Source organism: Cygnus atratus, chromosome 16, assembly GCF_013377495.2.
Source record: "Cygnus atratus isolate AKBS03 ecotype Queensland, Australia chromosome 16, CAtr_DNAZoo_HiC_assembly, whole genome shotgun sequence".
Lineage (NCBI taxonomy): Eukaryota > Metazoa > Chordata > Aves > Anseriformes > Anatidae > Cygnus > Cygnus atratus.
In genome coordinates this window covers 11,403,156-11,655,916 of record NC_066377.1, presented here as the reverse complement: position 1 = coordinate 11,655,916, position 252,761 = coordinate 11,403,156, and the positions used below count along the sequence as shown (strand labels likewise).

General features: G+C 50.0%; 2 protein-coding genes across 3 annotated transcripts; one reads left to right on the top strand and one right to left on the bottom strand.

Annotated features, from left to right (window-relative positions):
* Positions 1-71,577: 71,577 nt before the first annotated feature.
* TOX2 (TOX high mobility group box family member 2) lies at positions 71,578-201,236 on the top strand. The gene is made up of 9 exons (XM_035548221.1): positions 71,578-71,679; positions 126,228-126,293; positions 147,770-148,015; positions 178,523-178,762; positions 182,701-182,928; positions 191,960-192,040; positions 193,662-194,069; positions 196,158-196,288; positions 201,200-201,236. Exons 1-9 carry the CDS (start codon positions 71,578-71,580, stop codon positions 201,234-201,236), a joined length of 1,539 nt encoding a protein of 512 aa, XP_035404114.1.
* A 28,198-nt stretch (positions 201,237-229,434) lies between these two features.
* Positions 229,435-239,979, bottom strand: SNTA1 (syntrophin alpha 1). Of its 2 annotated transcripts, none has more exons than XM_035548356.2 (8): positions 239,683-239,979; positions 237,192-237,377; positions 232,047-232,236; positions 231,748-231,955; positions 231,540-231,670; positions 230,726-230,922; positions 230,458-230,645; positions 229,435-230,291 (listed from the first exon to the last, which is right to left on the bottom strand). In XM_035548356.2, the coding sequence occupies exons 1-8, from the start codon at positions 239,942-239,944 to the stop codon at positions 230,199-230,201; spliced, it is 1,455 nt and encodes a 484-aa protein (XP_035404249.1). In that variant the 5' UTR covers positions 239,945-239,979; the 3' UTR covers positions 229,435-230,198. The 2 variants fall into 2 exon arrangements, with proteins under 2 accessions (XP_035404249.1, XP_035404250.1); XM_035548357.2 differs by having other exon boundaries at positions 230,726-230,817.
* Between the last annotated feature and the right edge of the window lie 12,782 nt (positions 239,980-252,761).

The following is a 252,761-nucleotide window of genomic DNA, read 5'->3' as shown; positions in this document are numbered from 1 at the left end:
ATTAAGGTCACTGACAGTGGCTGGAAAACAGCCTGAGTTCACATCTGCTATGGGATCACCAGGCTTTGCTCTGGTCTACATGAAATTGTAGCTTCCTTCAGAGCACATGGGAGAACCTGGGCATTGCGTGAGATGAAGCAGGCAGTCAGCCTTGGGATGAACACAGCGCAGTGTCTCACCTTATGTTGGCTTTATCCCTCTTGGTTTAGTCCAAGCGATTCCAACAAGGGTCATCCAGTTCTCCATCTCTGAACAAGAAACCGTTCCTGAAGCACAGTATGGGCAGGAGGTCTGATCCATGCGCTCGCTGACCTTCCCCATCAGCCCTGCCCATATAATCGGATTTCTTACAGGTACTGAAGTGGTATCTGAATGGGCATCCACCTTCACCCGTTAACAACAACAACAACAAAAAAGATAATGGTAATATAGGGTCATGCTGGTTTAAATAGAACAGGAATTTAAGTCACTCTAATGACTTTTGCCTTCTTCTGACTTTTTAGTTTGGAAGGACCAGTGTTTCCTGCCTCACTCCATTGGGCTCCTTGAAGGGGGAAAGGATATTTCCAACAAAAGATTCTTTAAAGTTAGAAATTAATCTTTGTGGAGATTGAGGGTCAGTTTCAATGACTCTTGTGTGTAAAAATTTATTTTGGAGAAAATGTATGAAAAAATCTTGCAAGTCTTCAAATAGATTTCTTGGTTTCAAATGTTGAAAGTACAGTAATCATGAAGGCTTTTAGTAAGAAATCAAAAATAGAATCACAAAATATAAAGCTGTAGCTATTCCAAACTGTATGAACTGAATTTCAGATTCACAGTGTTTGAAATGTTGATGTTTCAGTCAGTCTGCAATCTGCATGCCAACGAGTCCTAGCTCAAAAGGCAGCCCTAACATTGTATAGGAATCTGAAAGCCTAAGGATGAGTGATGGGGCCTGCTCTCAAGTCACCTACTCTTTACTTTCCTCCAAAGCCTGTAAGTCTGTAAGGGAAGTCTATGGAGCCTTGAAATGAAATAGATAAGGAGGTCAGAGCAGGGAAGAACAAGGACCAGATGCGCATACTGAGAAGCAGTGTTCTGAAGGTTCACAGTAGAATTAAAAATTTCATGAAGCCAGAACCAAATCAGTGAAAGGGACAAAACCAGTCTCCTTTTCAAGTGTGCTCTGCTCGTCTGATTGTGCAATGGAACAAATGGAGCAAAATGGAACAAAGAGGTATTGCGTTTCCCTGCAGCTCGACAAGGTGCTCAGGAGAGATTGCTCAAGAGAGTTGGATTAACATCCATTGGCACGACTTGTGTCTACAAAATGTTCCTAAGCCAGGGACATTTTCTTCCCTAAAGTAGTGGGAAAGCACAATAAAAGGCACCTTTGAAGACAATAAGGGTTTGAAACTTTTTTTTCAGGGCTCTGAATTGTTTGCATGGGATTCTGGTCTCAAGCACATAAAAAGGAGAAAAGGCTTAAAATGTGAATGAGAGCAAAGACAGTGGAAAATAATAACACAAGCTAGTAGCCCACACAGATTTGAGAAAGTATCTCTGGTGTCTGTTGTGTACAAAAAAGTCACTAATAAGCTGTGCACGGGCCCCACCATGAAGCTAGAAAGCCTGCATTATCATGAAATTTTGCCATTGCTTCTTTCAGAAAGACAAAGTTTCCCCCTCTGTGTGCTCCCCATGACTACTCACAGGGCCACCCCATGCTGCTGCTGCAAGACCATCTCCAGCAGCCCCATCTCATGCATAGGCACGTGAGCATTGTCTACAAGCTGTGCCACAAATTGCAGAGATGAGTTGCCTGTGCTTCAGCTGCTGGGTGGAAAATGCACATAGAAGACAGCCCATAAAATTGTCCTACTCTTTCCATTTTCTCACTCACTTAAGTTCATTATCTCGGCATGCCTCTCCCTGAAATTGTGAATTAGCAAGTTGCCAAGGTGAAAAACACTGTCCAAACCATAAGAAGGGATGTGCTCCAGACAGCCCCTCTGCTACCATCTAGGGACTTGCACAGGATTTGAGTGCGTTGAGATTTGATCTCAAAGCTGGCTGATCCCAAGGTGTTTGCAGGCACCAGTGCCCTGGGATCTTCTGAAGTGCCTGTGCAGGTTTCCTGAGTGTTAGGGAGGAACAGTTTCTCCAGGAGAACAGTACAGCATGCAGATTTATGGGGTCTGAGTTAGAAGAACTTGGGAATCCAGTGTTAAAGGAGGCTGAAATCTAACATGACTGTGAGCTCAAGGCTTTAGAGGAGGTTTTAGAGGATACTGCCATGGGGAGGCGTTGGAGGGAGCTGGCTGCAGACCCTGAAGGCCCTCCCTACACAAAGACTTGGGCTGCTGGAAGTGGTAGGAAACCTCCTTCCCTGTGCAGCACCTGAGCCCCTAAATGCTCAGAGGTAACAAAGGCATTTGGAAACTACTTTATCAACACTTCAATCCAGGATGGAGATTTGGTTTCATTTTGATAACATCCTTTAACAATCACAATTTTATTCATGGAAGTTCTGAAAGAAAATGCAAGACTAGTAAATAGGGGAGAAAAATAGTTTTAAAAGATAGGAGATATATTTACTGAGTGACTAAACCAACTGCTTTAGAGAGGTGAATAAAGATTTTGTCATGTTGAGAGGGGCTTACATGGGGGAGAAAACGAACAATAACAGAAATGCCCTAATGAAACACATGGCTTATCGGAAGTCCCTGAGAGCTCTCTTAAAACAGCAAGCCCGTGATCTTTCCTTTCTAGACCTGTGGCAAGAAAAAAGGGTACACAAGAGCTGTCTGCTTTAATGGGGCATGTAACTCAATACAGGGACACAACCCCAGCAAATGGCAGAGTGCAGTTGCAAATAGATCAGTTGAAGTTATCTTCACAGCTTATATCTTTGAAAGATGGACTTAGGATGCTTGGACCCAGTAGAACAAGATGATTTGCAATTAGCTCAAGTAAATCAGCCCTTGCTTTGAAGTCTCTGCTGTAAACATATTTGTTGTCCCAGCTTCCTCAGCTGCTAGCGTACAGTTTTCCTGCATGGAGGCCAGCAGAACTCACAGGAACGGGGTCCAATCCTGCTAAGCCTTATACAGAGACTGAAGCAAACATGATGGATAATCCTAAGTGCTTTCCAGCCTTCCTAGGGATAGTTCTGATTTGCGCTCCCATTTCAAAGGTGTGCATGAAGGCTGCTGGTTTCAAACAACTGTTTCTGCAGGGAGAACGTGTTACAGCACCAGACCTCCAATAATGAAGGGGAAATAAAGCACGATTCAGTGTTGGTTCCCCACTACTGGTATTTATCATGAGCTGAACCTCATGCTTTTGAAAAGTTCAATCCCGTAAGACTCTGGGGGACTCACTCCAGCCCAGGTCATCCTTTGATGATCTGGCTAGGACTCAAGGCTTTCTCTTCCATCATCTGTGTGGAGCGGGTGTTCCCTGCTGCTGGGCAAGACACCGCAGCTCTCAGCTCCTACTGCTGCGGGGCAGTGCTTGCCCAAGGACCCCACTGGGGTCTTCACTGCTGCTGTTGAGCCCACCGTCAGAAGTGTGTGTTGGTGTGTTGTCAGGCAGGCATGCTGCCACAGGTGAAATAAATCTTTGCAGTCCCTCTGGCCCAGGCAGGACAGGCCGTCCCATCCTCCCTCTTCCCTGCCAATGGGTCTTGGAGCACCGTTTGACAGCACTGAGGCATTGAGCTGAGACAAGCAGCACAGCACCAAGTGAAAAGGTCATTTGGTGATAAAGCGCTCACTTCCCACACGCCGATTTTCACTTTGCTAGAAGCAGTTAATAAGTTACACCCTGGCTAGCACCAGCCGAGAACAGCGCACGCAGATATCACTAATTAATAGGGTTTTTCAGTATTGGTCTGAGACGAAAGCAGTCATCAGAAATAGGGGTAGGCGCGATAGGAATAAGAAATCGGCACCTTCACAGAGCAGCCTTTTAGCCACAGAAATCTTGACTTAACGGAAAGTCACAGCTCTCTGCACGCGGCGGTTTCCGGAGCCGATGTGTTTATCAGACCTCCCTGGAAAATGATGGCTCCCCAATCTTGAGCCCAGCCCAGGGTTTCTTTCCACATGGGTTAATGAACAGGCCTGTAGGGTAGCTGGGAAAGGACACGTGCTGCTTCTCCCACTGAAGGTTCACCTGCATGGGTGCAGCTGATGACACAAAGGGCCCTCTTAGGACTATCACCCCTGCCAGCTATTGAGGGATCCACATTCACTCCCCAGAAGGAATGCACTGTTGGAACAGATTCTGCTTTTCCCTGCTCTTTTCTGCAGCTCTTCTCTTGTAATCTTCCCCCAGAAAGCAAATGAGCAAGAAGGTTGGGCATGGCCAGGCTAGACCTATCTCCCCACGCTTCACTTCCATGGGAAGGAGGGAAAGGGAAGAAGCATGAAGGAGAATTGCTGCAGGGGTGGGAGGGATTGTGCCCCTTGCACTCGAGTGCAGAATCCAGTCCCTGAACTGGTTATAAAGCAGCTCATCACTGCAAAAGAGACTCTTATCTCTATTTCCCTCCCACTACAATGTAGCAGCAATGTAAAGGTGAGAAAAAGGTATCTGCAGTCTGTGTTTTCTTGTGTTTTGAGGCTCTTTCACCATCTGTACTCTGAGATTCCTGGAATCGGGTCCTAAATGGCACAAAGTGCCACCCGACCCAAGGTCATTCTTGTCTTGTGAATTCCAGGCTGCAGAGAACATATGGACATGAGAGCTCCTTCTTGCTTTGGGAGAGGGAAGCTCCTTTCCAAACCAGCAGATAGCACAGGTGAGAGGTGCAATGGTCAGGGAGAACACAGTGCTTTGGCACTCAGGATTGGGTGGGTCTTTGTTGTTACCAGGGTGCTTATCAGGTGTTATTAACTCATCTCATCTTTCTCTTTCAGTGCCATTCCAATCACCAAGCAGACTCTAAGAATGTGATTCTTGGACAACCTGACAGCAAAGGAGAAATGCCATTTTAAAATATTTTTAAATCCCATGATATTTAAAACTCAAGTTGGCAATGTGATCTGGAGCATGAACCATGATCTGGGATCACTTGATGTTGACAAGACCAGAGACAATCTTGCTTGGGTTTTGGGACTTGTCCCATCAACTGAAATGTGAGGAAGGAAAGTGGGCACCCTGAAGGCAAGGCTGTGACAGTATCCTTGGGGGAACAGAGAGTGCCTAGGGCCTCGGAGTGCTCAAAGAAAAGCAAATGGCAGGAAAATCAAGGAGGGCATGCAGTACCTCCAGACAAAGACAGAAGGAAGCTGTCTCGGGTGCTCAGCCCTATCCCTAAGGAGCCCCTGTGGTGGCAACACCGGGGAAGCTGAAATCAAAGAAATGGAAGGGATTGTCCACCTAGTGGTAGTTGTTCTGGAAAGGGAAGTCCTACGTGCCACTGGCTCCTTCCTACAGGGCCAGACCCTGCAGAGCATATTTGAGGTACTAGCGGAGAGAAGGCATGGCAAAGGCAGCGAGGCATTGCTAGGATGGGGTGAGGAAGGTGACAGCACCATCAGCATGGGCTCAAACCCTTCCCACAGTAGCTGTGGTGTCCCACCTGCAAGGAGCACGTCACTCCTGAGCTCCCTATGGGCTGGGTGGCAGAGCCCCACTAACAGCCTGTCTGTGAGGGCACGGGGCCATCCTGCCCCCAAGGTGCACGAGAGAGCAGTGTCTGCACAGCTCCACAGCCTTCCACCCCTTCCAGAGAGTAGTCCAATATTAGCTTGTACTGGTGGGTGATGGCAATCTTGCCTTGTTTGTCAGTTGTTGCTGTCTCACTGAGTTAACCTTTCTTTTTCCCTTGTTGTTTGGCCCTTTGGGTTTATGCTGGTGAGTCAGGAGATGATGCTGATTAAGATCACGGAGAAATCAACTCCCAGCTGTAAGCCAGGCAAGTGAGATGCTGGCTTGCTAGAGGAACTCTGCAGAAGTCAAAGCAGGGACTTGAATGGGCTGAGCAACACCTGGTGGAAAGGCCCACGGTGGATGGCCCGATCTGGTTCACAGATGACAATTCTTCCTCACCAAATCCTGCCAGCAGGATTTCCAGACGCAGCTATGATGTTGTTGGCCTTCTGCTCGCAGCAATTTTTTCTCTTCAAAACTGAAACCGAAATAAGGAAAAACTGAATTCAGGATGACCTTAGACATTAAAATTCTGGTTTCTAGAAAATCTTCAGAAACTTTAGTTGGGTTCACACAGCATGACAGTTTTGATCTAAACCAGAATGTTAAAAAGTTTTATGTTCATATTAGCTTTGTTTACTAATAGCAGTCTCCTGAGACTCCTGTCCTCTTTGCGTACCTTCAGTCCCCTTCGGCTCTAAACATTCAGCTTCATATGTCCTTGTTTTTTTTGCTAAAGATCATTCCAATTTAACTGATTTTGGGCAGGCTCCACAGAAGGATCTGGGAATCTCAGTTAAAAAATTAAAGCCACAGAAATCTCAGTACCAAGCACATCAATATCTCCTGTAAGAAAGTTTTCAAGGTCACGTGAAGGTGATTTTGTTCCACCTTTTAAACTTGTAACCACTAGTAGCAAAGCACTGTCCCTTTTGGTGATTACAATAAAGCAAATGTTCTTGTGGTTTTTGTGTACCTCCACTGCAGGATTAGAGCTAAAGGGATAGCTTATGGGACAAAAGTACTTCCATCCCTGGGAAAAAGAAAAAAAGAAGAAAAAAAAAACCACCACTCAATCTGAACATTCAATTTCAACAAGTGTTTTAGTGACAGATGGGACTTCCCATTACAGGCCACTTCCTCTGAGAGAAGGAATCCACTAATACCAGAAGCACAATGCACGGTCTGTGCAGCCTCTCCATACTCATCTGCTCCCCTTCATACGCCGAATGTGACATTCCATCTGGTAACCATGTGCATTTGAAATAAATTTGTGTGGAGACAAATTATGTAGCTGTAGAAGGCATTTCAGAAGCTCCATTCACAGCGTCATCAAAGACTGCAGGGAACGGGAGCAGAAAAACCTCGCCTTTCATATAATACCAGTTGCATCCTCTCTCACGGCTGCCAAATGAGAATTTTTATGGGGCTGGAAGAGATGGAGGTGGTGAAGGAATAAGGTTTGGGTTGCTTGCTTTATCGAGTCTGATCAAGTCCTATTTACAATAAGGTCTAGCGGGCAGCAAAATGCAACTGTCTTGCAGGCTCCTGCTTCTGGTAGCAGTGGCAGCAGGTGAGTGCTGAAAAAGCAGGAGGGATTGTACTGGCAGATGACTCCAGAATAGCTACTGTTTGATCTGATGTAATAAATATGATCCTTTTGGTTCAGCTACCATGCTTTGATTGCAGGCTAAAAGCTGTGTGCGTACTTAAATGCGTGAGCAAATATACTGAACTGTTTCTTGGAAAGCAAGCTCTCACAGTTTAATTTATCTCACTTATCCCTCCAGTCTGGCAGCTTATAAGTAACAGCTATGATCAGAGTTGTTTCCCGTTCTATCTGGAGGCAAATAATAGCTTCACAGAGCAGGATCCGAGGCTCTCTGTACCTAAGTGTTGCTCACAAACAGAACATTTGAAAATCATGATCCAAGCGCTGGGTGTCAGGCAAATTGTCACCTTTTGCTTTTTGTGGTGAATCCACTGCCTGGACATGGGCCAGCATGATGTGCCGTGGATCAGGTACATCCTGCTGTTAATGAGGCAGTGACAACACAACCACGATTGTGTTCTTCATAATAGGAACTAATGGGGCATGGCTGCAGAGTAAATGATGTCACGTATGTAACTGTGAGACGGATGTGTGAATTTAATAGGGCAGAGATTAGAAAGTAATCAATAAGCCTGGACGGTAGCCTTAATGGAGCTGATATGGTGAAGAAGCATGGGGAAGCAGAACATTTTTTGCAAAACAGCTCAAATTCCCAAGTGGGGCTTCCAGGTTGCCTTCAAAAGGGGCTGAGCAGGACACCTTGCACCTGGGGATGCACCTCTTGGAGGGGGGATTCACAGATGCTGCTGAAAAGCTGGGTCTTCCCTGATGAGAGAGATCACCGTTGACTCAGGGACCAACTTCTGTAGTGATGTTGCTCAAAAGCAACTCCATTTGTTTATGACATCTCTTTATTTGTTTGTTGGGATCTTCATGGGCAGTTTGTGACCTGCCAGGTCTGGAGTGACTTTGCCCAGGAGCTAGCACTGGAGCAAGGAGGGCACATTGCAAGGGCTGAAACGATGAGCTGTGTTTTTGTAGAGTGATCTACTGGCTACAAAAATGTGTGTTTTCAGTGAAAGCCTAACTCAAAGGGCTTAAAAAAACCTGCCTGTTCAATCCTGTACATGGGATGTGTCTCCAGTGACACCCCTGGGCTGGGGAAGGTAGGCAATGGTAGGACATCTCCATCTTGACCGGACACCAGGCTAGAGCAGACCTGCACGGCTCATTAGGAAGAACTCTTTGTAAAATTATGTGGAAAGAAGCACATTGCATCCTTTTAACTGAATGACAGTAGCTTAGGTAACAGTATTTTACTCCCTGTGGTGCTAAGCAAGTCATAAATCCTTGGAGAATTGAAGTAATAGACATAACCCTCCCCTCTTTTCTTCCCCCTGTGACTCCACTCTTCTCCACTCCAGTATTAATGGATATTTTAAATCTGGAAGGAATTCAAGAGTCTGTAGTAGGTAGTTAAACATCCAGATGTATCAGTAATAATTATGCTCAGCTTGGGGAGGCAAGGCACTTGAATAACAGGCATGGTTTCCATGGATGGCTACAAGATTATAAACATAAAATTTATAAGTGGAATGGGAACATTTGGTTTATTTTCTCTTCTCTTTACAATCACTGCAGTTTAAATTGAAAACAGTGAAGGGTAGCAGAGCCAGGCAACAACCTGAAGATTGTAAACAAAATAATTCATGTCTTACTGATGGGATATGGTCATATAATCAGTAAATTAATTTAGCCTACTCTAGTTTCACCATTAACTTTCTATTTTCTCATTTCATTGGCATTTCCCTGCCCAGTTTATGTCTCTCCTCAATACATATTGTGCTATAAACCAGAAGCAAATATCTTGAAGGGTAAATAAAGAGGTAACGAGTCTACAAAAATGGTGTTATTGAGGCACATTAACTCCTGGTTACTATTTTTTAAACTTTTCTTGATCCGAGATTCATTTTTACTATTTGATTGGTTTCCAATATAAAAATAAAAGCCAGGACATTAGACTTTTACACCGTGCCCTTAGTACCTAATGGCAACAAATGTTTCCCTGATACAAGACAAGTATTTATGACCTGGAAAGGAAGGGAAGGCTTGCAAACCTGAGGGCATGAAATCAGGGTGACTCAGGACAGAAGCTGGAAAATCACTTCAAAAGGTCTTCCTAGACATCTTGGACAGTTGCTGATCTAAGCCATGGGCTGGCGAGAGAGGTACCAATAATTCGTGTTGATTTAAAGCCAGCTTTGCTACAAAACAAAGCAGACACCTGACACCCATGTGCAAAACCTGTTTGTGCAATAGCACATCTGTGAGGGTGTGCAATTAGTGCAATTAGAGAGCAATTAATATGTAAATGCCCATCCAGTCAAATGTGCCTTTACTTAATTTGTGTATGCACTGGAATATAATTCCAGGGAGTGAGGGTTCTGCATTTCAGAATCTGCCCCTTAATGATGTGAGTGCTCACACAACCCAAGCCATATTTTAACCTCCAGCTTGCAGTGCTCCAGCCCGGCAGGCAGCAAGGGCCGGCGAGGTGCCGGGACAAGGATCTAGTCCCCGTGCAGCTGGGCAGAGCCTGCTCTCTCTGCTCGCTCTACAAGCAGCAAGGTATGAGAGATGAGTGAGCCTGGTCCGTGCCCAGACCCTGCTGACTGTCCAGACGCTGCTCCTCCTGGCCCTGCGGCCCCACGGGTGGACCCATGCTGTGTCTGGCCGCCTCTGAGTGAGTGAAGCCAGGGTCATTTCAGGACCCCCAGCGATGTGCTCATAACCTGCCAGAGTAAGGTGGGCTCTAATGGGTCAAAACCAGGATCAGATTCAGGCTCTGATCTACAAGAATGTGGTTGGGGTGGTAAAGCTGAGAGAAATGACTTGTAGGCCTCTGCTTATCTGAGAAAGACCAGGCTGCTACCCGGGATCCAAGCCTTTAGTCTGACCCACTGTTCTTAGGTGGCTGTCGGTTCCTCACCCACAAAAATATTACACGATAACACTCCTTACAATGCACGCGAGGACAAGAGGACCTCAGCCTCTCCAGATGCAGGAAGAACACAGCCTCTTCACCCATCCCTGCTTTTGCCAACAGAGGATTTGGACTGGTGAAACACGTATGGCCGTGATAATTAGCAGTGCACATCACGAGTAGGTTAAGTGGGGTACAACATCACCTCTTCTCCCCCCAGAGGCTGTGCCAGGCTGCTTGAAGGACAAGTAGCAGTTGTGTGAGCACAGCACGCAACACGTGCACACAGGTTTACCAAAAAGAGGATACATTTTAATAGCAAGAATATTTTAACTGTTCAACATGTAAACAGCATTCGGGGCTGATCTGATCAATGCTGCTTAGCAGACCACATTTGGTATGGTGCTATATATAGTGTTCCTGGAGTTTTATTTAATAGGATGGTACATTTGATCCTAATGTGCCATCTCAGAAGTAATGAAGCAGAAAAGATCTTTATCTTCTGTGAAAGTTGCAGTTATTGGCATCCATTCAGAAAAAAAAAATAAAAGTAATTGCACAATCTTTGGAGATATTGTATTGCTAACTGATTTCAGTGCAAAGCTTGGGTGGTTTTCATTCTGAGTTAATCAGGCAGTGGACCATGTATGTGGCAAATACATCACTTTCAGCCACTCTCCAGATATTGACAAATACAATTGCTGGGGCTGCTGCCTGAATGAAAGCTTTCTGTGTCTTTGGATCCCTCTTTCAGAGCAAAATAAATAATGAAAAAAAAATGAACAGAAGAAGGAAGACTCTCAACAATGTGCTAAAAGCATCCCTCTTCCTAGAGTACCGCATGGCTTGCCGTTCACTTGCCTTATTTTTGAACAACTGATGCAGATGGCACAAGAACTCATATGTTTGTGATTGCTCAACATGCTAAATATAGAGCTGGAAATGAAGACGGGGGCCTAAATTCATAAGAAGAAAGACTCAGTGATGCAGTGATTACATTTTAGAGCCGCTACCTGTAAGACAGGAGCTAAACCCCTCATGTACGGCATGATGAGACCTCACTGCCTGCTAGCCCTGAAGTACCCAAGGGTCAGGAAGATGCTTTATTGCTGGGTTGATAAAAGAGCAAAGAAGGAGCTGCTGACATGATGGGAGGTGCTGGGGAGGGGTCTGTGGGCTTTGCCCCCTGATGGTGTGACTCTAGGCTGGTGGAGGCCTCTTCCTCCAATGCTTTGCTGATTTACCTGAGTGCTGGGTGAGCTCACCCACCCTTCTTTCCGCCTGAAGATTTTATAAGTTTCAATTTCTAAATAGCAGAAGCCCAGGATTATATGACCACTTGTGTCCCGACATCAGCTAGGGACGATCAGGAGGTACCGGGCAGATGGGCGGCTTCCTTGCTCCGCTCTGCTTGCTGGTGGGGCTGCTTTCCCCACCACCCCTGGCTTTTTGCTGCAAACTATCTTCGTTGCAGTCTGGATTTGCCCAGCCTGCAGCCGCGGGCAGCTCCTGTGGGCACAGGTTCAGTGCGTGCCATGGCCAGGGAGGTGTTTTTCACCTATGGAAGTTATTGATATCTCACTGGAAAGACAATAAACAGAGGCTGGGCAATAAGAGCTGTTATAAAATGGTCATACAAGCTCTGTCTCATAGGGTCACAGGTAGAAAGTCCACCGGTTTTCAAAAAACGTTCCCCAAAAGATATTTTAAACCAACCTGAATCTCTTTGTCTGCCTACGGCCTGCTTGGGGGTCACCCCAACAGATCTTAGAAAATAACGTAGTGAAAACCATCCTAAAAAGGCAAACGCTGTCCCACGTGCTACATCTCCTGGGATGATCTTTCACCCCTCTCAGTGCAGGGCTCAGCCAACAGGGTGCCGTGGTCTTGGAGGCTGGGTGCCTGCTGGCATCCTCCGCTCTGGGGAGTCCACGACGGGCACAAAACTTGCCCCTCATGAAGCTGGGAGGCGATGCAGCTCTCCACAGCCTGCTCAAGCTCTTCTGGCCTTTTGAGGGTATTTCCTGGGAGTTTTTGGGGCTCTGTGGGTTTGAATCATGTTACCGTGTAGCTCTCCACAGGCGCTGCGACACATTTGGCAGCTTTCCCCCCCTTCATTTTGTCATGTAAATGTCAACGTGAATCATCAGGACAGAAGCAACAGTATCAGAATGGCTGGGTTTCCTGCCCCAGCAGTGACATTTAGAGCATTATTCAAGGCAGCGATCTCGATAGCAGGCACTCACAGGAGCTTGTCAGAGGGCCCGAGTCTCTTGAGCGTAGCCTCATCGGAAGACATGCGGTAAAGGGCACCCAATACACAAAACCATGCCTAAAAGAGGGTGTTTTCAGCCTGACTCATGGCACAGCACCTTCCTCGGGGTGTCTGCAGGGACCGCTCTCCACTGCCCTGCCCTGGGCTGCCGCAGTGTCTCTGGTCTCCTCTTGGAGCACTTCATGAGGGGGGGTTGGATATAAACCACCCTCACTGCTGCTCGCTCACCCCAGGCCTCCGAGCGCTGCTCCTGGCACAGCCCAGGCTCAGTCCGGGTTCCCAGCCCTGGGAGGGGGACGCTGGCTCCCACCCCGCTGTTGCTGCCTTGCCCTGGAAGCACGGCGGCGAGGCTTTGGGTTTTCCCTGGGAGAACGGCTGTCCTAGGGAGCCGAGTACCGAGCAGGAAGGATGCTGCTGAGCTGGGGGAGATGTTTCTCATTTTCCTTGGGTGAATGACTTAAAAGAGCTTCTGTGCTCCTCTTTCCTGCTTCTGCCCTCGAGCCTTGGTGGCCACCTCCATCCTCCCAGCTGAAACCCATGTTTTTCAGGGGGTTCTCATAAAGAGTGACAAAATTCCCATTGGGGAAATAGTTTGTCAGATGCTTAATCAACACAGGGAAGGGAACTAGGTTTTAAATGATCCATTTTCAATCACCTTCTCCCCCAGGTACTCTTCTGCTCCCAAGACTTAACTGCAGAAAGGATGTTTGGGGGTACTAAATTAAGAATAAAAAATTCTACCTCCAGCCCCCATTCTGGCAATTATTTCTTCCATCCTAAAAACCTGGTGCATCCACTCACTGGAGTGAACTGAGCTGAGCAACAGTGTCTGAAATCAGTAAAAGGCCCCTTAGGCAACATCTTTTTAGCTTCACTCTATTCCTCTCTGAAACTTCCCTCTGTGATTTGTGGTGAAGGAATCTTTCTCTATTTTTAATCACCTTCATCATCATCTCTGCTTTAGCCTTCCCCTCCTGGCTCAGAGACTCCTTGCAGGAGCTGCCTGTCCGTCTGTCTGTCGGTCAGGAAGAGCTGGTGCAGTTTGAGGAGTGACAGATTGCCAGTGGGAAGACAGGCACAGTCTGGGAGAGCAGTCTTTAGCTGATAATAACTATTTCATCAACATCAGTTCTTCTGTTTTACAAAGCATAATTCATAAAAAGAAAACCCTCTTGGAAATTCTCTCAATACATAAAAGCATATAAATAAAATATAAATGAAGAAAACAAGACACGTTAATTACATACAGCAGAACAGGCTCATCTAAAAAGCTTGCTTGTCAGTTTTGATCTCAAGTTTGCTGGTGATACACCATTTTTTTATGGCTGGTGGAAGCAAGGTGGAGAATAATCCTACCCAGAGATGAAAGGCCAGTGTGGCTTGAGCCCAGACAACCGGGCACACAAAGGCTCTGGGCTACAGGTACAGGACAGCAGAGGCGAACAGAGGACTTCAGATGAAGCGAGCTCATGGACCCATTTCAAGGTGGGATGGAAACTTTTGAAATTCAATGCAGCCTGAGCTCAGAGCTAGCAAAGGGTGCACAAAGCAGGGGAGATGGGACAAGTGCATTTGCAGTTGACCAAAAGCAGGACAGCTGCCTGCATGCATGCAGAAGAGAAGGGATATAAGGAAGGGAGCATGAGCATAATTAAGCCTGGACATGCTGGTGTGTGAATCAACATCTCAAGACATGGAGAAGCTCTGACAACAGCTATGGGGACTAGCAATAATTTATAAGTGGAACAAAGCGAAGCTGGCCATGCAGTTGATCCAAAGACAGCATGCCTTGGCTCTGGGAGACCATGAAGCTACACATGTGGAAAGCACAGGTCCAAATCCCCACTGGACACCCTCCAGCCCTGGGCACCTACAGCCAGCATCGCCTGCTCGCCCAGCCTGCTGGCTCGGACCCTGCTGCTCCAGAGCGATGGGAGAAGTCCTGCAGGGCCCAGAAGGTCCCTGCTGGCTTGTTGTCTTCATGCTGTGGGGCTGCAGGAGCACCGTGCTGGGGCTGCTTGGCAATGAGAGTATGTTCAGCAGGGAGGGCTCGGGAAACAAGGGAGAAAAATGCAAAAACGCTTTGTAGAAGAAGCAAACGTGAAGCTAACACCTGGGCACGGCAATGCTCAGCCACTCCTGGAGAAACTCCGTGGAGCAGATTCAGACTAGGCCCTCACAAAGCCCAGCCTTCACATGACTTCTCCCATAGCAAAGACAGAATCTATATTTCCATGCTTTGGGTCCCAGTGACACTGGGAAAGGTCTGCACAGAGGCCTTTGAAGAGCACTGTTTACAAAACCTGTGTGCAAGCACAGCCATTCAGATGCTCGTTGTTTGCGAGGGCAGAGCCAGAGGCCATCGTGGTGACTATATCAGTGTGTGTGGGACATGTGGGTAAACATACGATGAAATGAGTGTCACCGCTCACTGCTGCCGTGCCAGAAAGCATCTGTGTCAGCTGCTGGCAGGGGCTTCAGTGAACTCGTGGCTGCTTGCATCCCTGGGTTTATCAAAGACCGCACAGCAGCCAACAGCCTATCGCTGCCTCCAGACCAAATAAATTTGTGGCTCGTCTCCCAAGGTCTTTCCTTGGGCTCCCGTATCTCTGCCAAGAGGAGCGCTGCTGGAGGAGGGAGGCTGGTTCGCACACTTGTTGCTGTCTGCTATGCACCGTCTCAGCCCCTGGGCTCCCATCCTGGGGGCGTGAAGGCAGTGTGAATGTCTGGCACGGGCTGAAGAGGCAGTGTGAGGCTCCGCTGCTCTGCCATGGCCTCAGGAGTCTCCAGGACGGAGTTTCCATGAGGTGATGGGAAGGAAACTCCTCCTGCAAAGCGCAGCCTTGCCCCAGGTTCCTCGGGTGGCTGCAGCCCCCTCCTCTGCTCCCGAAAGGGGGAAACTGAGGCCCTGGAACTCCGTCCCCAGGCTGATGTCAGAGTGGGTTTCCCATGTCCCAGCCCAAATACAGCATGATCACACTTCTCCTTCTCTGCCCTGAGCTCAGCATGGTTTAAAAGGGTTGGGGTAAGTGCAAAAGGGGCATTGTGGGGGTGTGGAGCTGGCTGGAGTGCAGGGCTGCGGACAAGCTCTGCCCTACACAGACGTTCACAGAAGAACTAAAACGCTGGTTGGGTTTCGCTTCACACCTCTGTGTTTTCTACCTTTTTGAGTAGCTGGTAGGGGCATTTTGTGTATTTTCTTTTGCTTTTAATACTACATTGTCAGCAGCACAACTGGTGAGTGTATTTAGAGAAAGCCTTATTTGGATGAAGAAATTGCAGGTATCTAAAAACATGAAATGCATTCAGACTCATTATAGTTATGAAAGCTTTTTCAAATTCTGAAAAACACAAAACACATTCCTTTTATGATTTGAAGTTAATGCAGTTTTATTCAAAACATTGTAAAAATGAAGAAAAAAATGAAATGAACGATGCTATTTTGGGCCAAACAAAACATTCAGTTTCACCATGAAGATGTCTTCCTATACTCACTGGCTGGATTTTTCCTGTTTTCTTTCCATGGCTGCAAACCAAGAACACACTTACTCACCTGCTGCCACTCACCTGTGGCCAGCACTGAACCAAATGCACCCGTGGACCCTTGAGACACAGTTTTGTCTCCTGGCTGGCTCCATGCTCGGAGCCACAGTCAGCATGGGGGCCTTGCATGCACACCACAAGTAGCTGAGCCCTGCAGACGTCTGGCTTACCAGTGGAAATGGTGACTGTTACCTGTCAGCACAAAACTTGTCATAAGCCCCTTCACTGCATGCCTGCTGACCTTGACGTGAATGCAAGTCCTGCTGCCATCTTCCCTGGTCCCATCCCAACACCGTCAAGGAACCTTCACAGTGTCCAAATCCATGTTATTTCCATAACATGAAATCCATTTAATATGGCATACTTCCTATTTTAACCCCTTTTACCCCATTTTGCTGGTGAGGAAGCCACAAGAACAGTATCCTGCACCTAAACCCAATCTCTAGGCACCTGCAGGCAAGTGTAGTGTTACTTTTGCTGTGTGCAATTCCTTTTATCCATTTGTCTTGGGGACAGGGGAGCCCCTCTTGATGGTCTTAAAAAGGACCATGTGCATTTCTTGGCCTCTCTGCTACCATGGATTTAAATGGAAGAGTTTCTTCATGGCAATATATCATGTAAACTTTCCCTTCTAAAAAAATAGCAATCTCAAGTAATGCAAAAGCTGGTAAAATGAACGTTTACATGTCAGGCTCCTGCAAAACTCACTAGGACAGGTCTTGCTATAAAACCCCGCAGAGAAACATGAGGATTTGAAAATTATGCCTGTTACTAGAAAATGATAAGACTGAACAGGGAAAATTTAAGACACAGGTTTCAGACCCTTCCTGTTTGAAATATAGAAAACAAGAAAATTACAAAGAAATTTCAAGCTGAGATGTGAAAAACTTAACTTGCAGAAAGACAAAACAGGCATTCCTGCCCATTCACTATGGCTTTTGGAGTGAAACCCTGGATATCTCTCCACTGGCAGCAGAACTGCCATTGCTTCAGTCCCCAACTCCACAAGTCCAGAAGCTGGGGCTGGGAAGGGGACAATTTCTCCTCCAAACTGGAGAGAAATCAGCAGATGCTGAGAGAGAGAGAGAAGATGTGGCCAGCAGCAAAAAAGAAATGTAAATCGGGGGGCAAAAAAGAAGCATCCAGATTTCATCAGCTGCTTTTACTCTTCCTGTGTCCCAAAATCTGGTTCAGGCTGAGCAGTGGATAACACTAGCATGCCTGGGCCAGCAGCAACCCCAGCAGGGCTGTGTGTGGCAGCAGCCTCTTTAAATGCTGTTAAACTACTGCTAGTTTGAGAAACCCCTGTGGGTCTGGAGCTGCAAAGTGCAAAGCCTTCCTCAGCACTAACTGCTGTCAAATATTAATGCTGTTCCCCTTCCAGCCCTTATTCACAACAAATTTTCATTGCAGCAGGAAACATCGCTGCCCACCAGCTAGTCTGAATAGCAAAAACATGGGATTAATTGACAGCTGTAAGACTAAACAAGGAGGCTTTTAAATAAGCAGATACTGTTCTCTGCCACAGGAGATGCTATCGGTCCTGACACAAATAGCAGTGAGGGACATGGAAGATGTCTTCAAGGAGAAGAGACATTTAAATATGATGCTGATGATCAAAAATCCCACAGCCCCTTGACAACGCTTTGCCTCTCCTGCCTGGGAGGGAGGCAAGGACACCGATGCCCCATGAGCAGACCATGTATGCTCCTGCCTCGAGCAGCCAGGCTCCACTGGTCCTGGGAGACTGCAGAGCTGTGGGCATGGAGGAGCCCCCTGGTCTGCTCTGGTCCCTCAGACCGCACTGCCTCTGCCTTGCATAATGCAGAAATCCCCATGCTGCAACCACCAAGCCCCTGATGCACACTGCAACGTCTTCCAACAAGGCTGCTGAGGAAGTAAAACCTCACCTGGGGCCAAAACCAGACCTGACGTAGCCCATCATGAGAGCCCATGCATGAGATCATGATCTAATCTCATGTACCCGAGGGCAGACCTGAGGTCTGCCCTGCTACACAGGCGAGCACGCAGGCATCATTTCTCCAGCATCTCTCTGCTCCTGAGGAGCCACCTTCTTTAGCCTGTCCTCTATGTGCCTGCTGGCTCTGCCTGGCAAGTAAAACACTTCCTTCAGCCCTCGCAGAGTGATGGCAATGTGTGAGGGTACGAGTTTGCTGAAAGGAGGACAAACTGTGCTGAAGTCTCAGCTACTCCAAAGACCTTTCCCTCTGGGCATGCTGTAGAGCGCTGGCCAAAGTTGAGCAGACTGTGCTGCCGTACAGACAGGCCTTTCCTGCAACCAAGCAAACCCGAAACAACAGGGTGCACAGGTCCATCCTCTGCCTTTACAGCAGCCTTCATTTCCTTGTGACTCATTCAGCCAGGGTAATGAATTTTCTTTATTAGTCAGAAATCAATTCCTCCTACTCCTGACCAGTAGACGATGCACTGTGCCATATTATGTTATCTGTACTTCTTCTGTCTGGGCTGCCAGAGAACGCAGCAGTGACTGGAAATTTCAAGCTGAAGATGCTCCAGAGGCAGTGAGAGCACAATGGCCTGTGCTCTCTCCCCCACAAACATCAGAACTACCCTTTGCATTATTTGACTCTAAATTTCACATTTAACCCCACCTTGCTTTCTCAGGGCAAGGTAAATGCAGGTCTGCAAGGCCAGCAGTGCAAAAACTAGTGCAAGGACTTCCTTTGAGCACAGTGAAAATAGGGCTTGGGAAAGAAATGATAAACTCAGAGAGAGAAATGTTAAACTCAGCTAGTCCTACCCACTGCCGTATGCCTCTTAATAATACAAACTGTGCACTTGCAAGGTTTTTGTATTCAAGGCACCCAAATTTTTTGTAAAAGCCAAGAAATGAAAGCAGGGGCCCTAAATACATATTGACTGTTCGTTACAGGACTATGTGCTGGAGACCTAAATACTGCAGTAGCTCTGCTGGGGAGCTGCAGAGATCTGGGCTGCTGCAGCCAGCATTGGAAATACAGTTCCAGCAGAATGAGAACAGGTTCAGCCTTTCCTGCCAGGCGCACAGGAGTAGAGGCAGGGTCAGTCGGGATACTAAAGGTGGTTATTTCTATGATTTTTTTTTCCTGCTTTTGAAAGAAATGCACCTGAACAGCCTGGCGAAGGATGCATATAGACAGCCCAGCAGCAAGGAGAAAAGGAAAGCTCTGTCCTGCAAAAGAGGCAATTTTAGGAGGGAAACAAACAAACAAAAAAAAAAAACAACAACAAAAGTGTAAATATTTGGATCTGAATGAGGCAGTGATTTTTTACGGGCAGCGGTGAGGGGTCTGTAAGCCTGTACTTTGTAGTGAGCAGAACGAAATCCCACTGTTCAGCAGTGAGCAGCAAGAGGTTCCCAGAGAGCCCCAGAGAGCTCGTAGTCCCAAAGGGCAGGTTGCTCTGGCACCGTCCTGCCGGCTGGGGTAAGCAGGTGCCATTAAAGCATTACAGGAGCTGCAGATTACAAGGTTGGAGAAAACACTCTGGTCAGAACAAGACACTAAATAAAATATTCACTTTTCAAGGTGAATCACTCTCAAAGGCAAGTTGGTGTTAAGGAAGCACTGCAGACCTCTGGTGGAACCAGGCTCCACGAACCTGGAGCAGTCCAAGCAGCACAGAAGCTCATTATTTACGGAGCTGAGCAGCTTTGCCTGGTGGCTGATGGTGTCACTAGTGCTGGCCTTCATGTGCCGTCCTGTGGGTGACACCAGAGGAAGAATCTAGTCCCCCTTGGCTTGTCGGGAGACCTGCAGAGACTTTTGAGACCCAGGAAATTGCCAACACAGCAGCCACCATCACACCATGTGCATCGTAGCGCTGCGTGCACCATGCCCCATGACTTCCCAACCTCCCAGGAGTGACATCTGTGCCAAGCCCCAAGCATGGATGAACATCGTCCAGCTCCTTGTAGACCACACAGACCTGCAGGTCTGCCGCGAGGAGCAAGCCAGCAAAGCACAGGGCTGCTGGCAACAGCCCCTATGGGTCTGGGGCAAGGAGAAGTGGTGCAATTGCAGCCTGACTACAGATGTGGATGGGGCACAAGTGGAGGGGAAGGGTCATCCCTGAGATTTCTGCTGAACTCCCCTGTGGCTAAGGAAGACCCTAAGGATGCCATTCAGTATGGGAAAAAGGACTGCCAGGATATCTGGAAGCTGGCAGCCCCCAGCTCTGCTATAGATGCTCACCTGCCAGGTGGCCCCACACACAGACATGAACTTAAAACGGGGCCCCTGTGGGGGTGTCACAGGTTGGAAAAGATTTAACTGCATCTGCATGCACAATGCAATGGAGTTCATACCCACATGTGTATTCGTACAGGGGAGCGGGGGATTGAAAACTACATTGCTAAAGATTTTCAGTACTCACTTCCATCTCTGTGGCATTATTTTATTCCATCTAATCAGAGCAGATGTATTTTTGCTGCTGCAATAAATTGCTCAGTCTCTGATACATGTCTGAGAGATACACATAGATGTCTGACAGTGAATTCAGTTTTGAGTCTGCATTAAGAATTACAGGCCTAAGGGACTCCAGTCCAGAAAATCATTCTTTCTGTAAGCTGGTTTTCTCCTGCTTGATAACAATCCAGGAAAGGTGAGACATGGGCACAGACTGGGGTTTTCACCCAGGGCAGGATGTATCAGCATTTTGGTCACTAGCTGCTTTCAAAACCAAGGAATCACACTGGCTTCGGAAAGAGACATTTTATTCACATCTTCACTACAGGATAGAGGGTGGGTTTCCAGATCAGTTGTGGTTTACGGGTAGATTGTGGAGCATCAGCTTGTCTTTCAGCTTGTTTCAGCGGGTGCCTACTTGGATAACCCATCTTGCAAGATTTTGCAGAAGCTCTCAGAGATGTGTGTTGTGCTGACAAGTGAGGGGCACTGCTCACAAGGGCTGCACTTCCCACCCAGCCTCTGGTGCAGGGGTGCCAGCATCTCAGAGGCAGCTGAATCCTGGGATCAGGCTTGCTTCAGTGGTTAAAAGTCCTGAGAAAATTGTGAAAAAATCTCCAAGGAGCTCAAGGGGCTGTCTATTGACATCCGTTACATGCCCAGGGCTTGCTCCAGGTCCCCATTCCCTGCCTGAGACCTGGATCTGCTTCCCAGTGCTGGCTGGAGCTGGGCAGCTGCAGGCTGGGGGTTGCTCACAAAGACATTTTGTTTTTCAATCACAAACCAGATCCTGGTGCAGGTATTTAGGGAACAAACAGTCCTTTTGTAGACCAAATATAAGCAGTTTGTCATTATCTTGAGAACAAACTGTTTGTTGCTACAGTTGTAAACAGACCGAGGACAGCTATTTAGTCCTGCCACTACAATTAACAGTAATTTAGGTCACTCTTGCAAGAGGTTGATGTCTTCTCAATATATATTGGCTGTAGATCTAATCTCGCAGAGTTGGTAGCTGGTCTGGTAGCTAAAGGAAAGAAGAAAAAAGATGATGTGTCACCTCTGCTCTAAAACACAAAACTTATACAACAAAATGCTGAAAAAAAAAAAAAAGGCTGCTTCTCTATGTCTGTGTGTATGTGTGTGCTACAGAGGCAGAAAATACATCCATGGTTTCCTAACAGAGCATTTCTTGTCATATGCCAAAGAAGCTAAGAGCTTATTTCACTGAGCATAATAAGAGGAATTTGCAAAGCACATGTTTTTCCATCTCCCCCACACTGCAGTCTCACAAATGTAAACTCTGCTTTCTCCCAGTCCATTCCCTCTCCAAAGTCAGTCACTGCCGTACGTAAAACTGTGTGCCAACTGCTTAAAATATTTTATAAGGAGTCATATAATTGCAGGGGAGAGAAAGTCCTCTTCTAAGCTGTAGTAATCTTAGTGTCTCTTGCAATGTTTCTGGGTCATCAAGGATCTGACATGCACTGACAGAAGAAAATAAATTAACTTTGCCAGTGAGGGGCTGGAATTGCAGGGCTCTGCCAGTGAGCTGCACTGAGTAGTTTGGTTGCTTGTTCTCAAAGCCCACATTTCCTGACCTGCACAGAGAGGGCCCCTTCAAGGTGTGGCAGAAAATTAAAAAAAAAAAAAAGAAAACAGGTTAGATGCAGTATAAAGCGGCAGCATTGGCCCTGTCCCTCTCTGTCGGTAGCACCACAGGCTCAGCACTTCCGTTCATCCACCTGTTGATGCTTTGGGGCCCTTTCTCTCTCCGATCCATCAGCTCTAAAAGACTTGGTGGTAACAGCAGCTGACATCCTGACCTCTTAGGGCAGAGAAAAGGCGAAAGATCCTTGCAGCAGATTGCAGGAAGTACAGCTGGGCTTCTGCAGTGCACATTGGCCACATATTTCAGACTAAATGTCAGACCAAATGAGCAACTACTGCAAAGACCTGGAAAAATGGGGGATTGCAAGGTGAGTGAGGCTTGGTGCTGGTGCAAAGGAGGCAAGTGTTGCAGGGGGATGTCACACTGAGATGTTCAAACAGAAGGGCACCTGGAAGGCAGCAGCAGCAGCAGCTCCTCTGCTGGGCTCAGCACTGGTGGATCCCCAGGTGTCCTCTCTGTGTGCAGGGGAACCCAGAAGGAATGGGACCTAGGAGAGAGCCCAGACGAGAAAACCCCAAATAGGCAGGGGAGGAAAAAGGCTCCAGGAAAGATGTATCTGAGATTATTCAGCCTGCACCTGTACTTCTTAGCCTGTTGCTAGCAAAGATCACCCAATCGTTCAGAGAGAAATCCAAGGGGTGTGCTAGTACTTGGCTAATATTTGGCAGTTAGAGAATAATAAATACTTAGCTTTCAGATAAGCAAAATGGTATTGTTTTGTAAAATCATAATTTGAGTGATGCAAGTAAAAGCATTTCAGTGAGACATTGCCAATTACGCCTACCAGTCAGCACTGACAGACTTGTCATCTGCATGGGAGTGCAATACTGAGGAAGGGAGGGGACTCCTCAAGTGGTTTTCCTCTATTATCTTTAGACTACTTTCTATTGATCTCTGGACTGTTGGTAAGCCACACACCTGTAGCTGAGTAAACCTGTTGATGGGGAGAAAAAAAGTAGGGGAAATGTCCTCAATTTGGAAATGAGTTCCAAACAGGAAAGTAACCATCTGTTCTCCATGTCTGTGAAGGAGAGGCTTTGCTTACTCTGGGAAGAGCTAGTAAGGTAGTAAAGGTGTAAGGAAAAGTGGCTTTTGGCTCCGTGGGTAGTGAAGCACTGGGAGGATCACCCACTGGGACTGGTTGTGGTTGGGAGTGTTTGTCACTGAGTTTTAAAGGAAATAGGTTAGGTGGACTCTTGTTAGAAAGAACATAAGTGGAGACAATCCTGCTTGGGATCAACTTTGTGAAGTCTCTCCTAGCCCTGCTTTTTAGGAATTGTATCGTTATGTTGTATGTTCTGTGATCTGGCAACGTTTCAAAGTGCCTCGTGTAGCCACATCTGGGGCACCTGATTCAGGGCCGGCTCCTGTAGAGGACTGCTCACCTTGTGCCTTGGACTCGTTCCTTTGGCATCTCTAATGGACAAGGTCTGTGCTCTGGGGCAGTAAGTTCTGCTGAGTCCTTTGTGTACCAAAACCTGGATCAGGGTCTGGTCTTGCACCTTTACAATGCAAGGAAAGTGCATCTAGGAAGTCTGGTACCTTCCCTGCAGCTTTGTAAGTGCACTGGGAAGCAGGCAGGAAGGTCAGTGAGCAGCATAGGGATGGGAGAAATCCCTGAGCTAACTGTCAGCTCACTGTGTCACGCAGAGCAGAGAGAAACACTCACCATTATCATCTAATTTATGATTATCCCACTCACTTCAGAAATTCATGGGAGGTGGACCCAGACATGCTGCCACCAGAGCAGCTCTGTCTCAGGACACCTGCTCTCTTGTGCCCTGCTGGGTTCGCTCCTCACTGCCACCTCCTCAGGGTCTGCATCCCCACCTACTGTGCTTCTGGAGGAGAACATTTCTGCAATAGGAAGAATTTTCTATTAACCCCCGGTGCCAGATAGAAGAGAGAAGAGAAGAGGTGCTCCCATAGGTACTGTCTTCTACTCAGACTCCTCTGTTCATCCTGTACCAAGAGCAAGGCCACTTGGCAAAAGCCTGGATTCACCTCCAGCCTTTTCAAGCCAAGCTTAGGAAGATTTTCAACATCTCGCAGCAATAATTTTTGCAGGATCTTTTTCCACAAAGACATTAACACTGTGCCTAGGCTGTTCTCAGCTCTGCAGGAGAGATTGCCATTACAACCTCTGTATAATCGCCGTATTCAGACCAGGGGAGAGGAGTGAGGGGGGCCCCATGGGGAGGCATTCCCACCCGGACCACTGCCACGCTCATCCTGCAGACCACGGGGCTGGACCCAGCTCAGCACTGCACGCAGGTGGGGAACAAGCTCATCAAGGCAACCTCTTTTAATTAAAGCAGAAAAAGATGGATCATCTATCACCCATAATGTGCTTGGGAAGCACATTTAACAGATCCCTTCTATTCAGTTTTTGGCAGTAGATGAGCCGATATGCTTACAGCTTTTAAGCCAGTAAGATCACATTCTACACTTCCATGCTACCTATAGAGTCAGGGTTAGGATTTTAATAAAAGCTAGCTGAAATGCTCTCAGTATGCCATAATTACTGTCTCAGTTTGCATTGCTGGTGAAACTAAAATGAATGGCTTTTCTTCTGAGAAACTTTTGTTTTGCAGCTGAATATTTTATTTCCTAGAGTAAGTCATTTGACAAATCCGCTGTTGCTGGCACCAGGCTTTTTGTTAAATGGATACCCTACTTTTCCATATTTAATAGGGAAAAAACCAATAGCCTTTGGGTGCCGTTTCAGAAATGCATGGTGTTGCTCTCACCCGTTACCAGCTCCTGCAGATGCGTGACCTACACCGCAGATCATCCCGGTGCACTGCGGTCGGGATGTTTTACAGACTGTAAGTACCCCATGCAGGACCCCGCAGAGAGCTGCCTGGATGCCAGGATGCCTCTGTGCCATGCTGCGTGGCTAAGGACGACCAGGACACCAGCTTAATCCACAGATGTAATAAAATCTTTCTTGGGCAGCTTTGAGGACAGGACTCCTCCTCCGCTGGGGTTGGGGAGAGAGATACTGATGGTTTCCCCCCGGGGAGGGCAAATCTGGACACTGGCACAGAGCTGCCCAGCACTCCTTTCCCTGCCAGAAAACAGCAAATCTCCTCATTCCAGGGAGGCATAATTATCCCTGATCGACCAAGTCCTCCGTCTAATCTGCAAGCAGCTGCTGGGACATAATCACCCTCCTCATTAAAAGTGACAGTGCTCCTGCTCCTAACGTCGCCCACACCCTCTCCTCGTGTGACTGCTTGACATTCCCTCCCATCTCCTCCAGCTTCTGGCTGAGTGATCTGATCCCTGTCCAGGAGCTTATCGTGAGCTCCACGGGCAAAAAGAAATGGTGACAGCGTTTTCTGTAGAGTGGCCTTTCTGGCAAAGCTGGGCTGAGCTGAGCCCACGAACCTCACACCGACATTGGCCACCCTTTGCTGCTGCTTGAACCTGTGATTCAGGCCCAGCTGCTCTCCTATAAATGAATGCTCATTTCATCTCAGCACCAGAGATGTTATTGAGGCCGTAATGCCAGAAGGTTTCTAAAAAGGATGGGATGTTTCTGTGGATAACCAGAAAAGTTGCTACAGGGGAATGAAGTTCTCCTGGTGCTTGGGCTGGAGACCAGCAGGGTGCTCAGGGCAGAAGCTTCTCATCAGGGCCAGGAATGCACCGGCTGCTTCGGTCATGTGGGGTCTGCTCTCAGCTCCTTGTCCTTTGAACCTGCTGCTGCCAGACAGGCCCGCAGACAGGATACGTGGTCACCTCTCCTCTGCTTTTACCCAGCTGTATCTAAGAAAGTTGCTCATCTGGGATGTCTCCCAGCCTCTTGTATCAGCATGGATCCTGTCTGGCAAAGGCTTAAATATCAGACTGATGTCTCGCAAAGAGCATTTGCCTGTTTGAGCTGCCCTACTTAGTTCACAAATTTTCTTGTGTTATTCTGAGTTGAACAGAGACACCCTTACCGAATTTTCCGTTTGGAGCAGGCTGATGTCTCAAACTGTCTGCTCCATGTGCAGGAGAAACTAGAAAACCCACTTGCTGAGCAGCACCAGGCCTCATCCTGTCCGTGTCTCACCTCTCACCCCTGTGCAGGAGTCGGGGTGCACGTTTGCCTGGGGGTGTGCGTGGGAAGCTGCTTGCGCTCCTCTCGCGAAGGTGGAAATAATGACCGAAAGTGAGAGGCACAACGTGAGGCACCTGCAGCAATCACACGTGTATTCCCGTGGGAACCCAGTTTTGAAGCCTCCGGGGCCAGTTTTAAAGACTTGTTCTGCAGCAGCTCCAGCTGTGCACGGGAAAAGCCGCAGGAAACCTGCTGCTGGAGCTGCTTGCTGCTCCGCTCGTCACTCCTGGGCTGGCGCTGGGCATTCCAACAGCTGCGAGACCCAGCTAATCCCACTGCACGAGCAGAACAGCCCTAAATCACCCCTGTCTGATTCTTGACTCCAAAGAGACATTTCATGGGTGATTGTGAGTGATACAGTGTGCTGTAATGAATGTATTTAAATGGGATTTATGGGTGACACCTGTCACACAGGCCCTTCCGTCAGTGACAGGCTGGAGAGATTTACGCAGTGACACTGCAATGTGAGCTCGCTGTAATAGCTCCCCCAGTCACCATATGAGCCTCACAGCTTTTGTCAGCAGCACAACCCGGGCTGCTTTGGCCACTCGATCATAGGGTGCTGCGAAAATTAGTGGCGAGGAGTTGAGTGCAGCTTGGCTCCCGTCCACAGTGGATCACTTCAAACTCAACAGCTCTGCTTGCCTTTGCAGCAGACGTTGCTAAGAGGTTTTTTGATGCACCATTGGTCACCAAAGCTTCACAGGACCAAGGAGCACTCAATAAGGTCACCTCCACGCGAGTCCTCTCTCCTGCATGCTCTCCACCTTTCTGCTGTCCCTGTTTCCCGGTGAGGCTGGCCAGGACTCTCGCTCCAGGGCTCCTGGCTTGTCTGTACCCCAGCTGTGCCACCAGGATGTCTCCTCCAGCCCTGCAGAGACCCTCCAGTTTGGGTCCCTGTTCGCTGATTCTCCAGGCAGCCAGATTTGTCCCTGCATTTCCAGGCTGCTGTTTGAGATGTTCCTCCCTGCCTCTTTACTTACTTCCTCCTCGGCAGACATCTCTCCCAACCCTATCCAGAAAAGCCTTCCTGCCCCTTCCCAGCAGAGGATTAGGGAGGATATCTGCAATGAGATTATTTCTAGGAGACCACTTACACCACTCTGATGCTAACTCACACTGTCAGCTCTGCTCAGGCACGGCAAGGCCGCGGGAAGGTTCTGGGCAGGATTTCTATTGTTTAAGATTTTATTTGGGGGTCTGGTAGATTGATTTCTTTTTTTTTTTCTTCCCCTTGCTCTTTTCCCAAAGATCTGTCTTCTGCTATTTACATGGGGCTGCTCCTATCGCAGCGCGCACAGACACACACACACGTACCAAACAGCTGAAGTCACCCATCAGTCTAAACAAGCACAGCGTACATTTTGATCCCTGAGCTATCAAAGGCAGCTGGATACTACCTTGAACTGACCTGTGGGAGTTGACTCCGTGAGAACATGTTCTCACTAGTGACATGATACATTTCTTGGTTCTTGGGCTTCGCTTTTCTAATATATACCTTTATAATTTTGCCATAAGGCAGCCATGGATTTGTAAAATTAGCCTGTCATAACAAATTCATGTCCTCATCAAAAGCTGCTGTTGTGCTTCCTCCCAAACTGGAGCATTCACAGACTTAGGCTGCATTATCACAGTAATTTCAAAGTTCAATGGTGTATTTTCAAAAGCAATTGCTTTTAAATGCAGTTTGTTACGTAACAGCAAATTTAGACTTACACCTACCTCAAAATGAGAATGAAATTCTTTAAATAATAAACCAGCTCCTGCTTGCTGTCGGCTGTGCCTTTTTGTTCTAGAACGATGCACTTGCATTTGGTACCCATGAAAGAGCAAGGGTTGAAGCACCATATAAAGCTTTTTTATCACAAACAGGGGTGGAGGGGGGAAGTTCAAACCCAGCAAAAAGTGGATTCCACAGTTTTAACCTCTCAGAAGCTACTATTTTGCCTGACTGCCAGGCCCAAGTGAGGACTTTTTCTGCAGAGAGATCCAGGACAGGCTGGGACTGGGAGCTGTGCATGGTTGTGACTGAGGCTGGGGCTTGAAGAGAAGGGAAAGCTGTAGGTTAGGAATGATAAGGACATTGAAGGAAACCTCTCTGAGCAGTGAAGCCTCAATCACAAACCTCTCTGTTCCAGCACAGGACACAATCTTCTTGCTTCTGGATGAGTCAAGCCTCCCCCTCGATAGAGCTGACCATGCTCTTCTCTGTGATGTCTTGTCTCCTCTCCTTGGTCTCCTGATTTTTCTCCTGGCTTCACACTTGCTCTTGCATGATGGTCAGAAAACTCTCTACCCTGGATGATCTTGCTTGACATTCACCATTTTCCCCAGGGAGCTGCACAGCGAGGAGGGTGCAGCTCAGCAAGCCACGGTGAGCATCTCTGACTGGCAAAAGGAAGATCTTGTTGAGCTTGTTGTTGCAAGACCTGGCAGAGACGTCTGCTCTGGGTTGTTGTTGTCAAGAATATCCTCAAACCACCTCACTGCCATTCTGCAAATCCACCCCAAAGACTTTCCATTCCCCTGGCAGCAACCTCAGGTCCTGGGTGCACTATAAGCACCGTCTATCATATTCACCCATAAAGTCAACTTGTTTGCTTGTACTCCCTCCTGTCTGTACTCCTTATTTTATTCCCCTTGTTTTACTGTCATGCTGTACGTTTCAGAGGTGCTGTCTTCTAATCAAATTCCTAGGTGCAATCAAAATAATAATAACAATGATGTTGATGATGCACATTTTAAATTAGTTGTGACATATTTTTGATTGGTGAATCTACACATGAGGATGCTGGCTAATAAGTGTTTAGATTACTTCCCACTGGAATGACTAGGATATTTTCCTTTGTTTTTCACAGTTGTCGCCTTGTCTTGTAATATAATTTAGGGACACAAATGTTGAGCTTTTCTATTGCTGAATCAACACTGACATACTTATTGGCTTTTGTGAGAACCGTGGTCAAAATGGTCAGATTTGGGAGCCTGAAGGCACTTTGACTGAGCATGCTGATCATCCCAAACTACTATCTATGTCTAAAGAGGTATAATAATTTATCAGTGTGTGAGCTGAAAAGCCACAGGAATTCAAGCCTGTAAGCCCAGTGCTTAACCTGTGGTTAATTAAGGTTGTTTCTTTATTTGTCTTTGCTCCTGTGCGGTGTCAGACAGCAACAATCCGAGTAAATACGAGATGCTCTTAAGTTAACCTTTCTTTTCTTGGCACTTTGGGAAATTATAGTTCATTGATTGCAAATAAATTCCCCACCAACCAGTACTCTAAATTACAATGTGTAAAGGCACAAACTGTAACAGAGAGAGAGCTGTCAGGTCCCCTCACACGCTGGGGGCAGATTATTTTATCCAGACCCTTTGCATAAAGCACGCTCAATAACCAGCAGAGATAATGTCAGAAAAAATAGTCTATGGGCTTTACCAATGGGCAGGCAAATGGCGTGACTGATGTGGTACCTTTTTGGAAGGGAGGGGGGTGAGCGTTAAGGAAATGTGTAGAAGCAGATGCTGACTTCTGGATGGCAACTGCTGCATTTTGATCAGAGGGTTTCAAGGTGCTCCTGGTTCTGCCCAGGCTCTGGAAAGCGGGGGAAAAAAATGGCAAAATTGGTTCCCCAACCCTTTTCATGAACCTTTAGGGAATCATGGAAAAGTGCTGCATTCCAGTGATACCGTCTTGTTCTTTCTATCCCACCACTTAAGAAAAAGTCTAGCTAAAATTTCCCTACAGAAAAATATCTTCTCCCACATTGGGCTGGGTTCACTTCTCTGGGGCTCTTCCAGGTTTGCAGCTGGTAAGAGACCCGTGGAAATGTTTCCAGGCCCCTGCAGAGATGCTTTCAGATGCACACACAAAGAAGGCCACAGAATAAACTCACCCAAGGGAGAGGACGAGCTGGAATTCTGGGCACTGCTCAGCCATCACCAACACTGGGGGCCTCTTGTGGGGAGCTGAATCTCACCCCAAAACATTGTGCTTTACACTGTCTTGGCAAATAACAGAAAATGTCTCAAGATTGCTGCTGTGGTTTGGAAATACCAAAGGCTTTTTCTGTGCTAGGCTGAGAGCAGCCACTCACTTGCCCATCGAGTCATCGTGTTGGTTTTCATGACAAGCAGACAACTACTGGTCTGTCAAAGTTCACAGGCCACTAAAGCTTCATGTCTTTGCTAAAAGACTGATTCAATCACTGAAGAAACATATTGGCTGCTGGCTACCAGTCACTCTTTGCTTAATCATTTCATCATACAGCTACGTAGGATGAGCCATACAGCGGCATAAAGGTGAGCCAAGACTCACCAGTGAGTAATAAGGAGCAAGGAGTGAAAGCAAAAGGCTGAGTTTCTTTGCATAAAGTTCACAGGATGAATTAATGAATGATTTTCACAGAGAAGTAAGAACTTTATTCTCCAAGGAGATTACTCACAATGAACAATTCAATCAGATCCAGCCTGAAGAAAGGAAAAGGGTAAGAATAAATAGTCCTTCTCCAAAAGGAAAGGCTATTAATACTGTGATGTCTTGATGGTTCACACGAGGACCATTGTTATCAAGTGTATTTATTAATAGCCCAGATGCCTGAGCATTCACTTTAATACACAGACAGTGAAAAGAAAATTTGTGGATAAATATGAAACAATATGTAATGATCAAGTCTTGAAAGCTCATTTAGGAAATGCCACAAGTTTCACGATGGGGCAGTGTAGTGGCTGAACAAATTTGGTGCATAAAAGGCAAAGTAATGGAAATTGGAAGGGACAATCTGAACTATTCACATCCATTAATGGGTTCTAAATTGACTGTAACTGCTCAATAAAAGCTCATTGTCACTGTGAAAATGCAATGAAAACATCTGCTTGGTGTGCAGGAGCAGTCAAAAAGTAAACCTAATTTGTGAGTTAAGCTGTGCTAAGAAAGGGGGCAAGAAAAAAATCATAGAATCATAGAATGGTTTGGGCTGGAAGGGACCTTAGAGATCATCTAGTTGCAACCTCACAAAAATGCAGGCAAACAGCCCAGGCGGGTCCCACTGGTGGAGACCTCCTTGCTCGGAGGCCCACCCCCTCCTCTTGGCACCATGCTGCAAACCCCTGCTGCCACCTACCCTAATCCGTGACAGCAGGAGTCTGGAGAACAGAAAAGCCCCAAGAGAGGGCTCTCCAGACCTCGCTTCACCCATGGCTGGGAGAAATCCCTGGTTCCCAGCTTTGAAGGATGCACGTGCATCTCTGCTTTAGGGATGGATGTCCTCCTGCACTGGGGGGGTTATTCACACCTGCCCTTGCTGTTCCTCCCCTTGATCCTCCATCAAACCAACTGAGGCACCAGTCCTGTGCACTGCTAATACCAGAACACTACATAGGGAGCCCTCCAGGAGGCTTTACCAGAGTTGGCAGCTCCTCCCTCACCCTTGCTGTTGGCCCCGGGACCAGCAATGTCCTTCAGCAAGGCCAGGTGCTTTGTCATCCTTTAACACTACTAATTGCCTAATTATCTGCTCAAGAACTGTGGTAGAGCATTTTAATATTTTACTCTCCGCTTATCCAGGCTCCTTGCTCTGGCAAATGAATCCCTGTCGCTGAGAGGTGATCTTCTCATTCCTACATCTGAAAAAACAAGCCTGCAGCAGCGAATCCCAGGCAGCAGCACCGATCTCATGTCTCACCCCTTTCCACATGGATTCCTCCATCACCTTTCTGCCTCTGTCATCTCGGACTGCGTTGCCTGCAGAGCTGTCTAGGCTGAGCCTTTAGTGGTTTTCATAAGTTTTTTTGTTTTTTTTTTTTCTTTCCCCCACCTCAGCCAACAATAAACTTCACATTTTCTGTATATGGAGAGGCTCCTACCTCACCTGCCCTGAACCCTATAGTTGCCTTCACACTAATATGATCTGTCTGGCTTGGGTGTTTATATCTCTTCGGGTGCTTTAGATTATAAAGCTTTTTACTACGATTTCATCAGACCCTAAACCTTCATGCTGGCTTTCTGTGCTGGCTGCTAGAGCACCTGTCAGCAGACACTGCAAGTTCTCCAAGTTTCCTGCTCCAAAATCTTCCCTTAATCTAAGCCTATCACGATGGACATGGGTGCTTGGCAGCATGTTTTCCCTCTGAGTACAGCTTGTCTTCAATCACCTTCTATGTAGCGCAGCACTTAATATGAGTCATGTAGCTCTCTTCCTTTTCAGCTGATACACACAGTAAGTTAAAAAGCAATCTTATGCCAATCCCATAAACAAGCTTCCAGCTAGCATTCTCTCCCTAATGTCCTGCACTCTCTGCCTAGGTACTTAAAGTCTTCCATTACTCTGCTCTCTCTTCATATTTTATTGTTTGCTCAAATCACCTTCCAGTGCAGCCTTTTTCCCCCCTACAGAAAAAGAGAGATGCTTTTCCCATCTTCCCATTTACTGCATACTTATTTCATAAAGAATGTTGCTAAGCAGGTACTCATGGTAGAGTCTTTCATATAAAACTGATGTATGTAAAATATCGTGCAGGTAGCAGCGATGACTGCAGTAAGGAAGATCCCATTTTTACTTCCCCTTGCACAATTCCACTGACTTCACTGGAGCAACTCTTCATAAATCGGAGTAGATGGAAAGTATTCCCAACCCTGGCCCCATTACAAATTGCTATTTTCCTATACTCTCGATAGGTTTGCAGAATGTTGTCCTTTGGGCTGAAATTGCCTATAATCAGCACCTACCCCGCAGTGATTTCTCCCTTGTTTTGAAAGTTTTAGAAGAATTAGGAGAGCTCCTTTTGAATACAGGAAAGAGGAGAAAATCTTTTTTTTTTTTTTTTTTAAATCCTTCTGACCTTTATTTCTTGGCAGCTTTCTACAGCTGAATTGGCTGTGGTTTGAAAGATGCAATTTGGCAGGAAAATAGCCCTCATTGGGGAGCAGTGCAGGGCTTTGTATTGCAGGAAATTGGGTTTGATTTGCCCATGCTACAAGTATTTAAGAATTGCAATCTGACCATATGCAGTGGAGGGCTTTTGCTAAGCTCATTAGTAGACATGGAGACCAGGGAATAAAACTGGGTACGTCTGCAGAGACAGACCAGAACAGAGGGCATGGGAGATGGGCAAGGTGTTGGCAGAGCAGGACGCTCTCCCTGTCCATGCTCTGCAATGCTCTCTGCAGAAGGCAGGAAGGGCTCCTCCGGGTGAGGCTCAGCTGGAGACGGGTATGAAGCAAGAGCCACCCACCGCCTGCCATCAAGCCCTGAAAAGCATTTTCCCCAACCTTGTACCTTATGGTTTGGTTTTGCATGTTGAACAATCTGGTCTCCGCACCCCAATGCATGGAAAACCCTGTTTGCTGCCATGCATGGGAACCTTTCCACTGTTTTCAGTGGCTTTTTATTGTTGTTTAGGCTCTTGCAGGATCAGATCCATGCTGCGTAAAGAAAAGAGACATTTTTCCTAGACTGTCTCCAAGTCTGAATGCTGAAAAAACTGTGTCCACAGTAATACACAGGATCCATATTTCTGATCCACTTTAAACCAGAAAAGAGATTTTTCGCAAACTTCCTCAGCTGTAAGGATTCTCCAAATCCTCTCCACTCCCCTTAAATATTAAATCTCTCTCATGCAGACACCAAGCACAGGCCATTTCAAAAAGCGATGCACAGAGCTGCAGGAAGACTGGAAAATCATATTAATTTGCACATTCTCTGGAGTAGTTGTAGGACAAAAATCAGGGTTTTTTTTAAGCTTTGTGGCTGAGCAGAATGAATTAGTGGAACAGAATATTTGACTAAAATAAAAATACCTTTGGCCCTTGCCACGGGAAATCAGCTTGCAACAGTGATTTCTGATAAGCAGTCGTACTGCATGAGCAAATTCAATGCCTAGAGAAAAAAGGATCAAGAGAGGATGAATAAGTGATATAGCTCATCTCAAAACTAAATACTGAAAAACACGGTCCTTCTGCAACATGGCACTGGCCATCCTGGGCTGATGTGGGGTGGCTTTGTTCCTTTTGTTGCTAAACCGCATTTTTATAACAGATTATTATTTTTTTTAATTCAACCCCAGTTTCAAGAACCCTGATTCATGCTGGTTTGCAGTTTACTCTGAAAATGTCCCTGCTGAAACCAAAGTTGAGGGATAAACTAGCTGGTATACATATAAACACATATATATAGAGAGAGAGTTAATTAAATTGAGCTCTTTGCCTTGCAAACACTTTCCACTTGGATTTGCCAGGGAGATAAGGATGAGATGCTCCATAGTTTATCTGATCCATACCCCACCTACGGCCTTTGCCATTCCTGCCCACTCAGGAAGATGTGCAATTCATGTATTTTTTTCATTCCATTTTGACAATACTTTCCTCGTTATTCACAACATGAGTGTACATAAAGCCCAAAAAGCAAGGCAGTGCTATGGCTGCCCTGTGTTGCAGTACCAAACCTATTAATGGCATTTTTGGCAATGAAACGCAGGGACATACATGCGTGTAGGACTTAAAGCTCTTTAAATATGCAGGAAATGTTCCCCTAACGAAGAGCATTCCCTGCTGTGGAGCTGCTCTGTGCAGTGCTGGTGGCACGGGAATGCTTCAGCAGACCCAGCCACCCCAGTGCCACCAGGGTGTGGGATCCCACTGGGAATAACGGCAGCAGCAGTTGGCCAAGGCGAGTGGAATCTGGGGATGAATTGTAATCCACTTGTCGGGAAGTCCTGCATCTCCAGGAGTGCTGAAGATGGTGGAAAGGAGGATAATATTATCAATATGTTATAGCTGGATGACAAGCCTACATCGGTTGAATCTTGGGCTTATGCAGACATGTATTCAGCCCCGTATGCTAATGTGCTGCAGTATGAGCTTTGCCGTGTGGCTGCAAACTTTCTTCAATGATACAGTAAATCGTAGTTTTTTCTAATTTTGTTTACAGCCTGCTCCCCCATGTCAGTGGGCACAGAGGGACAAAGATTACTGCATGATTTCCTCTGCCTCTGTATTTGAACTCTAACTGGGATCTCATGTGAGTTTTTGTTATCTGTCCTTGGTTCTTCTGTGGGCACAGAGAAGGAGCTGCAGGATGGTCTGTAGGACCTGTCTGGCATTCAGGGTGAAAGAAGGAGACTGGTGCCCACAGCACCAGTGCTGTGGGACCCAAATGCATTATAACTGAGAGTGGGGTTAACAATAAACAGCAACTAGCAGGCCAGCTGGTCCTGAGGTTTTAATTCAGAGATGGCTGCTCATCTAGAGGAGCAGGGGAGAAGAGCCCTTAAGGGGGTGAATTCATATTCTGAACTTTTACTTCTCACTCACAGCTGTCTGAAAAGTGTCCCTCCTCCACCCAGCTACTCAAAGAGGAGAGGAGCTTGAGGAGAAGGAACAGCTCAGATCTGGATGGGCTGCTTGTCAGGTATGAATTCTCTCATCCAGCCACTCTCACATCTATTCAGCACATGTAATGAATGTTTGAAAAATCTGGAAATTTATGTTCAGATCAATGGGAGCTGATTAATTACCTAAGATGTATTCAGATAACAGAGTTGAGAGGAAAAGCAAAGGCAACGCTTTCAAAAAATGCTCAATGAAGTAAACCAAGTACATTGAGAATATGTTTAAAGGATAAGTGCAAAGACGGCCCAGGCAAGCGGGGTATCAAAGAAAGGAGAGATCCAAAAGCCAGTCTTACAATCAACAACATAGACATGAAGGAGAAAAGAAATCTCTAAAGCTATTAAAAATCTGGAAGCCTATTAAAAATGTATGAAAAAAGGTACAAGGAAATCAAATCAAGAGACATGGAGTGGCACTTACAAAAGAAAACTTTAACAGAGTGGAAAAATTACCCTGTGATCCAAGTGAATTTAAAGAGTGGCTCCAGTGATGGAGAACAGCACTTTTCACAGACCTGCTTCCAAGTGATGAAAAGTCGGTGTGCCTTCAGTCTGTGGGAGCACAATGAGGGCCTCATCCTGCCTGTCCAGCCATGGTGTCCCCACCTCTATTGATTAATGACCCACCCGCGACTTAAAGATCAAGGCTCTGTTCTGCCTCCTGCTTCAGCTAACCCTGCTCAGGTCTTGGTTATGTGTTTTGAATCAGGAAGGTCACCGTGAAGGCCCGCAAGGGCTTGAATGTGCCCAGACACTGCAGCATTTGGGTGGTGAGCACCGTGACCACCACCAGGTGAAGCGCTCAAGGCACGTCTGGGTGGGATGTAGGAGCTGGGACCCCCACCCATCACCTCCTGCCAGCCACTTGTTTCACATTCCCTTCCCAAGCTGTAAGACCAGAGAATGAGGAAAGACGTCCAGCGTCCACACTGAGTAGCCCACCAGGAGTGTGTCTGCCTCTTCTCCAAGGCCAGTTTTACCTTCCTCCTTGCCCTAATCTTCAGGACACTTTTCCAGATCGTTACAACTCTCCTCTTAGAAATCTTACAACTCCCTAAACACTTTCATGGCCATCACATTCCATTTGTTCTTGTTCCAGGTTAGTCCTTTAGCTCAAATAGCATCCCTTCTCTTCTCTGTGTATTTCCCTTTCCCTCATTGTAGCCACATGTCCCTTGGCCATTGCTTTTTCCTATCACACCTTCCAAGCCTTTCCTCTCAGGCCATTTGGCCCCTTCTGAGCCTCCATTCCTTGTTCTTCAGCAGGGATGGTGGGATGTCCTCCTGGACGTGGTTGCACCTGGGCAGGGACATGGCACAGATACTGACCCATTCCTAGAGGGAAAACATTGCCTGGGACAAGCACGTTCGCCTTCCTCAGAGCTGCATCGTGCTGGCAGCTCACCGTCCCCCTGTGACAGATGAGCAGAAACAAGTTTCTTTCCTTTTCTGTCATTTCCAAGTGATGAAGCCCAAGCTTCAAACAGAAATTCATGTTATTAGTCCCAGAGTGCACAGCTCTGCACTTTGTACTATTACATTTCATTCTGTTCCTATTACTTCCCTCATCAGGATCATCCGAGTGTTTTATTTGTTATATTTGATCCTATTTTCCATTTACCTTCGTGTTTTTAATTATTCTCTCCTCGCAAATTTGTTCTAAGCTTTGCATATTCTCAGTGTCTCTAGTTGCCTGAGCCCTTTATTTCCTTTCTTAAGCAGGAGAACAGAGGTTGCCATTCTCTCCTGCCCGCTTCATGTATTAGAAATCCTCAACAGTGGACTCATGATTTCATGTGCCAGTTCTTTCAGGAGTCTGGGCTGGATTATTTGTTCCCCCTGGCTTCAGTGCATTAAAGCTCTTTCAGTTTTGCTTTCACCTTGGATGCTGAAATTTCCATTTTTATAAATCTTATGCCCATTAGCCATCATCTCTTTGCCCTTGTGTTCTGAAGCATCATCTTTATTGAAAAGTGAAGCAAAGTACTCATTTAGTTTTTTGGCTGTAACTACATTTATCTTTTATTTCATCCTTCTCCCAGTACAGAAGCTCCATGTTTCTTCTTGTTTTATTTTTTGGCTGTGTGACCTGAGATTTTTTACTTTTTTTTTTTTTTTTTATGTTTTATTTGTAGGTCGTAACTCAGCTTGACTTTTTGCATGTCTCATTTTAGTCTTGTGGTTTTTGCACTCTGAAGGGGTTTGAAGATTTGTTTCTTCTTCTGTCCCTTTCAGGCCCTCTGCCTCTTGGCAATCTCTCTTCTATGAGAGAGAAGTCCCGAATCTTCCCGTCCCTCCTAGCACTGGCAGAAGCTTCCCCTACGTGGGTTTCACTTTCCCAAGGAACTCTGGAGGTTGCCTCCTGCTCCCACCCGTTCCCTGCAGATCTCCCACTTCTATCATGGCCATCCATGGCCACCATCAGGAACATCTGCCATAAGATTCTCTGATTCCTCTGATTCTATGGTGTCGATTCATGGTCACCTCATGGTCTCACCTGAGGACATCTTACTTTGTAATAATAAGAACAACTTCATTCCTCTGCTCGCTCTACAGCAAAGTCTTACAGCACCAACAAAGAAAAAAAGGAAGCAAGAAACTTTTCTAAGAAATTAGCAACCTTCCCCTTGCACGTGTGTTGCCTGTGGTTTGGTTAATGTTTAAATGAGCTGATGCTACAATTCAGGTCTGATTTTAAAAAGTCTCCTCTGTAGAAAGCCGAGGTGTCTCATCTGCATTTCTTCTACTTGCAGATTTCTCATGTCTCAGGGTAGCTTTCAAAGGGCCAGAAATGACCATAGAGAAAGGATTTGAAGATAGGCCAAGGGCATAGGAGAGACCCTAGTAGTCTTGCTCCATGCTCAGATATTCTGTAGAAAACGGGGTATAACTCACCAGCTGTCCTCACCCTCTGTACAAAGAGGCGCAACAGAGCTGGAACATTGCATTTCTGTACCTAAATAGAAAAACATGGGTGCTGGCAATTTCTGGTGCCCAGGATTTTACAGCTGTTGGTTTTGCCGGGGGTGGGGGGATGCTTTCTGGTGAACATTTTGGGTGCCCAGACCACGATGCTGAAGTAAACCAGGGCTGTTGAAGAAGGCTCCCCTCCTGCTTGTGTCTGCCGAAGGATGTGCTGCAGACCTCACTGAAGGTGTTACCAGCACTGAATCCAACCCAAAGCAAGATGTTGTTAGAATAACAAAATAAACCTGTCTTTGAAAAGAGAAGTCAGATTTTATGCAAAAGGGAAGGTGGAGAGAGAATTTTTTAAATGCTTTTGGTCAAGCAAAGAGTTCTAGTTTTGTTCAAACTTTCATCTCCCTTCAGAGTAAAATAATTTCTTCACTGATACGATCCAACCTACTATAAGAAAAGGGAGTAACTCCATTTAACAGATGTTTTTGTAACTCCTCAGATTAAACAAATATGTAATTTCTTGAGTATTTTTTTTCCATCTGATCTTCAAGATATACTTATTTTCCAGGCAAAAATATAAAAGCCTTCCATAATAAAGTGCAATAACTGATAAAGACCAGCTTAGCATTGACAATGACACCTTTTGCTCCAATTCATATTATAAGCACCAGAGAACTGTCTCATTAAAAGCAGAGGGAAGTCCTGGCCATAACAGAGCTCACCACCTCACCTCTGTAAATTTGAGTTTTCCATAAGCTGCATTAGCAGGACAGAGCCAACAAAAAGATTCAATCCGAGAGCTCATCAGCTAGTAATTTACTGCTATTCCTGCTATAAATAATGCATGCCAATGGGAACTGCAATGGCCCTTAGTGGAGCAAGGCACTCAAGCTTTCTTCCTCCCGCAGAGGCCAAACCTGACTTCCCCGCTGGCACCACAGGAGAACCTCTTCAAAACCACCCCAGTGACTTAGGATCATTTTAGGAAAGTCACGGGGATTTAGACTTCTTTTATCTCAGTCAGGATATTTATAGCTCCGTCAGGCTATTTCTTCCTTTATTGGCAGGAAACACTAAAAAGCAGAAAGCAGGCGAAAAGATGCGCTGGGGTTTTCCACAAGGACAAGAGAAGGATTTCCCATGGGCTTTCCCAGTCACTCCAGTAAGCACCAGCATGTCCCCAGAGAGGAGAGGAGGGCAAGGATGCTCTCAGAGGCACTGTCCACAGGGATGCTGTGAGAGACCCCGGGAGAGGCAGTTGACCCCCGGGCTGTGATGGGCACGAGGACTCGACTCACCTTGACCTGTGCCAGCTCCTTGCCTTAGCTCTGCAATAGGAGAACGTTATTTCTCAAAACCAACTTTGAGAAATGTGGGCAAAAGATTATCAAAAAATCCGAGTGTTTTTTTTTTTCCCCATCTGATAGCAGTAGATAGGGCATAGCCCAGGTGGATGCGCGAGCTCCTCCTGAAGAGCTGTGCTCTTCGTGTCTGTGTCTGTGGCTCTACAGGTTTGCAGTACAGGGTGAGGTTTCAGCGACAGACTGGTTATTTTTCGTTCTAGTTCCACCTCTTCGTTCTGAGATCTTGGCTGACACCTTCTCTGCCTTGTGTGTTGGTTTTAATTTTTTTCTTCTTTTCTTATTTCTTGTTTAAACTCCCTCTCGTGTCCCTTTACAAAACCCTGATGGAGCTTTGGCCTTTCTGCCCACCAACAGGCCAAGGCTGTGTGGGGCTCGTGCTGTTCATCATGAATAATGCAGCTTCCCTGCCGTTCTCCTCTCTTCCCTTTCCTGGCATTTCAGTGGTGCTGCAAATTTTCTTGTGGACTTCCAGTTTCTGATACAATAGGATCTCTTGCAGCCTGCTTCTCTGTGGATGTCTGTTTTGGCCTCCAGCCTCCGTCCCCTCCTAACCTGAGTTTTGAACATACCTGTTGCCTGTCATCCTCAATGCTCCCTTTTAGGGGATTAATTAAAGTTGGATTTCCATTTTCAGGTGAATGGTTGCAGATTAATAATCTCTTGAATTTCTCACTAAACTAAATGGGGCTTGTTTTTCGCTTGCTCTTTTGCTTCTTTGCTGTCTTTTTCATGAGAAGGTTAAGGATTCAAGTTACTTGAAATTCTTTTTTATACATATGATTCCTATAACGTCCCTGTGTTACTATTTCTCCTGAAGTCTAGTGTCATCGGTGGGTAGTAGGTGGTGCTCTGCTGAGTGGCAAAGCAGGGAGCAAGCCCTCGTGCCTGGGAGGCTGATGTGGTGCTCCTGACCACTGCAGTGTCCCCCAGCAGCGTGACACCGGTGTGCACCCCTGGGTGGTGTGTCCCACACCAGCTTTAAGGCCCCGTGGCCAGCACAGAGCAGCAGCTTCTGGTATGGGGCTAGGGCACAGCCCTGCTCGCTGCACTGGCAGGTTTGAGCAGGTTTGGGGTAGGGAGAATCCATCCTGGGGGGCTGCACCCCTGTGTAAGGGGGAGCTCCCACCCATTGTGCCCAGAAACTCTTTACCCAATACAGGTGTTTTCAACACCCACATTTTCATGCAGTTTCAGCCCCCAAATCCCCGTGATGGTGGCTCATTCCCTCTGCTCACAAGGTTTCCATGGGGCAGGGGAGGCATTGCCCAGGCTCGGGGTCAGTGGTGAAGGTGAGGCCCCTGTCCCAGCCAAGACTGCAATCCGTAGCGAAGCAGGCAGCAAGACATCCAGGGCATTTGTCTGTTTGCACATCAGTGTCCTTAAATAACAACATGTCCTAAGACCCTGAAAAACAGCCTGTGCAAGGTGTGTCTTGGGGTCTACTCAGAGGCACATCTAGGTGGGAGATCTTGGTCTGGGGTCAGAGCCTCTGTCTTGCCATGAGTCCCAGCTTATTAAGCACCAAAGCAGCAGGCCAGCTTTGTTTGAGAGGGGATTTAGGAAATCTAGCAAGCTGTTTTGCTGTTAGATGCTGAAAGGGGAAGAATGGAGCTGTAGTATTTTTATTATATTTTTTTTTCTGAGTCCCTTTTTATCTTTTGGCAGCCCTTTGTACAATTAAATAGCTCCACGGGGATGCCATATGTTGCCAATAGTTTTACACTTCTCAGTAGTGGGAGGCTGGAACGCTTTCCAAATTGACATGATAGGAACCCATTACAAAATTCTTCTCTGAGGGGAACAGCTAAATGTTCTGTCAAGGAGCTGAATTAAAAATAGACCGACCGGTATTGTTGTCTCCCCAGAAGAACGCACTTGGCATCACGACTAACACGGCACATCTGGTGTACATCTCTGGATCTGGTGCCCGACCACAAGTCTGGTAGGACTGTGGGTGGTGAGGCACAGGGCTGGGTCCAGCCCCCAGGTGCAGGCTGCTGGGCTCAGGACCCCGTTTCTGGTCCCCCTTGTAGCTGAACAACATTAGCTCAGTCCTAAACCCAGAGCCTGGGCTCTGTGCCTGTCCCTGCCAGGAGAGCCTGCTATGAAAGGCAGCACAGGAGGTCCTCACAGGACTCTCCCCACTCCAGCACCCCCCAAAAAAGCCTCTTCCTAGTGTGCTGGAGCACAAATTCACCCAAGTGCATCCCAGGCCAAAGCCAGGACATGCCAAACCAAAGCGCTCCTCAGTGCAGCCGACCTGCGCACACACAACTCGCTCCAGATCATTTCGGTTTCCCACCGTTTGCTGTCCTCGCACCATGGCTAAGCACGAATTTCTCCCTCCCCCATCTCCACCTTATCTCTGGTCACCTCCTTCTTTGCTTGTTTGCTCAGTGACTCCTGGCTGCGGGGCTGGTGGGGGCACCTGGAGCACACAGCCGTGGGTGTGGAGGGGGGATCTCATAATAGCCCGATAGTGGCTATTAAGTAAATACCACGCACTGGAAAAAAGTGCTTCACTTCAACCTCAAACAGGGTGGGGTTAGCTATCGGAGCAGAGTTGTTTACCTTGGGCTGCAGCGCATGAATAGGGGGACTTTGAAAATCCGTTCCCATGAATTACTGGTTTCCACAGCGGCTTCAGTTAGATGGTAGTGACAGCTAAAATAAGCAGAAATTTCTTGGAAGGATTTTCTTTTTTGTCTCAATTATGCCTTTACTACGATCCCAGAGCATCATTCACACAATCAGAAATTGCCAGTGTGCTGGGTACTGCAATTGCCAGTTAGAGCTTCCCCTTTATTTACTCTGAAGCTGTGTTGATATTGAGTTGGTTTAAAAAATAGTAAGATGGGGGAAAAAAAAAAAAAAAAGCATGGCTGATTCCTACCTGAGTTTGAACTGAAAAACCAGATAAAACAGCAGTAAAATAAGGAGTCTACCTGGTGGTAATCTTTGGTGCAATTAGGAATAAATGAGGGTATTTGGCTTTGTGTGCCTGTCCTGGCAGATGTGGCTGCAGAGAGCACATTGCGCAGAGCCTCCAGGGCGCTCCGGGATGAGCCTGCTGGGGCTATGCCTGCAGGATACGTGCAGTGCTTGGAGAAGCTCCACTGAAGGGTGAGGTGTATGAACCTAATCTGTATGACGTGTCAGTGGGGTCAGCTGGGTCTGGGATGCTTCTTTGGGCTGAGTGAACTTGCTCCTGTGCTTACACCTCCAGAGGTCCCGGAGAAGCCTGGACCCACTGGCTGGGTGCTGTGGGGGATCAGTGGTGTAAAAGTGGCTGTGGCCTCTGTGCAGTTCAGACAATTGGACTGTCACAAGGTCGTTTGTCAAAGCAACACATTTCTGGTGTGTCTGACAAAAAACCTCAGAGAACGGCACCTAGTGGGACAGGGCATACCTGGCACTGCATCGTGATTTGCCTTCTGGACAGGGCTAAGTGCCCACAGACTGGAGAAGATCTGCCTTTCGTTTGAAGTCTCTGAGACCAAATCTGATGCTAGGTGGGAGGATTTTGGATACAGCTCTGTGTGCAGGGCTTCTTGTCACCTGGTCACGGCGTCTCTTGCTCTTGGCTCCTGTTGAGATGCTGCTGAATTTAAACCATGAAGAATTTGGGTGGCCTTGGAGGACTGCACAGAGCAGGAGTCCTCTCCGTCTTCTCCTTCCTAGCCTGTGCAAGCTTGAAGCGTGGTCCCACACAGGAGGAACAAGCCACCAAGAGGGACACCCCTTGTGCCTCTCAGGGGGTGTGCAGAGCTGCTTGGCTTGTGGAGGGGCAGTGGGTGACACCTGAGCTATTGCTATGCAGGAGCTCATGCTGGATCATCCAGCCCTGTCTCCTCTGAAGCTCAATGAATCTAGAAAACCATCTCCCCTTGTCATCCGTGCTAAGAGTTTCACAGCACCTGCACAAAAGTGCTTTTATGTCTGCTTCATGCATATTGAGAGTTGACATTAAAAGAGAGAGAAAGAAAGAACAATCCATTAGGCTCTGTGCACTAAATCCTAGATTTCGAACTGACACATCTAAAAATACCTATGATATGAAAGCAGATACAGCATGATAATTATACACTGCAGGTCTATTGTACTATTGTACTCTGTATGGGATTCCTGCTCCAGCATCTACTGCAGCCATCGTAAGAGACAGGAGCAAACCAGCTTGGTGCTGGGTGGATTAACATCAGCAGCATCTCAAAATGTTCTGGTGCAGGACTTTATGGGGTTGCATGCTGGGATTTGGCAATGCGTAGCTCTTCCTTGCCCAAGCTTGACAAATTTATTTGAAAAGTCCTTTTAGAGGCTGACCTGAAACCAGCTTCTTGTGTGAAAGTAGTTAGCATCTTTGCTTTCCTGCTTTCCGGGGAGGTTTCTCATGTCCTTGGACATGGTAAGAAGTGTGTGTCCCAAACTGTCAGCCTCAGGTTGGTAACTGGGGAGTCACCCAGGTTCTGAAACATTTAACTACGTGACATAATGAATTTTGTGTGTTTCTGGTAATTTCCTATAGTTATAAATTCCAATGAAAATTAAGATTAAATTGTAGTCTAATTAGATAACGAACTAATTTTATATAAATAAGACTGGTGAATTGTGTTCATTATTGTATGGAGCTTGCATTTAAAACAAGCTCCATCCATATCCATGTGTCCCTCAGCTTTCACACTTAAACCCAGTGACTGTGAAAGCACAGGACAGAGTTGTCTAAAAATCAAGTCTGCTGTGAGAAGGCTGCACCAGAGAACACACGATGTCCTCCGGGTCCAGGCAAAGCAGCAATTTGGGGAACAGCTCTCAATGTGCAGAGCCCAGGGAACAGGAGGGCTGCAGGACCCCCACTGCAGCACCCCCATGTGTCACCCGAGTGTCCCCATCTCGTGGGGCTGTGTTGCATTTCCCAGCTTTGGCAGCCCCTCTGAAAGCAGGGTTTGGTCAGCAAAGGTCCGTGACACAGAGCAGAGGGCCGAGGATTGGCTGGGGGGGAGCCTCTGGCCATTTGGGCAGCTGTGCCCTGCCAGCCTTGTCTCACCTTGCAGTGTCGAGTGGACAGGAGAGGTGTGCTGCTGTGCCGGGCTGGAGATATTTCTGGGTGTAGCTGGTGAAGCAGGCTGGGATCCTCGAGATGAAAGACTCTATAAAAAGGCAAGTCATTCCCTGTAATTTGAGAGTGCTGCCAACCCCAACTGCTGAAAAATTCTGAGGTTCCCAACCACAGAACCAGCCAAACTGTCATGAGATTTTCATTTTTAATTGGGACTCCTTCTTATTTTCCTTCTGGTTTCGAGCTCCTAGGTCGTGTTCGTATCTGCAGAGACAAGCGTCGCAGAAGCACAAAGTGTCTGGTTTTTACAAGCAAAACTTGAGCCTCTCGTGTGATCACGTCTGCAGGAGAGGGGGTTCTGTGAAATGTCACGGTGGGGGGAGCATCGTGACATAGGGCAGGTGCCCAAAAGGGGTCACCCCACTGTGGTGGTGCCTCATGCTGCTCTTTGCTCCTCGCCCCCCTGAGCGGCTCCAGAAATGCAGCTTTGTCCTTTCCCACTGAGCTCCGTGGGAGGAAATTACTCCTCCTGCTCTTTGAGAAAACCACCTGTGCTAAGTGGGGCAGGGCGAGCTATGAGGGTCACACGTCCCTGCGGTGAGGGCAGGGAGGATGGGGCTTGTCACCTTCACTGGTGGCCCTGGGGGCCAGGACAGCAGTGGCCAGAGCAGGATACGTGATTGCTGTTGATGCTCACAGCCAAAAGAACCCCAGAAAACACCAGAGAAAGCCCCAGAAGAAGAAAAATGAATTTTTTAATCGCTTTCTAACAGTGATAGTCTCCCATGTGTCCACTCATCCTTGAAAGTGACCATGCTGTGTTTAGGGGTACCCAAACCAAACACGATCCAGCCGAAGCCAGCATTTCATCCCGTGTCTCTTCCTGCACTGCCATTTAACACCCATCCCACAGCCCCCATGCTCTCAGCTGAGTTTCTGGAGTCACAACAGCACTGCCAGAGATGCTTCCACAGACACACTGGCACACCACTTATACTCCCCTGCCAGGGAAATAAATCCTGAAGCACTTTCCTTTTATCATGAAATGTGGGAAATAGGTCCTAGGTCTCCCAGATCCTTGGCTCGTGCTGAAGTACTCCTGCATGAGGCATGGTCACATCTCAGGGATGGTGGAGGCATGATTTGGAAACGTAACCTTCACAGAGAAGGCTGGGTGAGGTAAGCAGTGCCATACTCACAGTGCTGAAGCTGATGGAATGGGATCCCCAAATCTGCTAGGGGATCTGCACCTCTGTGCCTCAGTTTCCCCACCTGTAAAATGGGTACATGATGGAGTGCTTCGACCTGCATTCCTGCTGAATGCTGGAGGAGAGGCAGGTGTAGCAAACCAGGGAGGGACGGAGCAAGCCCAGGTTGCTCAGTGTCCCCCTCTTCCCCCCACCCCATGGCAGTGCCAGGAGCTGCTGGCAGCACTCAGACCTGGCCTGGATGGTCCTGGGCTTTCTTTGCCATCAGAGCTCCTCCTGTCAGGCTGTGCCAGCACTGGCCTGGGGCAAAGAGGCACTTTTGCCCCCCGAGGAGAGCTCCCTTAGCACTGAGCATGACACAGGCTCTATGGAGATGGGGAGGCACAACTCAGGTTCAGTTTCTGTGTAACTTTTGCTGTCTCCATAGGTGTTTTTTCTTGGTATTCCTCCCAGCTTTCAGGGAGTCCATCAACCCTTTTCCACTTTTCCTATTCCTTAGTTTGGATAACATTATTTGTACAATTTCCTCAGAAAGTACTCTAGTGCAAGGAGTTTCCTACTTGTAGAAGGTCACCCATGCTGCAGAGGCTGTGCACCTCCATCTGTACCAGCATCAGCTGCAGGTATAATGCAGAGAAGTTCTCTGGAATGGGAGCTCTCAAATCAGTCCTGCCAGGAAATCAGGACAAAGGGACATCCTCCACCTTCCCTTCTTCTCAGAACGTGAAAAAAATTACAAAACAGGAGGAGAAAGAGTGTTGTGCAAGAAGGGGAGGGGAAAAGAAAAAGGAAAAATAATAGCTTGAAAAGGGAAAGAAAATGGGGAAGGAGACGGTGAGCGCTTGCAAGAAGAAGGAAAAAAGGAGGGATGAAGGTGTGGGGGAAGACAAAGCCACCTGGCACCGGGAGCTCTTCCCCATACCTGCGGGGCTGTGCAGCCACGTGCTGCTGACGCCCACATCCTGCCCTGCTCTGCACACACAAGCCTGTGGGACCTTGGCCAGGAAAACCATCCTCTTCCTCCCAGCTTATTGTTTTGTGCTGTCTCTGGAGGGTCTGTGGATCCACGAAGGTTGCAAACCAGCTGTGATGGATGGGTGTGCAGCATTCCCCATCCCTGCAGGAGCTATTCTGGATTTCTCTCCGATAGCACAAAACCCAAGTCTATTCAAGTAACATAAACCAAGACAGGCCATGGCAAATTCATGAGCTGCTTCCCCATCACTTGTCCTGGCACAGCCACAAACTCTGTCTCTTGGAGCAGATCCTGGCAGCATGGGCATGGGCTCGGCAGGCCAGCTACGGGAAACCAGGCGTCTCCTGTTATTTGCCATTGCGAATTGAAGTGATATTTGTTTTATGATAAAAGGCTGGTACTTTGCTCTTTCGCAAGCTACTTTTAAGAGCAGTTACTCTTGGGAGTAATTTAACTCCTTGCAACAACTGCTGGCCCTGACTGTCAACACACACGGAGGAGCTGATGCAAAACTTTGTAAAACTCTTCGGTGTTCAAAGAAAAAAAGAAAAAAGAAAGAAAGAAAGAAAAAAAAAAAGATGGATCCCAATTTCTGGAGCTTCTAAGAATTTGGAAATTCTTGTTCAAAGCGAAGCATCTCATCCCTGAGAAAAGTGCCTCCAGGTCTGGTCCCACAGCCCCACGTGGGAGAGGGGACCCAAAAGGAGGTCCAGGATGCAGAGCAGGACATGTGCCCTGGTGACACGCACCATGCTAGGGGCGGTCGTAGCCACGGCACCTCCTCAGGAGCAGGCAGCAACTGGTTAATGTGAGAAAGTCAAGCTATATTGGTGAACGCTATTTGCCAAGTGACAGAAAAAAAATAGTGATTCATTTTGGGGGGGTAACTGTAGTTCAGACTTCCTCAGAGAAGGTTAACTACTCATGACAGTGTGCCCAGAAATAATTCATTTGGCATTGGATGAGGGGAAAAGAAAAAAAAAAAGTGAAAAAAAAAAGTTGAATAACCTATTTTCGGATAGCGCGAGCAAGGCGGGAGCAGGGAGCAGTGAGCGTGAGGGTCCTTGCAGCAGCCAGACCGCTGGGGACAGCGGGTCTCAGGGCCACCGTGCCACGGGCTCCTGGTGGACCCGGTGCTGCGGGCAGGCAGGGCAGGGACGAGCGGCGAGCTCTGCGCCCCTGTCCTCCTGCTGCGATGCTGAATGGTGGGCACAGGGCCAGCTTGCCAGAGGAGGCTTCCAGAAAGAACCCCTTGGTCAAGGGGTAAAATTGCTCGGAAAAAGGAAAGCCGTGGTGTCGGGCAGCAGCAGGGCCCCAGGAAGAAAGCCCTGATTAGTATTCCTGGAGCTCTGCGCTTTTGCAGAAGAAAAGCACCTACGTTTAGCAGCCAGAGTAAATATCATGCCTTAATATTGTGTGTTAATAGACTCGCTTTTTCAGCTACTGATGACTGTAGTTTTAGAAAATTTATTGTTGCTCTAAAGCAAGTCTGTCTCTCTCCCCTCTCTCTCTCTTTTGCTAATTGACAAAGAGGCCCAGTAATTAAAGGACAATAAAAGTTTTCCAGTAATTAGTTTCTGTTGTTTGGTTACAGGCCATCAATTGTTCTTTAATAATACCAATCGTTAGCATGCAGTAGTCAGTGGGCTCTCAAAGGCTTCTGGGGCACCACCACTTACACCACTACACATTCCATTCCCATGAGGGCATGCTGCGTCCCGCGCCGCGTTAACCCTCTCCTAGGATGCAGTGCTCCTGCCCGGCTGCCTGTTTTGGGGTAAACACCTCTCATAACTCACGACCAGAAGGCAGCAATTAGGGTAAAGTAATTATCTGGACCTGAGGAGCGGGGAGGTGGGGGGCTCAGGGCTGCCATGCAGGGCGCTGGCAGCCCTGCAGGTGCTGTATGCACACCGCCATTACAAGGCTGCTCTTGATTGTGGCATACCCTGCTGAAATACTTTGCCCCAAAGTACTCTTCTGAGGCCTAATTTTGCCCTGCTTATTTCAGGAGGATTAAGTGAATTTAAGGCATGGAAGCATACGCTAGTTGATTCCATGGCTTCATACACGCCTGCCTGGATGCTCCATTCGATGCCTGAGGCTTGGTGTGTTTGCAAAATGCACAGCGAAGGCTGGAGACAGTGCTCCCTGTTGCCCAGTTTTCTTTTGCTGGACCCAGAACAGAACCTGTGAGCATGGCTCCAGGAGATATCTCAACAACGCCAAGGCTTTCACCACCCTACAGAAAACTTTACCCAGAAGATTAGATCTTAAGATTTTTGGCTTCCCTACTGGCTGAAGACACTGCACTGCAGAGATTTTGCCCTTACAGCTGCTCCTCTCTGTTGAGTGCTGAGATGCTGTGGGTTCCTCACCTGGCCTGGGCTCCCAGCCCACCCAGGTCCCTACTGTCTCAGTGCCAGAAATTAGGGAAGATGAATTTGAGGAAAGCATTTAACAGAGGAAGGAGAAAATCAGTTCTTCCCTTCCACGAGGTTTTTCACATAGTCCTGATTTGGAATGTGTTTAGAATTCTGCCTCAAATGAAATCCCACTCTGGCTGCATGATTGCAAATAATCTCCAATGGCATTGTTGTTTTCTCCATTACGGGTATTCCTCTGAAGCTGGAGCTCCTGCAGTTGGTGACTGCCCAGCAGTCTCTGCTTCTAATAAAAAAAAAAAAAAAAAAAAAAAAAACAACTGAGCCTCAGTATTGCTGGGAAAAGATTAAAAATATGGTCTTCAAAATTCAGAAAGCAAATTAAAAACACTTCCCCATCCCTTCTTCACACAGAGATATACATAAATACATGCAGATTGTTTCTGTAAGGCAGAGACCCAGTTAGGAGCTATATGACTCACATTTGTTTCATCCATAGGGTTGCAGTAAAAGGGCATCTTGCAGTACCTCTCCTAAAGCTGCGGTCTCTCACTAACATTCACACGGTGGCTGAATTTAATTTCGTTTTTGTTTTCATTTCCCCCACCCAGCCTTCTGTGGCAGTCCTGACGTGAGGTGGGAGCCGTCGTCCAAGGGTATGGTCCTGCCAGAAACGCCCCCTCTCCTCAGACTCACCTCTCTGGTGGAGCTTTCGGGGCTGATCCCCTCGGGGCTGAATGTCGGGGGGCACCGTGATGTCCCGGAGGAGCAGCAAGCCGCCCTCCCAGGCCTGGAGGAGCTTCTCCCTGCGAGCAGCAGCCTGCCCAGCCCCGGCCTGGCTCTGCTTTCTGTCAGAAATCCCATTCTCTGCTGTGGGGCATCCTGCCACACTCCCCTGAAAAATCTCGATTTTGTCTAGTCAGAATTTTCTGACGTTGCCTGGAAGATACCCAAAGAGCACTTAAACACGTTTGTAGCCTGGATTCTGGATATAATTTCTGTCCATAAATAGCCAGGCTGAGGTTCTGCTGAATTACCACAGCATCCAACTGCCTGGCCCCTGCCAGAAGCCCAGCCTGTGTGCACTTGTCACCCTGGAACAAGTGCAGCACTTGGCCTTGGGCTATCATAACACCATTTCTCCTCTTTCTCAGGCTTTGGCACCCCATGTTCCTAAGGAACGAGTCTAGCTCCACTGCTGCTGGTGCTGAGACAGGGGAAGGGCCCAGCAGTGGGATAAGTCTGCAGCGTGCCCTTCCTTGTGTGGAGAGGTCACTGATGGACACGATAGGGGTTGTCTTTTTTTTTTTTTTTTTTTTTTTTTTGTTTGTTTGTTTGTTTTTGGTTTTGTCTCTGTCTCTGTATGCCACTGTTTTCCTGAGTGACAGCAGTCTGTAGGGCTCTGCTGGCAGTTCATTACTGTAGTAAAAGTGCACGGGAACATGGGTGTTTGACCAAAGTCTCTGCTTTCTTCTACCTCCCTAAACCCCTCCTGGGAGGGAGGTCATCAGAAATGCTTCTCTTTCTGGCGCATTAGCAGCAACATCCTCTTCTGCAGCAACAGGGGGATCAGCTCTCATAAAGTGCCAAGAGAGAAATGTTGGGGGCTGGCAGAGACCCCCTCTCCCAATTCTCTCCACTCGCCATGCTGAAGCTTATGGTGAGCTTTCCATGGCTGGCTTTGGCCCAGCTGCTGGGGACATGCACGAAGGCTGGGTGCATCTTTGGACAGCATGCATGTGATATATAGCCAGGGGAGGGAGGTTTTTGGCAAAACCCGAGGCTTATCAGGCAATCCATTTCTGAGACATAGGTCTTAGGGAAAAAAAAATAAAAAGTGTAATTCAGAGTGTTTGAAGCATCTCCTAATGCTTTTTCATGTCATATCTCAAATATGGCTTGGCCTAGAAACTTCAGATTTGTTTAATTCAAGAGCCCTTGACGTAATCTAGCACAGATGAGGGCTTCTGAGAGGCTACAGTGCTTATTTGGAGCTATTCTCCTCCAAATTACTAATATATTAGTGTTCTATCAGCAGCTGTGACAGTGAAAAGTTAAGGCAGGATTTCTAGGCTTTGCCAAAGCATCCTTGGAGCCCTTTTCCCACATCCCTATGTCAGGCTGGTTTCACCCACCCCAGCCCTGAGGCAAGGACTGTTCAGATGCACTGCACGCCAAAGTCAGCCCCCACGTCTTCCCTGGGACACCCACCACTGCTGCCCTACCGTGCCCATGCCACCCTGCAGCTGGTGGCCCAAGGGTGTGCTCAGTTTCCCAGCCTCATCCAAACCAAATTTCAGCCAAAACCTAAATAAAATTAAAAAGTGTCAGACAACTCCTGGCAGCAATTCAGCTTAGAGAACGATGAGTGAGCCAGCATGAAGTTTGGGAAGAGCGCTCTTTGCAAGTAATAAAAGTGAAGAACTACTGAAATTCGTTTCCTCTCTAATGGGCAGGGTGACTGCGAGAGGGTGGATTTTTTTCATAATTATCAGAGCTAGGGAGAGATGTTGCGGATGGGGTGTTAATTAGAACTGATATACTTGGGTATATTGCGTTTCATTAAGAGAGTAAATAACCCCAGCAGATTTTAATCCTACTGGCAACAAGCCAAGTGCTGCAGAGAGATTATCTTTGAGGGTTAAAACTAGGCCAAACAGCTAAAAGCAGCCTTTCATGAAAGAAGAAGGCCAAGGATCCAGGCTAGAAGTGGTTGGCCAAAGCTCTGGGATAATCATATTGAAATCCGCAGCAGAAAGTACATTAAAAAGAGATGAATCACAATTGCCTGGTTTGTGTGGGAGAGCAGGCAGGCAGGAGGGAGTCGAATCCAGACAATTCCTCAAGCTGGAAGGAAAACGTAGCCTAGTGGCGTTTGCCTTACCAACCACGTCACAATGAAATGCCTGACCCAGCACCGATGCCACGGAGGCTTGAAGGCAGGGCAGGTCCCACCTGCTCAGCCAGAGCAGGAGGGATGATGGCCTCGGGGCTCTGCAACACCTCCCTGCAGCAGCGGTGAGCTTTGGTGGTGGCGAGGTCATCTTGGAGCCCTCTGGTTCCTCCCCGGTGCCACCCCTCCGGGGACAATCACCCCTCGGTCAGGAGACACCCGAAGGAGCCATGCCGAATGACCCTGGTGTGCTTTAGGTGGGCTTTTAAGCCAGCCCCATCCACCCAGTAGGGTTCGATATGTGGGGATTGAGTTACTTCTGGAAGAAGCTTCTCCTCTGAGTGCACCCATGGAAGTGGAACTGAGAGGTGCAGTTTGAAACTGAAACAGGATTTACACCTAAAAGTAAGAGCACCCAGCCCTGCCTGAGGCACACCATGTGGTGGCCCAGAAATCAGGGAGCTGGCCCTAGGACTACCAGGATGTGTTTCAGCTCCCGCTGTGCCAAGCGAGCATGGGGAACGCCGTGCTCAGGGCTCCGGTGACATCGGGGAAAGGGGACACGCTGCGCAGCCAGGTCAGAGGCTCCTCTCCTGGTCTGTGCCCATCACAGAGGACTCAGCAGATGCTTCGAAAGCTAACAGAAAGGGCACGAGCAAACAAGGATGCCTCACCTGCCTTCATCTTCCCCTCTTCTGCCAAATAAATGAGCATTGGTCGCGTGGCCTTTAGGCAGAACTGTCTGTGTTTGCAGCAAAGCATGGCGCTCTGCGATTGGAGACACAAGAAAAATTAAGATCAATGTAAAAGGTGCAAATGAAAGGAAATAATAAGCCTGAGCTGCAACTTTCTCAGAGCATTAGGAAGCAAAAAGTGTTGAAAGAGGTTAAGAGGGTCTGCGATCAGTGTGAACTTCCATGTCCCTCTCTTCACCTGGCTCTTTGCTGTCCGCAGTTTCTGAATGCAAAAAATCATCTCTGAAAAACTGAAGTACCAAAACTTCACTCTGTAAATGAGGGAGAAATTCATTTTGTCCTTTCTACTTGGGAGCGTGAGCTGTGAATCACTCCGTTAGCTATTTCAGGGCAAGACTGGAGTGTGATTATATGATGGCTGGCTTACTTTGACATAGCTTAATTCAATTAAAATGCAGTTGTACCCTGAGCAGGGACCCAGATTCCTTGCTAGTGACTGCACAGAGACTTGCACTGAGGTAACCACGGGAGGGAATGACACTGTTTTGTGATCTCAGCTCCAAGTAAAGATGGTCTAGCCCTCCAGTGCCCACAAGCCGTGACATCAGTGCTGGTCCCACAAGGGTACCTGGCAATCAGCAGATTTCCTTGTTTGGAGGAACCACGAGAAAAACAAAGTTTGCTAAACAAATCAAAGAGCACAAACATGCGTTAAGTATCTCCATCCACCCTGCTGCAGGGGATACAAAAAGACTCAGAGCTCACTGAAGCATGAGGCTCAGTGGCATCTTTGGTGTCTGTGGTTCCTGCTATCATTAACCTTGCTGGAAATCCTGCTCATTTGTCCTAGGCTTGAATTTGAAACGAGCACTCCTAGTTCGGATCTTCTCTCACATCTTTGATGCAGTGATCCTTTGGAAATGAGAGGGGAATGAAGCCAGCCCAAAGGGAGGAGTAGATACCAGGGATGATTTTTGCATTTATTGAGAGATCAAGCCTAGGAAATTGTTTCCTTCCCACATGGCTGCTTATGAGTCCCCTTCAGAGACGGTACTCATTAATGCCTAAGAGGCTTCAGTGCTGTAGGTGGATATGAAATAACAGCAGAGCATCTGTTAGTAGGTCTCAAAATACCTTATGCTTTGACAAAATAATTACTTTCAAAGCTGAATAGGGATTCAGTATGTTAAAATTCAGGAAAATAAATTAAAATGAGCTCCAGCTATGGGAAAGGCCAAGCTGCAGTAGCAAAGGACTTCTACACTGCACCCAAAACCATGGCCAGATCAGTTCAGAAGAAACCTGGTATTTAAATGTGAGAGATGTTTATTCTCAGAAGATTGCTAGAAACAAATAGGTCAGCTCCTCCTGTATCGCACCCATTAGATCTCATGACCAGGATATCAATCTTACATGGAACCTGATTTTCATGACAGAATTCCTTGAAAACAGTGCAACATAAACAAAACCTTAAAATTAAGCATATTTAAGTGCTTCCCTATGTCTACTAATTTTGATATTGCCCATGACCAGCACTGATCCCTCAAGCAAAACTGGAACACCTGTTGGCTCTAAGTGGGCATAACAGGGAGAAAGCAGTAAAGCTGAAATGACAAAATCTTTTTAATTAAGTACGAGGGACTAAACTCCGCTCATCACATAGAGCAGTTCCTAAAAGCACCAAACTGAAGTGAAAAGGCAACAGATGATTAAGCAGAGGGGCGAACAGGAAGCAAAGAGCAAGAAGGGTTTTTTAACTAGATTTTGGCACCGTACGACCCAAAGCCTTCGCCTGCTGCTGGGGAGCAGGGGGCTCTGCATGGCCGCTGTGTGACAGCCCTGGGCAGCCAGCCCTGGGTGCAGTCGTGAGCCGTGGGGACATCCTGCAAGTGGGGCTGTGGCATGGTGCCCCTGTGGTGGGGTGAGGTAAGGGGAGGGGTTTTATCAAGCAGCGTTTTGAAAAGGCCTCATCATCCGAAAGAAAGGGGAAAAAACATACAGCCGTACGAGGGGCTCATTCTCCAGCTTTACAAGGTGTGCGTGACTCTTTCTCTCGCAGACCAGGTAGGTACATGCTATTGACTTTCTGTTGTTCTGGGGCTCTTTTGTGCCTTTTGAGTTCAAGGTCTGAGAATACGCAGAAGGGAAAATCAGGCCAGTACACGTAGTTAAAAAAAAAAAAAGAGGGGGGAGGTAGTAAGTTTAAGGGTGCAGAGCTGAGGTAATAACTTTTTAACTTAATCCATGGATAGGGAAGAGGTCTCTGAAGAACAGTATGAATGTTTACTCCCTGAACCCTGAAGTGTAGGGATTGAAAGAATTCCCCCTGCCAGTATGCAGAGCTCTATCTGCTACTGTTAATAGTCACATGAGACATTAATACAGAGCAATTAAGAATGTGTGCCGATAATTTGGGGCTAGAAAATCTTTATTTAAAGAAAGAAGCTTTGGGCTTCTAATTAGAGGCTAAAACAAATTGTGTATGATTGAGCTATCCAGTTATATATCTCCTGGAGATGTTCAGCAGAGCCACTACCTATTGGGTCCGTCTGTCCAGCCAAGCCCTGCAGCTCTGTTCACGAGTCCATCTAGCAGCCTGGCTGTGCGAGGCTTTGTGCCTTGAGCCATACCATGTTAGCAGATGTGATTTTTAGAGAAAGCCCCATGCAGTTTTGGTGCCCACCTGGAAATGAAGTGGTCCTCAGAGATAGAAAACTCTTCTGTCTGGGGCCTGTGGTGAGCTCCAAGGGCTTCTTGTGGAAACTGGACTAAAATCATCTTTTCCCATAGTAACTTCTTTGAGAAGGGAGCTTGAAAGAAGCTGCAGCTGGCTGCTTCAGATGGGATGGTGATGGGATGGGAGTAATGACACCAGAACATTTAGTGCCCAGGTTTGCTCAGTACTGAGCAGTTCTACTTTGCTTCCCTTAATTTCAGGATGTAAATTAAGAAAAATGAACTCAGCTTCCAGGTTACTGGGGATGGATGACATTCATTCAACCTGGCATTTAGCTATTTCAGTTGTTTACATTTGATGCCTCTTATAAATACACCATTTCTGATTAAGAAGAAATCTTTTCTAAAGGTTTGCTTAATTTTTCACTTCAAAGTCAATCTTTAAAAACCTCTCTGCCATTATCAAGGCAGCAATGGTTTCATCCTAATCCCTCTTACGCTCTCCATTCTTATCCTTTGCTGAGGAGGAATGATAAAAAATTTTCTGACACAGAACTCGGATCCAAAGCTGAAAGATAAGCTGTTCCAAAATAAAATGATGAATTTCAATTTCAAGCATTGGTTAATATTGCAATTTTCATAGATATTTTCCTACTGTAGATTGAACAAAGCATATTAACTAAAAGGCCTTCTCTTGGAATAGTATCGCATACTTTTCTAAGATTCTTCTTTCACTCTAAATTTCTACTTTTATGTATTGTCTTTCTATAGTAGCTAACAGAGATCAAAGCCATCTTTGTAATTTGAAGTTAAACCAAAATTAGGTCTTGAAAGTTTCCAGCAGGTGAGAAAGCTGTAGGTGAACTTAGCTGTAAGGTTGCTACTTGCTTTTACAGTGAGACCATTCTAAGATGCTTAAAAGATCACCTGCTTTAACTAGCGGTCAAACTTTCCCTTATGTACTCACTGGGAGATTGACTGAGGACACACAAGTAGACTTGAACACTTGACTTTTCAAATTCAGTGGTCTTTCAGTGTAATTCCCGCTGGAATAACAGATACATATGTTTATATTATTATCTCAAAAGTTTCATCCAAGGATTTGGAAGAAACTGGTCTAACGACCAACGAACTTGGCAAGTACAACTTTGCTAGAGCTAATAGCTGGGTCAGCAATCCAGATGGAGATCCTTGAACCAAAATCATAGAAAAGCATATGTATACAATACAGATGCAGTTAAATACATATGTTTTGAAGGGAACCAGGGAGGTGAAGGTCCTGCCTGATTATGCTGTAACTATTTTGTCCATTTCTAGGGTGAAACAAAGCATCTGTGACAATGTACAATCCCAACACCCAGACATGTTCTCTACATGCAGAACACGATACGTTGATTAACACAAAAAAGTACACTGGAAATATTGGCCCTGGAAGTGGTGGTGCGGGGGGCCTCTGGGGTTCTGCTTTCCCCATCTCTGTCCCCTGCTGGACATCAACCTGAAATCAATGTCTGCAAGCACCTGACGGATCAACCCACCGCCTTTGGACTGATTACGCAGTGCTCACAAGAGAAACAGCCACGGGGGCAACTGGAGCCCCCCTTGGCCCTATTTAAGTAGCAGCCGGACTCTGCCGAACTGCCACCAGTCCACTGATATGTGGTCCACTGGGACCACTGCTATGGAATCTTGCCCACTTGCTGCAGTGTGCGTGGCTCTGGCCATCAAGTCACTGCCTTCATCCAGTCTCCTGCTGCAAATGGAGGTGTTAGCAGCACCACACTGCAGGTGCAGGCAGCAAAGGGTTGGTGACACTAACGCGCATGCTGAAAACTCTCTGCAAATTGATGCACTGCCCTGACAGATACCAGGTTTGTGCATGTGGAAAGCTTGCAGTTATTTTTGACAAAAAATGTGTGGTAAGAATATTGTATAGCTCAGTGAGAAACATCTGCCTGACAAAACCTTCTAACGTTCCCCAAATGTTCATGCATCAGAACAAAGAGTCATTTGCGAGTATTTTGGGGTTTACTAACGCTGGAGAAGGCAGAGACTCCCTCATACCCCAGAATAAGCACATAATCCCTTAAACTATGAAGCACCTTAGATAAAGTATACTTCTGACCAGCTGGCTGGGAGCTCCGAGCCAAGTGATGCAGGCAGGAGCTGTGGGACTGGCTGTGGGGCTGCTGGAACAGGGCGGGCTGGGCACAGCTGTTCCCACAGAGCTTTGTATTTGGTAGGGTTGATTTGGGGGTTGAATGTCAGTGGCCAGTACTTCCAGCCCTGGGTATGGAAAATTAAGTTTCAAGTCCCCAAATTGATGAAGGCTTTATGTCTACCATGTAGAGATCCTTCAGCAGGGGATATGGGGAGAGCTGTACGTCCCCCCTACCCTCCATCCCATATTCCCATCCTTCATCCAGATCTTAGGTAGCAGGGGCTGAGTGTTCCCAGTTTCAATCAAAACTTCATTACTGACCAGAGACATCTTTTTGCAAACAAATTGTGTCAGAATAAATACATTCTGATAATTTGGATGAGTCCTAAATGTCTGATTTCTGAAAGTGTCATAAAAACAAACAAACAAACAAAAAAAACAATGTCCTGATGTTAATGAGATCTGAATTGCTGTTTTCAAAGCGTGAAATTGGCAGTGATATCTTAAGCCTGAGAATGATACACATGTAGCAAGAGGAAGCGGGGACCTGCTTAGTTTGTGAGATGGCATGTTTCACAGCATCAACACATTTCTCTTTTCATTTGCACATACAACCTCTCTATTCATTACTGGTGCAACGAGGAATGTGCCCACGTCGGATACCTTTCTTGTTCTTGTCGTTATACCCACCAGTTCTCCATCTCTCCAGCGCTGTTTTCCTGCAACCTTTGGAAATGTTCACTTCTATTTTATTCACCAGAGACAAAATGCTAATACCCCGGCACTTCAGATGGTGAGGGGAGAAGGAGAGGAAGGAAGGAAGGGAGACCTCTGTGATCTGTTCATTCATTATTCCACAGTGCATGGGAAGTCATCTCTTTACATGATTGACCTGCCTGGATTTGATTACAACACACAGCTAACCTTTTTCAAATCTGGTTGTGTCATACAAGAAAAGGGTTGAAGGCTGTTGCCATGGTATTAAGGTATCTCTTGAGAAAGAAGAGGGGGAAAAAAAAGAGAGGAAATGATGCTTCTTTACTTCCTAGCCAAGTATAAACAAGAAACACACGCACATGTTTTTGTTTTGGATGAGCTTTCAGCTTCTTATCAAGCTTCATCTATCAATGCATTTCCTGGGGAAGGGAAGGAGGAATTGTCTGCTCGGCAGATCAGTGTCTGTTCAGTGGTGGGGAAGGGGGAGATGACAATTGGAAGGGGGCGGGGGGGAGAATAAATCAGTCTTGCCACCATTCATGGTTTATTCATGAGCCACGTGAGTTTTGCATTTAAATGTGACATTCTCATGATCTCAATATTGTATATGCAAATCTAAAGATTTCTGTGTTTCTCCACATGCCCAGCTTAAGTCTCGTCTCAGATCTGCGGGTCTGTAAATGCAAAACTGGAAGGTTTGCATGGCTCCTGGTTCGCTCCCTGTTTATTCTGCAACTTAAAGGCTGTACGCACGCAGAGCTGCTCTTAATATCAGAGGTATAATTTAGATGTCATTTTTTGTTCATTTATTTTATGATAGTGAATTCTCACAGTCAGGAAACCATCTATAGATTAGTTAATGGCTCAACTTTCTGAGGTCTTGTCTTGCCCATCAAAGCACTGCTCTTCCGAGGCAAACACCCATTGCTCAGGACAGCATATCAGGATTAAACCAGCAAATGCTGTGCAGCTCTAAACAAAGAATTCACACCTTGAGCCATGCCTATTTCAACAACTCTAACATAAATATTGAAGTTGTCAGTCAATAAATAAGGGGTATGATCTTGTTTAAAGATTTTTAATTAAGATGCAATTTTTATTTAAAAAAAAAAAAAACACAAATATACCAAATACCCTGGTGAAGACAGGACGGGTATCCTGTACCAGTAGTGCTCAGTTCAGGTCATGACCTGAACCTCAGTTAAATCTGTTGGTCCCTGTCACTGGCCAAGAGTCCCAGTGCAGGGATGCTTAGCAGGGAGAGAGACATGACTCTGCACAGAGATGCAGGCTCTGCTCTTGTCTAACCCCACACAGACAAGCTTGTGCACAGGAGACACCTCTGGCCCACTATTTGCAGAAGTCGACCGTGTAGCCAAATGCTGTTGATGGGGTTCTGCCTGGTCTGTGTGGCTGGGATGCTGCTTCACAAATTACTGACAAGGTCTTGTTGCTGCTTAGCAAAAAAATCAGAGCATGAATAAGTTTTACGTTTTTGGGTCAGCTCTGTCACTAGCCTAATGTAAATATTCCTCAAATATGTTATCAATAAACAACAACCACATTCATCAACAATAATACAATTTGTATTTTTTTAATAGCACTTTCTCACATTTAATACTCAACTCCTGTTTTCTTCTCAGTCTGAACCCAGAATTGCAGAAAGTGATCATCTCATTTGCTTTCAGTGGTCAAGGCCCATAACAGCTACATTCTTCCTACTGGTTCCATGATTTTCAAGCCATAAATGTTTCCTAAATATCCGTGTTACCTAGTATCCTATCTCTGGCAGTGACAGTCAGTGACTGCTTAAGGAAAGCGTAAAAGAGACAAAGCCTGTATTGAATGACACCTCCCGAGGGTATTATCTCAGATTTAGGGAAATATGAATGTAGAGAGTTCCCGAAGTTAAATATTCAGGTCATCACTACTAATTGCTTTCAAGGACTTCTCTCTTTTAAACCCACCTGTATGTTTGCTCCCACAGCGCCCTATAGCAATGAGTTCCTCCATTTAATTTCCTATGAGATGGACAACTACTTTCTTTAGGATAATTTCATTCAGGTCCCAATGGTTTTTCCATTATAAGAGATAATAAATGGTTGTTCCTGAGCATCTTTCTCCACACTGTTCATGGTTTGAGACGTCTGTATCAGAACACCCTCAATGGTTTTCTTCTCTCAGCCAAAAATTAGATGTATTTACCTACCCTAATACTTGCTCCCCCTGTGAAACCTGCTCACTACTCTGATAATGCCTTAAACTTGCCTAAATTTTTCAGTTCCTCCACATCCTTTCTGGAAGGGGCCATTAGGACTGCTTGCAGTACTTAAGAAGATGGCACAGCAAGAATTTAGACACAAACTGAATTTTTCTGTTCTGTCTCACCTGACAATCGCTGGCATTCTTGTCATGTTTTTGACCACCCCTGATTGCTGAGCTGATGTTTTTGGAGAACCACCTGCATGGCTCTGGGATCTTTCCTGAACAGTAAATGTGATGCTAGAGCCATGGTTGTGCAAGTAAGGCTGGTGTTGTTACTCTCTCGTTTGCAGTCATTTCATTTCTTGCCACTCAATTCAGTTACTGGGGTGGTTGTTCCACACCACCATCTCAGAAACTTGCATTCAGCTGAAAGAGCTGAATTCCATCATTCTCAAGTCCTCTTTACCATGCCTTTGGTATGCTGATAGACTGGTATTGATACGAGCTCTTGGAATAGGATGGTCAACAGGCTGGGAGCCCTGCCTTGCCAGCCAAGGCAAAGACTCACACTGGGTTTATGACATTATTTTAAGATACGTTGTCAGCTGATTTTAGCTCCCAGTTAAAATCTGAGAGGGAAAAGTATTTTCTTGCAGGAAAACAAAACAAAACAAAGCAAAAACACATATATATGTGTGTACTAAATTCAAAAACTTGGAGAAGACTGACTTTGGGTTTTGTTTGCTGGATTTTAACATGTATTTAGTGGCCAGTGTTTGCTGCTGTGCTCAGTAGCATTGCAACAGAGCAGTTCACACCACAAATGCCTACAAACGCAAGAACCTTTATGCTGAAGGGTACTGCTTGCAGAAATCCTGAAATTCGTGCTAGAAACCAGACTGGGGGAAGCCTGGGCCAGGACTGATTTCACTACTGGAATTTTAGTGGATGGAGCAGGTTTCTCCATGCCTTCCAGCTCCCACAGGCCTTGCTTGTCACAGCGCTGTGTCCAAGCCCAGTGCCTTTCAATATCGTTTGGGGTTGTGTTTCTGCATAAAGGGGCAAAAAGAATAAGCAGAGCTGCTGCACATGCTCAAACTTGATATAATTGTGCTGTGTGAGTGGGTTTCATCCTGCAAAAGTCTGCTCATTCACATGGAGTAGGGATATATTCTTATACAAGGGAAGAATGTGCTCACTTGCAGCCCCTGGTTTCTGCAAGTACGGCCCCTGTGAATGTAATCAATGCTGTGCAGAGCTGCCGAAATCAAAAACAAAGCCAGAATGATCATTGTGCTAAGTTTGGGTTCCTCATTGTTCATTGAATTACATCAGTGTTTTCTTTAGTTGCACAGTCAGCTGGCAGAGGTTTGTCTGAAATCTCGAGACTCCCCCTTTCAGGGGAAAGCACAAATTTCCGGGAGATGGGGGCTCTGCTCTGCATTGTGGTGGTTGGTCTGACACCATGGCCCGGGACACGATGTGACAGCTGGGGGGATCATCCAGCCCAGAGCCTGTGGGTGAAGGCAGCAACGCATCCACAGGAAACAATGTCTGGATTTGATTTTATTTGCATTTAATTTGCTGAAACTATTTTATCTGCTTAAAGCAACAACAACAACAACAACAAAAACACAAAACAAACAAACAAACAAACAAAAAAAACAAGAATAACAGGGAAAAAAAAAAGACATTATACCTCCAGCTCATGACCATAGTGAAGTATTTTGTTTATCTGGCGTTTTATTATAGTGATCCTATGTGGAAAAACCTTGCTTTCTGCAGATCCTGAGATCCCAGGAACTTCTTGCTGTGATAAATTGCCCACAGCCTGGTGTGATGGTGGAAAAAGGTTGTGTCAGTGCAATGTGCCCCCCGCTCCCGGCAATTCCTCCTGGCATATCAGGATGGGGTCAGTCCTCCTTCCTCCTGCTGCAGTCACACACGATGTCCTCCAGCAGCTGTGGGAACAGGAGCTCGTGGGTGTTTCAGAACTTCAGTGTGGACCAGTTTTGCATGTGTATGTGTCAACCAGTACATGCATGCTTGCTGAGTGGAAGCCATTAAACCTAACTTCTTTTAAACCTAAACCTGACTTCCATCTAAAAGCCTGATTTTCATCATCCATAGCCTGTCTTCCCCCACAAGTCCTCTCCCATACTGTGTCTCAGCAAATTCTTTTGGCAAGTTGAAGTGGTCAGAAAGCGAGTTGCAGAGTGTGGGGATTGCCAGTCTGAAAGTTGGTTTTGGTCGATCTAGCACACGTGCTGAGTGGCTCAGCCTGCAGAGCCCACACTGAGTTTGTTTTGTTTGCCTTGCTCGAGGGCTGAGTTTCTCAATTTTTAACTGTGTACAGGAAAATGGAGGTAAAATGGCAGAAGCTGGCATGAAGTTTGCTAAGAGTTTCCTAATGGGCCTGCATAACCTAAGAAAGTAAAAAAAGCTGCCAAGTCTTGAGATACTTTTATTAAAGTTCCTTTTATTAAAGTTCCAGGTAGGATGTAACATAAGAGGGGGGAATAGGAAGAAGTCTTGGATAGCCATGGAGAAAAGCTGGCTAAGATGAAGCCCAAGTCCAGAAAACCAAAGAGAAGGGGCAGGAGTCGGAGGCACCGTGGCGAAGGAGCACTGGGGGACAATTGGGGCAGAAACAGCATCAGGACAGTGACTGTGGGGAGGGGAGGAAGAATCGGGGAAGCTGAGAAAGGAGGAAGAGTGCGGGTTATGGTCTGGGGTGTTGCATCAGGAGGTCCAGAGCTGAAAACCAATGTCTCTGCAGCTGGAGCCGGCAGGGCTTGTCCTTGGACAGTGATGGGAGGAAGTAGCTTTTTGCAGAAAACTGAATTTGTCAGAAAGCCCAGAGGGTTAAGCAACCTGTGATTAGTATCACAGAATCACAGAATCATCTAGGTTGGAAGAGACCTCCAAGATCACCTAGTCCAACCTCTGACCTAACACTAACAAGTCCACCACTAAACCATATCACTAAGCTCTACATCTAAACATCTTTTAAAGACCTCTGGGGCTGGTGACTCAACCACTTCCCTGGGCAGCCCATTCCAATGCCTAACAACCCTTTCGGTATTAATTTTGCAATTAGTTTCTGCAGGAGAAAGAGAGGTGGGAGGAACAGGTTGAAAATACTCAAAATATCTCATTTCAACACTTTCAAAATGAGGCATTTTTGGGTTTCGCTTTGAAAGAGGGTCTCTGTTTCCTGACTGATGTAATTATCTTAAGATATAAAGGGCAGCAAGTAACCTGAAACCAAGCTGAAAGTTTTGTTTCAGACAGAGGATGATTTGGGGTTAACCCATGATAATTCCCCACACCCTCCCTGGTATTGCTGGAGTCTTCACTTCTGCCGCTGAAATGAAAACCCATTATTTGTCTGGCTCAGCTAATAACATGCACCAACCATTGCTAATATTTGTCTTTTAAAATGTAACTTTCTGCCATTAGGAAAGTATAATATAGCAAGCGAAAGCTGTGATGTATTTCTAGCCCCGATTCTTAAGGCAGTAATATTTGGGTTTCTCAGATACGGCTGCAGTGTGTGTTCATGCAAGAGAATACGAGGAAAAACATTTTAAAGACGTAATATCTAAAGATTAGGTGATAATCTCCCTGGGCTGAGGGTGAATACAGGAGCTCCCTCACACTGCCAAAATATTGAGTAAGTTTAGAGAAAGAAGCCAACTATTCCAAGCTCAGGAGATCATTTATAAAACAAAAATCACTCTGTTGCATTGAAGAGTCAGAGAGATGCTCTCAGAAAGATTAATTTTCTGGGCAGAGGAGGGGAGTGTGGGCTTTACCCCTCAAAATGAACCAGCAAGATGATTCAATTGCATCACTTTCAGAGCGTGAGCCTGAGACATTCATTCAAAATGCAGTTATAAGAAATGACTGCTTTACTTTGGGAGGAAGAATATTGAAGAAACTGTTAAAGTTGGTCACAGTATGTGACATCCTTGAAATCAAAAGCAATGCTTCTTCTCAACTGCTGCACAGTAAAATTAAAGATATGAAGCCAAATTAATCTCTGGTGTAGCACTCCTGCCAGTGGCTGGGGAGGCACCTGGGATTAATTTCCTCAATTATACAAGTGGCATATGACCCTGACAAATTGTTTTTTGTCGCATGCAGGGTAATGTATCTGGTGGAGTTGGGCATCACCTCCCCAGCCTCCTGGGTTGTCCTTGGACATCTTCCCCAGGTGGCAGCAGAGCAAGCTTCTTGCAGGCTTCTCTTCTCCTTTGGGGTAAAATTTGGGAAGTCCATCTGTGCAAGACAGTGCCTGTATTTACACTCCTGGACACGGTTCACTTCTTTGCTTACAGTTTGCCTGAGGAAAGCTTACATTTTTCTGGAGGAATTATAAACGTCAGCATGGCATGCCAGTGCTCGCCGTGCCAGCGTGCTGAGGTGGGAGCTGGGCAGAGCTGTCCCAAAGCCCCCCCGAGACAGGGCCAGAGCTCCTCTCATCATGTGGAGGAGATGCAGCCACGTTATGCAGCCATGTCAAGGATCTCTTTTGTTATCTCCCTGCCCCAAATTTACACAAGCATTACCGGCCAGGTCAGCTTTAAGCAAGCACTTACTATTCAGACTGCCTCCTCCTCCCACGCAGCAGTGCTCGGGAGGAGGACGTGCTGCAAGCCAAGGACACTGGGCCCCAGGCAGCCAAAGAGCCCCCAAAGCCCTGGGCAGGCTCGGGACAGGTGCGATTGCAGAGCCTGAGGCCAGGACTTTCCAAGCAACTCTACGTCGGTGAGTAAATTTATTTTTTAAAATGCTGTCCCGTGCCTTGGAGGAGGGGCCTGTTGGTCACCTGATGTTTGGAAAAATGAGGGGTGTCTTTTGGCATGGAGTGAAGGAGGTGAGGCTAGGGATCTCACCTCAAGTGCTGAAGTTTCTGGCTGGCAGAAGCAACACATACGGGGTCTGAGGGGATGAGGCTGCTGACAAAACGTGAAACATCCTCCTGCTCCATCAGGCAGCTCCCAAACGGAGGCCAGCTCGCTGTGGTGCTGTGAGACAGAGACTATTGACACAGACCTGGGCTGGCCCTGCAGGAGGCTGATTCACTGCGAAAGCTGAGGGAGAGGAGGGCTCATGCGAGCGCTCGTGCCTCGAATCTCTTCGTACAGTCAAGCAGCTAAGCACCAGGCACAGCCATGTCTGCACACTTGGCCCACATGAAACGTGTCTACCTCCAGCTCTGTTACGTTTCCGTGCCAGAAAATAAAGACGAGGTCCCACCCACCCGCAGCTCCATTTGGGTAAAACCCTCAAGGCTTTCATGAGGCCGAACCACGAGGCCTGGCTGTATGCAGCAACTTGCACCGCGTGGGCCATGAGAAGGAACTCGCTGATGTGTTTTACGCTGTTGGGACCTTTTGTCTTCAGCATGTGCATGCTAATGGAGCTTTTTGGTGGAAAATGATTCATTCATAAGCGTCAGCCAAACTGGTATGTGACAGGAGAGCAAGTATTTTCACCTGGGCAGAACAATGTAACCTGATGTGTGAGCACCCTTACTGCTTCTCTGCTGGGTTTGAGCTTGTTTTGTTTTGTCATATTTGGGTTTCTGGAATGTTTTCTCCTATCAACGACATTAATTATGGAGTAATTGCCTTAATAGCATGTAACAACTCTCCTTTTTTTTTTTTTTTAATAGATTTTCACACAATGTGTAAACTTTGCTGTATATGTGCTACGTTTCTTGTGTCATGAAATAATGTGTAGACAAAATAATGTTTTTCCTGTCAGAAATTCAATGGGCATCTAAAGCAAAGTGACAGGTGGTTAAATAGCTGCATTTAAAGGATGTCAAGAAGATTTTTTGGACAGGTACCAAAACCCAATGCCAAAAAGAAGGCCTAATACCATCTGTTTTGTTAGCAGAGATGCAATTTTACATTAGATTTTAAATGACATGAAATGCCAAATTCATAACCTTGATTTGTGGGTCAAATCTAGCTTATCTAGATTGTGGATGTTATTATTTACTGGCACAGTTCCTGACCCAGAGCCCACGCAGGTAAATGAACACGTTTTCAATCAGACCCATTTTAAAGTAATAGGGAGCTCTTGAGCCGCATTTAATTTTGTTCTGTATTACATGTGAATCCAGATGCAATGTGGATTTAATTAATCCAATTTCATTGCATTTTAATGTACACATTTGCATTGTGTTTATTGGCAATTGGTTTTATCCATTTGTTCAGCATTTTTACGACCAATGAAACTACTGAATATTTAGAGATCCATATACTTCCCAGCAGAAATGAGGAGCATAGCTCTGAATTAAATAGTTCTCAGATATAAACTGGGGATGAGACTAAAACGTCAACATATAGCTGCATAATACAGTGGAAAATTGATACCAGTATTTTAAAACAATAAACTGCATGGTGCAAAATTCTTTAAAAAATAATTTCAGCAGGCATTTTAGATGGTATGTCAAGAATTAAAATATACTTTTATAAAGAGCAGTGGGTGCTGGAGGACTACTCTGAAACAAATATGAAGCTGATAAATTCAGTCACTTTCCTGCTTCTAAAAGGTGCCTTTGAAATTATGATTGTTCAGGTTTAGCCTAATATTTAGAAATACTCACTGTAGAGTTTTCTCTTCTTTGTGAGGAGTCAGTGTGGCTTAAATGGGATTGCTGAGATAATCACCCTGTGCTCTCTCTGTTCCAGTGCTAACGTTAGGCATGAAATGTGAGTTGTCATGTTTGCAGCTACTCTTTCAATGACCTGGCCACAATAGCTAAAAACCCTCTGGGTTTGGTGAGGAGTCAGTTGTGAGAAGAACGAAAAGAACATGTCTTTTAATTGCTGTGCTTTGCTGTCAGGCTCAGCTCTGCTATGAGCATCATGGCTAGGTCTGCTCTCCCTCCAGTCATCCTGGCACATCCCTTTTGTCTTTTGATGCTTGGCCCAAACACAAGGTCATTGCTCTGTTGTTTTTGTTTGGTTGGTTTGTTTTTCCTGCTTCCCTGTTTGGGGTTCCAGTGGGTCTGCCTCACCACCCCCCGACCCCCTGTCTAATCTGGCACCCAGCACTCCCCATGGAGGATGCCATCCGGCTTCTCCAGAGCTGAGCCAGCCCAGGAGGAACACCTCGAGGCCTGACCTGAACCATGCCTGTGGGTTTTGTAGCTGCTAATGCCAGGCACGTGGGCTGGGCCTGACCCCTGCAATACTTCCTATTTTCCGGATGCTTGGGTGGTAGCATCTTCTGCAAAGTGAGCTGAGCCTCCAGGGGCTGCATGTGGGACCTGTCCTGCCTGGGTATCACGGGTGGACAACAAGCTCATTCTCATGAGGCCCAACATCTCCCTGCTCCAATGGCTGCCGCAGAGCTGGATTTCCAGGGTTGCTCATTTTGCTTTCTGCTAACACTGACTCGGGGCTGATGGAAAAGGAGAGACTGAGTTCTTTCCGACCCACTGGGAAAGACTCAGAGATAGGACAGATACCAATAAGTAGAGTATTCAGATACCTGCATTCGAACCCATGTATGGGAAATTCCTCTCCACAGGCAAAGCCTAGGAGGTGCCTAAGTTCATTCAACTCCCCCCCCATGTGGACAACAGAGATCCCAGAGAGGATCAGGGCACAGGGGCTCCTCGCTCCCTCCTGAGCTCTTCTGCAACCCCGACACGGGTGACAGTGCAGGACCACATCTGCTGTGTGCACACCCTGCCTGATCAGAGCCATCCTCATCCAAGGATGTTCTACCGCTTGCCTTCTTGCTATTTGCTGGCCACAGCCATCAGTGAGGAAGCCGTACCTAAGGTGGCTCCTTTGATGGGGCAGCTCTCGTAGCTGCAGTTCACTGTCCTTTTGGGGCCGTCTGACAAGCCCATGCTCTTCAGGAAGGATGCATGGTTTGTCATCCACCCTCCAGGAAGCAGCTCTGCACTGTTAATCCGTCTGCCTCGGCGGGGAGAGGTTGTGTAATGCTGGTCCTAGGTAGACAGGGACACTTAAGTGCTAGAGGAAAGCAGAAGTTCAGACAAATCTGCATCTCCTGGTTGGTCCCTATCTGCACGTGAGCTCCACTGAGCAGACACCAAACTGTTCAGATGTTAAAAAAATATTGAAACATGGGAAAAAAACAGGCTGAAGAAGGCACTCAGCAGCAGCTGCAAGTTGGAGGGAGGCTTCCTGAAGGCACAGTGAGCCCAGGGAGGTGCCCGTGGTGCAGCAGGAGCTTCTGGTGCCAGGCAGGGCACTGCAGAGGCTGCAGACACCTGATGGCACCTCGCCCGCTGGACCCCGGGCTGGGGCACGCCGGGGAGCCAGCCGGCACTCAGCTCTACTGCATTGTCTTGTCCTGACAGCCTGGGGAGCAGAAACACTGGAGACGTCCCCGAGGTGAGCTGCAAGAGTGTTTGATGGAGATCGTCTCCTCTGCCAGCTTCCCTTGGTATAGAGAGAAAAAAAAGGCATTTATGGGTATTAATAGCAATAACACTTTGTGACGCCAGAGTTTTCAAATCAGTCTCTGTTTGAGGTCTACTGAAGGCAGATGAATGTGCAAACTTTGTCAGGGGTGATTGTCGTGAATCTCGTGTTTCGAGGATCTGAGGAGACATTAAGGAACTGGTGCAACGTTTGGAAAAGGCGAGCTGCTAAAATGGTTCGAATGGGACTGAAAAGAAACCGGGTTGTATCTGCCGAGAGATGCCGCAAGTTCAGTGACAAAATGCATTCATTTTCTCAGGAAACAGCAGAATTTAATCCTGCTTTAAGTGAAAAAGCCAATTCAGCCTTAACTGTAAAGCTGCTAGCAATGTCTCTACACTATATGAAATATAATAATTATGATAATTAATAAAGATAATAATACAGTAAAACCTTGCTAATTCATACTAATGACTCAGAGGCTGCTTACTAATTGCTGAATTTTGTGGATAAACAAGCCAGAATAATGCATCATAAAATACGCTTTGTTCCATTATTTTGACAACTCTCATTTAGTTTTAATTATTTATACTTCATAATATACTAGTCACCATACTTGGGAGGGTTTTACAAAAATAACGAAGCCCAGAATTTGACATGACTGAGCAGTGTTTGCTGAAACACAGAGGAACGGCAGCCCTTTCTGGATGTGTGCAAAGTGGGAAAAGCACGGATCAGCTGAGTGCAGGTCAGCAAAGCGGTTATACAGAACATCGTGCGTCTCCATCACGCCTTTGACCAGGAGGAGACCTGGGAGCAGTTTGCCTCATGGAGAACTCCCGCAAACCGACCTGCCAGACACAGGAGGACCAATCCTTTTCAGGAAAATCATACTGTTTGGAAAAATAATAATAAAAGTGAAGTAGTTTTTGTGCCCAAATCGATTTTTATCCTCAAATCATTTTTTTCCACCATCAGGACGGCTAAAATATTGTTTTTAATTTAAATGAGAGCCGTGATTTTTACATAATCACTGGATTCCTGGAGCTGGCATTCCCTCGAAATCCCAACCTGCGTCCCCAGTCCTGAATTTGGCAGGAGTTGACCACGCTGCCGCAGTGAAGGAGCCTTGTGGAAGAGTCCTCTATTTATTTAGCACAGTTTTCCAGCTCCAGACAGAGCAGGGCTGCCCAGAGCCCTGCAGGGTGCAAGTTGCAACTGTGTCTCGGTAGTCATGATGTTTAAACAAAATAAAAAGGAGCCTTTACCACTAATAATTTGCCTGAAAGTGACTCTTTCAGCGCTGTCCTAGCTGTCTGCGAGCTCACGGAGGGCTTATGGCAGCTCGGTGTCTCTGGGAGCGGCATCCCATCCCGCACGAGCTCAGTCGATGATGTTGGGTTGCCCTGGGCTGGTTTCCTAAGGGACCTGGTGGGGGATGTTTGGGGTCCCGGAGCCGGCCGGCCCCGCGAGCCACGGCCGGGGGCAGTCGGAGGGAGGCCGGGGGGGGGAGGCAGGAGGGAGGCCGGCCGGTGAGCCGGCTGGGCCGGGGGTGGCCGCTCCTCCACCGGCGGGCAGGCCGAGAGGTGCGGGGAGAGAAGGGAGGCCGGGGGCCGTCGCTCTCCAGGCCCCGGGGAGCCGAGGCTGGAGGCAGAGGCTGAGAGCGGGGTTCGTGGGCGGGAGGGAGCGCGGAGCTTTCGGGAGCGAGCTCTCCGCTGTGGGGTCGTGCCGAGCCGGGCCGGGAGGCGTCCTTCTGCGGGGGGGGCTTGGAGGGGACACCCGAGGACTGCGGGGCGGGGGGGGTGGGGGGGGGCTGCGGGCACCATCCCGCGCCCGGCCCGGCAGCAGGGCTGCGATGCTCCAAGCGGGGCGCGCTCCCAAAGCTCCCCAGCCCCACCGGGCACGGTTGGGGGGGGGGGGGGGGGGGTCGCACCTTTACAGCGCCTCCTCCTCCCCGATCCCCCACCCCGGAGGGGACGTTGTGGGGGGGTGAGGGGGGAACAACCCCCGGCTCCAACCCCTTTTATTTTTTTTGCCAGCCGTCCCAGCGCCGGCCGGCAGCGGGGCTGGGAGGGGAAAGGGAGGGGGGGGGGGGGGGGGCAAGCCGCCGCCCGGCCCCGCCGCGAACAATAGCGGCCCCGGAGCGGGGCGGTGCGGAGCGGGGCGGGCCGGGGGCCGCCGCCCGCCCCCCCGCCGCCGCCGCCGCCGCCTCCGCCGCCTCCCGCCCTCTCCCCGCCCCCCGCGCCAGAGGCACCGCCGCCGCCGCAGCCGGGTCCATGCCCGCTGGAGCCCCCGCCTGCCGCCGCCCGCAGCCCCGGCATGGACGTTAGGTTTTACCCCTCCGCCCCCACCGCCGTGGGTTCCCTGCCCGGCGCTGACCCCCCCTGCTTGGGGCCGCTGGATTATTATCACTGCAACAAGGTAAAGGGTCGGGGTGAATGAGGCTGGGGGGGGGGGCGGGGAGGGACACACGCGCGCGGGGATCGTGGGGCTGCTCCGGAGCGTCCCGCCGAGGTCCCGCAACTTCTCGCCGGGCGGGTGGAAAAAGTGCTGGCGGCGGCGGGAGGGAATTTTAAAAGTGGCCGGGAAGCGGCGAGGAGAGCGGCGGCTGCTGCCCCGCTTCGCTTCGCTTCGCCCCGGGGCCGCCGCGGAGGAGGCGCCCGGAGCCGCTGCCTGCTGCGAGCGGCACCGCCGGGGGGGGAGCGCTCGGGGCCGTGCGGGGCTCTGCGGGGCGGCCGGGGCGGGGGGGGGTGGGGGGGGGGGGAGGGGGCGGGGGGGAGCGGTTGCTTTCGTTGGTTTGGGAGCGATTGGGTCTGGTTCGTGTTTTCCCTCCGGGAGTGTTTCTCTCGGAGCGGTTCACGGGCTGCTTGCTGTTGTCGGGCGCTTTGCGGGGTTTTCGGAGCGGGGTATGCGGGAGCGGGGCCGCCGCTGGCTGCGGGGCCGGGCCGGGGGGGGTCCGGAGCTGCCCCCCGGCCCCGCGCTCCCTGCGCGCCCCGCGCCGCGGGTTCCCTTTTCCCGCAGCCGCGAGAGGGATCCGCGGCGGGGGGGGGGGGGGGGGGGACGGACGTTGGAGAGCGCTGGAGGAGCCCTAGGAAATATCCTTCAGCCGGGGGAAGGCGAAGGGAAGGGGCCAGGGTGCTGGGCGGGGGGCATGCAGAGTTCTCCGCCAGGACCGCCGGCCGGGTGCCGAGGAGAAGAGCAACAAAGCCGGAGGGCGCAGAGCCGGTCGGAGGGAGGGTCCCGGCCTCAGCCCCCAGTGCCTGCGTCCCGGCGGGCCGAATCCCGGGAATCGCCCCGAAAAAAGTTAATAAAGGGAGAAAGGCTCCTGCGGCGGGACCGCGGCCGAGGGTGCCCTCGGCTCATCTCGCTGTTGTGCTACTTCGGGATCGAACTCTTTGTGAAGAAGCAGGAGGAAAGCTGGGTGGCTTCCCCGCTGCAGCGAATTCATCTTCATGCGTCGGGATGTGTATTTAACCGTGCTCTGTCACTGGGGTTATTTGTCTCTATTTATTAAGTTGGAGTAAACCTAATAGTTCTCATTTATTTTGAGATGCTTGATTATCCTGAAAGGAAACAACTTAAATTGATTTCTTCTGTATCCGCGTACTGCTAGTTTCAAACTGTTTCATTATCACTGCCGTTGCTCTTAAAATGCTAAATATGCTCTCAAAACACTAACGAGAGCCGGGCCCCCTGGGAGCAGGTTATCCGTGCCGCTGAGACGTCAGCCGATAAAGTGTGCGAACGCCGGAGGTCCGGGATCACACGAGCTTGTGCTTCCGTGAGCTGCGGCCACCCCCAAATCCTGCAGGCTTTAGGAACTCGATTTTCCCAAGAAGTTTTGAGATGTGAATGTGGTTTAGTTTACGTTCCGGTGTTCCTCCCTGAGGTCGGGCAGGCAGCACTGGAGCAGGCCTGTGGCATGGGGCTGCCCCGTCCTGGTGTCCCCCCCTGCATCTCCTGCCTGAGCCTTGGGGAGTGCGGGCTCATCCGTGGCCTGAATCCCTGAGATTAGTCCCGGATTAGTCCCGATCGATCCGCGGGTGCCTGCTCGTGCGTGTGGCAGGAGAGGCGTCGCGGGGCCGCTCACGGGGAGGCTGGAGGAAGCCTCCTCCCCAGGGCTCCAGCCAGTGCAGCCGGGACGCCGGGAGACGGGTCCGCGCTGGTGCTGGCGCGGGTGGATGGGACACTGGAGAGGAGCACCCAAGGTACTGACCACTGCCACCAGATGCTGCTGTTGTCACTGCTACAGAGGATCTTAAGACAGCGGGAGGAAGAAAGGAAACGACTTACCCTTTTCTGATATTCAGGGTGCTCTTTTTTTTTTTTTTTCTTTCTCTTTTTCTGAGTTATCAAATGTCATTTGCTTATGCGCAGCGGTGCACGTTTGTCTGTGGGATGAGGCTGCTGGAACGGAGCCAGAGACGAAACGGGTTGACTTTGTTCTCTCGACCGAGCGCAGGTCTGGCAGTCCCAGCCCCAGTGCTGAGGGGCGGTGGTGCTGCCCGTATCGCCTGCTGTGCCTGCAGCCTTCGCTCCGGAGAGCTTGTAGGGCCGTTGCAAGCTGCATATGCCCACCGGCACGCTCTCACCTCGTGCCCGCTGCAGCAAGCGCTGTCTGAGCACACGCGCATCCTCGGAGCCGTGCGGGACCTTCAGCGAAGCTCCAAAAACTCCTGCTGGTCCCTACCCCTGCGCTCCTGCTCCGTGCTGGCATCTTGGCCCGGAGCCGGGCTAAGTAAGACACAGTCTGCCTCGAAACATTTCCACTTGTAAAATTCCACGGAGAAGGGGAGGGTGAAGTGGAAAACTGGGAAGTTCTCATACAGGGCTGTATGAAATCGTGGGCTCTGCTCTATCCCAAGAGCAGAGCAGCACGGCCGCGCAGTGCTTTCGGCCCCCGGAGCGTGCTGGCAGGATCCCTGCTGAGCCGGGGCGATGCTGCAGGAGCGAGGCGGCGTTTATGGAGGGGCTTCAAAGCCCTCTGATTTAAAGTGCTTGTCTTGTTCGGGTTCAGCTTTTTGCTCCCGATGGGCTGCTGTGTTTATTCGTTTGTTTAGGGAACGCCGGGAGGGTGTGCGCAGTGTCACTGCGTGTGAATAACTTGCCCGGAGCCGGCAGGCGCTTTGCCCAAAGGCAGGGAGCTCGCAGGGAGCCGCGCTGTAGCCCAGAGCATCCCGAGACGTTAACAGAATTGTTTCGTGTGCTTGTCGAATGTGATATTGTTACCGTGAGATTTCCGATCTCATCTGCGCGCTGCGGCAAGCCGCGATTTCTCTTTGCAGCTACGGAGGTGCCTGTTAAGTGCCAGAATTTCCATTTTTAATGGACGAGGGATGTTTCGAGGGATAATGAAATGGGGAGTATGCATCCAGCCAAGGCCTCCCTCCGGGTTGAATTTTCACCTTTCCTCTCACCGCCCTTATTTCCCCTCGTAGGGGCAGCCAAAACGCCAGTGCCTACCTGCAGCGTGTGCTGGGGTCCGACCCCAGGGGCATGGGGTGAAAGGTTGCACACCTTTGGAAATGGGTGGAAAGGAGCCTCTTGACCTGCTGACCGCATTTAACGAGGAGTTTTTATGCTCTGGGCATGTTGGTGGCAGAAGGGCTCCCCAGCTTTCCAAGTCTCCATCATGGGTGACCCACGTGGAGCATCCTGCCCTGCTGGAGGCCGTGGTGAGTGGGAAGAGGAGCAAACCCCAAACTTCCCAGAGCCTGGTGCTGCTGCAGGGAGGACTGATGCTCCCCATCTGGAGTTTTAGGATTGTACTGGGTGCCAGGCTCAGCCTGGTGCGTGGAGGCAATAACGGAGTGAAAGCTTCCCTAGAGCACATAGCAGTGAGCGTTTTCCACACCAGGATGCCAGTCCCTTCCCGTGGGTTGGATCCAGGCCCCACTCTTTTGTTGGGACCATTTCAGTGTCAGGTTGTGCCTCTGCAGCAGCCGCAAAGGGCTGGGGAGGTTCAGCTCAAAGTGATGCCATCTCCAAAAGGAGCCCTCATCAGAACCACACCAGCTGTGGCTATCAGCTGTCTTGTGCACCTACCTCTGTTCCAGATTCCTCTCTTAAATCTGGGTCTAAAACCCCTTTTTACACCTCCTTTTTTTCCTGGGACACTGGTGCCAGCTGCAGATCTGCCTCCTGCTCCCTGCCTGGGGAGATGAAGCTTTGCTGGGGCCAGGCTGGTGCCTGGGTGCTGCAGTGGTGTTACAAGGGCAAGGCGGCGTGGTTGTGCACCGCGTAAGCGTCGGGCCCTGGTGGGATGTCTTCACATCCCTCCGGTTGCTTTGTGAAAAGTTGGAGATTTTTCCCACTTCAAATCTAGAGAGACCTTTTGCATTTATGGTTCACAAGAAGTAAACCATGGGGGGAAAAAAAAATGCAGTCTAGTAACATAGGGGCTCATCCTGCTCCTACCAGAGCTGCAGCGACAGTATCTAGTCTGCTAGCTGAATTATTAGCATGGAAGGATTTTTGAGGCCTTGAATTAGGTGTGGTTCCTAAGTATGAGAGAGAGGTTTTTGTTCTCAGCCTGGGCAAAATCACTTTTGCGAGGGAGGCGTGCAGCAGGGATCCTGCCTGAGCGAGGTGCGTGCAGCACTGCTGTGCTGCGGTGTGCGAGGAGTGATCCTGTGCAAACGTGGAGCAAATCTGGGGCGTGAATCAACATCTCCCTCTTAGAGATTTAAGTACAAATTCTTAGTTGCTTCTGGTGTTTTGTTGATCGAGCTTGGTTAGCACGATGCTAGATTTCTACTTAGGGCAATGATTGATGGGGGGGAGGAGCAGGACCCAGCCTGGGAATACTGGATCTCTGTGGAAGGAGCGGGCTGCTGTGACACTGGGAATGCCCGGGGTCCTCGGGAACTCCGGCATCTAACACAGAGCCATTAACCCTGTAGCGTATCTGCAGGAAGCAACAGCACCGCCGAAACCTGTCCTGGATCTTTCTGACAGGGCTCTGTCGCTCTGCAGCTTCAAACACCCCCGTGCTTTACCTCTTCGGCTGATAAATGGAGAGAAACTATTTTGCCGATACACCGTCATAAATTATGGATAACTAAAATCCGCTAGTCATGCGATGGGTATTAATCTGCAACCAAGGCTCTCTTCTTCTTCTAAGAACCCTTCAGAAATGGGATGCTGCTCTGAGCCCAGGTCAATGCAATGAGTACATCGCTGCAGAACATTCTGTTTTGGTTTGACTTTTACTGTAACTTGTAAATTGCAGCGATAAACACGGTCCCTTTTTCTCTGTTCCAGAACTGCTTTGCCATGCTGGAAGATAAAATATATTCTTTTCCTCTTTACTTTCTAAGCCAACTCCGTTTTTGAAGTAGAAAATCTTTCTTTGGAGATGGAGGATTTTGGATGGGGAACAAAGCCCTGCAAACTTTTAATTTGGGGCCCATTTTATTCTCATTTGGCAGGCAGCTCCTGCTGATTTGCAAAATGTGGATTTTAGGTCCTGAGTATGGGCAAGGGCTTCCTCTGAACAGCGCTTGAGCCACTTGGTGGGACGACCCTGCTTTCTCCGGAGCAATCTTTGATGGTTTGCAGTACAGAAAGCATTTGAAGCTTAATTTTACCTTGGTCGTTAAGTCCAGGATTCGGAGCTGAATAATGAATGTCCGTCCATTCACAGAAATTGTTGTTCTATGTGTAAGCACAGAAGGAAGGCTTTAATCTGGTTGTTCTTGGAATAACTGAGATATTTTGAAGACCAGTCTGGCTTGTATACAGCAACATGTTTGTAAGGCTTAGTTGTGAATAACACTGTTAAGGGCCTGATCCATGAAAGTCCCCATAGAACAGCAAGCATCAAGAGTCTGAAAATTCAGGATCAAAATCTCACTAGTTTCTTTGATCTTTTTATGATGCTTCAAATCGATTATAAACATTGTCCTTTAAATCGTGGCATGTTACACATCCATAACCATGGTGTAAATTCATGAATCGCTCTGGACTTAGTCCGTACCTCTGAGCTTGCAGCAGGCATGGGGATCGGCTTTATACATCCGTAATGGGGAAACTGTTTCTGTTGGGAAATCATATTGTCTTCATATTTGGGACGGAGCATCCCGTGGCCATGCAGTGCGGGGCTGCTGCTGGCCCTGGTGGTGGGAGGCAGGGTGCCAGCAGCCCTTGCAGAGCTCTTGTGGGGCTCTGCTCCAGCTGGTTGGAAGGACGGGTGCCTCTAACTCCTTGCCTGGCAGTTGTCATCGTGGTATTTCTGCAGCATTTCAAGAAAAAAACTCAGGTTTTGTTCTGCCTTCGTGTGGCACCGCTCTGCCACCAGGTGTAGGGAGCAGGAGGTGAGGACCCTGCTGCCCCAGGGTGTGATATCCCCCCTCGCTGCTGAACTTCCCCTGTTACCTTTGTGCTCATCCTACTAATTTATTTTTTTGTTTAACAAAATGAGCTCTAAATGCTTTTACCATAAGTTGGGTTATATCTTTCAGTGTAAATGAAGCATATAATTGTGTTTTCCTAACAGCTCTACATTAAAATTAAGTTATTGTACTGCTAATGTGTTTTCCTTGACAATTTTCCATCCAGAGAGTGCAAAGCTTCTGTGTGAAGCTGTTGCATACCATGTTCCCAGTCTCTTCCTTGTATTTTATTCTGCATTTCTAAAGCCGGGGTAAAGTGTTAGCACGATTCCAGCTTTGGTGCCATAGACTCCTAATTGGAGGCTTGAACTCAAATGTTCTACCTTCATGATTTTCCGTATGCGTTTTCATATGATTAAAGCTTATGTTGGGGACACATGGCTCAGCTGCAGCAGGGGGGGGGGAATCTTGCAACAAAACTTACTGAAACAAACCCCAATCACACCATTTTTTACTAAAAAAAGTGTTTGAAAACTGTGCAGAATTGCTTGGCTTTGCACTCATGTGGCCAGGTTTAAATATTTTAATCATCCGCATCCCCCTCTCCTGCTTCTTTCTATTGTTTCCTTCTGATAGTTTTGTTCTGATGGATGCCATTTCTTCTTTGAAAAATGGCACTGGCTGCTGCGTCGCCTGCAGGCGAAATCTTTGCATTATGCCACAGAATCTCTCCTCCGCCGTAATCTCGTGCGTAGATTGGTTGACCTCTGCAGATATAATTAAATCTCTTCCTGACGACTGCGCGATTTCAGCCCAGCTCTGTGGCCAGTGCGTCTGTTAGCTAAGTGTTAAATTAGGGCCCTCTACCCGTAATTGTTATTCTGGAAAGACGATTTGAGAGCCGGCTGGTGCTGGTGGCTGCACGCAGCTTCGGAGGAGCCTTATTGGAGGAAATGGGGTGACTCTGGGGCTGAGGCAGCTGCTTGACCTCTAATTATAGCCTGGTCACCAGGGGCTGCGTTGCACAACTGTTTAAAATGGAGATTTTTATATATACATACACATATATATTTCTGTTGGTTTAAGCACCAGGCCTCTTGCTCTCATGGTGCAATTTTTCTGCATTTCTGTTGAGCTCCTAACCTGGCAGGGGCCAGAAGAGGGAGGTGGCGAGGTGGGACCTGTTCCCAGGCAGGGTGGGAGCGAGGAGCGCTCCTTTATCAGGTTAGCTGGATCACATTAGCAGGTTTTCTTCCCACAAAACTGCCCGATGACTCAGAGTTTCCATTCCCATCTGGATTCATCCGGGAGGCTCCGTCCCCTTTCTCTGTCTGCGTGCACACCGCACTCTTCCTCTGCTCTCCCCTTCAGAGCAAACCATCCTCTTCCTCCGCGTCCCCTTTTGTTTGCAGGGTGGAGCCTGTGCACTCGTGCGCTTGTGGTCGGAGCTGCAAGATAAGGGCTGTGTTGTGGCTCGGCCGTTTAGCCTGGCAAAAACTGCTCTTGGCCTCCATTTCCAGAAGCAGTGGGTTATTTTGGGGTACCTGAGGGATTTGGGGGTTCCTGTGAAGGCTTCGGGTCACCCCAAGCACTGAGAAGACCCAGCTCTCTGAAGAGGGGCATGCGGAGCACGAGGCTGCCCAAAAAGCTTCTTTCTCCCAGAGGTGTGGAGCTCCTCTTTAACATCTCTGAAAGGGTTCCGTGCAAGCCAGGCGTGGAATTAAGACTTCCCACTTCATCAGTTACTGAACCCTAAAACAAAGGTAAACCATGTCAAAAATAAATAAAAAAAATAAAACCGTTTAAATGTGTTCTGTGTCTCTCATCTTTCATTGGCACTGGGAGCACCGCACTGGTCGGGGCGAGCCTGCCCTGGGGGAGCAGCCCCACGGGAGGTGCGTTTTTAGGGAGTCTCGGGAACTTGGTGTCTAGCCCCTGGCATCAGAAGGGGGCAGCGTGTGCCCCAGGGCCCGTAACGGAACAGAAACTTGGACAGCATAGACACGACTTCAGGAAATTTTTATGGGAAATTTTGCATGGAGACAATTAAATTATCTTGGTCTGTCCCAGCTTATGCAGTGGGTGATGAAAGTGCTTGGATTTCACCCGAAGAAGAAAAAGCAGAAATGCTGTGGCGGGGGGGAAACATGAACCAGAGAAGCTGGGGTCTGTTGTAGCACCGGGAAGCGTTTGTGCTTCCTGGTGGGATCCTGCCCTGTTTGTCGGCGTTCAGCCCGGGGAGGCAACTTTTTCCCCCGATGCGTTATCTTGTCTCTAGATAGCATTCAAAGGAGAAGAAGAATGTGCTGTTAAAAATACCAAACTTTGGGGAATGGCTGGCAGACTTTACTGCTGATAAGCATTGTTGATTGAAGATCAAACGGCCCTTGAAAGCAGAAGAAAAACCTTCCAGCAGAGCCATGGATCTGACCCTGCAGCCAGACAGTGAGGTCACCCGGGCTTCAATCTGTGTATATTTAGGAACCTGTGCTGGAATTATGGTCTGGTCTCCTCTACCCCAGACGGATGTTGGCGACATGGTGGTTTTAAACCTGATAAATCTGCTAAAGCTGAGAACAACATTTATTAGATGCCAAGAAAACCGGAGTCATGTTTTCATTATTAAGTGGTAGGTTGTTTTTTTTTTTGTTTTGCCTTAAGATAAAAAGCCTGCCCAGAAGGAAAGGCTGCAGGTCACAAAGGGAACCAAAGACAAGTGGCGTGTGCTTTTTTATTAATTGACAACCTGCATTTCTGTGTCAAGGTGGCAAATTAATTGTGGGTGGCTGTCTGTTTGCAAACGAGGGAGTTCTGCCGTGCCCGTGCCAATCTACGCGTGGAGTCTTTAACTGCTTGATTGAAGTCAGACCAGTGTGTAGGCTTTTTGAGAACAATTTTAAAACAGTTTTTTCCACTCTTTGATTTTGGAGAGGGGAAAAATGTTATCAAAATGGTCTGTTGAGCTTCATAAACTTGCAGCAATTTAAGTAAGGTGGTTGGCATGTAGTGAGCTTTTTTTTTTGGGGGGGGGGGCGGTGGTGCACACCCTGGTAGGGATCGCCATATGTAACTTCAGTCACCTGTGGAAGTGGGGTCCCAAATTTATGTGAGAGCACAAATGAAACAAAGATGTGTTTAAAAACATAAAATATAGGTTGGAAGGGACCTCCAGAAGTGTATTTAAAATAATTCCAGTGGCACCTTCCACTACTGAGATGGCAGAAGAGAAAAACATCTACATCCAGCCCACACTACCTGAGAGCCTTGGGATGCAGGTCCAATAAAGTGAGAGTCCTGCTGGCGACGGCTGCAGTCCAATGCTAAATTGCAAGGTTGCAATAAAAAGGGCTTTAGTTAGAATTACTAAAATGTGAAGTGCCTCCTTCCTCGGAAAACAAGCAATATTGACTGAGATTTAGAAACACATCTTGCAGGAGCAGGCATCCAGGTTACAGACTCCAGGGGCGCTTCTGGCATCCTTTCCCTAAAAGTGTTACTATTTGTATTGCAGTGGAGGGTTTCATTTCATTTTGGGGGCTGGAAAGGTCACAGTGAGAGAGTTTGAGAGGAAATAAGTGACGAGCTAGAAACAAGGGCAGCCTAGTACAGAACTGTGCAGCTTCTCCCACTTGCAGCTTGCGTGGCACCGCGATGCCACCCCGTGTGTGTGACTGCTGATGCTGCAGGCTGTACCGGAGTCACCCAAAGTCCCTTTGTAATATTCCAGCCATGTCCAGCTGGACTGAAAGCCCATCTTCATCGTGGTGTTGGTGATATCTAGGGGCTGCCTTCCTGAATGTGAGCTGCTGCACACTAAACAATGTGATGTTGAACATGCCCAATTTCAGGTACAACTGTTGGGCACTTTATAAGCTCCCTGGCCAGAGAGGGAGTATGGTTTTACAGGAAATACAGGGAGGCTCTACAAGTAAAGATGAGGTAGTCATTGTCAAAATAAGATCGTTGCAGAAAAAGCAAATCCAAGTGTATCATGGAAATATTTCTGCTGTGAACTGTGCTTGATTCATTTTAAGTCCTCTCCAGAACTGTCCTCCATATGAAGCCAAAGATCTAGTTCCTGGCTGCTGAACGGCACTGCTTAAAGTCAGGTATCTGGGAAACGTGAATATCAACATCCTTTTGTTTTGTGGAGGTGTCTTATGATGTTCTGAAACTCATCTGGAGCTTCTTGTTTGCTCCCAAAGTTGTAAATCGTGGGCAGCATGTTGGGAATGCCAAAATCCCGCTCAGAGATAAGAAGAGCGAGCTCGTGGATCTAGGGCTTGTGTCACTGTCATCGTGCCATAAGTGTGGGGAAGGTGCCAGCCTGGGAGGGATCCTCTGCTTGGCAAAACCAGGTCTCAAGAGCAGGCTGCCTCTTTGCTTAGTGCAGTTACAGCTGGAAGGATGTGGGATGTGGAGGTTTCTGAAGATCTGTTACGCCTTGTCCCACCACTAGATCACCACGCCAGAGCACTGAGGGGCCAGAGATCCTTGGGTGCTGTGAAATGGGGCTGGTGGCTGACATCCTGCCCTCTGAGCATGGCTGTGCGCATCTTGGCTGCTCCCAGTGACAGTGTAGCATGGACAGGGACTAGCTGGGCCACCCAAAACTGGTGGCCTTGTCCCTTCGGCCACAGCTGGAGACCCTGGAGGAGCCAACGGGGAGACCCAGCTTCCTTTGTGCTGTGCTAGTTTGGAGATAAACTCAAGGTCAAATAGTACTAATCCAGCACAATGCAGGCTGAATTGGCTTTAAATTTACAACGTGAAGTTTGCATGGTTGGATGCTGAGCCTTTCCGAGCGCAGCTCCTGCAGGTGGAGGTGCTTCTCCCAATGCAGCGGCGGAGCCAGGCCACAAGTGTGTTGTGTCCTTGCCTGAGCACCGCTGAGCTCCACAATTGGCGTCCACGGGGCCGAGGCGGCTCAGCAGGAGCTGCTTAGACCTCCCAGTTTGGGGCCCTGTGTGAGATCATTTTCCCTTTGGTGTGTTTAAGTGGCGCAGGCTTGACGGAGCGCCTTAACAAGGCACAAAGCGTAGTCCGAGCGGGTGGGAGGGAGGTGAAAAAGGGAAAGCTTAATTCCCTGCTCATCTGTGCTGCAAATTCCCTTTGGGGAGGTTTCCTCTCTTCCTCCCTGTTGTCCAAGTGTTTCTTCTGTTACATGTGTTATTTTTTTCTGTAGCCCGAGGGCTGCCGCAAGAGGTGCCTCTTTGCTCTGCCGGCTGTTCCTGATGCTTCCTTTCCCTTGCTAATAACAATTGTTTCTGCCAAAATCGCTTGGCGGTGTTATGTAAACCTAGAATCGCAAGCTAACGCTCTGCTCCGGGGGCTCCTACACGTGCCGGATGGGATTCGCACCCGCGCTGACTCCGCTGCCATCAGGCACGTCGTGCCACGTGTTGCCTTGGCTCAGCATCCCCCCGAGGTGAGCAGCCACCGGCCACGTTATCCACGGCGATCTGAGCCAATATCCCCCTTCTTGCTGGCTTTTTCAGTGGGAGGCATGAAAACACCCCGTAAGCCACTCAGGGCTGGGATTTAAGCTGTTTCTAGAGCGCGATACCCGTGCATCAGAGCTCGTTCTTGGCACTGGGGTCTCTGTTTCTGCTGTTGGGTTTGCAGCAGCGTTGGCGGGTGCTATGTGCGTGGTTTCTTGCAAGCACCTAATGTGGATCATTGCGTCTCCACCCCGCTGCTCCCCGCAGGGCAAAGCCTGGCTGCGTGGTCCCTGTGCTTGCTGCCAGCCAACCGATGGGATTTGAGCTCCTGAGCACCTTCCTGGAGATGCTGGATTCCTACAGAAGTGCTGGATGGGGACCTCTTCTCCTGTGCCAAATTGCGTGGGACCTCCTCGGGAGCGTGCACTCTCTCAGTTGCAACCGGTTGTTTACCTGGGAAGTGATGCTAGCAGAGACCTTAATGAATTTCTAAGTGCTTCTTAATGTGATTTGGCAGCCAAAATTGAAGAGAGAGAGAAAACCACCATTGCTGTGTGCCCAGCCTCCTCCCCACATACTCCACTGTTTGTGAGAGATTAGGGGGAGATTAAATCCTGCAGAACTGGCAGGTGATGCTGATGGATGTTGGGAGGGGATTAGGGTAAATCCATTCCTCCTCCTGATTTAGCTCAAGATTTGAATTCATTGATAAAATTTGCCCGGGTTTCATTTCTGAAACCTCCTCCAAGCTGGTGACTCTGTGGAGGTGTAAATGAAGGCAGAACTTGTCTCTCCTGGCTAATGAATTAACCTTTATCAGGCTGATGAATACTGAAGATAGCTGTACATCTGTTCCTGTCGCAGCATCCAATTAACCCACAGTGCCACAGAGTAAAAGTGCCAAGGGCACGCCCCTACCTCTTGGCAGGAGGTGTGATGACCCTGTCCACTGCGGCGTGGCCACGAGTTGTTCACCGTCGATGGATCCGTGTGTGCAGGATGCTGTCAGTGCTCATCGGCTGCTTGAGTGTCAGCCCCAAATGCCATCTCTCGACCTAGAGATGACGTGGAATGGGTGCAGCTATGCACTGGGGTTCAGTGGCTGGGTCCAGCTGGTGCTGTGTTGGCGTCCTGGCTGGTTGGTTGGTTTCTGGTTGGTTTTTCTTCCGTGGTGTCCTGGCTGTGGGGCTGAGGGTTAAAGAAGATGATGATGGCAGCCTCTGGCAGCTAGTGGGCCTTCTAGATGCACCCCACAGCATGACCACAGGGATGGAGAGACTCCAGAGCGTGCTTCTACACAGTGCCCCAGCACCAAAAGCCTGGCTTCCGAGGAGCATCAAGCCCCGTGGTGCCACCGTTTGGGCTGAGGACTGGTGCTGTGACTGACCCCAGCACTGCTGTGCCCGATGCTGGGCATCCTGCTGGGGCTGTGGGAGGGAGCACGACTCCGCCGTGTTTCTGGGGACGTGCCCAGCACAAGGCAGCAGCACTGAGCATCTGTCCTGGTGGTGGTGGGAGATCATGAGAGACTTCTGCGTCTCTGCGTCGGGCATGGTCAAATGAAGTTCTTGAGGAGCTGCTGGGAGCGCAGGGGGGGCTGCTGTGGGGCCTCTGCCACAGAAGAGCTTTATAAACCGGGGCAGTGCACCGTGGGGTTGTTGCTGCTGAAGATGTGCCCTGTCCAAAGCATCTGCAGAAGCTGGCGAGGCAGAGAGAGGAAAAAAGCATCACGCAATGCAACTTTGGCATTTGGGGCTTTTAGACATGAGTGCACGCCCTGGAGCCTTGTTTGGAGCCCTGACCCTGGGGGTGCTTGTGCGAAGCGGCTTGGCCGTCTCGAGGCTCCATGCCACCCACAAACCTTGGCTCTGAGCTTCCCTGCAGAGGAACCACCTCTGTGGTGGCCATGGTGGCAGCTTCAGGATGCTTCAGAAGAGAAAGCGAGCCTGTGAGCAGCAGGTATCTTCATGCTGCTCGTCAAATCTGATGTTTAAAAATCACGGGGATGTGTGTAAAGAGGCACATAAGCCTTTTTGACCAAAGAGGCCAATGTGCTCATGCAAAGCTTGTCTTGGAAGCTTGGGGAATCTGAGGGCATGGTGGCCCCACCATACAAGCTTATGGCAAGTGCTCAATAACCACTCGGTAGCTCTGGAGGTGTAAGAGCCAGCCGGTGCGCCTGGTGTCCGCGCCCTGCAGAGCCCGTCCAGCGGCGGCTGCCAGAGCAGCGTGGCAAGCGAAGGCTCCTGCTGCGGAGCTCCCTGCACTCTGTAGCTTGTGTTCCTCACCAAGGCGAGCGCTGTTAGTGCAAGCACGGGCCAGGTGCTCTTATCCTGAGTGTAATTTGAAGTTACAGACCCGGTACAACAGGGCTGAAGTCAGGGATGGTCTGAACAAGTAGCGTGGTGGCGTAGAGGATGCAATGACCAGAGCTCTGCGTGGAGCAACTCCGTTTGCTTCCTTGGAGTGGCTTTGGATTTACATGGCTGTAAGCAGCAATCGCAGTCTCCTCCAGACCATTGGAGATGCTGGTGGGATGGGTAGGAAAAAGGAAGCCCAGTGATAAGTCACAGACAGCTGGGAGTACTTTCAAGAACATAATGCTTGGGAGTAATTTAGAAATAATGTCATTGGAATGATGCTTTTCTAGAAAGGGAGAAAGAGAGCTCGAAATTAAATATACATTAAACAGAACTTTCTTAACTTTGTTAAGCAAGAAGATTTTAAGGGCAGTGTCTTGCAGTTTCTTCATCATGCTGCTGCACAGGCTGGTGTTTGCCAATGAGTATGTCTCCGGGAAGAGCAAGAAGTACAGTTAAGTTTACCATATGGTGGAGGAGAATTTTCTTGTGGTGATGGCAGTTTGTTTACAATAGAATTACCTTTGTGTTTGCTTAGCTTAAACATGAAAATAATGGTTGCTGTAACATCTCAATAAGAGGAATATTGTTTTAAAGCACTTTGGGGTTACGATAGTTGAGTGTGGAGTGGAGCAGGTAAGCCCCGGCGGGGCTGGTGCTTCAGCTGACAGCGTGATGTGGGGACGTGCAGTGCAAGTCTCCACAGGCCGGGTGGGAAATGCGTTTTTTGATGTAATTCTTTATGCTCCTTTCCTTCTCTCCTCCCTCTGCTCACCCCAGGGAGGAGGAGCAGCATCTCGTCCCAGCAAAATGGTTAAAGCTTTTGTATCTGACGCCGGAGCTCACTGGGCACTGTGATGAGGGAGCCTGATACAGGTCAATGAACCCGAGGAGGAGAAGCACCAACTCTTGCTTGCATTTGGGGGTTTTCTAGTTTTTGCCTTTTTTTCTAACTCTGCCTAAATGTGACATCTCGTGGTGGGATGAGCAGGAAAGTTCTTGCTGCCGCGGCTCTGTGTGTCCGTAACTGCATAAATAGCTGCTGGTGGTGCGGGGTGGCTTGCACCCCCAGCAGCCTGTCTGCACGCACAGCCCTGACCACGGGAGGTGTCTGTGCACCCAGGTCCAAGCTGTGTCCAGGAGGCAGCTCTCTGGAGCTGCAGATGCATGCACAGCAAGCTGAGGCCTCGGAGAGTTTGGCACAGGTTGGTTTTCCAGCGGTATCCAATGATGTAATATAGCAAATATTAGGAGAACAACATCTGGTAGCACTGCTGTCTACATGCTCACTGCAAACAAATTTTCAGACCTGTGTAAACATTCGGTTTAGTAACATAATGCTGCGGTAAGAGGCTCGTGCAGTCAAGGCCACCTGCTTGCTTCTTTTCCTTTCCCGTACAGTAACGAGGCCATTTTTAGTTTGGTTTTGTTTTCAGCGCAGTGAGTGACACTTTAAAAGCAACTAAAAGCATTAAAAAGAGAAGTCAAGATCTCTTTGTGCAAAGGTGTCACCGTTTTATTTTGAACTTCACATTGCAGTTGGTTCATTATCTCCAGTTGTAAAACAGGTGGGAATGACTCGGATATCCTGGAGGAGGGATTAGATCCTGACCGGGTTCGGTGCAAGGTGTGTGCTGCTGGTGCCGGGCTGGGTTCCCCCTGCTGCATGCGGCAGGGCCCCTTTGCTGTACCCTCTTGTCCCAGTGGGAAACAGCTCTGCGAGGGGTGGTGTGAAGCCGTGAAGTGACTTGGTTGGTGATGGGAGCTGAGTGAGCTCCTCCAGCCCTTGCCGACGTGGCAGGGAGGTGCCTGGAGGGTGCAACCCTGCCCAGCTGCTTCGCAGGCAAGCGCATGGTAAGTCCCAGCCCTGCACAGGCAGGGGGAGCTCTGCTGGCTTTGCTTGGGGCTGCTGGGGGTGCAAGGCTTTGTCTGAATGTAGGGAACTGCAAAAACTGAGCTGAGGTCTTACTGCAACTACGTGTGGTCCAGTTGGCCAGAATGGATTCTACCAGGCACTGAGCAAACACCAGGTCAAGGATGGTCCTGAAGAAAATGTAAGTGAGAAAGCGTGGTTTAGGCTCTCCTTTAGCTCCAGGAGGTCCCTGGGGGTGTAGATGCCAGCAGCCTGCTACAGCCGCATTACGCATGGCCTGGTGCAGCCACCAGCAGTTTACATCAGGACGTGGCCTTCCAGCAGTGCTGCCTTCAGAAGGAGCCCTAAAAGAAATGGGACTGGTCTGGCACTCCTGGTGGGCTGCAAAAGGGGGCTTCAGATGTCAGAGTATCAGGCCCACCTCCAGATTCCCTGCTTGATTCGCTTGTGATGTATTCTTCACAAGGCATGTGGTTTATGGCTTTACCAAAATCACCAAAGCTGAAAATTTCATGAATCCTGTTCCTTCCTCCTGGTGACTACATGCTTGGTTAAATGTTCATCTTCTTCCTTCCCCTTTCTCTCTCCCCGTGTGAAACGTTGTGCCTCCTCCTCCGAAATGGCCACAAGCGGGGCGGGCGCTGCTCCACGAGCAGTTCCAGGCTTGCAGGAGGTTTTCTCTTCAGCACGTCACCTCGTTCCTTTTGGAACGTCACCACCTTTCCTTTTGGAAAACCGGGGGAAAAAACTATAAAAAAGAAGTTCATCCACTTCCACAGTCATCTCACTGGGGCAATGACAAGAGGGTAAATAGAAAGGTGGCTGCTGAAGCGGTAACTGCTGCCTGCATGGGTTTTGCTGAGTAGCTGACACGTGAACTCCAGAGCTGGAGCAAGACCCATGCTGATGGTGGCTCTGGCAGGAACACGTCTGTCCCGTGTTTATTTGGGAAGAATAAACTGAGAGAGGCCATCTCCGCTTGGAGCACTTGGGGCCCCCAGCACCAGGAGGATGTGGGGCTGTTGAAGTGGGTCCAGAGGAGGCTGTGAAGATGCCCAGAGGGCTGGAGCACCTCTTCTGTGAAGAAAGGCTCAGAGAGCTGGGGCTGTTCAGCCTGGCGAGGAGAAGGCTCCGGGGGGACCTCATTGCAGCTTGTCAGTACTTGAAGGGGGCTTCTGAAAAGATGGAGAGCAACTTTTTACTCAGATAGATAATGACAGGATGAGGGGAATGGTTTTAAAACTAAAAGAGGGGAGATGTAGATTAGAGGTTAGGAGGAAATTCTTCACTCAGAGGGTGGTGAGGCCCTGGCACAGGCTGCCCAGAGAGGCTGTGGACGCCCCATCCCTGGAGGGATTCAAGGCCAGGTTGCACGAGGCCCTGGGCAACCTGATGCAGTGGGTGGTGTCCCTGCCCATGGCAGGGGGTTGGAGCTGGGTGGGCTTTGAGGTCCCTTCCAACCGGAGCCACTCTCCGATTCTCCGATCTCCCCCGTCTGGCAAGTGGCCAGCCGCAGCCTGAGCGGTGCCATCGCCGGGGGTCCCAGTCCCCAGTGCATAGGTGGTGGCCTGGGCTGGGATCTCTGCCTCCACCTGGGGATGAAGACAGGTCAGTGTGAAGGCAGGTGATGTTTCTGTTGCATTGCGCTCCTTTTGTTCAAAGGATTGCAAAAATCACCAGCCCTGGACACCCGCTCCTCTGCCCTGGCCATACCCGGAGGGAAATTCCTGCCTGGCACAGAGGTGGTGCCCAGGCCCCATCCCATGGGCAGTGCCTGGAGCATCCCTCGATGGCCTGAAGCTCTCTGTGACAGCCAGGGACTTCAGCTCACATTACCAGAAGACTGATCTTAAGCATCAACGGCGCATGTGAATGGGAAAAGGAGGCAGTTCTGGTTCCCCCACACTTGTTACAATCGATATGAACAGATTTCATTTAAAAAATAAAATCTTTAAGCGTGAAGCCGGAGAGGTGAGTGAGTATAAGTGCTATTAGGAGATTATTGGTCATGCCCAGCTTTGTATAATGAAGTTACCTGCTTTGGGGGTAAAACAGCTCCTGGCAGTGCTTAGAGGGGTGCCAGGCCCCTTTTACCCTTAGGAGGGGTCAGCAGGATTTAAGGGAGCTAATCCGGAGTGCACTGGTGGAGGTGGGGGCTTGTCTGGTCCCAGTGCTGGCTGAACAGGCTCTGGTTCAATCCCTTTGCATCTCCCACCACCAAGCTTTGATGATGATGAGTGTTTTGTGTGTTTTTCTCCACCAAGTCAGTTCTGGTGGCGAATTAAATCATTATGGTTTTTTTTTTCTTTTTTTTTCTTTTTTTTCCCCCAGTATTCACTGTTCTGAGCTAAATTAGAATAGAGCCTTTTCAAACCAGTCCTTTAATAAAGTATTTAGTTAATAGATGATGCACAGCTCACAAAGCTTGTAAGAATCTGACATGGGGTATCATAATATTATGATATTTAACAGCAAAACCTACTGCATTATCAACTTACCTCTACAGCATGGAGAAGGCAACAGCTGAGGCATAAAAACTAATGCTTCAGTATGACAGAGCTAAAATTGAACTTGGCAATTACTGTGTGCATGATTCACAGTATTGTGAAGTGAAGCTACTATATAAATCAGCTCCAGTAATCATAGGGTTTAAAATTAGTCAGTTACTATTAACTCTGCCAATGTTAGCATATGCTGAAGAATTATAAAAGTGAAAGGTACGGAATATCTGAAGTACAGGTTTAAAGTAAACCACTTGAACAAGCTCCCAGTGGGAGGATTTGAAGTTCATGCAGAAGTGAGGTTTTGGGTGCTCTGACAAAGGTTTGTGGAACACATTTAATTGCACATTGCAGCCTAATCTTTTGAATGCTTAACATCCTTTAGAAAGCACCTTTTCATGTTCCCAAGACTTTCACAGTTCACAGAGGGTAAAGTGATGATTGAATTTAATTTTTTCTCCCTTACAGATTATTTTTTTTCCAGAGCAGCACTATTCAAATACTTTGCAGAGCTCTTCAATGCCAGGCATAGAAAAAAGGAAACAGCAGGATAATGTTTTAAAATCATTATGGGGAAGTGAAAGGCTGCTCTGAGCACAGCACAGAAATTAGCAACTGCTATGATTGCTAAATTTTTATTCAATGCAAAATTCATGGAATTGGCTGCTATGAAAAAATAGGGGAGTCAAGTTATTTAATGGGTTTCTAAATTATGTAGGATGCACAAATATTTTATAGGGGGCACAGAGCTGCCTGTGTTTCTGTGTGCAAGCAGGACATGGGAGCAGCTCAGCTGCGGTCAGATGCTTGCTTTATTGTCTGGTCCTGTCCCCTTGCTTCTCAGGTTCAAGTTCAGCTTAATTTTTGAAATAACGCCGTTTCGGTCTTGGTGACGCATCGCTTTGATGAACGTATATGGGTGTATACCTCCGAGAGCTTTCGAAGAAGGGCGAGGATGCACCACTGACTCGTGGCAGAGCTTGTGTCCTTGCCCTGGGCTCCCCACGTTGGGTGGCTGCAGTACCAGGGACCTCACACTTCTGGATTCTGGTGTCTTAGCTTTCTGTGAGATGTTTGGCTGAGCTGTGTGCGCTGTGAGTGATGTTAGAGGAGGAGATGGCTTCGTCTGGAGGCAGGCAGCCTGGCCTGGGCTGCTTCCCACAGGATGCTCCTGGCACATGGCTTCGTCTTGTTTCAAGTGCATCAGCCTGGAGGTTCTGCCTCCCCATGCCCCCTGCTTCACCCGTACCCAGATCGGGCCCCTCGCTCTTTGTGTCCTCCCTTGCCCAGGCTCCTGCTCTCCCTGCTGCTGAAAGGCAGCTCCCATCTCTCTTCTCCCTTTCCATGTCCGACCTTGAAACTGTAACACCAATGCATGGTGATGTCTGTGTTTTCCTCCCCGCTCGCCTCCTTCCCTGGCCATATCCCAGGCTTCTGGTTGCAGCCGCGTTCAGTTCCAGAACAGGCAACTTGTGTCTTGTTTCCAACTCCATCGAAGTGGAAATGTTGCAGCAAATCTCTGCTTTATTCTTTCTTTACTTTTAGTCCCCCCATGTGTCCTAATTATTTAGTGCAGTGTGCTCAGGCAGGGTTTCTGAGGATGCTCTGGCAGGGAGAAGGACTGGATGAGACCGTCTTTTTTCTCTTTCTCTCTCTTTTTCCTCTCTTTTGCTCTTTTTAATGGGGAATAGGGGTTGTGGTGTGCAGCAGGACTGTGCTTTGCTCCTGGTAAATATGCAAGCGACGTGCAGAAAAATGCTTCGTCCATCCCAGCAAGGTGGGGATGAAGAAGACAGCGGTGAGGGATGGCTAGGTGCTGCTCTGGGGCAGTGCCCGTGTGCGATCATGGAGTTAGTGCCTGCACTCTGCGATTAACCATGAAGACCGTGAAGGTCACTGGGCACAGATGAGCCTATTTGCCATCCTACTGGGGACTTTGTGTTTTGGAAATTGGCTCTGTTATTTGTCTCACCAGCAGCTAAGGCATTACCTTATCAGCCAGAGATAAACCTTGCTGCGTTCGGGTAAAGGATTTTGAAATATATAATTTTCAATTGGCTGATACAGGGTAAATTGCCCCCATTCTCTCTGCCAATAGCTTTAAGATTCGAGAAGAATTTATCAGTACATTTAACACTTCCATTGAAACTCTATTTCTGAGGTTATGGAAATGAGCTACAAATGAAAGTCACAACTCAAGAAGCAGGAAACATGCCTGTAAGCGAGGAAAAAGCTGTCACTGGCATTGTGAAGAAAGAGAGGTATAAATAGGGCATTGGGTTAGAAAGCAGGAAATCTGCGTGCTGTGGGTTTTACTTGGAATTTCTTCTGGTGACCCCAGATAAGATTGTTAACCCTTGTCTCTGCAGACGGTTGTACGTGCTCACTTATGGGCTCCGTTCCTGGCTTTTGGGATTGTCTGCGTGAGCTAAGTGTTTGAAAGTGTAGCCGCTCCATCAATCATGGCTGTGTGGTTTTCATGCTTAGAAAGGATCCCTCTACCAACAAGACTGGATTTCTCAATATTTCCTATATAGTACAGCTTGGTCTTATCCCCATGCTGCATGTGCTGGGGAGAGATCTCGCAGCGAAGGGGCTGTTTTATGAGCAGGAGAGGGGAGGGCGTGCGTTACCGATACAGCGGCGATTCTTGCAGCAGATGGACTTCATGCAGTCAGTGACGGCAATTTCACGTTTGGTAATATTTTTTTATAGCCATGATAAAATAGTGTTAACCAAGAGGGACTTTTTCTTATCCCCATGGTGTACCCAAAAAGATCCTTCCATATGAGCCAGCACCGTGGACACATGCACGTGTTGTCCCTGCACAAGCCCAAGTGACATTGCTCCAGGTATGACACGAGGCTGTGTCCTGAGATTTACAAATCCAGTTTCCAGAAAAGGGCATGTCTCTACCCAGAATGTGCCACGGTCTTTCAAGCTCCTATCAGCACCGCCGAGTGTGTAGCACATCAAAAAAACACGGCCTGGTATTTGTCCTGCCTTTCCATACCCATTCAAAATGGGTATTTTTCTCATGCACTGGCCACGGAGACAGGCTGGGGGGAGAGGATCGAGGTGGATGGTTGCAATGGGAGAGAAAAAAGCCAGCAGAGATGGGTGCCACGAAGCGAGGTGCTGCACAGCTTCCTGCCCAGGAGATGATGATGTACAAGACGTGCACTACGCGACGGTCTCCCTGGTCGCATGCGGGCACTGGAGCATCCAGCACCCTCTGGAGGTGCTGTGCATTGCGTGGTGCTGCCCTCTTCCTGGGGCTGACCCAGCATGGCTCCAGCAGCCAGCCGGTGGCGTGTGGCTGTGGAGAAGAGCTGTCCCACTATGGCATCTGCTGGCTTAAAAACCCTACTGAGACAAAATGAACACTGGCCTCTCCGACACTGATGCTTTTAGCTCCTGGGACTGACACCTCCGGTGCATGTATAAGTCATGGGGTCTTGTGGGTCTTTAGTAAAATGACAAGTGAGCATGATAGTTCTGTTACAAGTCATACATTTGGCCTATGGAGTTATTTCAGGCTTCTGCACTCTAAAATTGTCCTCACAGCCTGAAATCACATCTCAAACAGAAATAATAACCTCCAGTCTCTCTGATCCCTGCGTGCTCTATAATAAAAAAGCGGTGACTCCCCAGAAGTGTCATCCCAGCAGCAGCACAGCCGCTTCCCAGGACCGCTGGTGTTTCACAGGTGAGATGCAGTGGTGGGAAAGTTTCCCACACGGATCAGACTCAGTAAAAGTTGCACTTAGTAATTTTTTTGAGTGCTGCCTGGCTGGACAGGGGGGATTGATCAGCTCCTGCAATCTGAATCTTTCAGAGGAAAGCATGAATGGCTCTCCGTGTTGCTTGTTCTTTGATGTCTTTTGTCCCCATGCAGCATCTCGCTGTGAATCCTGGTGATTTCAGAGGGAGGTTCCTAGTGCCAAACCTGCAAGTTTCGTGACTCATTGCAGACAGTGACTTTTCTGCCTTTGACTAGTGCGTTCACCCCCAAAGCTGAGCCTATCTGGAGAAGATTTTCCACTGCTTGCAAGCCCCTTTGAAGAAGTCATAACCAAAATCAGTGGGGACAAAGCAGTCGTACCCCCTCGTCAGCAAAAAAAGCAGAATTTGTCTCATCTCCCTCCGAAGCTCACAAACATGTGCTCTGTGGGCTGTGCTGCAGCGTGGCTCTTCTGCTTGTGCAGGTTGTTTTGTTTCCTGTGGTGTCTGTGTTGCAGTTGAGGCAGTTCCACGAACCTTCTGTTTCTCCCAGGGCTGTTTGCATGGCAGGTGTTTGCTGTGATAAAATATTGACGGGGAGGAGGAAGGAAGGCTTCATTCTCTGGCTGCCTCTTTCTCTCTCTCTCTCTCTCATTATTTTTCAGGTGGGATGTATAAGAAGGGCCTCTTTTTGATGTAAAATGAACCGAGGTTAAGATGCAGAACCTGGGGAATTTCTAGGATTTGAACATAGCTATAGTTTGGTGCAGCTTAGGATAACTCTGTTAAATCCCTGTCTCTGATGGAAGTCAGAACCGGATGCTTCCAGGCATGGATGCTTTGGGCATGGATGGAGGATGGCAGAAGATGCAGTGGGCTATGAGACGTCCCAGGATGCGTGTTGGGTGTAGGACAGCACCTGGGTAGAGATGACTGGTGTGTGCTGGTGACCGGGATGTCCCTGCAGCAGAGGGAATGTGGCCGTGTCTGTCACTGTGCTGCCCCACCGATGCTGCTGGCCTTCAAATGCCCCAAAATACAGCACTGTTCCCACTCCACTCTTGTCCTTGTCGGTGTCATGAAGCTGTAAGAAAAGTGGTGAAAATGATGATGAATGGAGAGCTGGAGGGCTGGGGCAAGAAACCATGCTTGCTTTCATTTCAGACTCATTGCGTTGCTGCTTTGTAGTGCTCAGCTCATCCCTCTTCTGCTTTTTTCTCAGTCTTTCTTCCAGTTCTGATTTTCTGCCCCAAGACCCAGCAGACCAAGGCTTTGCCAGGTAGAACTAAAGATGAAGCAGAATGCACATAAGGTGTTTTTTTTTTATTCAACAGAGACTATTTAACACCAACTTGCAAATAAGAGCAATTCTCCCCTTGGAGCTGCAGGTGACCAGTTGAGAAGCTTGGATCTCACCCATCCTGTTTCTCCTTTTCTTCCTGCAAAGTATGTGGGATGTTCCTTCTCCCTTCCCAAACAAGAATAAGCCCTGCTGCTTCTGGTCCAGCTGCTGTGTGGGCATTGAGCAGCATCAATGTGACCATGGCGAAATCAGGAATGAAGGGGATGAAACGATGTAGGAGGAGTGCAGGTCTTAGAGGTCTCCTCCAGCAGGGAAGAAGGGACCTGGATGCGATGAAAGCAAAGTTGAATGTGGTTTGGGGAGAGCTGTGGAAGTGAATTGGCGGGTTGCACACATCAGAAAGGCCTCCCAGTGAGCCCAGTAAAGCTCCTATGGGTGGCTGCATCCGTTGGGTGCAGGCTGCCCACCCACTGCTGGGCTTGGGGCCTGGTTTGGCCTTTGGTGATGGTTAGTAGTTCTTTGTTCTTTGTTGGTTGTTTTTTTCTTTTTTTCTTTTAAATAAAAAAAGGAAGAAAAAAAAACACACAGCCCTGCTTTTGTCTTAATTGAAACAAAAACAGGAGGTGAGTGCCCCAGAAACATCGCTGTGCGCGAGCCTTAAGTGACTGTGGTTTTTGTTTTTAGCTAGCTATTACTATCTGATGAACCGTTTCTGGTTTTGTTTTCCATTTTTTCTTTTTCTGTTTTCCCTACATGAAAGCAGCCAGAATATTTCTGGCCAGTTTGTGACTTTGCTCTTCCTGGCTCTTGCTGTTAGCAGCCGTATTCATGCTCGGCGTAAGCGAGCGTGCTCCGAACCCATGCCAGCTCTGGCTGCGCCCCCCAGCAAGGACGTTACAGGGCTCCGGAAGCCTTCCTTCTGGTGTAGCTCCTTCCGAGAGCAGTGCCGGAACACACCCAGGTCTGATGTTCGTACTGACCGATGGACGTGACGTGGGTGAGGGCTGCAGGCTGCTGTACCGAGTTGGCAGGGCTGGGTTTTCCCAGCGTAAGGTGCTGCCAGTCCCCTGGCCTGTCTGCTGAGGGATAAATAGGTGCTCAGCCCCTTAAGGCTGAAGAGAGATGTACCTGCACTCAATGTAAAGATGCAAAATAGTATCCGATACTTGGGCTTGGACTTTATTTTTGGTCATCATATCGAACACTTCTACTTCATATTTTATTTCCTTCCTTTTTCTTTACCTCCGTGCTTGTTGATCATGACTGCTTATGTGCTGTGCTGGCTGGGAACGAGTAGCACGAAGCAGCAGTATTGTCAGAGCCAATTCCCCCGTGTTGTTTCAGCTGGTTGCCGTTCCAGGCAGTATGGGCTTTTAATTTGTATCATTATGCAGACGTCATGGCTTCTGCTGTTGGGGTGATAGGAGTTTCTTCTGAAGCTTCACAGCACAATGGTTATTTCCAAAAGAAAGGCATTGAGTTAATTGGCCTGACCAGGTACAGCAAATCCTCTAGCACAGGATTACATTAAACTACAATGATGTGACTGCTTGGCTAAGTTGGCATGTGGGTTTTGAGAGTAAATCCTAGAGCATAGAAAGAAAAATCAAGTCCTCTAGTTGGAAAGTGGGAGATACATAGTTTCTTCAATATTCTGCTATTAAATTATGGTAACAAGGGGATACTCTTCACCTTTTGCCCCACTGCAAGCGTAGATCTTGTAGAGAAGGGGGCCTAGCAGCTTTTGCTGATTCATGACAGCAATATCCTGGCTGGGGTTGCCCTTCGTACAAGAAGACTTGATTCTCCATAGCCTCGCACAGTCCTTAAGCCATAGCACCAAACTACCAGGGTAATGAGACACAGATTAAAAGCATGTAAGCCCTGTCTAAACTTTCATTCCAGCATTGCCAACAGCTGAAGGCGAAATGATTCTTAGTTTAATGCTTCTGACACTTGGTTGTGGTTTTTGCCTTGGCCTTATTCTGTTGAGGATGTGCTCAGCGTTAGTCATGACTCATGACTGGCAATGAAGTACGCTCAGAGAGAAGCCACGTGTCAGGCTGTTGGAAGTGCTGCTGATATCATGCTTCCGCCCCATCTTTGTGTTTCCGATAGTGTGTCTTGCTGGAGCAGTGCCACAGAGCCCACCTCTGTAGTTTGAACACAGCAGGGTGTCTTCTCCGTCCTGCCCTCTTGCTAAAGGTCAGGTGAACACCTTCTGTTGGCTTCGTTTGCTCTCACCCTTAAGAGATCCCAGCTCCTGTTGTCACTGGCATCTCTTTACGAAGAAGAATCGTATCTATATGTTATCAGATGAATGGGAGAACATTTCTGATAAGAATGTAAAGACAAAGTCCTTCAGATAAGATTCTCTTGAATTATGTGGCCCCTCTGCAAGTAGCTTATTCTTTAAGGTTTTCAGCCACAGTTCTCACTTGATACAAACTGAAAGTCCTTGTGCATCAGAGTAGCAGCAGATGTCAGCTGAAGGACACGCTGAGTTGCAGGCAGTTTGTGTGCCAGGAGCATGGGCCAAGTCTGTAATTGTGAATGAAGCTCCTGTGTGACTGTGATCCTTCTGTCTGTTCACAAATTGCATGCTGATGCTGTTGCGTTTTGCTGAATGTGCTTGCCTGGAGGCATTGTTTAAGGAGTAGCTTTATGTGCCTGAATCCCAACCTGTTGGTTGTTCGCAAGCAGCTTGACTTGGTTAATTTTTGGTTTTCGGGTAACTGCTTAGCAGCTGAATAAATGAATGCTCACTCCAAGTGCTTGCAAGAAGGAGCTCGGAGCCAACATGAATGAGCAGCCTCAAGCACTGCTCTGTGTCCTGACAGCAGTCCTGAACTACACCAGGAGTGGTTACAGCAGAGTCACTTCCTGGAAAGGAGAGAAGAAAATAGTTAGTTTTAGTAAAAAAAAAAAAAATTACAATCTTGTAGGGTGCCATTTTTAAAATTAGTTAAGGTTCCTGCTGCAGCTCACCACTTCCGTGGCCCTTACTGGCCTCTGGTCAGAGGTGTGTGGCTGATGGGTGCCCCAGGCAAGCTCATGGCTGGGGGTCATCACTGACAACCATGGAGGGTCTGAACTGGCTCAAAGCAGCAGTTCTGTTCCTATGACTGCTTATACAGTTGCCAGGAAGCTTCTCTTTATGGAAATACCATTTATTAGAGCAAAAAGACATGTTAAAGAAAAGCAGTGGTACAGCATGTGTGTGACCATCGCGTCACCTGTATGCCCATCCTTGTCTTGCTCACCAAATATTTGACCTTCCTACCTTGGCTGGGTCCCATCTTCCTCGCGGCCACCGATGTCTGTGTCTGGCCGACACGGCTCTGATCGCTTTGCTCACGAACTGCTCATCCCCTGGCCTCAGGAGCTGTGTCTAAAAGCTACCTGAGCTGGTCTTTCTCCTCTTCCTGGGACAGTGGCACGTCTTAGTTCTCAGTAGCTCTCTGATGTGTTGAGGCATTAGCCCTGGTTCACGCTTGGTGCCCTCTCAGCTGTGATCCAGAAGCACGTAGTGCTCTTGTAGTTCCTTTCCTGCTTGTTGAGGCTGGAAGGATGCTCCCTGAAAAGGGAACGGATGGCAGCACCCACATTGTTTCAGCCACTGCACACCCAAAACACTTGAAGCTGTCACGTGCAGATCTCTATCCTGCAGTTCTGTCGCGTCCCGTAACCACTGTCTTCCTCTTTGATAGCGATCTCGGGAGCGCAACGAGCTAAATGCAAGATCTGATCGGAAGGGGCTGTGAATTCCCAGTCAGGGAGGATCTGAGGCTTAAAAGACAATTAGCTTTTATACCTCCGTGTATGGCACGTGGCTCAGGACCAGCATGGGGCTGAGAGGGCAGCGTTTCAGTGTTGATTTAAGCCTTTCCATGAGGCATAAGATTTTTTTTGCAGTGATACTGTTAATTTAGCAAGCCCCTCGAGTGACTGCTGCCCTCTGATCAATATTAGTGTGACTTCATCCCCTCGGGCTGGCCGATCAGTGTTGGCATCAGGGAGTTTTAGCAGAGGCAGTGCATCCGTTTCCAAGCAGAGATGAATAATAAACTGAAGAATGAAATGGTGTTGGACCTGGCGAGCATGGGAGCTCTTCCGGGCCGTGGTGCTTCCTCCCTGGGGTTTTGTTTCAGGTGAGCTCGTGGCACAAGCCAGTCAGCTGGGTGACATGAGCTGGGCTCTGGCTTGGTTAGCAAAGACTACGAAGAGCAAATGCATGGCTTATTTATGCAGCCTGGTGTGACGGGATGCCACACAAAAGCTAAGCTGACGGTAATTAGAACAGATCCCCGCTCAGTGACCCAGAGAAAAGTGAGCACTCTGGAAGATAATCATGAGTGAGAGAGGCAACACAAAACAGAAATGGTGATGGTTACAATTTGAACGAGAAAATGAGCTCCTAAAGCAAACTAGCTCCTGGAAATCCCATTAATGCTGACAAATATCCAGCTCCAGGATTCTGGAAGCATCACAGTGAACATCTGCTCAGGTAAATAGAGGACAAATCCAGTTTCTGTTTGAAGGTGCTGCCGGCTCTTCTGGTGGAGTTGAGTCTGTTAATACCAGCTGCCTGTTAAAATCGCTCGCTATCATCACAGCGCTAACAATTATAATGTTCTCCGTGGTTGGGGATTAGTGAACACCTGGTTCCCCCAGCATCGCCGGCAGCGCAGCACAATAACCGTGCCTGCGACAGCAGCACTGAGGATAGCCCCCGGTCGTGGCGTTAAGGATGATAGATTACCAAAGAGCTGTTATGGTTTTGAGCCCTCTAAAATGGGCGAGGTTCCAGTAAATTCAGGTCTGAATGCTGCTGTCACATGCTTGCTGCTCAATCCAATGATTTCTGGTCAGGTTTTAAATCTGAATGAATTTTGGTTCTCTGATGTTTCTTGAAAGGCTTTTGGACTTATTTGTTTGTTTTTAATGAGGAGGCCCAGCTCATGAGGTGCAAAAAGATCTCAGAGACCCTTTCTGAAGATGGCTCTGATTGCACTCGCCTGAGTGGAGGAACTGACTCAACATCTCCATTTCGTAGGTAGGCATCCGGCACAAATAATTTATAGCCATAAAAATAGCCCTGAGAAGGAGCCCTGCTCATCCAGGAATGCTGGGGGGGTCGGGCTGACTTTGGGTTTGGCAGTCCTGGTGACTCTGAGGTCTGCACGTGGGCTCTGACTTCTGTGAGGATAACTGGAGCTGCAAGGGAGACCTGGCTTCTCCATGCTTGTGTTTGGAGCCTTGCCTCTCCCATCCCTGGTGATACAGCTCAACATGAGCTATAAAGGGTGAAGTTTCGCACTCTCATGGCTGAAAATAATGCCAGCTTGGTCTGAGTTGCCTCCTAGCCAGAGAATGAAGCTGTGGAGCGAGTGAAGAGACATTGCCGGGCGGCGGCCGGGCAGAAGGTTGCAGGCCGCTCCCTGTGTGCGGGGCTGGCAGGCCCCAGGGGCTGAGCCCGGTGCTCTTCCAGGGTTTGGGTTGAGTGCGAGGTTCATGAGTGAAGGAAAACAGTGTTGTGCTGTTTTTTTTCCCCCAGATGGTTACAATTGTCATGGGGCTGGGGGAACCTTTCACTCAGAGGAAGATTTCAAGCCATGAAATGGCTTGAAATGGCAACCCAGTGGCTGGAGCAGACTGGATGTGGTCACCATGAGCCAAAGCCAGGCCAGGATGGGGACATGGCACCAAAAGCAACATCATCAGTTTGAAAAGGACTGCAGTGGAAAGACATTTGAGCCGCTCTGGGATGCAGCTGCAGGGAAGTGAGAACAGGTGTCATTCCAGGGGGTTGTTGGTGGCCTTTTGACAGAGATAAAGTGGATGGTGCAGCCACGTCACCCCTGATAAGGGGGGTGACAGCAGCTCTGCACTGCATCCCAGCTCACACTGGGCAAGGTTGTGCATCTTGTAGAGCATCTCCAGACCTGTTGAGCCAGGTCCCTGCAGGCTGTGGTGGCCATCCCCAGGGGCCCCAGCATCCCTGCATAGTCGCACCCCATGGGCTTTCTTGGAGAGCTCCAGGACAGCCTGGTTTGGCCACCTTGGCCAGGAGCAGCGACCCAACAGTGACGGTCATGGGGCTGACCTAACCAGGACAGGTGTATGCTGTTAGCGGGTGAGAGCTCCTGCCTGGGCTGGGAACAGTGTGGCTGGAGCTCAGTGTGCAGAAACCAGCTCAGAGGGAGGCAGGTGTGGTCACATCCATCCCTGGAACAATGCGGGCTGTGTCTTTAGGACCTGACGCTGTCCCTGTGCGGGCACCTGATATCCTCCAAGGGGATTTCTGCCTGCGGCAAGACTCCAGGATTTCTCCTTTGTCTCTAACAGCTCCCCAAAGGCAGTGGGGCGGGGGGGGCAACCTTGTAGGATGGGAGAGCTGGAAGAGAGCCTACTGATTTTCTAAGATTTTATTGTTAGTAGGATTCATTTATTTTTTTTAAGTGCACAAAATGTTTGAGAAGCACCAGAGGTGGGATAGGACCCAGTGCACGTGGCGAACAAAGCATGTTGGCGAGTCCCTTGTCTCCAGGCTGGCTGACAGCCCTCTGTTCTGGCTCATTTTTGGTGTCATCAATCACTGGTACCTAGACAGCAGCCTCGTGGTGCCCTGCCTGCACCGCGGAGCTCATTGAGTGACCTATTAGTGCTTCCAGTTAATTCTGGTGACATATTTATAGCACAGAGATCTACAGCACCGATTTCCTACAGGACGCATCATGGTTTGACATCAGATTAAGTTATAGAGTACCCTTTCCTGGCTGGATCAATGGGTAGAGTCAAACAGAGCCTTGTCGACATGCAGATGAGGAGGATTAGATTTAAATCAGCAAACGTCACTAATGGCTGTTTTTCCAGCCAAGGGAAGAATAGGCAGGGAAAAATTTCCATCATTAATAATTGAAGTTTATAGAGGGGAAAAAATGAACGTATCGTATACCGCTCCTGAAGATAACAGGGCCCCGCTTTTGCTGATAATTCTGTCTGGGAGAGGAGCACTAAAAAATTACCGTGATTATGACTGGGTTTCTGTATTTGTTATGAATTTTCTGCAGTCAGGGAATATTTTAACAAATGCCCTTTTATACAAGAGCTGAAAATTCTATCAGTAGCCCAAAAACATCCCCAGAAAAATATGGACAAAGTCGTTGGAAGTGAGAGTGGGTATAGTTTGCCAAAATGAGGAGAAAAGTAAATTCTGGTATGGACTTTGTAAAGCAGGGTGGCTGGGATGGGTCGGGTGGCCTGGTGCCCAGCGTGATGGGTGTCGGGTGCCAGAGGGCACCGTGAGAGAGCTTTGGTGCTCTGAGAGGCTGGCCTTGCCCAGGGCTTAGTGAAAGACCTACGGAAACAATAGCAAAAGAGCTTTTAAATGTATTTGTAATGGAATAAAAGATCCAAAAACTATGTTTCTGCATGCCTGAGAAAGTTGTCTGTACTTTTTTACACTTTCAGCAAAGGGTCCCAGTGGTAACACCGGGTTTATGTTTGCAAGCCATCCCTGCTGGGCTCGCTGGCGGGGGTCCACTTTCCCATCGCATGCCCATGAAACATTTCGGTCACTCTTCATCGCTGCTACACTTTACGCTGCTGATAATTTCTCCAGACTGCAGAGCACTAGAGGTCGTGGTGCTCTGCAGCGAAGTTCTGTGCTTCGCACTCACGCTCGCTCGGCACACGAGAGCCTTAATCCCAGCAAGTATTCAAATAACGACAGGTCATGTAAATCGAGCAGGAAATAATACATGAAAAGAAGTGAGCATGAATTTCTAATTAACTAAATTTGCAACTGGTACATAGAAGTTAAAGGGCATGTGATTTATCACCTGTCAGTAAAAATATTGGTAATAGCTCTTGCTTTCGGTGCCGTGGTGTGTGCACAGCTCCGCTGCGGAGCTAAAGGGCACCTGATTTATTGCCTGACACCAACCATGCTGGTTAGAGCCATCACGGCCTGGGCTGGCAGAGAGGCTGTGTTCCATTTTCACCAAAAAACCATTTGCTGCCTTGCTCCTTCCGGCAGAGATGGGTGCAAGATGTTATTTCAACAAATCTACAATTTTCCTTTATTTAAGAGCTGATTTTGCCCAGTTGAAAGGGAGGTCAGGAGACAGAACAGCAACTGGTCTGGATGGGGCAGGATGAGGTGATGAGCCTGGTGACTCCTTGAGGGGGTGGGAGCTCTTCCCTTTGTGTCTGTCCCAGGGCTGTGTGTCTGCAGTTGGCCAAAATTGCCATACTAGCCTCCCATTTCATATTCACAGTTCATAGCCTTTGCCTAAGCATTTGATTCGTAATGGTATTTAGGCACTAATAGGGCTCAGTGGTAGCTAATCAGATCCGCAAATTGTTGTGGATGCATGGTTGACTTAAATCTACATTTTTTTGTGCCTGGAAGTTTAAGTGGGGAAGCTGAGAGCAGGCTGTAGGCTTTTTTTCTAGTCGTCTTCCCTGGATATTGGGAACTTCGGTTGTGCTTGTTGACCTCAGCGGAGCTTAGACTTTAGGTATTTATGAAAACTGGGTCCTTTTTACTGCTAGCACAAAAACAAGCAACCTCCCACAAGCCGTGTACTGTAGTGTAGGTAAAACCAGCCTGCTGGGTAGAAGTGTCACCAGAAAATTTAAATTAATTGGTTTTGATGCAGAAATTTCAGTGCAGTTTTGACATGACCAAACGAACCCAGGTGTCTCCATGTGTCAGATGCTGGTTTCCAAAGGGCCCATGTAGAAATCCACAGGAGCCAAGCGTTCATTGCACAGGGACAGATTGGCCAAACTGTCAATAAATAAATACTCGCACGTCACCTCCTATTTTTGTGCCTGTGTTTTCCTCTTTTGTGACCCAGTAGACTCAAGGAAAGTTTTGAGTCGTGTATACTTTCCCTGAGCCGTAGATGCTTTCTGAGAAACAGCAGCTAAAAGTGGAGCAAATGAGTTCCTGCTTTCTGGGGAGCCCAGGCTGCCATGGAGCTCCTGTCTGCCACGGAGCTGTGCTGCTGGAGAGCTCTGGGTGCAAAGTGGTTCCTCCTTGCTCCTCGCGACCTCCAACCGTCGCAGGACCCTTTGGTAGCCCATCACCTTCCTGGGGCCAGTGAGAGCTGCCACAACTTCTCCATCAGAACTGGCGATGGGTGCTGTAAAAGCTCGGTCTGAGAGGGGTGTGAGAAGCAATGCTAACACCCTTCGTGTGCTTCGGGCCCACCGGAACGCAAGCCCATTGTGTTCGGATTGTTTTTTACCTTTACGAGTTAAGATAGCAGGGGGTTTGTGTGTTTGATGTGATGGGTTTTGGAGTGTACAGGGTAAAACACTGAGAACTTTTCTAAAAATGTTTTTGCGTGTAGTTGCTGCTGTTGGTTGCATCAACAAGAGAATCAGTAAGAAAGCTCTATGGACCACAAAAACCTCATTACATAATGTCTGGAAACGCAAGTCATACATGAATTCAAGTAAGAGGTGCAGTAACTCGTGAGACTCTTGAGGATGGAGAAAACTGACTTTTAAGTGTGTGTTCATTACCAAGCTTGAAAAATCTCCAAACCCAATGCCGAGTAGAAATCGGTGCTGACTGGAAGGGTTGGTTGCTGAAGCCGATGCTTTCAGCTGAATCAGTTCCTGGATGAGGCCTTCAGAAAGCCCTCAGAGGATGAGCAGAGTCTTCAGGCGGTGGGAAGCCCTAGGGTGTTCTTCACCTTGCTTTTGCCCCTTTAATAAAATTAAAGCCCTGAAATGTCCCACAAAGGGCAAGGAGTGAAGCCCTACCTGCTCGTGTCCTGCTTCTCTCCAGGCTCTCTGCTGCAGTCCTACCCTGTTAATTCTGCTTTTTTCATCTGATTATTAGGTTTGGTTCTCCTCCTCCCCAGGACCCGGTGCATGTGTCAGATATAATTGCTCCAGGTTTTTCTGAAGTTTTTTGTCTTCCTCCTCCTGTTTCCCTATGTTCCTCTCCTGAATGTTTTGCAAATCTGGGCAATTATCAGTGCTTAGATTTCCTTCTAGCAAGGAAAACACTCCATAAACTTTAACTTTTCTAAATAAAAGCAAGCATCCTGTGAGGCCTTTCACGTGGTCAGGGTCTCAGAGGGGATGCAGGAATGAAAAATGGGCAAGGCAATAGGATCGTGCTTCTGCTTCTGCTGAAGGGTGGGAGGAATGAAGGTGACGTGCTTCTTTGACAGGGACTGCTTTGTGTACCTGTGTAATCTGTTGATGGGAAAATTAAATCACTTACTTCTCCATCGTCTGTGCCATTGATCTTGGAGTCATTAGTGGAAGAACAAGCTGTCACAGTGACATGTCCCCCGCCTCGCACAGCCGTCACGGAGGAGAACGTGCATCAGCAGATGCTTTTATTCGCATGAGTCAAGTATGGGTTATGCCTGTCCAAAGGCTGTGTTAATTACAGGGGGTGGGGGGAGAAAGAGAGGAGTTGTAGAAGACTCTTCAAAATTGTGTTTAATCTTCCCGACTGCTAATTTCTCCCAGGTTTCTGGTGGGTGTCTCCCATGCAGCAGGGGCTGCTCCGCCAGGATGTGTGGCTGGCTCCAGTGGATGGAAGCGGGCTGAGAGGAGACTCTGTGCTCGTCTGCATACACATGTGTGTGTGTGCACACATACACTTACATATTTATGTGTATGTATAAAAAGTGTGGGTTTGGATTTGTGTGTGTGTCTGTGTGAATGTATGTATAACTTCAACATTTTAGCTCTGGTCAGCCTTCCTTACTGGGTTTTCTGATGGTAGAAACAATGTGCATTAGAGATGCAGATAAAAAGGAAAATTTGAAAGTCTATTGCAAAATTTAAGCAGTGATTTATTTAAACATTTGCTCTATAACTACAGTTTGAAACGACCTTATATTTTTAGGTAGAAGCGATATTTTTTTCCCCATCAACCAGCTGTGTATGTATTTCCCGACATCCCTTCTGAGCACACCTGTGAGGTAGAATTGCTGCCCTGGTCTGCACTCGCCTCTGCACAGGGTATTCAGGATTGGATCTTCCACCTGTTTTTCCGTTGTTTTATTGTTTTTAATCGCTAAGCTGCATGGACAGATGCAGTACCAAAAAGCATGGACTCGCATGCACGTTGCGAGCTGCCCCTGCTCTTACACTTGTAAATCTTTCTCTGGGTTATGATTTATGTAAATGGAATGTGTTGGGTGCCCAAAACTCAGCCCCATGGTCAGGGTTTTGCCATGGGAAGCGGGGCTGGGAGCTGTGAACACAGAGCTTGGCCAGGAGGGGTAAAGAGAAGGGCAGATGAAAGGAACAGCACTTCTACGCTTACTGTAACTCCAGTTCGCTTTCCTATTTCATTAATTATTGTTTTGTCATGTTAGGAGCCTGGGGAGGAAATATTAATCACAGGTTTGGCTGAGTGCTATTTCAGTAAGTAAATTAATTGCAGGCGGGAAGCTCATTTGCGTGGATATTCGGCTCCGTCCCACTGCCGGCAGGGAGCTGCCGCACGTCCCAGCTATCGGGGCTGGGGAGGGGGCTCCAGGGCAGCTTTGCCCGGAGCCACGGATGGGGTCTTGGCTGAAGATGCCTTTTCAGGATCCCCCGTTTCTCCATGACTGAAGGCTATGTGCACAGGGAGGATGGGGATGGTCCCCATGCCCCCTCCAGGCCCCTTATCCCCTGTTGCAAAGCTCCTTTGGCCCCGTGCTCGCTTGCAGGAGCCCGTGCAGGAGGAGCGGGACAGCAGGCAGGGAAGAGCAGGGGCCTCTTGCTCCTGTCCTCTCCTGTTGCTCCTGCCCTCTCCGCTGATCCTCTTGCTCGCAGACCTGCCCTGATCTCCGGTCCCGCAGCCCTTCCCGTGCCTGGGGCTGCAGCAGGGCCCTTTCCTTCCGCACCCCATCAGCGCTGGGGAACTTCCAATGGGACATTTGCATCTTTTTTTTTTTTTTTTTTTTTAATCAAAGCCAGCATTTCTTTCTCAAGGGAGAGAGCCCTGAGGTAGTTTGGATTAATGGCACGCAGCACGCTCTCCCCCCGGGATTATTCCCTCCCTGCCTTAAAAGCGGGTGAGGAGCTGCGTGGCTGCACGTGGATCAGAGCAGTTACATCTCAGCCGCTAACAGCAACCCCCCAGGTGTTCATTTCAGGAGAGGGCTTTGCATCCTCTCTCACTTCTGGAGCCTGTGCCCCCCAGCCAAAAATAAATACCATCTAACTGTTCCTGCTCTGGGTTATTTCTGGCAGCATCGCCAAGTAACTGAATTTCAGAGGGCTGCGTGTGTGTGTGTGTGTGTATAAAACAGTAGATCTCAGCAAGATAATCAATTATATGCAAGAGGAAACCAAAACTTTTTCCATTGGTTTTATCAGATATTGTGGTCAGTCAAGGCAATTCAAAGCAACTCGGAACCCTATTACATTCATTCTTGCTATAATCACTCCATCTCTGTTTACCATATTCAGTTAAAGTGGCTTGTTTGCTACATCCGCTCTGCTGCCAAAATAACCTCATTTACTCTTGCAAACGGCTTCTGTTGCTGCTGCTGTAGTGTTCCTGCATTGCAAATATATTCTTGGCCGCAGTGCTGAGGTTTGGATATATTGTTCTTTGAATCCTGCCGTGGAGTTGATTGGCTGGCATTTTCATTCACTTTCAAATAGCATTTGAATGACAGGGTTTTTTTGGAAACATGGGCTTCGCTTTCACCTGCTGCAGAGCTGAGCAGCCTCTTGGCTTGGGGCTGCTTCTTTCGTGTGCTGCTGTTGTTTTTCTTTTTTGTGGTTGCTGTTGTTTTTGTTGTTTTGCAGGTTTCGTCTTCAAACAGAAAAGTCTGTTAAAAAAAATGTTCAAGTAACTGCTTAATGGAAATTTGGGCCCAAAGTTGGTAGGAACCTGCTAAAACTGTGGCGCTATGTATGCAAAGGAAGGTTTTGCCTGGATGCTGTGCAAGTATTAGCGAGCAGCCCTTGGCTTCGTGGAGCTGTTGTTCAGCTCCTTTCCTCCTGCCCCTTGGTTGTGCGTTCTCCACATGCATGGAGCCCTGCTGTGATGTCCCGGTTTTGTGCACGTTGTTGGGGTGAAGCTGGAGGAGATGTCATGGAGAATGGGGGGGAAGAAAACCTGTCCAAAATGGTCAAAATCTCTGGGTTGGTTGGTTATTTTTCCTACTATCCTGTCTTTGCTATAGCTTAGCTCTTCTTCCTCATCCTGGTGGGCTGCACAAGCCTGGCCAAGCATCACTCAGTGCTGGATGCGTCCAAGGAGGGAGCAGCAGCTGAGGACCGTGGTCGCTTGAGTACAGCACCGGGGAGCGTGGAGCTCTGTCCTGTCCCATCCCACCAGCTGGGGCAGTGGTGGGGCTGCTGCCATGCAGGGGGTCTTGGCAAGCAGTTTGGCCACCCCTTTTGGTGAAGAGCGTTTCTGCTGCTAGTTGCTCCACCGGTGGTGGATGATGCTCTGAAAGCCAAAAAATCGCACGATGCGCCCAGCTTTTCTGGCCAGCTTTCGTGTGCTGTTGGTGCAACCACAGTCACTGTGTCACGATCACAAAACCCAAAACGACACGTGGCAGCTCCATGGTCCCCGTCACCGCACACCTGGGGCAGGCGAGCAGCCAGGATGCTGGGATTTTGTGTCTCCTTGTTGGGCATTTGCTGCTCTATGGCCTTCTGCATCCTCTTTCCTTCCTTCCTTCCCTCCCACCGGTGTTTTTGTCTGTTAGAAAGTGGGAAGCTGGGAGGGTCTTTCTCTGCAGTGAGCGGCCTTTGGCCAGGGATGCTGATGGTGATGCTCAACAAGCTGGAGGGGGAAGACCCCAACCAAGCCAGGTTGCAGGGTCAGAGGAGCTTGGGGACGGGTTGTCACTCGGTGACAGCATCCCTGTGCTGGAGCCAGCTCTGGGCAGAATCCTCACTAGGGGTTATATGGGCTCCCTGGTCCGGGGGAGCTTTCAGCCGAGGCGCAGCATGGCTGGGTGCGCAGGAAGAGCTTTGTCTCCTTGAAGTGCAGGAAATGGCTGTGGAGACAAAGCCCCCAGAACAACCTGAACTAAAGGCAGGTTTCTCATGCTGCTTAGCTCAAATGAGAGTCAGTGCCTCAAAATGTCTTGAAAACACTGTGTTTTTTGTCTTTTTTTGGGGGCGGGAGCGGGGGGGGAGGAGGAGCGAGACCTCATTGGTATAAATCTAAAGCACGAGGTGAATTTGTCCCCTTTTGTTTTCCTATAAGTATTACCTTCTGCTTTGAGATCTGTATCTATTTTTTAGCCTGTTGTGAAATTCTGTTTTCAGTGATCAAAACCTTGATTTGTTTCACTATGACTCGTGTCTCTGACCCAGCCCCAAGTGGGAGCTGTGTCTGCATTACACAACTTGTTATTTGACGGTACGAAACCGAAATTGCAGGACACCAGTTTGTCTGCAGAGGGTTTCTCCTTTCAGCAGGAGCATCGTGAGGCATCTAAACGGCTGTGCCGCAGAGGAGCCTCCTTGTCCCCATTTCACATCAGGGGAAGCCAATGTCCTCTAAATGAGTCCGTTTTGGGCAAGATGGGAGCAGCTGCTCCCCAGGCAAGCTGTCCTTCCTGGCCACATGCCCCTGCAGGGCAGGAGCATCCTGCATCAGGTGCCCTCTGCTGCTCCAGGGCCTCTGTTTCCCATTTTCCTCCCCTTGTTTCCCCATCTCTCGTCTCTAAGAAGGGATGTGCAGTGCTGAATTCAGTACCTGGAGCAAGCTTGGGCTGACAGTTTGGATAACAACATTACAGTGTTTTCTCTGTTATTTTCTGGCCTGTTATTTTTGCACTCTATCATTTTGCTATTGCCGTGCTTCCAGTAGAGGTTTGCTTGGGGTGGTTGACGTGATAGTTGGTCTTATTGCTTAATGTTCAGTTAATTCAAAACCTGCTGAAGTCTAGAAGGATTTCAAACAGCTCCTTCCTGCGTGCATTTGTCATCTTAGAGTTTCTCCTGCTCTGATGCTGCCTTCTGCTTGGTTAGGTGGCTCTGCAATTCCCAAGACTTCCTCCTTTGTAATTAACCTAAATAATGTCCTTTTCATCTGCAAACTTTGTTTCCCTATGCAGCCTAGTTTCCAGGTCATTAATAAAGATATTAAGCAACAGGAGCCCTGGTTAAATGCTTGTGTTGGTGTGTTGTTAATTATTCCTGTCTTGAAAAATGAGCAGCTTGCTTAGTCTTGGAAGGCTCTTTGGCTCTCCTCAGCAGCAGGTCAGTGTACAGCATCACACACACATAAACCCCATGTAGGTTAAACCAAAGCACAGCTCCTTACGGGAACTCTTCACATGGCTGAAATCAGTGTTATGTTCATTTAAGTCAGTTCCTCGCAGAATAACCACATTTGCATGAAATTTGGAATTCAGTTTAAAGCATCCGTGCCAATGTGAGCTGGCTCACCCTCACGTAACTGCAGCCTGAACGAAGCAGGGCTCGCCTTCACCGGGGGCAGCCGGGCTGACCTCTCCATGTGGCCGGATGCGTTGTCCCCCATTCTTTCGCTGTCACTTGAGATCATCTACGAGTCGTGCAGAGACCTTGCTCAGTGCCTGTTGCTGACACAGGGGCTCCAGCGCACCTGGCTACACTTCTGCCTCGCTCTGCTTCCAGCCCTGCTGCTCCCCTGCTCCTGGCACAGCTGTCGCAGCACGAGCTCCCTTCTCCGGGCTGAGGTTGTGCTTTGTGGGGTTCTGAGCAGGGCTCAACTCTGGGATGTGCCTTGCACCAGAGATGCTGCAGTTGGTGCATTGACTCATAGCTCGAGTGCTTGGAGAGGGAAAGTTAAAAATGATCTCTGTGGCATGCGTTAGGGGTAGCATGGGATGAAGCTGATGAAACGCTTCCCTAAGTCTTGTCCTGATGGGATGTTTGGGGTGGGTGGTGGGAATTCAGCACCCTGGGGCTGTGCAGGGCTGCCCCTTCCTCTTGCTCACAGTTCTAGGACAGCAGAAACCCACCAGGAGGGAGAAAGTGAGCCAAGCTTCTGGGTCCAGGGGGAAACAATTAAATGCACTTGGGTGTCATGCGGGGCTGGGGGAGGCCGGTGGGCAGCGTGTCCCTGTCTGCTCTGAGACCCAAGAGATGGATGGAGGGAAGAGATGCTGCTGAGCAAAGTGCTGGTTTCTGCACTGCCTGCAGTCAGTGTTTCCACGACAGATGAAACTCCAGCCCCATCGGGCATCAAAGGTAAATGCAATTTGCACATAAAGTGCTTGCTTGGGGTTGTCTGCGTCAGCACTCGCAGCGTCCTTCTGATCTGACCAGGCTGTGTGTTGTTTCCACTGTGACTTGCAAAGATTTATACATGCATTTTAGGAAAAACAACAACACTATTTTTCAAGAAATAGAAACTATGAGCTTTCTGCTGTTTGGGAGATTCATTATGTTTTTTCTAAAGGAACCAAACTTGTTTTGCTTTCCAGTGAGCACACAAGTGTCCGGTCCCACTCACCGACTAGAGGAGGTGATTAATTCATCTGTTTTTGTAGTCAACAGTGTAACATGGTCTGGCTATACATAACTGCCCTGCAGCCTCGCCAGGGCTACATTATGAGGCACAATGGAGCCTATAATTAGGAGGTGGAGAAGGTGCTGTACATGCAGCTTTAGAGAATTGCAGAGGAACTGAGGGAAACAAGAGATTATGGCCAAGCAGCCCAAATTAAATGTTTTCACCTCTCCAGGATGCTTAAATCTTTATAATACAAACTCAAAGAAAATCTTGGTCAGTGTGGTGGAGTTTAACCCATGCAGTCTGTGGCTGTTGTAGTGCTTGGCACTGGCACAATTCCTGCTGCTCCCTGCGCATCCAGAACAAGGAGGCTTCTTTCTCTTGAAAGTTGAGAAAAATTTGCAAGTGGAAAAATGCATCTCTTATAGAGATGCAGCTGAAATATAACCACTGGAGGGCCTGATGCCTTGGCATGACTTCCACAATTGGGATGCAGAGTGTTCAGTGGAAATCACTCTCTCCCAGTAAATGGTTTTGGAGAAAGCATGAGAGAATAACGCAGTTTGTAGGCAAAGGTAATTTTTAGGTGTCTCACTGAGACAGTAGGGTCCCAGTCTCTGGAAACACCTGTTTGAAGAGGATTTGGGGAAGCATCCAAGCTGAACATTTGAGCATCATCTCATTAACGCCCTGGGTCTGGAGGTGAAATGTCATGATCCATTCCTTCAGCTCATCCTTCCCTGCTGCAGAAGGAGCACAGCACCTCTGGGGAAGCCTGCAAGGTGGTACCCACCATCTTTTACCCATGGTGGGCATCCCAAGGAGCTGGGAAGCAGCAGAAGTAGGTGCCGCTCTGCTGGTCATTGCCATCGGCATGGTTCTACCTTTGCATTCAAATGCTTGTGGGGAGGCATGTGTAGTGGTACCATATTCCTGCACTGCTGCATGAGGAACAAAAAAATGCTTTTCCAACATCCTCTACCTGTGCCTTGACCAACTTCTTTTGAAAGGCTCTGCTTTGTGGTCACATGTATGGATCACTGCTCTTGTTTGCTCTTTGCTTGGTGGGTCCAGCCTTCCTAGGCTGGATGTGCCTTGGAGGCTGCATTCCCAATCCTGTAGCTCAGGAAAAGATTGCAGCCAATGTTGTTTGTGCTCCATGCAGTTTGCCTGGCTGTGCTGGTTTTGACCAGCAGTTAGGATTAGGTCTCAAAAATGAGAGCATGACCTGGTTCCAGAGGGGATCATCCCTTGGTGTGCTCCTGGTGCACAGCTGGGGTGCAGTGGTGCCGTGAAGCTACCAGTGATGGGACAGCAACCGCTGCTCTGCCCAGCTGGTGCGAATGGGACAGACTGGGAGGCATGCACTGGGGCTGTGTATCCAGCTCGTGCCACCCTTAACCACACCTGGCCTTGCAGCCTCCCTTTGCAGGGGCAGGATCCGTTCCGGGGCTGGATGTGTGCTTTTCTGGAGGGAAACCACTTGTGGGTCACTCCACAGCACCCCTCCAGTGTGCCTGGGGGAAGTGCATCCTGGCAAGGTGGGATGCTGGCCAGGATTTGGCCCTTGGGGTACTTTGGTCCTTCACATGCCATTTGCTCCTCTGCAGGAGGCAGAGGACCCAGCGCAGGAAGAGCCCCATTCACATGAAGAGCAGTGCTCCATAATACCTCACCCAGTCCTTCCCTTAACAGCCAGTGCGTGGACTCCCTGGGTTCCCCACCCCATGGCAAAGCCATCTGGGGGGAATTTCTATACAGAGAAGGGGCAGAGCAGCCATAAATCCTGTGGGATTTGAGGGTGAGGGCTGTGTGAGGAGAGGCAAAGGTGGGAGCTCAGCTCATCAAGGCAGCTTTTACATTTTCCCTTTGTCAGCATGAGTTAATGTTGAACAGGGCAAATGTTCCCCTGCCAGAAGGATCCTAGCAAGACTTTTTATTTGTGAATATATGAATAGCAGGTTTGTAAATATTGCATCTGAACTTATGAATGATCTGACACTGACTGGCTGAAATGAACTCTGTAATTTTATTGTGTTAGATTTAGTAGGTCAGCCATATACATGCCAAGTCAAAATAACCTGGAAAACCTTTCTAGGTCAAACTATTGCTTGAAAAGTTGTCTTTTTTGAGAGCAAGGCCGTAAGATTTTGTGCTTACTCTGGCAAATTTTCCTTCTAACAGTGCAACATGAGCCTTTGGGATATAGAAAATTTGTCATCTCCTAAACTGAGAAGAGCGGAAGAAATGTGATGAAGGTGGTTACTAATTTCTTAGTGTAACTGGACCTTTTCTGGCCATCTCTCTTCTCCTGGGATAGTATATTGGATGTCCCACAGGCAGGATTTTAGGCTAGAAGATGATCATGCAGTCAGCATTGCACTTTGCTGTTTCCAGCTAAAACCTGACAGAAACTCCTGAGTCCAGCAGCAAGCACCACCTCCAACCTACCTATGGAGCCCTAACCCTTAATTGTCATGACATTATTAACCAAAAGGAACTTTTTCATCCCATAAAGAGGCTCGGGGAAGGCTGGCTGATGGGGTTTGCATGCAATGATCATGCCTACTGGAGATGGGATGGGGCAGAGACGTGTTCTGCTAACTGGGGCACCATGACCAGGGGCCAGGTGAGGGTGGGATGTCCAAGGCTTGGAGGACTGAGGACCCTGATGCTGTCATCCCGCACCTCCTACTGCTGCAGTCTGAGTGCACGCAGGTTTCATGCTGCTCAAAGGAAGCCTGTAGTTCTAATAAAAGCTCCGCTGTTCGTGTGGGTTACTTCTTATTTCAGAAAATAAGAAACCGTGGCTCCAAGAAGAAATGAGAAGGGCCACCCTCCACCCTCAGTGTAGTTTTGGATGGAGTGAAGTGCATTTGTCCTGTGGTGCTCGTGGCTGTGCTACTGGGTGTGACTGCATGAGGGCCTAGGGTTGGTGTGGGCAGGAGAGAAGTGGTCAGGCAGACAACACAGAGATGCTCCCTGAGATGGCGGCATCCGCAGGTCCCCAAGCAGAAGCCTCAGTTCCCCTGGCCAAAGGCAAGCCTGCTGATTGCACATCGTGGTGTTTTTGATATCCAGAAAACCCAGAGAGGAACAACCCCAGTTATCAGAATGTGCTGGGGGACACCCAGCTTGGCAGCAGCCCTACAGGAAAGGACCTGGAAGTCATGGTGGACACTGAGTCAAACATGTTGGCCTAAGAAGGCTAACGGTGTTCTCGGCTGCATTAGGGAAAGCACCGCAAGCAAGCTGTGAGGAGCGATCCTTCCCCTCCTCTCAGCACCTGGGGTCCTGTGCCCAGGTCTGGGCCCCCCAGTACAAGGGAGACCTGGACATAGTGGAGAGAGTCCTGAAGATAATGAAGGAACTGGAGCACCTCTCCTGCGAGGAGAGGCTGAGAGAGCTGGCACTTCTTGGCCTAGAAAAGAGGAGGCTCAGGGGGATGTCGTCAACGTCCATAACTGCCTGTAGGGAAAGCGCAGGGGTAGAACTAGGCTCCATTCAGTGGCGCTAGGGCCAGGCCAAGAGGCAGTGGGCACAAAATGGAGACCAGGAGGTTCCTCTGAGCACCAGAAATGCTGCTGGGCTGTGTGGGTGCTACAGCCCTGGCACAGGCCTCCCCGAGAGGTGCTGGAGTCCCCTCCTCGGAGACCTCCAGCAGCCCCCTGGATGTGGGGCTGGGCCCCCTGCTCGGGGTGGCCCTGCTGGAGCACGGCTTGGACCGGGTGCACCCAGAGGTCCCTTCCCACTCAGCCATCCGGTGGTTCTGTGAAGGGTGACCATGCCCCCATCCCAAACCGTGCCCCCATCCTAAACCATGCCCCCACCCCTGCTGCCCTTCAGCTGTGCCCGCCAGGCATGGGGAGGCCCCCCGCAGGCAGGTGCTGGTGCGGGGACCCGCGGCCCTCCCGAGAGCAGCTCGGCCCCAGCTCCACAGGTTGAGGCTGTTGGTTCAGCTGAGCCCGGACCCGCTTGAAGTAGCTTTTGCCATCTCCAAGCAAGTATGCGATCGGCGGTTGCGGTGCCTTCCGAACAATTACAGCACACAGCAGTCCAAATGAAAATGTTTGTTGAAAACAACATGTGCATAATTAAGGCTTAATGAGCCCTTGTCTGTTTGGAATCTGCAATTAGATTTATAATAGAAAATACTAGCAAATGCCAAATAGCTTTAAAAGAAGCCGAGATAAAAGATAATTTTGCTGCAAATCTATAGTAATACTGTAATTTAATGAGCTGGAAGTGGTGCAGAGAAAGACTGTAAAAGCTTTGGACAAGTTTGTATTGTGCATGTTTATCTTATCTGCCCATTCCCCTATCTATAAAGCTGTCAGTCTTGCTTTTAAGTGCATGGAAAAAGGCAGGACTTTGCTAAAATCATGAAGACTCCCTTTGTTTATTTTTTATTTAAGCCTTTAATTAGTTGGATAAAGCTGCTTTTTCTTTTTCTCATCAGCATGCTTTAAACTTCTTGTTAGGGCTAATAATAGTAGTAGTAATAATAATAATAGTAATAATAAAAGGAATGATAATAACTCCAGTCAATTATTTACAGTGAGGCAGGGGCATAATAATAGAGGGGCCTCTTTCTCATTAGTGTCATTGATTTTCATGAGTTTTCAACTATCTTTTTAAACATAGGCAATTGTCAACGCTCAGGTGTACATTTTAACAAGTAAATGTGCATTACCTTCCTGTCCTAATAAAAAAGTTACATGGCAGTAAGATTCACAGGAAAAATTAATATGATGAACAGAGAGGTCTCCAAATCCAGAGAAGAACTGAAATTAGAAATGCTTGGGAGGGAGATGTGTGGATTTTTTATTTTTAATAACCAGGAATCAAGGCTGGGAACTCAGCGGCGGCAGCCTGGGAATGCAGCGCAGCGGCTTTGTCCGACAGACAAACCTCAGCACTTCGCCACATAGGATGTGCAAGGATGTGGTAACACCATGTGTGGAGATACCGTTCAGCTGTGAGCTTATTGCCCATGCGAAACATAGCTGAGCTTGTGCGAACCCAGGCTTTTTCATTTCTTGAGTCTGTGGTGTGTGAAGTCAGGTGCCCGTGCTGCATCCGTGGCTTCTGGCCTTCAGCTCCTGCACAGGTTTGTGCTGGCTCCTGCCAGCATGTGTGTGCACGTTCACAAACCCACTCCCACCTTGCTGAAACTGCCTTGCTGCGTGAAACTGCCTCTTCACAGCGTTTTACCGTTTTCACATCTTGCAAGGCCATGCTGGGACCTGGCAAGCCTGCTCCTTGCCCCAGGCTCCCCATGAAATTGCTCTTCCTGGAGAGGTCAGGATTTTAAGGCTTTGGGAGTGTTTTCCCCCACGTGGCTTGCTTGGAAAACATTGTGTGTTGCCTCCATCTGCTTGGCCCCACAGAGGTGCCTCATGGGGAGGTCCTTTGGTGGTGGAAATCCTGTGCTTCCACCACCGGAGAACCTGGCGTGGCCAGTGGGTGGCAGTGGGGTCCGCTGGGTCCCTGCTTCGGTGCACCCCAAGGCACTGGAAAGGCTTGGAAGGAGGGCTCATTGTTCAAGCGTTAATTGTAATTTTTGGTTAAAGATGACACCATCAGCACAGCCCTGAGGAGGCCTGGTGTGCTATAGGTGGTGGTAGAGCCAGATCTGAAATCCGGCCACCTTTGAGCCTATGAGAGAGGCATATGAATCAGGAGAGGGAGGAGGTCTGAATAAACCTTGGAAAGCAAGCCGGTCCTGTGACATGGAAGGTGTTTGCTGTGTGATTCTTTATTCCTTGTTTATGTTGGACCTTCCAGGCTCTTTCTAGGATTTGGATCTGGTTAGATGATGTACGACACTTACAAAAGATGCACATGGAGTCTATGGTTTAAATAAGGAAGGACCTAATAAGAGAGGGGAAAACATAGAGAGCTGCATTGCTGTGTGAGAAGTGAGTGGTGCAGGCACTCCTAGGCCTCCAGGACGCCCTTCAGAAATTAAATTCCCGTCATCCTTGATTGCTTTGTTTTAGTCTTTAAAGGAAATTGCACTTTTCATTATTATTTTTTTGAACGTGAACATATTCAAGCTTCTAAGCTGCAGTTCTGAAATGGACTGTATTTTGTCAGCCCATTTTTTGCAAGTCATAATATGCACTGCTGCAAGAGTTATTTGCATACTGTTGAGCACAGAACCACCGAAAGCAGGTTGTCACCAGTGCCAAATATTTGTGTGTTGGAAACTCCTCTCTAAATGACTGGTGCAGAGGCTCTGTGATTTCTTTCCCTCCTGACTGGTTGGGTTTGCATAACGCTCCCCATTCTCGCAAAAGTTGCCTTGGAAATCGATTCTTCATCTCCCTTGTGCTTGGCAGCTGGAGAAAACACCATGATCTTGAGTGCTGGGGGACAGGTATGAGATTTTGGCATTAGCAGGGCAGAAACTTCTACTAATGGAAGTGCTAAGTACTGTCTGTGCTTGCAGTGGACAGTGTGTGTGTGCTGGGCTGGGTTCCTGAATGGTCTGCAGGTGGGCAGAAAGTAGCTGCTTTGCTAAGGTAACAGTGGCTTTTGAAATAATTAAACTTGTGAAGGGCAGTTCAGTAGTAGCACTTGTGATTTTGTGAGTTACTGGAGTTCGTTAGGAGATATTTGGAGGGCAGGAGCATGACATGCACAGCTGTCTGCAAGACAGCAGCAGGAGCACGATTCCTGCTCCTAAACAATTAGCAGCTTTTCACAATCTTTGCATCGCTCCGCTGACAACTTTCTTCCTCTCTGCAACATGCACTTATGTATCGATTGATTTATTTTTCCTTGCAGTTGAGAAAAAAACAAATAGACATGTCCAAACCCATTGCCATGCAGGGCAGAATGTCGGAGCTGCGTCACCGCAGTGCCAGCATGCGGGGCTGCTCCTGCTGCCTGCTGCCCCGGCCATGGGGGAGCTGTTTCCAGCCTAACAACATGCATTCAGCCCCAGGCATCGCTGCCTGGGGTCGTAAATCCTCCTTTGAATACGATGGACGAAGTTTCAGGCTGAAGGTCGCTTTTTTCCCAGCTGCTCCTTGGCTTCCTTCGGTATTTTGGGGCACGCAGCCCCTCCCGGTGCTACCTCTGGTTGCAGCCGGAGCTGATGTTTCCCTGCCAAAATCTGCAGCTCCACAAGAGACTTCCACAGTGGAGCCGCACTGGCTGCTGCTTCAGAAGCAGACAGGTAGAAGTTCTATTTTTATCTCAGCCCGGAGGTTTTATCTTGCAGAAAAACAATGTTTCTAGATGCCTTTGACACTCACACAGTTCCTTGCACAGAGCCTCTGTGGCTTTTAGATCTTTGTACGTTTTCTGCCTCTCTCTGTTTCCTGTGAATTGCAAGTGTTAGCAGTGAGGCAGGCGGTGCAGTTAAGTCTCATTATCACTTACTGTATTTGTTTCAGACTGTCTACATAGCAGCCCAGTGCCAGGAAACGTGCTGCATTCATTTACCTTCTTGCCTCCCCAGCAATGCACATGGCAGAGGCATTCACAACGCTTTCTGGTGCCCTCAGTTCTCAGGATTATTCAGCTGCTAAGGGAGAAGGAGCAGCTTAGTAAGGGCCATGGATTTTTTTTTTTGCAGATAAACTCCTCCAGCACCTGTGTAAGTGTGATAAACAATGCAGGATGTGCTTGTTGTTTGGTTTTGAAAAGGATGTGATGTACATGCTGGAGACCTGTAGCTCCATCGATCGTATCTTGCAAAATGAACAGTGCTGAGCATGGTCATCGATGGGCTGGAGTGGTCCTGAGTTAAAGAAGAGGTGTGCTGGGAGAGGTGGGCATCAGGGGGTGCTCCTCACTGCCATGGCAAATGTTTTCTTTATTCCTAAGTTTTGAGAGAAATTGAGAGGGGTTTGGTCTGGCTACACAGAAACTGCAGCTGTAGCGAGCTCTCTGCTCTGAGGAGGAGGAAGGAGGAAGAGGAGAAGGAGGAGGAGGAGGGAGAGGAGGAGGAGGAGGGCGTCCCGTGCACCTCGTACATTGGGGCTGCTGGAAGCACTGGCTGATACCTCTCCCAGCTGGTGGTACCCCAGGGTGCCTGGCAGCCTGAGAGCCAGAAGCGGAACACAGTTGTTTGATCGAGATCTGTCCTCAGGAGTAAACCCCTTAGGCTGAAAAAAACCCAACCCTTTCCTCCATGCACAGCAGGGGTGCGAGTGTGAGCAATTTTGACCTTTAAATGAATAACGTGTTTCCTCGAGCGTCATCCCTTGCTTTGGCTGGGAGAAGGACAGACGGATGGATGGACGGACGGACGGATGGAGGAGCAGTCTGCTTCACTGCTCTGCTGGCTGTGCTGCTTTTGCGTCTTTTTGGAGTCATCCATGAAAGGGTTAAGCAGAATTTTGATCTCGGCAATATTTTCATGCTTATACATTCTGTTTCTCATTTCCATGACAAAGATGGTAGGAAGAGCAGAATAAGGTACAGAATTTGCAGAGCAATTTTAAGACTGTAATGAGAACAGAAAATAGTAGGGGGAGAAGAATTGTAATTAGAATATGAAATGGGAAAAAATTAATCTATTTCCATGTCAGTCTTAAGACTAAATTCTGCTGCTCCCTGTAGCTTTCAGTGGACGGATTTTTTTGTGTGTATATGTGAAGAGCTTGAACTCCTTTGCAGGCTCAGAAAGGTCCAGGTAAATGAGTTTAAGTCCTCATTCCCCCCAAATAATGTAATAACAATAATTTCATGTGCAGCGTTCACAGAAAACCAGCCAGTCCATAAGATAAATGAATGCTGTCACTTGAATACCGGTGGCATTCAAGATCTCTCCAGCCTCGCTTACAGAAGAATAAAAGGAGAGGCCCCCTGAGGGTGGTTGCACAGCACCTGGTCCGGCTGAGCTCCAAGTACCTCCAGGGGTGGGGATCCCATGTCCCCATGGTCCATCATTTGCCCACCCACGTGGTGGTGGTTTCTCCTGTTACGTCTGTCCACGCAGCTTCCAGCAGCCCACAGGTCAGGGCCACTTGAGCTTGAGGGCTCGGACTTGCCGTCCCCCTCTGATGTGGCCGGTTGCTGTTCTGCATCCTCTCAGGCCACCACGTCCTGCAGCAGGAGGCTTTGCTGTTGGGCACTGCGGGAAGAACTCTTTGGGTGAGGGGTTTGGTTCCTTCAGCTAACGGCTCCAGTGGCTCCTCCTTGCATTTGGGCTGTTAGAGCTGGAGAAGAGCCGTTCCCTGTGCTCATCTCATGACGGGTGCCTCTCTGTGAGTCCGTCTACACCATCTCTTTTTCTCATTGGGGTACACCAGGCCCTTTGTATTGCTCCCTCCCCTTTTGCTAGCTGTACAGGTATAAAATATCATTGTGTCTTTTTATTATCTGCTCTTTCCCTGATTGCTCCTAAAACTTGAATGGTCTTTTTGGCAGTTGCTGAGGACTGAGCAAAAGCTGGAGGTGAGCTCTCCAGAACGAGTGCACAGTTTCCTCTCTGGGCAGTAACAGTTATTTTAAGGCCCATTGTCGTGCCTGCGTTGTCTGAATTGCTTTTCTCCAGTGCATTACTTTGCATTTATTGACATTAAATTTAATCTTCCATTTCCTCGCTGCCACTTAGTTCTGTGAGAGTCTTAATGCAAAGCCACTCAAAGTCCGCTTTTAGTTTTGGCTAGCCTGCATAATTTTTGTCTCATTAATAAACTTGAATCCTTCTAGATTGCTTATATTATGAACTGGATGGACTTCGGTGCAGATGTTTCTCATCCATGATCATCCTCCTGCTAATACCTAATGGGTATCTCTTCGCTGGCTGTGAGTGACAGGACCTTCCCTTTGGTCCCAGGACAAGTTGGGTTTAGTTTTTAAGAGCTTTTGGTTTCGCAGTGAGGGAGTCAGACCTACTGGTCTGCAGTTTTCTGAATCAGAAATTAAATTTAATTCTGGAACTCCAGAGTTAGAAAAGAAAAAATGAACAAGCCTGGCACCTTCCACTTGCCACCCCCTGTTTCTTCTGCAGCGGAGCCTGGCCGGTGGGCTGTGCGCACCATTTGTGAATTTGAACTGCTGTGGAGCAGATGGGTGAATGCCACTTGGCTGTTCCTTAGGATTTTACTGTTTTGTTTATTTTTGTTTTATTTTTTTTTTCTTTTTGGTCATCCCGTTGTGAGCCAGCTGCTCCGATGGGTCTTTCCAAGGGAGATGCTCCAATTTGGGAACCACTGAAAACTTCTTGAGTGCACAAGCCATTGCAGATCATTCCTGACTCTTCCATGTGATTTTAATTTTTTACTGCTTTTCTTGTCCCTTGGTCATCCCTTGGCATCACAAACTCTACAGTAGGCTTCCTGGTTCTGGTGTGCTTGAGAAATAAAATATGTAAATTTGTAAAGTGTTCTTGAAAACAAACAAACAAAAAACAACGCTTTTTACTGTATGGTTTTCAGACTTAAGTCTTCATCTGTATTAATCTGAATCTACCCTAGGATGATTTATTTGACTGCCTGTAGAAAACCCAGCCCCCGTGAAAACCAGGTGACTCCCGTAGATGCTCGGCTGTGCAGCAATTTAAAGGATGTGCTGCCACTGACACCTGCTGTGTTGTTGTGCTCTCTTCTAACGACGTTTGTCCAGGAGCAAATTGCACTAAGTGGCGAGGCTGGGTGGCTGCGCGGCGGCGGGGCTGGAAACGTGGAGCTTTCCTGCAGGAGCATCCTGGGGGTTCGTAAATCTGTGTCTGAACTCCTGACCCCCTCTGACAGGAGCAGCTGAGGGGCCATCCAAGCATTTCAGTGGACAAATAAATAATGCTAAGTAGATCACTTTGGGCCAGAGGTTGTGTAAAGACCTTAATGGGGAAACTGCAGTTAAAGAGATTAAGCTAACCTCAGCTGTGTATTCCCTGAATAAGCGTGGTGCTAAATTACTCCTGGAGGAAATCACAGCGGCGGCTCTGCAGGCAGCAGTGCTGGTGGGGGGGGCAGGGCTGAGGTGACTATTTCCTATCCCAGGGCAGTGGCAGAGAGGCGTGCTGCCAAAGTCAGTCCTTGCCAGCCTTGGGAGCTGCTGGGTTGTGTGTCGATGCCCATAGGGCTGAGCCTGGGGGACAGGCGTCCATAACGCTGTACGGGAGCATCGTGGTGGGGATGCAGGGCTGGAAGTTGCTTTTATTGCTCCAGTTTCTTCAGAGTCGCTCTCTCATGTGATGCTGTTGGTGGCTGAGGTGCAGTTTGCTGGGCACTGAGACCAAACACATCCCAAGCATGACAAGTGATAGAAATCCCAACACATGGAGATGAGGGTGCCATGGGCTGCTGGGGGACCCGCCAGAGGAGGTAAGAAGGACAGGCGAGTGCTTGTGGCTCTGAGCAGCAGGAATCGCTGGGAGCATCCAATCCATTCTTCAGTGGGCACAAATTAGCTGCTCGATGATAATGGCGTTGAGTTGCTGCTGGATTTGCATTAACAGTTCACTTTTAAGAGCTCTGGGTCCTCTCCGCTGTGGACTTGCACTTAAGGTGGTCTGGCCCACCATTGCCACCACCAAGCGTTAAAATTTAGGAAAGACCCCTAAAAAAAAAAAAAAGAAAAGAAAAAAAGAAAGGAAAAAGAAACGCTAACAAAATTAAAACAAGAAGTTTGGAAGATTTTTGAGATCTTGCAGGCGTCACTGAAGCCATGCCTGTTGCGAGTGCTACCAGCATATTTCTCACAAACTTGGAAGCTGACGTTTCCATCTCAGCCCATGGCTCCTGGGAAATAAAAGGACGTGATGAGATTTGTAATAAAATTGAACAAGCTGGCAGTGCCAGCCATGAGAAAGTAACACCTTCCTGAGGCCCAGCAGGAGGCTGTGTTTCCTTCCACTGGGTCCTTCCCAGTTAGCAAACATTCATCCTGCATGTTTGCACAGAGCTGGTCTCACAGCTGCTCTGCCCTGGGGGCTGCCCCGGCTTGCAGCAGGCGCTTCTTATTTCTCTTACACATTTCCACCTTATTAGTGTGGGCCCAGTGTGACCTCTGGGCATGTTTGCAGCCTTGAAAACGCCGTCAGGCCAGGAGCAGAGCCCTGGGATGGCACGGCGTTGGGGCACGACGTGTCTCCCCCGCCACTCCCGGTTCCAGGCTTGGCTGCCCCGGGTCTGCGCCTCCCAGGCTTCCAGGCGTCATGGACAGAAAACGCAGGGAGCGCTGCTTCTTTTAGCTGAAGAAGAGCAAAAATTAAATAATTATGAATGAGCAAAAGCGTGGTTAAGACAATAGCACCAAGGCTAGGATCCGTTCAAATTAGCAAGAACTTAAAAATGATTCGTGCATCGTTCAGCACAAGTTTGATCAATGTGGGGGGGACAGGGTGCGGTGAATGGAGGCCCCCAGATCTGGAGCAGCTCAGAGGCTTGACACGTACCAGGAGCACAGCGAAAAGGGAGGAAGCGTTTGTAACCAACGGGAAATATTAACGTGTCTGTTTCTGCTGTAAATCAGTGTGGAATGATGGGGCTGATTGTTCTGAAGTGCATTCTGTAGCGAAACAATAATGAGAAGAAGGAGAGCACATTACTTATCTGCTCTACCTGGCTGCTGGATAAGTGGCAAATGTCTAATTGAAAAAATATCCTGATGGGAGAATTTCTAATAAATTTGTTTGCACCCTCATAGCCTGGAGGAGGGGGAAAAAAAATCCAATCAGCAATGGGGAAGTTCCAAAGTTTCCATCGCATTTCAAGCCTTGATTTTCAGGCTCGCTGCTCAGGCTGGCAATCAGAGGCGCAGTAATTTTGAAGGCAGGATTCATTACCATTATTATGAAGGCATAAAGGGCAGAAGGAAGTGTGGAATGGAGGTAGGAATGGTAAAAAGCCATAAAAAATACATTCTGACAAACAGAGAACGAAGAGTGCTCTTCCTGTCCTGGACCTCACCAGTTAAAGACACTTTTTGTTTTCTGAATATGGCTTTGCAGGTGACTTTTGTTTTCTGGAGAAGAGCTGTTTTAAGCAGGTCTTAGCCTACATCTCCAAAATACCGTGCTGAAGAGGGCAAAAGTGAGGTGTGTGTGTGCGAGTTTGGGGAGGAAGGGAGGGATGGACAGACTGACAGATGGACAGATGGAATTATTTCCTCACTGAAATGTTTTACATCTGTTGTGGACTGCGTGCTAGAAAGCTCATGTTTGCCTCACCCAGCGCCTCTCACGATGCAGCAGTGGTTAAGCATCACACAGCCTTGGGGTGTCCCAGGCCAAAAACCTGGGTGGTTTTTTGGTGACGTGCACCCAAAAAAGAAATCAGGAGCAGGACCTCGGGGCCATAACTCTGCCTGTCCCCAAAAGGCGGTGCTGCTGCCATGCCACTGCCTTGTGCCAGCCCTCCTGCACACTCAGCCTGGGCTGGCAGAGGGTTTTTAGGCTGCAGAGCTGATCGAGTCTGCACGTCTGGAAGCACGGCAGCTCCAGCTGGGAGCACGTTAGCAGCAGCCGGCTGTGCCGGCAGTCGTTTTACAGATGGAGGGAAATTCAGTTCAATGTGGCTCGCACCCGGCTGGCTTCTGGAATTGCTGCCGGTCCTGGAAAGCCTGTAGGGATGCTGGTACTCACAGCATCCCGCTGCTCCTTCCCCGCCAAGGGGTTTTAGGAAATCCTGTACACACACAGGGGTCCCCCTCTGTCCTGCTGTGGCCGCCACCACTATTAGTTGGTGAATCGCACATGAGCCGCTGTAATTTTGCTGCTTTTAATTGGCTTGCTGTGCTATCCCAGAGGATGGTTTGGCAATTAGAGGGTGTCTGTGCACTCTGATGCCGAGCAGAGCTTTGCTAACTCTGCGGACTTTAATAGCTAATCCTGTGGTACTCAGAGAAATGGAAGTGTAATTAATAGTCTGCACTGAAAACCTTCACCTGGTTTTATTTAGATTTCTCTTTTATTGTCCTTAATGTGGCCTGTTTCAGTTAAGGCATAACTGGTTATCAGCTTCATATTGGAGAGCAAGAGGACATGTGCAGGGTGAACAATCTCCAATTCATCATCTGGCTTGTAAGGGCAAGAGGGCTGGCTCTTCCCCCTTGTTAAGTATATGGTGTCATTCGCAGCTGGTACCTTCATCCTTGTCTCAGGAGAGTTTTACGGCATATCCCGTTTTATTGCCGTAATTAATTTGTGAACTTCGCCTTCAGAACTGTCCCAGCTGCACTTTGAGCCGGAGACAACTCTGGAGGGTGTTTTCCCTTCATTTGGAGCAAGTGAACAGCTCCTGCTGCAGCTAATTAACGGGAACGGCTTTGTGGTTCTCCGTGGGGGTTTTGCAGGCTAATCGCTGGGTTTAGCAGGTCGCAGTGGGGTGAAGGCAGCAAGCACGCCTGCAGCAGCGAATGCGACCATGCTCGGGATGCCCCCGCATCCCCGTCCGCGGAGGTCGAGTCCTAGTGGGCAGGTGGGGGAAGAGGAGAAGGGGAGGAGAAGGAGAGGCGCTGCCTTGCACCCAGAGCTCACAAACAACAGCAAACTGTCAGGGAGGAGAACTGGGCTCTGGGTGGACCCCCCAGTGCACCGTCCAGAGTGACTTTCTGCATTGCTGCCCTGGTGGTAAAGAAATAGGGATGTGTCTGGAAGAAGACTGAATGTGACCTGCCTGCCTTGGAAATTTCCGTGGATGGAAGTTGGCTTTTTATAGCTGATTGATGGTGTAGTGGGAATTCTAGCAGGAACTTCATTTCAGTGCTGCTTGCTTCTGGGTAGATCTGTGGATTTGCAGTTTTTCACATTCTCGGTTTATTTGTTTGAATTGGAGTGACTTGTTCTTTCATTTTGCTGAAAGAATTATCATAAACGTGGTATGTTACCACGTCCCACTGCAATAACAGCGAGGTATGTGAGCTCATACATTCTCAAAAGTACTCAAGGACCAGCTCAGGATTTCATTCTGGGAATCTTGGCTCTTTACATGAAGGGCCAGGAGGGCATTTGGGAAGCACATAACCCTGGCATGCAAATGGCATTTCTTTAACTCTGACTTTCTTTTGCCATTCTAGTTTGATGGGGAGAACATGTACATGGGAATGAACGACAATACCCAGGAGTTTCTATCAGCAAATCAGGTAAGCATCGTTTTGCTTGGGTGGGCTGCGTGGGCAGGGTGGGTGAGATTTCCTAAGAGACCTAGGCCATGGCAAAGCCCAAATTGTGGGAGATCTCCATGAATCCACACTCCTGGGACATCAAGAGGGTCCACAGAGGAGGTCAGCATCCTTCGCTATAAATGAAGGTGCAATTGGTGTTTCTAGACGTGAGGTTTCCAGGCACCGTGTGTAGCTCAGGTGCCTCTCTCCATCCCTCACGTAGAGCATTTCCTGTAGCTGAAGGGGTCAGCAGTTAGCTGGCCTGGGGAAAAGAAAGGAATCAAAGGCTTCCTGTTTTGGAGCTGCTTTGGAAGCCACGTGGAGAGGACCAGAATAGAAGTGCTCACGTCTCACAGGGGCCTGAGCAGAAGTGGCCGTTCAGGGGAGCCCTAAATACGTAAGCAGGTGCTGTGCCCTGCTGGGAGGTGAGAACTTCAGCACGTGCCTACCTGTCTTCCCAGCTGGGAGGGGAGAGGTGGCCCCATCTGCGTTCTGCTGTGGTCCTCGGGGTGAAACTTCTGATCACAAGTGAAAATGCAAGTTTATCACTGATATTTTTAAGCATCTTGTTTTGGGGCTGAGCGAGGCACTTCATTGTGTGGTCTTGTTGGCCACAGCCACGTGCGTTGTAGGCTGTGATGAGTTCTGTGTGAACCTGATGCATTGCAAGGCAATGAAAGGCAACCGTGTGAGGCTTTCCATCCATCCCAAAATGCTGCTGGCTTCCTATTGCCCTGGAGCTGGCCTGAGTCACCTCAGGTGACTCAGGTTTTGACACGCTCCTGCTGCTACCATTGGGCAGTTGCCACAGCATCACTATAAATTATGAAGCTAGTGAGTCATCCGTGGCATATAACTTGGGTACCAATGATGAAAAAAAAAAATCTGTATATCGAACAGAATGAAAGCCTGTTGTTTGCCTTAGAGTGCAGGAGCACCTGAGCAGAGGGTTATTCTGGTGTAAGAGCTATTTCCAAGAGCATGGAAGGACTTGCAAAGTTTGTGCTCCGGGGTGATTCCGCAGAACCAAACACGTAGTCGACCAACAAAAGCTCTGCTCATGGTCAGAGCTGGGAATTGCCACAGGTTAAATAAAGGCAGAAAGGAACAGGATGACCCCAAGGGGCTGCAGGTCGGGGTTTTGCCCTTTCCCACCCCGTTCCTGTCCAGAGCATGCGGTTAGGTGACGGACCCCATAGGGAGCACCTGTTTTAGATGCTCCACCTTCAAAACGAGTTTCCTCCGTGAAATGGACACAAGTTGCATGGGTGACTGGAGAGCAATGGGAAGGAGCAGTGCTGTGGTGAGGCGGCATGGCTGGCCACACCGAGGGCGAGGAGGAGGAGGAGGGGTGACGTCCAAGGGAAAGCAGAGGTTATCGTGTCGCAGAGGGCTTCCTCCGTCACCGCGTTGGTTCGCAGTGCATATTTACCCTCACGTCATTGCTTGTTAACCATCGCGTGCTTTACAGCACTGGTCATGACTTTATTACTAATAATGCGACTCTCCTATTTAACTGAGGGTTCCAGATGTTTATTATCGTTTGCTCAACCTGCTGTAGCCTGAAAGAGTTCGTTAAGCAGCAGGAGTGCACTTTCACAATCCCCTTTGGGAGGCAGCTAACTCACCAGCCCCTAGCTGCCCATGCAACCCGGGCGGGATAGTGCTCGGCCCTCAGCATTCCTGGGGACAAAGACAAATCCCACATGCTAATTACAGGAGCTATTGCACTGTAATTGATGGGCACGGTGTTTTTTCCCTCTGTTTTCATCCTAAGCCACTCGGTCACGCTGTGCACCATCAGGCACCACTGCTGCGGATGGAGCTCCATCAGGGCTGGATGCTCACGCTCGTCTGGGTTGAACTCGCCTTTTGCTTCTGGATCTGTAGTTTGCATTGCCTGGTGATTCTTCTTTCAAAATACCAAGAAGGAGTTAGGTGGAAAGCAGAACTCAGTTTATCACCTCTTCCCCCATTTAAATGGCTCCTGTCTGTCAGGGTAATGCTTTGCACTTTCTGTCCTGAGACGCAGCACTTGCTTAAGCTCTGGAGTCATCCCTTCCCATCACACAGATAAGGATAAGACTATTCTCATTTTATAAGTAGAGCTGCAGAGTCTGTGGTTAGGGCTGCCCTGGTGCTGAGCATTCCCTGGAAAGCATTGCGGAACTGCAGCATCCCAACATCAGCCTTATCACAGCCCCTTGCACAGTTTTCATCCTAAGCAGCTTCTGCAGCATCTCATGGCAAGCGGGTGGTGCAGCCCAGACAGCTTCCCTCGCCTTCAGCTCCTGCACTGCTGAGCTGCTAACTTGTGAGAACAAGCGCTGCCATGAACATTTTAAAGCCAGCTGATCTGCTTTCTCCCTTAATCTTCCTTTATGTGATTGTTTGTGTGCTATAGTCCGCGTTTCTTGTTTTCGTCCCAAAAGAGGTTTGTCTCAGCTGAGAGCTAAATGCAGAAATACAGGAGCCTAAAACACAATGAGAGCGCTGACAGATCCGCACCCGCGCCGGCACAGGCTGCTTGGGGAAGATAATTCCTCTTGTTCCATCAAATAACAGGGACATTTGACCTCAGAAATGAGTCAAATGTGAAATGTAACTCAACCCCCAGCAGGGGCCAGAGCATAAATGCAACCTGACATCTGATCACACAGTCGCGGACATTTGACCCCCGAGATGAGTGAGATATCTGTTGTGTCTCCCAAAGTCGGCAGAGCATCATTCCTCACCCCTGCCAATTTTCCTTCTTTCCCCGCCCCCCAAACAAAGACAAGGAATTAATGCAAAATCCCAGGGAATGCACAGAACCCAAGCCAGGCAAGGTACCATGACAGATGTGTAGAAATGCAATGGTGCTGTTAAAAGAAAAGAAAAACACCTGCAAAATCAATAAGAGAAGGTATTTATTAACGCCTTTGTGATGGGGAAAGTAACCCTAGGAAGGGCGAAATGTGTAATTGGGTGGTAATAGGAGCATGTGTGTTTGGCTTTGAGACACAGGAACCCTGTCAGCGTGGCAGCAATGCCATTGTGGAAAGCCTTGATGGGTGCATTTGCCAGATTTTTCCCCTTTCCATCACTTTTCTCTGGCTGCTCCTGGGGCAATGAGCAGCACGCTGGTTTCTGTTCTGACAAGTTAATTTGTGCAACTCCTCGTGCAAATGCTGTGTTATGCATCAGGGTAGTTTATGCAAGCCGGAAAGCTGCACTGGCGCAAGCAGCTCCTTACCTTTGTGCCTGAGAGCACAGCAAGGACCCCACTGCTGTACCCGTGGGTGTTAAAATCTTCTGGTTCATACGGACACAGCATTTCCACGTGGCAGCGTGTGCGTGAAGTAAAGGCGGAGTTTCCTCTTGCTGCATGTGAGTTGGCAGGAACTCGGCTGAACACAGCGCACCGAGGGCAAAGGAGTTAAGAGAGGTTCTGTTTGTCATGCACACACATCTACATCTGTCTTCAAATGTGTCCCTGTGTAAATATTAGCGTGGAGTCATACATGCCTGCCCATTCCTGCACACATGGAATCTGTCTGTGTGTCTGTGTGCTTGGATGTGTATAAATCAACATTTATCTACTGCATCTATTGCCCTTTATCTGTTTATCTCCATACATCTTCAAGCTGGGGGCTGTATTAGCCATAATAGATACAGTGAGTCGCTGATCTGGTGGGTCAAATGGTCAGGGCTCCTTGATCAGCCGTCAGGATACATTACAGCAGGGCCTCCGGTGGGGCTTGAATTACAACTTACATTTGACTCATTTCTGGGGTCAAAACGTCCCTCTTATTTGACCGAATGACAGAAATTGTATAATTTGTAAATATCCCTGAGCCATATGTGCTCAGAGTGCCACTCTAATGTGTTTTATAAAGGCACAGCTGTCTTGGTGACTTATTTAAAATGGGATTTTGAAGTAGTGTTCTTGCCATTTAATGTCCTCAATTCAGGGTTACACAAGGTTTATCAAATCATAAATAACGTTTAGGACATTCATTTTAGCATAACAATGGGTTTGCTAGTTATAAGGAACTGGACGTTACAATAAAGCTGTGTTTGGTAAATAAGCAATAATGTAGAAAGCAAGCGATGGCATAATTAGAAATTAATGACGGTGTGGGAAGCCGCAGATACCTTCCTGGCATACTGCGAGTGCTCCAGACGAGACAGAGCTCATCCTGGCAGCCTCCACTATAAAACATGCCATCAAACCTTGTCACAATCCTGGCAGACGCACAGCACTCCCACCTCCCGGGCTTCCCACCCATCTCGGCTGAGTTGCAGAAAAATGTCAACAGTTGATAAAATAAAACCAGTCCCCAGCAGGTACGAGCGTGGATGGTCCTCGTCCACACTGGGAACCGCGGAGCTGGAGCCATGCGTTGCAAGGTGGCGGTGGAGCCACCACTTGTGAGGGCAATTAGGTACTGCTAATGAAGGCACTGGTCATCCTCCCCTTACGGCAGCTCCGTCCTCCCTGCCAGGAGCTGTGGGGCAGGACCAATGAGGACATTTCCCCCGGTGGTTTGCCCTCCACCAGTGGCTTTGGTAAGGATGCTGCATTGCTGGCAGTGCGATTGCTCAGGTGTGGCGTGTTGGTTGGTCCCTGACCCACCAGGACATGTGGGTTTGGACGATTTGGCAGCAATCTGTTCGTCCGTGTTGTCTGAGGCTCCTGAGTGCAGCAGGGTGTTCATGGTGGCCTCAGCTCTGGGATTCCTCCAGAAAAAAGGCTGGAATAAGCCAGCAGACCGTGCTCCTGGCTGAGCAATGCCTTGGGTGAGCCTTCTCGTGACTTGGCCTGCTGCAGACTACACAGCACAGTGGCAGAGAAGTCAGGGCCCACCATCAGGTTGTTCTTGGTACAACTTCCATTCAGGTTCCCCTAGGAACTTGTTAGGTTCCTAAGGAGTCTGATGAGTCTTTGTGTCTGAAGAAACTTGGGTTCATTTTAAATTGGACAGACGTATCTCAGGGTCTTCATGCTCTATTGCTCTTGGCTGTATATTGGCTTGTTCTGCCAGGAACAGAGGATGGTCAGAGGATGGTCACTGTTAGAGGAAATCATTGACACAAGTAGAAGGGTGTAAAAGAGGCGGTCCTGGCCCCAGGCATGGAGAAGTCCCGAATGTCCACCAGTGCCATGCTCCTTGGATTTGACCCTCTTGCCTCTGTCTCTCTCTCCTTTTTTTAAGACCCTGGTGAAGAGAAGTGAGCTTTGCACCAGCCTGAAGTTGAAAGAAAAGCTTGAACTGAGCTGGCAGCACAGTGGAAGTAGAAGCTGGAGTGCACGGTGCAGCAGGCACCTGTACTGAGATACAGGTTTTGCTCTTTCCCTGCTGTTCTTAGAGTAATACTGTGTAATTTCATACGTTGTGCTAGAGAATAAAAAATAGAGGGAAGACATTGATAGATATTAAATGCCCTTCTCAGCAGACAATTCATGAGAAATCTCATGTACTATTTTAGAATGAAAATAGAGTGGTACATGTCATTTATTATAATCAGCAGCTAATGGAAACCTTTCCAGATGGGGTTCTGGAGGTGAGCACAGCTAGAGCTGATGATCCAGGCTCGTGAATTTTGCATGAACTCTTAGGTGACAGTGAAATTTTTGAGTGATGCAGTCAGGAAGCAGTTCCTGTAACTTCATGTTAGCAACAGAAGCTTCCATTGCTGGTGTTGGCTTGGCTGTGGTATTTATATAAATAATAATAATAATAAAATCCCTTGGTGTTACAAGCAGAGCATCATCTTCAGCCCTTGGTCTCAAAGGATTCCTAAGTTGTTAACAATAAGGTGTTTGAAAAATAGCCACCAAGCATCATAGAGTGAAAAGCTAATGTAACTGAGCAGTTCCTAGACCAAATTAATAGTCTCTGTTCCTATTGCATTTTCTCTGGGGAAAGAAAGAATAGCATCTTATACAACTGAGGAGATTGTCAGGTGGTATGGAGAGTGCCTCCTAGGGACAGAAAGCTCAGAGGTTGTTGTGGTGGTTGAATTTCATGCACAGAGAAACATTTCACCAATGAACTGTGGTTCTGAAATAGATTTAGAGTTAGGGGCAAAGGCAGGAGGGAGAATGAGACCCAGGATGCATTGAAGCAGTGGTCAGATAGCAGAGGAATGGCAGCGTCCACTGCTCCTTCGAGCTCTCCCAGGTGCAGCCAGCTAGCCCTCGGGTCAGTCCAGCAGCAAGCTTGTTTTCTCTTTCCAGTGTCTTCCAAATGTTTTCTGGGCTCTGAACCAGCTCAAAGATTGTACTTGACCCAAAGGTAAGAGTCTCCGTATTAAACAGAACACCTGCAGGTAGTCCTCAGTCTGAGGGGTGCGTGATCAAAATGTGCACGAGGATCTTCACAGCTTCATCTGATCTGCTGTAACAGTGAGGTAGTCTGTATTCAGGCAAGCGTCAAATTAATAATAAAATGGCAATCAATGCAGAGGAGCATTCCAGGGCTGGAGGCAGCACAGCTCCAGCCCTTGATGGGTCCCTGGAGCTGGTGGAGCTTGGTGGGCGCGAGGAGCAGCGGGGCGATGTGCATCCCACTGGGACAGCACCTGCTGCTGCTGCTTCCTGACCCAAAGTGCTACACAGAGAAAATACTGATACTGGGAGGAGATCTGGAGGGGTGGATGCCTGAATGTTGTTTTTTTCTGGGTCCCAACACACCACGATGCTTCTCAGCGGGGCTGAAGGAATTGAGCACCTGAGGTCCCACCTTGTGTGCTGCAGGACATAGGAGGGGGGTAACTGGGACTGCTGCACAGCACCAGCTGGGGGGCACAGCTGAGCTCTGGTCAGTCTCAGTCCCGTCAAAGGGATCTGCTGGTGTGCGGGGGGACTCGCATGGCATGGGGACTGCCTCATCCCGCTCGTCGCCCGAATTGCCCACCGTGATACAGCATGACACGGAGCCAGGGCTTCCTCTGCTCGCGACTGGTGCTGAGCTCTGATAGCAGCTGTGATGAGCAAGGTTTTCTGCTGTGTCCTGTCGGGGCGTTGGTTTTGGCTCCTGTTTGTGAACACAGAGGTTTGTTTGCTTCTGGGATGGACCTCTGGGGAGTGGCTTTGGAAAATTGTTTTTATTTGGGCAAATGTAGCATGGTGAGCTGCAGAAGTATGAAAAAAATCTGGCCCAGTGCTCTTGGGATTTCCTTTCCCAACTGATTGATTACTTCTCCTGCTCCTATGCCTGTGTTTGGGTCTGCAGTCACTGCGGGGTGATTAAGTGGGGAGCCACTTATTTCCAGCAGGAAAACATTTTCCACTTTGGGTTTGGATGGAGGCCTGTGCAAACAGGAAGGCACCTCCATGGCCACAGAACAAGCCCTTTTGCTCCCTGACAGCATGGGGCTGCCCTGGGTGCTTGCAGGGTGGGCTCAGCTCCAGCCCTGCGCTGGCCTGACCAGCAGCAGAGAACTTCAGGGTTACGCATCCCGAGTGCGGCCATCCAGCTGCTTATGCTCAGGTTCCCGTCTTTGCTCCAGCATCTATGTGCTCAGGCAGTTTGGCAGGACAGCGGACATGAATTTTTATCCAGAAATGGATATTTTATTTTATTTTTTTACCCAGGCTGCTCACCTGTGAGCATGATGCAGTTGTCAAGCCCCAGCTGCTCTAACAAGGTGGTGGAACCTCATGGGGAGCGAACCTGCGAGAAGGGGCTGGCACCTGCACGTGGAGGGAGGGGTGGTTGTGTTTGCTTTTCTGCTTCTGCTGCGGGATCTGTGTAGCAGAGCCCTGTGGCATCGCCCTTCTTGAAGCCTGAGCAGCCCTGGTTGGGTGCAGCCAGCAGGTACCAGGCAGGGGAGCATGCCTACCATGGGTACCTGGGTAGAAGAGCATGCCTACCATGGGTGCCCAGGCAGGAGAGCATGTAAAGCAGGTACCCAGGATGGGAGCACGCACCAGGGGTGCCCAGGCAGGGAGTGTGCGATGCAGGTACCCATGAGAGGAGCAGCGTGGGCCCTCAGGAGGGGAGCGTGTGTACCGCCAGCCCTACGGGGCTCTGCTGCTCTGGGGAGCGTTGGGTCTTTCCCTGGCAGGTAAGGCACCAGGCCGGGCTGGTGGAGCTGAGATGGGAACTGAAAGTCAGAAAGGATCTGGAATGATGGCTTGAAAGGTGGCAAAGCTGACTCTGAGCGCTGCGTTTAGCCCATGTGCCCACCACCTGTATCACGGCTCTGCCAACAGACCTTGTGGGTCTTGTTCGTCGGTGACGCTGCTGTCATGACCAGCAGGCTCTGAGCAAGCCTGGATTAGATTTATCTCAGACTAGGAAATTTATCAGCAGTCATCAAAAGTGTCTGCGCTGAAGCTGCATGCTCAGGTCTATGCATTTGTGTACACTGTAAAGGACAAAATATGACTTGGCTTTTATTACTTTAATTAAAACATGAGTGAAGTGTATGAGATTCATATTAAATTGTATTTTCCTGGCTGCTGTGTGAAGGGCTAACTGATCTGATTACCATGAAGATTACAAACTATCAAAGTGAAAAAGAGCTTTTTGCAAGTATTTCATATTAAACCTTCAAACATAACACTTTAAGAATAATTATGGTTGTATTACTGGAAAGTGATTCATGAATTCTGAATAAATATAAGACCCTTAAAGGGAAATGTTCCAAGACCACAGTTTTCGTTCCAATCTGATGAAATTTAGTATCATTTTGCAGCTGTAGAATAAAATGGAAAAAAAATATGTACATAGACTATATTGAGTATATGTCGGACTAAACTAATGAAATTTTTTTCATCAACTCTAAGCACGCACATAGACAAATGGAATAGCCATTCTCATTTTCTATAATAGAAAGCACCAAAAGAGAAGGCAGAAAGGATCTTACTGTTCACAAGTCTTTATTCTACCCTTGATTGTTAAATAATATATTTTAAGTTCTCATATCTCGACTGCAGAATGTTTGAACTGACATTAATGGGTATATGAGAGAAAGGAGCCAGCTAAAAGAAAAAAAAGTAAGGAAGGGCTAGGATTGGGAATTTTATTAGTATTCCCAGTGGGCTGTAATAAAGATACTTTTCACACAATACAGTGAATGTTTACAGCAGACAATTTAGTTTCCTTCCAACAATTATGAGAGAAATTGAATCTCAGGAAATGTTAGTTTTCTCTAAAATTAGACATAACAATAAAGATACCCCTGCAATTTTATTAAGGAGGGAAGAAAAGAAAAGCCATCAGTCTCTGGAAGACAATTTAGCAAATTTATTTTAAGTATTCCAGCTGACTTCTAAGCCAAACAAGACAGCTATGTGGCCAAGCCCCGTGCCAGGGGCTGCTTTTCTCTCGAGGAGCTTTTTTGCCAGGCTCCAGCAATTCCCAGCACATTTTAGAAATGAGTACCCAAAAGGTGCCTGTTTCCACCGTGGACCCGGCTGGTGTAGGAGCCGCATTGCGTAAAATCAGGAAGGTGTTTGCTCACCCGAGTGTTGAAAGCTGTGTGTTTCTGCATGAACATTTGCACGCCTTCTTGCAGGTGCACTTAACTTGGATGCTTGGGCACATGCGGTGTTCCATCCACGCCGTACACGAGTGCTCTGCGTGCAGTCACGTGTGGGTTTGTACTCGTGAAGGACTAGCTAGAAAAACCCCACAAGCTCAGACTTCTAAGTTTTTCCCAAGAGAATTGGTCATGAAATGTCAAGAGGGTGAACTGCAGGGAGCCAATGGAAATTATTGGGTACTCGAATGCAACTTCAGGAATGAATTCATCGCGCTTGCACAGGGATGCTGGGATCAAACAGGGAAAGCTGCTCTGGAAAACGCAGAAAACTCTGCAGCTCTTTGAGCAGCTCGTGCTAGGGCATTTAATTGTTGAAACCCTGAGTGCTGCCATTTGAAGACGCAGTGCGAGTCCTCTGCTTTTCCTGGTTTCCAGACTTCTGTATCAGGAATGTTTGTTGTTTCCGTGCAATTCTTGGTTGCCAACTTCTGTCTCATGGATTCCAATCTGGAAAGGGATTTCTGTTGTTTGATAGCAAGAATAGGAATGGGAGGAGAAACAGTGAAAGCTTACAGTGTAGCTTCTTTAGCAATCTCCCTTGAGAAGATCTGTCCCATTTTGGTCGTATTTGAGCAGGACCTAGGATGATGCTTTTTGGTAACACCCAGCAGGACTCTGGGGTACCCAGTTTGGTGCCACTATGACCAATAGAAGCACTCATCTCTGAGTTTGTGGAAATACTTAGGTCTTGCCAGGACGTGGGTTTGAAAGATGGCAGCGGAAGCCCTGGAGTATGCTGGGTGAATCTGAATTTTTACCTTGGGGTCGGTGTTCTGGCTTTGTTACCTGCAGCCCTGTTGTGTTCAGAGCCTCCTGCAGGTTAGCAGGACCAGGTTTCTGGTTTTGGACCTTCCACCTCTGTCCATCTCCCTTGGGACAGTTCAGGTTCCACCTGGCATGCTGTAAACAAGTAAAAATAATAGAAGAACCTCTCCAGCTGCTTAACGAATGAAGTGTTTCAGTTATTTTGCCCTCCAGATAGCTGGGGTTGGTTGTCTGTGGATGCAGCTGCTAATGAAGCTCCTCCCGCCTCGTGCCTTGTGTGTTGGGTTGGGTTTTTCATGGTGTTGGGATGACAACGACCATGCTGGTGTTGATGTGTCCTCTTGCACCTTCACTTCCTCTGCAACGTTCACCCCTGTGTCAACGAGTGCTCTGCATTGTCTCCAGAGCTGCCAGTGCCCACAGCTCTCCTTTCTCACCATGAGCATGGGGGCTAACCCCAGCTGCGGACTCCTGGCTCTGACCAGCACGTTGGTGGCCCAGCTGTCCTTCTAAGTAGATGATTGTCATCATTTCAGGAAAACAGAGGTATTTTGGTTGTTAATTTGATTATTTTCATTTTTCTCTTCCTCCTGAAAGGATGATACCTGCCCTAGCTACTCATTCTGTCCAGGTCACTTAATGCTTTAGATGGTGTTTGATGAGCATCTGTGATTTAAGACTCACAGCAATGTGTGTGTTCCTGGCTTTTTTTAGATACCACACATAAGCCTGTTTTTATTAAAAAAAAAAAAAAAAGAGAGAGAATTGTTAAAGATAAAATCTGCTTGTTTCCCAAAATTCACATATTGGAGGCTTAAGGCTGAGATTTTCACACCTACACTGGGGATTTGGATACTTGGCCATGCACCATGTTACAGTTCACACAATTTTGTCATGAGTCTCTTGGTGCTTCATGCTTTCCCTAACAGCCCAGCACCTTTGTGCTCTTGTGACATGACAGCTTCTGCTTTAGATAAGTGCGTAAATGAATAAATTCTGGCACTTGTGGTTGTGGAGAAAGGCTTGTAACTGTGGCTCTGAGCAGCTCAGTAAACTCAAAAGAAGTAGAGAGAGATCCTAGGTGATGTTCTTGACATCTCATGGACAAGGAGGGCTCATCCTAGGTATTTAGGGTCTGCAAAGAGCGAACCATCCCAATCCCATAGGAAATCTTTAGTTTCTCCTTTGCCCTACCAACCTGGGTCATATTTAGCTACAAACCAACATTGCCTGGCCTGGCTTTGGTGGAGGCAGCACCCACCTGAACCTAGTCCTTGAGCTTGAAATCAGGGCAATGCTCTCTCTGTCTTGTCTCGGGATTGACTTGCAAAACTGACTCAGAGGTGCCTGGCTTTGGCGCTTCACCTTCACAGGGCCAAATTCTGGGGCTGAGGGTCTTCAGGATATCGTGGGAGGCTGATTTGTTGCTCTGGGGCTCTCCGTTAATTTCCTTTTCCCATTTCGACAACTTCCTGGCAGTCTTAAATGTTTTCTATGGGATGGGCTGATAAAGGATTTCAAGTTCCTTTTGGGCATGGGAGGAGAGAGGGGAGGGGGAGAAAGTGGCATTTCACAAAGCATTGATATGTTTTTAATTTTAATAAAAATAAAAGAACAAGGTAAGCAGCACCTTAGCTGCTAAGGTGACAGGCGCTTAAGGAACGCTGAATAAATACATAAAACATATTTGCTGAAGGCATTTGTCATTGGAAGTTTAAACATTAAACATGCCTGCTTTGCCTGATACTGTAATAAAGCAAGGATGTTCGAAAAGCCATTAGTGGTGCTCTGACTACAGCTTTACATCGTCACTGGATGTACCATGGAAGCTGCATCATATCAGCGATGCCTCAGCAAGTTTTGCACCCAGAAGGAAAAATAGGTGAATTCTGGGAGGGATTTCAATGTAGCCTTGGTCTTCCTTTTGTAGTCCATAGTTTCATACTGACTGTTTTGGTATTGTTTCCTCACGAAGTGCTGGGGCACATCCGTGTGAGGCAGCATCTCTGCCATTGTCCCGGTCAACCCAGGCTGAACAAGAGCTGCCTCCGGGCCTGGTGGCACAAATAAACAGGCTTGTGTCTTTACTTTTTTAAATTACAGGCTAAGGAGGAACACAGATACTCAATCCATTAAGAAATAACTAGGTGGGTGATTCACTACCATTTGTGTAAATGGCGCTAACTCTGGTCTGCCTGCACAATTTATTAATACTTCACGGGAGGAAAAAAAAATTATTTTAATCTCATAATGGATGATGAGCTGTGAAATTGCTTCTGCAGCAGCTGGGCACCCTGGGGGAGGTGCTAGCTCGCACCACATTATGCAAGTTCTCCCCACATCCATGCCTTCCTCGTGCTAATCACACACGTCAAGTCCGGGCGATGGGGAGGGGGCTGCCTCTGCTGCTCTTGAACTTATTACCTTTTTTCTTCATACACACATACAATTACTTCTCAATTTGCTTTGGGGTCCCAAGTGTGAATTTGGAAGTGCGTGGGCTCAAAGTCCAAGCACATTCGTGGTGAGTGATGCTTTGGACTTCAAAGGTCCCAGCCCTGGCTCACATTAAGTAACCAGGAATTTAACAAACACACTGGGGCTGTCCCCAGTCTGTGACTTCATCTGGCTGTTACCCTCGCTTCTCAGGCAAGAGTACCAAGAGCAGGTACTGTTGAGCTCTGCCTTCATAGGCTTGGACTGGGATCGTGAGTGGTGCCGGTGCTCTGAATGCTGTGGAGTTTAGTCTGAGTACTGAGATGGCACTTAACATAAAGGCAGGTGGGCAGGTGGCACAGGACTTTGTTTGCAAATTTGTCTTTGCTGATAAAAAAAGAAAGCATAGAACACAGAGTGGTTTGGGTTGGAAGGGACCTTAAAGCCCACTCAGGCCCAACCCCTGCCACGGGGTGCATGCCACCTCTGCTGCCCATGTGCATGGCTAGGGCCTCTCTTTTGAGATAAAACTGAAAAGCTTAACTACAAAGCACCCATATGAAGTGTGGCACAAAGGCTTTCTACCCTTAACCACACGTTTTCAGTTTTAAACACAAGGGAAATACGAAGATGAAAACTGAAAGGGGACGAGTATGGTGCTGAATATAGTTTTCTTCCTGCTCTGGGTCTTTCTTGCTCAAACGAAGCCAGGTTGAATTAATTTCTTAGAGTGCTTTTCACTAATTCTTCCCTGCATGCACTCCATTACTGTTTTCAGGCTGCCTTATCTCTTGACCTGCTTACAGTACATTATACATCATTATGTAATGCACCCTTGGCTCAACGCGAAATACCAAATTCATCCAGTCCAACAATGAATTTCTGTGAAGTGCGCTGATCTTATTATGCAAGTTCAGTATGCCATGAGACAAAAAAGGCAATTATGTAAAATCCGTACTCCTCAAATAATTCCCAGAAATGCATGATATTCTTGAGTAGACTATTATCATATTCCTTGTATTGACTTCCAGCCAAGAGACCAGGAAAGCAAGGAGAAGAGTTTATATTTGGCTGGCCCAGTCAGTCTAATTTTAGATCCCCATGGCTCCTCTCTCACTGGGCTCACAGTCCCTCCAGAATATATTTTAAAATCAAGCAAAATCATTATATACAATTGTAAGGAGGCTGATTGTAAAACAGATGACAGAGGATATGCTTTGCTGACACGGAACAGAGCTTGCACATCTCCTAGCTTCCCCTGGAGCACTGCCACGTTTGCTTTGAAAGACTAGGTAAGAATAGCTACAAAAACATGCTGAAATGAGACAGTTCTCTCCTATCAACAACGAGGGCAGATATTGAAGCTAAATATTGCTACAGGTCATCCAGGAGCAACTGTGCATCAGATATGCCTCATAGTCCTGGTCCTGCTTTATGAAGATAGAATAAAGGGTTTTCAGGAGCTCCAGTTATTGCCAGTGTTTGCATAAGCCAATGTTGAAGGCTCGTGACAATGCTGTCAGCAGACTTTGAGCCTTACTACCCCCTGTATTTGGTTGGATGGTGAAGGTCTTAGCTGTAGGAACGTGGTGTTGCCTCCGGTGCTGGACATGGGGATCAGATGTGGCACCTCCACGTGGGTCCCATCGTGGCTCAGGACAGCATGGGGCAATGCCTAGCCACGCTCTGACTCAGAAATCTGGCATCTCGGAGAAGTAACAGCAGCAAATCCGCAAAGCAGTAGTTTGGGGCATATTCTGTAAGGAGCACGGGGAGCTACCTGCTGCTGGATGTTGTTTTCAAGAACCTAATGGTAATGTAAGGAGGTGGAAGGATGGTAAAAACAGATGAGAGAGGTGAAATGGAGAGGTATGAGCTGTTCTGGTCTCTGAGGAGCTTCAGGGAGTGTTCTCCAGGGATTTGTATATCTCCTCCGAAATGCTGGCTAATTTTTAGGTCAGTGTGCTTGCCCAGAAGAACCACTGATCTGACTGAGTTTTTGGGAGAACAGTACGTGCTTGTGGGTTCCCACCCCTCCCTGCAAGCAGTTCCTGGGCTTTTCTGCCCAGGGTGCAGAAAAGTCGGGGAACGAAAGGAGGAAGGGTTGAGAGCTGTGGTGGATTGCATTTTTCTTCCTCTTTATTCCTGGGGGTAACTACTTCCAAAACTCATTTCTGCCTGTGTCACTGGGGACTGAGGTTTCTTCCTTCCTTCAGAAGGATAACGCAGCATTACCAATCCTTTATATACCGCTGCATGCTGCACTGCTGCTCCCGTGCATGTCTGTCTGCCTTTATGGTATCTGTAACCTTTTCTTGAACCAGAGATTTTCCTGAACCAGAGCCCTTTGGGATCAGTGTGGGTTTTCCTGGATACATTTTTAATAAACACAATAATTTGACTGCACGCCCATTACCTACCCCTGTTTGTTCTATGGGATAGTCATTTCCATGCCTGCAAAAAACAGTAATTCATGGGGCAATCAGAGGAAGAATGACAACCAGGACAAAATTGGTATGTGCTGTGATAAGCTAGTCCATCTTCAGCATCATGCACTGTAGCTTTATGTATTGCCCATAAATAATGGCCTCGAAAAGATATTAAATCTTTAGGAAAAATCAAGTCTAATTGTAACTATATTTTTGTTTTTCATTTTGGTTTATATACAGTATATGACTTTTGCAGAGACATTTTTATTCCGTGAAAATGACAGGGCAACAAGAAGCCATAATTGCACTGATTTTTAGAAGTGCCTGCATTACTACAGATCTGATGTACTGCAAGACATGAATCAGAAAAATTCTATTAAAAAATCTCTTGAATGGCTGACACAGGAGTATTATCCACGATGATTAATTTGACTTGGTCATTATGAACACAGACAAGTCTGACAAAATTGCATTTCATTCCCCACTGAATTCATAAAATCACTATACACATAATAAGAAGTTATAGTTGTGTGCTATCCACTATTCTTGACAGGATTCCAGTTCTGGATAAGATACTGATTAAAAAAAAAAAAAAAGGATGGGGGGAGTTGGGAGCCTTTTTAAAACCTACAATAGTGCTGATTTCTTTTGCTATAAATTGTTCGTAGAACTCCATTATTTTTAGCTTTTTGTGGTGAGGTGGTGATGCAGGTCAACCACAGCTTGGACAATGTAAAAACTGAATATAAGATCAAAGGTTATTGGGGCCAAAGTGTGAATGTTTAGGACCCTGGTCTCTCTCTTCTGTGCACATGTGGTTTTATGAAACTTGTGTAAAAGGCTTTTTGTGCAGTGCCGAACTTGGCTGAAACCATCCAGGAGGCTCAGCTGTGAAGGCTCTGTAATTCCTTGGGATTTGTGTCTCAGGGAGAGGGGACAAAGCCCATGTAAAGTGAAGAGGTAAATGTCCAGCTCCATCCCAAGGTAGTGCTGCCCGGTGGCACTGAGGTGGAGCCTGGCTCTCTGCCTTCATTTGCTTTAGCATGCAGAACCTGCATTGAAGCAATGAAAGGAGGAAACTTGGGGAACATTGAGGTGTTTGATCAGTTGTTCTTTGGGTGATCCAAGCATTTGTCTGGGCTTTCAGTCCCACACTGCAGGTGAGGAAAAGGAGCACAGAGAGAGGCACCAGCAGGCCGGCAGGACCCAGCTTGCTGTTGCTGCCTCCTGCTCTGCTGGGCTCACAGCCTTGCGGCATGCCTGAAGGTTGCTGGAGGCTGTGCAGACACAGCCGGTGCACATTTATGTTCGTTTATGTTCATTTATGTCCGTACGTTAAGGTTTCGTTTGTCCCTTTTCAACTGCATTCCCTCAGTCAAAAACCTGAGCACATGAAAATGGATGTAAAGGGGGCTGGGAATGCTTCAAAGACAATTTGTAGTTAATAAATACTTCCTTACAGTATTTATCCAACTCTACCCAAGTAATTCATTGGCCCCGCTATTCACAGACAGGATCTCCATGTGCAAAGATGAGGCAAATCAATTTCCATTCCTAAGCCCCAGAGCCACTGACGTGGAAAATCAGCACTGCTTCGTGCCTTGGCACGGGGCTCTGGAAGGCGCGGGTGGGAACGCAGCCCGGGATGTCCCCGCTCAGGGAGCAGCGAGCTGTTTGCCCTGCCAGCCCCATCGTTCCTCTGGGGTTTGCAGCATCTGGGTGATTTCCATCTCCTCCTGCCACCCGAGCCAATGGTGCTGACCCTCTGGCTTTGGTGCTTCGCGCTGAGTAGAGAAACTCCACAAGTGCAGTTCATGTGTAGGAGAAATGCATCAAAATTCCCTTCTTGCAAATGTTGTGACAGTGCTGAGCAGCATGTGTGTGGTAGGAGAGCTGTTTGGAGTCTTGCAAGGAAGTAAGGGGGTGCTTGATGTCATTGAGCATTGATTTTCTTTTTTTTATTATTATTATTATGTTTGGACTCTTTTTTCCTCTTTATATGGCTCAGGATCTTCTCTTAACTTGGTGTGTCAAGCTTGTGTGGGACGAGCACTGGCACAGAGTGAATCCTTTTTTTTACATTTGTAAGAGAAATTGGGAAAGTCTGTATGAAAAGCCCATGAGTTTATCTGGCTGGTCCCATGCACCATCCAGCCTTGGCACACAAACACCCCAAACAGCCCCACGTTGTGCCGCTGTCCCTACACCACCCAACCTCCGTGCCCTCCGTGCTCTTCACGTGCACCATGAGCACAAGCTGTGGTGGCATGCCCTTGGTCACCCTGTTCAGCACTACAAATAGCCATGTTTTCCTTGCTTTGCAGACTTCCCAGTCTGGTTTTGGTTTGCTTAGACCAAATCTGTCCTACCTAATGTCTGAAATGCCCAGAGGGTCACGGTCCTAAGGCGGTAAGCTCTTGTGTTAGCTACGGGAAAAGCTTAGTTAGCAGGTGAGGGATGGTGCATAGTCCGTGCTGTTTTGTGCCATCTGGATGATTAGGGTGGGATGGATCACACCAGTCGATGTATTTCCATGTACCTTACTGGGAATAAATTTTCTTTCTTAGGCTTGTATTTACTGTTGAGTGTTATTTGACAGGGCAAATATTTACCTGTGATAATGCTGCAAATCTCTATCGCTTCCACTGCGAATAATATTTCTCTGAATCAATGCTTGGCTGCGACTTCTGGATCCTCATGGATAATCACACAGAACATGACTCAGTGGAGAATTGGGGTCACTGGATGTTTGCCATGCTTCTGCGGAGAGCGGTTCCCAGGTCCTTGGTCAAGTCATGCCCTCCATGATTAATAGCAACGTGCAGTGGAGAAGTGGTGCTGGCTAGCTGTAGAGGGTTTTGTAAAGGCGGACAGTGCTTCCCCCTTCTTCCAAGAGGGGAAAGGCAGGAGAAAGCTAACGGCTTAATTTGTGGATGCTCGATGCTCGTTGCTCCCTCCTGAGCTACCTGCACGGTGGGTTCTCGTGCAGTTTCCAGCCTGCTCGTTGCTGGGTACTTACAGCCCAGGGTGAGAGCTACTTGCTTCTCCCCTTGACCCACAGCAATTTTCAGGTGCAGCTTGAAGGCGTGTGGAGATGATGTCCCCAACTTGATGCACCGATAATTCAGGTGCTTATCTAGGCATACGGAAGAAGATCCAGTTTTAGTGTTAAAATTCAGGTTTCCCATGCGTGGGACACAGGAGGCAAGAGAGGAACCAGCTCATTCCCCTCTAAAGCTCTCAGTTCTCCCTGTGCTGTGTTCAGCTCCGTTTCCATACAGGGCACCCCTTAACTGCACCCATAAACGTGCACCGCAGAACTGCCTGCGCCATGGTTGCTCCCTTGTGACCTTCTCCTGCCACAGGGGCTGGTAGGAACCAGGGCCTTCCTCACCCATTGCTGTCCCCATGATGAAGGGGCAGAGGGAGGGAACCGTGGCACAGAAAGGGTGGTAGAGAAGCTGCATGGAGTAAGGGACACGTCTCTCCATGTCCCCACACCCCTCCATCCTCTGCCTGCGAGTCTGTTGGTGGATGGAGGTGGTCTTTGTCACTGGGACCTCTGTTCAAGCTCAGATTTCAGGAACTGTTTTTAAACACGGCTCTGATGCCGTGAGAGATGGGCTGTATCTGCTACAATGCTATCCTGCAGCACTGCGGGGTGAGCCGGTCCATGCCCTGCAGCACAGCGCCCATAGCCTGGGCACAGAGACATGTGGGGACCTGCCGGCGAGGAGGGAGTCAGGAAAGTGGCATCTCAGAGACGGGTAGCATCTCTGAGAGATGCTTGGTCAGATGCTTGGTCAGAGATGGGTGGCATCTCTGAGAGGGCTTGGTCCTGCTTCTCCATCCTTCGCTTTGAGGGGTCCGACCTTCAAAGCAGCGTCCGGCTGCCCTGCAGTGCGAGCCAAGGCTTGGCAAGTAGAGGCTTGTTGTTTCAGCTGATTTCAGTGTTTTAATCTGAAGGGGAATAATGTGTAATCACAACAACTGTCATCCGCTTGTCAGCGGAAAAGCCTAGATCTCCCGTGTCTGCTGTGTGCACCGCGACAGGCAGCCTTTTAGCAGGGCGAGCTTCCTCGCGCTTGCCTTTGGAGTCCTGGTGGGATGAATGGGCTCCGACCAGCTCATTAATCTAATTTGTAATGTATCCTTATAACGTATAATTGGCTGTTTAATTTAATTCAAATTAACATAAGAATAGAAAACAGAATCTGCAGCAGAGCCCACGTGGTGGTGGGAAGGGGCGTTGGGTGTCGCTGGCAGGAGACTCAAGACGACGGCTTCTGTGCACGCGCCGCGAGACCACCCTTGGTGGGCACGGATACATCCCCTCAGCTGTGCCTGTAGTCACCAGGTGCCACAATAAACCATCCCCCTGTCCCACCCTTCCGAGTATCTGTCTGCCTCTTCTCCCTTCCCTATCTTCCTAGCGATCTCTTTAAAACACATATAGCGTAAAGGCAGCCTGTTTTGGAAAATCGCTCTTAGTGGTGTGGTGCGAAAGCTGGCAGGCGCCGAGGCTGATTATGTTGATTGGATATTGTCTAATCTGATTTTGATTGTGTACAGCTTTGATTGTAATTTTGATATGTCTGCACAATACTGTAGCTCTTCGGAAAACTTTGTGAGTTAAACAGAGCTTTTTTTTTTCTTTTTTTTTTTTTTTTTCCCAGGCTGAGAAGAGCAGGGGCAGGAACGTGCAGGGGGAGCGGGGCTTTCATGCTCCTCACAAAACCGCCTCAAAGCCCTTTCGTGAGCTGCTCTGCAGCAACACGAGCAACTTGTAGTTTTGAAGAGAGCTTTAGGAAACTTTGAGTGGGTTTTACATAATTTAGTTAAGTACAGCAAAGCCACTTGCTTATATACCTGATACCAAAATAAACCAGTTGGAGGAACAAGTTTGCTGTGCAATGATTTATTTAAATCCCTTTCCGTAAAGTACCGAGTGAAATCCTCTTAAATAACTGGGGAAGAATTGATATACCTCGAAGAGTGTAGCCCAAGTGAAAACTTTACTAGACGTATTAAATGGGATATGTCTGTCTGCTTTTGTGTGCAGCCTCTCATCCCCCTTACCTTTCCAGCACAATGCCACTGCTAGACAGAAGCTGGCTGGAAAAACAGCTGGGCTTGAATTTCCCCTGAACAATAACTGTTGGTACAGAGCTAGCTTAGCCCTGGCTCCGTCTTATATTTCTTGTGTACTCATATTTCCCCAAAGCTAGTAGGAATTTCATGTGAACATGAGCAGTCATCTGGTATGTGCAGCATATGCGCTCTTCTCTGTTTTTATGATGGGATGAGGGGAGACAAGAGGTGTGTTTCACCTCAGCTGCCTCTCCTACTGACTTCTGAATTCTGGTTAAATATGTGTTTTATTTTATTTTATTAAGGGTTTTCTCCCTGCAGCCTGGGGTGATGAAGAGCACGAACCTGAGTGTGAGCTCTGGGGCAATGGATTAATAAAGCCTGCAATGTTCAACTGGTTTTGCACACGTCTGGGGTTTTGCTCTTAAATCGAGTATTAAGTCAAAATCCAACCATGAAACTAGGTGATCTGAGAAATTTAGCTTAAAATCCATGTGTGTAATACTATGGCTAATCAGAATTTCATATGCTATAATAATATGTGAAACAGTAGATGTTTAGAATAAGCCTCCTCTGCCAGACACTCATTATATTCTGCTTTGATAATTAATAATTTTGGATAGACTCACACTTAAGTTATGAAGCAAATATGTTTTTGTCTGATGTGAAAACTCTTGCAGAGGTGCAATAATATCTTCTTTTCATTGGGATGCTTAAATGTATACAGACCTCCAGAAAACATGGGAAGCAAAAGGACGAACATCTCTGCACCTTCATGGTGAGCTTGAGGGAGCACCAGTAGGGAGCAGAGGGCGTGCTTATCTAAACCAGATCTGGATCAGGCCGTAAGGAAGGACAAACCTCCATGTGGGGCACCACCAGGCAATCCTTCTTTAGAGGAGTTTAGAAGTTGTGCTAATGGGTTGCAGCAGGGGTGAGGGGGACAGTGGGGGATGTTGCAGAAGAATTGGAGGCTTGCAAGAACCTGTGGTGTCCCACAGCAGATAGTGCAGTTCTCACTGCCTGGCTCCTGCGTGGTTACGACCTGCTGATGTCCAGGGCTGGAGCTGTCTCTTTTATTACACCAAAAATGTTTTCACTACAATGTGCTTTTGTGTTTCTTGCACAAATAATCATTTTCATTTGCTGGAGCGACAAGGCAGTGACACGTTGCAAAATGTCTTTTTTGTGTTTTAGACATACAATGGTCAGAATGAGAATAACGAGGACTATGAAATCCCACCCATAACGCCTCCCAATCTCCCCGACCCTTCACTCCTGCACTTGGTGGACCATGAAACTGGATATCACTCCCTGTGCCACAGCCTGCCTCCGAACAGCCTGATACCCGCCTACCCCTACCAGAACATGGACCTGCCAGCCATCATGGTCTCCAACATGTTGAGTCAGGACGGGCATCTTCTCTCCAGCCAGCTACCCACGGTCAGTGACTTTCCCCTCTTTTTACCTTTTGTTAAAGCCGCTCTGTGCATCATGCTGTGAGCTGATTGAATGGAGAAGGACATTAATGAGGGGGTGTTTGCACCAGGGGCTGGGAAGAGCCCGTGATGCAGCCTTGCCTTGCTGCACTACCACCCACTGCTGTTGATGACCGTGTTCATGGTGCCAGTTTTGTTTCCAGCTTGATGTTTTCCCAAGCCCTGATAATTGCCCAAGAGCAGGTGGGAGGGTTGTTTTCCTCTGGGTTCGTGATGTCCTCACTGAACCGAGCCCCACGTGGCCAGCAGGAGCCCCCTGCTTGTCACCCCTGCCCCACAAAGGGAGAGCTTCCCTATTGATTTCAAGGAGACCAAGATCCCTCCTTGCACTTGCGAGCTCAAGTTGCCTTTTGGCTCACACCATGGTAAGGTGATACCTTGCAAAGTTTCAAATGATGCTTCCATAGGAATAAATAAAAAGGGAATAGTGAAGTAAAGGCAGCTCTGGGAAGAAACTTTGGGGATAATTAGACCTTAGGACTTTTCTGTAGAGGCAGCACTGAGGAAAGGTTGTGACTTGGTTTTGACACTGGTATTGAATTAATGCTGGAGCTGTTTAATAATATTTTCCTCTTTAGCACATTTAGCCCTATGGTTAGTTTTCTGTGTTGTTTCTCTAGATCATTGATTTTCATGGGTGCTGTTGAAAGGCATCGATATCAAACAGAGTTAATTTTACTTATTAGCATTGCCTGCAAGCCTGCAACTGTGCTAGCTAGAGAGCATTTGGTGTCGATTGCTTGAATAGATAATGGTCTGAAAGGTAGTGATATTTAAATATTTAAGTGGGATATTATCTCTTAGTCTAGGAAAATCCCAAGGCTTTCTAAAGTCTTGGTGCGTCTCCAAGTTGCGTGGTTAGTGTGTTTAAGAAAAATATCATCTTCTGCCCATCAATATTGAACACGGGCATATATCTATGAAATTAAATATTACTTAGGTCTCTGTGTTAGCTTTTAGGTTCTTAGGTGATTAAAACATTCATTTCTGAGACAAAAAGAGTCAATTTCAGATGAAATATTTTTCCCTAGTTTAATTTAAAGCACAGCCCCTTTTCCTGACCCCTATTTTCATAACACGATAATTTTATCCTGTGTTGATCATCTCATTTTTGAGAGGTGATATTGCACTTATAAATCACTTTCTAAAATACCTAAAGAAACAAGAACAGTGGGATTTATTAAGCAGCTTCCGTACGTCTGAAATAATTTATTTTGGAGTAGTCCTTGGGAAATGTTCTCTTTCTTATTTTATGGTACTGTTTTACAAATGCAGCATTGTGACAATAAATCAGGACTGAACCAGAGAAGATAAGAAGGGGACTTAGTGGGCTGTAAACATAGAATAGAGAGATTAAGATTTGTTTGCCCCTTACCACTAAAATAAAAAATCCACTGAACCCTGAATTTTCCAGCCAATAGCAAATTGAAAGTGTTTAGTTTTGAGTGGAAACCTCTGGAGCCATAATACGTCTTCAAAGGTCCCAGCAGCAAAGGAAGTAGATCAGGGAGTGAACTGTGTTGCAGTTTTAGGTCAAAATTAAATCCTGCCTTACCTTCCCAAAAAAGCCTTTTTTCCATGCCATCATACATGAACTGCAGAAACAGTTTCTAGCCCTTTTCTTCATTACCAGCTTTGGTTTTGGTTGCCCAAAATTGAGCCCCTGTCACTCCAACACAGCCCCAAAATGTAGGATCCATCCCACAGCACATGTGTAGTTCCATAATTCCTATTGGCATTAATGGGGGCATGCACATGAAGAAAATCTAAAATCCAAGAGACAGAACAGGTTTTTAAACCGATATCATAAATACCTCCTGCCCGCATGCCCGCTGAGCCATAGCCCTCTTGGCGATGGCCTCATGAAGATGCTTCAAGCATCACTGCTGGGCATCGCAGGACATGACCTGCTCCAAACCTGCCCAAAAGTTCACCACGTTCAGGTGGGTGTTTGCAGCAGGAAAACTCCAGATCAAAACAGGGGCTTGTTTGTTCGCACTTCCAGAAAGAAGAGGATGTTTTGTGACACAGGCAGGGATGAGAAGCCCAGCTGGGAGTGCTGCAGAGGAGGCACATGGAGGTTTTGCCTTTGGTCCAGGACAGATGCTGTGTTGTAGTTTGTACTGCTTTTTGTGCACACAGCTATTGGACCTGGAGCACAAGCCCTGTGAGGAGCGGCTGAGGAAGCTGGGGGTGTTTAGTCTGGAGAAGAGGAGGCTCAGGGGAGACCTCATTGCTCTCTGCAACCACCTGAAAGGAAGGTGTGGGGAGCTGGGGGTCAGCCTCTTCTCACAGGTAACCAGTGATAGGACTAGAGGGAATGGCCTCAAGTTGCACCAAGGGAGGTTCAGGTTGGAAATGAGGAGACATTTCTTCTCAGAATGAGCAGTCAGGCATTGGGACGGGTTGCCCAGGGAGGTGGTGGAGTCACCGTCGCTGGGGGTGTTCAAGGGAAGGTTGGACGTGGTGCTTAGGTACAGGGTTTAGTGGGTGACATTGGTGGTAGGGGGATGATTGGACCAGATGATGTTGGTGGTCTATTCCAACCTTAGTGATTCAATGATTCTATGATTCTTGCGTTGGATGCCCTGTCTTTTGGTTGGAATACAATAACAATGAGCAATTCAAGGTAAAATGTTTAGAGATGGTAAGACTTGTCCTCTAAAATAGTAGCTAGAGCTTTGGGATTTTTTAAGGCATCCTCATGAAAAATCTCAGGCTGCTGAAAAAACATGAGCAAGGACAGTGGGGATGGAGCACGCTTTGCTCTGCTCTGCCCCATGGACGAGCTCGACCTTTCCATCATGTGGTCCTTGGCCACTGTTTCTGTCACTTTATTTCCTTATTACTATTTTCCATCAGTTTTTACAAGTCCAGGAACTTTTCAGACACTGAAGATAGGATGAAGGGATATGGAGGGGAGAAGGGATGGGTGAAAAAGAGAGATGGCCGAAGATGTGAGGTTAAGACCAATGGAGCAGGGAGGAGGCAGGACTGGATCACTTGGGGGATGCGTGTTATATTTGTGTTGGTCACAATAAACAGTTGGAAAATTCTTAATACAGCAGGTTATTTTCTACTGCCCTCTCCTTTCTTGATATGGGAACAGAGGAGGAATGGCTGGAGGGAAAGGAAATAGGAGAGAGGTGATTTTCATTGAGTAATGGGAATACTTAGGAAAAAAAAAGAGGGAAAAAGATGTGTTTTCCTTGGAAAGAAAATGGCTTTGCCCACTGTGAGCATCCTCTCAGCTTTATGGTGTGGACTAGCAACTGTTGAGCCCTCAGTGGGGCAGGTTCTGCTGGGGACCTGGGGGGATGTGGGTGAAAGCAGGAAAACGCCATGCGATGTTGGGGATAGCCAGTGAGGCGGGCTGCCTGCTGGGCGAAGGAACTGTTGTGAATAAATGAGATTTCAGAAGGTATTTTGCAGAACATATTTGACAGAAGCAAAGGGCGAACAAGGTCAGAGCCCAGGAATCTCCAGCACAGCGCGAACATATTTCCACAAATATTAGATAGCGGTGTCTCTGCTCATCAGGTGGGACAGTGCCCAGTCCTGGGCGCTGTGCCCTTCTCTGCCATGGCTGGGTGAAATGTGGCTCAGCCATGTGGTTTTGCATGGGGGAAGCATCATTTTGGACATCCCAGTTGGCAGCTGTTAGGAGCGAACATGGGCTTCGTCATGCGTACGAGAGTTTGATTGGAGATACTGACAGCTATCCGCGCATCTCCACTTCCATGGTGTTTCTCACACTGAGAGATCTCCTTGGCTTTATTTGAGAAGCACTGGTAGCTGTGTATGAGCCACCCAAAATCATCCTCCGGGGCTCTTCAGCTCTGCCAGAGGAGGCCAGCAGCCCATGCAGGTCATCGCTGAGATGGAGGCAGGCAAACTGTACCCAAAAGTGCCACCGTACTGGTTGCTTGCTGTCCCCTTACTGGGAAGAGAAGGGGAGATGGAGGGGTTGGAAAGCAAAACCCTCCCTTGGCCTCAGTGGAATGACTTTTTTTGCTGTCTGCAAGCTGATGCATCAGCTCGAGAGGGAAAGAAAAAAAAAAAGACTCCAGAAACATCCTGGAAGTTTTTTCATTTCAGTTTGAGCAAAACCAGATCATGTGCAAAATATTCAAAATCCCCAGCGGTGAAAAGCGTGTTCGTGGTGTAAAAAATGTCAAATTTCTGGTTAGCTGTGGAACCTGTTTATGTATGCACTGGACTAGTGTCTTTAATTATTGTTTCCCATGGGTTCCCTCCAGAGAGGAGAGGGTAAAGGGGGAAAGAGTCATAGCAGCAAGGACAAATACAGCCCTCAAATTTCTGAAGAGTTAGTTGGTTGGCTTTGCAAGCCGAATAGCTGTTTTCTAGCACCACGGGGCTTTTCTGTGGAACAGAAAGAAAAAAAATAGATAAGTGAACAAGAAAAATCTCAGCAGTAACACTCCTGCCTGCCTCCCACATGAGAAAAGGAAACGAAAAGCAGCACCTCCTCAGAGCTGCGGCATGTGTGCCCTGGCAGTGGGGATGGCATCCTGGGGACTAGCATCCTCCTGTGTCACCAGCACTTCTTTCCAACCCGATCTGGGTTAGGTGAGGGCAGTGGGAATCCCAGCACTGTGCTCTGGGTACTGCAGGATCCGACCCTCAGCTGCAGGATCGCGGCCAAGCCGCTCAGTGCTGGACATGGCTGCATGGAGTGTAGCTCTGTAGGCGCTACAACTGTTCTGGTGGGCAATACAGCTTAAATGCTGTGGGTAAATACTTCCAATACGTAAATATTTCAATAACCTTAAATCACTGCCTGGGGAAGTAAGTCCCGAGGAATAAGCCATGTTCCGGCGCAGCGTGCATGCAGCAGCGCCAGGCGATGCGCGCCGGCCGGCAGCAGCAAGTTACCGGCATCCCCCGAGCTCCAGCCCTGCCTAACTTCGCACTGGCAGTTCTGTGTTGTGTGCTTTAGGTTTTGACTAATTTGGCTTTCTGCTTATTAATGGCTCGCGGTTTAAAAACTAAACTCCCAAACACGAGCCCTTGGTGGAAAATAGTAACAATGCAACCGTACGTGAAAGGTTCTTTGTATTAAACAGAGCCCTGTTTGCAATTCCCTGCTAGTGTTTTTCTCAGAGGCAATAAATGAAAGAAATATGTCTTTTTAAATTTTATAAAACTCAGAAAAATGGTTTTAAACAGCTTTTCTTCACCTCCTATAATTATTTATTTTCAAACAGTCCTTCAGGGTAATGTTCCGTTTTCTTATTTCACACTCCTTTTTCTCATAAATGAACCATCACTTCAATAAATCATTATGAAAACAGAGACTAACACAAACCCTGAAAGGTTGAAAGATTTATGTAACACATTTATGTTTTCCATTTTCTCATTCTGGTACTCCACTGCTAAAGCTAAGCTAATAAAAGCTGCTATTAATATTTCTTGTTGCCTGGCAACCGCAGAGAGGGAGTAATAGCTTTAGCTAGAAAAATAGATGACCGATAAGGAAAAATTCAATTCTTTTATTATCTCAAGGGAAAATGGGCTTTTACTGGAACATTATGATGTACGAGTGCGAAGTTGAATACAAAGGATATTTTTTCAGTTGTTTTTCTATTTTTAATGAACGTTATTTTACCTTCGCGAACTCGTTTAAGGCGTTCGCCCCACCTACTTGCGAGCTTAATTTAGCAACACCCGCGCTTGCTGCTGGCTCGAAGGACCCGGTGGCATTTTCTTTTGAAAGCCCCCTTCCCTCCGTGCCTCACACCCTGAGACGGGTTGGAGCCTGGCAGAAAAGGTGCCCAGCCACAGAGTAAATCGGGTTTGGGTGTGCTTAAAAGCAGGCCTTCTCCGAGGAAGGGGCACGGACCAATAGTTACTTTCTGAAGTTTGAGCAGCCGCAGCTGAGCTCCCGGTGCTCGCAGGGAGCACAAATGCGGCTGCTCCCAGCTGTGCTCGCGGGGTGTGGGTGCTGGTGCATGTGGGAATGGGGGGTCCTGCTCTCCTGCCCCTCAGCTGGGTGCGAGGGGATGTTGCCAGGCATCCCGCGGGGCAGAGGTGCCCCAGCGTCCCCCGGTGCTTGCTCCGGGGGCAGACACATCCCCAGCTCCCCTCAACCACTGGTCCGACCCCCCGGCTCTGGTCAGCCCCCCACAGAACAAGGACACTTAACACATGAATCCCCTTTGCAATACGCCAAGCTGCTTTTTCTGATGATTCAAAATCCTATTTTTGTCTTGTGCCGTGAAGTCCCCTTCACTTCAGCATACCCCTCCTCTGGCCAGCACTGCGGGATGGGGAGCAGGCGGGATGGGGCACAGGCACTGCTGCCACCAGCACCTTTGTGCTTGCAGAGAGGTGCCCAGCAGGGTTTCAAGAGGGGGTTGTCCAGAAGGCAGCCTGGGGAGGAGGACACTGCTCCTCTTCATGTCTTTGCCTATCTGCTCCTTGGTGCTTTATAAAATGGGTTTTCTCTGCAGGCAGTCTCATCCCAACCACTCAGGTCCACTGAGAAAAGAGGTTTGATTGCAGCCTCCAACTTTTATGGATGGCTGAAGGGTCGGCACATCTCAGCCCTAGGTCCCCTTCAGTATCTCTGTATGAAGAAATCTCTGAGACCTGCCATATGTACAAAGTGCTTGGTGCTTCCTGGGATCATAGGAGACAGAGATAGCAAAGGTCATCCTGATCTTCAGAGCTTCTGCCAGTGCTAGATTCTTGCCCAGGGCATTGTGCCATGCTGGGACAAACTCCACCTGGCATGTCGCGAGGGATGAGTTGCGTGGGATGACAGCATCCGTTGGTAGGTGTCACCCCTAGGAGATTTTCCAGGTACTCACCTATATGTTACCTTTGCTCTTACTGCACCACTATTACTGTTCTTACTGCTGCATGCTGTTATAGTAACAACGAAAATTACACAATCCTGCGGCCAGAGCCGCAGGGTATAAAACCTACAGGAGGAGATGCACCTACCTTGAAGAACTTCCTAGGGAAGTGTTAAAGCATCCCTGCCTACGGCACCGCATCGCACCGTGCTGGAAGGGGCTGGCATGGTGGAAGCTGGTGTGTGTCTGGCTACAGAGGTGTCTCTTCTCCCTTTGGTTATTGTTCTGTAAGCCCACTCTTGCTCGTCGCTTGCCAAAACCACAGCAGGTCCGATCCTGATGTGGTGTAACTACTGCCTGCAATCCAGCAGGGTCTCTGCACCACGTGGGGGTCAGGCTGAGCCGCACCTTTTAACCACTCTGTAGAAATAAATCCCCCTCGCCTTGCCTCTCCTCTCCCTGAGCTGGGCAGTGCCTTGGTGATGAGCAGTCCTGCCAGGTGAGAATCGCCCCATCAGCCCTAAAGGCACCGTGTCTGTCCCCGGGCACTGTCCCCAGCCACGTGCCAGGTGAGGTGGCCCTCCTGCTTGCCCCACACTGCACGCTCCTGCTGGCGAGCGGTGCGGAACAAGTTGCTTTGCTTTTAGAGAGATTTAAAATTTTACCAATTTTAAACCCAAACTTCTTGGGAACAATCACCGGCGCTGTAAATAAGCAGTTTGTGCAACACCAGTGAGGAGGCTCGTTGTGAACAGCATGTGTGTATTAGTAGTGTAATTAAAATATCAATTACGCCGCGCCGACAGTTTGCCAAATAACTGGCTTTTGTGCACAGTAAACTTAATCACTCCTAAATCTACTCACAAGACCTGCTGCAATCTTGATGCCAAACTAGTACAACATGAAAACAGCATTTGCTAAAGCGCAGCTTCAATATTACTTTGCGTAATGGTGCTGCACTCCATAGCTAGTATCATGTTCTGAAAATTATCTTTTAATGTACAATTTGTATTGCTGAGAAATGTCACTTACTTTGCAGAACGTCTTGCCGACATAAAATCCAAGATTTATTCCTGTCATTTTTTGTCTTCTGTGCCATGTTGATAATAAGAAGCCTACTTTGTGTGTGCAATGCTCATGTCAGTTTTGAAATTTGGGGCTTCAAAAAAGACAGTAGTATAAATAAAACATGATATAAATTAAAAATATAGTGGAAAATAAAATCTGTGAGTTACAGTAGCAGATAAGATGAATACAGCATGAAGGGGGGTTTCAGAACAATATCGAGTAACTGGAAGTATTCAGAGTAAATATGTTGAAGGTGTGGGATGGACCTTTTTTTAAGAACAGATTCTGATCTTAAACCGTGTTCAGCTCTGTATAACAGACATACAGATGGGTGCCTGTTACTTAGCCTGGTTTTAACCCTTTAGATCTGGCTTGTCTACCTCTCTGGCATGAGATTTTTTTCTTCTTTTTGGCAAACAACCCCACTTCAACAGTTTTTCTCTGTGAGGTTAAAAATGCATTTTACCCATGTCAGAAAGTCCTGCAATGAGACCAGGACACCTCCGTGCTTTGTCAAAGGACCGAGATGTTCAGATGAGGGTTTCTTTGGAGTCTGGGGTATGGTTCTGGGGAAAGAGTGCCTGAGTGTTTCCAGTTCCCCATTTGTCATTTTGGCCCCAGTAGCTGGGAGCTGATGCCTACATGAGCTTCCCCAGCCCCCTGGGCTCTGGTGTACATGGGAGACTGGCTCTGCCATCTCCTTCCCTGTCCCTGCCATCTCCTTCCTTCCTACACCCATTTATAAAAGAGTAGGGGATGATTTAAAAACTAATAATGTTAGAAAAAATACAAAGGTTGAACAGTCAACTAGCAGTAAATGTCAGAATTACCTTTGCCCATGCGAACTTATTTGGGACATTGCAAATGTTCTCTCCTTTAATTGCAGACTGAGATGAATCATTTCAGACTATCTCTGCTTAAAGATTGGTCTTCCTTGGTGCAAAGGTCTGAGGTCCTGTTTGTACCTCAGAGGCCCTAACCCCTTTGGGAACAATAAGTAAAATCAGAGTAATGTGTTTCTGGGGACTCTCTGCTAACCAAGCCCCGTGTTTGGTTACGGTTAATTTGGTCACACTCGTTTAATTGCACTAATTTTTGCATGTGAGCCGGTGGCACATACTATCTGAAGACTTCTTGTTGGCTGGGTCGCGCACAGGAAGGTATTTTCCAGGCAGCCATAATCCCCAAAGCACGTTTCTGCGTGCCTCGTCCCACGTCCTGTTCCTGCCCACGGCACTTCCGCGGCTGCGGGGGTGCAAAACGAAGCTGGGCTTTTACTGCCACTTGTCCAGGCTGGCAGTGCTGGTCTAATACAGAGCTGCTGGCTTGGCCAAAGAGGCACATCTTGCTCCATCCCACTGGGTGCTTGCATCATGCATTCCCCTTGTTCTCTTCGTGTTGTGCCGCGCTCCCTGCTTGGCCACGTGCAATCATTTCCATGGGAACAGCGAGGAGAGGCGATGGCCGTGGGTCTGCGCCGTGCAGAAGAGCCTCTGAAAGGCACGAGATGATTTTACTGCGTCGCATGTCCTCTGCTGCGCTGCAAGCTTGTCATGCTCCCATATGCACCTACACCCCGCCTCACAACGCAACATAAAGTCATTTTGAAGTGCATCGTGCAGCTGAAAATAAAGAATAATTTGTGCCAGTTTCAACCAGCAGCACCTTGGCTGCAGGAGAACCTGTGCTGCCAGTTATCCCCGCAAATTAGCACGTCTGGCAACTCTTTGCCATCCATCTTGCACATTTTGATCAATGTTGCAGCCCATTTTTAATTGCCCCTATCCCCTCAATCAATCATATTTATCTCCTAGCTGTCATTCGTCTCCTCTTTGCATGCTACCAGGTCGCATTAGCCTGCTCCAGCAATTACTCATTGCCCCAGATTTTCCCCACAGAAAAGGGGGGGTCCCGTGCAACTTTTAGGCATTTTCCCAACCCAAATGCAAGCTGTGCTACGTGGCTTGCTTTCAGTTGCCTTTCCAGAGGTTTCATACCCAAGCGGCCCTGTCACGGCTGGGTTAGGAGGCTGCAGCTCGGCTGCCACGAGCACATGCCCGGGGCAGGAGAGCACAAAAGGATGGAAATTTCCACAGCTTTTGTTTCAGCCATAGAGGTTATGATGACTATTCACTGCTGTAGGTGTGTGCACATCGAGTACGTCTTTTTTATTATTTAAATGGGAGCCATTTTTAGAGGCAAATAACAGAAAGTGCTTACAATAAAAATAATAGGCTGGAGCAGGCTTTGTTGTGCAACGAGGAGATCAAAGAGCTCCACCAGCCACGCGGCTGAGCACTGCGAGTGAAGGGAGAGAGGGTTTCTAATTGCTAGGTAAGATTTCCTCAGCTGGTAAATATAAATGGCAATCCTAGCCTTTTTATAGGAGTTTTCTCCTGCCTGTGGACTCGGTGGGGTTTGCTGTCAGTGTGAATGATGGCGGAGAACGAGCAAGAACATGGAAGGGAATCTTCAGCCAGATTTCCCTTTCTTCACCCCAAATCTTGGCCGTGGGGTGGCTATGAAGCTGGGTAGGTCCAGCTGCCAAATTCACAGCCCCCAGAAAACCAAAAGGGTTGAACCTCCAAAGAGCACAGCTCCCAGCAGTCCTTCCCTCTGCCTCATTGGTACAGGCTGAAACGCTTCCCATCCCCACAGCCCAGGGAAAATCAAAGTTACCATTTAAATGAAGAATGCTGCTTGAGTCCTGCCTCTGTGAAGAGGTGTGGGATGCAATGTCAAGAGAAATTATAATGATTGCTACAGATGCAGCTTGTCACGGAAAGAGAAAAATGTTTCTGCATCTGATGCATGGCAGTGAGCCAGTTGGTAATGTTATATGTCCAAGTGTTTCACTTTGGCTCCGCCGGCTGGAAAGCATTCCTTAATGCTCTGCCTGGCTGTTATATTTGTCTCTCAGCTCTGCAGAATCCCATTACGAACCGTCCTTTTACACCATGGAAATTGTTTGGTCTCTCCGACCAGCCGTGTGAGGGGAGAAGAGCTGTATTGCTGCAATTCCTCAACATCTGTAGAAATTGCCAGCGTTATACTTCTCACTTACCTGTCCTGCAGTGGGCATTTCTCATTACAGATCGAGATGTCCTGTAAGCTGCACGAGGAAGCTGGTGACCACCTTGGGTGTTGCGGTGCTTGGGGAGCTCTTGGGGTGGCTGGCAAGTTGGGAGGGTGGTTCCTGCTTGTGGTGAGAGGCAAAGGCGGGTGGATTTGGGGTGAATGAGGTGTTCCAGCAAGCAGATGGAATAGGAAGAGCGGGGCCAGTCAGGGAATGGCTGCCCTGGTCAGAAACATTTTCTCTGGAGGAGGAGCATGTTTTGCCCAACTCTTTATGTTGTTGTTTTCTGCCTAACATTTGAAAGAGCAGCGCTTACAGACCCTCACACACCGAGATTTGGGGGTGTCTCTCATGGTTCTGCTGTGGCCCTGGGTGCTGTGTTCGTGCTGTGTTATTTATGATGCGGGATGTAAGCAGTGCGGGACAAAGCTGGGGGGTGACCCAGAATCGGATGTATTTGGAACAGAGAAAGGATGCTCTGCCTTGTCCTCCTGGGGGTCGTTGGTTGCCCACTGTGCAGCAGAGCTTCACCTCCCCTGTGACACCCTGCAGCAGGAGATGCTCTGCAGCAGCTCTGAAGATTTGCCCTAAAGATGAAAACCAAGCAGTGGAGGCCCAGGCAGGAAGAAAACATTTCTTTCATCCTTCCCAAATGACTGAACTGGTGGAGTACTGGCTGTACTGGGACCCAGACAGATCACGCCAGGGAATTTGCAAGGTGGGTTACAGATATCCCAGTCCCACGCAGGGCATGGCTGCTTTGTAACTTCCTTCTTTTATAACCCAGCATCTGCGGCTGTGCCATGCTGCTTTACAAGGCAGAAATCCAATTCCTGAAGGGACGGAAGCCAAAGTTCAGCATGGAGCATTATGCCCTGATGCGGGTGTTGTGTTAATGCCAAGTGGAAGAGCAATATCTCTGCTGATTTATAGGATGTGTGCATGTGTGGCTAAGCAGTGTGGCTCAATAAACATTTCCTCTGCTAACCTGGTGATTATTTGTTTTGTGGTAAGGACCAGCTCTGCCAGGCTGGCTGCAGAAGGGGCTGTCCTGTGGAGTAGCACAAGGTCTAGCACGGGGGATTTTTAAAAGTAATTTTTCTCCAGCTTCTCACAGTCCCAGAGATGAGATGTGACCTAACAACGACTTCCCTGCTGTGAATTTCCACAGAATTTAAGAGGAGAAAAAGCCTGTATCTGCTAGGATCACACAGATGTACACTTCCAAGCCACATCCCGCAAGGAATGGTTTGTGTCTCCGTGTCTGTACACACTGCTGTTGTGCGGTCATGTCCTCAGGTTTGCACAGAAAAACGTGTCCATGTAAACCCTGCCTTTTGACTTTGTGCTTCGGGTTGAAAATCCAGGACTAAGTCGACCCTCTTTTGAAAACATAGGTTTCATGATCCGTGATGGGTGACTGGGGCTGGAATTCTCCCCAGTGAGAGCTCGTCTCCTCCCCTTTCCCTGTACTTTCTCAGTGAAGCAGCAAAGCCAGGCACAGCACAGTGGATTGGGTTCGGTCTGCGGCAGCTCGGCCACGCCGAGTTGTTTGAGTCACTTGCCAGGAAGCACAGTGCTTCTCTGCGAGTGGAAGCGCCCACGAATCTAACATTGATTTTTACTCTGGCCCATAAACGGGCAAAGGGCTTAGTTATTGCAGCCTGTTTTTTGCTCTCGTGCCCGCTGGGTGATGCTGAAGCCCATCCGCTGCCCTTGGAGGTGTGTGCATGGAAGCGGAGCCGGCTCCTTGCCTGGGGGGAGTCGGGAGCGGAGCCCTCAAGAAAATTTTAAATCCCACTCTGCTGTATCCCTGTTTTTGCGGTGTTTGTGTTGCGCAGGAAGCTGGCCATACGGTCACAATGAATAGGTGTGAGGAAGCAGCCAGCAGTGCTTTAACGCCCAGTCAATCGCTTGGCACACTCGGATGCCACGTACCCCACGAATAGTGGTAACTGGGCTTCGGCTATAGCTTACATTTAAAGTTCACCAGGGAAAAATCAGATGAATAACTACAATTATTGCTGTAGCAAGATGGTTCCTTTGTAGTACATAATCTGCTGTAATTTAAAAAACATGGATCATTAAAATCAATACATATTGCAACCAGACTTCATGAGCTCGAGTCTCACTCTCACAAAGACGTGTCAGTCTTACCAAGAGCTGAGAGCCAAAGTTATGGAAAACAGCCTTAGCTCAAGGAAGGTTGGGCTTAATATTTCCTCCAAGAAACCTTTTTCTAGCTCACTTCTTCCCTGTGTTGATCACTGGATAGAAATACAAGTATTTAACATGAGCGTAGCAGATTTCTGCAAAATTCAGTGTGGAAATAGGGCAGCCAACAGCGCCGCTAAGCACATGAGACGTGAGCGGCATCTTGTTTATGGGGTTGTAACAAGCTTCTGTGCACAAAGCTCAGCTTTATGGCCCAAAGCCTCAGCTGGGAGTGTGGCTCAGGGGCGCTTCCAGAGGACCTGTGCCTGCCAGCTCAGGGCTCATACAGCAACACCTGAATAGCACTCCGTGGGGAAAACTGAGGGCACCTGGCCACACTGCAAATGGACATTTAGGTGGCTTCAAAGCCCAAAAGACCAAAAACATGCAGACAGAAAGGAGAAATCCGCTGCCGTGATGGAGATGGGGCTGAAGGCACTGAGTATAGACAGTGCTGGAGGTTCTGACAAGGGAGTTTTGAAAAGTTCTTAAGAGATAGTAGCTTACAGAGTCCGTAGGGGAAAAAATAAACAAATACAAAGAAATACCAGGTTTTGCATCTGAAGCCAAGAATAAGGTTGCCAGGTGCTGGGCAGTGTCAGGTTGAGTCATGAACAGAAAAACCGCTAAGCAATGAGCCTGGCCATTTTGTTAAAAATATTGCAAATCTGGAAAATGCCAAAGGTAATAAGCCAGCCTTGTGGAGTGAGAGACGGGGTGGGAGTCACTCGCCCAGCCTGAATTAGTCACCCAGCTTTCCGTGGCAGTGGAGAGGCAGAGGCTCTTCTGGAGTGTAACCCATTGGACCTGCCTGAAATATTGCTGTGGGATGGAGCACGTGTCTCTGTGGGGATTTGGGGAGAGCTGGACACCCAGCTCCGATGCACTAGTCCACATTTTAGGTGCCTGCATTTGCACAGATGTTGATTTTTCCAGCTATTCAGCCGAGAGGAACAGTTGCATGTAGCAAGTGAAGGTTAATAAACTACTTCATGTTCTGTCTGTTTGCAACACACCGAAGAGCCACAAGCCATGGACAGGGCAAGGAGCAGCTGAAGCGGGGAGCGTGGTCCTGCCATGGGCAGTGCCGGGCTGCGCAGTGCTGCAGCTCTGCCCGGGGCGGGCGGGTTAGCCGTGTAGGGGAACCGCGTTCACAGGCAGGGAGCATCCTCTGGGGACACGAATGCAGCCAGCGCATGTCCTGCCCTTGGATAAGGGGTAAGGGATGTCAAGGAGTTCGGGGAGGTACCAGGACCCCCTGGCGGATAGCATCGCCGGTGTGAGAAGGTCCGGTCATGTGCAGCCGTGGAGGGGATAAGGGACAGCTTGAACTCTGCATCGATCCTGGGGCCTTGAGCAAGAACCTGGAAAGAAAATGTTTGTATTGTCTGTGAAGCTGTGAGGTCCCGTGGGAGCAAAAGGGGATCTGTCTCATCTGTGGTCGGGAAGAAGAAGCTGCGAGCTGAACGGAGCCAGGAGCAGTTTCCAGTCTGTGTGAATGGAAAATGCAGGGCTGGGGGAGTTGCGGCAGAGCCTGCAGGAGCTCAGCCCTTCCTTGGGGACCCAAAGCCCAGGTCTGGGAGCAGAAGGGGGAGCGGGGCTGAGTCAGGCACTGACATCACGGAGCGCTGCAGCTCCGAGGCTCACGTCAGAGCTGAGCCTCGTGGTTACAGGAGGCTGCCTGGCTTTTGGTATTCCGGGAGAGCTGCTGCAGGGGCAGAGAAAATTATTCATGGATCAAAAAAGAAAGGCATTAGCAGTACAAAGTGTCATGATTTCCTCTGTTCTACCGCAAGGTTGAAACAAGATGCCAGCTGCAGTACATGAGAAACAGCTTGAAGAAACACCAGCAGAAATACACTGATTATTCTTGAAAGCCCCTTGCAATTCAAGCCAGGGTATCGCTTACTAATTTGTGGGGAAGTGCAGCGGGTGCACGGCCCTCCGCTGACTCGCAGGCGGCTGATCTGCAGCAGGAGGCACCGCTACAGAAGAGCGTGACAGTCGCGTGCTCTCTGTCACTGGAAATCAAGGTTGGAAACAAACAGAGGAGCTGCCAGCAACCAAGCCACTATTAAGAGATGCCAGGCCAGCTTTTTGTCTTAGAGGAATATTTAAAAAAAAAAAAAAAAAAAAAAGGAGTGTAAAGTTGATAGAGGAGATCGTGGTTCCTGCCATGCACAGAGGGGAATAGAGGAGAGAATAATCTTCTCATGGGGAGTCAAATTCAGATCCCGACAAGCAAGTGCTGTGCTGAATGTTGGGTCCCATGGTGAAACCATACTTTAAAAAAAGCAGCAAGTACAAAAATATGTTAATGCCTGAAATTTCTTACCAGGGTCTGAACAATTGTGGGTGTTAGATTTTGGCAGGGTATTGCCAGCGAAGCCGTGGGTTGTCGGCACGAGTCCACCGTGTCTGACAGTGGAAGAAAGTCACAGCAGGTAGAAAAAACTTGCAGGCGTCTGCCGGCAGTACCTGTGAATGCCTTTCAGGGGTATGAAAATGTGGATAGCTTGTCATGGGCAGAAGCACATATGGAAGTTGCTGTCCTTGACACTGGGTATAAAAACCTTCAAGTGACCCTAAGGCCATTCGAATGCCTTGGTGCAGTCATAACTGTGTAATGACGCAAACAGACCAACTTTGCTGTGTACGTGAGAATGTCCTGGCTGTTTTTTTCCTGGAAGCAAAGCTCCCTAGACCTGGCTGCAGAAGCTGCTCTCCTATTGACCAGCGTGGCTCATGGTGATCTTTGTCCCTGCAGTGCCGAGGAGGTGCGAATCTCCTTCTGCCTGGCGGAGCATCCCGCAGCGCTCCAGTGCATTCAAATCCAAGGATTTGCCCAAGAAAATACTCGGCAGCCCCGTGCAATGCCGAATTGCTGCTACTGCATCTCTGCTCCCTTGGCTCTCGTGTCACCCACCCTTGTTGGCAGGAGTGGCAGCTGGGGGGGAAATGTTTTAACTTACAAACTAAGCCGACGTTATGTGGTGCCGCTGAAAAGCCGCAGATGCAGCATCCCGCGATGCCACTCTTACAGTCTCTGCTCAGAGCAGGACTGTGCTTTGAAATGGAAAAGTTCAGTCTTAAAAAAGAAAACCACACTGAATTATACAGCCACTTGATAATTATTTTTTGAGCGCTGCTGCTAAAAACGCCCCATCAAAAGACAAGAGTGCCATCAGGCTACCGCACCCAGGGAGCTTACTTCCAGCTGCATTTTATTTCCTAATTTTGGCCAGTCTTTTGGCAAGACTCAAGATGGGGGAGTAAATATTTACAGCTCTGCCTCCCCACTTCCACCTCTTGTGCAGCGGAGCATCGCGCAGGGCACCCATGGGTGCCACCTCAGGGCACACTGCATGCTCAGAGGCAAACAGGAGGGAAAGAATATCCACCCGGTATTAATTATCACTAGGCAAGTTTTGCCTAATTGCATTGTCTCTCTTAAGGCAACGACACAAATATTTATGAGTGGGACTTTTTAATTCTCATTGTAATCAGTGACATAAATAGGTAACACCTTCAAAAAGAGTAAATAAAAATGTGTAAACACAGGCTCGAGCACAAACTATCGAGCAGTGTGCAGTAAAACATTCCGGTGTTTATTGTATTAATTGAATATTCATGAGATGCCAATTTAAATTACAGTTCACAACTGTTGCTGTGTCTAATGAATAATTTAAACAAGTGTGGCCAAAGAGATTTCAACGCTGCATTAGCAAACTGCAAGGGATTAAGCAACAGAGAATTTATAATTAGCTTTGTATATCCTATAATAAATTCATTGGAAAGATGGTTTTAATTATCCCACATGTTAATTCAGAATTGAGTGCATTAATTTTCGATCGAACAGTAACCCTTTCTTCCCAGGTAATGTATTTCTTCTTCGTTTTCTACATGCCAGGAAATTGCAAGTGCAGAAATTGCCCATCCTTGCACAGTCCATCTGTGGTGACACAGCAGTTGCACCGTGGCCCCGGGCTGCAGGGGGCTGCACATTTCGCATTCAGAGCTGAGGATGCTCAGAGCAAGGCCAAATCCCTCCCCAGGGGTTGGGATCCCAGAGTCCTACTCCTCCCGGGTCTGTCTGCTGCTGCGTGTCCTCTTTGATGCTCTTATGGCTACTTGGGAAGTGCTGTCTGCTCTGGGAAAACATGTCTGCAAAAGTGGTACGAGCTTTTGGCAGTCGTCTCCTATAAGCAGCCTTAAGTTTTTGTTTGAATGCAAGGATGTGTGTCAATAAAACACCGAAGTTTGAGCTGAGCTTGCTGCATTTGTTTTAGAGCAGAACAGCAACCCGGTGGGGTTTGCTGAGTCTGGGAGAAAACTATCAAAGTGGAATTGGAAGCAGAACGCTTTTCTCTTGGAAACTCGTAGGAAGGCTTTGTGCTGCCGCGGAGTTCCTTGCACGTGGCCGAGCTGTACTGGAAACAGCTGAAACTTGGGAGAACCGAGTTGTTGTGGGAGACGTCCTGATGAGAGAGGGCTTTTCTCCTTGGCAAGCTCACCAAGTGCTTTTTCTGCAGGAGACAGGCACATTCACTTCCAGCAGTGCGAGGGGAGCAGCCCTGTGCTGTGGCACCTGGAGGGGAGGTGAAAGGGGACGGCGATGTCCTCAGAGCAGGGAGAGCTGAGTCCTGATCAGCCACGAGCCCCGTGGAGGTGCCCAGCCCTTCCAACGGCGAATATTTTCTGTGTTCGCCCGTCCTCACGTCCCGTCCTTGCTGCATGGTTTGCTTGCTTTCAGAGATCCTACTGGAGATGTTCCCGTTGCCTGTGGGCCGTGCCCCATCTATCAGGTCAGGGCAATGGGTCCGGAGCCAAGGAGGAGCTGGTGCAGGGGCCGGGGCTGTCCCAGGCAGCCTCCAGCCTTACCCTGAGCCTTCAGGTGCTGCTCTAGTGCCTCTGCCTGTGGGTGGCTGGAGTTATTTAAGTTGATAAATGTGTGGCATCAGTGTAATGCAGTATGTTGTCATTGACATTTATTGATTGAACCCTGGGACTCCATTGATCAAGCTCCCCAGTGCTGGCTTGTAATCCCGGTGGAAAAAATCAAACCTGTAATGGGGTCGTGCATTACTCGAGGTTTTCCACCAGTGGGTTATATGTTTTGGGAGGGAAGAGGTTTCACTGGCCCAAATCCCAACCATTTCCTGCATTAAATGAAGACTGGAGGTAGGAGTGCCTGTTACTGTGACGATCCAGTTTGGGCAGAGCCAAGCCTTGTTAAATGCGGCATCGTTCACATCCAGGAGTTGGCTCTGTTAATGCTGGAGGCAGAGAAAGGAATCTCTTGGGTGACTGTTATCCATCACAAAGAGGCCCAGTAGGACAGGCACACTGCTGGACCAAGCAGCCTTTCGCCCGTCCTTAATGCAACACAGCTAACCCAATAAAACCTACTGCAAAGAGCAGGCAACGCAGCAGCTCAGGTTAAGGTTGGTGCAGGAGCCTAAATAAACACTCCCAAACGCTGTATAGCTTTAATTCTGCATTTATGTTGGGTTTTGCATGTCTGTAATTTGTGCTAGAATAGCATCTGTGGTTATATTAGCTACTGAAAAAATGAGAAGGGTTTGCTGTTGGCAGGAGTCAGAACAGGAGTTACCACATCTGGCTCTCGTGGCAGGAGCCGACGCTCGAGTTTCTCTTCTCTGCTACCTCCTGCAATTAGTTTTGTGCGTACAGCATCATTTGGGCTTTTTGCACCTATTTTAAAAGTGTTTAGCATTTGCTCTAATTAAAGACGAGCAAATAACAGACTGTGCCTTCTGCTAATGGTTTATGTGATGCAGCAAAGTCACCGCAGAGCTTGCTGCTCGCGGAGGTTCCCCTCAGCAGAGCAGATCTGTGTTCTGCTGGCGGGGAGCTGATGGGCAGGGCATTCCCTCGCCTGTCTCACACGGCTCTGGCAGAGCTGGATTTTCAGACACAAGTAGTTTCTCAACCAGCATTCAGCCTCAGAAGCATCCTCCTTCCCTGGGTGATGGTCTTCCTGATCATAAGTGACTCTTACGAAACACTTATTACAAGCCAGCACAATAATCCCAGCCGCACTTGGCCACAGAGAGGCATGAAGTTGGGGGTCAGAAAGGGAGCAGCTCACTGCAGGTGTGCTGGGGAGGTGATGTGCTTTGTGTGCAGGTGTGGTACCAGCGCTGGGGGACTCGGCTCTTCCTAATACTGCCGGCATTTCTTGTGGTACTTGAAAAGTGGGTTGTTAAACTTTCCGATAAAAAAAAAAAAAAGCTTTTAAAATTCATTCACAGAGTTTAGTCCCACAGGGATGCTTTCTCTGTGTAGTCTTCCCATTTTCCTGTTGTGTTCCAAAATTACTTCTTTTTTTTTCTTCTTCGTCTTCTTCTTCCTCTCCTTTTTTAATGCTCTGTGCAATAAAACTCGGAGGCCTGTCATTACTTTTGAGTATATTGCTTTATGTGAATGCAATACCTAAAACGTCTGCGAAGAGCCAGGAGAGACATAAAGCGAAGTGAACTGTGCTGTGCAGAAAGGCCCCAGTAATCCATGGGAGCTGGGAGATGCCGTGGGAGCTGGTGAGGCCAGCACGGCCGGGGTGCTTCCATGCTGTGGGGCTGCCTCTGGGGGTCCCGGGGGAGCGGGAGGTGCCCAGGAACAAAGCCCAGGAGCTGCAAAGCTCCTGCATTGCCCAGTGTCTTTCTCCACCTAACGTTAAGGTCCCTGCCCCTCTGCCGGGCTGGGGACGTGCTCAGTCCTGGTAGGGACAGGGACAGGGACACGCAACAGGGCGCGATTCAGTGCAAGGCTGCTCCCACTGTGCTTCTGGATGGTAGAAGGGCCATCTCCTGTACTCATCGTGCTCCTTTTTCCATTTTGCTCCTTCTTTGTGTCCTTTTTTTATTTTTTTGTTTTAGTTTTTCATTTGTTTGTGTAGTTTTTTGTTGTTTGTGGTGGTGGTGATTTTTTGACTTTGTCATCTGTTTTGTAGGGAATGTGAATGGATGCCCAATCCATTCTTTTCTGAGAAATTGAATTCTTACTGTCTTGCCAGCCCCTCTGCCTTGCTAGGAGTGCCAGGAGTGTCAAAGTGTTTGCAGAGGCAGAGCCCACAGAGTGGGACTTCCACCCATCTCAGCAGTTAAAAATCTTAAAAAGTAGGCTCAGCTGTAATTCAAGACCTACAATAACTTAGAATCATAGAATCATAGAAAAATTAAGGTTGGAAAAGACCTCCAAGATCATCTGGTCCAACCATCCCCCTATTACCAATGTCACCCACTAAACGATGTCCCTAAGCACCAGGTCCAACCTTTCCTTGAACACCCCCAGGAACGGTGACTCGACCACTTCCCTGGGCAACCCGTTCCAAAGCCTGACCACTCTTTCTGAGAAGAAGTGCCTCCTAATTGTTTTAACTGTTGAAGAGTAGTGCTCTTTGTTCAATTCTTTAATTGTTGAAGAGTAGGGGCATGACGTTTCCATTTTTCCAACCAGGGACATCGTCCGAATGCCAGGACTTTTCAGCTCAGATGGAGGGAGGCTTGCCAGTTCCCTCAGGACCCTGGGATTCATGTCATCAGCTCCCATAGACCTGTACCTGTTTAGATTCATCATGTGGTCTTGAACCTGCTCTTCACTTACAGAGGGTGGGACTTTGATCCCCCAGCCTCCATCTACGGGTTCAGGGAAATGAAAGACTTGGGAAGCCCGTCTACCAGTGCAGACGGAGGCAAAGAAGTTGCTGAGTACCTCAGCCTTCTCCATGTCGGTCATTACCAATTACTCAGATATACAAACTCACTCCTAATATAAGAAATTAGCCACCTATAATCGCTTATACACTACTATTTTCATCCCTCGGTCTATTTTCACAAATGTTAAAGGTGCATGGTGGCCCTCAGGGACTCCTCCTGTCACCCCAGAGCAGCAGCCCGAAGGGAGCCGGGTCCTCTCTTGTGCTGTTCCTCGAGGCTCTGTGCAGAAGGAATGCCACCTCTCGCACAAGGGCTAGGGGATGGGAAAGAAGCACTCACGCAACCCCTGAGAATCGGCAAGAGTTGTTTATTGCCGGGACATCTTGCAGGAAAGCCTGCGGGATCTGTGGTGTTTGGTGGCTCCAAGCTAATGCTTGGGATGGAGCCTGAGCAACGAGTAGGGAGCTGGGTGGGCACTCCTGCGACGTTGTTGGTGCTCTCTGGTGGAAGAGAGCAACAACATGCTGCGGTAGTCCCAGGTCTGTTCTGGTGGAGGTGGATCCACTTCCATTTGTTCCTCCACATCTTCTGGTGGATTCATCTCCATGGGCTCCACAGTCCCTGGCAGGAGGACAAGCCAGTCTTTGGCTGGGACTGCCCAAACAGGATGCCTTCCATTTGGAATGTTTTTAGGCCAAGGTGCCGAACCAGGGGGTCATCCAGTTCCGCCCCCAGGTCCCATGCCACTGTCAGCTTGATTTTCACGCATGAGTTCGAGGCTGCCGTCTGTTTTACGGCCATGCCTGGGTCCCACACTCCATTCCAGACTATGGGCACGCCTCTGCTCCCCACGGCTCTCTGCCTGATGCTCCTGACTTTGCTCCACATCACCGTTGTGCCTACGGCAAGGCCCAGGCCCCCTGTCACTGGGTGTTCGAGGGGATGGCCTGTTCCCCTGTGGTACCTGTGGTACCGCTTATATGTGTCTGTGGGTTGCGCGCCAGAGGTCTCTCGAGCACTGGTGTCTCTTGTGCTGCTGGCGCTATCCCTCCGCCCACGACACATCTCCTTCGTGTTAACTGCATTCCTTCTTGGTGCTTCTTTGGACGGCATCGCTGTCCCGGCACACCAAGGAGGGCCGCTTCTCGCCTTGCTGCTTCTAGTCATCTTCCTGCCGTGTACGCCGGCTGTCAGAGGAGCTAGTCGCTGAGCGAGTGGTGGCCAGCTGCAGGGGGCCTGTTTTATAGGGCCCGCAGCAAAGGCGGGGCAGTGGTGGCCACTGTGACCTGAGCAAGCCTCTGTGATGGAGTGGCCCACGCGTGCCCAAAGGCGGCTGTGTTGGGAGCAGCCTGGAAGATGCCCTCACGTGGAAGAAGGAGGAGGGTTTGGGGGGCTTAGGGCTGTTTGCATGAAACCAGGTCTCTGCTTCTTGGGAATCTGTTCGTGCTTCTCAAATCCTGTGAGACAGATTTGCAGGGCAAGTGATGGTCCCCATGAGCACTGAAGTGCACGGCTGAGGAGCAGGTCCGCAGTCAGAGGTGACCTGCAAGGCACAGCCAGGGACCCCCTGCAGCAATAGGTGACCCTGGGAAGCATGCAGCAAGCCCCACTATCGAGACATTTATTTTCTTAGGTTTTAACCATGGATTCTGAATACACCTTCCTGCCTGTATCCCTGGGATTAAGAAGTTAAAAACAAAAATTAAAGAAAAATTTGAGGTCAGGTTGGTGGTTGGATGTGATCATCTTGAAGGTCTTTTCCAACCTAAATGATTCTGTGAAAATCAGATGGATGAATAGGTCTCACGCTGGGGAGATTTTCCCCTTGCTTCCCCTGGGGATAGCTTTGCCTCACCCCTATAATGCGATAAAAGCACTGCCTGGGATGGTTTGTCTGCTCCTCCGGCCATCGTGAGCGCGGGGACATTTGGAGCAGTGGGATTTGAGGGCTGAAGCTCGGCCCCAAACCCTGCCCTTCATGCACGCTGCACAAGGTGGGGTGTGCAGGGCACTGGGCACCGTGCTTTGAACCTGTGCTTTGCAACTCCGTGCTGGAAGACACCGAAGACTTCCATACCACGGCACTCTGTGACCCCCAGAGGCAGTCCTGGGGCTCCCCCTCCACAAACACCTTCCAGCAGCAGCCCCAAAAGCCCTGGAGTCCTCCTGCACCCACAGCACAGGGGCTGGTGGGCAGGAGGTGGTACCCGATGGGATCTGGCTGTCCCCCTGCTGGCATCCCCTGCAGCGTGGTCCACACCGATGTCACCACTGCGCCTCGTGTCCCCAGGCGGGTGGGCATGGAGCAGCTCCTCCCGCACAATTCCTCCCGCAGAGGGTCTCAGCCCCACAGGCCTCACACTGCAGGGATTTCTCATCCACCCCCTTTGCTGCTTCTCACTGGCTCTTGCCAGCAGACACAAAGGGATGTGACAAATCATTAAGCTTTATATCCCTGTGGGGTGGCAGGGGGCTCGGGACCTGGTGCTCTTCAATATTTTCCTGTTACCTGGAAGTTCTAGCCCCTGCTTTGGGGACGTGGTGGCGTCATGCCTGGGTGAGTGGCAATTGCCGTCATCTACAGGTGGTTTTTTGAAAAAAACACTAAATAACATATTCAGAAAACACACTGGAAATGAATGGAGTAGATGATTTGCAAAAGTTTACTGAATTATCAGGCTTGGTCTTTAACCATAAAATAATGTACTTTAAAAAAAGGAGCATGAGGGGAGCTGTGGGGCTGCCAAGGGTCAGCTGCAGGAGTTGTCCCCTTCAGGACTGGGATTCGGGATGGGCCGAAACCTTGCAATACTTTGGTCTTAAGAAGCAATGTGCCAGCTGGGGTGCGGGTGCGTGGTGGTGCTGGGATGGAGCACAGTGGTGCAGCTAGCCTGGTTTGTCTTCCAAAACCCAGAGGCGCCTTTCAAACCATACATTTGTGCTGGCACCTGGACTGGCACCTGGGTGGCACGTCCTGGGAGTGGCAGCTGGACCCCTTGTGGGCTCCTCTGCTGCACAAGCCCACGATCCTACTCTTGTTGGCAAACGACCGTGATGGACAGTTGTATCACATGAAAACAACAGAATTCGGTTCATGCCGTCCCGAGCTGCTCTGTGCCTCTTGGCTGTGCCCTTCCAGCACGGGGAGCGATGGGAATATTAATGAGGGATATTTCCCGTTTGCCGAGCAGTCTCCATCCTGTTTTGCACCGCTGTTCTCACCCAGAAGTTACAGTAATCTTCATAACGAGGTGTTAATTGTGTTCGGAGGACTCTTTCTCCCCGTAATAGCAGGATATCGTGCCGCTGGGTCACAGGCTGTCACAGTGCTGGGGGCGGATTGCCAGGCAGGTGCCTTCCAAGCCCAGTCCTTCGTCCTGCCTTTCCCACCTGCCAGGGAGCTTCTCTTTGGGGACAAACAGTCAGTTCTCCCTCACTTGAAGGGATAACTGAGCTAATGTCTGAGATGCTGAATGTACAGCCTGAGTTTCCAGGCCGCATTCAGGCACAGTGCTTGCAGGAGCGTGGGGCCATGGTCCAGGCTGCTGGTGAGGACCATGGAAATAGGAGGCTTCTCTCTCCCTTCCTCCTAGGTAGTGGTGCAAAGCTGTCGTTAATGTGCTAGGAAGGTTTTTGTGTGGTTTGGTGTTACTATTATTAAACTACACAGTATGTTGGTCACTGCTGCTTTGATTAAGGAGGGGAACTGCATTGGTGCTGAGTCCCCACCAGCTCGTGCAGAGGTGGTCGAGGCTGGAAGAGACCTGGAGCAATTTAAGCAGCACTAGAAGCAAATCTAGTGGATTTGTTATCCTCTAGCAAATCTGGAGGACACAGACAGCTGCCGCTGAACCAGGAGAAGCCCTGGGAGCCTGCTCTGGGGTCAGCTGCATGGCTTTGTGCTTTACGCTCCTGAGCACTAGGTTTGAAGCTGCCAGTATCAATTAGAAAGGTTGGGGGTTCAAATTAGGTAGCATTTAAGGCAGACCATAAAACTCTCTTTTCTCAAATATATCTGCTCAAATCCAAAGTTAGCACATCGAGCTAGTTTGTCTGGCTTGAAATAACTGAGCAAGGAGCTCTCGGTACCACTGATGCTGATACTCAGTAATTCCTGGAATACTGGGGAGGCTCTGGAGGACAAGAAGAGAGCTAATGTGCAAATATTTAAAAAGGGAAACAGAACAGCCCAGGTAATTACAGCCCTGTCAGTCTGCCATCAATCCTCAGCAAAATAATGGAGTGGCAGATCCAGGCCTCAATTAATAAAGAATTAAGGGAAGGTAATATAATTAATGCCAATCAACATGGGTTGATGGAAAACAAATCTTGTCAAACTAACTTGATATCTTTTTTGATGAGATTACAGGTTTGGGTGCTAAAGGTAACAATGTTATCATAATATATTTAGGGATCTGCAAGACATTTGACTTGGAAGCACAAAGGGTATTGAGAAAGTTAAACAATGCAAAAAATCAACATTATACGCGTGTGGTAGATCAGCTTGTCACTGCTCCTTCCCGGAGTTTGTTATATATTTGCCACTGAAACCATTAAATAATCACCAGTGAGATTTGTGGATGGTGCAGCAAGTAGGCAAGAAATGATAGAGGTGCAGAGCTTTCTGCATGGCCGGGTAAACTAACCACAAGTGTCAACATGCATTTGGGGGGCCAGTGCTGTCCCACCTGCAGGAGGGAAAGTGTTTGGAGATGAAGACCTTTCTCCTTGGCGATGGCTCTGGGAGGGTGGGGAGCACCCATGCTCCGAGGTGGGTGCTGGCTGCAGGACAGGTCACATCCGTGACCTGAAGAACTGTGAAACTGAGAGCTGTGCATTCAAATGTGCCCTAGAGCAAGTCTGCGCCACAAAAACATGTTTTTTACATCGTGAATGTGGATTCGCTCTCTTTGTTGCCTGGCTCTGAAGTCAGAGATGCTTCTTACAAACCTGTAACTGTAAAACCTCTTCCTGGGTTCGATGGAGAAAAATTGCAATTCTGATACAGTTCCCAAAAAAGTCCTTGTGCCCAAACCCAAAGCAGGCACCTGGTGCACACGGGATGCTCGGCCCCAGCATCCCGGGGGGAGGTGCAGCCATAGCCAGGACCCCCCCTGCAAGCAGAAAGGCTCTGCCATGGGATGGGTGCCCCCCAGCCCCTACAAAATGAACTGCTTCCTTTTTAAATCCTCTGCTGCTGTTGCCCTCATATTCATAATAGGATGATCAGTGGAACCAAAGATGTGGCTGTTACTTTAAAGGATAAATTAGTTTGACTCTTAACTCAATAATTAAAACTGTTATGGCTATGAGCCTGCAGGGATAATGTACTATTATTATAGTCATTTGTTTCAATTAAATGCTTACTGATTTTACAATAGCAGCTGGGCACCTGTGTGAGATAGCTATTACTCTGAACAAGACATCTCAAATTCCAGCAGAAATTTGTCACCGCACTAAAGCATTTTACATAGACCATGAAAGTTTATTAGGAGCAGTTACAAATCGGGAAGAGGAGGGGTGGTAATTGGGGATATATTTTCTTATCAGCTTCCCTCTCTCCCTCTCTCTCTCTTTTTTAAGTAAATCATCTTTAAGCATTTCAGCTATGGTGATGCGTTTACATTTAAACTTCAATACAGGAAAAAGCCTGCTGGGAAAACTTGGCTTCAAAGCTGTTCAGCAGCTGATTTCTCTCCCTGGTTGCTTGTGATTGTAATGGCTTGTTCTCAGGAGCAGACCTGAGGGTTCCCAAACCTCAGCCTTGAGCCTCATCACAACGGCGCTTGGGTGCCCGCGCTGCAGAAGGGTGGCTGGTCCTTCTCCATGGAGCGCAGAGCCCATGCCGTTTGTCAACCCGTTCTTCTCTCCTTAGGATTAGCTGGAGCCTTTATAGGACTGATATGCATATTCATTAAAAAAAAATATTGTGGGAAAAAAAAGAAGCTGTCTTTGAGTTAGCGCAGCCTTTGGGAATCTGCTAAGTAAGATGCACTTAATTACTTCAGCTATGACTACAACACACTTCTCTCCTGTCTCCTCTGAGATGTAAAGCAGCTGCTCGGTGGAGGCTGCAAATACGCCCCAGGCCTGTGTCAGCATCGCACAGTGACCTTGTTGCACCGAGTGGTGCATGGCACGGGCAGGATCTGACCCGGCTCTGGGACCACCCCTCCTGGTGGCAGAGTTAATCGTAGTTGTATATAATTAACATGTCCTGATGGCGGGCACTGCTGGGGTGCTCTGCTTTGCCATGGTCACAATTTCATTTGTCATTTGCTGACCGAACAAGGCCATTTGCTGCAGGGGAGCAGCTCTGAGCCCTGCCCTAGGTGTCTCCTTCCTTGGGGCTGTCTGGGGTTGTCCACGACTTTGGGTGCACACTGACACCCCTACAGCAGCTCAGTAGCTGCAGGGTCTCAGAGCAGGACTAACCTTTTCCCCAGCTTGAGCGAGGGCCGTCACCTCCAAAAAGCCCCCAGAAGGAGCGCTGGGGCGGCTCGCCTTCATTCCCACCCTAAACATGCTAAATTTGGGGAAGACAAATGGCTTTCCCACCCTGCGCCCTCTTCTGTCCTGGGAGCATCAGTGCTGCAGTGAACGGGGGCCAGGAGATGTGGGCAGGGGCTCTGGGCAGGGGGCAGGGGGCCTTTTGCTTCAAAAACTATTTTTTTATTGAAAAATGGGAAATGGAGAAAAGTTTAGTGAGTGGCAAATGGCGGGGCCAGATCCTGCCCTTCCCTGGACAGACCCGCTGGCCGGAGAGCCTGGAGGTGGGGGAGAGGGAGGACTGGGGGCAGAACCAGTAAAGTTTGTAAGTTTATATTTATAGCAAAGGTTATAAGTAAAAATGTCTCTTTTTAATGATGTACAGATACAGGCAACTGTATGGGAGGAGGCTTTGGGGTGTCCCAGGAAAAATGCTGGTGCGGTTGGGTTGCTGTCAGCAAGAGGCTTCTTCATGGATGCTGTGGGCCAGGGCTCAGGTTTCCCTTTTTTCCTATGAATTTTCATAAGCATTTACAGCACGTGTCCCATATCCATAATTGCACTCCTGGACTTGTTCTGCTCTGTTGCATAAATAACATGCACTGTAAAGAAAAAGTGTATGATTACATATTTAATGGATAAATGGAGCCGTTGTGGTCTATTGGCCACATAATAAAAGTTTCAGAAAAATTGTCTTAATACAGTATTTACCCAAGAGACTGCCATGGCTGCAAATATGAATGTGCTATTTAAATTTTTTAAACTTTTTTAAGCCACGTTTCGTAGCCTTCTCCGTTTCTAAAACACCCATCTTCTAAACTTTTCCTTCATTTAAATTTAAAATAAGAACAATCAATTATTCGTTTCCTTAGCAGCGAGCAGATCTCTTGGACATGAAAGGTCTGGATTAAACAAACAAAATCAGAGACAAACATACCTTTACCTCCACCAGAATTTGGGAAGGAGCCTGCTGCTTGAGGGCGAATGGGTGCCAACCCTCCTTGCCACCTTGCAGGCTCCTCATCACCACCTGTCCCACCCTGGCCATTTCCGTGGCATTTGCAAATTCAATTGCCAATGCAGGAATCCCCTCTCCCATGCACCCCGCACTGCCGGAGCCCTCTGTCCATCCCCACCTTGCTTTGCAGGCGTGGCTGCAGCATACACGCCCGCGATGTCTTTTTGGCCAGGATTTCCTATGTGTTGCATGTTGCAAGGAAAGGCCAAAGCTTTGCAGTCAGGCAGCTTTTAAGGGTGCTTAAAACTTCCCATGGATCAGGAACCTGCGAGTTTCCTTGGCTGCACAGCGGAGCAAAGCCAGCCCTGCTGCGTTTGCACACATGCATTTTCCTGCTAGCGTGAGGACGGCAGTGCAGCGTGGCCCCCGAGCCAGCCTTGGCCAAACTCCTGCTACTGTTTAAATGCAAGGTGTGCTTTTCTTCCTGCAAGTTAAATCCCTGCACTTTGTGATTAATGCAGCAAAAGGGCAGAGCTAGGAGAGTGTGCTCCCCTAACGCGCACTCCTCTACCAACAGAGAATCCGAAAGGCAGAGCGGAGCATGCTGCCTGGTGTTGTGCAAAGCTCTTGATTCCTGACCTGCAGCACTAAATCTGGTTTTGCGTTGGGATTTATTTCCTCTGAAGCCTGCCGAGCCCTCACAGGTCTTCCCTGGGTTTCTTTCTGTATGTGCTGCTAATGGAGTTGGCAAGCCTCCCCCGTTAATGAGAGATTGCACCTCAGCGGGCTTATCGGAAATGAAGGTTGTTAATAAATAAAGCCTGGGTCTTTAAGCTTGTGTTAACATTAATCAGATTAATATAAAAGGGGAAAAAACACTGTTTCAGTGGGGCTTGCTTTCCCTCCTGCTGCCTCCCTGCACAGCTGGATTCGGCTGTGCGGCAGGAAGCAGCTCAGAGCTCAGGGCCGGGGGCTCTCCACCGGGGTCAGAGGGATGGGTCTGGATGTGGGGTCTGGATTTGGGGCCTGGGCTCAGCAGACGGAGGCAGCCCCAAACCTTCCACAGTACGGCAGGGGCCGTCCCCATCCCAGCCGATCTGCCCTCCTTGGCCCTTGCAAGGGTTTTTTCTGTTCCCACCCGACCCAACCACTTAAACTCTGGTTTGTCCCGTGGCACTTTGGTTTATGCCCCACAAGATATTACTACCTTGTCCAACTTAGCACTCAGCGCCTCTCGTTAGCCGTGTGTGTGTTTCGTTTTCCTCCTGAATTGTTCAAGGCTGAGCAGCCTTCTTCTGGTGGACGGTGCCCTGTCCCCATGTCCCTGCAGCTGTGTGCCATCAGTCACCGTGGGCCCCTTAGACATCCCCTCACTCCTGCATTATGGGAACAGCCAAGTGGGAATTAGGGATAAATGGGCATTTCAGGGCAGCTCTGCCATGTTCCCTCCTCTCTCTTCTCTCCCCACGTGCACACACCTACATTGCCATTCCTCATCTCGTCTCGAAACCGTAGTGGGCAGCCAGGAGGTCTCTTTGCCCTTCTCTGGTCGTTATTCTGCCCCACTCCCTCTGAGTGGGATCAGGACCGACAGCAATATTTAAAATCGGAAGAGCAGGCGGTGACCGCCAGCAGAGCTTGTCCCTACACCTCGGGGGGTGCTGTGGTGCTCGCTGGCTTGGGTACATGGGCACCTTCGTGCCTGGGGGCAGCACCACAGCTTCGGGCAGTCCGAAGTGGGGACCTGGGGCTGAAGCCATATGAGTAAATATTGTCCAACCTGTGCAGCTGCTGGCAGCCAGCGCCAAATGATGCTCAGAAGGGCACGCTGGGGGTCCCTGGCCTCTGACGCTGCCTCGCTGACCGGGGCTGGGCCGCCAGCCTCCCCACAGCCCCGGCACAATGCCGGCGAGCAGCGATGGCCTTGTGTGCAGCAAGGCTCAGCCTCCAAAACTCCCAGGACGTGGTGACACTCTCACGTCTCCCTTTGATTTGGCCCCAGATTGCTCCTTTCTGAACTTTTCTTTCTGCCCCCTGGTAGGTGCCACTGGTCCCTGAGGCAGTGTAACGGTATAACAACTAAATGGCGATGTAACCGATCAGTCAATACATTTTTTAATTACAAAGTGATTTTCTCCTACCTCAGATCCAGGAGATGGTGCACTCGGACGCCACGTCCTACGAGTCCAACCGGCAAGTGCCCCTGCTCAACCGCCCTGGGATGCTGGCCGGGCCCATGAGCGCGCTCAGCCAGTCGCAGCTGATTTCTCAGATGGGGATGCGGAGCGGTGTCACCCACGGCTCCCCTTCGCCCCCGGGAAGTAAGTCTGCTACACCATCTCCCTCCAGTTCTACTCAGGAAGAGGAGACAGAGTCACATTATAAGGTACGTGCAGTCACACCTCTTCTAACAGGCGGGAGGAGAACGGCAGATGATGTTTTCCAGTGAGGGATAAATCGCACTAAATAAGAGCAATAATCTGTTGTTTTTTGTATATGTAGCTTTTGTGTATATAGCCTCTCTTGGAAAACCTTGGGAAAGACTTTCCCAAGGATGGGAAAATTGTTTCTGGACTAGGGTGAGGTGCAGGAGGTTGGTGTTTGTGCCTGGGGGGTGCATGCAGCAGCATTGGCAGGGGGAGCTGGGCTTTTCTCTGCGAGGCTGGCCAGGTGCATCGAGCAGCTGTGTGCTCAGTGAGGGTTTTACAAGCAAGGCAAGGTCAGTGCAAGGCTCTGCAAATTTATTGGCACAAAACTAGGTTTCTGGTGACAGGTAGAGGAGATTAAAACAAGGAACAAAAGTGATGTAGGGTGGGATTTTACTGGGCTTGCTGGACGTGGCCTGCTATGGATTGAAACAGAAATCATAAGTAACAGAGGAAAAGTCTCCTGCCTTTTAGTTCACCCAGGTGGAGTTTTAGTTATTTAGCAATGTCTTAGTGGCACAGAGTCTCCCAACAAAACTGCTGCTGAGCATAGCATCAGGAAGCCCAAGGCTTTCCCAGGGCTTATGGGATACCTCGGTTATTGTCCATCTTTCTCAAAATGCCCCAGCAAAGCAAACTCTTCCTGCTGTCTTCTGTAAGTCTTCCATCTGTTATCTGCTGGGGACAAATTGCAACAATCACAGGGGTGATGCCTCAACGTGCTGCAGTCTCCGTGCCTGCAGGTCAACCTGGGGCTCCCTGAGGGACTTTAATCAGAGCCTCTCAGGGAAAAGCTTCTCCTGGAAGGTGCTGATCCAAGGATGACACCAGCAACACTGACACTGTAACCTCATCCCCTAAAAATACCTGTTAGTGGCAGGATTTGAATGTATAACCAGAGCCACAAACTGTGCAGAGACTGGAAAACCAGAAAAAGGCTAGGAATGAGCAAAAAGAGAAAATGCTTTTCCATGGAAATCCAGGCAAAGTTCTTCTCACCATTCATACAGTTTTTCATCCATTGGCACTTTCCCTTCAGGGCATTTCACAGCAGAGTGCAGGTGTGGATGCCAAAACTGAGCTTTGGTGGACTAAAACTGTAACAAGACCTGATACAGGTGGTTGGAAACAGGCGGAGTTCTTTGAACCCTCTGACTGCACATCAGGAGGATGCTGGGGGATGTGTTGTGCCACTGGACACCATGGCCTGCCATCTCTCGGAGCCCATATCACACAGCTCCAGGCAATTATCGCAGAGATTAAATCTTTCCTGCCAGTGGGAAATGAGTTTTCATCTTAGTTACACACCAGGTTCTCTCCCTGCCTCTTCCAGCATCCCTCAGCTCTCCCCCTGGCAGCCGGGTGCCACAGGAGTCACTGGCGAGGACGTGGCTTTGGTGGTTGGACCTCATGTTCCCACGGAGCCACTGATGCACGTTGGGGTAGGAGGAGTATGGAAATGTCCAAATTATGACAACGTGCAGCAATTTGAATTTTTTTTATGATCTTAAATGCGTGTCCCCTCAGTTTTCCGCCCTGTGAAATGCCCAGCAAGATAGGTGAAACAAGAGGGATGTATTTGATGGAGGAAGAACAGAAATGTAAAGACAGCAGCAGAACCTCTGTGTGCCCTGCAGGTTTCTGTTTGCCTTCTCTATATACACAGCTGTTGGAAACATTCAGAGGGACCCGTCGGTCGTTGTTTGTATGGCCATTAATGGTCCTTGTACAGCAAGTCATCAAAACGATGTCTAATGAGCAGAAATCAATCTTGTGGACAAGAAAGCCACACGTTAAAGAAATGAGTCTGACGCCAGAGGGTGGTTCAGGTCCAGCAGGTCCTCAGAGTCAGGGAGCCTGAGATTTTAGGAGATGATCTTGGAGGTCTTTTCCAACCCTAATGATGCTGTGATTCCATCCCGCTGCATGAGCCTTCGTGGTCGGTCTGAGTGCGGCTCACCCCATAGGGGATGCAGTCGCTCCGGGACACGAATACAGCTCAGGGTCCTCAGGCACGTTCTGCAGGGACTGTGGTCTCATCCCATGCTGCATCACACCTGGGAAACTCCAGGAAAACCAAGCAGAGTCCTGCCCAGCTCTGCGAACTCCAGGCCAGCCTAGGGACAAGAAGTGCCAGCTCTGCGCACCCTTGCAGGCATCGTCCTTCGGTTTTCCACGAATGTTGTTTGCTCTTTGGTGCTGCCGGAGCAGGACTGATTGGAAAACCATCGTCGTGGCTGTTGTATCACGACTGTTGCTGGCTCCTTCGCCTGGCCACCGACTGTGAGGAGAACAGGTCCCCCCACGACACTTGAGTGAATCGAGCGGGATCGCAGTTAGTTAAAATACCATCTTGCTCGCTAATGGACTTAAGCCCTGTTATGAATTTTTTTCCTCCTAATAAGGTGGCCTTTCACCTCCAGGCCTCCCATTCAAGCCCAATTGGACAATTTTAAATTAAATGCATTTTTTTTGGTCTCTCTGCTCGTTCACTAATGGTCACTGTCTCATTGATAAATGTCACTGCACTGATACTGAACTTAATGACCAGTCAAGAGCTGCTGTGTGGAGAACACGAGTGCAGCTGCCCTTTCCTCCCCGTGCTGGCCCGTGCCAGCTGAAACGAAGCCTCTTAAATCCAAGCACTCCAGTGCTTGCAATCAAATCAGCAAATCCATCAGGAGCAAAGCCCTTTTGCTCCCAACACTCACCAGGAGGTGCAGTTTTCACAGTATCTTGGTGTTCAGGTGTCAATTGTTTTATTTTATTTTATTTCATTTTATTTTTTTAAACCCCTGAGTGATAGACTGGGCAACTTCCTAAGTGGTAGAATTGCCCTGTGCAGCTGATAGAGCTGAAGCTCCTTCGGTCGGTGCTGAGCATGGTGGTGATTGCAGGTGGGGGTGCTAGCATGTCGTGGGCACCCGCCAAGCAGAGATTGAGACCGCAGCCGCCAGCTGGCAGCTGATGGTTTTATCCTCTGCCGTGTTTCACCTCTGGTGTATTCATTCTTCTGCACTCCAAAACAAGGACAGTAACGCTTCCCTGGGGTCTGAGCTTTCGCTGAGCACAGTTAATGCCTCGAGACCTTTGGCGAGTGGCCAAGCACTGCCCAGGGGTCTTCTCCTTTGCACTCCAAGGCTTCTGCAGTCCCGTGTATCCAACAGGCTGCCCGGGGCATCTTGGCAGAGGCTGAGCAGTAGGACCTCATTCCTGTGCTGCTTTCTCTGGTGACATCCCTGTTTGCACCTCGGTGTTTCGCCCCCGGTGCTGTGTCCTGCTCCCCTTGGTCCCAGCACCCAGCTGGTGCTGAGCACAGGCGCAGCCTCACTGCCACCCGGCTGCATCCAGGCAGGCTGTAATAACGAGGGGCACCTGATGGATGAGATCAAAATAGTTTCACTATTGTAGCTTTTTCATGGATAGGAGTACTTCAGCATTAGCAGGATGAAACAATTTGGGGGGGGGGGGGGGAGGGGAGAGAATATGTGCGTTGCTGGTGCTGCTGGGTGGGTTGCACCCCTCCTGCCTCGAGCATGGGGCAGCCAAGTCACTGGCGAGGAAAGTCAAAAGCAGCTTGCAAAGGGGGATTGTTGGGTGGGGTGGAAGCTGAGTTTGGGGAAGTTCAGGAATAAAGGGATCTGCCTGGGAAGCAGTGTGTTCAGAGAGGTCCTGCAAGAGGATGGAAGGAGGGATCTTGAGATGCCAGGGAGGGAGGTGGCTGAGGCTAAGCATTGGGCAAGCCCCAGCATCAGAGGGAGGCTCCCTGGGGGCAGAAGAGACCCCAGAGCATCCTCACCATGCTGGGAGCCCTCCCCTGCCCCTTCCCTGCCTCGTCCCCATCACCTGTGTCAGACAGCGCTCAGCTGCCCGCTAAGGGACTGTCTTGGTTTTGCAGGTCACTGGAGAGAAAAGACCATCGACAGACCTGGGCAAAAAGCCCAAAAGCCAAAAGAAGAAGAAAAAGAAGGATCCCAATGAGCCCCAGAAGCCTGTGTCAGCTTACGCCCTGTTTTTCAGAGACACGCAAGCTGCTATCAAAGGGCAAAACCCCAATGCTACCTTTGGAGACGTATCGAAAATTGTTGCATCAATGTGGGACAGTTTGGGAGAAGAACAAAAACAAGTGAGTTATCTTTTGAGTGTTTTTCTTTCAGCTGTTAATGTGGTTTTCCATGGTAGAGGGTCAGCATCACCCCAGGCCCATTCAGAGCATAGCCAGGGGCCCTGGTAGGATGCGCTAAGTGCTTCATCTCTGTCCCTCCTGTAGGAAAATCCCTGTTGTTACATGGGGAAGCACAAATCTTTCTGACAACGAGTTGTTCTCCGTGAGAACACTCTTAGTAAAAACCTCTGTGGTCTTGCTCTGCCATGAGCTTCTTCTAGCCTTGGATGGGAGATGGTTTTGTATTTGCCTATTTGCTTAAGAGGAGTGACTGCAAAGTGGTGAAAAACTAAGTGTGTACATCACTGGCCTGAAATTGAATGTTTAAGCTTCAAAAGCTCGGAGAGGAGACCTCTGAAGGGGCCTTGCAGGGGAAACTCCGGCCCAAGGGCTGTCAGCCGTGTTCAGGCTGCTCGCAAGGAGGCGTCTAGGCCCTGGTGCAACCGCTTTGCGGATGCCGAGTCGGTTACTAAAGACTGTAATTGCTCTGTGCCTGTTGAGAAAACCCCAGGGAACACTTTCCATAGCACATGCGGCTTTTTATCAGGCAGAGTGAGGGCTGACACTGTGTGCAATACGTCTCTGAGCCCAAACACGCCTCAGCTGACAATCCTCCAGCGCTGAGCCCTTAAAGTCTGGCTCCGTCCCCCGCTGGGTATCCACGACCAGGACTTGGAGCAGCTGCGTTTGGGGTGGGAGCAACAGGGAGGGAAAAATTATTTCAATGGGCGTTGTGCTGCTAGGACATAGCCTTGCTTTCCATCCCGCACCATAAGAGCAAATCGAATGCCAGGATGCCAGCCATTTTGCCGATTCATTGGGGGTCTGCATGGTGGGCAACGTGTTGCTTTGACGCTTTCCTGATCCTGCCTTTACCTCGTGCACCTCCTGCTGCAAGCCCTCAGAAGCCCTCTGGCCATCCAGGCCTCCTTTCCAGCCCCCAAGCGTGTTGACCGAAGGCATGGGACCATCCCCTGGGGTGTCAGCTGTCCCCTGGGCCATGAGGCTGCCCCCCCAGGGCCTGGTCCTGCTGCCCCCCAGGGACTGGTCCCACAGCCCGAGCACACTGTAAGGCAGGGGCTGGCTTCGGGCTTTGTTGCAAGGATGGGTTCAGGAGCATGGAGAAACCTGCCCCAGCTTCTCCATCTCCTCTTTCTCCTGCTTTCCTCCCTCCCAGCATCCCAGTCTGCCTCTCCCTCACTCCATCTGGCTAGAGATATCTCTGTAGATCGGGCGCTGAGCTCGGCTGTGAGTGTGGTTTATCTAATGGAAGTGCTGGGGCAACCCTGACTCAGCACAGTGCAAATGTTCGGCTCTTAATTAACAGCGGGGATTAAACCAGTCCGTTTATCTTCCCCGCTAACTCTCGCTTCTTCTGCTTTATGAGATAGCAGCAGCTTCACTGTCTCTTTACACGCGCTTTCTAAGTGGCTCCATTTCTCCCTCTGTAATTGATTTAATTAAGTCATTTGTTCCTTGTCTGGATGCTTAAATATTAACTTCCTGCCTTTGTCTCCAGCTGTGCACTTCCCTCCCAGCCCCGCTGCCTCCCTGGCCGGGGGGATGCTCTGCGGCTTTGCCTCGTGGGATGGGGCACGTTCACGCCTCCAGCCTCTGCCTGGAGAAGAGTTCCCTTAGTCCCTGGTGGCTTTCTCATGCCAGCAGCCCCCGTCAAGTTTGTTTAGATTCATAAGGCAACACAATGGAAAGATGAAAAGCAAAAAGGGAAGTAAATAAAAAAACACTAGCAAAATGTCTTGAAAACATAATCCAGTGTGTCCTTTCTCCCAAGGACAGCGGGGCGTGATGCACACAGGCATGATGAAGGCAAGCGGTCTGTGCCAAGCGCTCCCTTGGCACCTCTGGGTAGGGGACGGTGACCGAGCAGGACAGCTCGGCAGTGATGGCATCACTGGCCAAAATCAGCCCGGGACCTTTCAGAATATCTTCATATCCTCACTGCAGAAAGCAGTGCAGAAGACAAGCCGGGGAAAAGCCAACACAGCGATGGCAGAGCAGACAAGAGGGGCCAAACCCGCGTGTCCTCCCTCAGGTCTGACCAAGATTTCAGTTAAAGAAAGCTTCCCTCGCCCTGCTGTGAGAAAGGAGGGTGAATTTGAGCCTAAAGGAGGAAATCTGGGGCTGGACTGTTCCTGGGCTTGGATCCCTCACACCCCAAAATTCAGGGAGATGTTGGGGCTGAGGATGCTGCACCACATCTCTGGGCAGCCAATGTGCAGACCCCAGCCCCACTGTGCAGTTCATCAGCAATTGCTTTCACCGCTGCAGTTTCTGCTTCAGATGAGGTTTATGAACCTCATTTTCCACTTCCCAGTGAGCACGGCATTTCCTGATCGGGAGACAGCAGGCAGCACAGGGAGGGGGCACAATAAACCTAATTTCCACCATTTCTGCAAAGGGAACTGGGATGCCACCCGTGTGCCAGAGAGCTCAGGCCGGCATGCAGAGGGTTAATCCCCTGCCGTTTGGGCTGCTAATGATTATATGCACTGTAATATCAAAGCTGTAGCTATTTATTTGCCATTGAGCAGGTGCTGCTGCTCCCACAAAGCAAATTTGCTTTCTCCTCCTGATGAAACAAGCAAAATAAAGGTTGCTCACGTCCCATTTCAGATATGTTTTTTTTTTCTCTGTGCACGAGCTGAAAGACAAACACTGAGCGGGAACCAGAATGCATATTATGCAAGAAACCATATAATCTAGGAGCATCTTTGATTTGGCTGCTGCTGTCACAGACATGTATTTCACAGAGGGGCTTTTTTTTTTCTTCTCTTTTCTGTCGTTCTTACTGGTTTATCATTTGTGCCTTTGTCATTTTGTTCCTTCTTCTTCTCCTCTCAGCCTCTTCACAATGAATCTTCATTTTCCCTCTGACACACTTGTATCTAAATTTCCTTATTTCCTGCCTTTTTTTATTTATATCTGTTGCCTGGTGATTTGATCATGCTGTGGAATACAGGATTAGCAATCTCCGTGTCCTTGGGTACCGCTCAAGGACACCTGTTCGGCAAGTGGCGGTTTTCTTCCCCACTTTAACCCCTTCCAGCGTGGCCGCATGTGCCTAGCAGCCATAAATAACAATACCCACAAATATCTGCGGCGCCACATTAGCAGGACGTTGTAATCTGCATTCTTCAACAGCTGGCGTGGCCCTTTCTAAGGAGCTTACATGGGAATCTGAAGAATGTGACTTGAGGAAAAAAAAATATTAATACGTACTCTTTGAACTTGCAAATAGTTTAGCAGCTGTTCCTGGAGAGATAGCTTAGACTACAGTGAAGAGCAAAATGCTAATTCAGCCGTTATCGCCGGGAGGGTACCTGCCGTCGTAATCCACCCGCAGCTCCCGGCCCCTGCCGTTTGTTTTGGGAGTGGACGTCAGCTGGTGCTGGCAGCGCTGTCCGGAGCGGTTGGAGAGGGCTGCCTGATCCGATGGGGATGAGATGGATTTCTAATTGCAGCTCACTCCAGGAAGCCCGCTCCTGCTGCCTCGGGGCCGCCTGCCCTCCGGTTGATCACTTTCCCGTTGCCCGCTATGTTTTTGGGGGAAAAGGAGGTCGGTGAGGAGCATCCTGGTGATGCAGCATGGGGAAGATGACTAGAAGTGGAAGTTGCAGGTGTCTCTGCTGCTTTCTCTTAAAAACCTACAGGCGTTTCATTAGGAAATCCAGCAGCACATTGGGTCAGTGTTTCCCTAGATCCTGGAAGCTCAGAGTAGAGGCATTAAGAAGCTCCTGAGCAATCTGCTGCGAGAGCCCCAGGTTAAGTCACCCAAAGTGAGCAAAGCAAGGCCAGACATAGCTTCTTCAAGTGGGACTATGGCTCTGGGGACCCACCAGGGACACAAAGTACCAGTGATGGGTGTGAGCTCATGGTGGCCCTGCTTCGCCAGGACCAGTCCAGTAAGGCAAAACCGCATACAAGATTTTCCCATACAAATGCATAGCCTGGAGAATAATACAGCATGCACACTCCAGGGGTAAATTACCCAACAGAAAAATGAATCACTCGGCAGAAAATAGTAGATCACCCATCTAATCAGATCCATCTGCTCGTTGAACCTGATACATCACCTGGTGGCAGGACACTCTGCCCATAGCTGCAGCAGGACAGACAAGTGCAGGGCCAGCTGGAAAGCTGTACTAAGGCAGAGCCATCACAGAGCAGACATCCAGTGGGATCTGTGTGCAACCGTGGCCAGCAAACATCCCACTTCCAGCATTGCTACAGGGCTGGAAGAGCATAGTGGTTGGACCAGGAGTTGCAAGGAGGTTTCGGCTTCTTCTGAGTGTCAAGGAAAGCCGTGTACCAGAGAAGGGCGAAAGCACCGATCCCAAGCACAATGTTGAGAGTTCTGGTGGAGATCCGGATAATGATCGGGAAGATGTTAAAAGCAGCTCCAAGAGTGTGACTTCTATTCTTGGGCAGCAAAATCAGAGCTGTGGAAGATGGGTGTTGTCAGCTTTTCATCCTCCTCAGAGGGTAGCGGTTGGATCTGTCACCTCCTCTGCTTCGTTTTGGAGTCTTCACTGGGTTGTCCTGGAGCAATAGCTGACTTACACCCAGACGGCACAACGGAGTCAAGGCAGAGAAAAAGAAAGAATGATTTTTTTCAGGACACTTCAATCTGTGGTAATTTCTGCTTGAATATGTGTCTATCCATTCATTCTCCAGAGGACTGCTCCACGGCACTGTAACTCCACCAGCGTACTGGAGGAGCTCTCCTGAACCACCAGAATTGTTCCCATAGCGAGAGTCTTGCAGGGAGGTGTCCTCAGGGATGTTGGATCCTGTAGCTGGGAGAGCCTGGGGACGTGGAGCACTGCTTAAACACCACCTTGTGGTGGGCACCAGGTGCTTCCCATGTCCAAGCTTGGTGGCCTCAGGCTTTAGCAATCCAGGGTATAGCTGTTAGACAGAAGGAGATATGCTGAGATTTACACCCAAAAAAATGTGGTTTGGGGGAGGACGGATTAAGCTGTCCCCAGGAGATGGCAGGAGGGACACGGAGGGGGGTGCAGGGAGGTGAGGAAGAGCTGGGGGGGATAGGAGGGTGGCATGGCTATACCTGCTGTATGCATTTCTGATGGCCGTGTGGAGGCTGCATGCAAAGCAAATGGGTGGTGTGGTGGACACTGCCAGGCAGGGAGGAAGTGCTTTCGAGCTGTCATTGTAAGTAAACCATAAGTTCTAGTGATCCAAAGAGAGACTTTCATGGAAAGTCTATAACAGTTACAAGAAAAAACCCTCCAGATTTACACGCAGAATAAGATCCAAATGTATACATCTGGGAGGAAAAAAGTCATGGAGTCATAGAAAGGAGAGCAAGGAGAGACTTAAGAGGTCAGCCAGACCACACTGCTGCCTGAAGTCAGGATCATCTCTTCTTAAGCCATTCTTGATGGATATGTGCCTAATCCGCCCTTAAACCTTCAGTGGTGGAGATTACACATCTCCCCAGGCAATCTCTTCCAGTGCTTAATTATCCTTCCTGTTAGGAACACTCTCGTCCTGCTTAGCCAACATTTCCCTTGCTACAGCTTAAACTTATTGCCTCTTTTCCTATCTGCACTCGATGCAGAGGATGGTTCCCTGCCTCCTTCTTCGCAGCGTCACATTTGGAGGCTCCTCCTGGTCTTCTGTCTAAGTAAACGAAGTCCTCCAGCACTGCTCTGGTGACCTTTGTGCACTTTTCAGCTCTTCTCTCCTGGTGGTCTCTGTCTCTTTTTGGAAATAAAATGCCCCAAACTCCAGCTAGGAATGCAGCAGAGGGCTTTTCACCGGGGCTCCGCGGACCTTGCTGCTGCAAAATGAAGGCAATCCCCTGCACGGAGTAGGAAGAGGGGTTCGGGGAAGAGCCGGGGTCCCTTCCGCTCTTGTCCAGCTTGGAAAGCAGCGTTGCCATTCAGTGGCTGGGATGCAGAGGTTACTTACAGCAGCTACTGCTGTCACTGCCTGCACGACACTGAGCCGCTCGTGGGCGTCAGCAGGGTTTGGAATAATTGTCTTCTCTAATTAACTGGTTATCAAACAAGAACATTTCATTACGGTACAATTACTAGCTGCTTTGCTGAGACACAGAGGTGTCAGGATTACGATCCCAACATATGCTTCTTACAGCTCTGATTTTTTGTTTTCATAATCACTAACCATTTCTGCTTCTCCCCCCCTCAACCCACCCACTTGCTTAATGACTAATGAATCCTCCTGCTAGCAAATAAGAAAAATAAATCAGCGGGCATGGCAGGTTAGAAAGGAAAACATGCAAAATGTTTTGAGGATCCTTAAATCTGATAAATTACTTGGAAATTAAAATCCCTGGGAGAAAATGGGATTTAATTAGAAAGTAACATGGTTTTGTCAATGTTTAAATTAAAATTTTAAAGGTTATAAATACTGCGCTGAAGCTGCTTTTACACAGAGGATTGGTGAGAAGTTGTGTTCGGGGCTGTCGCGGCAGGCTGCGTCTTTGCTGTTAAATGCCCACGATGGAGCAGCGTGTGGGTGCAAAAATGATGTCCCCTCTTGCAGCACCACAGGAGACCCAGCACAGGGACGGTCACCGACCAGGTGAAGACCCAGGAACACTCCTGAGGTGGAAATAGCGGGGTGTGGGAGAGCATCCATGGGCATAGCGTGGGCTTGCCCTCCTCTTGCCCTTCCCTGGACCAGGCTCGTGGCCAGGGCTGGGGCAGGAGCTGGCCTGGAGGTCAGCCACGCACGTCTCTGCAGATACAAGCACAGTGCAGCCCCAACCTGCTAGGGAAGACAAGGACAGGTGAAGAGTGAGAAAAAAGCACAAAAGAACAAGTGGCTGAGATGAAGATAGGCACCGAATTGGTTAGTTAGTCATTTATTTGCATTTAGGTTAAGGAAGTCTAACTGACCTGCCCTCTCCCTGTCCACAGCCATAAATTGAAGCTTTTCTCCAGACAAATCTTCCTAATAATCAAATTTATGTCCGTGTAGCTATGAGTACTTTGGTTTCCTCCATCCTCAAGAAAAAAGAAAAAAAAAACCACACTGATGGTATTTTGCTATTACAGAGGAAAAAAAATAAAAATGTTTTCAATTCATCAACACCCATCGTTATATCAGGCCGAGATGCAGGAATTCATATTTCATTGTGCAGGCATCAGATACTGCAGTTACGAGCATCTGTTGGAAGCAGAGCTGATGGAAACCCCACGTCTCTGTTTTACAGTAAATGCTGGAGCAGCAGCTCTGGAGTTACTGCGATGGGCTACGGAGGCAAGGGCTGTAGGGGGAGGTAATGGCCTTTATTAGGGTAACTGATACAGTTTGAAGAAATAGTTGCTTTTCACAGGCAAACTCTTCTTCAGGCTGACATTTCAAAATGTAATTTTGTTCTGAATGGACCTAATGTAATACTTGCCGAATACCATAAAGCCAAAGACAAACTTAGGAAAACGCTCGGTTTCAGAAAATTACCGTCTGAGACCTCCAGTGTGTCCAGGCAAAATGTTTCATTGAAGGATTCACTCAGATTTAGCAGTGAAAATAAGGTTTTCAATCAATTTTTAATAGAATTTATCTGTACTGATTTTAAATTGAAATTCAAGTAACTGGATATCTCAGCTGCTGGAACTGCTTTTTTCTGTTCGGAGGTTATTTTCTATTAGAAGGGAGTTTCGGGCGCTGTCATGGCAGGTGGCACGGGAACTACAAAAGCACAACATGAAAACAATGCTGAGTCAAGCTCCCAAACAGAAGAGGAAATTCTGCTAAATTTGCACAACCAAACCGGTTTTGTGAAAGCACTGGTCTGCTGCAGCATTTTTGCTTCCTTGCTTGAATTCCAGCGGCACCACCCTTTTTTTTTAAAGTCAGCAGGAATCACCCCAAATCCGTCACCTCCCAGCATCGCCCCGGGGCAGCAGCACCGATGCTCAGGGCCGGGATGCTCAGGGCTGGGACATTCGGGGACCGGGCACCCAGACACCAGGTGAGAGGAGCAAGCAATCAGGCTTCCCCAGAGCGATTTTTAAGTATTTGTTCCCAACCTCCCCCATCCTCAGGACATTTGCTGTGGAAAAAAGCTCAATTTCCCCACCAAGCTTCAGCGCATTGACTGTTCAAAGCTGATGTTGTTTTTAGAGCAGAATTAAATGTATGCAAAGCTCTTCTAATTGAAATTACCTTCATTTGTGCCGCTTTGAGTTTCCAGTGGAGGAGAGGGCTGATGGATATTTTACTTGGGAGTTTCTTCCTTTCGCTTATCCTTTTTTATTCCATTTTAAAACATTCTTCTTGCTTGCTCAGTTTAATCTCTTTTCCCACACAGGGAGTCATCCTGCCTGGATTGTGCTGTTATACTTCCCTGCAAGGGGAGCTGAACTCAGGGCAGAAAGGAGACCAGCCCTGTGAAGCTGCAGGGTGGAGAGGGGAGAATAAACACTAATCCACTCTTACAAAGCTTTTTCTTTTCTTAGGGTAGCAAACCCTCCTGATACTTACTGTTTCTCTGAAAGCCCCAGCTCCTCGAGTCATAAGATTAGGCAAAAATCTCGACTTTGATATGCCAGGGAAAGGACTTCCCAGCTGCCAGGGCTGCAGAGAAGAGCTGCAGAGTGGGAGCTCTTGGCTCAGTAACGGGAAAGCCAGGGAAACGAGGCAGTAGTGTAGGATTTCTGAATGTCTCGCTATTTTTTAAGTTATAATTTGGGGATTTGGACTCTTGTCTTGTTTTTCCAAGAGCCTGGATCGCAGTCTCCTCCAGTTCCTATCAGGAACTGAATTCAGTGGTTTCTCCCTGTAACAGCCTCCCAGGGCTTTATTTGCTTGATTTGGGGTAAATTCCTCTCTGGCAGAACTGAGGTTTTCATGCATGTGATTCAAAGCCCCATCCCCATCGGTGGGAGGGGGTCCGGCAGAGCAGGCAGGGTACAGCCAAGCCCAGCAGCAGCCTGTGCTGCTTGATTAACAATTCTTTGTTGTCTGGTCCTTTCAGGCATATAAGAGGAAAACAGAAGCGGCGAAGAAGGAGTATCTGAAAGCCCTGGCCGCATACCGGGCCAGCCTGGTCTCCAAGGTATGTGTCTGCTGCCTGTTCCCACCTCAGTGCCAGGACTGAGGACGGGCACAGAAAAAGGCAAGGGGACCGTGAAGGTCCCCCTCTCAACTGGAGCATGATCTCCAAAGGCCCACCGAGATGGTCGTGCCAGCAGCTTGGTAGCTTGTGTGGCTGCCACCCCACAGACCCGCTTCTCCTTGCTGCCCACACCTTCAGCTGCCCCCTTGGCACTGAGATAGGCGGGGAAGGAGGCCAGACCTGGGGTGATGGGGCCACCTCCACTGGGGTCATGCCCCATCTCCTGCACTCAGCCAGCTCCTGGCGGTACTGGGCTGCTGCCGGCTGTCTTGTGGTGTCTTAGTCCATCTCTGGACATCTCTGGTGACTTGGTCCGTCTCTTGGTCCATTTGTGTTGTTTGGCCAAACACAGGCACACAGCCCCACAGGGCCTTTGCAGGGTTTCCAGCACGCCCACAGCTCCTGGCACAGCACTGGGACATGCTCTGGGCAGTGCTGGTGCGCACTGGGCGTTGTGGGTGGCAGAGCAGGACTGGAGCATCTTGATGACTTGTCCGGTTCCTGCTCCTTCGGTGTGCTGTACTGTATGTACTGTCTGTGCTTGGTACTGTACCACAGCCTCAGTACTTAAAAATCACATGCAGCTGCCACAGGAGATAATGGGATGTCCCAAATCCCTCATCTGCAGGATGCATGCGGCTGGTGGTGGGCTGGAAAGGCTCAAGGCTTTTGCACAGACAAGAGCACTATCACCATTAACTTGTGAACAGATCAACAGCAACGACAGATGTCTAAAATGGGCATGGAAAGGGCTAATTGGGGGTTTAAAAGCTCTTCTTAGTCCCTCTGGTAACCTATAAGGGTCTTGCTTTGAACGTGTGTAGCATCAGCATGGGGCAGGTGGCATGGAGGGCATGGAGTCACCACACTCCATGATTTCACTTTCTTCCCCATCTCTCCAATAACCAATTTTTTGGCAGAAGAGCAACTATATTTTGAGTAAAACAGCACTGTGTGTTCCCTGCTGCTGGGTGAGAAAGGATCTGGAGGACTGTTACAGAGCCCATCGCCGGACAAAAACCTCATTGTCCGAGACAGAAAATGTCCCGTCGTTCTTCTCTTTTTCCTGCAGAAATGAGGCCACCATTGTGTTGTGTGTTATAGGCCCACAGGGCTGCAGGAATGCTCGAGATTAAGCAAGCAGAATTTTTACAGTCCCATTTGTGCTTTACGGGAAGCAAAAGCGATTTTCTCACCCACCTGTTTGGACCTATGCGGTGAGCTGTGGACAGGCAGCTTGCCTCTGTGCTGGTTGATGCCTCTCCTGTGCTCCAGGCTCTGCCGAATGTATGGTGGAGTTTCTGGAGATTAATTTCAGAGGTTTGGGTGCCAGGCCCAGCCTGCTGCCCCCTCGCTAGCCCCAGCGCTGGAGATGCACGTGCTGGCTGGGTGGGATGGGAGTGGGGCTCAGCAGCACAGTCAGCACAGGGTCCAGGTGGACGTCTCTGCAAACTGCGCTCCTGCCCTGGTGCTTGTGGCCTGTCCGGGAAGGAGAGGCGCCCGGGGACGGATAACCACGCTTCCTTCCTCCCTCACCCGCCTGCGGTCTGTTTTCCCACAGAGTTCTGCCGACCAGGGGGAGACGAAAAGCGCCCAGCCCAACCCACCTTCCAAGATGATCCCGCCCAAGCAGCCCATGTACCCGATGCCCCCGCAGGCTTCGTCGCCCTACCCCGGCCTGGGCTCCTTCCTGTCCCCGTCGGACCTGCAGAGCTACCGCGGCCACCCCCACCCCAGCCTGCCCCGGACCCTGCCCTCCAAGCCCATGCTGCCCAGCATCAGTGCCTCCCCGCCGCCCGCCTTCCAGATCAGCCCTCCCCTCCACCAGCAGCTCTCCTTGCACCACCCGCAGAGCTCCCTCCTCAGCCAGCCCCTCAGCATGCAGCAGGTCCCCCAGCAGCCCCTCCTGTCCCCCCCCATGGCACTACAGGTACAGCCCCCCATGAACTCCTCGCCTCCCGGGCAGCAGGTGAGTGCTCGGCCGGCGATGCGCTTGACTAAGAGGAGGAGCGGTTCCCTTCGCTGCGTGGGGTCGGTCGGTCCCTGCGTGGTTTGGGGGTGTTGGGTGCAGATGTTGTCCCCTCTGGTATGACCGGCAGGGGAGTCCTCTCCTGGCTCTGTCACCTTGGAGGTCCTCCAGGTCACATTTTGGGGGGCTTGTTTTTAAAAGCGCCACCGAGGAGTGCAAGCACCCCGCAGGTTGCAGGGCTGTGCGACTGACGCGAGGGAGGTTTGTTCCACGGGGGGAGCTGCAGGAGTTGGAGATGCCCCTGGTGGGTGCTCCTGGGGCTCGTGGCCCCCAGCTTTGTTTGGGAGGGGTTCACCAATGGTCTTCTGAAGCGGTCGGTTGGGTGGTCAGCAGGAAGCCCCCCAGTGACACTGCTGAAAGAAGGGAGGGCTGAAAGGTTGTGGGAGAACGACAGAGGTGGGGTTCACCAGGAGGAAGAAGAAAAAGGTAGAGGGAACGTCACTAGCAGGACGGAAAACGAGTGTTTTTCCAAAAGTTGCCTAGCGATTGGAGAACATTGCTGTGGTGGCAGAGAGCCAAGAGGATGCTTACACGTATGCTAATCCTAACAGCACAGCAGTGACACGAATCGCATGGACCTGGCTACAAGGTATAAAACCTACCGACGGAAACCACCCTTAGCCATGGCCAGCTCAGGCTGGCAGCCCACATGGAGGCGTCACTGCTTCTCTTCTCTAAATCCAATAAGAAAATGTATATGGAGGAAAAACTGGCAGTAGTAAGAACCACTGCCTCTACCTTATAGAGAACATGCCAGTACATGGAGAGGGAGATGAGTGGTTTCCAGAGTTTCTCCATCTGGAATATGAACTGGACCAACTATTCACAGTGAAGGACATATGCTCTGAATTCACAGCTGCTACCATTTACTTGATGATACTTTTAACTGTATTATTCACCCAGATGGTTGAATAATTTGTGTTTCACGTGTTTACTAGCTATATATCACAAAATTCACACTACTTTAGTGATGAACAAAGCTTTCTTTCACATAATGTGACCCATTCAGTTTGGAGCTAGCTTTGAGAAAACAGAAACTGTTAATTTTGGAATAGCTATTGCAGTGAAAGCAAGGAAAAGGAGAGTAGGGATGTGGAAGCACAGTTATCCTTGACAGTAAGAAAAAGATGACATATTTGGGAACATCAGATGCTAGAACAGGTTTTCATTCCCAACCTGCTCGGGGTATCCCAAGGAACGTCTGCAGCATGGTGATTTTACTTTGGGCCTACATAAGCAAACGTGGCTTCTGTAATTCAGTGATAGCCCACATGCAGATATGAGCATAAAAGGGGATCCTCATAATCACTTTAATTGGGGTGTTTGTTGTTGCTGAGGGCAGCATTTTGTGAAGCTTCATTCCACATCTTTGTTAATAAAATTTTAAATGGTTAAAAAAAAAAGACATGCTTTCCTAATTTGGACATTTTGGAGAAAATCATATTCTTGGTCAGGTAACTACCATGATTCTCTTTTTTTATATGCATTGCCTAATTAAGCAGGCCCCAAAAAATCGGGATCGCGATTGGCTTTCAGATAAAACAGCCCCACAGAGCCCTTGTTAAATTTCCAGCAGTGACAGCTGATGGAGAGAGTATTGCTTGTGTGGATGTTCTTTGCCTTGTTACTGTACATTACGAGGGGCTAATGCATTACTGCAAAGGGAGCTGCACTTCGAGTGGAAAAATGGGTTTGATTGCCCGCATGCTGATGTGAAGGCTTTCCTGGCCATGCTTCTGCAGCCACTTACCGTCCCCTCGAGGACCCAAAAAACAAGAGTTGGGCAGAGGGGTGCAGGGCAGACGTGGCTGCGTGGACACCTGCTTGCAGCATCTCACGTTCTGCTCAGTCCCACCATGGGGTTTCAGGTCCTGGGTTGGACCCGCTGCTTTCCCCATGTAAGCGCTCCTGCACCCTGCACTGCAGCGTTTTCGGGGCACACAAATATGTCTGTGCAATTTTCTTTTCTCCTTTGTTTTCTTCTGCCTCTGTGGGCTCGTGTAACCCTTCCTTTCCTCCACCCTGCAGGACTTTTCGCATATTTCGTCTGAGTTTCAAAACAGCGTTGGACCCCGTTCGCCTGGTGCATCAAATCCTCCAGGAAGCACTGAGTGGGACAGCGACTACCCCAGCAGAGAGTGTGGGATCAACCATTGCAGGCCAGTAGACACAATGGGGCATCTCTCATGTACTTTCTGTCATCTGAACTGTGAATATACAGCCGTCTGATGTTCAAATAGGGACGGGTGATAAAAAGAGGAAAATGTCGTGTGGCACAGTTTGCATCTCCTTGTCACGGTGCTTCCTTCCTCCCATAGACTGACAAGAGTCACTTGAGCCCTGGGCTTGAAGAGCCACTGGGGCGTGGTTGAGCCATCGCTGAGCTGCAGAAGCAATTTCTGCAGAGGTTTTTCTGCCTCCTCCAAGCCAAATGGGTCAGCATCTTTTAACCAGAAAGTACAGGATACACAGTGTGGTTGTAAGTTGTTGGAAGTCTGGCAGCTTGCAGCAGTTGAGAATCTGCCCCCAAACGTACAGCAGGTGGTTAGGCTCGTTACGGTAAATGATGCTCAAGGTTTCCTCTTCTCTGTGGGCTCACTGGTGTGATGCTGTGGAAGCAGGTAGCTAAGAAATCATGGATAATTTCAACATTGGACATTAGGGGTTTTCTCTTTTTGGGGGGTTTCCATCCCATTGGCAATGGGAGAGCTTGACACGTTTCCTTTCAGAGCAGGGCAGGGAAGCCCAGCCTATTGCATGCATTGGGTCCAGCATGGCCATCACCCAAAGAACGTGAAAGAAATCCATGTCCTGTGAGTGGTGCATTATGCCCAAATGAGTGTTTTAGAACTACTTGCCAGATTATTGTGTGGGCTGGCCAGCAGCAGCTGCTGTGTGCAGCCAGAGCAGCCAGTTTGTGGTTTTGCTGCTTGCTTGAGAGAACTAAACTCTTGTTGAGGAGCTCCACTGTGGCTGCCCAGTGAGTACCAAGAGATGGTGGGCTTTGAGGGCATTTGGCCACATCCGTAAGCAAAGTGCTTCTCCTTCTAAAGAGTTTGCTGTTATTGCCAAGGCCACAATCTCTGGCTGTCTCTAGCAGCAGGTCCCTTATCCACCCTAGGGTTTAGCCATGAGAGGGTTCAAAGGCTTCTCCCAAGAGCTGCATGATGCTCTGGTCCTCTGCACCTTGCAGGAAAGGCCACCAACATCTGTGCAGATCTTTCCCCTTACAGCCTACAAGTGCCAACAGGAAGGTCCTTTCAATGCTGCTTGAATTCCCCAATAATTAAAAACATCAGGATTGTCTCAAAGCTGGGGAGCAGCGAGGGTGTGAAAGCCATTTCCAACCTCAGCCTGATCAGGTGCTCTTGGTTCAGCAGTAATAGTTTTGAGACTGCTCTTGTACTCTGTAAAACAGGCACGGGGTTTGCTGCTAGAGCAGGTAGGGAAGGAGGCTTAGTAGCTTCTGAGTATTGTTTGATTTGCTTGAAGTGCTGGAACATAGTGCTTTCACTGGAGATAATAGCAAGCTCCCAGGCTTTTCAGAGTACAGCTCCCGCCTGTGCCAGCAGTGCACTTACAATGGCTGGGCTGGGCACAGACTGTACAGACATTTATTTCTTTCAGGGAAATAAATAACTCACCAAGCCATTAGAATATGTCTGCTGTCTGCCTGCCGAGGGTGCTCAGCTACAGGGATTATTCTGGGCTCTGCCAGGGAATTTGGCGTGGTCCATACTGATGGCTCTGCAGACGACCCAACAAGAGGAAGCTATCTGACACTCGATGATAAATGTAATTTTAGATCCTGTGGGCAAAACACTTGGAGGGTTGTGGCACACGGGTCCCAGTTTGCAGAGGAGCTGAGCAGAAGCGTCTCCCAGACACAGGTGAAATGCTAACGTTGCAGGCAGGACTGGGTTTTGTGTTGCTAAAACAAGCTCTTTGCCATGCGGCTAGAGCGCCCTGTTGTTAGCAGAGGGCCCATGCAATTCATGATCAAAGCTCATGCATTTCATGTCTTTGTCACAGCAGAAATATCGAATTTCATGGGTTTATCGCAGCTTCCTGGAAAAAAAAATCATTTTAAAACCAGACAGATTATGCAGAGACTTCCAGATAATTATTAGAGTAGGTTATAGCAATGAACTCAGATGCATATGGATCAGTACTGCCTAGAGCGCTTAGTGCACTAAAAAATGCTGTAGTCTCTTAAGGAAAGAGCCCATCTCCTCTGGCTAGAGACATACGAGCTGCTGGAAACCCAGCTCCCAGAGCTGACTTCTTCCATTTGATTGTAAAGCCTGGTGCATCAGCAGAGCCACCACCTCCTGATGCTGCCAGCCCCTTGTGTTTGCTACCAACGTGCGTGCGCTGCATTGCCTGCAGTGTCTGTAGGACCCACCATCTTCTTACTGCTGAACTGCAGCCCCCGTGTCTCCGTTTGTGCTTGTCCTGAAAAGAGGTTTATCTGGCTCTCAACATCTTCTTCCTGCCTGTACTCTTTCTCCAGTTTTGCACTAATTGCAAGCTCTGATCAAAGTTGCCCTTGGGCTGCTCCTCACCTCCGTGCCATGAGCTTGGTGTTTCCTCAGTTCCCGTGATGTCGGCACTGGGTTAGCTGGGGTAAAACCCCCCAGTCTTGCATTTCCTTGTGTGTTTTTCATCCAGACAACTTCTGAAAAGCTAACGAGATTGGCTTTCTCTCTGTCCCTCCCCATCTAGTAAATCCTTTTAGGAAGAATTGCTGAAGCTTTTCTTCAGCCAGCCAGTGCTAGTTAAAATGCCATTAAATGATACTTCTTCGCTTACACCCCTCAGATCCCAGGATCCTGTGAGCAGGCACTCCTTAATTCATAAATCAGCCGTATTAGAGAGGGATTTAGATGTTTCTTAGCCCATCCCCTCCCCGTTCGTAATGAGTTTGTGCTCACTGACTTCCATCCAATTTTCCTAGCTCTTTCTGGGCTTAAGCCCAAGCTACCCTAGATTGCTAGCAAAGTCATGGGCAGCATTTCTCCATTCCCACTCAGTACATGACTATCACTTCCCACAAGCAATTGCAGCATACAATTTCATTACTTTTTGCCATCGTATCACAAACTATATTTATACAGTCCCCCATCTCCCCTACCTTGTTCTCGTGCTTGCTCTTTCCCAGGCACCCATCGAATACCTGTGTTTTGCAGTCACTTTCTCCATGGTATCTAGCTCACCTCTACCAAGGTTGCAGCGTGGTTTGCAATTACTTCCAAATCTTTCCTAATTCCTCAAGGCACCTCACCATTTTTCTGCTCTTTCCATACCAAAGCTGTCTTCAGGATTCATTCAATTTTGCCTCCTACCATTTAGATTTGGGGTGGTAACACTGAACTTGAGTCATCTCCCTATGTCCTTGTTCTCGTTTGCAAGAGGTAACTGTATCCACCAGGTTTCAGGGATGCTGTTATTCAGACACCGTGTTAATCTGAAGATGCTGAGAAACCTGCTCCTAGATGGCCCTGCTTTGGGGCCGTGTTGATCTTTGTGTATCGTCTGAAATCCCCGTGAATTTCGCCTTATCCATAGCCTAGGCCTGCTAGTTAAGTGAGCTGTTGAAAACATACCCGCGTGTTGTTGCATGACGCTGCCATTATAAATGTATTGTCATTGGGCAACTTTTCTCCCCTCTTCCCACTCTTTTGGGCTAGAAGCTGGGATGCTCCCAGGTATGCCTTGTCCAGACGCACGATGCCATGTACAGCCACTTCATCCAGATGCTGACAGCTGTGCTAATTCCTGCTACTGATGAAGCAATCCACTCTAAGTGGGGGAAGTTTCTGAATCAGAAACTAAGTGAGCAAACTCTGTAAAAAGACAAAGACAAAACCCCACAAATCCACTTAGTTTGGACTCAATTATTTATAGTAATACTCCGTAATGAACTGGGAAGTGTTCTGTAGCATATTTTGTAAAATTAATGAAGTTTTAGTATTGGAATACCTCACTGCTGCTCGCTGGTATTAAATCTTTGCAGAGTGCTGTAGGGAACGCTCTGCATTTTAAATGCAAATTATAAAATGTGGAGACTAACAAAGTGCAGACTCTTCTGCGCTGCACTCTATCAGCAACAGCATTGCCTTGTTGTATGCTCTTTCCCCATTATTCCACTCACAATCACACCCACACCAGAATTTCCCAAAGCTCTGTAATGTCCTTCACTACTTTTAAGGCCCCAACGATGTTTCCATCAGAGCTGTGCAGACAATACAACCCTTTCAAATGAAATGGTTATCAGAGCAAAGCCCAAATTGTCCTTCAGCCAGGGAGAGGGGCACACTCGTCTTCCATGGGTTTCTTTTGCCTCCTGCTGCCTTCAGCAGACTGAGGGACAGACTGGCTGGTGTTACTGTCTCACAGCATTTTTTCCCCTTACTTCCTGATTATTAATTTTTCTGGTTGTACTTATTTTGGGAGAGGAGGAGCAGGGCGTTGAGCAGGTGATGTCTCCTGTTCCCACAGTCTTCAGCCACCTGACTTCTGTAAATCCTCCTGGACACCCACAGGCATCTTCAGGCATAAGACCCTTAATCACATTTTTGCAACCCCCTACTCCATGTGCAGCATCAAAACGACACATTTAATCCGAAAGCAAGTGCACCTTTCCTAACCCCCCATGGCTGAGCCTGAAGACTGAGTCTGCATGATGGTGGAGCTGGTACCAGTGTCACACCTGTGTGCTCTGCGGGGAAATCCAGACTTGGCCCTTCCCTGCAGCCCAGCGAGAGCCAAAATTCCCCCCTGGAGATGACCTGGTGTCTCAGCCCTTATTGTTACAATTCAGGAAGAACTGAAACTACAGCACACTCAAACTCCGAAGTGCCTTCTGCTTGGTTCCTCTCCGCACACCTGCCCCTAGGTGCCAGCCACTGGATGCTTTGCATCGCAGAGAGCCATAAAAGCCTTAGTGGGGCTGAGAGCAAGCATGCCAACAGCCACGCAAGTGCTTGTTGCTGGCTGCCAGCTCTCCCAAGGGACTTCCCGGCCATTTTCCAGCTTGTCTCACCTCCTGCCTCTCCTTTCTCTTACAGCATGCTGCCAAGGGACAAGGCGCTCTACCTCACCTAAGGCTCACCATCCCTGTTCGGGGGGGCTCAGATGAAGGACACTTGGGAGGGTCTATCCTACAGACTACGCGGAGAGGCACTGAGCAAGTCCTACGGACAAGCAGCAACCACTGCACCTCGTCGCTGGCTTCGTTCCCAGGCTCCAAGAGCAGTTTTCTCTGATTATTTGTGAACTCTAAAGTCTACTTTCCGTGGAAGCCCAAAACCTCATAAATCATGAAGAACAAAAATATATATATATATAAAAAAATAAATAAACACAAAACCAACAAAAAAAAAGGGGACACCATTTTTCTGCTTGCCATCAGCTTAGCTACAGACTATTTTCCTAGTGAACTGCTTTTAGACACAGCATAAGCCCAGGTCTGGTGTCCTCAAGCATTAGGCCAGCTCAGTAGGAGGATGCACTCTTTTGACTTGCTAACAGCACTAAACTTTGTGCAAGAAAAATGTGAAGTTTGTGTGAATATTGTACATGCAAAGGCCTTGGATGTCTGGCAAAAAAAAATACAAAAATTAAATAAAAACTATTCCTAGGTAGGTGGGGGGAGAGAGCAGAAGGCAAAATATGAGAGGAAAAATGTGAAAAAGATCATGAAAATATAATTTGTTGGATAGTTGTAAGTAGTTTACTAAGTGTTTTAGAGCTGTGCTAAAGACATCTTTAAGATTTTTTTGTGAAAAAAAAATTAGTAGTTTACTTTATAGTAAAAGCATTTTATATTAATTGTAGCACATTTTTTAGTTATACATAGAAGGGAGATGTGTATAAAAAAAAACAAAAACAACAAAAAAAGCCTGCCAAACTTGTTTCTATTATTTGTACAGCAAGAAATGGACAATTTATATCCATGTTCTATGGCATTATTATATTTTTTCTGCCATATGTCCATCTATTTAAAAATTGCTGACAATGATTTTTGTCTATTTATGAAAGATTAGAGAGCATAATTACAGTTTCTCATAAGGTGCATTTTTTTTTTTAATTTTTTTTATTTTGTTTGAAGGTGCTGCATTCGCAGCACCTGGCACATTCGGTTCACAATGCTTATCTTACCTTTCTTTATAATAAAACATATGAAAAGTAGAACTGAACCGGTCTCTCCTTATTCTGGGGGCTGCTTTCGCCAACATGGCCCAAGGTACGCAGCCCGAAAATGCCCCGTGCCTTGTCCTTGTGCTCCTGAGCTCTCCCGTCCCTTGCTCTTCTCCCACCACATCCTCACTTGCTTTCTCCACCCCCCCCTTGCTTTGGGTAACAGTACGTAATTAAATATGTCAGGGACCACCCCGGCAATAAAAATTATGGCTGAGCAATGGCAGCCACGCTGACAGACATGCATTTTTCACGTGTTTTCTTGGAAAAAGCCCGCTTCACTCTCAGCAGAGGATACCTCCCTGTCTCAGCGTCAGCTCATTGCCCTGTGCATTAACAGCGATGTCTGTGCGGACATGGGGGCACCGAGCTGCCCAGAGGCCACCACCAGATGCCCACAGGAGCCCAGTTCCATCTCTTCCTAGGAAGCCATAGTGAACACATAAGAAGGATAGAATATTTGATTGGCATAAAAACTAACATGACATGAAATTTCACACCTCAGACCACTTGCCTGGAGGAAACCCATTAATTAATGTACCATTTTAAGCCCGTTTTTACAGGCACCCTTGGCCGTAAGAGTCTCCCCTCACGGTGTTACTCGCACACAAGTTGCTGTCATTTAGATAAGGCCCAATTTCTGCAGGGGTGCATTTAAATGGAAAAACGGGAAGCTGCGGCATGGCTGCATTTCTCACGCAGTTCAGGGCATCAGGTCTCATTTAGGTCCAAATGTCATAGTTAAGATCCCATTATCCCCACTGTTACCCGTTTATGATGAAAGTGGCTTTAACATTTATGTTCTCCAATGACTTAAAATAACTTTTTAAAGCCTTCAGACCGTTTTAATAATCCAGAGGGAGCTCACCCTTCAGAGCTAAGGGTTTTTTTGATGAGATAAATGGTCTTTTTCATTACCTAATGGTTTTATACACTCTTCAAAAATGCCGCCGTGCCCTGTGCCTGGTGCAGCAAGTCCCCTCTGTGGTGCCAGGTGCCCTTGCTGACCACCCGACAGGACATGGAACACGGGGGGGGGGGGGGGGGGGGGGGGGGGGGGGGGGGCGGGTCCTGCTGTGTTCCATGGTTGATGTGTACCCTGCACCCTGCTGACACACCAAAAACACCCCAAAATCCCACCATCTGTCACCCCAAAGCTTCCCCGGCAGGGGTGAGGCCTTCACGTGGCGCGGGGTGCAGTGGCCTTGGGAGCAGGCCGTGCCCTGTGGCCCCCCTCGGGGCACTGGGAGAGGTGGAGGCAACAGCGCCACAACACGGGGTGGCGAGCCCCCGGCACCCCGCAGAGGTCCAGGCGGGTCACAAACTTCTGCAATCAGCCTGACACCACGTCTGTGTTAGCCGCCTCTTCTGAGGCCATGGCAGCTTCGTTGCGAGGCCATCGAGTGCCAGCCCTCTCTGCTGAGAGCATTTGCCTTCTCTGCATGAGAGGGAGAGGTGAAATCAAGATGTAACTCTATGAATCAACTTTCATTAGAGAAGCTACTTGTTTAACCCCACGCTTCCTGCTCTCTAAAGAGCAGGTACAAAGCAAAAAAGTGCCCGCTCCTTGCCCTGTTAACCATGCTGGTGTAAGCACAGCGAGCCTTGGCACGAGCACAGTGAAATCAGGGCTCTCCCAGCACAGCGCAGGGTGCTGGAGGTGGGCAATGAGCAGAGCTGCTGGAGGAAGCTGTAAACATGGGGCTTTTCCTCCCTGATGCCCAGCCTCGGACCATGAAGCTCCCCTCTGACCTCTGTCATCTTGATCCATTTGAAAATGAAGCGTGGAGCATAATAAAATTTCCTGGGGAGCAGTGTGCACGATGGCATCCTGGCCCTGCCTAGCTAGCTTGCGGTGAACAGATAATTACCCTGCAATATCAGAGCCAGGAGATTTCTTCCACATATGCAATTACTAAAACGGGGGAGGAGAACAGGACATTAAGATGAAAACCTACCTTAAGTTATCACAGCCAGGAGATAGGACATATTCCAAGGAGAGTTTCTGAACTTTAATATTTTTCATGCAGCAGTTAAGCGGCTTAGAGAAGCCGAAATCACAGGGAAGCTGCTGCCAGACGCGGGAGAAGGTCTGGGAGAGGCCAGCACCAGAGTACTGCCTTGTGCCAGACCCCTGAGCTGAATGCCACACAAACGGGGGCTGGCTGGAGGCACACGTCCAGTGGCTGGCAGGGGACACGGGTGGCAGGCAGGGTGCAGGCACCGCTCACCCAGCCCCATGGGCACATTGGCCAGGCAGCAGTGGCATGGCCGGGAACCCTCTCCTTGGTCTGAATCCTTCATTTTTGACCAGCCTTAGTAGAAAATATGGTAGCTGGCTCTTGAGAAGCTACCTGATCCCCTCTAGTGCCTCAGGGCAGGGTCAGCCCTTCCTAAACCCTCCCTGTGTGCCTAACCTCCCTCTAAAAACCTTTCAATTCCAGGCAGTTAACCTAAATCTCTCTCCCTACAAAGCAAATTCCTCACATTTGAACATCGGGGAGAATTTATTGCTTTCCTTGTTGCAGTAATTTTTTCCATATTTGAAGAAGGATATCAGCTCCCCCCCCTTCTCCTTGTGCCTGGGCGGCTGCAATTGCTCCTCGCAGGTCACGTTCCCCATGCAGGAGCCTCTGCAGAGCTCCTGCTTTCAGCCAGCAAGTGCCACTTTTGTCACCGGAAGGCTCCAAAATGGCTTTGGGACTGGATTCTTCTAGGGCCACGGGGGGAAGCAGGACCCAGGCAGGTGCTCCCAGGCCCAAGGCCGATGATGGAGACTGAAGTCAAGAAGTGCAGGCAGGGAGAAACCTCTCTAATTGACTTTAGCTTATGAGGACGTAATTAGCAACGCAGTGGGATGTAATGGGGAGTTTAGCAAATCTGATCAGCAGGATCTTAGCGGTGTTAACCCTTTGGGGGCAGAGATGCAGCCCCGAAGGCTGCCGTCCAGGCAGACGCTGTGCCTCTGGACAGCTCGCTCAGGATGGGGATCACCCACCCGCAGTGCCCCATGTCCCACCCCATGCCATTATTATTAAGATGATTGAACAGAAGGGAAACCAGTCCTGACAAGCAATACTGAAAACTTTATGCAAGAAGGATCAAAGGAAAGGACTTCATTTGACAAATATCAGGCCCTTGACAGCAGCGGCACGTGCCAGTAGTAGAAGACTTGTGCCAAGCCAGGTGAGATCCTGTCCTCCCACCAAGGGCAGCTTTGCACCATGGCCAGTATCCCCATTCTCCAGAAGTCCCATTGGGGTTGGGGCTGCTCTGCAGTGCTGGTGGTGAGAGGTTGTACACCAGAGCCAGCACTGGCTGCTCAGCACCTCCAGCTCGTCACAGACATACTCATGCTTCATGAATATGGAAGTTCAGGTGAGTTCACCTGTATGTCATGGCCCATCCCACTGGCACAGGCTTGGGGGCGATGGGGTCCTCACTGAGCAGTACAGGTGGCCAAGGTCCAAGGAGCAGGGTATAAGCTTCATTGGCAGGACCTGCTGAACTTTGCCTGCCCTCTGCCCAGCACAATTACCAGGAGGGGATGGAAAGTCTCCACCCATCGAGCAAACATGACGTGGTGCATCTTTTCTTCCATTTTGAGGACAGAATGGCTCCAAAGAGAGACTTTTTCTTACACACAGTTTGCATTTTGTATGTCCCACCCTGCAGAGGGAAGTTTCTATTCTTCAGTCTCAGCATTGCCTTTAGTAGCTAATCACACAGCACAAAGTGCAGACAAGTCCTCACTCCAATACATGAGGACTGCAAAATTATTGGTTTGAACGATGATTTTTTGAAGAAGAGAAATGAGGGGAATAACAATTCTTCTGGCTAAAATACTGTGCTGGCCAGAAGGGTAATTTAGAGTCAGATTTTAGATCAGATGTTTTATCACCGTATCCTCAACTCTTCTTGACTTTCAACAGCAATTTGGTAAATCAGCATAATACCTGGCACAGTAAGTGCTTTAGATTTTATTCCTAGTGGGGTTACTTTATTACAATGCGAGCACATTAGAGAGCTTTCTGTTGCTCTGCCATTATTATTTGTAGGGACAGAAGGTCAAATAATGCAGAACATATGAGGTGGATGTTTTTGCAGATGATACTGGGGAGCTCATTTGCAGGTACTAGTGCAGCTGAAGTACTTGGTGCTCAGCAGTGCTCAGCCTCTTTGTCTCAGCCTCCATCTCCATGACTCCTGCCAACCCACTGCTTCGCCCCTCTGCCTGTGTTCATGCTCCCGTTGTGGCTTCAAGGCAGCAAAGGGCTGGGAACCCACTGGGAAGTCTCTGCCCAGGACTGGCTCTAACTTCACTTGGCAGCGCATTACCTCTTGCTCCTTGTTTGCTTTAGTAGGACAATCAGGTTTCCAAGAGCAAAAGGAGATGCCGTGGGGCTGTGTGTGCTCTTCTGCCTCCAAGCCAGGGCCCTGAGGGAGGTGGCCAGTTGCTTCTCAGTATCCCAAGCCCCTTGGTGGGATAATGCAAACCCTCGGGCTGCAACGACATTATAATTTTATTAGGACCCAAGCTTCTTGCTGTGCAAGTCCATGGGAAAGAATATCACTTTTACTGCTTTTCAATGTGTAGTTAATGTATACTTTATTGATTGCCAGATGAAATTTAGTCACAGGAGATAGTTCTGACTATAAAATGACAGTTACTTTTGGTGGGATAAAGTCTATAAGTCCCTGTCTTCTGCAAAGCTCAGGGGCCCCGTGCCTGTCCTGCACAGTCCGGTGCCTGTGGGGCAGGAGAAGGAGGGCACAGCTGCCTGGATATGGCATGGAGAGCTGTGGGTGCAGCAGTGACACCCACACACTGGTGGGTATCGAAGCACCTGGCAGAATCAGCCCAGCCACTAGAGTGGATTTAGCCAGTGACTTTAGCATCTGCGGGCATTAAGCCCTGCATCTAACGCAGCTGCCTTGCCCTGCTCGGGCTGGGATGTGCTCCAGCATTATCTCCAGCGAGACCGACCACAAATAACAACCGCTGGCATGTTATTAGCATTTCTGGCATTGAAATATGCTCCTGCTGTCAGGTCCCACGGCCCAGGCAAGGATGTCAAAGCTCCGGGGAAAAGCCCCTGGTGCTTCCCTGCACCCAGCACTCACAGAAAGTTAATTATCAAGAAGGGCAGGCACCTCCCAGCACCCCACTATCCACATCCCCTCTGCTGTCAGTGCTGCTTGGGAGAAGAACTGCAGGGGGGCTCAGCACAGGCTATCGGGACTGCGCCTCTTATCATTTTATGATTTAACAATAGAAAAGTAGGCTGGAGTAGCTGGAGCAGGAGAGCACGGAGCAGGAGATGCACCTGTCCTGGAGGGTATTCTGGAGCCTGATGTGTCCTGGTTCCCGTCTTGCAGCCACACGCACCCCTGGGACACCCACTCAGCCGTATACCTGCCCCACTGCTGGGCTCCTCGTGCTCCCCCAGTGGCCCCCCACAAAGGGGAAACAAAACCTGCCACCTTCTAGCAGGGAGCTGCAGAGAACCCATAGGGCCTGCTGGTGGTCTCCGAGGATTATGCGGGCAGAAACAGCAATTCCCCTCTACGTTCCCTCCCACGGGCTGTTCGCTGTAGTCACATCTGGGAGATGCAGCTCCCACCCCCTGGGCAAACCAGAACTATTCCCCATGGGGAACACCAGGGCTCTGGATGCACCCTACATCTGATGGGACTAAGGGGGAGCAAGGAGGGCTGGCTGCTGAGAGGCACGTGGGTTTCCAGACACAGCTCCTGCTCCAACTTTGCCCCTCTGCCCATGCAACTTTGTGCAATATCCCTTTTTGCTGTGCAGCACATGGGGTAGGTGATGCTGGAAGTCCAAATGCATCTCTTCATCCTGCTGGGACACACACGTAATGTGCAATCGCTTCTGTTTCCTGATTAGGAGCCTGTAACGCCTGCAACAAAGAGGAGGGCTGGAAGAAGTCCCAGGGATTTGGGATCTCTCCAGGAGACAGAACGGCTTGGGGGAAGTTAGCAGAGAAACAGGATAAAGGCATTTCAGAACATATTGAACCTTTTTCTTTTTCTGGAACACACAGACATTCACTAGATGCTGTCTCCGGAAGCACTACACTACAAGTAGATTTATTGGCTTGCAGCAGAGTTTATACTAAATTTTTTCTCCACCAATTTACACAAAATATTTCTGTAGTTATGCAGGGAGTTTTTGTAATTAGATCCTCGTTTGACTGCTTTAATTACAGCTGGTCTTTTGGCAGAGGGGTTGGGCAGTACCACCCTTTAGAGGGCTTGTGCAGTCTCCCACTCACCTGAGTGACTGTGGGATATAGAGAAAAAAAGCCACAAACATTCCCCAAGCTGCCCTGCCAATGCCTTGGAAATGGCACACGGAGAGGCTTTTCCAGCTTCTAAAATTATCTAAGGAAAAAGGTGGGACAGGATGGATGTGAAGGCCTCTTCCATCCTCAGAAGGCATCTCCTGGGAGTTCCTTGCGTCACCTTGATCACTGAGCATTGCAAAGCACCACGGCTTTGCTGCCCTTCCGAGGGAGAGGCAGCCTGGAAACCAAGGCTGAGTTAATAAGACACCAAAACGTTGACTCAAATCACACAGGGCGGGGGGGAGGAATTTTGGAGGTCTTCAGCCAAAACACCATGGACTCTCAAGGCCTCTCTCAGTAGGCAGTAACTGTACTGGAAACATTTACAGACCAAAGCCTAAGTCAGCTTTGGGGCTCCATAAATCAAGATAAGAAATATCTAAATATCTTATTTTGAATAATTGAAAAACAATCTAGATTTATGTTGTAATACAAATGCATAGTTTCCATCGTACAGATGAGAAAAATTTGATTTCTTAGACCCCCCCTCAGAAATACAAGTCTGCCAATCAAGAGTTTCATGCTTCTAGGTTGGTTTTTTGGTGTGTGTGTGTGTGTGTGTGTTTTTTGTTTTTTTTCTTTGACCCTTTTGTAACACTGAATGCATTAAAGCAAAAAACATCCAAGGATTGATTTCTTTTCTCTGTACTGGAATTTCTCAGCTCTTCACTTTTGCTTTTTCAAGTTGCCATTTTTACACAGTTGCAGGCATTATTTAAAGCTATAGAGTTGAAAAGACTCAAAAACCTGGAGAGAATGTCTTCTCTTCCCCATAAACTTTTGTTATCCCATTGTGTTCTCGTTTTTGGCACAGAGAGGGAGAAAGAAATAAGAGAAGAGGGAAGGGAGTAACTGAAGACATGAATAATTTCTTTTTTCTCAAGCCCCAAATGAAAAGAAAGTATGAATACAGAATAAGACATAAACTTTATTTTTTTTCTTTCAACTAGAAATTTTCCATGCAACGATAACAATGTGTCTCTGCTGCGTCTATGCCTTCGGCTCCTTTGACACTCAAATTTTTCCCCCACAGCCCAGGAGGAGAGAATGGGACTTTGGAGCCTCCTGGGGAGTAACTTAAAACTCTTTGGGTGTCTTCGGTTCGGGACTTGCACAGACATTAGCACCCTGGAGATACGGTCTCTGCAGGAGGCTCCAGGTAGGTCCCACAGGTTCAGCTCTCTACCAGTGGAGCAAGCACAGGACAGGTCTCTTCTGCACTTGGGTGTGCTCCTTGGGGTTGCTTCCTTAGAGCAAATGGTGGAATACTGCCATTTGTAGGCGGACATAGCCATACTTTGCTTGACGTTGGACCAGACCACTTCCTGCCAGGAATGTGGGCTATAACATCCCAGAGCCCCAGCCAAGGCTGCAAGCTCACCTGAACATGAGCTTCGACACCGCTCGCCAGGTTCGGTAGCAGCAGCCATCCTGGAGGTGTTCCTCATGGTTTAGCACAGATAAAAGCAGATGAGGGCCTTAGCTGGTGTTAAGCCCTGTGCTTGGCCCGCCCTGCAGTGTGTGAGCTCCAGACTCTCAGCTCCTGCCCATCCTTGGGCCATGCTCCCCATTACTCCCAGTTAGCCCTGCTGGTGGCATGGGCTGCTCCCCACAAGTCTTGACTCGAAATCACAGCAGGGAATGGAGCTGTTGGGCAACAGGACAGCCACCTGGGACTCGTTTTTAAGACATCTGGAGGGTCAGCAAGATGGGCAGCACATCACTGCTACCAGCAGATGCTCCTGGGACCAGGCACCCGGCTCCCCCTCAGCAGCTCCTGCTCCCGAGGCTGTGGGTGCCGAGACCAGTGGAACAGGGACCAGGTGGCGGATGCGATGCTGGGGAAAGACCTGGCTGAGTGCTGACTTTTTCTTTCCTTTCCTTTCCTTTCCTTTCCTTTCCTTTCCTTTCCTTTCCTTTCCTTTCCTTTCCTTTCCTTTCCTTTCCTTTCCTTTCCTTTCCTTTCCTTTCCTTTCCTTTCCTTTCCTTTCCTTTCCTTTCCTTTCCTTTTTCTTTTTCTTTTTCTTTTTCTTTTTCTTTTTCTTTTTCTTTTTCTTTTTTTTTTTCCTTGATTTTTCCATGATTTACCGTGCCAAAGCGGTGGTTGTGGCAGCCAGGAGGTGTCTCCCTGCTGGGTGTGCGGGTGCTGTCAGCTCTCCCCCAGCATCGCTCCATCAGCGTACCGGTGCTGCAGTCAGGGAGCAGCACTCTCCTCCCACCCCTCTCCTCAGCAAGCACATTGCTGGGATGGAGGCATCCCAGTAACAGCTGGGAGAAGGAGAAGGACCATCCAAAAGCCTGAAAAAAGTTATTTGCCCAAATAACTACTGGAGGAACCCAGCAAGGAGTTCCCTGCAGCAGAAAGACCCCATGCCACAAGCCCTAGATCGAACCACCAGAACCATGGGAGAGGCAGCCTGGGTCGTGATGGCCAAAAAGGGCTGGAGAAGGCTGGGGGCCTGGCCAAGTTCCACCGTCTCAGCCCGGTTATGCAATAGACAGGACGGAGGTTTCCGGTGGTATTTGCAGGAGGAGGTGGAGCCCAAGAAGTGCGAAGGTCCACCTCCCACCGCAGACCTTTCCACTCGCCGTTTGACAGCGCTTGCTTCTCAGTTTATTATCTTGCGGTTTGAAACAATACAGGAAGGATGTAGGTGTTTGCAAGAAGAAAGAGAAGGAGGAGGAGGGGTGGAGGGCTGGCAAGCCGCTGCCGGGCTTCTTGGCGGGTGTCGCTTGCTGGAAACTGCTCGCCCACGCACATTATTAAGGGCGATGAAATTAATTTGGGGGAGAATGGAGCACAAAAGGGTCGTGTTCCCACCAGGGCTGGACTGAGAGGGGTGAAGATGCACTCATGAGTGTCCTCAGCCATGGATGAGGGTATCATCCAGGGGAGGTTCCTCTTAACAAGCAAAAGGAAGCTGCTGCTGAGGATGAACTGGGAATTTGGTGGAGGCGGGATGAAATTGGAGAGTTAGGTTAGCTGGGAGGAGGGTGGCATGTGGGCAACACAGCCTCCAGCCAACAACCCAACGACCTATAGGATGCCCATCAGCATGTGGAGATCATGTGCAAGGTCCTGCCGGGTGCCCAGGGTGCTGCAGGTCCCCATGGATTTGCCAGGCTGCTGCAGAGCCCACAAAACATCTGCTGGCCAAAGGGATGGGGCTGGCTGTCTGCAGGGCAGGTGTCAGCACCTGACCTGCCCTGGGCAGCATCTCCACTGCAGCTCAGTGCCCTCTCAAAAGGCTTCTCCACCATCACTTTCCCTTCAAACCACCCATTTGTACCACTTGCTCCTCTCCCACCCATGGAGGGAACACAAAATTTGTATCTACCTTCAGACCACAGTGATTTATTTTTCCTTTGACAGTCTTGAGTGAGCCACACTCCGGCAGCACATTCACACACAGCACGTGGCCATCATAGAGCAAAACCCAGGGAGCATCTCCAGAAATGGTGGATTCACTGGGTTTTGGAACACCCCAGCACAGAAATGCCCAGGAGAGCCCGGTTTGCACAGCCGGCTCATTTTTACCTGGTGTAACGAAGGCTGAGGAAATACAACGGGGGCGGGCAGGTTGGAAGGCTGCTTGGGTGATCCAGTGGGTTTCGCCTTCAACACAGCTGAGACTTCTTGCATAGCCTGCAAAATACACCCAGCGAATGATTTCTGCCCTGCACAGAGCACTCAGGAAGGAGTAAAAGCAGAGTGAGAAACAGAAAGGTGTGAGTGCTGTGTGTCAGTGCTCTGGTAGCAGGGAACATCACAGGAACAGTGTAGATGAGCCTGAACCAGGGGCACTCTGGTCAAACCCTGTAATTTCACTACACAGTAGTCAAATAGCAGTAGCAGAATAAAAACAAATATTTGTGCAAAATTCTTTACGTTATATAATACTCTTCCTCCTCTTCAAAAACAAAACAAACAAACAAGCAAACCCCACCAAACTAGGATTATTTTGAAAATTTCATCTTGGGAAAAGTATGTAATTGTTTTTTGAAAAAATATCCTCATTTTCAGAAGTATTTTATTGCACTGCTGTTAGGTCACTGTGCTCTCCCATCACATCTGACATCAAACCGATAACAAAATAGCAACAAATAGTCGATCTAACCCACCGGTACACATTTTGCAGGAAAAGTTTCCCTGGGCTGCACAGATGCTGCAGGTGGTCTCCACAGCACTGCGAACCTCACATGCGAGCGATCTGATGTGGTTTCGTCCCAGCTCCAGAGCAGGACCCAGCACAGCAGCAGGGACGTGGGAGAACAGCAGTGCCCTCAACACCACCCTGCGGCTTCGCACCACTGCAGGCTCCTGGTACACTGCTGTCCCCTTCCCCCCAGGGAACACCCCAAGCCAGGAAGGGAGCTGGCAGCTCCCCAGGCGGGATGTGAAAGGTGTATTGCTGCCGCAGTGACAGGAAAGCTGTGCTCTTGAGCAGCGTTATCTCATCTATTTTGCAAATACAAATGTGATAGAAATCTGCAAAATAAGGAATATGCATTAACTTCTGAAAAGTTTTGACTACATATCATTATCTGTAATTTCACTGCTTTGATTTGCATATTCATAAAAGAAACATACAGCACGGATGTGTCAAAGGCTTTCAGATGAGCATGAACAAAACCAGCAGACTTGCAAGCTCAGTTCTGAAGTAATTGCTAAGAAGCCTTTGGTTTCCCTGATGTTAGTTTAATATTTTGTCCTTGAGCTTGCGAAGCATTTCCTAGGTCCTGCTCTTCTCTGCTCATCTCAGAGGGCAGGAGCAAGCCCTTGGGCTGGGTGATGCACGCACACAGTGCACGAGCACTAGCAAGACAGCTCGGTGATTTTCCAGCTCAGGATGCTGTTATTTTGGGTTGTCCCAGCCCCAGCAGCACTGAGCATCCTCCAAAGAGCAAGGTGACCTGAGAAGAGATGCTGGGTGGGTGCGCTGCGCCCCATCGAGCTGTGGGTGCTCAGCCTGTGCGCATCCCTCTCCAAGCTCCATCAGCGAGCACCACCGGAGGTGTTGCACGGCCCTTGTTTCTCAGCCCTGGGACACAAACAGGCAAACCTGGGTTCACTGTCCCTGCAGGCAGCTGGGGAGGCGGCAGCGCCTGCAGCACAGCTGATACCAAGGTGATAAAAAGCATGAGAGACTTTGCTTTTAACTTATTTCCACGCTTTTAAGCTGTTGAGTAGGTGAAGCAACTGCAACTGCCGCTCTTTATGCTGTTGCTTTTGATATCACAGCAACGCTATTCCAGGGCCTTGGGGATGCTTGCGATTCACCTCTCAGTCTCTTCTATAACACACCCGTACCAAAATCTTTCCTTCCTTTCCCTTAATCCTGTACAGAGGAAAGGCACATTGAAATTGGATCCCACATTGTCACCCATGTCCCTGCAGCAGGAGCAGCACCCATCATGTTCGGTGGCCCTCGGGGAGATGCCAGCTGGTGTTCAAGGAGAGCAGAAAAAGGGAAAATGTTATTTTTCAGTTTCCTTCTAACATTTTTCAGGGTTGTTTTTTTTTTAACAAGATCGCAAAGCAGAGCTGACAGGCTTAAATACACCCTTGTGTTCAAAGTTGTTTTGGGTGCAGAGTGGGGAATTTTGGTTACAAAATTAAAATGCTCTGATTTCGGAAGCTTAGCCCATCCCCTCCCCTTTCCTTCCTTCCCCCCCCCCCCCCCCCCCCTTCCTTTTTTTCTTTCCTCCCCTCTAACTACCAGAAAGCTATTTAGGTAAAATCTGATGAATTTTGGCACCAACCTCAGCCACGGCCTCACCCCAGGGACAGGACCACTGTGGCCCCGCAGCGCTCCTCTTACCCTGCAGAAGAGCGCTGGTTTGACGGGAAGGATTTCAAAACCCTTTCTGTCTGAAGAGCAGCTGCAGCAGCCCCTGCCCATGTCGGATCCTGACACAGGTGTTTTTTGGGAGGCCATTATGGTGTCCAACTGCTTGGGAGTTAAACTTTGTAAGACACCTGTGGAGATTTTCAACTGGAATGGAAGAGCAAATAAGGGAAATTCCAAACAAATATGTTCACAGTGGACCAAAGCTTTTTTTTCTGAGTCGTGCTGAGCACCACCAACCAAAAGTTCCCTGTAATCGTCACCCTATCCCCTCCTGTAGCAGCCCAGAGCTGACGTCCTCATAGATGCGAGGCAGCAAGGAACATGCCTTCCATAAGATGTGGTTTTCCCTCATTTTCCAGCCTTCCCAGTCCTTCCCCCCTTGGTTTCTGGATGGGGACAGACAAGAAAAGGGCCTTTGCTGTCCAAGGAAAGCTTGAAATTGCACATGCAAATGCTGGTGAAGCACAAGTGGGTGCTGGTTTACCTGGGATGTGGATCAGCAGGGTGGGGGCAATCAGCCCAGCTCTTAGGCTGGGCAGTAAATTCACAGGTCTGCCTGTGAGGATGGCACTGGCCCTGCCACAGAGGCTGAGCCCATCCCTCAGCACAGGAATGCTGATCCTACTGCATTACAGGGCTTTTCTTTTCCCATATAGCAGCAAATCACCTCTTCTGGCAAGTGTCCAGTTACTTGCAAGAAGGCAAAAAGTAAGCTTGCCTTTCAGTTTCAAAGGGAAGCCTGAAAGTGGAAACAATGCACACTCAGAAAGCAAAACTGAACACGCAGAACTCAAAGTGCACACTTTTAAACACAGATTTTTCTAGTCATCCCGACAGATGCCATGATTTTTGAACATTAGGCATCATTCGGCATCTGCCTACCACTGCTCATCTCTGGGGCTGGGGGGCAGCCTAGGTGACCAGCACCGTGAGATGTGGTGTTTGCAATGCTCTGCTGTAGTGGCCAGAGGCTGGACATGGACTTTTTGTGGCCAGAGCAGCGTGTGAAGCGAGACGCACTGATAAGCAGAGGCAGGGACTCGCTGGGTTTCTCGGAAAGCTCACCTGGGGCTTTCCCTTTCCTCATGGTGAGAAACAGCCTGGGAAGGGCTGGGACAGGTGCTGGAGTTTGCAGCAATGCGGGCAGGCAGAAGGGGCTGCAAGGCTGGGGGCCCCGGTAAGCCCTATGCACAGCCAGCACCTGCCTCTTGGGGAAGGCAAAGAAAGGCAGCCATTCTGTGGTGGACTTGCCCCATGCCCCTCTCTGTCCTCAGTCTCTCCCAGCACCCATTCCCTACCCTCTCCCCAGTTTGAAGTCCCTCCTTGCCGCAAGCTGGACGTGGTGTGGCCAGATGTGCACAATGTGGCCAGATGTGCCCCCCCCATCCCCACCCTGCAAGAACACTGGGGCAGGCACATTTACAGCCACCCTCCTGGGAGAAGACCTCTGGTTGTGCTTCCTCAAGCAGCTGCAGTTTTCACCCATGGCCGTGCAGCACTGCCCTGTGGGTGATGAGCAGCCTCCAGGGAAGCTCCCAGACCTGCACATCTCCCATCCCATGGGCAAAGCCAGGCCAGCACCGACACTTGTCTCCATTTGTTATCCCCTTCCCAGTGGGGACCATCTTCCCTACTCAAGTGGACAGGCTACTAAGATCAGCTTGCATGCTTCCACCCTTTTCTCTCCTTCTTCCTATGCTTATTCCTACCTGATCCACCTTGATTCTTCCCTTGCCCCTCCTTTAGCCCTTCCCATAAACATCCCATAACTCCTGGACAACTGCCAAGCTCTCTTGTTTGGTCCCCAAACTCCCTGCCCCAGGAACACCCTAAGAAGTCCCCTCCACCATCACCCTTTGCTGGAGTGGCTCCCTGGTGAGCAGCTCCTCCATGGGACCCCACAGGGACAGTGGCTTCCTTGTCACTCTCAGTGGCCTGAGACAGGGCAGGTGCTAGCACTGCTCCTCTGAGCCTAGTCATAGCATCTATTTTAGCCACGAGCCAGTTATCTTTACAAATAGGTCATACGTCACATTCTGAGACAAAATTGCAAAGGAAGTGATAAATCAAATCTGCTTTTTTGTGTTAAAATGAATCACTTCATTTAAATGAAAACACAGTATTCTCACTTAGCTTTCTAGCAGCAAGACTTCTTGAAGCCAAAAAAAAAATTATATCAAAAAAGGCATAACTGATAGGAGTTCTGTCTTTTTGGAGTTGCTTTTGTAGTTTCACATGAAGAGCTCCCAACTGCCAGCAAGGAATCACAGCTACTTCCCAGCCACCAGACTTCCATCCTGGAACACTTCAGTGAGTCCTGCTTCAATGGGATGTTGCAGTGACAAGCGTGACAGTCAGACCTTCTCCATGGATAGGACCTGCTCTTAATCCAGTGTGACCACTGGCACTGGGGTTGTGATGCGGCATCAGCTGAACATCAGCCTCCTCCCTTCTGCCACATGAGACCACCATGGTGCCTCAGTTCATCCACATCCACTCCTGTGAGCCACGGGCGTGGACAGCCTGAAGCCAGGCACTAATGAAGGCACCTTTCAACTATTCCTGCTGCTCCTTGCATCCTCTGAAGCTGCTGGAAATGTGGCTGGGTCAAGTATTTCTGGCCAGGGCCGCAGTTGCTGCAGCAGAAGGAACTAGTCCAGCTGGCAACAGGAACAATCAGAATTGTCATTTCAAAAATAATTATCAATTTATTCCCTTCTCTGTGCAACTCAAATGGGAGTTAAATTGATTTTTTACACTGCCTTCACTTAATGTACACAGCTATTTCACTCTTTGCGTCACTGGAAGAAACCTACGAAAGTCAGTTAAACAAACATCTGTGCTCAGAGCCCCGGGAAGGCAGAGTGGGAGTCTCGCTGGGAGACCAGAGTAGTCTGCAGAGCCCAGAAATGGACCTCCCCCCTACGTAGGGGCTTAAGAACATCACGTCTGGAGGAAGCCATGTAGATCAGGGCCTCAGATTGGGACGCGAGCTGGGCGTACGCCAAGGACATTATAGCAATGCACGGAGTCTGCTTTTCTGCTTCAGATGGCGCTTGGTGCCCAGCTTGCAGGAAGCACAGTGCCAGCACAGCCACCCAGTATCAGCATGGCTAAAAATGTCACTGAGCATCCTGCATGGCCTTTTCTACTGTACTGTTCAGCCACTGGCACCTGTGTTGTGACTTCTGTCTCCCTCAGCATCACCCTGCGGTCTTTCTGAGGAGTTTTTCTGGGGGGAGTTAGGTGGCAGGCTCAAGCTCTAGCATTGTCCAGCACAGGTCAGCCCCTGCAGATGTGAGGGGATGGGAAATAGGTCCTGCTCAGCAGAAGGTGTAGGCCTGGTAGAGGCTAGGACTTGCCCCAAACACACCTTTGGTGAGATGAAAAGCCGTTTTGTAAGTATGCTGCTGAGCAAGCTCGAGAGCCCTCCACACAAAGCCTCAAGGCCTTGTGGCGCTGCTGGAGCAGCGAGGCAGGGCCGCTCCCCTAGGGACAGGGGCAGCCAGGACCCGATCCCACAGCACCTGAGCCAGGTGAGCAGGACAGGCCCCAGGATGGCAGACAGCTCCAACCAAGAGCCCAGCACGTGAGGCAACACCGCAGTGATGGGGCATGTCTGAGGTCAGACCTTGGAGTCAGTCTCTAGGTGAGGATCAGGCTCAGCAACCACCAGAGAAGCTTATATTGGAGATGTAGGGTCAACGCCAAGAAGCCAGTCCTTCAGTTGATGTGCACGCCAAGGGGAAAGGTACAAGGGCACAGCTGGAGACCAGCACTCCTCCAGCACAGCTCAGCAGTTAAGGCTGCGCTTAAATAGAGCTCCTGGGCCAGGCACGTGGGTGGAGGCCCCAGGGCAGGCTGGTCAGGGCCTGTAGGCCCTGACAACTACCTTGGAAAAGGACAGCATGTCAAACTGCTCCCGTCAGCCTGAGAAAGCAGGGGTTTCAACCAAAAGTTTGTAGGCATTTGTGCTTGGAGATGCACAGCGAGGCTTTTCCAGGTGGGCACTGACTGATGCCCCAGTGCAAAGCAGGCTGGTAGTACTGGTAGCAAAGCAGCCAGGGGTACTGCCTCTGTGCCCCAGGAACAGGCACCCGCCTTGGGCAGACGGGAGGAAGGAGAGGAAGGCTGGGTGCCTACGGGGTCAAAGTGCCTTGAGACAAGGCATGTCGGCTCCAGCACAGGCCTGTCGCATCTCTTCAGGGAACAGGGTGCCAGGGGCCACGCGGCCCCTGGAGTGGAAACCCACACAGGGATTTGCCCACCTGGGGCTCCACGAGTCATGCACATGAAGGCAGATGTTTAAAAAGGAGTTTGGAAGAACTCAAAACTTCTTCTTTGGGGCTTATTTTCTGTACAGAATATGAATATTGTTGGATGGATAATGCACTGCCAGAGGTATGTTCCTAATGGATCTCAAGGAGCCACCATCTCTTTGCTGATGGTTTGTAGAGAAGCTCACCTATTCAACCATCAGAGAAACATGAACAGAGATTTAATAAAGCCATATTTCCAATATACAAAAAAAATAATTAATTTGTATAGTATAGTATCCTGCCTACGAGATGCATTAATTTAGACAGACAGCACTCAAGGCTTTAAGAGCTGGTACTGCAGGAGGTGGACAGAACGAAAGCACTGGAGAGTAAACAGAGAAGAGATTTTTCTAAGTGCCCATGACATTTGTTCAAATACTTTATTTCAATCAGCTTAAAAGGGAAACATAAAGCTGAGGTTGTTCGTAGGAAAGGGGATGAAATTGAAAACCGAGTAATGCACTGAAAGCAATTCAAAGGGAGCTGAGAGGTAGCCATCTGCTGCAGACGGGGCACAAGCAGCCCCGCCAAGGCTGGGCTGCTGCTCTTCTGGTGGCATTTTTGTGTCCAAATACTGTCTCACATTGTCTCAAGTGCAGCTACTCCAAAAAAAAAAAAAACAAAAACAGTGACTGAATGACACTGGGAGAGTTTCACTTGCACAGAGTAAGCACAGTTATTTTGCCAAGGAAAACAAAAATTTAGGGTAGGGGTCCAGGCTGGGTGGAGGAGCTTGCTTTTCAGGGGAATATCCAGCATGTAAAGCTCATGTTCAATTCAGTTTAGAAACACCAAGGAGGAAAAAAAAAAAAAAAAAAAAAGGCGAAAGAACCTGAAATATCATCTCAGAAAAGGTGTGAAATTTCACTGCAATGCTTTTTTTTTTTTTTTTTTTTGCTTGAAAAAATGGAAAACCAGCAAGCTGAAGAAGGAAGGCTCTTTCTGACCACCTTTGCTACAGCAGACTGTGGAGTAAAACATATTTGTTCAGCAATGTAATTTACTTCTAGTAACAGAAGAAAAGGGTGAGGCTGCTGGTTTATCACTATTTTATATTTGTTTTCTTCTTTTTTACGTTCATTAGCTCATAGTGTTTCTTTCATCTGGGAGCTGTCTCTGATGGTATTTCTATATATCATTTAGCATTTCTATAAATATGTAAATATAAGATCTGTATGTGTAAACACACACGCATAAATAAAATGGTAATGATGCGTACATCTATATTTGTGTATATATAAAAGCTAAATTACCTCCAATTTATCCAATGTCCTTTATCTCTCTTCGATGCATCCCAAACCAGCATTATGTTCCTAAGTACATACAGTCCTCGTATTTATGTGAGAATAGCACCTATGAGGAATAGATAAAAGACCAAAAAGTGTCTCTGACAGACAAGTAACTACTAATTCCGTAATTTCTTTTCACTTGCCTCCCAGAGCAAGCAGTGGAAAACCCCCCAATAAGCCTGCACACGTGTAACCTCCCTGCTCAGCTGTGTCTGTGGGGTTTGTACCAGAGATTGGAGCTGATGCCGCGAGCCTGCCAGGAGCTGGGTGCTCACTTTGTGCTATCCGGAGCAAAGCCTAGAGTTAGAGCTGGGCAGATCCTCCCTCCTGGGAAGGGCTTGCACACCAGAGCTGGCTATCCCCAGCACATCAACATGCTCTGTAGCATGGCTCCCATCACGGGGGTTGCTGAGAGGCTGAGGGGTGTGTGGGGCTGCATGTAATCTGCTTGCACCAGCCCAAACACCGTATCCTGGGGGCTGTCCCCCTCTCCCTACACACATGGTTGATCCTAGTTAACTTTCTCAGGTCACTAGAAGAGAAAATTTGCTGAGAAGAGTCTCCGTCCTTGTTAGATACCATGAGATTCCCCAGCAGCACCCTGAGATCCGGACTGGTTCCTGGACCCCTTGGGGCACCGCAATCGCTGCTGCCACCTCCACCCTCTGCTGGTCCCCTGGGAAGCTTTTGCTGGGGCCAGGTGGAAAAGCATCCCATACAGGCTGGCCCATGGCTTGGGCTGTTTCATAGGCACCAGCAAACTGAGCTCAAAAGGCCAAATGCTGCAGTTGGAAAGGAGCGCAAGAAACTGGAAAATCAGGGGAGTTGGTTTAGGTTTGTACCAGAGATGCACAAGCTGAATGAGCCCAAAGATCGCCGATTGCTCTCATTTCAGGAGAAAACGCTGCACCTGCTAGGCAAAGGCATCTCTTCTCCTGGTTCAGACAGTGCATGAGCATCTTTGGGGAAGGGGCTTGCTCCTGCTGACCGCCCGCAGAGCACCGCGCGTGCTGCAGCTGCACAGCCCCCGAGGAGCGCCCTGCGGCCGCTGCGCAGCGGGCACCGCAAGCAGGGAGCTGTCGCCGCCCTCAACTTCTCCTCCGTCGGCCTGGAAGCCAAGTGCGAGGAAAGCAACCGGGACTCGTTCCCAAGGCCTCCTGCTGTGCCGAAAAGGCGACGGAGAGCGGCGAGCGAGGAGGAGCCGCTGCGGCGGCTGCGGGGCAGCGCTGCGGCACGGCGCGAGCTCCCCCTGCAGCGCCCGGGGAAAAGCGGCCGCGGCCCGGGCCTGCGCTCTCCTGCAGCCCCAGCACGGCCTGAAGGGAAGCCGAAGGTGGCCCTTCCTAGCCCCAAAATAGCCCCTGCGAGGGGCTTCGTGCCAGTGGTGTGCGCGAAGCCCGCGGTGCGTCGCGTGGTGCTTCCCAGCCCTCTCCTCCTCTGCAGTCCCGTTCCCCGCAGCTCTCCGGAGCCAGGGGTCCGGATCTGAGCCACGGAGCAGCTCCGGTCCCAGCAAGACCCCAAAGGTCCCTGCAACGGTGGTGGCGCCTGGGGGTCCAACCTGCCCTGAGCCACCACGTCCTGCTGCTGCCGTGTGCCCAGCTCCCAGCTTTCTGTTCGGGCAGGTTCGGGGCCGCTTTCACAACCCCCTGCACCTGTAAGAGGTCAAAATAACAGGGAGAAAAGTGCAGGGCTGGGAGGGAAGGGAAAAGCTGCTGAAACAGCCTGTAGGAGATGGGGGTGCTGAAATGCACTCACAGGGACCAGCTTGGTGGCACCAAGAGCAAAGCCCCAGCTCGGCAGCGGGATGAAGGTCTGGGGGCTTGAACCCGCAGGAACCTGCATGTTCTTCCCAGGCACAGCTCCACTGCGGACAGAGACCTTGTCTCTACTGATGCTGCAGAGAGGTCGAGGTGTGTGACACAGGCAATCAGAAAACTGTCCAGCCACGGGGCCAGGTGGAAGACACCAAGTGTGCTTTCCAACAACAGGGGTGTGGTTGTGCACGTAACCACCACGGAGGTCCCCATGGGTCCTCTGCCCCAGAGCCCCGGCTGCTGGGTTTCACCAGGAACTCCCAACAAACTCCTGTTTTGTCCCTGAGCTCATCGGAGCAGCTCCCTTAGCTGTGGCAGGAGGGACACGGGGGGTTAGCACCAGCTTTGGCGGGGCAAGAGCATGCTCCATCTCCCAGGGGAAAGGCTCAGAAGACCCTGGGTCAGCCGCCTCTGACCTGCTCCTAAAGCACCGAGTGTCGGTGCCAGCTGGGTGCCTCCACTGTGCTGCAATCAGCATCAAGCCAAGCAGAGCCCTGCCTGTCCAAGCAGCCTGGGTGGGGAGGACCAAAAGCAGGAGCACCCCTATCCAGCTGCCATCTGGGCCGCTCAGACAAGAGGACTCAGCCTGGGGGCTTGGAGACATCACTGAGCTCCCACACCAGCCTGGCAGAGGACCACTCCAACTTGCCTGTACATTTTGGGGTCAATTTTCCCCTTTTTCCCTTCATTCCTGGGCCAGCTTCCCCTCTCTGTGCTGCAGCCTGTGCCCATGAGCAGGGTTTGAGCAGGGCATCAGGGGCGTGTTTTTACCCTACCTCTCGGTGCTCCCCACAGGCAGGACCCAAAGATGCCCCCGAGCAAACTCCCCAAAACCCAGAGAGAGCCACGCAATAGCCCCACACTGTGGAGCAGTCCCCAGGTCCCACCCCTTGCCAGGGGATCTGCTCCTCCATGGTTGGTCCCACAGCCACCAGGACACACACCAGATGTCCCTTGCGTGGCAGGGCCAGGGCCAGGGGCAGGGGCAGGGGGGATGTGGGGTCTCAGCTGGAGCAGCACAGTGCCCACAGGGGCCTCTGCCTGGGGGGAGGGCGCGGGGTGCTGCCCATGGGGGTGCTGATGTGGGGACTCCCTCACTGAGCTGTTCAACGCAAATCCCAGGCATTTCTGTGCTGGTTTTGTGCAGTAGTAGCTCAGCGCCACCACACTACCCCTCCTCAGAAGGACAGGGGAGAAAATAAGATGAAAAAAAGCTCAGGGATTGAGATAAGGACAAGGAGATCTCTCACCAGTTACCATTGGGGGGTAAAACAGACTCAGCACAGGGAGATTAACGTAACGTATTGCCTGTTGGTAGCAGACCAGAGCAGTGAGAACTCAAAGCAAGCTAAAAACGCCTTCCTCCCATCCACCCTCTTCTACGTCCTCCCTCTGAGTGGCACAGAGGAATGGGCAATGGGGGCTGCGGTCAGTCCCTGACACTTTGTCTCCACCGCTCCTTCTCCTTCTCGGTCCCTCTCTGCCCCTGCTCCCCGTGGGGTCCCTCCCACGGGATGCCGTCCTTCCCGAACCAATCCCATGTGGGCTGCCCACAGGCAGCAGCTCTTCAGGAACTGCTCCCACACGGCTCCGTACCACGGGGTCCATCCCCCAGGAGCAAACTGCTCCAGCACGGGTCCCCCACGGGTGACAGCTCCCCCCAGACCTCCTGCTCCTGCGTGGGCTCCTCTTCACAGGCTGCAGCGTGGAGATCTGCTCCATGTGGGACCCATGGGCTGCAGGGGGACAGCCTGCTCCACCAGGGGCCTCTCCTTCTGTCCTGGCACCTGGAGCACCTCCTGCCCTCCTTCTGCACTGGCCTTGGTGGCTGCAGGGCTGGGTCTCTGCATTTCCTCGCTCCTCTCTCTTGCTGTTGCACAGCATTTTTATTTTTTTTTCCTTTCTTCACTGTTCTCTCCAGAGGTGCAGCAGCATTGCTCACTTTGGCCAGCAGCAGGTCCCTTTTGGAGCAGCTGGAGACCTCCTCTAGGCTCTCCTCTAACACGGGGCAGCTGCTGGGCTCTGCTCATGTAGGCCACCCCCGCAGCCCCCCTGCTACCTTACCTTACCATGTAAGCCCAGTACGACTTCCCATGAGGCAAAGTATACTTTTCGTACCCCTACCTTTCTTCAAAGTGTTCTGCAAATCTCAGCACGTGCCTTTTAACCGCTGATAAAACAGTGACTCTCCAAGACCAGTCTTCAGGCCTCTTTGCAAAATCCCAAACCAGGAGAAGCTCAGCCAAGATGTCAGTTCTCCACGGCTCTTTTCTCTTTACAAAAAAAGGCAAAGTCTTTGCAAAGCGCTCCTGCAGCTCGCAGCTGGCCAGCACATGCCCTGTGCAGCCTCATGGCGGGATGCTGGGCACGCCGCGATGCCGCAGGGATGCTCTCTGCTGCTGCAAGCTGCACGGCCCCATAATTTCCAGCTTTTGCCAACAAATTTCCATGGTTCTGAGGTTGCACACTGGGATGGATGTCCTCAGTGGGGTCATTTGCACAGGAGGCTGCAGAGTCCTGGATAGGGCCATGGGCTGCTTCCCCATCCTCCCGCCAGCTCCGCAGCACAGGGGGGGCTCAGCACGACCCCTCTGCAGGGTCTCGGGGCTGTCCCACAGAGGGGAGGACACTGTCCCCGCTCCCCAGCTCCCATCCCAGGGCTGCTCCCCGCAGCCCCCGAGCTCCCACATCACCTCTCCCCATCCGCCACGGGCTGAAGAACGGCCAGGATTACTTTGCGGGCTCCTCTGTCTCATTCTTCACTCCGATGCCCAATATTTCATCATCCACCTCAGTGAAATGTATATTTCCCTTTTAAGAGCTCTCCTAGAATAATATATTTTTTTATTATCGTGACAGTGAGGGCTCCTGTTGCCATGGTTACGTGCCCTTTCCTAGAGCAAGAGCTTTCTGGGTGTTTGAAATTCTGTTATTTTTCCTGATCTACGGGGTTTGATTCTTTTTTAATTTGGTATTTATTCCCATTATCATCATCTGAAACAACAGGTCATTTATATTGCATACGGATGTGTCACCACTACGGTAAAGCCTTCAGAAATCAGCTTCTGCTTTCAGAAGGAAATTTGGGGGGGCAGAATCTACCGTGCAGCATTGCTAATATATAGTATAACAAAAACATGGAAACTCCGAAAGGGGCTCATCTGTATCTCTCCGCATTATACATTAAATCCCATTCCTGGCTTCAGGACTCCCGAATAAGCATTATAAAACGAATTCCAATTTTATGTGGTTTTCATACTCTTGCTGTAGAACAAACCTCTATCTTCTGGTTGTCGTCTCAGCTGTCCTCAGCTCCTGAGCCTCTTGAATCCTAATCTATTTTAGAACACAGAGTGAGAAATTAAATGGATATATTCAATGGAGATAGATAGATAGATAGATAGATAGACAGACAGACAGATAGAAATCAATCCAGCTTTTACCTCCAGCATTTCCTGGCAGGCGAGTGCCGTAACATTTACAAAGGTATCACACGTAGACAATTACAGGGACTTTTCCAAGACACGTCGCACCTTGGGGCCCTGGTGATGCAGGATCGCTCAGCTGCCAGCGCAGGCTGGGGAGGAGCAGGAATATTCCCATTTTACAGAGGGGGAAGCTGAGGCACAGAGTGGGCCCAAAGCAGCTGAGTGGCAGAGCTGGGATGAAAACCCCTGGATTTCCTTGGCTTTTTGATGATCTTTCCCCCCCTTCTTTTAATGACAGCATCCATACCAGCTGCTTCGTTCTGGGGCGAGGAGGAGGACAGAGGTGTCACGGGTGGGCTTGCTTCCTTTCATGTCATCACGATGGGATGGGATCGGGCCCGTTTGTACCCGCGGTGTTGCTGTCGGCTCCCGCACAAGTGAGGGGCCAGGACAGGCCTGCACGAGGCCGTTAACCCGAGGCTGCCTCCCATGGGCCCCGCAGTGCTCGATGGAGATCTTCTTGAGGTCGCTGTGCCTCCGAGCGTGGTTTCAGCGCAGCATGACGTACCTCTCACGTGGAAGGGGCAAAGGGCTGCTCACACCTCGCTCGAGCCGGGCAATTTTGTATTGCACCATGTTGCCACAGAGATGTCACACAGTGGGCCATGAGGGGACACCGGCACACCCCCGGCAGACAGGCACAGCGTGGGCACGCAGAGAAAACAGATTTTCCATAAGGAATGAAAGGAAGAGGAAAGCCTGAGGAAGTGGCAGCCCGGTGGGCACAATGCAAAGCAGGAATTACGTGGTGCCAAGCTGAGGCCCCTGCAGGTCTGGGGCCGTGTCCCCCACCCATGTCCTCAGGTCATCAGCGGAAACTAACAGCAGAGCAGCAACTGAAGGCTGCACAGACATCGTGCAGGCAGCACCCTTATTCCTCCAAGCAAAATATTTCTGCATGCAGCCACACCAGGAGATGCTGTTGGACGTCAAGTGGTTGCACAAACAGATGCTGCTCCTTGTCCTCCTGCAAAGTCCTCAGGTGACAGCCTCCGGCAGCAGCACGCTGTTGGCACTACGGAAAAGCCGCACCCCGAGCGATGCTGGGCTAACGTGGCAGTAAGGAGCGGTTTGGATGTCCCACGTCCTGGCCTCAGCATCCTCAGAGAGCCTGGTTCCACCTGGTGACGGGCTGCGGAGCCCACCCCTGCGCAGGCTGCGTATGGGGGCGCGGAGCAGGAGCACCCGGGGGCACCCAGGAGCATGCCCCGTGCTCGGTTTTCAGGCAAGGATGCAGCTGAGGCTGACCAAGAGAAAACATCCTCATTACTGACTTGGCTCCTTAACATTTAATGTAACTTCCCCGCTGGGGAGGATCACCTGCGCTCACATCCATCAAATGCCAAATCCAGTTTCTCTGCACCCAGCACAGGCGCTGGCTCTGGGATCGCCGGCTCCAGATGAATATTGACTTTTTAATGACAAGTGCTCCAGTACAAATACCACGCAATGCGATGCAGGCCCCGGCAGACAGCTGATGGGGGCCGGCGCGTGTGTTATTCGGCAAATGAATTATTTGATTCCCGTTCCCTGCAGCATGCTGTCTGTTAGGAAATTTTCATTTGGCCTCTCTAACGTGAGAACCAATTGTAAATGTCAGCGCTAAACGCTCAGATTTAAGTGTTAGGTCGTCTTGTTTGATTACGGCGCTAAAAGGTCAGAGCTGACTAATGAAAAGTACAGGCGGGAGCGGGAAGGAAGCCAGGAACCTCCTTCCTTCCCATTTGCCATCCGTTTCCCCAGCACTCACAGCGCCTTCAAAACCCCCTTTACCTGCGCTCTTCAAGTCCTGGTGGCCAGATGAAGCCTCGGCTGCACCAAGCCGACTTAGCTTCACAAATCTGCTTTTTATCTCAGCCCATTAAAAGCATGCCAGCTCCACAAGCTGAGTTCATTGCATTTCTTTTAAAGCCACTTTAAAAAATATTAGTTCTCGTGCCGTGAAAGCACCTGGAAGAACAAAACCCCTGTGAGCTGTTGTTCCTCCCTGGGGAATACAAGCCACGGCATCCCCAGGGAGATGACATGCCCACACATCTGAACATCCCTGGACATTTCCATCAAGCCCGCAGAGCAGAGAGCTGTCATCTGAGTAACTCGGTCGGGCTGCTGGCATCATAACGTGCCACGAGCGTGCCAAGAGAAACCAAACCAGAGCTTGGCCAAGCTCACCATAAGGATTGACAGTCCAGGATCCAAGATGGTGAGAATTAGGAATTTTAGGAAAATTAGGAGTTTTAGGAAATAGATACTTTCGGCAGCCAGGAAGAGCTGGGGGGGATTCTTGGCTGATGCTGTGTGGGAAGCAGCAGTAAGAGCAGGATGAGGAGCTCCAGCAGATGTGGGATTTCCCTTTTTTTTCTAGCCTTGGCTCAGCTGGAAGCCAAATTCCCAGCCCCATGCACCAGAGGAGCAGCCATGGTGCTAAAACGCAGAGTTCCCCCTGGACTCCAGCCCACTGTCTGCGATGTGATGCTCCTGGCCACGAGCACGGGGCTGGCCTCACCCCAAACCTGAAGCACCTCGGGTACCCAGGCTCGGAGAGACTCACAGGATCCAACCTCCAAGGGCAGACACTGGGAGACCCCACCAAAAAATATCCAGGGAAAAAACTCACCGCTCCGTCACCAGCACTGAATGTGAAAAAGTCCAAGAAAATAAAGCTCCATCTCCAAACTGAACCATTTTTTCCACTGCCCAGCGATGGAGCAGGATGGCAGTTTGTAGTCTATGAGATTAATAGGAGATCTGCTTGGGACTGGGAGTGATTCCCTGTTTTATTGGAATGAACCCCAAAGAGTAATGGCTGTAGGGCAGGAAGAGGAAGGTAAATTGCAGTAATAACATTTTTCCTTGTGCAGACATGCTTTTCATCATAGAAAAATACACCATCTGTTTCTAAATTACTTGTTGTATTGATTTAGCAGTTAGTAACATGTTGGATTTTTTTTCCTTTTTTTTTTTTTCTGCAAATCCATTTTGCAAGACCTGGAAATCTGACAGTGGTGTGCAGTAAGAAGCTGGGTTTGTGGACAGTGAGTGCCAGCAGCCACGGGGCTCCCTGCAAGGGCACAAAGCGGGCCCCCTCCTCTCCTGCCCCCCGTCCCACCAAGACAGAGCAGCGCAGTGCTTACGTGCCCCATCAGACCTATTTTTTATACCACGTAAGATGTTCCTCTGCTTTCTTCCTGCTCAGATCTCATGCACCTCACTTCCTCAGAAGTTTTGCGTTTTGACTGCTAACACTCACCCCTTTTTTTTTATTCAGCTTATTTTTTTCCCATGCATCCCAAAGGCTGCAACAGCATCGGGGTCCCCTTTGCAAGGGACCAGCTCATCTTCATTAGCCAAATCATTAACTTCCGTGGCTCTTCTCAAAGCAGACACCCTGCAATCTCACCTGCCGGTGCTACCCCACGCAATAAGCACTCAAGGAGCAGCACTGCCCCCCACAGATGTGGGGATTTCATTTCTCCAAGACCAGCGACACCACTGATGCACCCCACTACCCTGAGCCACGCCACGTTAGCACAGAATAACAGGATGCATGAGCTATCATTAAAAAAAGGATATTTGCTGCTAATTAGTTGCTAATATTCAGTCTGAGTGTTAGGAGCTCTGCTAGGAGACCCCAGTCTCCCCCACGCACATGTACAGGGCCAGGACAAAAGGAAAAGACTAACCCAGAATTTGTCACTTCAGTGATGTGAGCGTGGCCCTTTCCTGTCCCCATGTGTGGATGCTGCACTGAGAGCCCTGCACTGAGACCCCTTAGAAACTCATCAGCAAATCCCACTTGTCGCATCGTGAACCCCCCCAGAGGGTCCCCCACACCCCAAAACCAGCATCTCCAACGCGGCGGCATCCCAAGGCAAACCCTGCACTGTGCTTCGTTGCCTGGCAGCAAACACCTGAGGCACAGCCCAGGCAGCACCCACGGATTTTTCACCTCAAGCAAAACCAGGAGACCCTCAGCTCCTGCTGGGTGTGAGCTGCAATGTTTATTTGACCGAAAACAGAAAGAGAAAAAAAAAAAAAAAAAAAAAAAAAGAGGCATTTTCATGCAGAATTTTTTGGTTCATAAAACAAGTTGTTTCCCACCAGCCACCTGATGTCCCTCCCCCCCAAACCAAGAAATAAAATGATGCAGGAGTTGGCAAAGTAACACGAACCGTGTGACCATCCCAAAGAGAAGTGGTTCCTATAGTATGCTGCGATACCGAAAAATCTGGCAAATAAGAGCTGATCTGCAGTTCCCATCTATCCAGTAACACGGAGCTGACCCCGGTCTGCAGCCCTCTTTCCGAGACGCATGCCCGGGGGACATACAGACACACGTCCTCGCGCTGGAGAACCTGAGGGTTTCTCCTGGGGTTCAAAGCGGGTGGATGAGAGCTGCCCCATCGGCACTTGTAATGGGGACGATATAAATATAAAACATCCATACAAACGGGTTCATTGTACAGAAAATATCATCTCACAAGGCACTCGAGTGACTGTGCGGCTCCCACGGGGGCTCCTCCAGCCGAGCATCGTGGTGGGAGCAGGGAGGGGAAGGGGGCACCGCAGACGTCCTGGTGCTGCCATCCAAGAGGGACATCACCACACTGCTGTCCCCAGCGCCCCGGGGAGGGTAGCGTGACCCCTCGGGGACTTGTGTCCTGTCCGGATGGCTTCGGGCTGGACTTGGCCTGGAGGGAGGTGCATAGATGTGACGGGGGCTGGGGCCCCGCTCCGTCTTCACGCCAGCAGCCCCAGACGGGTCACCTTGGCCGAGAGGAAGGAGTGGATGATGAAGACGATGGTTTTGGGGCAGGAGTGGAGGTCCAATTGCTGCAAGAAAGGAGCAGAGGGACATTTGCAATGGGAAGGGCTGTACAACAGACAGCGGGTGGGTGCCATGCACGGGGCAGGTACCATGCACGGGGCGGGCACCCCGCTCCACCTCTCCTCCCGGGCCGGTGGGAGCCAGGGGGAAGCGAGGGTGACGCCAACTCACAATCTCGCCCTCTGGGCCGCCAAAGTCCAAGTAGAGCATCTTGGTGCCGTCGTCGGAGGACATCTGCAGCTTCTCGAAGGGCTGCTGGAGCAGGATGGTCTTGCTGAGTCCCGGCTCCGTGGTGGAGATGGTGAAGCCCTTGTCGATGTGGATGGAGAGGGTGCAGTCCTGCCCCTTCCAGGTGCAGGCTGGGGACAGGGACGGGCTCAGGGACGGGCGCGGGACCCCGCCACCCCCCGCCCCGCGCCCCCCGCGGGACCCCGCTGACCTGCGGACACCTCCTGGGCGAGCTCGGCGGCGCCGTGGGTGCCGTCCACCAGCAAGCGGGTCCAGAGCGCCAGGTCGCGGGGGCTCTCCAGGCTGAAGAGGTGGCTCTGCACTCCCAGCCGGGTGCCGGCACGCAGGGCGAACGCCAGCTCGGCCTCGTACAGCGCCGAGCCCTTGGCCGGGCCCGAGTGCACCAGCCTGCGGCACGGCGGCGCTCAGCCCCGCCGCGGGCCGCCAGGGGGCGCCGCAGCCCCGCCGATGGGCCCGGCCATCTTGTGCCGCCCCCCGGGCACCGCCACAACAGGCGGCGGGCACCGCCACCCCCGAGCTGTGCCACCGACCCCGGGCACCGCCCCTGTCCCCACGGCCCTGACACTACCCCCAGACGCTGCCACCACCTCCCAGGTTCTGCCACCAAGTCCTAGGGTGCCCGGCGCTACCCCCAGGGCACTGCCACCACCCCCAGGACACTGCCACCATCCCCCGAGTTCTGTCACTGTCCTTGGGGCTCTGCCACCGTCCCCCGGGCTCCACCACTACTGTAGGACACTACCACCAACTCTGCGGCCCTGCCAACACCCCTGAATGCCACCACTATCCCAGGACACCATTATCCTTGGCCACAACCGCCATCCCTGTGACACCGCCACCATCCCTGGGGACACTGCCACCATCCCTGGGGACATCATCACTATCTTTGGCCACAACTGCCAGCCCTGGGACACTGCCACCATCCCTGGGGACACCGCCACCATCCCTGGGGACACCATCCTGAGGACACCGCCACCACCCCGGGGACACACGCAGGACCCTACCTGGTGGCAATGAGCGGGTAGCTGTGCACAGGCTTGCCCAGGGCATCGCGGCTCTGCGGCAGGCTGCTGTACAGGAGCAGCTCCTTCTCGGTGAGGACGGCCAGCAGGTTCCTGGTGCCGGCACCGGGGAGCTGCAAGGAGCCGGGGTCAGGGCTGGCCAGGGACCCCTCGGCAGCAGGTGGCAGGGGTGGAGGGGACACAGGGGTACCTGCTCGGTCAGCCAGCCCACGTGCCTGACGTCCCTGCCGCCCGCCGTGCCAGCACCCACCAGCTGTGCCCGCAGCTCCTCCTTCACCCGCGGCAGCAGCACACTCGCTGCGCCCTGGATGGCCCCGAGCCACGACTGCGCCGTGGCCTCGTCCTTTGCCCGCAGGAAGAGAGCCACGCGCCCATCCGCCGAGCACACCTCGAGGTACCTGCAGGGACACGGCCCCACTGGGTCCCCACCGGCCCTCCATGGGGCACCCCGAGTGGTGGCCGGCACGGTGGTGGTGGCATCACCCTGACCTGTGCTCCGGGTCGGCGGGGAGGCACTTGCGGGACACGTAGCACATCTTCAGCGGGACGGTCCGGCTCTCGCGGGGTGGCAGGACGGGAGACGACCGCTTCTGCTGGCCAGAGGGAGAGGGGTCCCAGCTGACCGTCGCCCCCGCCGCCGAGTTCTTGAAGTAGGGTGAGATCTCCTTCATATACTTCACTGGAAGAGAGGTAGTGCCCAGTGAGAGCATGGCGTGGCGGCCACATCCTGCCCACCAGCACCCACCCACACTGCTGAAACCCCTCGTGCCTCCTCCATCATTTCCCCCCTCCCCCTGGATCCACCACCCATGGGTGCTGCTCTGGGTCCCCTGCAGTCACCCCACGCCAGTGCATGGGGCATGCTGCCAACTGCTCTGGTGAGCTGAGCTGGGCTAAAAAAAGCCTTTTCCCCTCTTTCCCTCTTTTTTTTTTTTTTTTTTTTAACGTGGCTCAGGTCACAGATCCAATTCCAGCCTGGACCCTGTTTGCCAGGGCAGCACATGGAGGCGCGGGGTGGGGAACGGGCAGGAAGCCCAGGCCAAAATTACACAGTCCAAATTGTGCTGGTACAGCCGGTCCCGCGGCCAAGTGGGAACAAAGCAGTAATAGCTCTCAAATACCATGGCTTGGACCCAGGAAAAGCCTCGAACTGCGTGTGCACAGCTCACATAACCCTGACTGGTGAGTTAGAAACCAGGGACGAGAAATCATCTTTAAGTGCCCAGCGAGTCAGAGTCAAACATCAGAGCCGCTGTACCACAGCCCAGCTCCGGAGGTTTAAGAGAGGGGGAGATGAAAGTTACAGCAAATTGATGGGGCCCCACAGGCACAGCTGGAAAACTGGGTCAGTGGCTCCCAAGGCTGATCCAAAGCACGGGCAGAAATGCTTTGGTTGGGCACGGTGATGCCCTGTGTGCTGTGGGGCTGGCTGATGGCTCTGGGGAAGGGCTTTCTTTCCTTGGGTGGCCCTTGGGAAAGGACCAGGGGACAGACACGTGCCTGCTGCCACGTCCCAGATCGTCACAGCTGGTTTCACCCCAGGCTTTGCAGCTGACTGTCATAGGTGGCACACTGGTGGACCAGCTCCATTGCAGCAGCAAAGCCAGGGCAAGGGCTCCTAAACCTCAAAATCCCCAAATCCAGCGTGCGAGCTGCAGCGGGGGCACCATGGGGAGAGGCAAAGCCCCAGGGCATGAGGGGACGTGCCCCATGGGGGGACACAGCCCCATCACCTCGTCTCACCCCAGTGGCAGTGCTGAGCCCCAGCCCGGCTGAGCCGCCGCTATAAAGGGCTGCGATGCCGCTGCCGCACGTGGGTCGGTCACCCCGTGGCAGCCCCGTGCCTCCCGGTATAAATAGCCGCCGCGCTCCCGCAGGCATGCGAGCTGCGCTGGAGGCTGCCCTGGGCCAGCAATCTTGGCAGCGGGACCCGTCGTTATTCGTGTGCTTGGGAGCTAATTGGATTTCACAGAGACGGGCGTTCATCTGCGGGCACCGGCACATGCCGAGAGCCGGCCGTGGCAGTGATAGCGCTTTGGGGCACGGGGACACGCTGCCTGCTCTGCCCCCACTCCAAGCCCTCCCTCCCTGACGCCACCCCCGGTAATTCCTTCCAGCATTCCCGCACCACCTGTCCTGCGTGTCACCTCCAGGCAGGCAGGGGACGTCACCGACATCAGCTGTGCCATGGCTGGAACACGTCCCGATGGCCTCCGCTCAGGGCAGGAGGAAGGGGCACGGGGAACTAGGCAGTGGGCGATGTTGCCTAACTCCAGGAGAAATTCCACTGAGCCGCTCAGGGGACGGGGCGCAGGGGACCCTGCCCCAGGGGTGCCCTGGGTGAGTTGTGCCAGTGACCCCCACCCCAGCACACACACGACTGCGGAGCCCATAACATGGGCACGTGGCCACCGCGCCCATGTGAAATGTGACCTCAGGCCAGCTGGCTCTGTCCCTGCCCCGAGGACAGTCTGCAAAGCTTGTCAGGGGACCCCAGTGCACCCCAAAAAATTCAGGGCAGGACCCCAAGATCCTAGCACCCACCCCAAGGCATTTCTTGCAGACAGAACAGCCCCGTCCACATGCTCTGCTGCAAGGTGGACATCACAGCACGGACGCATGGTGGAGAGGCTCACAGCTATGCTGCTGGCCAGGGCCTCGTTGTTTGTCCCCAAGAGGTGAGAGCCTTCCAGCAGCACCTGCACAGCATCGCAAGCCAAAGCGCTCCGGCTGCAGGAGTGGCCATCACATCTGGAAGGCTTCCAGAGAGGTCCTGGGGATCCGGCTCCAGCCCTAATGAGGTCCTAAGCCCATCTCCGGCGGGCCCCTCTCTGCCTCAGAGCAACACCGGGACCGACGGCGCAAAACTAGCACATGAAATCACAAGGCAGATGTGGCCGGTCACCCACACTCTGCCAGGGGAAGGGGAAGGGAGGTGAAGGTAGGACAGGGACCCTCACCACCTCTGCATCATCCTAAGGCGGGTCCGAAGTCTCCTGCTGTGGTTCATCGCCGTGGTTAAGCCACGTGAGCATGTGTGGCACTTCCTAGGGCAGAGCCCAGCCGCCCAAGTCGCAGCTTCTCGGAGCTGCTGCTGGGGGGGGTTTGCTCTTGCGGGTTCAATCCTGCACAGCTCCGGCAGGCACAAAGCCAGGATGCTTGGTGCCCGTGGGCACCTGATTTCTGCTCCACCGCACAAATCCGGGTCACCACCACCCCAAAACCTCCAGCCACTTTGCTCCTGTGGTATTTTCTCCAGGGCCAGCTGAATGTTGTGGCTATTTTACATCTCACACCATGCACATCTCCACCCTGTGCAACTGCTGCAGCCAGAACCGGGCATCCAACAGTTATTTTTTCTGAATTACAACCTTCCATGCTATCCCTTGGCCAAACAAGTCCTGGAGAACTGCTTTGTACCCAGAGCAAAAAAAAAAAAATCTAATAAGGGGAAAAATAAGGTCAGGCAGAGTGCCTCTCCCCAAAATAACACTGTAATATAAATACAAACTCCTGCAAGTATGAAGATTGCAGCTTGGCACATGCAGAGGCCTCCTGGCAGGGCACGCCGGGAGGTTTCCGCACATCATCGCGCCCGGCCAGGACTGGCAGTGCAGGGCCGGATCCAGCACGTGGGGCACTTGTGGCGCTGGGACTGACGCGTTTCAGTGCTCAGCTCGGCCGTTTTGGGGTTCCACCAGAATTCATCACCCCTATCAGTGACCACACAAGGAGTGTGCAAACTCTCCTGGTGCTGCCGCGTGCAGTCGCTCTCCTAATTAGAGCAAGACGAGAGCTTCGTTTCCTTCACGTCACTTTGTGAACCGCCCTTAAAGCTCCAGGTCTAACAAGCTTGGCTGGGAGGAGAAAGGTGGTGTAAACACGTGCTGGCTGTGCTGAATGACTCCTTTTTGGTATTTCTGGCAAACATAAGGGAAGTCAGAGCTTAATGAAGAGTTGGGGAGGCCCAGGGGCTGCGGAGACCCCGCTGTGCTGCTTGCCCTTGTCCCCGGCTGTCCCAGCACAGATGTCACCAACCCTCTGTGCCAGGCTGGGGCACACAGGGGACATTTCTGGAGCTAACTGAAACAGCATGGGGCTGGCCCGGAGCTGTCTGCAGGGCCAGGGGACAGCAGGGGACAGCCAGCCCTGCACAGAGCCAAGGCACAGGGTTTTGCGAGGGAGCATAGTCGGCACCAGAAGGCACCTGCTGGACGCTAAGGTCGTTGTGCTGCTTTTCACCGAGCCTTGGAGCAAACCCAAGGATGAGAAAGGAGCAGGGGAGTCCCCAGTCACCACCCCTCTGGCTTCAGGGCAGCGCTCTGCCCCCAAGCCCCGCCGCACTCAGAAGGGAGCGGAGATGGAGATGCCGTGCGCACGTGCGACGACCAGCAGCTGCCCGCAGCACCCCGAGCAGCACCGTGCCACAGGAGGGTGATGGCATCAATCCAAACCAACCAAAAACATCAAGGCAGGAGCCAGCCCAGCTCTCCTCCTGGAGCAGAAGTGTGCCTGCCGGGAGCTTTCGTTTAGGAGGAAGCCCGGCTTCTGCAGAAATGTAGGTGCCTCCCTGCAGGGCGGCCTGGAAGCACCCACCCGGCTCCCCAGGAGGAAGAGGAGGAGGAGGTTGGTCCGGGAGAGAAGTTGTTCTCTCGAGAAAGGGCAGCCCATCTCCACCTCCCGCAGAACCTCCAGCAGAAAGGAAGCCCATGCCAAAGTAAAGGATGAAAAGAAAATAACAGAGAGAGGGTGGTCTGAGTGCAGCGGCCACGGGGAGGAATTTCAGAGACTTCCAGAGAAAGAGGCTCTTGTATTTCTCTTTGGTCAGAAAAAAAAAATAACCCCCCTATCTGCTCCCAGCAGCTGTGCAGAGCAGCACATTCCTCAGGCTGAAGCGTGGTTCTGCGGCTCCCAGGAGAGGAGGAACCCACAGCAGAAAAGGGCTGAGCAAAGCGAAAACTGAAAATCTGGAGATGACACAATCTGGGGAAGGAGCAGGAAAGAAAGCGCCGCGGAGGTTGCTCACAGCAGAAGACACAGAGCTCTTCTTTGTCCAGGCACAGCCCACAGTGCTGCCCCCAGCCGAAAACCTCCCTTTGGGACCTGCAGCCCTAAAACCGCACAAGAAAGTGTCTCGGGCTCCAAGACCACCTGGGGCAGCCCGCAGAACCATGCGGCCCCACTCTGGCCAAGGGTGTGGATTTAAATGGAAGCCATGGGAAGAACACGGAGCTGACCGCTGCCCCCGGCACTGAGGACCTCGGGGTGCAGCCGTGCGACAGAAAAGTCACCCGCCCCATAGACCTGCCCCAAATCTCCCGTTGCAGCCCGCCCATGGTCCCTGCAGCTGGGACACAGCCGCCGGGCACCCAGCGCATCCCTCCGGCTCCGCGGGGGGACCCCTCCGGCTCTCCGTATGAGCAGATAAGCCACTCTGCATATATTGTTTCCCATTTAAAAGAGTATGCAAATGTGTATGCAGATGCTGTGCCACCCCCGGGCTCCCTGCACAGCTCCAGCACACCCTAGAGTGTCTCGGGGTGGGCACCCAGCACGTGGCTGTGCAGGAGCTCTGCGGAGACGGGCATCGGCAGCCCAGAAGCAGGAGCCCCCTGGTGCCGCCTCGGCCCCTACCTTCCAAGACGACCTCCTTGCCCGTCTTCTTCAACGCCTGCACCGCCTCGTCGTGCGTCGCCTCGGACAGGTCGGTGCCGTTCACGGAGAGGATGGCATCTCCCACGTAGAGCGCCTCGGTCTGATCCGCCGCCAGCCCCTTGAATATCTTGGATATCAAGATGGGCATTTTATTCTCTCGGCCACCTTTGAACAGAAGGGAAACCAAGCGGTTACGGACGTACAGACGGGGATGCTCAGGTTCCAGCCAGCCCTGCAATGACCACGCTGCCCTCCGCATCTCTCCCTGGCAGTACCCAACATACCGTGAGGCTTTACAGCAGCTGAAGATAATTGCTCCCAAAAAACCTCCGAATGGTTGCAGATTTCCTTGTGGAGCAAACACATACCTTGGCTGTCTCCCCATCAATTTTGGCAGGAAACCATGTCATTATTTGCATTATTAATTGTGTGTGCTGAGCAACCATCCCTGCTCCGAGGACTTCATGATCTAAATGGATCAGGCAGCTGAGTGTTTGGAGAGGCAAAAGAGCCAGGGAGAAGCGACCCAACCTGGGTATTTGCTCCCCTCTGCCCAGTGGCTCTATTTACCTGCTGCTTTCCATTCTTCAGCCTAAAAGGATGCTATTCAAGCCTCCCGGCAGCTTGAGATCAATTTGCACATTAACTTTTGAACCCGCGGGGAGATGCGAGCAGCCTGCAGGCGCGGGAGCAGCAGCTACAGCAGCAGGGCGGCAAGCAGGGAGCGGCAGTGCCCGACGTGCCCCGCGCCCCCCGGGACAGCCTGTCCCCAGGAGCCTCCCCGGGAGGATCCCTCATCCGAGGGGGAGAGCCCAGCGGTGCGTTATCACCCCGGGGCTGCTCCCGGCCCTGCCGCAGGCATTTCCTTGCTCAGATTTCTGCCAAGCCGCTCGAGGAGCAGAGGGCTCCGGTTATCAGCTGTCAGAGGCCCCCGTGGGGGTGCTCCGAGCTGCTGAGCCCACCCTTGCAGCAGGGAGTCCTCGGCTGCGCCCGGGCTGCGTGCACGGAGGGGGAGCTGCTGCCAGGAGCATCCGCGGTGGCTCCAGCAGGATGGCACCCTGACCCTGAAACACCAGAAACTTGAGCAAAAAAGCTTAGGCTGGCTGGGGTGTGGACCCAGCCACAATGCTAGGGCCAGAAGGGTTTGGTTCAGGTTCTGCCCCTCACCTTGCCCCTGGGCCATGGACAGGAGCAGCAGGAGCTGGTTGGCACGAGGGGCACCAGGCTGCCAGAGCCCCTCAGCTGCCTTCTCCATCATCCCCTCCACATCCCCGCAGGGCTTGCTGGAAAAAGGAAAGCGAGGAGCTTTTGCTTGTAGGAAAGCGAGGTTAAACTGCAAGAAGGGGGCTGCTTTTTAATAGGAATAGGAAAGCATCCGTCTCCCCCCCCAGTTAAGGCAGAGTAACGCAGAGCCAGGGCTGCCCGAGCGGCCGTCACGCTTTGCAGCTCCCAGTTTGGATTACGGCTCCTTGGTTTCCACATACGTCACTGCAAAAATAAAGTTTTAGCTGAACCAAGTAACGTTTCTCCTTTCCTGGGAGAGCCTCAGAGCCAGCGGCAGCTTTGCAGCCAAGGGGTTGTTGCAAAGGGGATTTTACGCTTCCCAAAAGGGCTGGCAAGCTCCAGCATCCCAAAAAGCAGCCGGCGGCACTGGGTTTTGACCCAGTCCCCGCACAGGGACACCCACAGCACAAAACTTCCCCGCGGCGCCCGTTTACGGAGCGAGCTGGAAGCTCCGGGGAGGGGAAGCCACGTCAGGAGGCGAGAGCCACGCTGCCACCGTCCCCAGGCCCCCCAGCACGCAGCCCCACGACCCCCTCGGCCACACGTGGTGGCAGCCCCCTGGACTGAGCTCCCCCTGCACGGAGTTTCCAACAGAGCTCAGAGCCTCGTGAAAGCCAGACGGGGCCAGAAGGGGCCTCGCCCCGAGAAGTTTCCAGCCCCAAGTTGAGGCAGAGCCAGCCGGGTGCAGGGCGGGCAGCGGCTCTAAGGGGCCCCCGGCTCCCCGCCCCCCGGGGCTCCAGCTCCCAGCACCGCTCAGCACCCCACAGACCCGCGACGGCTCTGGGGGGGGTCACAGGCGTTTCCTTCGGGGGGCGGACGGGCACAGGGGCCGGCGCTTGGACACAGGGACCGGGGGACACGGGGACACGGGGACACGCCGGAGACGAGGACGAGGACGCACGGGCGAAGCGCTCCACTCGGCAGCAGAAGGGGCAGCTTTTTGTGCACGTCCCACCTGCTCCCGGAGCCCCCGTCCCCGTGTCCCCGCGTCCCCCCCGCTCCCGGAGCCCCTGTCCCAATGTCCCCGTGTCCCCCCCACGCAGCCCCCTGCCCTTCCCCACCTCCCCGGGGACTGAGCTCGGACGCTGCCCGACCCCCCCCCCCTTCCCTCCCCCTTTCCCCGGACCCCCCACCCCTCACCCCCAGCCCGCTCGGAGGACGGCAGCGGCGGGCCCCCCCCCCTCACCTTTGATACTGATGCCGAGCCCCCCCACGTCCTGCTTGACGACGTGCACCGTGCGCCTGATGTTGGCGAGCGCCTCGGGCACGCCGGAGCCCCCTTCGCCGCCGTTCAGCTGCGCCGCCGGAGCCTCCCCGGGCCCGGGGCCGTCGGCGGGGCTCACCCCCAACGAGTCCTCGGCCAGGGTGAGGAGGACGCGGAGCCAGTGCCCGCCGGGGCCGCGCAGCTCCAGCAGCCCGCTGCGCGGGGCGCGCCTGCCCGCCGCCATCTTCCGCGCCCGCCGGCCCCGCTCCGCGCCCGCTCCGCGCCCCCCCGCGCACCGCCCCCGGCCCGCCCCGTCGGGGCAGCGCCGCGCCGCCGCCGCTCGGCTGCTGTGGGGCTTTTTTTTTTTTTCTTTTTTCTTTTTTCTTTTTTTTTTTTTTGGGGGGGGGGGGGGGCGGCCCCGGACTGCCCGCTGAGCCGCCCCGCGAGGGGCCGGGGAGGGCTTCTTGGGGGGTCGGGGCGCGGGGACGCCGAGGTGGGCTCCGCGGGGTGCAGGCTGCCGGGTGGCCGTGCCCTCGCCCCCTGCCCCGGTGCACTTCTCAGGCCCCAAAGTAGCCGGGACCGGCCCCGGGGTTTCTCCGAGGCTGCTCCCTGCAGGGCCCGGGGGTGGGCGCCTCTCGGCAGCCCCGCGCTGCTCTCGGGCAGGGGAGGCAGAGGGAGGAGGGTGTTCGGGGCGTCCCCCGCCTCCCCCGTGCTGGTCCCGCTCCTTGAGAACAGCGACGACGGTTGGTTGTCTTTGGCACATCAGCATTTCTTGCTGCAACCGAGTGGCAGCAATTAGGAATGAAAAAATACCCCTCGGCGCATCCCCCCGTGCCCCTCGAGCTTTGCGCAGCTCCAGAGGCCTCCAGGATTGGGGCTACCAAGGTCGCTGAGCTCCAGCTTCTGCAAAACGCCAAGATTTAGAAGAATTTCGTCGCATCTACCTGGAACGGGCACACGGCGAGGGGGCTGCAGGGACGGGGGGGAGGCAGCCCTTCCCCATCCACGCACCGAGGAGAAAAAACGCCCCCCCCCCCCCCCCCCCCCCGCTGCCTCCCCCGCAGCAGCAGCTGTGGAATTTCGTGAGGTTGCACCCGAGGAAACCCTGGAGGTTTTGTCCTTACGAAACAGTTCAAATGTTGCAAATTTCCTTTCAATAAAAAAAGTCCGGAGTTTGGTTTAAGTGGCTTCCCAGGTTTGCCTGACGGTGCTGCTTGCTGTAGCCGTTCCCCTCCGTGTCCCTTCTGCACCCGTCCAGAGGTGATGATCCCATCCCCCACGTGCACCCCGGGGCTCCGAGCTCACTTCGCTTATGGCAGGGGGAATTTTGTCCTTTCAAGGGCAGACAGGGCTGGTTTTCCCCGTGCCATCCGCCCCCAAAGCGCTCGCTGTATTTGCCAGCCTGCAAATCAGCTTTGCCTCGATTTTTTTTTCCTTCCCTTGTTGTTTCCAGCGTAGGTGATTGCTTAAGGCCCCTTTCCCACTGGAAGTGCTGGTGGAAACCAGAAACGCTGCTTTTAGTGCTGCAGAACGGCACCGTTTGAGCTGCTGGCTTTGCTTTCTCAGCCCTGGCAGCACGGGTGCAACACTCGTGCGTGGATGAAGGGAGCAATCCAGAGCACAGCAATTCCATGTAGAGGGAAAAAACCTCATCTCGCCCCATCCTGCTGGGATGCAGAAAGCAGCTGGGTCCCCAGGGCCTGCCTGGGGATGAGTTCACCTCCCCGGAGCTGCAGCCTTGCCCAGAGCCTCTCCTCATCCCAACCCAGAGCATCATTTATTTCCCCAGAGCCACCCAGCATGGGCTTCGTCAGCACGAGAACGTGGAGAGCAGGGGAGAGCGGGATGCGGGATGCCACAAATCACCCTCCTGTGTCCTGCAGACACAGCAGAGCTGTTGGCCCAGTCGGGCTCGGGGACAGCCACTGCTGTCACCGCAGGAAGCCTGTGTCACAGACACTGTGGCCACACAGCTGCGGGACCCCCTCTCCCCTCTCTTTTTCAGCAGCTTTATTGTCCTTCAGCAATTGCACCAGTTACTTACGTGGGACGGTGACCCAAGGCGAGTGCTTCAGGTGTCAGCAAACTGGGAGGACAGGCCTGCAGGACATTTTGGGGGTCCTGGTGTCCCCAGAGCAGAGGGGCTGCTGTTTTAGGGACCTTCCCGGACGCTTGGTCCCCCAGGCATGCCCTCACCCCACGTGTTCTCAGGGTCCTTCATTTCTCAGGGCCCCCCATGTCCCAGCAGAGGGGACGCTTCTGCTGCAAGGTGTTGTGAGCATGACTCACACAGGAGAGGTGGGTGAAGGACGACAGTTCTGGCCGGGCACAAGAGGTGGCTTCCCAAGACTTTTCTGAATGGATTTTCCACATTCCTCGCCCAAGACAGCTGGGCCAGATGTGCAAAACCCCCACGTTACAGTGCGGAGGGCGCGGACCCCTGCCCACCATGGGGTCCCCATGCCCGTGGGGCTGGTGCCACTTTCACTGCTGGTTTTCATTGCACTCCTGAGCCTGTCCTGGCTTTTTCTCTGCAGAATCTCCCCGCTCCCCTGGACTTGGTGGTTAAGCAGCTATTATTAGCCTCATTTCTTGGCACAGACGGGAGCTGTGTCAAAGCCCACCGGTCTATTTATAGAGCACCGTTAGTTGCATTAGTTAAATTAATCACTTGTGAAACAAAATAAAATCTCGCGTTCAGGGTCTGGAACAATGTTCCCAAGCCAGATAACAACACCTCTGGCTGCCCACGGTGCTTGGTCTGCTCGGGCAGCACACAGGGCAGCTGGTCCTGCTCTGCCCAAGCGACTCTGTGGGAACCAATGGCTGAAAAACCACTGGCATGGACAGAAAGGGAAATAAAAGAGATTCAGATGTGCAATATGTACTTAACTGAGTGATTCATCCTTTGGTATACAGGAAATGCAGCAAAATGGCTTTGTCTGACCATAAAATCTCTGGAGTCTCTGACTCCTCTAACCCGACAGCATGCTGTTTTCTCTGGGACACGATCAGCCCCGACAAAGTTTCTTCCTTCTCGGCCCAGGTTCTTCCCATATGGATCCCTACAAGACGGTCACATCAGCAGGGCTCCCTGCTGTGAGAATACCTTTGTTACCACATGGCAGATACATTATCAAGGCAGGATGATTTCTGTCGAAGAAATGGGAAAAAGCAGCACCTGGGAGCTAAAACAGCTTTGGGCAAGGCAGAAGCTGGGTGATGCAGCAGAGCTGTCACACTCTGGCCAGCAGTGATGTGCACAGAGTCCGGCTGCTCCAGCAGGCACGGTTGGCTTAAGCAAGTCAGCAAATCTTCTGCAAGACCACTTGTTGGCCTTGCATCAGGCAGACCTCACCCGTTAGAGCCCGGTATTCACTGCCTGCCGCAGCTTCTGTGTCTCAGATCCGCTCCAGGACCAAGTGGCATCGGTGGCAGGACTTCACTCAGCCCCTAAGGTAGTTCAGGGGGCATAAGTCAATCATAAAAGTCAGCGCATTAATTGCGGATTGTAAAATGTACCGGCACATTTGTACCTGCTGCTGGGCTGATCACCCCACTGACCTCTTATGTAGGCCACAGGGAAAACACCCCGTGGTTTGGGTAATTTGCAGCTCGCACGGGAAAATGCCAGTTCCTGGGTGCACCTGGGACCACCGAGATGTTGCAGTGCAGCTGCTGGAGGTGCCACCCACGACGCTGCACATCCCCTGGTACCGCGGGTGCAGCGTCTGCGCCACCAGCATCCCCCTGCGGCCTCTCGCCTGCGGTGTGCTCGGGGGGAAACCGAGGCAGGGAGCGAGGCCGGGGTGCGAGGAGCAGCGGGCGCGTTGCTGCCTCGTTCCCCGGCCCGCGCCCCACGAAGCGGGCGGGTGCCGGCTGTCCCCACGCGGGGAGCTGGCAGCGTCCCCGCGCCCACAGCTCCCAGCGGCTTATTTTTAACTCCCAGAGCTCCCAGAAACGTCCGGAGAAGCGGGGGCTGGGGGGAGAGCTCCCCTCCGCGCAGCAGCCCGGCAGGAGGACGGGGGGGGCCTCGGCGCCACGCGTGGGCAGGGGCAGCCCCACGGCACGCCGCGCCCAGCCCGCAGCCGGGGCCAGGCGCAGGGCGCGGGGCTGACAGCAGGGGCCAGCAAAGCGCCGCTCGGCAGCGAGCAGGGCTCCCTCCGGGGGGGCAAAGCCCTCCTCGGCCACCCCCAGCCCCCCCTGGGGCCGGGGGCTCCGGGGTTCTGCGCGCAAGGTTGGGGTGGGCTGAGCTGGAGGAGCGTGGGGGGCTCCCACCACCCCCTTTCCCCCAGCAGTTTTGGGTCCGGAGCCGCAGCGGGTGCTGCAATGCCGGTGGCAGCGACAGGGGACACGGGGACAGTGGTCCCTGCAGCGTGCGTCGCCAGGCTCGGCTTGTGGGCAGGCCAGCAGCACCCTCAGGGGGCAGGGGACACGCGTCCCACCCCGCGCACTCAGCTCTGGGCTCTGCAGGGGATTTTCAGCTCTGCCTCTGTGCCCCAGAGCTCCAGGCCCTGGGCTTTCTGCTCAGCGCTGCGACGCCAAAACCGTCCTCACCGCCTCCAGCCGATGCCTTGTGGCGGGTGTCAGCGATGCTCCCCCCCAGCTGCACGCCCGCTGCCACGTCTCACCCATCCCAGGGCGGTTGCCTCCTGCCCACCCCGTGCCACTGCGCTGCGGTGACACCGACTGTCCCCATCTTCGTGCCTGCCGCGCTCCCGCAGCCACCCCGGCCCTCGTCTGCTGGTGGCCGTGCCCTGCTCCGAGATGCCACCACGCCGAGCGCCCCATGGCCAGCGCTGCCAGCTCTGCCCACGGCATCTCCAAAGGGCCCCGCAGCGCAGGGGGGGTGCAGGGATGGCAGCACAGGTGTCCCCCACCTGGGTGTCCCCCACGGCCCTGGGCTGGCACCCGCGCCTCTCTGCTCGCCTCGGATGCAGCCTTTTGTTCCCTTCCAAACAGAGGTTTTAATTTACCCTCTCGGCTGGCGAAATCCTATCCAAAGCAATTCCCCAGCCGTTCCTCCAAATCACAGTAATTACCTCATTACTTTGATATTAATAGAATTCATATGGCCTGGAGAAGATAATTGAAATTAGCCCCGCGCCGCTTGCGAGGGGGAAGCCGAGCCGGATGTGAGGCCGGATCCTGGCACCCACCCCAGGGCTGAAATATGGCCCGAGGTTCACCCTACATTGAAAGGGGTGAGCGGGCAGGACGGGAACCCGTCCCTGTCCCCATCGGGCTGCTGCGAGTCAGAGCAGGAGGGTGCTCAGCACGGGGCCAGTCCTGTTCTTTCTGGGGAAAAATAAAAAATATAAAAGGGGGAAAAATAGAGTGATTCATCATCTGCAAGAGCAACAAAGGCAACACGGCTCTGAATGGGTCTCGCAGCCGGTGCCGTGCCCCCCGAGACTGCTGCTGCCCGCCGGAGCTGTCCCAGCGCCCTCCAACCCCGCGGCTCCATCCCAGCTGCTCCCCCGCCAGCCGGGGGTGACCCCAACAAAGGCCGGGGCCGCCCCTGCCACCCTCGGGCTTTGCCCTGCCACGTGGCTCCGTAACCTCTTCCTCGGGGCCAGCTGCCACGAGGGGACCCTCCTTTGTGGCCCCGGCGCAGGCGGCGCGGCAGACGGGTCTCCCCATCTGGCCGGCGAGCCCTCGTCTGTTGGAGACCCCCTGCCCCGACTTATAACGGCATTAAACCTCCCCGCCGCTGCACCCGGCCCCGCTTCCACCCCGTGTCAACCGTCACTGAGAGCCCTCGGTCCCCTGGGGACGTGGGGCTGAGGGCTGCTGGCAGCACAGGCTCCTCACGCCGCTCACCCGGGCACCCTGCTGCACCCGTCCCTGGTGCTGCCCGCGGCCAGCAGCCCACGGCGCGGGGCAGGAGGGATGCGTCCCCTCTGCTCCCCTCCTGACACCACGGCACCAGTGCTGCGTGGAAATGCTGAACGCAAATGCTGCGTGGTGTGATTGCTGCACGGCAATGCGGCGTGTAAGTGCTGCGTGGTGCAAGTGCTGCGTGGTATGAGTGCCGCGTGGTATGAATCCTGCGTGGTATGAGTGCCGCGTGGTGTATGTGCTGCCCAGTATGAATCCTGCGTGGTACAAGTGCTGCATGGTGTATGTGCTGCATGGTTTGAATACTGCATGGTATAAGTGCTGTGTGGTATGGATCCTGCATATAAATGTTGCACGGTGTGAACGCCTCATGGTGTGAATGCTGCGTAGTATGAACGCTGCATGGTACCAATGCTGCATGTAAATGGTGCATGGTGTAAATGGTGCCTGGTATTGATTTTGCATGCTGTAAATTTTGCATGGTGTGTGTGTAAATGTTGCACATAAGTTCTGCCCAGTACAGATGCTGCACATAAATGCTGCTTATAGATAGAAATACAGAAATTCAGCATCTCCAAGCCATAGGGGAAGGGGATGGGAGTGCCAGGCCTGCAGCCGTGCTGCACCCCGCTGTGACGGTCTCAGCAGCAACCTCAACACCTCCTGTCCTGGCACTGCAGGGACAGGGACCAGGCCTTTGGACCCCCCATGCTCAGGACCAGGACCCCACCAGGGCAGGTCCATCCCAACCCTCTGCACCCTCATCCCTTGCTTGCTTTGGCACCGGGCCCCCAGGGAGCAGGGGCCCACAGGTGGCAGGGTGCAAGAAGCAACAATGCGCAGGGTCAGGCCCCCCAGCCCCGGGGGGAAGGAGCTGGAAAAGGAGCCAGAGGTGTCCCCAGGCCGGGGCTGAGAGGAGGAGACCCCGCCACCGCCGCCTCCCTCGCCAGACATCCATCTCCGCGGAGGGCCTTATCTGCCACTAATGCTTCGCAGCAGCCTCCCAAAAAGCTTGTGGGCTTGGCAAGATGCTCCGAAACTGCATTTGCTCCAAATGGATTGTATCAGAGGGAGAACAAAGCACTGGAGGGTTTTCAAAGCAAAGCCGCGGTGGCAGCCCCGAGGAGAGGCAGCCGGTCCCCTCCGGCGGCACCGCGCTGGTGACTCAGCTGGCCGCCCTCGCTGTCCCCTGCACGGCCGTGGCTGTGGCGGGAGCCCTTCGGGATGTGCTGGCCAGAAAAAAAAAAAAAAAAAAAAGAAAAAAAAACGCTCCACTTTACAAAAATATAAAAGCATCCTGCTGCAAAATCTGGCCCTGCTCTAGCCGCGAATGGAAAAAATATGATTTTTTAATTTTTTCCTCCCCCAAAGTTTCTTGGAAAGGCAGAGCAGCGCTGGTGATGGAGCAAGCTCCAAGCGGGTGTTGCAGCATGGCGTTGCGTGGGTGCTCGTCCCCCTGGCTCCCCACCCCTGCTTGCTTCCCATCCCTGCACTGCTCCACGCAGCTCCAGGTGATGTGGGGCTGTCAGCACACATGGGACATGAGTGTATATAAACCAAATATCATTTCCAACTTCAATCTTAGCGTGCAGAAACGGCGATGGCAGTGTGGATCGGTGCTTGGGTGGGAGGACACAGCCTGGGGAGCCACGGGGGGACCTGTCTTCCAGCTGCCAAAATGTTCTCCCCTAAATACCGGGGAGGTGAGCATCCACATTTCCAGATTCCTTCCAGAATGATTTAAAATAAAGGAAGTTCAGCACTGTGGTGGTGCTGTGGTAGCACGCGGGGAGCTGCGCTCCTCGGGAAGCGCCGGAGGAGAGGGAACCACGCAGGCAGAGGCAGGAGCAGGAGCAGAAGTCGTGATGCCTCGGCTCTCCCTCGGGTGTGCAGAGAAGACGGTGTCAGCAGTGAGTCAGCTCCAGGAGTGATGTGAAATCAGAACTGAAGAATGTTGAGAAAACATCAAAATCCCATTTAAAAAAAAAAAAAAAAGTGTGTGTGGGAAAGGCTCGAGCAAGAGCAGCAGCAGGGCTGCAGATCCCAGAGCCGTGTCAGGGGCTGTGTGAGCAACTTGCCCTTTTCTAGCTCACAAAGGGAACGCTGCAGGACTGAATCTGCAGTGGTGGCCAGGAGGGGAACCCCACTAAGGCCCGGAGGTTGTCCTTGCCCCTGTTTGCCCATGAGAAATGTCACATCTGCAAGGTGCTGTTGAACAAGTGCCATTGAGAAGCTGGGGAAACAAGAGGGGCACGTGGTGCCAGCCTCTGTGGAGCAGCTCCCTTGTGGCACAGCCAGACCGTGCAAGATTTGCTCATTTGGGATCGATTTGCCATGGGGAGAGCTGCAGGGGCTGCGCTGGGGTGGCTTGAAACCCCCACAGGCAGTGCACAAAGCAGGTGAGCTGCCTCCTGCAGAAAGTGTGGGATGGTTCGCCAAGAGCCGGAGTGAAGAGCCATGGGGAAATCAACCAAAAGGGCACAAATCCAGAAATTCAAAGAAAATAGGCATGAGCAGCGTACAAAGTTGAGAAGGGACCTGTGGCACGGGGGCGTCCACCTGGGGTGGGGTGGGGAGAAATGAGAGCTCCTGCAGCAGCTGAGCTTGGGACACACGTGGCCCTGAAGTGCCGAAGCCGTGCGGGATGGGGGCAGGCAGGGAGGGACAGGATTGTGCTGTGCCCCCCCATGCCCTCCCCAGCGTGTCCTCGTCCTCGTGCCCTGGCTCTGCCCCGTGTGGCCCCGCGTGGCCACCGGCCATGTGGCCGCATCCGGCTGGGGCTCTGCTCCGGGTTTTGGATAGCCGACGCGATTCAGAGCGCACTGCGCTCTAACCCTGGCCACCTGGCATACGGTGCTGAGGTTCTCCTCTCTTTTTTCAGGCTGCCCTGCCTTGTATCGCTGCGTGTGGGCTGGGATACAAAGCAAGCCCCCAAGCACGGTGCCTGTAGCGCAGCTCATCCCTCCTCCTGGCTGCTTTTGGGGATGCTGCCAAAGGCATCCATAGCCCCACAGGCATTTTTGCTCGGAAATATCTCTGTATAAATCCAGCTCCAGCCACATGTCAGGTGCAGATCCACTGTCTTCTCTGATAACAGTTCAATATTTTGACTCCTCGACAGCGCAGGGCGGAATTCCACGAGTGAAATCCGTGAAGGCCTCTGCTGAAGCTGGGGCAGGGCTGGTGCACGTCCCCTCCCAGCACCCTGCTCCGGGCTGGGCCCCGCTGGGTGCCGTAGCAGGCGGCCAGGGTGCTTCCCCGCACAGACACACCGGGCACTGAACTGGGGAGAGACCGGACAGACAATGCGCTGGGCCACTCTCATGGGGACACCCTGACAGTGCCACGGAGAGGGACATCGGCCACCGCTGGCCCCTCCTCTGCTCCCCCCAGCACCGAGCACCAGTGGAGGGAAAGCCCTGACTGCTTTTGGGTGCTGAGCCCAAGCTGGGGCAGGGCTTGTCACAAAAAGCCAAGAAAATAAATTGGTCCTTGTTGATTTTTGATTTAAAATGTAAGCTGAAAAAATAATTTTTAAAAAAATGAAAAAAAAAAAAATTAAAACTGAACCCACCAGGCCCCGTGGCTGGCTGCTGTGAGCGCAGAAGGCGCAATGCCCAGTCACCACGAGCTGGTGTGTTTGTGCCTCTTTCCCCATAAATGACCCCAAATGGAGGGGCCACCCCGCTGCAGCCATGCAGCGCCCATGGGTGCACCCCAGCGCTCGCTCAGAACAGAGGCGGGCGTGGGCAGAGCCGGCAGCTCACCAACACCTGCAGCTGTCTCCAGTAACAGCACCCAGAGGCTCCAAAATGTTTGGGAAAAAAACAAATGCGGCTCAAAGGAGGCAAAGGGATCGAAGGGAGACGGCCGTTAGCAACTCTGCGTCTGCAGTTAAAAAGCCAGCCGTGTCCGGCGCTCTGGAGCTAATGGGTTTTTAATATTCTCGTGGCACGCACTGTGGTGTACATGGCGAGGGACGCGTGGAGGTCTTGCACGAGCACCAGTGCTCAGGGGCTGCTCGTGGGGCTCGGGCTCTTCCCTTCCCCGCCAGCTGCCGCGTCGATTTAGATGTTGCAATTATTCTGTCAGCTGCGTGTTCCAAATTAAGGCCAGAGAAGTGTCTCTGCATTACACAAATATATATATATATACACACACATATATCCCTAAAAGGAAAAGAAACGAACTCAGAAATTAATAAGGCTGATTGACAATGCTGCTTTGGAAGCCCCGGTACCATATGGCATCCCTGAATGGCTGCAGTGCTGCTCGGCTGGGGCTGACCAGCTGGAGAGTTACCGGGCTTGTTTGTAATTGTAATAATGGATATCAGATGGCTGGTGTGGAGCAGTTTATAAATGAGAACAGACAATGAGCCGCACTGTTTGTCAGGAAATCATTTCTGATATGGTCTGCGCGCTACCCACCGCTCCCCGGCGGGGCTGGCTGCCCCGGGGCACCCCGCAGGATCCGGCCCCGGCACGGGGAGGAGAGGAGCGATGCGGGGCAGAGCCCTGCGAGCAGCACGGGAGGTGCTGGCGGGGCTGGCGGCCTCGGCGGAGCCCCCGGGTGGGTGCTGGGGCCCTAAGGAAGCAAAGGAAAAGGGGAGTGGGGCCGGAGCGCTGCCTGCCCCGGGACATGGTGGGGACAGGAGGGAAGGCTCTGGGGACACAGAGGGGATGGGGGCTCGGCCGCGGCCACTTCCAGATCGCTTTTTGTGCTGAACAGCCAGACAAATCACGACATTTCAGAACTTGCCATTTAATGGATTTTATTTTTTTTTAAGTTGGTAACAATGAAATTCATTATTTCGATTCCTGACCAAAGCTCTGTGGCTTATCGTATAAAACAAAGCGGAGCTGGGAATAAAAACGCCACATGCTTATTCCCTGGTCTTTTCCAAAAGGAAATTTCATCCAAATTAGTGCCCAGCATTGCCCAGCTGAAGCCTCCTGTGGCAGAAGCTGCCCCGTCCCTTGTGTCCCTGCTGCATCAAGGGCAGCCACACCGCCTGGGGGGACAGCAGCACACACCTGGATGGGTTTTTCCCCAAAAGCTTATCCAAAAAAAACCACTCACGTGAGCTGGGTGCCCTTGGAGCACTGGAGAGGAGCCGGCGGTGCTGGGGCATCACTGGGGCATCTCATCCTGCTCCATTATTTCCCACTCCTGCTCTGGGCTCAGAAAACGCTCCCAGAGCTCCGCTATTGCTTTCTTTCCAGTTTGGAGAGAATTATTTATTTGAGGCTGCATATTCAGAGCCTCAATTCCTAGACTTTTATATAAAATGTAACTCATTAACTTTAATAGCGGGGACTCACAGTTTTTCCCACTATCGAGCACTGTTTGGAGGGAAATGGGCATTGGATCACAGTGCACCCGGCATCACAAGGAATTGTTTTAATTAGGGAGTGGACCTGGGGATGTGGCACAGATGAATGACCCAAGTTTCTGAGCCCATCTCCTGCATCTGCACCGGCTCAGGAAGGAGAAGGGCTGACTGCTCCCCGGTGGAGCTCTCGCCCCCTGGTCCCCATGTCCCCAAGGACTGATGAACTGCCAGGTCTCACCCTCCCATCTTTAGCCCCAATTTCTCACTGCAAGCCCCCCTGGACATGAGGGAGGAACAAAGCCCCCCAGCATCTTGCTGTGCATGATCGTGGACCTTCAGCGTCTCTTTTGGCAGCCTGCAGGCTGCTTCTCCTGCCCTGTCCTTAGCAATATTTCCCCATTTCTCAGCACAACAAGCTCCCAAATTCCCCTGTCCGTGCAATTGCGCTGACACCTCTTTCCAAACCATCCTAGGAAAGCTGTTGTTGGTTTGTTTTATTTTTTACAGGGGCAATCGAGCCTCCCCACATCCTCCCAACCCCGTCCCGCCCTGGCTCGCACCCACGCACCGCCTGCATTAATGGGTTTACTTTGCAGGTACCGGCCCCCGAAAGCAGCTGCCGGTTTGTCCTCCCGAGCCAGCAGCTGCACATCGGGTGAGCAGCAGGTGACAGCCCCGCGTCCCCTCGGCGTGATGCTCACGGGACCGGTGTGTCCTGGAGGGCCGGATTCAGGCCGTGGGACCGGCCCCATCCCACTCGCCGAGCCCTCTGGCTCCGAGCCCTGTGCGTCTCCGTCTCCACTGAGCGTGACCCCATGCAGAGACACCAGCCCGAGACCCTTGGCCAGCTGCTGGTGGCTTGGGTGTCCCCACGCGTCCCTCGGAGGAAGAGGATGAAAGCATGGGGCTTGGGATGAAGCCGAGAAGGTGCAATAGGAGCCGGGGGGGGTGAAATAAAGGGAAACCCAGGGTGATGGCAGCAGCGGCAAGCTGCAGAAGGATCTTAAAAGCTTCCATCCTCAGCCACCTGGCAAACAGAGCGTGTGGTGTGAGCCCATCCCGTGGCTGGGAAATGCCACCAACACCTTGCTGAGCTCCCCAAAAGAGCCAGGCATGCAGGGGTAGGTGGGGACAGCCGTTGGAGCACGTCCTGCAGGAGCAACAGAAGGTCTGGGAGCTGTGCAGGGAGCTGGAGTGGGCTTGGGCTGCGATTTGCAAAACGACCTTCCCTTAAAGGAGGAAAAAATATGGGGTTTGCTCCATGGATGCAGGTAGGGCTGGACATGGAGCCTGGAACAGCCCCTCTGTCCCCCTAGAGTCCCTCTGGACAAGGTTTGCTCCGAGCATCCCCAAAGCCTTCATCCCCCAGCCCATCTGCTGCGTGAATCCCCGCTCCCTGCTCCTGCTCCTCGTTAGGGGTTGCAGCCCCTGAGCAAAGATTAATCTGGTGCTTGTGAGAATTTAGCTGCTTGAAAAGAGAGGGACCGGTCCTGACCTCACAGTCTGGAGGCTGCTGGGGAGTTCACCGTCCCCTGAGCTGTCAAGCCAATTCCCTGCAGTACCAAGCTGTTGTTCTTGGCATCTGCTAGGCAGAAAGACTATGAAACACCCCAAATATCTGTTTGCTTTAAAAGGTAAATATTAATTTCAGGATGCTGTTTACATAACCAGACTCTTCAAGCTTGAAGTCATTGCCTTTCGCTAGTTGTCACATGGTATTAGTGTGTATTTAACATTTATTTAACTCCACTTGGCCCTGCTCGTGCCAGATGGCAGGCAGCCTGCGTGGCGAGGCACGGGCTGGGCTCAGCGCTGCTTCAGGACGGGAGCAGGGGGCTGGGGACCGCCGCTGGGAGTTGGAGGTGTCCTGCGGGTCCCCGAGTGG

Excerpts from the sequence above, each read along its gene's own strand:
- TOX2 (XM_035548221.1), top strand. The coding sequence starts at position 71,578 with ATGGACGTTAGGTTTTACCCCTCCGCCCCCACCGCCGTGGGTTCCCTG. Across the intron at positions 71,680-126,227 it reads ATTATTATCACTGCAACAAG|TTTGATGGGGAGAACATGTA; the intron begins GTAAAGGGTCGG and ends TTGCCATTCTAG. Across the intron at positions 148,016-178,522 it reads TCTCCAGCCAGCTACCCACG|ATCCAGGAGATGGTGCACTC; the intron begins GTCAGTGACTTT and ends CTCCTACCTCAG.
- SNTA1 (XM_035548356.2), bottom strand. The coding sequence starts at position 239,944 with ATGGCGGCGGGCAGGCGCGCCCCGCGCAGCGGGCTGCTGGAGCTGCGC. Across the intron at positions 237,378-239,682 it reads GCTCGGCATCAGTATCAAAG|GTGGCCGAGAGAATAAAATG; the intron begins GTGAGGGGGGGG and ends TTCTGTTCAAAG. Across the intron at positions 231,671-231,747 it reads TGGGCTGGCTGACCGAGCAG|CTCCCCGGTGCCGGCACCAG; the intron begins GTACCCCTGTGT and ends GGCTCCTTGCAG.